Here is a 284,559-nt window from a genome sequence, read left to right on the forward strand (position 1 = left end):
ACTCCTTTCACAACAGGTATAACTGTCACAGTCATTCATGATTGTGACGATCATGTGATCATGTGGTGGTGGTGTTTGGTAACCACACAAACTACATGTAGCTTGCTTTCTAGACCAAAAAACAAGAAAACGCAACATTAATTAGTTTTCTTTCTTTATTATTAATTTATTTCCTTCATAACAGAGGTTCATTGCTGTTCTAGTTCATTGGCCTGCACCCAAATTTCAGATCCTACTGAATGAAAAATGGATAAAACATGAATATCTCATTTTGGGTTATCTTTAATTGTTTAAACTTTAAAAGCTGGACAATATTTTAGAGGACACAGTGAGAAAAGGAGAGAAAGACAGAGTTGGATGTGAAGAAGCAGAGGGAGCAAAGGTAGTCAGGAGGAGGGGGTTGTTGTCTTTGATCTCAGTGCATGTCTGCAATGCTATTTTCCTTCAAGGCTTCCTGGTAAGTTTCAGTAGACACCAGCGGGTCCACTCTCAGGAATCGGACACTAATGGATCAGTTAAAGGGGCCTATGCTTTATGGCCAGGCTAAGTGTTATCATCTGGGGTTAAAGACACTGACCACAGAGCAAACTTCTGCCTGATAGCTGCTCCTCTGGGGGATTACAGTAGGCTCTTTGCCAGAGTAAAGGTCTAACTGAGAGAAAGTGCTTCTCATTCTTGTTTTGTTTTGGTTTATTTATCTCACTTGGATCTCTCCCTTCATCTCATTCTCTTACCACTCTCCTCCTCTTGTGTCTTTTTACTTTTAGATTGTTCTTTCCGCAGACACACATCAGGGAATACTTCTGTAAAGCCCCCTGAATGCTATTTGAAACCATTTGTCAGCTGTGCAAGACAGAAAGCTGACGATGGATTCCAGAGGTTGAGGTGACCCCTCTCATACAGCAGTTTATCCGTGGGACCTGTCAGGGCCGACTGGTTCAAATATGATCCAGGGCTCGTCAGATAAGGACCACAAAAAAAAGAGACATGCCTCCTAAAGTGATCATTCTCCGCCTGTGTTTTTGTTTAGCGATCAAGCCAAGAGGTGGATTGACAGTCGATACACTGGCTCTAATTGAATGTGATAGCTTCAGTCATTAAGTTCATTGGCAGCTGGTTTTGATCATGACCTGTCACACTCACTGAAAGATTTTATGGCTTAATTTTTGTAGCCAATTGGAAAAGTTCAATCTTGCAACAAATACCACATCCACGAGGGAAGACCATACCTTTCACTTGGGTCTTTTCATCACTTAGTGTTAACAGCATGTGTTGTGCCAAAGTGTCACTACCGAAGCAAAGGTAACACAGAAGCATGTTTTCACCAACTGGGGTCCAGGTGAAGACGATTTCAAATTTTTATTAACTGCTGAAATTTTCAGATATGTTCCATATGTTGCACTGGTTAACTGTTTCTAAATACAATGCAGTTAATTCTTTGTTTAATAAAAAAAAAATACAAGACAGTGCAAAACCCTTTACTCGGCAGGTCTGAGGATATTTGTCTCATTGTCAGTAAGCACCATGAAAAACCAAAGCCATGAATGAAGTGGTTTTTATAATCACCTTTCTGCATCCTTTTGGCAAAAAGCATCCTTGCAGTGAACAGTGAACTACACTGCATCACTGGAGGAATATAGAAAGAATGAGTAGGAGCATTTTTAAGAACGAAAAACAAAATCTGCCGTTCTTAACATACAACCTTTAAGCGAGCGAGCGACATCATATATGACCCCAGTCATATATTTATATGCGCCATTGTGACATTTTTAGTCATAAAAATGTTTCCTACTATTAATTTGTCAAGCTACTTCTTCAAAAAGGATTTGGCCCATTGGTGCACCAACAATAATGGAAAGTTATATAGGGTTATTTATTACCCCAGAAATATGTGTGGACTTTTATTAAAATGAGGCTTTTATTATTATTTTTTTTTTTTTTTTTTTTTTGCAGTTTCACACTTCTAATCACTACATTTTAAAACTTGCAGTATGGCTAACATGATAAATATTGTACATACTGCTGATGTTTGATGAAAATTTTAAAAAAGTTTATTTGATTTGAAGATAGAATATCTTTCATAGATAAAGGGACAACATAAGTATAATATACACAGTTTATGGTGACATTATTTATATGCTGTATCTCACTGCACTACAGGTGATTGTTTTTTTACTCACCACTTTATCACCATTGTCCTCCTTAGCTAACAGAAGAGAGCAGCATTGTATGCTGTTCATTTTCAAGGCTCTACCTCAAAGACTGCCTGCTTATCTCTTCTCTTTTACTCGATTTAAACACAGTCAGTCAGTGCGCCCCAGGGCAGCTGTGGCTACAATGTAGCTTGCCATCACCAGTGTGTGAATGTGTGTGTGTGAATGGGTGGATGACTGGTTGTGTAAAGCGCTTTTGGGTCCTTAGGGACTAGTAAAGCGCTATACAAATACAGGCCATTTACCACTTACTTACAACATAAGTTCGTAGGACTTTTTAACAATACCTGTTAAAGGAATAGTAATTATATAGAGCTTTTATCCTCTAACTGAGCACTCTTTTTACTACAAACCTCATTCACCCTCTTAATTACACAGACATTCACTCAAGGATGTTTTTCTGTATCTAAACACTTTTTTAAAGTTCACTCACACACTCAGACTCTGATGGATGCACTGGGGGCAACTCGGGATTCAGTATTTTGCCAAGGATGCTTTGGCATGCAGACTAGAATTGCCGGGGTGTCGATTCGTCAACCGTGCGTTGGGTTGACGACTCGCTCTACTTCATAGTTTCCTCTTAAATCCAATACTTAGTTTCTTAAAATTGGAACAAAATACAAAAACTACTACTAGTAACTACTATCTGCAATTACTCTTGTACATAATTTTCTTAATTTATGAACCTGCATAATGTGTCCTTATGTGTCTATCCGAATGTTTGTTTACACAGGTCTCTATTGAAAAAGATTTGTTTTTATTGGTTAAATAAAGGATTCAATAAAAATAATATAGTTATTTGAAAAATAGCATGCATATCATAAACATAAACATCCCAGTCATTTATTTTGATCACTAACATAGCTTTGTCACGCGAGGGTTAATAAAGGAACAAGGCAATGGTTTCCCTCATTACACTTAAAGGTCTCCTACAGTGGTTTACTCATACATGGTTTACGACTGACGTAAACACATACGAAAGATGCAAAAGGGGCCAGTTTCATGAGTAAATCTGAGAGATCATGTCTTTCGAGACCTACAGCAGTCCTTAGATGAAATGTATTTTTTTGTTTATTTTTTTTATACACAGTTTCTTAAATAAGGCTTGTTTTGTACTTAGATGTTTATAGAAAAAAGAAAACAACAGACAGATTTAAATTTTGCAGTGCTGTGAGCGTAACCAGCTAAATTTTATTATCTTCTGCTGCACAAAGGTGACAGAAGAAAGCTCAACACGACAAAACTTGGACAATCTCGACAGTTTCATACGGCACCACAAGAGGTAAGTTAAAAAAAACAACAAAAACCAGGCTCATATGCACACTGTCATTTTGGTGAACCAACCAAAGTGAGTTTTCCCAAGATTTTTCTGAGGTGAGATACAATAACACTTACTTATGCTGGCTTGGCTCTGTCGCGTCTGTCAATCAAAGAGTGACAGACTCGACATGAAAAGGTCCTGTGCATACATCAAAACATCCAAGTCAAGGAAAAGTGGGGACCCGTTGTAAAATAGCCAATAACACATGTTTCAAATTGGCCATTGGTTATAGATTGGTTTACAAGGCTGGCTGGTTATCGGCCCAGTGGCGTTTCCCTGTGTTGATAAAGCACCAGGGAGTTGTGGGTCAATTAGTTTGTCAAAGCAGAAATTCCTGCAGAAAGCCAATTAAAGTTGTTGGCCTGTAGTCATGAAGCACACTCTTCCTGTTGACGACTCACGCAGTTATTCTGAGCCCCTGGCAGCCAGTGTAAAACTTTACACTAAGTCCAGTACCATTAAGACAGCGCTTCAGGAGATCTCTATAGTTAGCTGAAATTACTTTGATAAAGTTAAAGCATGTGTGTTTGTGAGAGACTTCCATACAATGCAAATCAGTGATTGAGTTGCTTTATTTTGTTCCTTTAAGTCACTGGAAGGGTATACATAAAGATAAACACAGCATATAAAGAAATAAACAAAATCAAGGATGACAGGAGATGATTGCAGGGAATCAGTTTTCCACTCTGCTCAGTCTGTCTTTGTCACAATCTCCTCTGAGAGCAAACCTATCTTCTGCAACGAGGAGGATAAACTTTTTAATCTTCTTCCCTTTGCTTCTGAGTGAAAAAAGTGCTCTCTGTCACAAGCTTTTAATATGAAGTCTTTTGTTCGCATACAGGCTGTTGTTTTGGTGACGTGACGCAAGCGGAGCGTAACCGTAAACACTGGTTTGTTGTCAGTGGAGGTTTGGAGATCACTAAAGCCTCCACTGATGGAGCATCTCTGTGAAGGGCAGGAAGGTCATCAGCTGAGTCATGAGCTGAATGATCTGAGAGAGGATATTACTAAGTAGTGCCGAGCTCTTGTTCTGTAATTCTTCTTTTATTACTAACAAAAGCATAAAAAAACCCCCACACCTGTATAGCTGCTTTTGTTTACTGTGAGGTCCACATTAAATCAGCACAATCATCAATTTTGCAGAAAGTGTAAAACTTCAAAGGTGAATCATATAATTGGATCAGATTTAGTCACGCACCTATGAGGGGGATGTCAGTCTGTGTGTCTGTCAGGGGCCCAACACAAAAGAGAGTTGGGTCCTAGGATTTCTATCATCCCTGTAGCTACATACATAACCAATTTATGATTACTTATAAAAAGTCTACAGACATCAGCTGATCCACGCAGACAGGCACAAGAAGTGGCAACCCGGGAGAATACCCCTTTAAAACCCAATTATCCCGTGGAGCCGGTGTCGTTTCAAAGGCCAACAGGAGAAGATTCTGGCCCCCGATAAAGGACACATGTGTTCCATCACACTTAATTGAAGCAGGGTTTCCTGAAAAAGAAACAACCCCGGAGCAATATGACAAAACAAACAGATTTAAGGACATAACAACTGTATTTGTAATAGGAACGTTTTTCATGGTGCATGGAAATTGCTGTTGTGGGGGATATTTCTTTTTCAGAAAGACATTTTCTCATAGTCTAGCACAGCACGTTGAATGTGTGCGAGAGCATTTCTTTTCTTTTCTTTTTTTTTTTTTTGTTTCACTGGACATCATTCTGTCTTGGAGAGCACACCATGACGATAGGTTTCCAAACCTTCCCAAATTTGATTACAGGTCTGCAAAAACCTCAAACAATGCCGTGGCAAGCATGTCACTTACGGTCACAAGCCAAAGTCCTTCTCTGTTTTATTTTTCCTTCTCTTTGCCTTCTTTTCATCCTTATGATCTGAAGTTAAGAATAAAGACACAAGTCATGTGTTTTAACAGGAAACACGCACAACAAATTTACGGTAAAGAAAAAAAAACTACATTGGGGGAAAAAAAACCCTTGGATTCTGATTTATGTGTAGTGTACATTGGAAACGCAGAATATGGTGGCTTTCATTTTGGAATGAAAACGTTAAAGTAGCATTAGCACGTCTTGATTTGGAAATTTTAATCATTTTTTCATCTTAAAAGTTCAGACTCTTCAAAGTCTGTTGCTCCCAGTGTATTCACATCATCTCTAGCATGTACTTTGCATTTACAATTTCTCATTTACAGGAATAATATTTCCTCTCTGGCACTGGGCCTCATTTTTGGAATCTGTCCCTTTACGTTTAAATCATGTGAACATTAAAGTCTTTCCTTGACTTACAAGACATGACATCTCTGGAAACATACAACCTAGGTCAAAGATGGTGCTCATTAAAAGATTGCACACGACCACAAATTCACTGAGAGAAAAAGGGACGAAGAAAAAAAAATGTTTAGTTAAGTCAGACTTCAGTCATTGGGGGGTGGGGTGGGGGGGCTGCTGTAACTGGCTGCTGGAGATGAGAGACAAAGACAGTTTTGTGCAGACCGCTCATTGAGGCTCTCCTGTCTTACTCAGTTTATCACAGAAAAATTGTGTTTGTTATCGACAATGGCTTTTAACAAGCAGCACAAGCAATAAGGGGATATGACTATGAGGAGATAAAACCTCACAATAATGCACACTGTACTTTCCTCCCTCTGATGTTAAATTGAGACCACATTTTTAAAAAGGTCACATATAATTAAAAGCTGGTGGAGCTATTTGATCATAAACTGTTTTTCCCCTGTTCTCATTTTTTAATCAGCAAATCATTCTTTTCCCCTCATGGCTCAGGTATTTGTACTCAACCTTCAATTACTATTAAACAAACTCATCTAAACCACTCATAATACACGCAATTCAGCAAATGAGCAGCACCTACTGAGTACAAAGAAATCTCAAATTGAGTTGCTCAGTCTTCAGAGCATCTATAGCCAACACTCAGCCGGGCATAATTACAGCTAACTATTTGTCTCATTAACTGCAGTTTGTATCCCATTAAACCGAGCCAGGGAGACACTTAATGACCCCACAGACAAGCAAATTACAGAGTTATTATTGCAAACTTTAATTAGTCTTTACTAGCTGCCTTCAGATTTAGATTTTGTTATTTTTAAGTCTTACTTTTCCAAAGAAATCCATTAGACAGAGGTATAGCTTCACGAGACAATTTTACACATCCCATAACTGCTCAATAATCTCGTTCACTTCATTTGGAGAGCTTTTTAGACCTCTGCTGAATTGCCCAACATCATGATGCAATTTGGGGTTTTTAATCGCCGTTTTAGCAGTTACAGCCTGGCTGTCCGATTTCCTGCAACAAAAGTGTGTAGTGCCATTAGTGCGAGTAATTCCACACAGCAGGCTTCCAGTTGTGGATGTGATCGGACCTGAAGAAAACAACATGCTTCACAATGGAAAACCTGAGCTAATGTCTTCGATCGTCCCAACTTTATTGTGTTTTTTCTGGGGCAATTACACTTTTTAGACATTACGAGGGAGAAGTACCCACAGATGGGATATAATCCCTTGGCTCTGTTATTCAGTATGTTTATGCGAACTTGCTCTGTTTTCAGGTGTGTTTAGTGTTACACCATGTCATACTGAATACCGTGTCCCTTAAGATTTTCTAAATGGGGCTGGTAGAGCGCTGGAAAGTTATTGCAAGGTCAGTGGTGAGTCATGGACCTGATGGCAGGCCACTGGGGAGTGTGGTGTAGTGCTGGGATGGTTTGCTACTGTGTCAGTGTTACATTAAGAGATGTCAGGGTCAGACTTTTTAAGTACTTCCACAAAGAATCCCCTTTTCTCTCTGGGCCGGCCAGCACAAGTCATCTTGTGGGCAACCACGCACCTATAGTTAAGTGTATTTTTACATATACCAAGTGCCATATGTCTGACGACATGGAGGCCAACCTCTCCGTTGCGGCCCACTCCAAATTTCAGTCCAGTGCAGAAGTCAAACAAGCAAAGCCACACAGCAGGTCAGATATTGAAAATTGTGCACTTATAGAGGGAAAAGCAAAACAGAGAGACTCCTTGTACTGTTTAAAACTTTGTCTTATATAAACGCAGCCAGAGCTGGGGTGATATCTGATAAAATAGATCAAAATTACATTATTGGCTTTTATAGCCCACTGAAAACATAGCCCAAAGGTATGCTATTTGGCAGAGAGCAGCTCGTAATATGTCTAAGAATTGTTACCATCTGGCTTGACTGCAGGGAATGCTTCTCTCTTAAAAACCTCAAAGTCAAAATGATACAAGTAAAATGCAGCATTCATAACCAGGTTGGCTTTTTATGGATGCCTGTCTACATTGATTTGGCTCCACACTGTCTTGAAGATAACTTGCGCTATTTAGAAGTAATCATTTTTCTTTCTAAAAGTAGGCCTCGTCACATCGCTATAACGGTACAGAGTCCAGATAGAGTGTAAGATTTGAAACGTGCAATTCCTGCGTTAAAGAGGGATTGTTCTTTGTGAAATTTGTTATTTTTGTGCTAAAAAGTGATTGCCAGTATCCTTTTAGTTACAGCCTGCATGGATGATAAGGAAGAAAACAGAGCACCTTCATCAGCTTTGGGTTTGTCTTCATCGGTGAAACCTCGTGAAAAACACAAACGTGGAGTACTGTATGCCTCCGCCTGGGCAGGAAATGTTGTCCTCTGACATTTTAACCCTTTTTTTCTGAACTACACCCTTCTAATTGCACTCCTGTACACAGTTTCAGTCCTCCCATTACCTTATTATGAGATTACAATGTCAATGTGGTCAGACCTGTGACAATTACAGTAAGTGGTGGAGTAATTTTGAGCGTTAAATGTGGTCTTTGTACTGCGTTGCCGCATATTCCCGCGGCCCATCGTGGGTTGAAAGGAGGCGAGTCAAATACATTCCCATGTCTACAATGAGGTGAGCAGGTACACAGATGCATGTGTATGAGCACAGGGTCATATAGGTTATTGATTTATATTAGAAAATGCACATGCACTCGCAAGCTTCTGCGGATTAGGAATGTGTGTGTGTGTGTGTGTGTGTGTGTGTGTGTGTGTGTGTGTGTGTGTGTGTGTGTGTGTGTGTGTGTGTGTGTGCGTGTGCGTGTGCGTGAGCGTGAGGCCAGTGGCATATGAAACATGAATCCCTGTTTAGCAGTGTGAGCCATGGGGGAGACTGAAGGGGGAGGCTGTTTTCTCAATGCCTCCTTGACCTGTCACTAGTGATGATGTGTGTATGTATATGCATGTGCATGTGAGTGTGTGAGAATCCAGCAGACATCTACAGGGGACAGCCACCCCTTCCACCACCCCCATCTCCTCCCCCGCTGCTGATATCCTCTCATGCCGCCACCACCACCACCCCTCCCTCCCCACCTCTCTGCCTCCTCTCCTCCCCTCTCCTGGCGCCCTGGTATGAGAGAGAAAGCTGTTGTTAATAAAAAGTTTTCAAAGAATGGGATGAAAAGGGAGGTGAAATTGAGCGGCCCAGGCCGTATTATTTCTTCTCCGTATGGGAGCTGGCCTCTCGCGGTCTCTTCGACGCTCTCGGACCAGGAGGGGGTCGCCAGTTCGGTGACCATTACTGCCCCGGGGCCAAAGCAAATGATTTGCCTCTTTGAGGCTTCAAAGGGGAGCAATTACACTTAAGTAACCAAATGAATAGATAGCCCAGCTTGGCAGCAGTTTGGAGGAAACAGTGGAGCCCTTTGAGGGAAGAGGCACCACACCTTAGGAGTAATATGTAACAGCTCGCATCTCAGGGAGAAAAAAGAGAAGAAGAAAATAAACAAGTAAATATTCTGCCACTGAAATCTGAAGAAAAAAGGTGCTGAAACCTGCCCAAACCAAAACAACAACATCATTTAGAGTGGTTCACCAGTCCAGCCGATAGCGCTTAAAGTAATTGTTGCCTTACAGAAATAGAGACCAACCACTGGCCACTTTGGCTAGCATATCACATAAACACATACTGTATGCAGCATCATAATGTGGCAAATTTAGGAGAAATTAGACACAAAATTGTTATTTTTCCTTCAAATAAGCTGCGCTGCATTTCCATTCATTTGTTTTAGAGCGTTGTTTATCTGAAGTAAGCCTCAGAAAAAGATCCACTCTCTGTGCCACCGAAACAGCGTTTGTTTGCGTGATGCTTATGTTTGTTTTTTCTTGGATGTTGTAATTGCCATTTACACAAAATTTCAAAAAGTCCAAGTGTGCTTGGGAAGACGATGCTAAAACAAGATATAAATCACCCTGGCGTTACACAATGAGCAACATTAATTGCAATCTTGAGAACCATGAATTGCAGTTATGTGAGGGGCACACACATAAAGGCAGCCTCTCCCCACTGATAAAAGGCTTGAAACAGGCCCTATTGAGTGAAGTGGAGACTGGGAGTTTGGTAGGGGAGCTCACCTGTGGAGAGGAGTCTATAGCTGCATAGAAGGCCCAACAGCTGCCAGGGTTGTAAGTCTAGGCACCTAGCAGAGCTGCAGAATGGGAAATGCAAGAAGCTCTTTCAATCCACTGCCACTTAGTAACAGAAGGCATGTGCCAAACTTGCAGAATGAGAATGAAAACTCCCCCTTCGGAGTTCACTAAATATCAGCAGCGACTTTCTTTTTATCCCCTCCCCTTCTCTCCCCCTCCTTTCTTTTTCTTTTCTCCTTCTACTTTAGTCTATTATAATTCCTCTATAAAAGAACAATGGTTGACTGAAAGACCCCAAACCACAGAGATATACCAACAATCGGCAGGGAGAAGGAAAAAGGGGGGACTCGGCTGAAGTGTGGAAGCCATCAATTACTGAGGGCCTAAAGTTAACATCCCAGCAGGATATGTGCATTAGAATGCAGCTACGGGCAGCAGATGCCTAGCGGAGCGGTCAAAAGAGCATCTCGAGCTCGTAAGAGGACATATGCAATGTGGGAGACTCGCCTTCGCTGCCTTGGAATCTACAAAAGAATAGAAAATTAAATTGAATGATGATTGTAGTAGTGGCTGAAAAGGAGCCATTGTGAAGAACTAAATGGAATTATAGGTTTAAATGTGACGAACAACTGACATCTCACATAATAGATGCCATTACACATGGCTGTGGTGCAGTCTCAATAAATCTCACAGATCGGTAGTGAGATTGTATGTGATTGCATTTGAGATTCACAACTGCGGGATTCAACAAGTGGCCCTGTGAGCTCCAGTTGGGTCAAAAATGCACCGTGATTCCTCCATATGCACTGCCCTAACAGGATTTTCCCCTCTCACCACATCTCTCTATTCTGGCTACTCAGCAAGACTCAGCCCTCCAGGCTTCCTTGCACTGCTAATTTACACTAGCCTGCAGGCTACCTTCACAGCCAGGACAGTGCAATTGTATTTTCAGGCTCATTAAGCAATAGCACAAAAAGGGGGAGCTCTTACCCCCCATCTACTTTCTCGACCATGGTCTGTTCAGCGAGTGAAAAGGGGGTGAACAGAGGTGATAAAAGGTGGGATAAAGAAATGAGCGGGGCAGTTAATTATAGTTGTGAGACTCTATTAGGTTTACTGATGTTTACTACATGAGTGTGTTTGGGAGTTAAGTGTAGGAGGATGAGAAGAAGAAGGAGAGCGTGCACAGTTGCTGCTCTCAGTCTTCTGAGAACCAATCCGGCTGCTGGGTAGCAGCCCTATTCAGGACCGAGGCATGCTTATTTATTTGAAAGAGACCCCGCTTTTTAAACTTCCCACCCTCTCCTTTGTTCGACTTCTCATGGGGAGGACTTTGAAATTGTAATCTCAGGATATTCAAACACACATATTTGTTCTGACCTTTGGTGCCTGCAATAACATTATTACTATGAAACAAGCCTTGCCAGCTTGGATCTACAGTGCATGAAACCGCTTTTGACTGCAAAATCTTTGACTTACAATTAGATTCAAAGCAAGATTAGCTAGTAAAGAGACGGACATTTTAAATAAAATAATGAATGGGGCATTTTTAAATCAGCTACATTTACATGAATTTCACATCAATTATGGGGGATGGTTCATTTGCTTGTAAAACATACACTGACAGGAGAAAAAAAATCTAAAGATTCTCACCTGGAAGCAATTGTCAAAAAGAAAATGTGACTATGATTTAGCTTTGTGAGAAAAAAAAATTGTCATCCTTTTTGATATAAATTGTTTTGAACACTTACTGTTTTATTGCTGTGATTATGATTATTTTCCAGTTCAACGAAATGTTATACATACAAATTGTTCCTAATTTACTATAATTGGATCATATGAGTACTGTAAATGTACCTGCATTCAGCCATAAGGATTGAAGAATCCTCTCAGTTACACTTTGTGGAAATAATTTGAAAGGAATTATTGATATTTTATCTTGCCCCGCTTAAATATCAGCCGAAACTTTTTTATTACGTAAAACAGAAAATATGATATCGACCAAATTGCTGTAATTTATACAATAGTTACTGGTTTTGGCCTCTCTGGGATTTGAAGCCAGCAGTAAAAGAGAAAATTGATGCTGCTGCCTTAGTTTTTTTCTTCTTCTTCTTCAGATATACTGCATCGCAGCTTTGGCTGCTAAGAGCATATGAGATTGTGGTGACATTCTTCGGTTTGTGAATGAGACCGCAGAGTAGCCACACAAAGTTCCTCGTCCCCAGTGCTCAACCTAACTCGCCCACTTGCATTGTCTCTAGACTTTCCTCAAGAATGTGGATTTCTATGGCCGATGGAAAGCCAGACGAAATTGCCAATTGCATTGTCACCTCTTGAGGTTTTTCTCCTTAACAATCTCTATTGGCAAGAGAGCTCAGGAGGAACCCTCTCAAAGAACACAACTGTTTTTGAAGACGCTCAAACGAGTGGTGAGCAGTGCTAGAGATGTTGCTTAAAAATCTAGCCTGTATCAGCTCATGAGCAAGCATTAATTTAAAAGCTGAGTTCAAAATGTAAAATCCCATACCCACTGATGTATGAAATAAACCCTGCTGTTATTTGGTTTGAGTCAAAAAGAGCAGCTATAACACCGCAGGGCACTCCGTCCCCTGATTGTTTTTTTACAGTCCAAAAAAGAAGCCATGATGGAGGCAATTTGCTTCCTTTCCTTTAGCACGGCAAGAATATTTCTCTCATTACCCGACATTCAAACACAGGGCACTCTGATGCCACAAGAGGAAGTGGCTTTGGCAGAAAATGTCAAACTAGCGTTTAAGTGCAGGATTGAAGCCAGTCTGATGTGGACTGGATCAACTTGTTAAGTCAAATTAAAGGTCAAAGATATTTTCCGCAGCACGGAGCAACACAAATAACTGCTTTTTAAACTGCTGTTAAACAAAGAGCGCTGTGCTGGTTGCCGTATGTGAGGAAGCTGAACGGATTAAAGTGTTTGCAGAGGTAGAAATTTTTAAATAATAAATAGTTACCTCTTGGTTTCATGGAGAGATGATGACTACATCATTACGAAGAATGTTCCATTTGATTACATGAAGAGGGTAGCTTTGTTAAACTTCGGCTCAGTATTCCGGTTTTCTTCAGCTAATTTCAGACAAGAAAAGCCAGAGAAAGCAAGATTGGCGTGTTGGGATGTTGCTGAGAGTAACATGCTCCCATGTCTCCATCTGCTCCACACGCTGTCATGTCAGCAAAGTGTCCATCTCGCTGAGGCCTGTAGCTACAGGTCTTTGTGCCACTGTTGACACATCTCACAAGGATTGGGTTCCACGGCTCACTCACTCCTCATAAATGATCTGTTTGTTAGAAGGCCTCGCTACAGTGGGGAATAGACAAATTATTGATGGAAGACAGATATCAACTCAACAGGAATAACACAGAATCTGCATCCATAGGTTTTTGCACACTTCAATAAGTCTGTATATGTAAAAAAAAATGTTAAAAGAAAGGAAAAAGAAAACTGGTTTATTTGGCTCTATGATTAAAAAAAAGAAAGTTTGACATGAGAGTGACCTTAAAGGTCTACAGCCCTAAACTGTTTTCTCACATAGTTCATTGTGCCACCACCACTTTATGAACTGGATAAATGGTTTCACCTATGAGATTGTTGGAAACGGCCCCCCTGCACATACATGTGAAAAAGTATTCATTTCTGGTGCCAGTTGAGGGGAAAGTGCTTCCCATTGCGCTTGCATCGACCTTGAAGAACAGATCTGCTTTCAAACTCACTAACACCTTCTGACACTGTTCACTCGCCTACATGCTGTTACAGAAATGTCTTTTGAGGTAGGGGAGAGGGGGCCCAAAGCTAAATACACTGCACCAAACACCAGGGGAGGAGAGGTAAGTGTACTTCTCATGTAGATTTATCTTTGGATGTACCTGTATCAGATGAATCAGCCTGTGCACTCCACGGCCCAATTCTCATCCCCTTCTTGCACGACAGTATGGCGATGAGCAAGAGGGAAGGGGTACACATTTAAACACAAACCAGCTGGGTGACAAGGGGCCAGGGTGTGTGAGGAGACAGAGGACTAGTTTTGTCAGATAGGAAATGAAGGAGCAGACTCAACATCAGGATTTACTCAAGTTGAATGATTAAGCAGGAGTTGTGCCTCTTACCTGATGAGAGGTAAATTCTTACACCTGAGGGCGTTCAGGGGGTCAGCCATCACTGATCTCAATCAAGATTTTTGTCAGTCAAATAATGGTTCTCTGTTAAATTTTTAAAGAAATGTCTGCCAATCATGTGAATTGTATTTAAAGTCAGATGCTGAATCTTATGTGAGGTTCAGCTGTGATACATGGTTATGCACAGGGCAGATCAAGTCAGTTTACATACCACTGTTATCCAGTTAAGCAACTAGCCTTGGAGGGGGGCTATTAAAGTAATTTGGGGGAGTAAAAGAGGATGGGGAAGTGGAGGGCTTAAGTTCTTGGACTGACCACTAGCTCAGTCCATCTTCACACTAATCCTCCTCTTGTGTATTTGATAGCATTGCTGACTGTGTGAGTTCTCAGTGGGGTCTTGTGTTGGCTTGGAGGCTGCAGTGTGCTGCTGACATGTTTAATGTGATATCAGCTTGGACATGTCAGCGGAGAAGAATTTAGATGTTAATCTTTGTTAAACTTAAAGGGATTTATACTGTAGTTATTGTTGTGAGCGACAAATCAAACCATGAGGTGTCGCGCCATAGGTATTTCCATATTTATTCAGCTTCTACCTCACTACACATTTACTGTGCTTTTTTATTCTATTTATTTATTCTATTTTATCCTATTTAAAGCACCCCACTCAAAAAAGGATTTATGACAAAACAGTTATAAACTCAGTGATGAACAGAAATGAACTTTATCAACTACAATGGTAAAAACTTCCAAGCTAAGAATACTCATTCAGTATCATGGGTATGTTTCTCATTTTATGAACATTTTCACATTATAATAGTTTCAAAAGGTTTCTTTCTTTTTTAATTTATTTTTTGCTGTAGATTTTTTTTCGCATAACAAAATATGTCCAGATGACTGGAAAAATGAACCCAGACGTGAAACAGTTAACTGTCAGCGCCTGTTTCCACCCAGCTCCATGCACTGGACTATGAAATATTCGGAGGACAATTGGTTAAGTGGAGTTAACCGTTGCCTTTTCTCCCCGAGGTATCTTCCTTTTTGATCCTGCCGAGTCTGGCGCCTTGCAAAACACAACTTGTCTGGCTTATTAAATAGTATGACCTGGAGAAAGAAAACGCCTGTTGCTTCTCAACCGAGGCTATTGTTAAGGAGAAGAGCTCCTGACAGGCCTTAAATTGCTGCAATGCTGTGTGACCAACACTCATACCTAATCAATTTCTATCCTGGCTTCGCACTCTTTCTGATTGGAATTTCTGTTAAGCTGTTTCACTTACTTTTATTTCTATAATATACACTTACGGGCAGGTTATTCATTGACAAATGGATTTGCTTTTATTATATTTAATTTGGGGCACAAAATATATTTTAATCTCTTTGATAAAAGTACGACTTTGATATCGACACGTAACTCATTAGCCCTTGCTCAGCTTTACAGTAAGAGAGTAATTAAACTAATACTACCGATGGAAGTGCTCTGCTAAAGGATGTAAATGGTCAAGAGAGTCCTCCCCACTGGTTAATTGCACTAAAATTGGTCTAAGCTACTTTGTGAGAGCCATCAATAGTCCCGCACCGCATGGGGTCTGTATGATTAACGTCTCCTTCCTTTCAAAGCCTTCTTGATGTTCTCTTGGAAGGCTACAGGCCAATCAAAACCACACTCTGAGACGTCACGAGGCCAACTTGACGAGATGATTGGTCGAAGCAGGGAGGGGGACAGCCCCTGTCCTTTTATAGACGATCCCGTCCAGCGCGTAAAAAGCTACTGGGCACCGCTGACAGCGCAAAGACGCACATTGGACACCGTACCCCTCAACCACGTAATTCCTCTAAACGGGCCGCACGGAGGTGCATGGCCCCATCCCCTTGTATCATGATGAATCCTGTGCAGGGGTCGCCGTCCCAAGACGCCAAACAGCTTCATCAAAAAGAGGAGACGGATACGGAGAGCGAGGAACTGCAACCCAAAGACATGACAACCGAGAAAGGATACAAACTCCAGCGGAGCAGCCTCCCGTTTAGCGTCGAGTCATTGATTTCCAAGAAGACCACCTGTCGGACTTCTTACTCGTCCTCAGATTTAGCTCTGGTCCTTCCGAAGCCCGTGGCTGGGCAAGGCGAACATCTCTCTCCAAGGACTTTTTACGCGGAGAGGAAGATATCGGCTGAGAGCTCGCAGGGTGTTTCCAGTAGCTCCAGCGAAGACAGTCCACAGTTTTGTGAGAAAGATCAGAGCACTTGGTTCCAGACGTCCTCCTTTTCTACACCTCCCCGTAAGTCCGTCCCTCCGCAGTTATCAGAAACAAAAATAAACTGCATTTATCCACCTCTCTATAGGAGCTGCATAACAAGTTTAACTGTGAGACGCCTTTTTGTTTCCTACACACGTATGATGCGTAAATACTATTTTTATTTGGTCATTTATTAGGTAAATAAATGCATAACAATGGAAATATGTTTTGCATCTGAGCTCAAGAAACACTCGCTTCTCTGCTGCACCGACCCTTTACCATTTGATGCCATATATGTCTTGTTATCTATACAATAAATAAATAAATAAATAAATAAATAAATAAATAAATAAATAAATAAATAAATAAAACAACTTTTAAACATTTAAAAAGTCATAAATGAAAGCAGAAAATCTGAGTATGTGCTCAAGCCTTTGATTCCACAAAGATGTGACAGTGTGTGATGCAGGTTATTTTGTCAACATCAATATACTGCAGTGTATTTATCAGTGTGTGTAAGCTGCGTTATGCTGGTGTTTGTATCCAGTGGCGAGGGCTCTTATGTTCACCTGCTGTGACAATCCCGCTTCAGTTAAACTCCGATTTAATCTAACCTCAGCTTTTTCTCTTTGCAATTTCTTTGTGACAGGAAGCTCAAGTCCAACTCAGTGTACTTTAAGGAAGCATAAAAACAACAGGAAACCTCGCACGCCCTTTACTACCTCCCAGCTCCTGGCGCTGGAGCGCAAGTTTCGCCAGAAGCAGTACCTCTCCATCGCAGAGCGAGCCGAGTTCTCCAACTCTCTCAACCTGACGGAGACTCAGGTCAAAATCTGGTTTCAGAACAGGAGGGCCAAAGCCAAGAGACTTCAGGAGGCCGAGCTGGAAAAGTTTAAGTTAGCCTCCAAGCCCGTCCTGCCTGCATTCGCGCTGCCTTTCCCCCTCGGAGCGCACATGAGCTCTCCATCCTGGGGCCCTTCAAACGCCTTCCCGAGACCCAGTCTGCCTGTGCCAGGACTGTTCAGTGGACCCGTCACTTATGGGATGTACTATTTGTCTTAATAATGTTCCTGTGTGTGTGCGTGTGTGCTCTTGGCCACAGCACAATTAAAAAGTTTTGGAGTTTAGACTATTTTCCCCCCAAACTCCAAAACCGAAGACAAATACGACAAGTGGCGAATACCGGTGTATAAACGTGTGCGTAATCGTTCCGAGTGCGGTCACTTGCTCTCATTTTGTGTCCACTTCTGAGAATCGTGGATTCTTGGCCTTAATTTTCTTAAGCAAAACTCCATAAGCAGATGTCATCTACTCACACAGTAGATGACATGCCTTAAATATTTCATCCCAGCCTGTCCTCCGTGCTCTCCAGTAGCAACTGGGCAATTAAATGTGTCCGGATCTAAAGGCAATAATCCTCTAAAGCTGGGGGACATTAATAAAAGCAACAGAAAAGTACTTAATTGGTGTCAGTGCCTTAGGACCCCGAAGTGTACTCTCTTTATCATCACTTGAATTCCTCATTCAAGATATGAATATTTTTTCTGTTATCGGGTAGCGTTGTCCATTTTTGCTGTGTTAATATCTGTATTATTGTCACGATTTCTATCATTCTTTTTAAAGAACGGAGACAGAATTATATTTTAGGAAAAAAATACATGTATTAGTTTTTTTAACCTTCACAACGTGGCCTTTATGGGAGTGATATTAGATTTACTTTGATGAATTTTGCTGTAAATGTAAATAAAATTTGTAGTGTTCTTAAACGTCCTGCAGTCTCGCTTAAAGGGCAGGAGAAGTGGTATTTATTGAATATCTTTGTATCTGTACTGTGTACATACATGAGTCTATCAAAATGTGCAGTAACTTGTAAAAACTGATTTTAGTAAATAAACATTATCCAAGAATTGATAAGTGCTTGACTCACTTTTTTTTTCTGTTAATATCGCCATTGACCTCTGGAGCCTCCGTGTGTTCTGCGGGTTTTTACTGTGCAGTGCAGCGGAAAAGCTTTGTTAGTTAAATGTTTTTCAAATTTTATTTAGATATTTTATTATGTGATTTATAAGTGTGCAAAACGTTTACCTGACAACCTCATCGCATTCACACGCATTTAATTATCTGATTTGGGAATGACCACATAGCTGTTTGATTTTCAGTGCAGATCCGCTTACTTTTACCACATTGTGCACCTTTCGTAATTTATAAATAAAGAGCATAGCGTATTGTTTTGTTTTCCTTATTTACATTTTAAAGCGAAAACAGTTTGGTCTGTAAATCCTAAAAAGATTACTTGAATCTCAGTTTGTCGCGATGATACAGTTTATTGGAGATAGTACACTTTTATTTTACTTTTAAATATAAAAAACACATTTTTCCCACGACCGACTCAAAGGATGTGGATTTTTAAGGATAAAGGAAACCTTTTATCTTTGCTGCGCACATCAAGTAACCAAGTGACATTCATCTGTCTAACCTACAGGTTGCACCAATTGCGCCACGTTTCTGGGAAAATCTCACATTTTTAATGATGGCTTTGGTTTTGGAATTGATGCATTTTATTGTTTCCATTTATTGCCTGGTTACACTTGTGGGACACTGGTAAACTCTTAAGGCCAATATAATTACCTGGAATATAGAGTTAATAGACACATTTCCCCCATAATTGAACCAAACCCTCAAAAGTTCCCGCTTTTCTTCAATTTTTAATTTGTTCTTGTTAATCTGCCTTCAATTAAATTAGTTAGACCCCCCTTCTTTCTTTCTTTTCTTTTCTTTTTTACAAAAAAGAAACAGAAACCAAAGGCTTAGAGTTAGTGAGATTTAGGGTTTATTTATTTAATAATTACTCACTGTTTAAGCCCACAGTTCTAGAAATTGGCTTCTAGAAGCTGGATCGCATAATTGCGAAAGTTTGCAAATGAAAAAAAGGAAAGAAATGGAAACGCATGAAGACAGGCTGTGATTACTCAGCCTGTCCAGCAGAGGGCGGTGGCGCCGATTTGCGGCTCAAGGCGCTGATGAAGAAGGCTCTTCCGTTGGTCCGTCCTGTCACAGACAACACTGCAGCGAGGTGAGTACAGAGAAGGGGTGACTGATTGAAAGAATATCTGATAATAATTTCTTAAATAATGGTTAGTTGGGGTCATGCATGTGTCGGTGGATGGAAGATGGAAAAGTAGCCTGACCGGCCACATTCGTGTTTTGTCAAAGTCCCGGTGTCATAGACGGAGTCCTCTGACCTTGGCTAGCAAGCTAACAGAGTTAGCTACCTTTGGCCGGTTTTGAGTGTTTAAATTGAGCAAAACGTCACGGACGGTGCCACTGCAACTATCTTTAAAAAATATAAAACGCGCTACGAATAACTTGGGTGTATTTCATCAAGACACAACAATTATTTAGCTTCAACAGGCTTCATATTGTCTGACCGTGACCCAGAGGACCAGGAGAAACTCTGGACCTCTGGGTCCAGCGAAATGAGGACATTGAGTTGAAGTATTTTATTCATATCTCGGCGTACAGCAAAATATCTCTCCACTCTCAATAACTTGAAAGTGAACATGTAATATATATTTACTGTCTGAAAGTTATTTCATTTAACAATTTAAGGTACTCCTCATCTGTCAGTTTTATGTAAACGCAAATGTCTTTCCAAATGCTGCAATCACTAGACACTCAATTTTATATTTTATATATTCAATTCAATCGGGTTTTATACACTGAATGCCACGCACAGTATGCAAGCATAAATTAAGGAAACATGAAAATAACTGTATACCCGTTCGTTCCTTAATGATATACATTCATTCTTTATTTATTGAGTGAGGAATATGCCTTTCATTTGTCCTTATGTTTAACCTACGTTATGCAAATGCATTTGAAATGTATATTAAAATTTTAGGCTTACATATTTAAGTTTATTCTGATTTTAGTCTAAGGAATTGGTGAATCTTAAATACCTGGGGTCAACCAACCAAAGCAACAGACAGTGTACAAGAGAGGCGAAGAAGTGTGCAGGGTTGGTGGTAATGTTTGACAGAAGGATGGCAGCAGGAGTGAAAGGCAAGGTTCTCAGATGATTTTTCTGTATGATGCTTGTGTAAGTTTTGAAATCCAGTTGTAAAATAAAAGTAGTCTTCTCATTGTGGTGCCTCAAACCAGGTATCCTCCTCATCAACAGACGATTTTCCTGTTTTCTGTTTGTTTCTCAACAAACAAACTAATTATTGACCAAAACACATGTTGACAAGATTTGTCTAGATGATTGTTGACATTTTAATTCAATACTTAAAATAAATAAAAACATGTGTCCTTTCTGTTTTCAGACAGTCGAGATGGCAGGCCGTCGTGTAGCCCTGAAGGCCATTGACTGGGTGGCATTTGCCGAGCGAGTTCCACCCAACCAGCGTGGCATGTTCAATGCACTGAAGACTCGCAGTGATGGCATCTCTGCCAAGTATGATATACACCTCTCACTATGTTATACATCATCATCTCCAATGTGTGGAAATTAGGCTCCAGCTATCAATCGACTAATCTGTCGATTACCCAATCAAGTAAACTCTCAATAATCAGATTAAGTTAACAGGTCATCTGTTTGTTTTAATTCAACTTCTGGAGGATTACTGCAGATTTCTCCCAGTGTAAAACAAACGTCTGTGGATTGAGCAGCCGCAAACTTGGCTTTTCTTAACATCAGAGTTTGTTGATCACATGCTTTGATGAAGTACTCCTGCTAGGTTTTCCCAGTAAAAGATTTAAGGGTGAACACAGGAACTGTGCAGATCTTTTGGATGTTAGAAAACATGTTTTCTTTCACTAAACCTGAGCTCACCATAATGGTAACGGCTCCGCCTCTTAGCTGTGCGTAAACACTCTGGCTCCACCTTAAGCTGGGCCAGCATCATCATCACTGCTGCCATTGTGTTATCAGTGTTTTTGTTTAAAACTGGAGGCTACCTGGGCTTAATGTTGACAAACCTTTTTATTCACATGCAGCTTCTGAATATGTTTTTAGTGGCAAATATGCATCACTTTTTCATGGCGACGGTAGCACGCTACAGAGTGTTAAACGAAGCATCGAATGTTTGTCGAGAATTTTTTATAATCAAATCAATCAATCGCTGCAGCTTTAGTAGAAAGAAGATGTTTTCTTCTTTCAAGAGAACACAGCAAATAGTGCAAATGGTAGATATTTATCTTAATTATTGCTGCTTGAACGGCTCATCTTGTACACATTGTACGCTACTGATGCTGGAAGTATCAGTAGTACAAAACAACTGACTGTAGTACACTGGGATGTGTTATTTAAACTGCAATGTTTCCTGCATAATTCCATTCTATTTGTGGTTGTAGAGAGAGCCGTGTTTGTGGGAGACTTAAGGAGTTGGAATGTGTTGGAACAAGAAACTCTTTTTAAGACATGGCTTAATGACATGGAGAGCAGCGATAACAGTGACTGGGTCACCCAGCCAGTAGAAAACAGATTGATCAAGTTGACATGTCATCTTGTATAACCTGCAGACTAAGGCCTGGGTGAATAATTTCATTTTAATCTCAGTTATTATTTTGGTTTCCAGTGATTATAAAAAACATCAGAGAAAAAAAAGCATCACCTTAGTAACTGCATGACATCAATTTAATGAATAAATTTATGTTAGAGATTTAATAGAAAATTAAGCGGCTGTCTCATTATTCTTTGCAGACTTTAATTTATACCATCATTATAATAATTAAAGTGGGCGGTTGCATTAATTTGTCTCCTAGAAGCATCATCACTGAATTTTGCATTTGTATCAACTTGTGAACAGTTCTGTTGTCCATTTTATTTGCTCTTTGCACCTTAAATATCATCTACTTGGGTTTCTCTTTTGCTCTTCTCCTCCCTACCAGGCTAGCCTCCTTGCCAGAAAAGCCTGTGGCTATTGACTGGAGCTTCTACAGGAGTGCAGTGGCCAAAGCCGGGATGGTTGATGAGTTTGAGAAAAAGGTGAGCTTTTCTCAGCAGGTTATTAGTCAATATTAAAGCACCAAATAGAGCGTGTGTAGAATGCCATTTTTAAAAAGTTGTTTGTGGCATTTTTAATGTTGTGTCTAGCTGCTCTGAAAATTTTTCACATAATTAAAATTGTGTTTTCATTTTATGAAAGATTGTCCTGTAATGCCCCATTGTAGTGGCTGTAAAATCAAATCAGTTTTCACATAACTACATGAATCCCTGTGAAAAATTAAGTACACCCTTACATCTTCCATTGAAAATAAGAGGGTAAGTGGCAGTCAGGTGCTGCTAATTCAAGATTTGCTTTCACTTAGCAGTACCTCAAAGACGCAATGCAGAACAAAATTACGTTGCACAAGATCACATAAAGACATAAAAAACATCAGTACAAAGATTAAAAAGAGTCAAGTATAATAAATAAATGAATATAAAGCCAGTGGTACATATTTAAAAACAATAATAAAATAAATATTCAATTATTGCACAGGAGAAATTTTGATTGCACTGAAAATATTTTGTTGACAGATTTATAGAGTATAATCAAATGCGCTTGATTAACCAATCAAATAACAAGTGTGACCACCTCGATTGAGATTTCTCATACATCATGCACAGTCATTTTCCCGGTGACAGCCATCAACTTCCAGCAACCACTTATTCCTGGTAGGGCACTGGTGCTTGCCAAATGGTTAGCAGACCAGTCTTTAGATCTGTGTGATTGGAGCCTTATTTACTTGACTCTGCATTGTCACAAGTTAAGTCACATGGTTGGTGGCCACATATCTTCAAAACCCCAATTAAAGCAGAAGTTTTAACAGTTTTAAAACTTCAGTGTCATATTAACACAATCCTACTATCTTCACAGGAGTGGACCAGCAAATTCACTCTATGTTCAGAGCGTGCAGTGCTTAGAGAAACTGCAAAAAACCCAACAGCTACATGTCAGACTCTACATGCCTCAGTAGCATGTTTACATGTTAAAGTTCATGACAGTACAGTTAGAAAAAGACCAAAAAACTATGGTTTATTTGGAAAGGCTGCCAGGAGAAAAACTCTTCTCTCTAAAAAGAACAGTTCAGTTTGGAAAGTTGCATCGTAACATACCACATGACTCCTGTCCTTTTATACAGAGGAAACCAAAGTGGAGATGTTTGGCCATAATTTACAGTTTCACATTTACCAAAAACAAAACACAACATATCAACACAAATGCCTCATACCAACTGTGGAGGGCTAATGATATGGACTTGCTTTGGTGCCACAGGATCGGAATGTCTTACAGTCACTGAGTGTTTACCAAAGTATTCTGGAGTCAAACGTGAGGCCATCTGAAAAAAAAAAATCAAGGCTTTGGAGTGACCCAGTCTAAGTACAGACCTCAAAATGATCAAAATGCTGTCAGTGGGACATTAAGAGAATTATGCATTAACAAATGTAAAATGATTACTTCACCTTATTACTAATAAGGTGGCTCTACAGGCTATTCAATCAATAGTGTACTTAGTTTTTCACAGCATAGATTATTTTGAAAACCTTCTTTTACATATAACAGTGAGTTAACAGATCACGAAAACGAGTCAGGACCCACTACTTTTAGAAAGTGTTTTGTTTTGTTTTTTTCTCCAAAGCTCATGTTCCTTGTTTGCAGCACAATCCACTCAAAACCGGTCTCAAAAACAAGCGTGTTGCAGGCACAAAATAATCCTGCAATTGAAATACCTTAGATTCCAAGTTGTATTGCCTATAATTAAAAAATAAAAATAAAAATTAGCACATGCTTTGCCATAACATGGGGCTCCCAACTCCCAGTTTTTTACCATGGGAGGAAGCATTAATGCTTTATCCATTTTTATGTGTAGTCTGACAGTCTCAGACTAGCTTTGAGTGGGACACAAAAAGTAGAGCTTAAATTCCCTGTGTTATTAAATTCTATCTTTTACTTTTTTATTCTTCCTTCACACAGTTTAAAGCACTGCAGATTCCTGAGCCCACTGACACACAGACAAGCACCATCAATGCGCAGGAGGCTGAGGCTGTAAGTGGCGAGATCAAACAAATTAATGTATTTGCATGTTTAGCTTAAAAGTAAGAACATTTTTATCTGGAAACTGTAATGATGAAAGAAGAATTGGCAGCCATACCATGTGTACATATTTTAATAATAAGAATTGTAAATGTGCAAAGAATTTTCCAAAGGTCACAAAATTGTTTAAACACAAATTGACATTTAAAACAGAGGGAGCTGCATCCCAAATCTCTTCTTCTTTTTGCTCTTTCAAATTCATAATTCACTCTTCTCCAACAGAACAAAAGTGCACAAGCCTACATTGAAGGATCCAAGGCCCGCATTGCTCAGTATGAAGAAGAGGTGAGACAGTAGTTGGCTTATTTGCTCAAATGCACCATGAGTGTGTTATGGTGTTTAAAAACTTCTTTTCTGCTTTGTGTGTTTTCAGCTGGCTAAATTTAAGAACATGATCCCCTTCGATCAGATGACCATCGAGGACCTCAACAGCGTCTTCCCCGAGACAAAGTTGGACAAGGTCAAACACCCATACTGGCCCCATAAGCCCATTGCAGAGCTGTAACTTCATTACTTGACACTGACCTCACAATAAAGATTATGTATTCTAAGGGCGAACCTTTGTTGTCTTCATTGTTTTATTAGTGTGTGGAAAAAAAGATGTCTATTTTAGTTGTCTCTCTTAAAGTAGCACTTTGTTACACTTCCCACGAGAGGGCAACGTTGCTTCAGTTTTATTTGCAGTAAAAGGTATTGGGTGAAAATAACGGCCGTCTTGTTTCGACAAGGTACTATATTTTAATGTCAAGACAGAGCGATTTCCCGAAAATAACATATAGCTAATGACAGATTTAAACGTAACGGAAGTGACGGACATGTGAGGAACTAATTGAGGTTTGATTGTTTTATTAACACTTTTATCATTCTTAAAGGTGTAGCAGTATCCCGCGGCAAAGGCGAGTGATGGTTGTCTTATTGTCAATCATTCCAAATATTATCCAATCACGGCTCGTCTGGTTAGTTATTCTAAATTCTCATTGGACACAGATTTTTTTATTTACATAAATGTGGGCGGGAGATCTGGGCCAGCGCCCAGTCTTGTATTTTAATTGGGCCGACTTGACAACATCGTCAATGTTGATTGGACGGAGGTCTAGCGGACTTAGACGAGGAGGGGCTACATTGAAGATGATTTCCGTTGTGTTTCACTTGACTGTACGTGACGATTGACCGGAGTGTATCAGCTTAGGTAAATCCTTCTATACATATATTATTTAAAGAGATGAGTTTGGTATATGTTTTAGTAGACGACTGTATAATTTTACGAGGCTTTTACTTAATGATAGTAGTGAAAACCGGAGATAGCTCTTCAACTGTGTCACTAATATTAATATTATAGCTCTGTCACATTGCTCTTTTGGAGGTCAGAAAAAGACGAACTGTAAACCCAAGCCCGTTATCGTATTTACGATGGTTAGAAGTTCTTGCACCCCCAAGTCATTAATGATGGCCGGAGAAAACCGGTAACGACAGCTAGCTAACATCCCGTGACAATAATCTGTCAGGTGCCCTCTGCCTTGAAGGTAGCAAAGATTTTTCTACTTCCAGCTTATCGGCTGTGTCCTAATACTAATACTAATAATAAACGGTTCTCCGAGTTGAAAGAACTAAACGAGGCCTAACTATAATCTAATCTATGTAGCCACTGTCGTCTTCGGGATTGGTTTCATGTGAGTGTTTGCTAGCTAACGGTACACTACTGCGACAAAATAAAAAATAAAAACACCATCTGCTGGTGTGTACTAGCTACCTAAATGTCGTAAAGCTTACTATAAAAACTCCACTTTTTTTCTAATGTACTGAAGGTGAATCCTCACCACCAGGGTCTGTTTACAACGCAACCAAATAACCAGAGTCAGCAAACCAGCGCCGCTTCGGGCGTAAATTATGGAGAGCAGTTTTAGCTGGATGGAAACACGAGCTAATGTCATCCTCACACAGTGGGCAGTGATGTAGTCAGAAGACGCCCCCTGAAGAGCAGGAGTGTAATTTAATATGATATTTATGTTTACAGGCTCTGGACAGAGCACAATAAGGCTAATGTGAACATAAATCCGTGCAGCTAATGAACAGTTTTTGAACAAAATTCACAGTCACGTGTAGCTTTCCTGCACCTGGTTGGCATGTCCACAATTTAACAGAACACTTCCTAATTATATTAAACTGTATATTTTGTGCGAGAAGGGCTTTAATACTCAAATACAGGCAAAACACTGGACAGATCGGTACAATATAACTAGCTGGTCACTGCTTTGCTGCAGTTTGCATGTGTCAGGGCTCTATGCTGCCTGTATTTTATTAAAAAAAAAAAAAAAATCCCAGTTTGGGCTGAAAGTAACAACAAAAGAACTGTTTTGTTTCCCTTTACCTGTCTTAAATACACCATTTAACCATTAAGATACAGAGTGATAGTTCAGTCCACTTTGGAATCTTTTTTTTTTTATCTGTCAGAGTTTCCAACCATACACATCACAAGACCTTGAAAGCCCAAACTGTTGTTATTGTTACCATGAATCTCATGGTATAGTCGGTACTCTGTTAACAGTCAGTCCAGGTCAGATCGTGTATAGTGGGTTAAACACTGGCTTCATTGTTCCTAGAGAACAATAGGAGTAGGGCTGCATGGAGAGGGGCACTGCTTGGAGGCTAGAGGGTGAATACTATCTCCTTTGGGTCTATCATCCTGTACTCTTCTTAAAGGTGCTATTGCCACACTTTAAAACTATGCTGAGTGAAGTGTCAAGTGTAACTCTAAGTTTCACTTTTTATTTTGTCTGGATTTACGCAAGGTTTGATACACTGGCTGCTTCAACAGAGGCAGAAAAAAGATTTTGCAACACATGGGACTACTTTATCAGTCCATTCTTAGCTCGCCTATTTGTCCATTCTTAAATTAGGCCAGGTTACCATGGCATCCTTTGTTGTGTTCCTCCAGTTCTTGAGTAGTTGTTTTCAGTATGGAGGGCACGTGGGGGTGTGCTTGGTCTGCAGCAAGGTTTCGGTGGCTGGTATATGTAAAAGTAACATCCAGATAAATGCCAGGATCCAAGATTTGTGCCTTTTGGTAGGAAATGCTAAAGATGTTCCTATGCGGTGTTGTAGCTCTGTGGGTCCTTTGCAGCAGCATGCTGTTCTGTGGTTTTGTTTATGATGCACAGGGTTACTTCATGTAACACAACACTCCACTCTGTTTTTCACAGATTGAATTTCATCCATGCATCAGTCCAGCCTCTCTATCTCTCTCCGAGTCACCAATCGCACAGGAGAAAGCTGCTGCTGATTGCAGTTTATGTTGTATACTAGAGCTGGGCGATAGAACGATAACGATATGTATCGCGATATAACTTTTACTCGATAGAGAAATTAAACTATCGCGATAGACTTCACCGCTCTTGTCCTCTTGAAAAAAAAAAAGGTCAGCCAATCCAAATTAAGTAGCGCAGAGCCGAACCAATCACAGCCGCAGCGTCACGTCGCGTGACTTGTTATGTACAGCACAAGTGCCAAGCCGCACGTGTGTTTGTTTGGGAAGCAGCCAGCGGGTAATGGAGGAAATGAGTGTGCCGACTAGAAAAATCAACCGAGCGTGACCGAAGAGAAAACAGATGATGGTTCCAACGCCGGAGAGATTGTCGAACGGAAGAGCCATAGAAGTTCCGTAGTGTGAAGGTATTTCGGCTATTTCAAGTCTGACAAAAAACAGAGTAGCGTGCACTGTAAATTGTGCCGAAAGCAAGTCTGGAAATACAATAAACTGGTGCATGCTCACACTGTGCGCCACGTTATTGTTTCGGTGAAATTAACTTCTACAATACTGTTACTGTTAATTCTACTCTCTGCAGTGTTTAAATGCTTACATATACACACAGTTACTGTCCCTCCACACATACGACTCGGTTCTGCTTCTATGCCCCAGCTTTTACTTTTTCCCACCGAGGCTTCTAGACTTCTGATTGGCCAACATTTCTGCACGGTTAGGAATCTAGCGCCACCTGCTGCTTTGGCATGTTCATAGCAGCGTTTTCCTTCATTTCTGCCTTTATGTGTGGACGGGATTATTTTTTAAAACGAAAACGGAAAATCTCCGTTTTCAAAAATACCCGTGTACGTGTGGACGTAGCCTCAGTCTCTGACTGGAAGCGCTAATTCGTCATTCGGCTTTTGTCAGACTAAAGTAACTGTTAAAACTGTTTGAAAAGCTAAGCTATACAACAAGGAGAGATTGAGAATTTCCTTTTAGTTCTCAGTTTATTTGATATTGACAAAAGTTAGTCAGTTTTGTCTGTTCTTCTGTAAAACAAACTAAGATTTATTTTTAGAATTAATATTTTGTTTCTAAGTGGAATTGACAATTTAGTAGTCTGTTTCGTTTGTTCTATTTTGAAACTTAAACGCTTTAGCGGCTGCCTTTTGTGTAGTTTGCAATATTTGCCTTTATTTATCTGAAAAAGTCTCATGTTCCTTAAGTACATCTACCCTGTTGAACTTATTATGGGAAATAAATATTTAAATAAAAACAAGCTGCTGATTATTTCACATTTTACTTGTGAGCAACGGCACATTTAAATCTTACAAATATAGTTATTTGGCTTATATCGTGATAGATATCGTTATCGACTGAAATGAAAAAAACATATCGTGATATGAAAAAATCTCGTATCGCCCAGCTCTATTGTATACATCCTGTCTAAACATTTAGGCAATTGGTGGTAACATCGAGACATGCTGTATGTTGCACAAATTTTAACAGTCAGTATTTGTAGAAAAATATAATCCAAACTCAGTTTAAAGGTGTGTTGAGTAGGGATGGGTATCGTTTAGGTTTTATCCGATACCAGTACCAAACCGGTACTTTTGAAACGGTGCCGGTGCTTAAACAGTGCTCGAACCGGTGCTTAAAGAATGGAGAACACACACTTTGTCCAAAAACCTCTCATTTTTAGCTGTTTTTTTTTGTAAAAAGATAACAATGTTTTAGCCTTTTCTGCAGGTATAGGGCATATATGGTATCACTCTTGGCTGGAAGCAGTGCTTAATCAATGGAAAAAACACCAATTTTGTCTAAAAACCTCTCATGTTTAGCTGTTTTTTTTTGTAAAAAGATAACAATGTTTTAGCCTTTTCTGCAGGTATAGGGCATATATGGTATCACTCTTGGCTGGAAGCAGTGCTTAATCAATGGAAAAAACACCAATTTTGTCTAAAAACCTCTCATGTTTAGCTGTTTCCTACTTTTTCTTTGGTCATTTTAGCCTTTTTGGCCAGGGTGAAGGGAGTATCTGCCATCAAACAAGAAGACAACCGCATGTAACTACGACAGTGTTTGCTAGTTCACCTTACGTGCATTAATGTAATAACGTGGTTAGCCTACTCAACGTAAATTACACACGAACAACATTAAGCTACTCACGCAGAGAAGAACGGCTGCTGCTGCCATCATCATCCTCATCATTTCTGCTACACTGGCAGGGCTAGGGGCCAGGACTCTCCTCTTCGGGTTCTTGGGGGATGTTGCTAACTCTGGGTCCGATAACAGGCACCACACCCGCAGTAGATGTGCTCGGTGTGTGAGGTCTCGCAGCAAGCTATGAAATACTGTGCATTTCTCGGCTTTTAAAAAAACGCTATGCGTCGCCAGGTGTTTCATCAGATTCCAGGAGTTACCTCCTTTGGACAGTATCACCTTAAAGCACTTGTTGCAGGCTGATGAGTTTGCATCTTTTGCTGTGAAGTACAGCCAGACTTTTTATTCTGTAGCTTTGCTCTAAAAGAACGTATGTACCTGGGCCCGCCTTCTGTCCTCGGAAAGGTAAAATGAATGGCTAGAATCCAAAGTGTATGAGGTCTCAGGAAAGAAAAGCACCGAAATAAAGCACTGAAATGTGCGCTGCTTTTCAGTCTGGTTACTACCGTTTATGTCAGAACCGGTGCCATCCCTAGTGTTGAGTGTCTAATTTATTTATTTTTTCAAGTAGGAATCCAAAACAAACACACACAAAAAACAGTCATTCTCAGTTAGGATGATTTACTAATGCTAGTGTTTCAATATAAACAAAATTTGTTGCAGCTCTTTATTATTATGGAAAATGATAAAAGGCTTTGGTATTTCAAAATTGTTTTTATAGTCCTGAATAATTCACATTAAAAATTATCAATATATTTTATAATTTGTTAAGATATAAAGATATTTTCTTTTTCGTTTATCAAAACTTCCAGTAACTTCCACTGTCCAATACCAAAAGATTTTATAAAACAGAAAAAAGGGTCAGCATTGTTATTGTAATGTCTTTTCTTAGCCATAAGATGCTTGCTTCTTTATAGGCATCTTCCTCTTTGTGCAGCAGCCTAATCTGTATACCCTTAGCAAACATAGAATCTGCTTGTTTAACCTCCAGCATCACTTTCTGCTCGAGGCTTTAGAGTTAGTGGGTAATTGGTTGTCCTCTATGGAACGCCAGGACTGCCATAATGAATTAATTAAATACACCATTAAATAATTAATTAAATGTGGCAATAATTAATTAAAATTGGAATTAATTAATTAAATAAATAGTTATGACACATGTAATTAATTAATTATTGACACATTTAATTAATTATGTATTTCACATTTTAATTAATTATTGACACATGTAATTAATTAATTATTGACACATTTAATTAATTATTTATGTATTTCACATTTTAATTAATTATTGACACATTTAATTAATTATTGACACTTTTAATTAATTATTTAATTATATATTTATTTATTTCATTTTGGCAGTCCTGACGCCTGGCTCTCGTCATGAAATAATTTTATCTGTCAGGCTCACCCATCAAACTCAGGGGGCGGGGTTAACGCTGCCCATGCAGCTTCTCTAACATTTGATTGGTTGCCGTGCAAAGTAAGTCAAAACAGGTCGATCCTAGAAAATCGATTGCTTGTGTAGACTTGGGACTATGGAACGCCAGGACTGCCATAATGAATTAATTAAATACACCATTAAATAATTAATTAAATGTGGCAATAATTAATTAAAATTGGAATTAATTAATTAAATAAATAGTTATGACACATGTAATTAATTAATTATTGACACATTTAATTAATTATTTATGTATTTCACATTTTAATTAATTATTGACACATTTAATTAATTAATTATGTATTTCACATTTTAATTAATTATTGACACATTTCATTAATTATTGACACATTTAATTAATTATTTAATGATATATTTATTTATTTCATTTTGGCAGTCCTGACGCCTGGCTCTCATCATGAAATAATTTTATCTGTCAGCCTCACCCATCAAACTCAGGGGGCGGGGTTAACGCTGATCGAGTCAAAACCATTGCTTTGGCCTGGTGGCCATTGTTTCTAGCACACAACAACCGGCATGTGGAAGCTAACAGAACTGAGCTTTGAAAAACCCTGTTTGTGTGTTACCAAATACCGTTTTAATATTTTTTTAGCCGAGAATGTAGTGGTTTAATCTTCATGTGTCTGGTCGGTTTGTCAAGATACAGCCTCTTTGCAAAAGTGTTTCGATGATTTCGGAGATGTCTGCCCAGTCTCACGGCAAAGCGTGGGATAGACCCGCTCGCCTCGCAAGCAATCCCACCGACAAAGCGCAGGCCCCGGTACACAGCTGTAGTAACCCCCGCTGACTTCTTTTACTGAGGTTATATTTATCGATGTTTTATTTCCTGATGTTCTTATGTGTCCTACGTGTTTCAGTCGCCAATTCTGAATTATAACTAACATTAAAAACATGTTTAAGGAGGAGAGAGAGCAAATAAATCTGTTTAACATCTGATCTTTGGGTTTTTGTTCAGTAATCAGCGTGACCTGTGTATAAACACATAAAAGAGATAACGTTGGTGTTTCCGTCATGTAGTAACTGCTGGCTTTAACTGTACAAAGGTTGTTCGACACTATGAAACACATACAGACTTCATGATGTTCGGCTAATATTTTTATTGTGAATATTAATCATGCTGACCTCGCTCTGTACACCACGCAGCGAGGTCAGCATATCCACGATATCCTCAGCTCCATGAGTTAACACAAAGTTTCCCAGCTGACTATCTAACTGCCAACTATTCCAGAGACGTGAAAATATACAGCATAAAGAAAAGTGTAAGAGACTCAGCAGCAGATTAGAATAACAGTTATACATTTAATAAATCACCAAATGAATCCAAGAAACGAGCAAACCTGTTCCGACAATTTGAATTTGTATTCCCTCAGCTGCAGACTCGCTGCTGTTTAAATGTTTGAAAAGGAAGATTAGATATAAACAAACGTCAAACATAGACTCAGTCTGCCTTCACATTTGATATGAGGCCAGCACGTATAGTGGCCTCAGCAGGCTATTACTGAAATACACGTGCTATATCATAAACTATGATATAAACAGGGAGGTCCTATTAACATGTTTAGTTTTAAAGGACACCTTCCTGCCTTTAGTCTCATTCATGAGCAGTATTAGTTTTCTTCTAACATCCAGAAGTCTGCACAATGTGTTTCATAGTTTGTAACAAGCCTTTGACAGGTAAACATAACATGACCGAAAAAGCAAAAAAAAAGAAAAAAAAAAGAGAGAGAGTGTTGACATAAGAAGAGAAAATTCTCTCAATTATGGAGACAGACAAATGGTTCATTTATGTTTGATGTGTGTTTATTCCTCCCTAAATATCGTCGGTGAAGTTCGCCATGCATGTCAGATTTTCCTGCGCATTTTTATACCTCTGCCAACAGAGAGAGAGAAAAAATCACATTCTAACAGACAGCTGGTGCTTAGAATACAGTTGAATAACTATTAAAAAACAGATGATATTTAGATGATAGTTCAGTCCAACACATGTGCCAGTGAACCATTAAACGTCTGTGAAACTATGCAGTTATGAAACGTAACTTTAACCTCAGCCAAACCGATTTGCTCAGTTGTAAATAAAACAGCGAAGTAAACGTGACCCGACAGACAGAACCTGAGTGAATGAAGTCCAGCGTTTAACCACTGAGAGCTAAAACTCAGCTGAGGTTTGAAAGCTGTGTGCCGGTGATTGGACATCAGCCGCTGATAAAGCTGTTCGCCTATAAAGTGCTCTGTAAGGAAACGAGCTCCAGCAGCTCTGCGCTCGGGGAAAACACTATATTTACTTATCTTGTGCAGAAAAATGCGCTGACATTGCGTTATATCGAGCACCGGCTGCCCAGTTAAACTGTGACTATCACCAGGTAACTAGGCGTGTTTCTTGAATTAGCAGCAGGTGTTAAACAGCTGACAGATGAGGAGGAGGATGCATGCAGGTAAACTGAGGGTCTGTTGAGCTGATCGCTGGTTTCGTGAGAAAAATGTCAGCTCGTTCTTTATGTTACAGAAGCACAGAGACACAAGACCAGGCGGAAAGAGACGATCGTTCGGTGAAAATGAGAATCTGCGAATGCAACATGTGGAACACGGAGAGTGGAATATGTAAACAAACCGGTTAACGTAACCCCCTCGGTGCACTCTGCATGCTAACTGTTAGCAGAGCTAGTGAAATCTCTGAAAACATCTGAGCACTTTTGCAAACATGTTCTATGTTGACAACCTGACCAGACATACGTCGCGACATTCGCGGCTAAAACACTGTTAAAAGTGTAGCTGGTGACAGAAAAACGGGGTATTTTAAAACTACACCACCACCATTGCTGCCTGTGATTTGATCTGCATTCTGGGATAACTGGCTGCCCCAAGTCTACACAAGCAATCGATTTTCTAGGATCGACCTGTTTTGACTTACTTTGCACGGCAACCAATCAAATGTTAGAGAAGCTGCATGGGCAGCGTTAACCCCGCCCCCTGAGTTTGATGGGTGAGGCTGACAGATAAAATTATTTCATGACGAGAACCAGGCGTCAGGACTGCCAAAATGAAATAAATAAATATATCATTAAATAATTAATTAAATGTGTCAATAATTAATTAAATGTGTCAATAATTAATTAAAATGTGAAATACATAAATAATTAATTAAATGTGTCAATAATTAATTAATTAAATGTGTCAATAATTAATTAATTAAATGTGTCAATAATTAATTAAAATGTGAAATACATAAATAATTAATTAAATGTGTCAATAATTAATTAATTACATGTGTCATAACTATTTATTTAATTAATTAATTCCAATTTTAATTAATTATTGCCACATTTAATTAATTATTTAATGGTGTATTTAATTAATTCATTATGGCAGTCCTGGCGTTCCATAAAAAACCTCTCCACTTATGCAGTCACTCGTAAACACACGAAAACTAAGATACAAACCTAACGAACACAAAGCTGTTGTCAACCAGCATTTCTGCCTTTTTAATTAATTAATTAATTTTTTTAATTTCATCATCATGTAATGTCCCGTTAAAAATGGCACAAATTTAGTGGAGCAACAAGAAAATCATTCCTATTTGGATGAAGGGGAAGGATAAAAAGGTGAAAAGGGGGTAATGAGTTACTACCTGTATAGTCGTTTATCTGTTATCTAGCAAGCCTGCCGTGTTTCTGTGTAACTAAGGCCTGGATCAGTGATGTCAGCAATATGCTGTTGTAGGATGCAAATTTTTGGATCCCTTTTCTTCTGTGCAGTTGAAGCGATTTTTGAAGAATAGATGCAGTTAGACAGCTAATCCAGAAACTTTAGTTAGGGACTGAGAAATGTTCTTCTCTTATGCAACTGTGTGTGCTAACAACTTCTTTGTCTTTGAACTACATTTGCTCGTTCTGCCCCACTATTTTTTTTTCCTGCAGCTGTGAACTATTTAATTTGTTTGTGTGGATGCACGTCCATAGTACCACTCATACTCCTGGTAGTACAAACTGTGGTTTTCTCACTCAGCTGGGCAGCATAGACTACCAAACTGTAACATGTCAAAGAACGCTTTATGTTGACTTTCAACAAGTTACTTTGCTTTGCTAAACATGTTGGCTCAAGATATGTTTGACTTGTGTTAACAGGAAAAATCACAGTAAGCAGCTAAATAGAATTTGCCTCTCCATAATTTGAAAGTGTGTACCTGTGTTTTTCATACCGTGCCATGTCAAAATAGCTTTTTGTTGAGTATGCATATCTATCTTTGTTCTCAGTGGCTGTTGATGGACCATCCCTATGAAGAAACAGGGTTACAATGGGACAGAGTACCTCCGAACAAGAGGGTGAAGGTCACAGCCAAGAGGTTGGTTTTGACTACAGTATTTATTTGTATACGTGTCCTTGCTCCAGCGGATGGGCAGTCTTTCACAATCCTAATGTGGAAACAGGCTTCAAGGTTATTAACATAAGCCACAGCAACCTGCCAGTAGAAAACGGTGTGCTGGTGACTTGTATTAGCACATAACTTTGTGCTTACAAAAATATGAAAAGCTGACTTGTAGGTTTTAGAAAGAGACCTTGAAACAAGTGTCCATTTAAAACTTCTCAGCTAGTGCAGAATTTGAGCTTTCATTTTAAACAAAGTTAGCTTGAGAGTGTGTAGACTACGTTTACATCACTAGAGCCATCTGCTTGTCCACCACTAATATGTCTCGTTGGTTAGCCATCACCAGTTTGTCTGTCTGTAGCTTGGTCATTCTTGACCACCCTAGTGGTGCACAATTTGAGCTTTCATTTGAAACAAAGTTAGCTTTAGAGTGTGTAGACTAAGCTGAATATGGTTTTTCATGCATGCACAGTGACAGATTTGTCCTAGTTGTCATTTTGAGACAAATGCACATGCATTAGGGATGGGTATTGATAAGATTTTCACGATTCCGATTCCATTTTCGATTCTGTTTAACAATTCGATTCTCTTATCGATTCTTATTTTTAAAAAGGAGAACACTAAGGTCGACTAGCTTAGAACTTTGTTTTATATCCTCTCTTTGAACAAGATTTAGGAGTAACATGGCCTTACAAACCCAACAGTGAGATCTTAAGAGATCCAGCCTACGGCTCTTTAATGGGGTGTCACAAGGTCCCCGGGGGAAAAAATTGTAAAAGTAAAATAAATATTCTTCTGTAGCAATAACAAAGTATAACATAAATTATTCTGTAGCAATTACACAAGAATATCCAGTAATGTCCCTGCCTACAATTAAACACATTCATTTACTGAAAATCGGGGGCATCTGCTGTGGCAAATGGGTTCAAGCCTTTGACCACAAACTCAGTCACTGCTCGGTGACATTCGTCTATCCTGGCCTGAAAGGAGACGTTACCGGTAGACTGCAGCGAGAACTGCCAGCATCTGAGCCAACCAGACTCTGTCTGTCTCTCTCATCATGGTCACCTAAATGCACAGTAATGGCAGGTTTTGTAATAAGGCAGATCGCGCTAACATAATATGCACTGTTAGTTGATTATTTACCTGCCGCATTAACGGGAGAGGACGTGCAAACGTTACCGCTGCTGCTGGGTTGAGATTCACGAATCTGGAGCGGAATTAAAAACACGACATTCATTTAAGGTTATCGTGTGTTTTGTGAGCAAATGCTTTTGCATATTCGTAGTGTTTCCTCCCTTAAATGAAATATCTACTTTGCAAGTATTGCAAGTTGCCCTGTTGTCATCCGTTCTCGTAAAGTATAACCAAACTTTTGAGCGTTTGAGCCGCCATGTTTCCTGCCAGGTAAATGACGCTCCGCAACGTGATGACGTCATTCGGGGCGACTGGAATCGATATGGGAATCGTTTGCAAAAATGGCAAACAACTCCAAGGAATTGAAACAGTGGGAACCGGTTCTCAACAAGAACCGGTTTTCGATACCCATCCCTAACATACATGTACACTTTCCACACTCAACTCACTGATTTCTGAACTATATTTTGAACTCTTATTCTAAGTCTGCAGGTGTAGTGCATTTCCATGTGCACATGCTGTCCATGCACTTACTGTCTCTAATTTCCACTATCAGTGAGTGTCAAGTGACGTGTCCAGCTTAAGACATTTACTGCTTAATAACCCTTAGCTAAACATACGGTAATCAATAATGACTGATAACGGACATGCAGTCTTACTGTCTGGCTGTCAGACAGCACCTATTACTCTTACTCTTGCAATATGGTATCTGATGGATTGTTAGTGACACACACACATAAAGACACATAAAGAAGCTTGTCTTGGCCACAAGATCTTTGCACTCTTTTCAAACTCTTTGAACTGACAGTCTTTATTTCAAAAGTAAGTGCTGAGTTTGATATTACTTAATTTAAGTAATAAAGATTTCCTTAGTTGAAAGAAAAGCCAAAATATATTGCCTGTGAGCCCAGTAATTTTATATCTGAAATCCTGAGTCTATTAATAGTATCCAAAACTGTGAAACTCTGTGTGGTAATCAGTTTGTAACTATGTGAAACATGGTAAGGGCAAAGTGTGAAGAGGATCAGATGAGTTGCTGCATTCTCATCTCCTTTGACTGTTGTTTCATGTGCATTAGGCAGTCCTTCCTCAAGGACAAATTCCGCATTCTCACATTCCAGTGCACTTCAGAACTGAAGCCTGCAGGCCCGGGCTTCATACTAGGAGATAATTAAAAAAATATTAAAAATGAAAAAATCCCATCTCGCCACTTGGTTATGGTGTTCCACGTATGGCCTACCTGCTAGCATTTTGCACCCTGCTGTTATATGCTGGATTGTCAGGGGCATCTTTACACAGCCTGCACCTGTTGTCTTACCTGGTGTGATAGACCCCAGCTTTTATGGATCTTGTCCTCAGAGCTTGTTCCTGTGCTGCCATGATTAGTGCCTCCATGCTGTCTTTCAGTCCAGCTCTGTCTAGCCACTGGTAGGATTGCTGGATGCCAGCTGCTTCATCTATCTGCCGGTGGCATATACTGTCCAGGGGCCTGTCCTTCCATCATGGTTCTTGTCCTTGCTCCTCTTCTTTCTTGTGTTTCTGCTGACTGAGGTATTTACTAAGCACGCAGTCATCATGGATGTTTGTTGTCTCATCCTGGACAGTGGTTCTGAAGCTCACTAGTCCCCAGCCTTTTTTTTTTTTTTTTTTGCATAGCATAAACTCTCAGGGTGCTGGATTTGGGGTGAAACCCTCCATGCATACTAACGAGCTTCCTTATCTTGATGTCCATGGCTTCTGTCTCCTCTTTTGGCCAGCTTAGTATCCCAGCAGGATATCTAATCTCTAGCAGGATGTAGGTGTTGATTGCCTGGATCTTCTTCTTCCCATTCAGCTGACTCCTCCGGACCTGCCTTACTCTCTGCAGGTATTTTTTAGTTGTGGTTTTCCTACCATCCTTCTCATGGCTTCCATTTGCCTGTGGGTATGCAGTTTGATGTCATCAATGTAGGTGAGGAGGAGGTGGCTTACAATTCCCCTGTTCCATAGTCAGTATCCATATCCCCCATTAGTTCCCGAGGAAGACTCTTAGGAACCTGTTGATCTTGTACAGCTCTAGGTTTCCAGGATGCAGTTGTGGGGCATTGAGTCATAGGCCTTCTTGTAGTCAATCCAGGTGGTCCACAGGTTGGTCAGTCTGGTCTTGCAATCGCAAGCAACTGCTCTTTCTACCAGTAGCTGGTGTTTCGCCCCTGTGGTATTCTTGCCAATTCTTTTCTGTGCCCCTCTCATATATTTAGCCACATGCCTGTTCATATTAGCCACTATGATGCCTAAAAGGAGCTTCCATGTGGTACTGAGGCAGGTTATTGGCCGGTAGTTGGTTGGGACCAATACCTAAAACACTTTTTAATTTGTTTTGTTTTTCATTTTCTGATTGACTGTACTGTTTGTGTCTTCTCTTGTTACATTAGGACGGGTTTGATAACATCAAGACTTTTGTGGAGGAGGAACTACAAACAAGCATGGTGAGCATCCAGTTTGATTTCATGTCTTAGTAAGTCTCATTCAACAGCCAATTTGTCACACAGGTAAGGGAACTGTAGATTTATACACTTGGAAATAAATTGGAAAACTAACAGAAACTACCTACGGTAATACATCTCAAGTAGGTGTAACCATGTTTACTGCTGGTAATATATGTACCTTGATGACAATGAACAAATAATTAAAAACTGAAAATAAAATTATTTGTTTTTAATGGCCTCAACTTTGTTTTTTTTTTCTTTTTAGAAAACACAAATACTTTAACTAAAATATTACTTTAATATTAAAATATCCAAGTAAATAAATGCTTTACTGTTGTAAATACTATAATGTATACCACTGACGTTCTCCCTCTTTGGTTCCTCTTTATTCAGATGGTGGGGATGGTAATTGGTGCAGGTATCGCCATAGTCCTCATCGCCATCCTAATCTTCTTCATCTTGCGGAGGATCAAGCTTCGAAGTCAGTAGTTGCTGAAATGCATTTCTCATTGTACATCTAAAACGCATAAGGATAGTCATGAAGTCAGTAGTGTGTATACCTGTGGTAATGTCATTTATTATGTTTAACAGACTTAGAAGCTCAGGAGGCTCCCAAATACCGCTTCCGCAAGAGAGACAAAGTGATGTTCTATGGGCGAAAGATCATGCGTAAAGTGAGTCAGGCTGTATAAAAGCTCTAGCTGGCTCGCACACACAGAAACACGTCATTCTCGTAGTGTTTCAGTGTATAGTACTTTTTTTTTTTTAAGGAAAGAGTAATATTTAAACAAAACTATGTTTCATCAGGTCTCCCAGTCTACCTCGTCCCTTGTGGGTACATCCTCTTCTTCACGGCCACGCCTAAAGAAGAAGCAGAAGATGCTCAACATTGCCAAAAAGTACATCTGAATGCTAACTTTCATCAAGCATACGCTATTTTGATTGTACTAACATTCTTTATGTGGCAGTTGCTTTCCTCTTATTTCCTTCTTATTATCTTCCTGCATGCGACTTGTGTAGGATCCTGCGCTTTAAAAAGGAGGTTCCCATCCTTCAGGCTAAGGAGCCCCCTCCCTCAGTGCTGGAGGCAGACCTCACTGAATTTGATGTGGCCAATTCCCACCTCCCCTCTGAGGTGCTCTACATGCTTAAAAATGTCCGGTAGGTTTAATGTCTGTGTGATTGTGTTCTGTAGTCCAGAGTACATAGATCCAGGTGCTTGGTCCTCCCTAAGCACAGTTTTGCTCATAGGGGGTTGCTTAATTTGATTTGTTGGGGTTTTCTCCAGAATACTGTAGGATCTTTACATTACTATAAAAAGTGCCTTGTACCTGCTGTTATTGAACCATCAACTGATAAATTCTCGTGTCATATACTGTATTATAATATTTAATTCACCTCTGCATATTTTTTTATAATATATAAATCCACAACTAAACAGAAAGACCATTTTAATTGCCCTTTGTACAAACCAAGTGTTTGCAGCTGTTTGCAATGAGTGTAATTCCTAACCCCCAAGCTTCCCTTTTGTCCTTTCATACAGGGTGCTGGGTCACTTTGAGAAGCCACTCTTCTTGGAGTTGTGCAAACACATGGTGTTTTTGCAGTTCCAACAAGGGGAGTATGTCTTCAGGCCAGGTCAGCCCGACAGCAGCATCTATGTTGTTCAGGATGGAAAACTAGAATTGTGCCTTACTGGAACGGTATGCAGGCTCCGTGTCCCTTTAATCATGTTTACCTCTGAATTTTATGCAATGAACTGTTGTTTTTAATTATGACTATAGTTTATTGTATGTTTTGTAAGTTTGCACAAATATTTTGTGCAAACTTATGCAAGCAGCAAAGTGGTTTACCAAGGTGCTTACCCACAAGAACACTGGCTTTAAAAAAATTGTAGCTAATCATGTCTCCTTTAGCCAGTGTTAGTGTTTGGATATATTTACCAAGTTTTAAGTCCTGAGGGAGATGTTAGTGCAGGCTTTATCTATATTGATACTTGATTGTGTACATCTATATGTATATTGATTGTGTGAATCTTTATGTACACACTCAAGTTGAACTTGAGTATAAGTTCTTAGAAAACAACTTAATTGTTTACATAGATATGAATGCGTTACTCCTGTCTTCCAGGATGGCAAAGAAAATGTGGTGAAAGAGGTTTACCCAGGAGACAGTGTGCATAGCCTCCTGAGCATTCTGGATGTCATCACAGTAGGTCACACCTATTTCTTACCGCACATAAAGGCTTTGTGCCACACCTACTTATACAGACCCTGCCAGTTCTCATAACAGTCATTTACACAGCGCTAAATAAGATAACATGACTTTGTGTCATTGTGTTGGCCCACACCTACATACTACAGCACATTCACCTGCTGACTCAGTTAACCGTTTCTCACTGGATGACACAACACTCTAAAGTAATTATTTGGTTTAAACCCAGCATTCATTTCTTTTCTTTTTTCTTTTTTTTTTCATCCATTTCTAAATTTCATTTCATTTCACTTATTTATTTATTTCACACTTGGTACAACAGTTTCCACAGTTAGTTCTTTCAGACAAACCAACCACACTTTCTATCAGTAAAGCACTGCAACCATGTGTGAAAAGGAGCAGGAAGAAGAAAATGTTCTTATTAAACTCTGCCCCCTATCTACAATCCAACTTATATTGCAAGTGGGCACCAAAAAGCAAGGAACAAACTAACATTTATCTCCGGTCCTAACGCAAACCAAACAGATCAGAATATACCACTCCACATAGTAACAAGGAGAAAAGATAAGTAAATAAAATAAAATGATGCAAAAAATAATGGATCCTTTTTCAGTTAACTCCAATTTCGTTCACGTTCTTCATATTGAGTTATCGTTTTAGACATGTAACACTTTTTAAAACAATGTAAATTTATACAATTCTTTAAATTATAATGAAGAGAGTTCCACAGTTGTATAACCCTAACCGTTGGACTCATTAATCTTTGTGTAGTCCTAGCTAGCTGATGCTTAAAATAAAATTTCCTTCTGCTGTCTTCTCCCCCCGAACACATTAAAAATAATCTTTGTAACTTAAAAGGCAAAATATTATTTTTAGCCTTAAACATAATTAATAGTGTTCGTAGTTTCACAAAATCTCCTAATTTTAATAATTTCGATTTTATAAATAATTTATTTGAATGTTCTCTAACGTTATGAATCATTTGTATGACTTTCTTCTGTAATAAGTTTAGAGGTTTTATAGTATTCTCATATGTATTCCCCCAAACTTCCACACAGTAACTAAAGTATGAGAAAAACAATGAAAAATATAAAATGCGCATTGTTTTGTAGTCTAATAAATCTCTTACATTTCCCAAAATATAAATGCTTTTAACCATCTTCTTTCTAATATACTCAATATGTGATTTCCACGTCAAATTTTCATCTATTATTACACCCAAAAAGCGAAATTCAGTAACTCTTTCAATCAATTCTCCATCAATGGACATAATGACTTCTTCCTCCTTTACACGATTGCCAAATATCATGAATTTCGTTTTTGTCAGATTCAAAGATAATTTATTTACATCAAACCATTTTTTCAATCTTAAAATCTCATAAATCATAATTTCAACCAAATCTTTCACATTCTCTCCTGAGCAATAAAAATTTGTGTCATCTGCAAATAAAATTAAATTTAACCTTTTTGATATATCACAGATATCATTAATATATAAATTAAAAAGTTTAGGTCCCAAAATAGAACCTTGAGGAACGCCACATACAATCTTCAATCTTTCAGAGGTATTGCCGAGATAATGTACATATTGCGACCTATTTTCTAAATAACTCCTTAACCAATTCAATCTGTGTCGATTGAAATTAAGTAATGTTTTGGGGTCGTTCCATATAAAAACAAATAAACTGCTAATTAGAAACATCCCACCTGTAGAGCTTCTGTAAGTACAGATAGACTGAGAAAATGTAAAGTATTCTTTTGGATATTTGTGTGCAGGGCCACCAGAAGCCTTATAGAACAGTGTCAGCACGGGCTGCAGAGGTTTCCACTGTTCTCCGTTTGCCTGTAGAAGCCTTCCTGTCTATATTTGAGAAATATCCCGAGAGTCTAGTGCGAGTAGTACAGGTGAGTTGTATAATGATTATTATTCCTCAGTGTTTGTGGGGTTTTTTGTAGATGTGCTTAAAATTAGAGTCGTATTTATGGATTCGTTTTCCACACACTGTATTTCTGGCTCGACGTCTGTAAACTAATTGTTTTCCTTTCATGCTTGAAATGACTAGCTTTCTGTTGTGCCATTTCAGATTATCATGGTTCGTCTCCAAAGAGTAACAGTGCTAGCCCTGCACAACTATCTGGGGCTGACCAATGAGCTCTTCAGTCATGTGAGTTCATCTTATCAAGGCACCAGTTTGAAAGAAAGTCTTAAACTGATTAATTGCCTTAAAAAACCCCAATTATATTCATCAAAGAGTTCAGAATGGTGTTAGTCCTGAGATCAAATGTAAGCCAATATAAATATTTAAGACGAGGAGTAATGCGTGTTTGCCCATTCAAATGCTTTAAAATAGTCCACAGAATTCCTGTATGTTGATAGTTATCACTCAACCAGTAAAGTTACCGGTAACATAGATTCACAAGTGCTGTAACCCTTGTGACCTGGACCTCATAGTCCTCATACACATCCTGCTGTTTTCATGATTTCAGTGCCTAAATACTAATATCATGGTGTACTTTCCACCTTGTGAACACACACTCAAATTAATCATCTACCTAACTCTCATCCATACATTACTTGTTTTTACAGGAAATGCATCCCTCACGTCTGCCACCGCAGTCACCCCACCCTACTCGCACCAGTCCTGTACGCCATGGCAAACGCTTTGGCAGCCTGACGGTACCTGAGGAGCACCGAGAAGCAGCCGTTAAAGGTGAAACTCCAGGTAGGGTGTCAGCATACAGATTAAGTAACTCACAGTGTTAGAGAAGCTAAATCTTAGTTGAGGTGTACAGAGTTGCTTTAAAGCTTCATATGCAGGGTTCGTATGGGTGGCTGAAATCCTTGAAAATTCATAAATTTTAATATTGCCTTTTCAAGGTACGAAAAGTGCTTGAATTTCAGATGTGGTGCTTAAACGTGCTTGAAACTGTATTTCATTCACCACAAATAACTATCTGACCGAATAGTTTTCTTATCAGATAGAGAAATAAAAGGAGTCGCAAAGTAAAATTTCCCTGCCTGGGCTGCCTCGCACCTCTGCATGTCAGTCTGTTTCAATGTGTGACCCCGCCCCTACATTTTACCTCTTACTGAGGTGATGCAAAGTGAAACATAAATTGTTTTTTTTTTTTGGCTATGTGCTGGAAAAGCTTGAAAATGGACCTTGAAAGTGCTTAAAAGTGCTTGAATTTGACCCCAAAAAATGCGTATGAACCCTGCATATGTCTTCTCCGGTGCTATTTTTGCTTTGGGGTGACTTAGAAATGCTTTAAATCGTATTTATTTTTCACAACAGGAGAACAAGGGAAGGATGGAACAGTGCCAACTCTTAGCAGGACAATCTCAATGCCTGTAGACATTGCTGGTGAGGGATCTTTCTCTTGTACTGACAGATTATATTGTCTTACTGTTCTTTAGTTTTGCTGAAAGTCAGACACTTTCTTCCAGTGCAGTGTGATATTTTAAACATGTTTTAATGTAGAATGATTACTGAGAAGCCAGCAGAGAATGGGTAGCCGAAGTGTTACACTGATACCACAAACCGTTCAGCTCATCCATCTACAATATGCTATGCACACCTAATGTATACTGCTCATATTAAAAAGTTTGCCTATTGCCCACTTTAACATATATGACCAGTTGTTAATGTTACTGTTTTAGAAACACTTGTATTTGTAAGAAATGTATTTTAACAGTGCAGGTAAATAAGCAGGCAAAACCTTTTAAAAAAATGACAATATATTTTGCCTTTTGCTTGCGCCATCACATTTTCATTTGTTCTTTTTAAACATAGATCAACCTAAGAATAATTAAACCACTTAAATGTTGACCTTTTAAACAGGTGTACAGAAAAGTCTAAGATCAGACTTTGACATGGCGTATGAAAGAGGACGGATTTCTGTCTCGGCAGAGGAAAGCAACACTCCACCCACTTATACTCGGGTCAGTACACTGCAGACTCTCAGGACAAAAATGAGAAAAGATATAAACCCTCCTTATATGTATACATTACATTGGTTAATTACTTAAAGAAAACAGAAGTATTTTAGAATGGAGAATAGTATAGACCACAGTTAATGAATAACAAAGAAGTAATTAATATATGATTCATAAGCCAAAAATATTTAAAGATAAGCTAAATATAAGATATTTGAGAAAGTGTGGAAAAAGAGTAGTGCTGTATCTCTGATAACGTTTTTTAGAATTAGAATTCCTGATTTAACAGCAGGAACATCTATTATAAATTGGCAAAGTATGCATATTACATTATGATTATTCTATTACATTATTACAGTCCATATCACAGGAACAGCGTGAGAGGAAGGTGACAGTAGATGAAGTTCCTTCAGGAATCTATCTGTATCCAGAGGAAGAGCCAGTTGTGGACAACATTTTTACACCCGTGTCAAATCGATCCAGTGCCGCTCTCTTTGAGGAAGGTCAGAAGGAGGTCCTAAAGCTTATGAGGATTGAGGTTCGTTTTACTTTTTTTGATTGTTCAAGGATAGTATTTTGCTGTTGTTCTATGCCGGTTTAAACTCCTACAGGCTGTGATCATAATACGACGAACAATTTGTTTTGACAAATAATGCAAGCAAATAGGTTTCCTTATGATTGACTGTTGCTTTAGAAAAAGAAAGAGTTACTGAGTCTGTGATGACAAAAAATAAACGCAAGAGTTCAGTGGTGCTTTAGGGGGTTGTGTAATTCACTTGATGCAATCTGTGCCTCTGTGCAGGTGTTGCTACATTTAAACTTTTAAAATAAATTTGTGTAACTAGATCAAAGTGTGAGTGAAGAAATAAATCATTGCCTGCAGCACGATCTTTCTCCGAGGCTCAACAAAGTGGAGTAAAAGCATTTCATTCACTGTCTTTTTCCACTTAGCTTTATCATTTGTCACTGCCCAATAAATTTTTGACTTTTGCTTTGCTTTCTGCCTTTTGTTATGCAGGACCCATCTCTGTTAAACAGCAGAGTGACTCTGCACCATGCAAAAGCAGGAGCTGTGTTAGCAAGACAGGGAGACCAGGTATTTCACACATTCTGAAACCCTATGACCTTTTGAAAACTTACAAATTACTCTTTTAATTGCATTAATAAAGCAGAAATAGATTAGATGTAGTAAAGAAAGAAAGTACATTACTGCAGCAGTAAAAGTTATTTTTGTCTTTGTATTTCTTTTTTCCTCCTTCCTATTTTCACTTCAAAAGGACGTGAGTTTGCACTTTGTCCTGTCTGGTTGTCTGCACGTCTACCAGCGGATGATCGGCAAGCAGGAGGATGTCTGTCTGTTTGTCACCCATCCGGGAGAGATGGTGGGCCAGCTTGCTGTACTCACTGGAGAACCCCTTATATTTACCATCAAGGCTGTACGAGACTGTACTTATTTGAAGATCTCAAAGTCTGAATTCTATGAGTGAGTCTTACGGCTTTAGTGCGGATAAACTTTTAAGTGCAAGACATGCAAATAACTTTAGGTCACTTTCACTTATATTTAAGGTTATTCTAAATTACATTTTAAAAAATAAATTAACCTCCTAAGACCTGAACTCTTTCATGGCATGCATTTTTAATTTCTCTTTGCTATTTGGCTTTTTAGTGTTCGATAGAAAACTATTAAGTCACAATTGAGTAATAATGTGCAAAACTCTTTATTTGGTGTCTGAACACAGCAGCAAAACACAAAAGCAAAATGAGAAACAACAATTGTGCCTCTTTGAGCAATACGGCCCGTTTGAAAGCCATTTGAAAGAGCAAAATTTAGTATTGTGGTCTAGACAACCCAAAATGTGATGTCCCCATATGCAGATGTCAGGTCCCAGGAGGTTAATTTAAAAACGACATTTTTGTAAACCATCTGAAACAAATAAAAACTAATTAAAATACAATAAAAATATGGGAGAAATACCCTTAGTTTTAGCATCTGTTAATTTTATAAAATTTGTTATCACAACTTGCCGATGAGGCACCGATGGACATGTTGATTGAGAATTTGAATGCGATTCACCTGCTTTCAAAAACGCCTGCTTTTTTCTTCTTCTTCTTCTTTTTCTTTTTTTAATTATTATAATACGTGTGCTGATTTTCCTAAATTTTGCCTCTACCATTTGCGCTCCATACATTAATAATTAAAAACACTAAAACAACTGAAACTAATAAACACTAAACTAAAACTAAACATTTTCAAACAGTAAGAACTGAAATGAGCAAACCCACTCTGAAAGCTAACTGAAGCTAAATTGAGTTAAAAACAAAAACAAACATGCATACACATTTACACAAAGCTTGTATCACCTGAATAAATAAGAAAAAGCCAGCTTGTGAAATTCATACATACATCCAGAGAATATGAAAGCTTAAAATATAAAAAAGTAAACTTTTAGTATTCTTTTCTAAAGTAATCTCCCAGTTTTGAGTTATATCTCTCTACTTTTGACCATATTCCAGTGTGAATTATTCAGTATTTGTTCTCACTCTTTCTGTTATATGCTTCCCCCTGCAGGATCATGAGGGAGCAGCCCAGCGTGGTGCTGAGTGCAGCCCACACGGTTGCAATCCGGATGTCTCCTTTTGTCAGGCAGATGGACTTTGCCATTGATTGGATGGCTGTAGAAGCTGGCAGAGCCCTCTACAGGTACTCTGCTCTCGTCTTTACTTAGACAAAGAAATGAAAACAATCTTTGCATCTATGTGAAAACAATACTTGGTCATCCTGTTACATTTCTTATTATTCAGTCATAATTATAACGGTAAATGTAAAATATGCTTTTTCTTCCTGTAATCTACGCATCAACAGACAGGATGACAAGTCAGACTGCACCTACATTGTTCTGAATGGACGTCTGCGTTCAGTCATCCGTAAGGCGAACGGCAAGAAAGAACTGGTGGGGGAATACGGTAGAGGAGAACTCATTGGAGTGGTGAGAACAAGGCATTTTTGTCTCATCCTACCCATGTGTGAATAGATACTAGTTAGTAAAATAAGCTCAAGACTATTAAGTTAAAAACAGCTGTGGTCCTGAGCTAGGATTGGGACTAGAGCAGTGTGCTGCATTTTTCCACATCTGGAAAATTTCGATTAGATTTCTTCTCATTTCTTTTTTTTTTTTTTAAGTTTTAAGTGAGGGACTAATCCAATCTAACTATGTATCAGGTAGAGGCGCTGACCAAACAGCCAAGAGCCACAACGGTCCATGCTGTGAGAGACACTGAGCTGGTTAAACTGCCCGAGGGAACCCTTAACAACATCAAGCGACGATATCCACAGGTCTGTGACTTTGTCCTTGAAGTACTATTAAGTGGCTTTTTATGTTATTAATGTACTATAATAACATAGTTTCTTTTCAATTTTCTCTACTGTTGTGTTTAGGTGGTGACAAGGTTGATCCACTTGTTGGGTCAGAAGATTCTGGGAAATCTGCAGCAGGGTCGTGGGCCATTCTCTGGTAAGTCCAGTAAATTGAGGAGAAGAAAAAAACCAAAAAAAGATCAGGTGACCAGATTTAATGAAATGAGCATGCGCTAATGAGCAAGGTTGAGAACTAATGCAGAACCACATGAGACCATTATTCACTTTATTCAAAAATTAAATGGTATTCTAAATATTGCAGATGTTGCCGAGACATACACACATATACTACTGTTATTATTGCACGTCATCACTGGGACATGTGGTTGCACATACAGATTTAGTTTGTCATGCTAGTTTGATTAGTGTTGCTAAAGTTAGGAGTGTTATATTCTTTTCAGGGTAACGCCCCCCACGCCTGTGCAGGATGGCGTTATGCGTCACTCTGGTCATGTAGTTGAATGCTAATTTATCTTGACATAGTCTAGTTCATTTTGTCGATTCAAGTATTGACTAGTGAGGGCAGTAACACACACATGCGTGCTTCCTCACCAGCCAGCTGTGCTTTTACAGCCTTCAGTTTCTCATTCACTCCATTTGTTCACTGTTTTAATCTTTTAGGTTCAGCCCTCAGTCTTCCCAGCATGACAACAAGTGCTGATGTCACCAACCCAGCAAGCAACCTCTCCACTGTCGCAGTGCTGCCTGTTTGTGATGAAGTGCCAATCAATGCATTCAACCTAGAGCTCAGCCATGCACTTAGTGCCATTGGTAAACCCACACATTTCAGTTTTGTTCGTAAAAATCCTTTTTTTAGTGGGATTGCTTGACTTCTGTGTAGCTGTGTCTTTAAATTAAAGCAGGTCGACAAACAGACGCACAAGTTCTTTACTTTTTTTGTGATATACAATTTGTTTGACTCTTGTAGGACCTACATTACTTTTAACCAGTGACATAATTAGAGAACGTCTGGGTGCTTCGGCTTTGGACAGGTCAGTCTGATAATCAAAGAATCTTGTCTGTATCACAAACCCTTTTTTCTTGTTGCTTGGGCTTTACTTGAAGCTATGCATTTAGTGTGTGTGTTATTTTTTCCTTACTTGTTTAGATGTTACTGAGTTTTGTATTTTTGTAGAGATAGGCATTGCAAATAAGTGCTATAAATGCTGTAGGCGTGGTTCGTGTTGCATACCTATAATGTATTAAAATGTAAACAAATTACTTCTGCTACTTTTCATACCTCCAAGTCGTTGTCTGTGTCTCTGCTTTTCTTCTCTATCCATCAGTATCCATGAGTATCGTCTCTCCGGCTGGCTGGCCCAGCAGGAGGACATCAATCGGATTGTCCTCTACCAGACAGACAACAGCATGACCCCATGGACACAGCGCTGCATCCGACAGGCTGACTGCATCCTCATTGTTGGTCTTGGGGACCAGGAACCTACACTAGGAGAAGTGTGTGTGTGTGTGTGTGTGTGTGTGTGTGTGTGTGTGTGTGTGTGTGTGTGTGTGTGTGTGTGTGTGTGTGTGTGTGTGTGTGTGTGTGTGTGTGTGTGTGTGTGGGAAAAGAGCTGGGAAGAGAAGAAATCTAATGGCAACAGATAACTTTAACTGTCTCGTCTTCCTTCAGTTGGAGCAGATGCTGGAAAACACAGCAGTGCGAGCTTTGAAACAGTTGGTCCTTTTGCACAGAGAAGATGGACCTGGACCTTCCAGGACAGTCGAGTGGCTCAACATGCGCAGCTGGTGCTCAGGGCATCTTCACCTCAAGTGTCCCCGGAGGGTCTTCTCCAGACGAGGTCCCAGCAAACTGGTACAGAGTCAATTTTTTTATAGGATTTTTAGATGCTTTCAGTTTATTTACATTTAGGGGTGGACAGAATGGCAGAGATATCAGTACCATAATTTCTAGAAGGTACAATATTCTAGGAGAATATAAAAGCCTTGTTTTGAATATTGAGTATGCTAGATTGATATTAACTACAGTCCACATGGGTTTGAGCCTCACATTTTAACAGTAAACAATACACAGTTCTCTGCTTTTTGCTAATTAGGGCACGTGCACACACATTACCCTTTCACATCTGCAGCTTTTCGCATTGTTAAATACTAGCCAGACCTCCTGACTCTCTTGAAGAGTAATTTCTTTTTCTGGCACTCCAGCCACAAGACACACCATTAGGATAGCTCTCACACTAAAACTTTTTGTAACTCGGTTACAGCTGCCAGTATGCACTTCATGTTGGAAACATCATAGAAGGTTTAGTTGGTAAAGCACTCCCCTGTCACTTTGGGGAGGCCTCACTGTTTTTTTTTTTTTGTTTTTTTTTGGGGGGGGGGTTGTTGTTTTTTGCATCATTTCATTCATTAAAATGTTGCTTGAGTGTTGTTGTTTTTTTTAAAGCAACCTCATCCAGCCCTATTTACTGTTCAACATAACAGCAATTGTAATATTTTGATAATATTGTTACACATAATAAAATGTAACCCCTGTATTTATTTTTGTGTGTTTTTCTTCCTGTGCTTGTGCAGAGGGAGGTGTATGAGAAGGTATTTGAGAAAACGGCAGACAGACATAGTGACTTCTCTCGGCTGGCCCGAGTCCTCACTGGAAACAGCATTGCTCTCGTGCTTGGAGGTGGCGGTGCTAGGTGAGCAAAGTCGATGAGACTTTCTGCACCAATAAAGTTCACAAACGTTCAGCAGTACTAAACTAATGTGCAGTTAATGTCTGTGTGGTAATGTATGGAAGGATTTCTAATGTGGAAACACTATGCTGTGCCTGTATACAGAGTAAAGCAGCATTAGGAAAATGTGTCTGTCTTTTAGTCTAAAAGCCATTTCAAATACTGATGTTGTAAATGTACTCTGCATCGTGCATACTTGCTTGTTTTCAGACAAATTGTCTCCCTCTTACAGAGGCTGCTCTCATGTCGGTGTAATTAAAGCTATGGAGGAAGCAGGGATTCCTATTGACATAGTGGGTGGAACCTCAATTGGCTCTTTCATCGGTGCCCTTTATGCAGAAGAAAGGAGTGCTGTTAGAACAAAACAGAGAGCAAGAGAGTGGTCTAAGGTAGAGCACACACATCTAGGACTATCAACGCAATCATTTTTTTGGTCATATCTGATGACAATTTAGTTTTTCACAAAAATCTGACAAACATCTACTAATTCCCTGCAATTCTTTGTTTAACAGGCAATGAATTCGGTGTTTAAAACAGTTCTGGATCTTACCTATCCCATCACCTCCATGTTCTCTGGCTCTGCCTTTAACACCAGCATCTATAAAGTGTTTCAGGACAAGCAAATAGAGGTGGGACTGTGGTACAAAATGTTTTTTCCCTATTGCAACAACATTGCCATAAGACAAGAGGGTTTTGTTTTTTTTCTATCATTAACTTTGAAATAAAATGTTTTCTCAGGACCTGTGGCTGCCGTACTTCAACGTCACCACTGACATCACGGCCTCAGCTATGCGTGTTCATCAGGATGGTAAGTGAGCGCTGTTCTAACCGCAGGGGTCGTTACCCCTGTAGCATTTTATTAGCTTAAAATTTAGTCGAGATTACTACAGTACGTTTGTATTTCACATTATGTTTACATGGAGTACATTTACTAAGATTTAAGAATAGTTCACATTCATGCATACATGTAAGTGGAAATGAACAGTTGCTTCTTTTTAAATTTAACCCAACTTAATCCATTTTTACTGCCCTGAATGACAGAAAACTAATGTGTGAAATTGGTTTTATATGTAATTAAATGGTTGCAGCAGTCAGTCAGAAATAATATGGTACAGTGATCAAAGCTCTTATCTAAGTGAATATACTGGCATGTTGTTCTACTCAGTCAAGTGTCACGAGGTACTAAAGGGATTATAATGTCTCGTATTCTCTAGATGGCAAATCTGTAAATGTTGTACGTTTAGGCTTAAGCTGATGCCACAAACAAGCATTTAGCTGGCTAATGCATTATGAGAGTGGCAGGATTGCATGTTCTCAGAAGTCTCAGATGTAAGGTTGGAGGTGGATGTACACCAAACTAAACTGAACTGGTGTGTTTGCAATCTCCACATAGACAAATACTAATATGGTGGATATATGTGTAGGTGGCAAATTGTATATTTGATTAAGGGGGGGAGGCTATGATGCTTCTCTGTACCTTCTCTCATATATAGGGACATAATTTCCAGTAATGAGGTCAGTACATGTAAAAGTCATCCCTGTGAGCCACTTCTTCTTTTGAACTGTAAATTATGCAAAACTACTAGAATAGCATCCAAGGCGTGCATCTGGAAATGGGCAAAACAGAGGCCTGCTTTTACTGTGTCCACTACCCGTGGGAGGATACTTAAAGTTATTCTGAAAGCAGGTTTAAGTTCCTCATATCAAAAATATATGAGACAGGGAGAAATACTAGATTGGATAATTAAAAATGTTTGAATATGTGATTACAGTGCAGTTACCAAAGGAACATGTAGCCTTTCGTTTGCAAACCCATTTATTTGTTCCTACAAAAAACATGCCAGTTTCAACCTTGTTTGGAGTATGCCTCCATTAAAGTGTTAGAAAGAGATTTTGCTAAGTATGTACAAAAGAAAGGACGTATGTTTTGATGCTTGTCTGTGTATTTGCTGAGATGTGTGTTCTTTTTGACTTGCTTAAAAATGCACCATCACTAACAATAGCCAAAATGAATCTCTGCAATCTAAAACGACTGTGTGTGGAAAAAAACAACCCTCAAATCCAGTTTACCATTTTCTGTTTAATGCTCGTTTCTAATATTCAGTCTTGTACATTAAATGAAGTTATTGTAGTCTTTGATGTAAAATCAGTGTTTTGAATTATTAACTGGCTGATTGCTGGATTTGAGGAGTTCATAAGCTTTCAGGTCTCAGTCCTGCAGCTAAGCACGCTGAATGCTTATGTTTGCATCTTGGCATGTGGATGAACTAACTGCTAGAGTTACGCCTTCTTACTTGGTTTCATTGTTGCCATCTTTTGCCTCTTATCATGTGCCTACTTAAATTTCATTCTTTCTTTCTTCCTCTCTCTTCTATATCTGGATTTTCCTTTCTTACTATCGCCATGTGCTAATATAAAAAACAAACAAACCTGTAGCTTTTTCATTGTTTAGTGTCAATCCAATTTATGTTTAAAACTCCCCGAATTCACTTCATATATAACTTTGTCTGGTCTTTCTGAGCATGGAGAGACATTACAGATATGCTCATTTATAGTTTACAACAAAGACAAAATAACCTGTGTAGTCACTCACCTCAGAATACTGAATCTTCTCCCATGTCAACATGTAGGATCCAGAACACTTTAACTTACCATTTACCGCATTGCCTTTTAGTGGTTTCCATCCCATGTTGCATCCATCACTCCTTCATCTCCATTCTGTGCTTTCTTTGGTTTTGGTTTTTTTGGTTTGCTTTTGTCCAGCATTTCTAGCTTGGTGCTATTGTGAATATGTCACTCTGAGTCACTGAAAGGAAATAATAACTGTCATTTTGATGGTTGTTGTAAGGCAGAGAGTTTGAATTACTTACTTTGGTTTTTATCCAGTGAGGAACACAGCCAAGGCACAAATTTAAGAATGATATGAAGCTAAATAGAAATTGCAAATCTTTTACAGAAAAATTACCTAGGATTTTTTTCCCTTTTTATATTTTTTAGAAGCTTTAGTTGGAGGCCTAAGACTCTCTGTCTGTCTGTCTCTCTTTCCTTGTTTCTGTCTGTTCATCTCATGTCTCTTACAGTTATCCCTTGTCTTCTTGTCTTTATCGCACCTTGCTGGATGAACCAGTCATCTAACAGTGCTAATACTATTTCTCTGACATGCTTAATGAACACATCAGATAGCATCACTGTTCTTTATTTTCTTTTCAAATTTGTTCTCTGATACTTTGTTCTTTCTCCTTCATTTTCTTTCATTTACATCACCACTGGCTTTTAATATTTATCCTAAAAATAAACTGTTCATGTCAGATCATATTCTGTTCCTTGAATTAAATTTTACTTCACAAATATTTTGATATCCTGTTAGTATTCTGAACAAAGCTCTGAGGTAACCTCTTTTCCCTCAAATAGTTACATTTAAAAGGTTATAGAGTACTCCTGCAGTTTAGCTCTCTATATAAAAGGTGGATCATATTAGAATTTGCAATATTTTCTTAAAATCACAGGCATATAAAAGTAATTTTGATGAGATTATACTCCCATTTCTCTTTTTAGCTACTTGCGGCTACTTTCAGTTTCCTCACTATCTTGCAGGCATTTCTTTCTCCATGTTCCTCTCTCTCTCTCTCTCTCTTTATTCTTCTCCTTTCTTTCTTTTACTCTCCTTCATATTTCTTTTACCCCATCTGTGATGTGGAGTCTGGCCCATATTTGATGTGTTGCTCCTTTTCCATCTCCATTTCCTGACAGGTTGTGTCTGGCGCTATGTTAGAGCCAGCGCCTCCTACACCCCCTATTTACCTCCCCTGTGCGACCCCAAGGATGGCCACTTGCTTGTGGATGGTTGCTATGTTAACAATGTCCCAGGTCAGATTTTAAACACCCGCTCACCAAAACCTCCCCCCTCCCGCCTCCATCCCCAAATCGACAATCAACCACCCAGCTACCCTCCTCTTCTTTCGTCTCCCTCCCAAGTTCTCAATGTAACTAACCCCACCTTGACTTGGTGGATATTGGGAGCCCATGGTTTGGAAGGAAAGACTACATCCTACATATATCTTAAAGCCCAGATTGCATCATACCGTCTCTCCCATTGACTTTGTTATTCACACAGAGAACACGTTTTATCCATTTAGCTTAGTGTCACCTAAAAAAAAAAAATCACGAAACCCACTGAACTCCACTGTGTTTATTCAGTCTCAGGATTTCTCCATGCATGTTTGGATATCTGTCGGTCATAGAGAGCTGCATGATCATCAGGCTTCATCTGAACACATCTATTTGCTGAAACTCACACTTCTCCTATGACATTAAGGTTGAGGCATGTCTTCATGCATCACTGTACTTGGCTTTTTTTCTTTCTTCTTTGTCATTTTCAATTGAAGTCAACCTGAATTAATTTAGATGTTGGCAGATTTATCAGCTCGAGATCAAGTATAGAGAACAGACAGTATTCAGTGTTGAACTGACGAGATGGTGAACGGCTGCAATCTACATGAGATGTTGACATCACATGTAAATCACTGTGTGTTCCAATTCACCTAAATGTGTATGTCAAATGGACTGAAATGCAATTTGATTCCCTGCTTCTATTTTATTTCAGTCATCTCTGCCTACAGGAGCATGTTCAATCCCTCCTATCCAGCTGTTGTCCTCTCCCCTGGCTTTGCTTGCTTTTTTATGCATGCCAGTATGTTAGTTAAAGCCATCCCATCTATATATCTTTCATAAATATATATTGATGACAAATATCATTATTATTATTATTATTATTAGAAAATATGTGTTCTGGATCTTGCTGTTGCACATTGCACCTCTTATACACAGTCAACGAAGCCCTTAAAATGACAAACAATCAACAGGGATGAAAATCTGCAAGTGGTGTTTTTTCAGAAGTCACATTTCAGTAATGTAATTCTGTTCAAGCATTCACATATTCTCTATGCATAGTAGCACCCCTCACTTTTCTCTGTGGTGCTCCTTATCCTTCCAACCCATGCAGCACTTTGTCTGCTCCTGCCCTCTGCTGACACTGAGCTGTACTGCAGGACAGAGTAGGCTGGTTGCTTCCCTGTAATATTCACTCTGAAAAATCTCCAAACATTGTCACATCAACATCTACTACTGCTCCGTCCCTACACACAGTTGGCAATAGGAGTAAAATTGGATTCTACTGCTTTGGTTTATTCACTAACGTTGCAATAGGTCTGTAGATTTTGAGGAACTTATAAAGGAGGATCATATGCAGTGAAGCACTGTTTTTGGGACATAGTTTGGAGATGAAACAACCTTGATTCTCTGTGATGGTTGCCATTTACTTTTTTACCTTTTGCACAAGCCACACAGGATCTATGTGCAAGGTAATGAGGTTTGCAGTGGTTTACAGCAGAGTTTAAAGGTAGGCAGAACGACAGTCCTAGCCTTTGCAGGGATCGACTACCTTCTTTTGTCCGACCTCGCTCTGGTGTTTGGATTGCGGTCTGTGTCGACACTAATCTGAAACGTATAGCAAACATTATTGAGATGTTATCCCCCCCTTCCTCCTCCCTCCTTCCCTCCTTGGTGTGCCAGGCTCACTGTGGCGCTATGTACGGGCGAGCATGACCCTCTCAGGGTACCTGCCGCCTCTCTGCGACCCCAAAGATGGCAACTTGCTAATGGATGGTGGCTACATCAACAACCTGCCAGGCAAGTATAGGTGGTAACCCCCTGCTCCCCACCTCACCCCACCCCGAACCAATCCAGTCCTTAATTTCTATCCAACTCCTGTCTCCCAGAGGAGGGGGAAGGTGGGATGGTGATGGGGGGATGCTTTGAATGGTGGTTTTTAGGTTAGCAATATTAAGAGGTTGTGTTTTTAAGTAAGTGGATGAATGCTTAATGTTAATGGAGGAAAGTCCTGTGGTATTGCTGAGCTTTCCCCATCTGAATATTAAGCCGGTTCAAATTTATATAATGAGAAAATTCAAATCAGTGGACTGAAAAGCCCAGATTAAAACAAACTATACTTTAAATCAATCACTGAAGTAACCTGGTTTGCCAGATGGGGGAAGAAATGCAACGTTTAAAGTTTATTTAAATTTTATATAAATACAAGGCTTTTTCTACAACTAGGAAATATTGCATTAAACAGTGGGGATGTATTTGTATGTGAAGCAGCCTGGTGTCAGATAGGGATAGAATTAAAAATGTTGGAGAGAAGTTTCTAGTAAATATACATTTGAAGAAATGGAAACAAATCCTCTTCTGACATCAAAACCGCCATGCATAAGACGCCAGTCTGCTTTGAGATTACATTCTGATTCTTCTCATGTTGAAACTGTTGTATGATTGGCAATAATATTTTTAACAGGCTTGCAGCAAAATCTTAATTGGTATTATAATCATACAAATGTTCCACACATTTTCAAAATTAACTACTTCAGGCAAGTTTACATTAAAACAAACCCAAAAAGCTGCCTGGTGAGGTTTCTGTTTAAGCTGTAAGAATAAAACGTAAGTTTTTTTTTGTCACGTGCTTTCAACAAGAGGAAAAATCAGTGGTGTGTGTTCAGACTCAGGGGAACAACTTTTTTTGTCTGCAGACTAGTAAATGGATGATCATTGCTTAAAAGCAACTGCACAGAGCCAAAGGTACATATTCCTGAAATGTTTGTGCGATGATGATGACAATTGAGATGCATACTACATAGTTTTCATTTTGATGTGGCGGTGAAAATTCCCCTGAGTCTGGGTTGATGTATTTATAATAAAAAAATATCCTCTGTACTGAAGAAACAGAACCATATTTCACAATGAGACTGGCCTATTGCAGTTTTCTGCTCTGCATTTAAATCATTTCTCATTGTGTCCCGGCTAATGCTTTGTGAAATATGGTGCTGCCTGGGCCCAAAAGATTGATCCAGTGGAAGGGAACTTTGTCAAATTAACATCCTGTGTTTGTTTGTTTCACTCTGCCTTCTGTGTAGCTGCTTTTAAAGTTGTTCTTGGGGTGCTGGATCAGTGTTTCAGGCTTGTGGGTTGTCTTCCACAGACTCAACACCACAAAAATGCCTACTATTGCAAAGCTCCTTTTAATAAGGGGATAAAAAAGGCCCTGCGCTATTTGGCCAGGAAATATGTATAGTTTACATATATACATCTCATTTAATTGGCTGTAAATTCTCTGAAGTGAGCTTACAACTTGTATGTCTTAAAAGTTTTGTGTTTTTGTGGTGTACGTCTGTTAGAACACTGAGCCTCTAAAAATGAAGGTTTCTGGAGGCAAACCTGAAACAAACTTATTAACACCGTATTTATTGTCTTATCATCTCTGCTGCCGGATTTTGTGACGCTATGGTCGTTCGTCTGCGTGATTGTGTGCTTGTGTGTGAAAAAACTGGTGTTAAACGTCTAACAGCGGACATTGCGAGGAACACGGGTGCCAGAACAGTCATTGCCATCGACGTGGGTAGTCAAGATGAGACTGACTTGTGTAACTATGGCGATTGCCTGTCGGGCTGGTGGTTGCTGTGGAAACGGATCAATCCCTGGGCAGAGAAAGTAAAGGTACTGGATGCAGGAGTTTTCCTGTCTTAGATTGGGCTAACATAAATGTCTTTTGTAACTGAGTAAGTGGAGTCCAACAATACTGGTTCCAAATGTTTCTATTTGGCTCGAGCTAAAACTTTCTTAGAGGGTGCCAAAATTTTTCTATGAAAGATTTTTCTGGGAAAAAGCCTTTTATGGGTTGGCAGTATGAGGCAGTGGTACCTTTTGAGTCCATCTGATCAATGTGTAGCATATCCAATTCTGCTATGGAATCAGCAGATTCATCTTTATTTATTTATTGTGAAATCTGGTAGTGTGTTGTCTGAATAAAGATCTATGATACTCCCTTCTGTAGGTGCCGGACATGGCAGAGATCCAGTCACGGTTGGCCTATGTGTCGTGCGTGCGACAGTTAGAAGTGGTTAAGAAGAGTGCCTACTGTGAGTACATCAGACCACCCATTGACCGCTTCAAGACCATGGACTTTGGCAAGTTTGATGAGATCTATGTGAGTTACTTACCCAGTATGGGGTTTTTAATTGCACAAAAATACACTTTATTTGTGTGAACCTGAAATCAGGCTACTTCCAAAATGGGTGTAATCTCTTTGAAGGGTGAGAATCTGAAAAACAAGTACGATCACACATCCTATCACTACACAATTGATTATACACCTCTAAGCATATATGGTTAAATATTTCCTAATACAAAGGACAATAATAAAATCTAAACCCATCAAGTACAGTTGTGTAAATCCCTAGTCTCATATTATGGATCAGCTTTAAAATTCGTGTGTCTATCATCTGATTATTTGGGCAAAAAAGGGAGAAGTACTACTTTGGTTTCTGTTTATACTGGAAAACAATGTGGGCTTCTTTGAAAATGGAATCGACAGCTAATTTTTTAAATGTTTTTTTTAAGTAAAGCTACTAGCTTTAGATAGTATATTGCAACATAAGAAAAGCTATCACAGCTTTAATTAGTCAACTGTTGGTTTAACATCCCATAGTGCAAATATAAATGTTTATTATTACTCTAAATACACCACAGGATCCATCAGTGTTTCAGTCTGAATTTAAATCAGTTGGTCTGTTTCTAAACACTTACAGCTTTCATTTGAACTACTGTGTATTGCAGGATGTGGGCTTTCAGCACGGCAAGTTAGTGTTCACTGGCTGGGCTCGGGGTGACATCATCGAGAACATGCTGAAAGACCATCGTTCAGCCGACTACAATGACAGCAAGAGAACAGATGTGAGAAGGGCACATACGCACACTTAAACTATTAATCCTATCTTACATGGCTGCTGTAACTCGTGTCTTTAAAGGTGAACCTGCAAGTTCTATATGTAATACTAATAATAACATGTTGTCCATTAGTCCTACACGTGTCCAGGAGCTGACTTCACTGATCTTGCAGAGATTGTATCGAGGATAGAGCCAGTCCAAAGCTACCTTGCTGCAGAAGGTAAATAATTACTAATTCATTATTGTCTAGAAAGAGTTGCTCTTGATGTTTTGTTGGAATATATTTTCCTTCTGATGTAGAATAGTAAAGACAGAGCTTACAGCATTCTCCTTTGTGACAACGTACAATTCAATAAGTCTGATAAATAAGGAATTGTATCCTTGTCTCTTTTCTTGAATATAATAGGGGATGTTCCTGATATTTTATGAGTGCCACCTTAAATGGATGGGTCAGTCTCAATAATTTCTTTCTATAATATCTCCTCTAAATCTTTCTGATCAGCGGAGGAGTCGGACTGTCTGACAGAATATGAGGAAGATGGAATGGACACAGTAAGAGAGGAAGAAGGGGAGGAAGAGGAGGATGAAGCAGAGTACCCTGAAGACCACTCTCCTGGGGAGTGGGGACAGAATGGAGTTTTTCAGACGGTAACACTACAGTTTTAATTCTCTGAGCTCCAGCAACCAGTCTTTGCTCCAATGAAACAATAATAACTCACCTCTTTAGATGAAAAGCTCTCCAGCAAATCTTCAGACCCTTAAAATGCTTCAATGTTTATTACACTCCACATTACAAATAATACAATGAAACATACAGTCACCATACGCTTTATTATGTCAAACATGCTAGTACCAAGGTCCTGTAAACCTTCCTAAGACATTTTATGTTTGATATCTTGTGTCCAAGATGAGATTTTGTCAGGCGAGAAACAGAGGATCTCTTGGCATTAGATTTAAGTTACACCAAATGGTTAAAACACTGTCTTCTCTACAGGATGAGGAGAAATCTGTGAGGCAACGTCGGAAACTTGCCAGTGACTCCAACACCTCTGAAGTCTCAGACTGCTGACAGTCGGCCACGAAGGAGTAGGAGGATAAGACTAAGGGTCCATAAATTTTCAGTGTTAGATGTGGGCATCACACTCAGCCCTTGCATCTACTAAAAACTCAAAGTTTTCTTTCTGGAGCATAGCCACTTATTGTCTAAACTGCTGAATCTTCTTTGCATCAAGTGACTTTCTCCTGATTATGCGGTTTAAGAACAGGCTTTGAAAATTTACCCCACCCAGAATCTGTCTCTTCAGACACGTCAACTTTACTGTAATTCCAACCATAACAAAAACTGAGACTCTAAACTTCCATTTCAGCAACTGGAATCACCTGCATGTTCCTTCTGTTTCTCTAAATCTTTATGTACATCTTTAATGTCAGCACACCTTATCTGCACTGTGTCATTGATGATTTGACATACATAGTCCTCAGTTCTGATGTGTGCTTGTTCAGATGAGTGTGTGTGGGTTACCTGTGTGTTGGAGTGACTGGTACTGATGTGTAAAGCTGTGAATTGTTGAAATGGTAACTGGGCACTAAAAGGAAAAGTAGGGAGCATAGACAGAGCTGTAATTACTAATAATGTAATTATGTTAAGCTTATCCTAGATACCATGTAGAAAGTCAGTTAGGGAATGCTACAGGAAGAATGGCAAATTGTTATCACCAAAGTGGAGTGGTTGAATGAGCAGAAATATTTGTGAATTAATGCAGTGGACAGGTTTCAAAAATACATTATTGAGATAAAGCTGGGTGGATGGGGAGGAATATGGAGTGTGCGGTGAAAGTTAGGGATGAATGTGAGTGGACGACATTTTGTCTGTGTGCTAAAAATCTGCCGTTTGAGTTGTTTTTTTTGAGATGATGCCAGATAAAGACGATGCCTTTTCTACCAGAGTTCAACACACTCAGAATGAGCATGACTGTGGAGCGATCATTTGACTGACACTAAACAACAAACAAGTTTGCGTCTGCCTATGCTTAGGCAAGGTCACACGCACAGTACTCAGGGTTCCTGCGTATGACTTGACATTTATGCCAATAGTGTCCTCTGGTGATAACAAGGTGTACGTGTGAGTGCATTGCAAATTTTGGAGTAATGATAATCTCCAAAACGAGCCAACATTATCTATAAAACCCTGACAATATCAACAGATTGTATGTGGATAATACGCAGAAATCCCGAGTAATCCTAAACCTCTAAATCACAGAAGTTCACCTAATATAATATTTAATTCATATGGACCTCTTGTAGAAACTGTAACAAGATTATATTAAAATACACAAAATGTTCATATTAATATATGTATATGAAGTGAGAATTTGTAAGTTGATGCTTTGCTGCAAACCAAGGGAACTTACACTGGAAAAAAAAGGGGTTTGTTCTTGTAACATCAGTTCAGTTATTATGGACAGTTGCCAGACTTGTTTTCGTTTTCTTTTATTTATACATGTCAACTAATTCATTTTTAAACTCGGAGACAGGATCGTATGTTGTTTTAATGAACTTGGCTTGAGCACTTTGCACTGAAATGTTTGAGTTTATTCCTTTTCTTTAAAGATGGTTGTTTTAATGATTGCCCTGAAACTTGAGATGCCAAGGGAATCTAAGGTATAAAAAAAGGTTAATATTTAATATGCATATTGAAAAATAAATATAATATGCATCCAATTATGTGTAACCTGTATTGTTTTTGTCTATCAAACTGTTTTTATGAGATTTACTTGTCTCACATCTGTCTACTAGCTGTGATTTTCAGCTTATTTTAAAAGGATACTGATTTTGGTCTACACCAGAAGTTTATTTGCATATATATATCTATATATATATATATCTATATATATATATATATATATATATATATATATATATATATATATATATATCTATATATATATATATATATATATCTAGATATCTATAGATATCTAGATAGATAGATATCTATCTATATAGAGATAGATCATATTTTTAAAAATTACTTTTAAGACTTTTTACAGATCTCACTGTTTGTGAACATAATTTTTAAGCAGATTCCCCAGACATCTTCCTCATTTATTTTTCAACAGGCATTTTAAGATCATTTAATCATGCTGTTATATTAATGCTACTTGTTATTTATATGAAATTTAGCACTGACAGTAACGCACACAATGTATTTAATAGCTTCTGCTTTTTCACCCATTTCTCTTGGTAAAGTATTTGATAATCCTTCTTTATTTACCACTATGCATTCTGCTAATTTGAGAGTCAATTGTGTAAAGACAGATTTATATATATGATGAACATGCATATCGTTAGCTTCATAGCATAAGTGCCTAAGTCATTGACTTAGTCAAATGACTTAGGCAATTATGCTATGAAGCTAACGATATGCTGATATACATTTTTATTTTTTTCCCAAATCTCTTTCCACTGGAAATTGGCCTTGTGTGAACTGTAATGCCCTGAATAAAGGGGGTCATTTATCACACTCACTCACAGGTAAAAATAAATAATAATAACAAGTAAAAAATATATTTATTAAAGTGTCATTGTGGATTTTGTTATGTAGGGAAGAATAATAAGAAGGTGACCGTTAGAATTTCTGAACATTAGAGGAATATTTGAAATAATGACATTATTAATCAGCTACAGTTGGGCTACTGAAAAGTGGTGGCGATCATATTTGTTTTTATACAAATACTCAACACATAAAGTAAGCATTACTTTTTGTATTTTGGTTAATGTTGATGTATTAATCATTGTTGCCACTTGTGGTATTCAAAACCTAGAATGTCAGTGGGCAGATCACCTCAGCAGGATTGATAACCTATCATGCTTTTAGAGTATGCAAGTTAAAAACGTTAGTTTTTAAAGCCGGTGAGACCTTTGGTCTGTACTAACTGATGCTTTTAAGTGAGTCAGTTGTTTAATTTTTAGTTCCCCCGGTAGAAGTGCATAACCAAAGGATCCTGAAGAACTCGCCACAGTGTGACATTCAGATATGCTTTTGTCATCAAGGCTGAGAAATAAGCAGGTGGAGTTATTTAGAATAACATGGGAATATTTACATCTGCAGTTAAAAGATTGGAGCCATTTAGCCCATTAACTAATGATTTACAGGTAAATTTGTTTTTGAGAAAGGCACTAAATCTTCAGGTTTGAATAGCACAAACTGTAAGAAGACTTGCAACACATGCAATGCAAAATAATTATAGGTTAAGGATTAATTGTTTGCAATAACCTTCAAAAAGGGCTATACTATTAATGTTCATTTTTATTATTATTAATTTTTATCTTTCAGATTAAGGACCTTTTCTTTAATACTTTAATGACATTCTATACACCCCTTTTTTTTTTTTTTTGCAAAAGATATGTAAATTTAAGATAAAATATAAGGCATATTAGAATAGCCTACTTGCATTTTATTTTCAGTTTAAGTCATGAGCTTTAGGCTTCAACATTAAAAACAGCCATGTCTTGTAAACTGTAAAGTACAACTGTTAATTATTTAGTGAAGTAGATAGTCCAGAAAACGCACAAGGACGTCACATGATGTGGGCACTGCCTCCTGTTAGCAGATTTATATGGAAGTGTTTCCTGAACCAGAGCGCTCACAGATTCTCCTGGTCCGGCGACTCTGCAACTTTCTCACCATGAACTTCATTAGTGTGCTGTCCTGCCTGAGCCTCTTGCTGGCAGTGGGTGTCGCCCAATACCCCAAACCCTGTGGTGAGTATGGACTTAGATGAACAAGATACTCAAACTGATGTCTATATCTGTGTTAAGAGACCTGCTAAATGTGCCTGAAACAGAAATATGAAAAAACTCAATTCATAATGTTAGAAAAGTTATTTTTACTCAGAGACACAGACATATTTTTTAATCTATCTTAAAAACCAGGTATAGTCAAACTAGGCTGCCAAGATTAATTTGTATAGTAAGCTAAGGTTCTCCAATGAGTATATTTATGCATTTAATTTTAGATTGTTATAACAAATGAAGCTTGACTTTGACTTTCTGTTCCACAGTCGTTCCAGAGCTGCTGAGTGGAGGGCTCACTGTGGTGAGTTCACTGATGTGCTCCACAGATAATCTTTAGGAACTTACTATATATCTCTATTGCTCTGATCAGTGTTAAGCAAACTTCTCTTGCATTTTATGCCAACTAAACCCTTTTCTGTTGGATGTAATATGTCCTTACATAATAGTATGATTATGCAGCAACAGAGCAGTTTTTTGTGCCTTAATATGTACAGATTAGGTTTTAACAGAGATGGAAAGTAATGAAGTCTAAATACTTCATTACTGTACTTAACTAGAATTTTCAGGTGTCTGTACTTTTCTTTAGTATTTATTTTTCTGACAACTTTTTATTTTTATTCCCTACATTTTTAAAAAATATCTGTACTTTCTAGTTCACGCATTTTCAAAAAAAGCTTGTTACCTTTGGTTTGTCGCACACTTGGTTTGCCTAACCCGCACTTCAGCATCTAGCCAAACACATGAGTGTGTGTGCAGTTTGTCACACAGAGTGTTGCTAGCTATATTCATATTGACACTATATTGCAGTGGTATTGGATAAACTGGAAATGCAAAGTTTACATGTAAGTCCTCACTTTTGTAAATCAAATATTGGGTCTGTACGTGTGGCATTATATTTTTACATATTGTGAAACATGCTGCAAAACAATCTGAATGCATTATTTAAAGGTTTCATGAAAATACTCAGAAGTTTTGAAATGAATTTGAAATTAAGCTGATTGTGGCTGTATACAGTATAATATGAAGACAGCATAAACAGCTTACTGTCAGTATAAAGGATGGAAACCAGCCAGGACAACTTATGAAATAACTGCTGATGTATTGTTGAATTCAGCTGTGTAGATCCACAAAGACCAGGTCAGCTGATCAATAAGCTGAAGTTGAAGTACTTCAACTTGTACTGAAATATGTTTTAACATTAGTACCTGGGTTTTAGACATTAACTAGAGACAAGTTCAGGAATATATGTTTGAGACATTCACTTTCTCACATGCTCACAAGCCTCACAAGATGATATCATTTGCTTCAGATGAGTTCTCACAACTAGAAACACTTCATTTCATTGAGACAAAGATTTTGTTGCTTGGATGGACACATGATATCCAGTTTCTTGCTGTGAATCAATTAGACAGTTCTCTGTGCTTTTCTCAGTAGTGCAGTCAGACATCATACAAACTTTTGAACTAAAGACATAGCAGATTAAATATAATTTAATGACCATTAAGTAATGTTTAGGTCATTCATAAAACTGGCTTTTATCTCTCCTTTTCAGATGACTGGCGATGGACTCATCTCCTCAACGGGATTAATAACCTTTGATGCTTTGGGACAGAGGATGCGAGTTAAAAACTTCGGAATTGGTGACAATCAGGACTTTGCTCTGGACCAGCTGATGCTTTTTAGAGAGGTAGTAAAGCCTCATTAAACTGTTAATGTTTTGTGTTTTTTTTCCTTCATAATGATCCCTCCCACTTCAAAAAGTATCTAAATATCATTCAAATTACTCATTTCTTCTGTCTTACCTAACACATAAACAGAATTCCAATCTTTAGAATAAAAAAATAAATGAACGTAGTGTGACATTTGAAAAAATAAAATGAAAGTATAAAATGACAAAAACACACTGATATTTATGCAAACATATTATAAGACCGTGCTGGCTACAATACTACAGTGGCAGCATACAAGCCAAGATGTGAACAGGCAAAGAGCATTCACTCTCTTTGTTCATCCTTTCAGGGGGTCTATTACGAGTCCAACTGGAAAACACTCTCTTGCAAGAAGATGAAGCTGGATTCCTCCTTCATTCCCATGCAAGTTCCCCCTGATGCTAAACTGATGGGTCAGGTGTTCATGGGCTCCTCCTCCTCTTGGGGAATGGGTGTGCTAACCAACACCTGGTATGGCAGTCTTTCAGAAAATGGTAAGAAGAAGCAAAAATAAATGTGTTCTGTACTAATTCTAAGGCTGAAAGGCCATGAATACTACCACTAGTGCTATGTGCCATTTTCATTATTTTGGAAGACAAATTTTAATTTATTTTTGTGTAAATGTACACACTGATTGGTAATTTCAAGTAGACATTGTAGTAAAGGATTGGCAGTATGTTACAATAAACCTTTCTATCCTACTAGTTATTAGGTTAAGCCAATGTACTACTAAATGACCAAATTACCTTTGCCTGTGCATGCATGTCGAGCATAGTGACAAGAAGTGTAAATTCCTATTTATGACAAAATAAAAAGAAATAGTAGTGAATTTAGTAAATGTAAAATAACACTTTTTTTTCATTTATGCCACTCAGGTAGCCTGTTTACATATAACTTATACTGTATGTTTTCAGGCTTTTATTCAACTGTCTTTACTGAGATCGGCTGCATCCCTGTGTCCTTCACAAGCTATACTCCACAATCTGGGTGGCTCACTGTCAGGTAACTGTAAGAGAGTCTGTCTCGAATGTAAAGGGAAGGTATGTAGACAGACTCAGCAAAAAAAAGTTGAGTTATGAGAAAAGGGTAGATTAGATAAGATTTACAATATTCTACATGACATATGAAACTTAGACATAAATGAAATTCCATAAATTAATATATACTAACCAACATGACAGGCACACAACACACACAGCACACCTCTCCCCATCTGAAGCCTACACAGCCAATTAGTCCAGATATACCAATAGCTGGTAAGCCAGTAAAACTACAAAGCAACATGAACATCTGAGAAACACATAACACTCAGTAATTTATCACTAGCTCAATTTCATGGCTAAATGGTTCCCTATAAATAAATAATTAAAAATTCAATAAAAATTCAAATATTCTTAACAAATCCATTTAAAACAAGCCTTCCTACAGAAAGACCCCCCCCCCCCCCCCCTTCCCAACTTGGTTTGGCCCAGTGATGTCAACCATGACATCACCAGCACTATAAAAGTAACAAGATACTTGACCTGCATGGATCCTGGGGAAAATTTTTTTTAAAAAATTGAACATTATAAAAGAAACTTGAAAATGTATGTGTGTGTATTTCCTTTAACTTGATCAACTGTTTTGATGTTAACCACAAATTTAACACACACACAAAGTGAAGCAATGTTACCTTAGGATTGGCAAACCACAGCAAATAAGCACAAGCAGACAAAACAATATAATGTTGTGTGTAAAATTAACACGCATAAGACAAATGGTGAGTGTTAAAGTGTGCAAATGCTCCACCCACTTTGTCGCAGTAATATAAAACTAAAACAGACAAAATGGAACAAAAACTGTGCTAATGATATTAAAAACAACTTCAGCAACCATTTTAGATTTGAGAGGGAATTTCTTTTTATTACAGTATGTCTAACAATATAATGCAAACACATATCATATTATTATATTATACAGTAGAAAACAGAATCATATGTATGAGAACCTGTTTTGGATTTTTGACCCTGAACCATGCAAAAGTTAAGACACTGAAGTGTTACGGTGTTCTATTCTCTGCTTTCCATCTGTAAATTTTGAATTTGATGTTGGTAACCTAGTCATACAAGTAAACTTGTATTTTTTTAATTTCAGCACCTTCAACTGGGTAATTGGCACCTCAAACCCTATGGACTACTTGCCTCCTGATTTCTGTGCCAACTCTGAACTGGAGGAAACAGAAACACCACATAATTTCTTCACTGTCATGGAGTCTCTGGCCATGAAGAGCAAGAGAATAGAGTAAACATCTTGAGCATCTTGAGAAAGATAATTACAGATAATTACAAATCCTGTCCCTCAGCAGAAATCCATATTTGACCTGAATGATTCAGTCATCATCATGAGATGATCACTGGATCATCATGTCATTTTAAAGTTACATTAACATGACATCCAGCAGAGTTGTCATCTGCAATTCACAGACCTTACCTTTGGATTGTAGGTAGAAAATGTAAATAAAAAAAATCTATATTATTAGAGTGAGAACTACAGATACGCAGTCAACACTACATAAAGGAGACCTTCAAATAACAGTTTTCAGATTTGCTTTGTCTTCTGTCTTTGTCATTATGTCAATAAAATTATTTGCACTTAAATGCTTGTGTGGAAAATGTTAATATAATATCGTGGCTCAAGAGTTGGGAGTTCGCCTTGTAATCGGAAGGTTGCCGGTTCGAGCCCCGGCTCCGACAGTCTCGGTCGTTGTGTCCTTGGGCAAGACACTTCACCCGTTGCCTACTGGTGGTGTTCAGAGGGCCCGGTAGTGCCAGTGTCCGGCAGCCTCGCCTCTGTCAGTGCGCCCCAGGGTGGCTGTGGCTACAATGTAGCTTGCCATCACCAGTGTGTGTGTGTGAATGGGTGAATGACTGGTTGTGTAAAGCGCTTTGGGGTCCTTAGGGACTAGTAAAGCGCTATACAAATACAGGCCATTTACCATTTTTACCATTTGCATTTGCACATTCCTGCTGTTTGATTACACCTAAGTAAAGACTTTAAAGGAATTAACTGGGTACGCACGAAAAATTAGTGTCACCATATTAGTGTGAAACAACATGTAAAATATGGTTTTATGAAGAACAAAAGGATGTCATGGTGAAGATGACCTTTGTGTGCATCAAAATCTGAACTGCAGAACAGATTGCCGTTTTCAACATCTTACATAAATGTGTTTTCTTTTTATTTCCTTTACATTTTAATTTCCTTTTCATTTAGTTTGTTCAAAACATGGGTAAACCAAACTGAAAAATCAGGCAAACAATTGAAGAAAGGAAATGTGTCTGGGCTCTGTTGTCAGCTTAACGATAATCTTTGCATTCAACAGTATGATCAGTTAAGTATATATTTGCTTTGGTGTCAAAGATCCTTTCTTTGCATTTCCATGTAATCCCAAGAATAAAAGTTATGTCAGATTGATAAACCTGCATCACTTGAATGTTCAGAGGGTTAGAGTTTTTTCTCTAAGTAACTGCCATTGAAAACTGATAAAGATAAAGATCATAAAACGTTTATCACAGACTGCTCTATATCTTCTGACTGAAAACTGTTTATAAACACACATACAGATAATCTATATGAAGCTACATATCAGAGGATCTGACCTAATAAATTTTGATACTGATCAGTGAAAGAGCCTTCCTGTATCAACAGTGAAGCTCTGTGATAATGTGCTTCTGCTGGTGCAATTGCATCAGCGTCTCTTTGAACTTCATATTGAGCGTTCCTGTAAACAGATACCAAATGAAAGAATGACATTAGGAATCAACTCCAGATCTTTTATCTGTCAAATGTTTTATTAGACATTGAGGGAACCAATCTCACATAGTCATAAAACAGTTTATTAGTCAATTATCCAACTGCTTTTGAACCTCTGAAACGGTATACAAATTGTTGTAATTCCTAAACAGTTAATGCAAAACTTACACAAATACATTGAACAAATTCAGAATGTGCAACAGGTGATTTGCATTAATGAAATCATTATACAATAAAATAGCCATCTTAATATTACACAAAATTAAAGTATAGCTTTTGGGTTATAACTTAACCATTTTATGTTATGATGAACAGGAATTTTATTTCAGTAATATTTCCTTTTCCAATGCATTTTCAATGTAGTTAATCATGAATTACCACAACTGATGACATAAGATTCTAACAATGAAAACAGCTTCAAGAAAGTGAGTGTAGAGTTTTTACATATACAATGCAAATCAAACAATAATCAATAATCAATGTATATTAGCACAAAATTAGTCATTTGGGGGTAATGTAGGAAAATGTATTTTTAAAATGAGGCTGTTTGCACTGTTCTCCATCAAGCATCTTCTAAAGAAGTCAGGATGCATCTAAACTGAGTGCAAAAGAGCAGAAATGAAAGTAGTGTATATCATGAGGGGCAAATTTGTCACATACATGTTCATTTTCTTGTTTAAATCAGGGGGAATCTGGGGAACAGATTTTAAAATCGATCAGAACCTTCAGAAAATTATTTATTATTCAGATAACTTGTTGTGCTTAACGTCTCACGTAGAAAACTGCAGTACTAGTCATTCTTCAGCAGATGGAGGCAGCATCCCTCATCATCTCAGATGATACTGCTTTCATTTGTCTTTTCCAACTGAATGTGCTGTAGTGTATGCGCTTGAGTAATCTGTGTCGTAAACCTCAATTACCTTGTTAATTATTATATAAGGCTTTAATAAATGTTCCCAGGGAACAACAGCCTAATGTTGCGTGTGTTTACCGAGAGCCTTATTTCTACAGTATACTCTGCATTCATATTTGAGTATGTCTTATTCATTCAGTGTTTTATATCATAAATATTGTACATTCAAATATTTTATGAGATGCATCTAAAAACTACAAATCAACTCTAGATGTGGCCTGAAATTCTGGCAGTTTTTGAGAATTGTTTTTCTAAAGGTTGTGTGGTGCAGTATCATTGTATACGACACCTGTGGTGTATTATCAGTCATACAGTTTTATATACGCTACCAGTGCTTCACATGAGAAGTTGCATTTGTTGACAAGTACATCAATAAACTCTAGTCCTTTTGTCAAGGTTATCTGTGACGCATAATATAATATATGACTGGTACTCGAGATAAATAGGTAAAGTGACACGAACACAATATTCAGCGCTGATGAGTTTGTATCTCGCACATAAAAAGAGTGTATCTTTATATGTCTTTTCTACTTTTCTTGAGGTACAGTATAATTCCTCCATGTCCTCTCATAGTCATACCTGTCTACACAATGAACGTCAATAATAACAGAATTTATTTTTATTAGTAGAGGATCATCACACTTATTTCACCTCAGGGAATTGTGAGTCATCGTCTAATAATCAACACTATGTTGTTCAGAGGTAGCTACCTAACCCCAGTGTGAAAAATTAGCCATCTGTCCTTTGTGATTTAAGAGTTGACAACCTGCTATGGAAGCATTAGCAGCAAAAATAGCCCTGCAAGTCTGCCCAATTATCAGTCTAATGATTCTCTAAGCATGCTGCGACCTAGGCTGAGAAATGTGCAGGAGGCTCACTGTAAAGTACCTGTTGTGATAAGAAATTACATTTATTTTGTTTAATTAATTAATTTATTTATTGGCCAGATTCACTTGAGCCTAAATGTTAACGTAGGAGGTGCTGTATGCAGATTTGTTAATTTTGTGCCTGATTGACCATCAGTCTCACAGTCACTGGAAAGTAGAAGCAATTTCAAACCCTGCTGCCTTAAAACTCTCATCAGTGGCAAATGAAAACGCCCAAATGAAATGGAAAAATAAAAAAGCTAAACACATTGAAATCACAAATACATTAACGGTAAATATTTGATGTTCAACGTGTTTAACTCTACTATTCATCCTGCAGTGACAGTCGCTTGGGCTGGCTGTCAAAAAATATGACCAAACCAAATAAAGATGTCGACAGGAACTGACCAAGCTGTGAAAATGCACTGAGGCACTATCCGGTTGTTCAGTGATGACGCGACGAATCCTACTTCCGGGTCTAAAGTAGTCTGCGTTTAATATGGCTTTTGTGTTGTTAACATGTTTAATGTTATGTATTTTCTTCTATTTGATCTCAAAAAGCTCCTAAAACAGTCAGTGATCACTGTTGATCTCCCTCGGCTTTTATTACCGCTAATCATTTATTTAAGCTCAGTTTTTAAAACCTTAGGATGTAACTACAGCCCAGCCCATGCAGCAGTATATGAATGACTAACCTCGTATTGTGGATGGATTATCTCAGTTGTTCTCCTGGCTGAAGTTTGGTCCTTTTACAGCATCCTGCCATGCGATTACATTTGTTCCTGACCACCGAGAACACTCACGGTAACTTTTATCGAGTGGAAAAAAAGTTAGCTTGTTTATATTATGCTAACGTAGCTGTGTCGCTAGCGGTCACGCAGCACATCATTATATACCAGCTAGCCCAACTTCAGTAACCCTACAAACGTCACTGCTGTTTAGTTTTCTGTCTTCATTTATGCTGGAAGTGATAACAGAGCTGTACGTTTTAATTTGTTTCCAAAACCCCGCAGTCAGGACATGCTATATTGTATTTAGATAGAAGCTAGCGAGCTAACTCCCTGCTAACTTCTAATCGTTAAATGTCATAAATTTCGTTTTCATGGATGCCTGGATGTTAAACTCAATTGTTACACCTGGTAGAGCAGAACGCTGATCATTTTATTAAAGATGAAAGACTTTAGACAGTTTTTCAACTCTCAGTAATGCCATATGATCGTTTGATATATGGACCTGCAGCGGAGTTTAGACCCAGACACGGCTAGTGACGTCAGACTGAACAACCGGATAGGAGCACATGTAATACTTCTGACAATCATTTGCAGCTGTGTCTGCCTGTGCTTCATGCTGTTCGCTCTACCCTCCAGCAGTAGCCAGTCTAACATCAGTGAACCGGTTCCCAGCCCGACTGGTAGCGTAATGACATTTGGCACAGAAGGTTATGTTTACCTTTGCCACTATTGTAGCTGTGTTATCCTGCTAATAATTGCTGATCAGCACTAAATTCAAAGCACAGCTGAGGCTGATGGGAATCTTTTTCAAGCATATCAAGTAAAAGTGGCAAATTTTAACATTATGATAAATGATTATATTTGTGGAAAAAAACCACACATTTTATTCAAACACGTCTAACACGAGACTTTTAGACTAATTGTCTTATTATCTTGTCTTTCAAATCAGGATGTCGTTATGTGTCGTTAAGCAGTTTCAGTGATTATAGGCTATCCCATCTGCAACTGATACTTCATCACAAATGTCCAGATACAAATTGGTGATCTGGTGCTGACTTATAGGGCAGCCAGTCCCTTTTCTCTGTTAGGATTTTATCTGTCTCAATGAGACAAACAAATTAACACAGAGAAGAGCCAACCACTGGGTTTAGCTTTTGGTTTACTTAAGAATTACAGCATCCTTATAGCATCATTTTCTTCCACTGGAGAATATTTGATCAGGCCTATATGTCATCTGTATGATGTGTACAGAGAAGCTCTTGCTGTTTGATGCCAACACCCACAGTGCACATACAAACATGTCCTTGGTATAATATTGCTTCCTGTTGGATGAGTTATCCGGGAGAACGAGCACATGCTGCACTATGATGGCTGTTTTTGTTTTTAAACTCAAAATGTGCCACGTTTTCCCTCTGACTCATATGCAAACAGATAGTATTTAATTATATGGCAGTAACATCTCCATGCCTTTAGAAAATCACCTCACATTATCAAACACTCCCAGATGATCAAGTCACTGCATATTAAAATTGATTGCAGAGAAGCACATTAATTTACAAGTTCTTACAGGTTAACCTTTTTTTCACAGCATGTACCAAAAAGAAAGAAAATAGATCAGTAAATAAATGTATGAAATCTCATTCATCCCCCACACACGGCAAATGGCTACAAAACCTCTTGTATTACTTACTCAGTGTACTTATTGAGTACTCATCCAGCCTGATCAAAGAGCCCTAATTACAGGCATTAGTGAGTGATGACTCCAGTGAGTGGGTACTACACATACAAATAAGACTCTGTGTGCGAGGTTATAGGTTTTAATGTGTGTCTATGAGAATTTGTGGGTGTGTGAGTGTGAACTGCAGTGTGCTTTATAGCTTGTGATGCAGCAGAACATTGTTAGTCATTCTCACCTCACTATTCAGTAGAGGTTGATGGACATCAGAGGGTCAGCCACCAATTATCCTCTTTACGCAAATGAGAGAGGCAATTCCTCCTCTACATACTTCTCTAGCTCTGCTCCTCTTTCTTTCTTTCTTTGTCATTAATCTTCTAGCTGCCTCCTCATGTGTTTATTTGCTAACTGTACGAGCAGCAATGTACATTTTATTTAATAGTAAAGGAGATTTTACTGACATACACAATATATTTTCCCCCCCAAAAAGCACAAGGCATTCATTCAACCTGTGTGTAATTTCTGATTAGCACTCATCTTTACATCTACATTTATTTGAAAAGTGGAAGGTGAAAAGCCATCTTTGCAGGTTACCATGAAATTGAATGGGCATTGTAACCAAAATGGTATACACCCTAAAATTTAGTTTAAAGTAGATATCTACGTCAACCTAGCTACTCTTTCAAAAATACAAACATAAGTTTTTGTATTTTAATTCAAAGTGTCATTGATATTTTACAGCGACACTTGTCCATCTCAGCTACATAGACAAGTACCCAGATAAGTATTACTGGAAAGGAATTCCTTCAAATTTAAAAACATGTTTATGCCATACTGTATGCAAATTACATTTCCTCACATGATTATGCTCCATTGTGTGTTGCATTTTGAGCTTACTTGAATGGAAAAGCCTCTGAACAATCAAAACGTATTGTTCCCTGATGCTGGAAAGGCATGGTGTGATTAGCAATGTTGCCTCACAGCAAGAAGGATCTGGGTTTGAATCTGGTGGTTGTCTATGTCATAAATTGCTGTGTGGCAGGCAGGAGTTGGACCCAAAATGCAGGCACGAGGAAAGAACTCAGCTTTATTTGCTGGAAGGGGAAAGTTATACAAAAAGCAACCTAGAGACACAGGGCACTCCACACAGAATGAGGGACAACACAACACTGACTCAGAGAAACACAGGGTTTAAATACACTGGGAAGTAACGAGGGGAATGAGACACAGAAGGAGGGCACAGCTGGGAGAAATCAGAACTGACGAGACAAGGAAGCAAAGCAGGACACATTCACATAAGACACGGACCTTCAAAGTAAAACAGGAAGTATAAAACAGAGACGCGGACTTGACACGGTGGAGACAGCAACTAAGAAACACAGACATAAACCATGTCTGAGTTTTTTAGATGTCATAAACCTCTGCGTATTTTGGTTCTCAGAGGACTCTAAGAACCAAAACACACAGAGGGAAATACTAAGCTTGGAACACAAGAAACTAGACTCGAGGGAGTAACAAAAGACCAACCATGAGAACATGATTCACAATACAGAGTGACAGAAAACAAGAAGCTCAAACATGCAAAGACACAGACGTACACAGAACAGAGGGGGCACAGAGAAACATGAAGGGCACGGGATCAAAACTAGAAACCATAGAATAAATCACACGAGTACAAAATACAAGAATCACAAAGAACTAAACACGCTGGGTCAGGAGACCCAGGATCCTGACAGTCTAAGGCGATTGCAGAGGTGCTGAAGAGGGAGATGCCTACTGTTTCGAACCAAAAGTAAAGGGATTTTCTTTATACATGTCTTTTATTTTGCTTTTTGAATTAAGTCTCAATACTGCCTCCATGTCAAGCAAAGTCAAATTTTCAGCATTTTTCTTTTTTAAATTTTTTTTTTAAATAATCAAACTACTGTTTTTAAGCTAAAACATCTGCTGTGTGTTGGAAACAAGTAAAGCTTAGGACAGTGTTGGACAATCAGGTCAGGACATTCTCCAGTTGCTTTTTCTGACATGTCTGCTTCAGATGTGTCCTCACTATTGGAAATACTACATTTGGATAGGCAAGGGATGGCAATTCTCACATGACACATTACCCTGACTTGATAATAGGGAGCTGGCTGAGTAAAGATGTTTTAATGTCTGATCCCAGCTAAGTGAGACGCTAACATTCTCACATAGCTGAGACGAGTAAGACAAGCTCAGGGCTGCATTGTAAAAAATCACTTAACACTCTCCAAGAAAGCAAATACACACATTCCCCGCAGTTGTTTAACTATAACTTTAAATTATTGTAAATCGGGGTTTCATGTTATCATCATTGGATAGGTATGATATAAGGGTTTTACAGTTCTGTTAAATTCTTTTATTTGATGTTTTCAATCCAAATTTTTCTTAAGTTCATATTAGAGAAAACATTTAAAATTTGCAGTGTAAAATATGCAGACATGTTAACAACAACAACAAATTCACTTGTTTAGTTTGTTCTTTTACATTGAAATCACAAACCCAGTGTTCCTCAGTGAGTTTGTGGTTGCCCATAAACAGGACTCTATCTGCCTCATCCATGCATGCAATGGGGTTTTCTTTATGTCAACTTAACTTAATATAATGAGAAGGTAAGGGCACGCTATAATATTTTAAAATACACTATAATTGTGAGTAAGTGCCCTCGAGTGCTAGTCCACTAAATGTTATGAAACTGTTTTTCAAAGTGAGAGAAAAAGCAGAAGTTAATTTGTGATAACGCGTTTTATGACTTTGCTGAGCGGGTCTGTGACACAAGCTTGTTTAAACAGGCTCACAAACAAGATCCCAGGCATATGCTACAACCTTTCCAAATACAATAATCTGGCATCATAAAGAAAGAAAAGTCATGTTATTCAGTTTGCATGACATAAAGCCTTTGACAGGTTCCTGTGAAACAGATATTTAATGTGTAAGTTATTTGCAGAACGAGTAATTCGATGTAAGGGATGAAAGCCATAGCTGAAGAGGGCACAAATAGAGGAAACCATGCTGTAAATCTGTTTGAGATTTGCTGCAGTAAATAGAATTGATCTCACTGGCTGACACAGAATTGTCCAAAGAGTCCCCAGGAGTAAACATATTGTTCTTCTTTTTTACCATTATCCAGGAAAATCTCCCCACATGTGTACCCCATCTGAGCTCATTGACTTCTCACAGAGGGTGACTTTTAGCACAAAGTTAAACAGGATTAAAAAAGCTTTTCCCAGAGTGTAGAATTAAATTCAGCCACTGGCAATGTCTGTTAACAGAGGGTGTTAATCTTAGTACATATCTGTTTTGAGGTCTCTCTTCCAAAGTGAACATGTAAACTGAGAGGAGGTATTTGGTCTAAAGAAACTAGCTTTGCATACTAATAAGAAACTATATTGTAGTAATACAAATTATGTCACTGCAGCGGCACAGCTTAGCATTGCTTTACTCTACTAAGGGTTGTCTAAGGGTTGCATGTTTCTCATGTTGTTGATATGTCTGTTGTTTTATTGCTTATTAACTTTAAATAAATAGCTTTCACCTATTACAAAAGGTGTGTGTGGAAAAAAATATGACAATCTCACCCTTGATTTTGTATCAGCAGTCATCAGAACACATCTACTTTTACATCTCCGGTGCTGTCTTTCAATTTTAAAACAAATGATTTAAAAAAAAAAATGCACCACAAAATGCCAGATTATTTTTGATAAACCTTTCTTTTATTTTAAAAACATTTTTTTGCCTTTCATGCTTGTATTAGGCATGAACTCGTGAAGATATATAGACTTTATGAATTCCTTCGCATGTCATGCCTACAGCAAGAACTTCTTGTGGGATCAAAAATATTGTCTATTTGCTGACATATCCATGTCAATCAGCATATATAATCAAAACTAATCTGGAATTGAAAGCCAGGTTTTCTGAAAGGAATATAAATACTGATGGCTGTTCCAGTTCATTTGTCCATTGGCCATTATCTGTTCCCTTGAGCTTCAAAGTTTGGCAATGGCACTTCCTCCTATGGGGTGGTGACAGAGACAGAGTTCTGTTCTGTGTTTGTTCACTACAAACTGATAGCACAGTTTGTAGTGTATAAACACAATACAATACTGGGATTCCCATTTCATGGGTATCTGTCTTCCAGATTATATTAGTAGAAATATTGGATTGTTCACTGCATGCGCTCACTTATTTGTTGGAAAGGGTCATAGAATTTCATCATGTTTGTGATTTATGGGTATTTTAATATATAGTGTATTCACCTTTTTTATTTATGTTTTATTTTTATTCACAATTCTTGATTAATTAATTTTATGATAATTAGCATCATGCACATTTTTTTATTAAATAGATGTTATTGCATGAGTTTAAACCGATGACCCTATATAACCCTTTTTTTTTTTTTTTTTAATTTCAGATGCATTCAAAAAAATTGTATGCTATTATTGTTTATTGGGACAATAAGGCCACACTCCAATAAACTCATTTGTAATTAGCCATTTATAATTACTCACAGCTAAGATGGATTTATCTTGCCTAACAAAAAAATCAGTAAATAAGGGGAATAAACTGTTCTTTCATTCATGTGCTGCATCTTCTCACTGTTTTCTGAGTTTGATCTGGTTCCTGCACCTACCTGTCTGCCTATATGGGCTCTACAGTGGGTGTGGTTGCTAGCACTGTTGGCTCACAGAGAGATGGTCTAGATTCAAATCCATTCTGGGATTTTTCTGTGTGGAGTTTATATTTTCTCTTTAGGTACTTTTGCTTCCACCCACTTAAAAATATCTGTAATTCTGTAACGGGGTGAACCCAAACCAATAAGTACATTCAAACTTGAAATGGAGAGGCTTTATGTGGAGGAATGGAGTCTTTAGTCAGGTAAGCAAAAGTTAAACTTTATTGTGGTTGCTAGAATATTTTAAAGTAGCAAGGGAGCCAGAGTATTCAGCTTTCAGGTCCTTCTTCTGTGGCTTCCAGTTCAGGTTTTGGGAGGCAGACACCCTCTCTACTCTTAGCTGATTTCAGTTCGCATGTCCCAGGAGGAAAATAGTGACACAGTCTTGAGCATGGATATGGACTTTTATTTTTATTGCACAAATGGACCAGATAAATGGTAAAGTGGAAAACCGCATCCAGGACAGTTGCTAAACTCTTACTAATTCCTGTCCATGTCCATGATGCATTGAATGTTTTTTCTTCAGTCCCCTTTTTCACTCACTATATGTTTACACACTCTGCATTTAATTATGAGATATCATTCATCTCTGGCTCGCTTCCACTCAAATAAACAAAAAAAACCCGAACCACCTTACAGCTACTCTATTCAGTTTTTATGACATCATGAAACTAGCTCTTTTCTTAAAGGCTAAGTTTGTTATTTTGTGAATAAGCATAATATTTAGTACAAATTCTCTAATTAAGGGCCTTTCAGATGAGACTTAAAGCATTTCATTTCAGTCTAATCTGCCACTGACTATAAAACCATTCAGTGAGATTTCCCTCGCATAAAGAATTTCATACCAGCATTTGAAAGCCACAGTGTGGGAACAGATCATGTGGAGTTTGTGAGGCTAAACACTCCTTCACAACCAGAATTTGATTAAACCTGTTTATGGGCTGCTGGTACGACCTTGTCTCAGATGGACATGTCTCCACCTTCAGTAGTCACAAGCAAGGATAGAGACCTGATTTGTGTGGTTTTAAGTTTGAGCAGTGTTATAATCATCTATAGGTGCAAAAAGAATGATATATGTGTAGTTACTGACACTCACACTTGTGTAGCACAAGTTGTGATTGTGTAAGTGTAGTAACCATGGGAATGAAAAAAAAAATCAGTACTGACATGAACACAAAACAGCACATGATGTATGCTTCAAAGTTTTTTTTTTACCTTTACTGACCTAAACATTAGAATTTTTTAACTTTGTGACATTTGTTTGACACATGCACTGATATTTAACCATCAAATAAAGTCACATGCGAAAAGAAATAAACCCTGTTTCAATTCTGCGGTTAAACATATCAGAATGTAGTAAAATAATCTGGTCCTTACCCAGTTCTAGGTAAATACCACCTTGGATGAACTACAGAACATGACAAATCACACTTTGTCATTATCTATTTGACAAAACTAAAGCAAAAACACAGAAGAAGAGCCTGAAAATCAAGTCCAGCCCATGATTCAAAAACTTACAGAAGCAGCTTTAGCAGAAATAGTTTGAAGTAATCAATTACATTCCTTTTAAGGAAGACAAGGCTTTTTCATGGCAACCATTGCAAACAAGCCACGTTTAAGTCTTATTCTAACTGTAGTGTCATGAAATTTGACATTTAACATCAACTTTTCCACCAGAATGTTTTTGAAATTTTTCCACTCTTTTACATTGTAGAATGATGAACATCATTCAATATTGTTTTGAAATGGCTTCGCTAAGATCATTGCTGATGACTTTGCTCCTTGGCGTTGTGTGAGCACACACCTGAATGCTCCACCCCAACAAATTGCCAAAACATCTCTTGTTATAGTGATGGCCGCATTTGCTGCTTATAAAGTAATCATATGCATTTTAATAACTGCACCTAGCTGCGACTCACCCTTTGTACTGAAGCAAGTAAGGGTATGCTTAAACACTGCATCTGCATTTTAGGTATTTTTCTGTTGAGTAAAAGCTGATGTGGCATCATATGTCATCAAGCAGATGTCACAACTTTTGCTTGTTCATCTGAGGCTTTATAATTAGTATGTGACACGAACGCCAGAACAAAGGCAGACATCGAGGCGATGACGTACCTGCGGCTCGGTCTGTGGCTTTCATCAGACTCAGGGACCACAGTATTGTTTTTTGTAGCCATTTCCCCCAATGGCCAGTTTCTAAAATGGCAACTTTGATCTTCTTGAATGAGAAGCTCTAATGACTCATCAAGTGACACCAATGACTAGCCAATCAGTGGCATGGAGTCTGACGATGCCACATTTTAGTACCTGGTCGATCGCTTTGGAACCCCAGCTTAGCAGGTACTATTTTTGTACCTGGTACCAGGTACTATGACCTAATGGAAAAGCCAGAAAACCATTAAAGACCACTGTGAATCGATCTGAGTGGGTACCAATGGAAAAGGGGCTATACTTCCTTAGAGAAACTGAATGGGCTGAACACTAGAACCTCGATTTTTTCGGAATGGAGATGGAGGAAATTAGAATACATCCAATTTGTAATGGCAGAAAAACATTGAAGCAGGAGCTGCTCAGGTTGTTGGAGCTAACAGGAAAATAGAACTCTGTCATCTGCATAACAGGGATAAGAGATTCCATTAAAAGATATTAATTCTTTGGCCCAGGGGTAACATACATAAGGAAAACATAACTGGTCCAAGGATTTAACCCAGGGCACTCCATATATGAACGGTGCAGATGAGGACATACTTTGATTAATATGAATTCTGAAATATCTGTTTGATACTGATGGAAGAGGTACAGACTTGAGCTGTGACCTGATACTGTTGATCTTTCCAGTAAAGAAATCTAAAAAAATTCAAACTCATTGGAAGGCATGGGAGTGATATCAGACTAAGGAGAATTAAGAAGTTTGCTGATGGTGTCAAATAAAAACTTCGGACTATGTTTGTTATTGTTAATCAAACTTCTAAAAAAAAATGTTCTCACATCTTTTATGAGTTGGTTGAGTATGACTAGTAACTCCTTCATATGGATATTGGAGTGAACATGGAGATAAATTAGTCTTTTTCTGTCTACATTTAGCTTTTCTGCCTTCTCTTCTTTGGTGGTGGATATGATCAGTGATGCTATAATTGAAAGATACTAAGTCAAAGGAGTCAAAAGAACAAGCATCAAATGGGACACAAATTAGATAAAACTTATAAACCACTGCTATTCCCCCACCATGGCCTGAGCACCTCGGGGAATTCAAGAACTTGGGCAAAGTTCTATGAAGAGGACGACAGTCGTCTGGTTTAAGCAAAGTCTGAATGACAAAGAAAATATCAAAATTCTGAGCTGTGACAAAATTGTTAAGTATGAATGGTTTATTAGATAAAGCTATATTGTTAAAAAGCACAATAATTGCAGGAGAGACGGGCTCGAGAGGAAGAGGCTTTGTCGCACAGTAATTAGATCACTGAGTTTGGGTGTACAAATATGGACAATATAAGATTTTTTCCGTTTATGCCTTATAATCACTGAAATTGGTAAAGATGAGGTGGCCAACTTTAAAACTGAAAGTCTTGTTTTCTGCAAGGCTGAACCAGTGGTATTGCTTTCTGGTGTCCAGCAGACTGTCCACAAGGTAAATAGTCTTGTTTGAGGGTCTCTGACTGACCATGTTTTCAGTCATTAGTGCTGACATGGATAACTATTGCCAAGGGTTTATGGTGGGTTTTCAACAGCTGAATAGTAATATCCTTCACACAGGTCCCCGGATAGGTACAGTGACTGGGGTATCACAAGAAGGGTCAGTTTGAGGAATGAAATTGGAGCAGCATCCCTGTTATAATAATAATAATAATGGATTGCATTTTATATAGTGCTTTTTGAGACCCTCAAAGCGCTTTACAATTCCACTATTCATTCACTCTCACATTCACACACTGGTGGAGGCAAGCTACAGATTGGGCAGCAATCCCATCTTCAGTGCTTAAATGGTCACCGGTGTCTCCAGCAGCCATGGAGGCAGAAGCATCATCCCACTGTGGAGCAGATAGTCCATTAGAACTTAAGTGGTCACTCAGGTGGTCCTGCACGGGAGATCATGGTGTGTTCACATTTTTCAGTTTTAAAAATGTGTTCATCAGCTGTTTAGCCTCTGGGTGTAGACGGAGTGGGTGTCTAGTACGACCCTTGCTGCCCTTTCCAGGGCCTACGGCTCTGAGGTACAGGACGTGGAGCAGACTTTGGACTTTGGCTTCACCATGAGGATGGGCCACATCTCATCAGCCAGACCCAGGAGATCAGCTGAGATGACGAGCTCTCCTCCAGAGGTTATTGAACCAGACCAGGGGAGTGGGGAATCACAGCAAGCTGCTGGGACCGAGCACTGAGTGGTGGAGCAGCTGCCAATGTTGCCACAGCAGGTAACGTGTAAAGAAGCCAGGTGCTACACTTGTGTGGTGGTCACAGATGCAAACTGTATTATAAGCTCATTCTTCTTCCTAAGGTAGAGCTTCAGTCACTGGATATCCTCTTGTAACTGTGAGTATGCTGGTTGAGCACAGACAGCCATGGACTGAGGGCTGCAAACAGACAGGCTAAAAAACAAGGCAAGCCAGGCTAGCCTTGTAAGGAATTGAACCAAGTAAGGAAGCTTCAGGGTGTGTTGGTCAGCAATGATTGCACCGTTAAAGTTGAAAAGAGTGCCAAGCAGAAATTACAATTTCAAAACTACTCAAGATTTAGTGAATCCAGAAAAAACTTTAGAAGCCGGCAAGATACACGAGAGCAGTTTGAAGCTGCTCTCACCTAAAACCTTGAAATCAAATAGGGTGTACCTTCTTTTTCATATGACTGTAGGTAACTGTAGTAGAGTCCTTTTTTGGCACTAATTGTAAAGGCGTACTCACATTCAACAACATACCCAGCACTACATACACATTACGCACCGTCTTCAGGGCACTAAGTGCCAGAAGGTGCACAAAAACACTGAAATAATAATCAATCATTAGAATTACAATGATTAATTATTTATATTGAAGAGTAAACAGTACTAAAACTTTATCATTAGACCATTATGAGCAATAGATGATAGTAATTCTTCTTTGAAGTAATAAGATGAATTACATTACACCCCTCCACCCTGCCTCCTGCAATCACACCAGTGAAGAGAGCCCTGCTTGTAAAGTTTTATTAGTGAGATTAATGGATTTAATCTACATTTGAGAAACTTCTATAGTAGCTTAAGTTGTGTTTTTACCAGTGTTTGTAGGATTTTTTGAAGGAAAAAATGTCCATCCCGGTTTTCCCTCCAAGGCACGAGCGATAAGCAGAGTTCTGTCCTTTCCTTCTAAGATTCCTAATTATTTAAAGTAACACTCAGGTATGCCATTCAGCTGGGTTAGTTACGACGTCGGGAGCAGCTTGGGAGAACAAGGAAACACAGACTGCTTCAGGTTGTCTTCCCAAATCGACTCAAAGGTTTATTTAGTACATAACAGCTTATATAGAGAAAAAAAAAGGTTCGTGTGTCAGCAAGTTCTCAGTTCAAACCGGTACAGACCAAATAAGGAAACGTCTTCCTGCCTTGTGAGCAAAGAAGTATCCTGTGTGTAGTTTATCAGTTCAGCTACAATTTATGATCATCCCAGCAAAATACACTCCTAGACATAGAATACAGAGTTCTTTCATTAGTGAATTCTGAAACAAACCACCTGGCCTTTAACGAGCCTTTTTCTAAGAGATAAAGCAAAAGGGAGGATGGGAGTAAGGAAGTGGTCTCGTCTCTGTGGTATTTTCGACCTTGGGGTACCAGCCTGTGAGTCCTACACATTAATTCTTGGGTCAGAGAGAAAGAGAAAAACAACTAGTAGATGGGCCTTATTGAGTAACAGTTCTCCTGTATAAAACAATATCCTGTAAATGCTAACCGTGGTATCAAAATATCACAACATTTTTCATCCATAGAACTTCATACAGATACCCACAATTGTGGGATCGGAAGGCTTATCCACAAAATGTGACTAACATAATTTATGCATATAAAACAAAAGTAACAGACAGATCAGCAGGGCTTAGTTGGGTGCATGGATTCTAGCAAAAATACATTTTTAGCAAAATATAGCAACAGGTATTCTAGTACCAATTGCAAAGTAATATGTGCATCTTTATCATCTCAACTGGTCGTGGGAGATGGCTGCCCCTGCCTGAGCCTGGTTCTGCCGGGGTTTCTTCCTAAGCTCCCGAAGTGTTTAATCAAAGGGGATTACTCTATTATTGTAGGATCTTTACCTTACAATGTAAAGCACATTGAGGTAACCGCTACTGCAACTTGGAGCTGTATATAACTGTATATATAGCTATATATTTAAATATATAAAATTGATTTAAATTAAACAAACTGCATTATCATTACACATAGACAGAAATAAACTTGAGCTATTAATTATTAATTCTTTTGGGTTATTATTTTTAAACTTCAGTCATCACAAAAGCAAAATTTTCCCCCCTCAAAAATAGCTAATACCTTGGTACCTTTAGTCCTGGTTTATTTAAAAGGTCGACTCACTCACTTCAACCTGCTGAAAGTGAGTATCTTTCCCAAAACCCCGAAGGGCTTCAATTTCTAATCTGGTCTGCCAAAAATCATATAAAGGGAGCTCACTTTAAACTCAATTTCAAAGCAGTTTTAAAGGAAGCTCAGCTCAGCATTTGTTGTGGTACTCACTTTCGACTGTCCCTTACATGGTGCTGTTAGTTAAACAGTGTACATACATTGTGATCCTGCATGCTTTTCTCTGCAGCTTGTCTTTAACCTGTGCGGTCACTGTAGTTCACACGGTGCGGAGCTTCTGTTGCTCTATGTACATTCACTCTATGAACAGTAGTATCGCAAACTGGAGGTGGAAGATCCGCTTCAACATCCGTCATCCAAGTTCCATCACTGCGTCAGTGCTGCATAACAACCTTCATTATGCGTGCATGTATGTTCAGAACTGGGTTTCTCTTTATATTTGCATTGGAAGAGTGTACTTGAGCATGATTGTTCTTGTTTGTTCATGAGGTTTCTATTTTAACAATACAAACATACTCATGATAGCATCTATTTAAACCTGTTACACCATGTACAAAGTCAGTCCGCCAGTGAAAGATTAACAGTAACTTTAAAAGTGCAACTTTTAACATTTTAATGATAGTAATAATAATAATATAAAACGGTCTCTGCAGTAGTTTTGCAGGTGAGAAGATAGTTAAATGCCATGCAAGATCAAATTACCAGGTTTGTGAATAAATAAAAAATTCACAAAACTTTTTTATACCAGGTAATAAGTATTGTTTTTTTTTCATGAAGTCCAAAATATTGAAAGGTAGAAATGATCAGCCAGGTACATTTGAATGACCTATATTTAATATTTAAGTCTTCCCACTCAGACAGATCACACAGATCATAGGTAACATCCTGTTTGGAATAACCAGCACAGTTAAGGAAATGTTAACCCCACCCCTCACACTATGTGGCTCAATTTTGAAAGTAGTCTGGGAATATTTTTTCAACCATTAATTAATGAATTCATTTGATTAGGCAGTTATTAGGTTGATTCATGTGTCAATCATTCTGATGATATTTAGCCCTGTGCTAGACTGGTGGCACTCTAAGCTGTACTCCCCCTTTATCCCATGACAACTGGAATAGGCTCCAGTCCTCTCCCTAAATTAGAAAAGCAGTTAAGAAACTGGATAGATCGATGCTTGATCAATATAACAAATAATATCTTTAACTAGTGTTTAAATATTTCATCCTTACATTTATCATTCGATCTAATTTCCACAATACAGCTGTTATATGTCATAGGTAATAATAACAGAGCCTATTTGTCAGATGACCTATTTGAAACAGACTGTGAAAAAATTAACGTGTCATAAAAGTGAACACATTCATTTTATATCATAGAAACTCTTACCTACTCTTATCTAGCGCTATACTAATATCTCTGTTAGAGTAATATCGAAAAATACTTCTATACATCAGTGTCAGAAAAAGTAATAACAGTCATGACTGATTGTTTAACTTTAACAGTATTTAATGTCAACACAGATTCAATGAAAGGTCATCAAGAAAAGCAAATAACGTACACACAGACACACACACACACACACAGAGCGAGAGCACTTCTAGTTTATTAGAGGTAAAGGGCAGATTTGACATTAAGTCACAGACATCTTCCTCTTCACCTGGAGTGAGAACTTAAAAGTGTGCATGCAAACTAGTTCACTCAGTCCTGTCTTGTTTGTACTTCAAGAGGCGACAGAGAGTCAGTGTAGATTCCAGTCTGCCCTCAACATGTGGCTATGAAGAAGTACTGCGTTAGTGCTGTATTCCTTTTATGTCAGGCCTGAAAGTGACATTGTTAAGATGCATGTTCAGATTTAATAAAATTTCAACTGTTTTGCTAGATAGTTACATCAAGCATTTTATGCATGTGTGGTATCTTTGAACCTCTGTGATATTACCATGGTAAACCAAATTTAGCCTCACGGAGAATGAAGTGAGATTATGTTTTAAATTCAAATACTTACATGTGTATTGTACATGTAAGATTGTACAAGATTGCTAAATGTCTCACAAAGAGACTTTCTGAATGCAGTTTTCTGCCTACGTGAAGAAAATAACATTTCTTGTGTCTGACGAGAAAAGAAACTGTGAAGAATAAAACGTTTGCACATGCCTTCAGCCGTTAGCTGGAATCAGCTTCTTACCGTAACAGAACAAAACATTTTCTATCAAAGTCAAACAATTTCATTATTATTTACTTCATTATCAGAGCTTTTTACAGTGTGTCTATCACTGAATAGATGTGGGTTCACAAAAAAGGTTGTATTTCTAAGCAAAATGCTCACCAAGATCTTTTGAATCAAAATTCTTTGAGAAATAATTTGGTTATTCCCATCAAAGTCTGATCAATAAGACAAAAATGAAGTAAAGAATGACTACGGTTTCAGTTTTAATGTTGCACCCCTAAAGTAAAGCTGTTGTTGCAGTCTTTGTTTGTTTTTTTTTTGTCTTTTTTGTTTTGTTTTTTTGTTTGTTTGTTTTTGTGGGGGTTTGGGGGGGGGGGGGGGGGGGGGTGTATTTCTGTGAAGTTTAAGATTCTCTGATCATCACTTGATGCCATTAGCTTCGAACATCTTCAGGCATAAATCTGAAAACAAAATATTTTCCTGCTCCTCTAATGTAATTTTTTTCAGTCTTACACAATAGTTGAAATAACGTGGAGATGAGAAATGTAGATAATGTAAAAAATGATTCTTTGTTTTGAAAGGTGCCAGAGAACGTGTTTGCCCCCTTTCTAATTTCTTAATAAATGAAATGATTTTAAACATTAAATGTGACAAATAACCCATAAAAGAAAAGAAATCATTGAGGGGGGAAATACTATTTTCATGATATTATGTACGTAATATTTTTTTTTAATCTGATCATTATGCTCATTAGAATTTATTCAAGAATCAATCACTGCAGCATGTTTTGCAAAAGTTTGAGGAAAACTGTGTCGGAAAACTGAAATATGAAGCATCTGCCATTTGTAGAATTTTTTAACAAACGCTGTTTGTTTTTCAAAGCTTGTAAAGTGATATTCTGCACCTAATAACCACAATTGTTTTTTGCTTTTTGTTGTTATTTTAATGAGTATCACAAACACATCAGGATTTTATCTTAGCCGACTAAACTGTACCCCAAAGGCCTCTGGTTTAAGTAAAAACACCTGCTATTACTGTGACTGTTATACAAACACCAAGCAGCCGTTGATGGAAGAAATAATGGAACCAGCCCATCAACACCTGCCATTATCCCCCCGTTAATCCAGTCATATCTGTTTTAAGTTCTGTTTTTGTGTGTATGTGTTTGTCCCCATACCTACAGCTACAGAAATAGCTCAGTGAGTGTAATGGGTAGCTGAGGTTAAGAATGGCTGGCCTCCATTACATGCATTGTTTCTGCTCTCAACCAGCTTTGTTCAGATGTTCTGCACTGATCTGACACATTGTTTACGGCCATTATGTGATGTGTGTAAAGGAGGTGAGCAGTGACACTGGTTCGCAGAAGTTGTGCGTTTACTGCCTTTCTCCACCTTCCCCTAAAAAGGTTTCAAAGGTCATCGTTAACCGTTTGTTTGTGACATCAACAATGGTGTTGTTTGTTTACTTTTGTTCATTTCATGTGTGCTTTAGTCTGCATGAACCATCACTATATCCCTAAAAAGTATGTCACACTATGCACAATATACCTATACCTACCTTATTTATTTATTTATTTATTTCATATTCTGTATAGTTTTTCATATTTATATCCTGTTCATAGCCTGTACATAGCTTGTACTCACTACAGCCTGTACATACTTATAGTTATAGAATATTCACAACATACTTCATACCGTGTACATTATAACATACCATAATAGACCCATTTCTGTAATATACTCACATATCTATATTATTGCTAATATATATTGTAATATATCTATATCACTAAAGCACTTCTGGATGGATGCAAACTGCATTTCGTTGCCCTGTACCTGTGCATGTGCAATGACAATAAAGTTGAATTCTATTCTATTCTATTCTATTCTATTCTATTCTAACAAAAACAAACAATCCCCAGTCCCAAAAAAGCCGGGATGCTGAGTAAAATGTAAATAAAAGCCAAAATACAATGATGTAAAAATCTCATAAACCAATACTTTATTCAAAATAAAACACAGAAAATAGGGTTAAATATTTAAAATGTTTAAATTGTTGAAATGCTTAAATTCAGATATTTTACTGTTCTATGAAAAATATTGGCTCACTTTGAATTTTATGGCAATAGTACATCTGAGAAAACATTTTTAAAGCAACATTTGCTCCATATAGCTTTCAGGGAAGGTCTTTTAGTTTATCAGTATCTTCCTGAAGACACTGATAAATGCATACTGCATCTATTAAAACAGAATGGATTCATAGTAGAAGAGACTGGGAACTGAACTAGTCTGCCTGCAGTTCAAATCTTTCACTAGCTGAAAACATTTGGCACATAATTAAATGGAAAATGCAATAAAGAAGGCCCAGGAATATTAAGCAGCTAGACTCCTATATCTGAGAACAGTTCTTCTCCCAAAAGTGCAGCAGCTGGCCTCCTCAGATCCCAGGTGTTTACAGACTGTTGTTGAAAAAAGAGGGGATGCTAAATAGGGGTAAAGAAAAATGAAATCTTGTAATACAAGACTTTATTTATGAATCAAAGTAAAGCAAATGTATTATCAACATGTTTTTTCTTTTCAGTTATCAGAAGTAACTCATATTAATGCAATGATTTAAACAGCAATTCAGTATTGTAGTTCATATTTGGGTTTATTACATCCTGTACAATTATTTTGCTAGTGCACGCCCATACTGCGGTATTATTTTGCCTGTGGTTTGAGTCTGTTGTTAGATGGCTGCTAGACAACATGATTACATCATAATATATCGTGCATATGTAATTTTTTGTGGATGTAAGTTACATGTTATAGTGCACAAAAAAGAGCAGTGAATAAATCAGCTGTCTGTCAACTTGCTTCCATTTTCTGATGTATCTATATCCAAATTTTTTCATTTATTTTAATGTTTAAGAATGTAAAAGCAATGAGGAGTCAAGATAGAAAACATCTATGCTGTGTAGCATAGAATCACTAATCACAGTCATGTACCCAGAATGTTTTCTATTTTTCATTTGTTAGAGCATCCTTCATCTGAACCCTTGCAGTCACCCATGCTGTGATTAAAGCTTTCAAATGCTTTGTTTTATGACAAGCACCAGAAGTCATTTCTCATCATCAGTAGCTTCAGGTACGTCTTTACTATTGCTCAGATGGCGTCATCAAAATGTAATATTGAAATTTAAAATGGAAGAGAACATGATATCTGAACCAAACCCATAAGCAGTGACAGAGAAACTACACTCAACAAAAATATAAACGCAACACCTTTGTTACTGCTCCCATTCCCCATGGGATGGACGTAGAGACCTAAAATTCATTCCAGATACACAATATAACTATCCCTCCCAAACAGTGGTCACAAATCAGTCCAAATGTGTGGTAGTGGGCACATCTGCCATATTGAGATAATCCATCCCACCTCACAGGTGTGCCACATCAGGATGCTGATCTGACATCATGAGTAGTGCACAGGTGTACCTCAGACTGCCCACAACAAAAGGCCACCCTGGAATGTGCAGTTTTGTCTCACAACAAAATGCCACAGATGCCACAAGCAATGAGGGAGCGTGCAATTGGCATGCTGACAGCAGGAATGTCAACCAGATCTGTCGCCCGTGCATTGAATGTTCATTTCTCAACCATAAGCCGTCTCCACAGGCGTTTCAGAGAATATGGCAGCACATCCAACCGGCCTCACAACCGCAGACCTCGTGTAACCACACCAGCCCAGGACCTCCACATCCAGCAGGTTCACCTCCAAGATCGTCTGAGACCAGCCACCCAGACAGCTGCTGGAACAATTGGTTTGCACAACCAAACAATTTCTGCACAAACTGTCAGAAACCGTCTCAGGGACGCTCAACTGCATGCCCGTCGTCCTCATCGGGGTCTTGACCTGACTCCAGCTCGTCGCCATAACAGACTTGTGTGGGCAAATGCTCACATTCGATGGCGTCTGGCACGTTGGAGAGGTGTGCGCTTCACGGATGAATCATGGTTCACATTGTTCAGGGCAGATGGCAACTGAGAATGTCCCAGTTCTTGCATGGCCAGCATACTCACCGGACATGTCACCCATTGAGCATGTTCGGGATGTGCTTGACCGGCGTATACGACAGCGTGTACCAGTTCCCACGAATATCCAACAACCTCGCACAGCCATTGAAGTGGAGTGGACCAACATTCCACAGGCCACAATTGACAATCTGATAGACTCCATGCGACGATGTGTTGCACTGCATGAGGCAAATGGTGGTCACACCAGATACTGACCGGTTCTGGGTCCCCAGACCCCCAATAGCGCAAAAAACTGCACATTCCAGGGTGGCCTTTTGTTGTGGGCAGTCTGAGGTACACCTGTGCACTACTCATGATGTCAGATCAGCATCCTGATGTGGCACACCTGTGAGGTGGGATGGATTATCTCAATATAGCAGATGTGCCCACTACCATTTGGACTGATTTGTGACCACTGTTTGGGAGGGATGGTTATATTGTGTATCTGGAATGAATTTTAGGTCTCTACGTCCATCCCATGGGGAATGGGAGCAGTAACAAAGGTGTTGCGTTTATATTTTTGTTGAGTGTATGTTACTGTATGAGAAAATGACATGCTTTTGTTTTTATATTTTTCTAGGTAAATGGGAGATTGTGCCAGTATAAGTGGGCATTTCATTTCATTTCATTTATTTATTTATTTCACACTTGGTACAACAGATCAAACAAACCAACCACACTTTCTATCAATAAAGCCCTACAACCATGTGTGAAAAGGAGCAGGAACAAGAAAATATTCTTATTAAACCCTGCCCCCTATCTACATTCCAACTTATATTACAAGTGGGCACCAAAAATCAGGGAAAAAACTAATATTAACATTTATCTCCGGTCCTAACCCAAACCAAACAACAAATTTACAATCAGAATATACCACTCCACATAGTAACAAGGAGAAAATAAAATTAAAATAAATAAAACAAAAAATTATAATGGATCCATTTTCAATGAACTCCAATTTCATTCGCATTCTTCATATTGAGTTATCGTTTTAAGCATGTAACACTTTTTTAAACAATGTAAACTTATACAATTCTTTAAATTATAATGAAGAGAGTTCCACAGTCGTATAACCCTAACCGTTGGACTCATTAATCTTTGTGTAGTCCTAGCTAGCTGATGCTTAAAATAAAATTTCCTTCTGCTGTCTTCTCCCCCTGAACACATTAAAAATACTCTTTGTAACTTAAAGGGCAAAATATTATTTTTAGCCTTAAACATAATTAATAGTGTGCGTAATTTCACTAAATTTCCTAATTTTAATAATTTTGATTTTATAAATAATTTATTTGTATGTTCTCTAACGTTATGAATCATTCGTATCACTTTCTTCTGTAATACGTTTAGAGGTTTTATAGTATTCTCATATGTATTCCCCCAAACTTCAACACAGTAACTAAAATATGAGAAAAACAATGAAAAATATAAAATGTGCATTGTTTTATAATCTAATAAATCTCTTACATTTCCCAAAATATAAATGCTTTTAACCATCTTCTTTCTAATATACTCAATATGAGATTTCCACGTCAAATTTTCATCTACTATTACACCCAAAAAACGAAATTCAGTAACTCTTTCAATCAATTCTCCATCAATGGACATAATGACTTCATCCTCCTTTTGTTAGGGTCCCTGGGTTGTTGACCCAGTGTTTTGTGTTTTTGGTTCTTTGATTTTGTTATTTCATTATATTCTAGCTTTGCTTTACGGGTTTTTCTTAGTTAAGGTCCTCTGGGTGGGGTTTGGTTAGAGTTTTAGTGTTTTGGTTTTCTGTCTGTGTTCCTTTGTTGCTGTCTCCCCTGTCTGCTGTATTCCCACGTCCAGTCAGTGTCTGTGTCTGCCCTGGTCCCACGTCTCTGTTCCCTTTGTTATAGTGCTTGCCTGTGAGTCTGTGTTATGTTTCCTGTTTTACTTTGAAAGTCCTTGTCTCATGTTAATGTGTTTGGTTTTGCTTCTCCTTTGTCTCGTCAGGCCTGATTTGCCCCAGCTGTGTTTCCCTCCTGTTACCCACTCCCTGATTGCTCCTTCTGTGTATTTTAGCTCTGTGTTTCTCTGTGTCTGTGTCGCGATCTACCGTTTATTTTGCTGTGTGTTTTGTCAATCCACCGGTGTTAGTTTATTTTGATTTTTTTCCAGTTATGTTATGTTTGAGTTCAGCATTAAAGCTGTTTTGGTTTAAGTTTGTCTCTGGAGTCTGCACCTTGGGTCCTATTCCTGTCCGCACACAGCCGACACACAACACCTTTAGACGATTGCCAAATATCATGAAGTATATTCGGCAAAAACAGTGTCTTTACAATTCTAACAAGCTTCAAGTTCAAGATTCGGTATGACCAGCTTTGTTCTTCAATACAACCTGAACTGTCTAAGGCAGGGGTAGGCAACCTTTCTGATGACGAGTGCCATTTAAAATTTCCTCAGAAGTCAGTGTGCCACATGATTGCATTAGCAATAAATTTAATAACGCTCTATATTAACAGTTATACACTATATAGAACAACTTTATAGAATTATATTTGTTCGCAGATGTTGGCAGCTGTTACAGGAAAAATGATTCTATGTTTCTTTACCTTCTTTTAAATGTACAAAGATGCCTTTTGTCTGCCCTCTGCCTATGGTTAGATTAGTTTAGAATTATCTTTTTAGACTTTCCCAGCAAACACATCTTGTTTCTGGGACATATTGTTTTAGATTGTTTTATCTTCCCTAGCTCTCTGCTGACGAGACTAGCACCATATATGGAGTTGTTTTATTTTATCTGTTTATTATTTGTTATCCTGTTCTCACTGTCTCTGTGCTCTGTGCCTATAAAAATTACCAAGCCACTGTGCATGGTGTGAGTTGTTCTTAGCAGCTCACCCGTGTACACGTTTGATAAAGAAAGTAACTTTGTCTCATTGTGTCTTTATTTCTCCTGGGTCTTTTACAGAGTTTTCCCCCAACATTTCTTGGTCCTTCGGAGCCGGAGCGCCTCCATCGTGTCCCATCTCCGTGACCAGTCCACGTTGTTCGTCTGTCGACAGCCCACACACCAGGTGTGTGGTCAAAGACCAAGGGCGTTAAATTCGAGTCTTGGCCAACGTTCTTAGAAAGCGACCCACGGTGGTGGGGCCCGATCGAGGTGGACCAGACCCGGCGACACTGACCAGGTAGATACAGACACACTGACACAATCTTGCGTAAAAACGTATTTTAAATTCAGGGAATTTAAAATAGCGAAAGTAGCTCGTCGCGACTGGAAGCTCCCCACTTCTGTGGGTTTAAAGTAGCTCGTCGGCTGGTAGCTTGGAGCTCGTCGACTGGAAGCTCCCCACTCTTGTGGGTTAGGTTTGGAGCTCTGGGTAGCTCCCCCAGCTGGGTCAAGGGAATAAGTAGCTCGTCTACAGAAAGACTGGCAGCTCCCCTTTATTATAAGGGTTCCGATCGCGCGAATAAGTGTGAATGTGTGTGTGTGTATTGTTTTAATTAACGGAGCAAGCTGAATTTTCACGGTCCAATAAGAGACTGAGCTGCTCCTACTGTGTTTTTCTTTTACTGCTATTCACTGACGTGCTGGTGAGTTGAGAGAACGGTCGAGTTCCGTCTCGTAAAGTTCACACCGCTTTTGGAAATAGTCCGAAAGTAGAAGGGCGTGTGAGCATTCACTCTCGTCTCTAATACCAGCGAAGGTGATAGCAGCTGTATCGTGTATACATTACTTAATAAACAAAAATAAGTAAATACATAAATAAGATGGGTAATCAAGCAAGTGAAATTAAAACTCATTCCTGCTGACGAGCAGTGGTGAGAAAAGAAAAGTCCAGACGCCGGACAAAAACAGTGTCTGTAAACTGAGAGATTTAAGAAAACAAAATATAAACAGTCAGAAGAACAGAATCCAACTGCCAGTTTAGTAAAACCAGAAGACGAGACACTGTGCAGTGCCCACAATCCTTTTAGTAAACCATCACTCATTCCTGCAGCCGCATCTGCAGCACCACCCATATCAGGAAGAACATAATAATCCCTTATTAAGTGAAAACTAGAGATCAAAGTAGTTTGAGTTAGTTTAAAAGGGTTGAAAACAGACCCCACTGAGTAGATATAAATATAAAAAGTACGAAATAAAGATAAACAAAGGGAAAGTTACAGTAGAAATTATCTTTAGAGTATTTGAAATTAATAATAGCAAGGATAACAACCTGTAAAGTGATATTATCAATGAAACACAGTTGGCATGATGACCATGCCCAGCATGTATAAAATGAATATAAAGCAAATAATTCACACGAAAATATTTTAATAAGATAAATAAGGTATATTAAGGCTGTGTCACTGTTCAGCCAAGGACAGTGTGTGAAAAGGTAACTGTCTCCACCCTGGGAAAAGGATGATTCTGCAGGTCATCTGAAGCCCTTGATGGATACAAAATAAAATATAAATAATATATTATAATAGAACTGCCTGGTCCGCCATGCAACAGAGAGAACAAATGTGACCGCAGATTGGATGAATTCTAAATTATCTGTTTGCTGAATAAGATGATCCTAACTAACAAATTGGCTCAGTAGTAGTATAATGGTACACACTGATAAAATATTATAATATGCTATTGCTGTTATATAAGACAAAGAGGATAATATTAACAATGACATAATATTAATATGAAGAGGCACCTTAATCGGTTATGATGTGAGGTGGATAATTGTTAAGCAGTAGTCTGCATCAAGCTTAAGGTTTGCTGAAACTCAGTGTAATGACATGTGAGATGAAGACAATACAGAGAATAACTAAACTAATGAAGTGCATAGAGGCACTTGACCAGCTTGAAACTTATCATTCTAGAATGACACATTGCTGAGATATAGAGCACACCTATAATAACAACCAATAAGCAAAACCCTGTAGACAACAGCTAAAACTACAGGATTGAGAAGCTGAATTAAATATGTAGACACTGCTACGCTGATGAGCATGTTCCACATTTTCTTTTCTTTTTATTTATTTGTTTCTTTTAGAGCAGAAGCTGCTATTCTGCCCAAAGAAAGACTCTAGGTCTGACCAACTGTTTCAGTCATGGGCAAAAAGATGACAGTCAATAAAATTCTAAAAGATAATTTATTGACGAAAAATATATCAAGAGATAAAAGATAAAACAGTCCAGTGTCCCACTTATGAATTGTATAAAAACACACAGTCCCAAGGCCAGAGCCAGCTATGCCACACGGCCAAGTTGCACCCCACATGTTGCCTTTAACAGGGTTAGAAGTTGTCCTTGGAGACCCACCACCCTGCAAGCATATAGTCAGTGGTCACTCAAGCCTCTGGAACTCTGCTGCCTTTAGGCTGTGGCATATAATAGGCCCTGGACTGCACAGAGAGACAAAACAACACAGCAGTGTTTGTAGTGTGGGCTAGATGTAGACCAGTGTATCAGTGCAATCAAGTACACCTGCCTCTAATTAGTCCAACCCCATTCCAGCCATTGGCTCACCAAAAATGTGACAACCACAAAACCACTCCCAACCCAGTGCAACTTCACACAATAATATGGAGCTGAATTAACACAGGCACATTAGTCTACCATGTTACAAGCTGCATGCTATTACAAGCCAACATATGCAGACTTCTGCCTTGTACGGGTGGCAGCATTATTCTTTTTCTTTTGTGTCCTGACACGTTTATGTTTTTTGTTTTTGTTTGATTATTTTGTTGGTTTTGGAAACGAATTTAAACGAACTTGTGACAATACTTGAGAATCACAGTGACACATAGTGATTAGGCATATGATTGAAAAATGCCTAGGTTTAGAGCTGTGAGCTATGAGCTGTGAGCAATGCAAAGTTAAATATATATATATTTGTATAAATGGGAAACAACCCTAACTTGAAAGTTTGAAATGTGTGAGATCCATGACTTGTTTGAAGAACTAGAAATTATCTAAAAATGCCTTAAGTGAAAATGTAGAGTTGCATCTATTCTCCCAAACCAAAAAAAAAAAAAAAAGGAGAAGAAGCATTCTGTAACTTAGAAATAAGGCTGACGTGTTGACAACAGACTAAAACACTAATTCGCAGGTGGCTATCAGGAACAGAGAGGCGAGCAAAGTCACAAACACCAAGGCTGCAGACAGCCACGCAGCAACAGCAGATAACATAGAGACAACGCCTGCTAGAACCGTTTTGAAACCTCAGCAAAACAATTTGTCAGAACGTGCATGACGTGTCAAAAATATAATGCTCAGGGAAACCTGAGACCACACAATCCATATGGACTTTATTGAGCTAAATGAATGCCAAGGGTAAAAATACACCCTAGTGGTTATAGATGTATTCTCAAAGTGGCCAGAAATCTACCCAGTGAAAAAGGCAGATACAATTTCAGTAGCAAAATGTATGTCTAAGTTGTAGGAAAATAAAGAGATGATTGTAAATGACGAAGAATGTAATGATGTCTATCAAGTGTCTTGCAGATCACAGCCCGGTGACTGGGTTCTGATCAAAGTGCTCCAAAGGAAAAACTGGAGCTTGCAAAATTGCGGAACGACCATCCTGGATCCATCAGAGTCACTGCAGGCGAGTCAGTGAAGCCATCTAAACACAGCTGACGGCAGGCTTGCCCACTTGTTGTGATCTCGCCCGGTGGAGGGGTCAGCTTTCCTGGCCGGGGGGTCTACTCGCGACAGGAGGGTGTGTCCCGTCGTCATGAGGTGGTGGCTCTTAATAACTGCAGCGGCCCTGACCATGGCCGGGCTCCTCATCTTTGCTTCTGTGAGGGACAATAAGTCACGCTACATGGAGAAAAGGCAGACACTGTATGACAAAGGAAAGTACATCAAGTTTCCCCATGGCTATGCCACTAATTTCTGGTGGCAGTTTATGAACACTACAGCTTACTGGAATAATAAAACTGACTGCTATGCAAATACATATACACTTTCTGCCCACCAAGGAACGAGAGGAAGTGTATGGACTGTTCACTCAACGAAACCTGTGCCAGTAACGCGACACTGATGAGCCTCAACTGTCGCTCCAACTACAGCTACCGAATGATACTACAAACAAAGACTCATTACCAGACAGGATGTGCACGGACGGCACCAAGCAGTAAAGGAACCAGAGTTTCGCATCTGAGGAGGAGTGAAATTCTTACAGAGCTTGATCCCCGGCATTGGAGTTGCCGAGGTGCGGGATCACGTGGAAATCAACCGATATGCTCTGCTACGACACATCAACTTGACTAAGACCCTGGGAACCGCCTTAGCAGGAGAACAGCAGGCCATCAGAACGATGGTGCTGCAGAACAGACTGACTCTAGACCTGCTAACAGCATCACAAGGAGGAGTTTGTAAGCGGAGACATTTATGAAGCTTTGCAGAATTTGACCATTCTGCAGAAATATGTCACTGACCACACATCTGGAGCAGCTACACCGCCATGTCTAAGAGTAATGATTTCAAAGATGATAACAACTACAATGACTGCTTATGTTGCCATGCCTCAAGAAGAACAGCATCCCGTTGCAATTCTGTTAGAGGAGAACTTGTAATAACTGCTAATGAATGACGTGGTGATTAAAAATGACTTGTCAAGTGATCACGCACTGATTAAAACATTAGTAGGTTATGCAGGTTTTCATCCTTTTATTTTTTGAAGTTTTCATCCTTGTATTTTTTGAAGTTTTCATTTTACATATTAGGTTTTCATCATTTTTAAATACAAAGTTTTCATTTTAGTTTTCATCCTTTTATTTTTTGTAGTTTTCGTTTTAAAATATAAGGTTTTTATCCTTTATTTTTTGTAGTTTTAGTTTTATTATTTTTTCTTGTTTATTCCACTTGTTATTTCATTTACTATGATTTTCATTTACTATGTTTTTCTTTTTATTATTTTCTTTTGTTTTATTCTTTAGACCAAATGATTTCCATTTCTGCTATGCTGACATTTTGAAAATTAAAAAATTGCTTAAGATACTTAATAAATAACCTTCACAGAAAATTGTTGTATACATTTAAAATAAGTTAAAACAGGAGGGAATGTTACAGGAAAAATGATTCTATGTTTCTTTACCTTCTTTTAAATGTACAAAGATGCCTTTTGTCTGCCCTCTGCCTATGGTTAGATTAGTTTAGAATTATCTTTTTAGACTTTCCCAGCAAACACATCTTGTTTCTGGGACATATTGTTTTAGATTGTTTTATCTTCCCTAGCTCTCTGCTGACGAGACTAGCACCATATATGGAGTTGTTTTATTTTATCTGTTTATTATTTGTTATCCTGTTCTCACTGTCTCTGTGCTCTGTGCCTATAAAAATTACCAAGCCACTGTGCATGGTGTGAGTTGTTCTTAGCAGCTCACCCGTGTACACGTTTGATAAAGAAAGTAACTTTGTCTCATTGTGTCTTTATTTCTCCTGGGTCTTTTACAGAGTTTTCCCCCAACAGCAGCTATTAGCGAATAGTTATCAGCTATTTTGAAACAAAAAAAAAGACACTTTTTATCCATAACAAGAACTCCATAACAGCAAATGAACTGTACAACAGAACATGCAAATGCTATTTATGATCTCCTCACAACAATGATAAGAAAAATAAACTGGGCCAATATGGCATGTCTGTTAATACAGAGACACACATGTTAATGTGATCTCTGGTAAACCTGTTTCTCCATCACCTGTTCAGCTCTGATGATTCAGTAAGGACATCTCCTCGTCCCATTTTCATGTTTCCCTCTCACCAGATATACAAACTGATATCATGACCAGCAGCTTTACAGCTGTGGCTCCAGCAAACATCAGCTGATACTAGAAATTATTATTAAATAAATTCTAACAACAGCTGATCAAGCTTAAACTTGCTGCTGTTGTTTAGCGCGACATCCGCCGGTTTCCTCTTTCTGGCACAAATTGGGCGATAAACAAACAAGAGAGAAAAGCCAATCAGCTGATCATTGATCCGTTTCATGATTGAAGTAGAAACAGGAGAGGGAGGGGGAAAGAATGAGAGAAGAAGAGGCAGCTGCAGCGTAACGATAGAATAACTCCAGCTTTGTGTCTTTTTCCATTCTAGCTGAAGTACGGGACAAACTGTTCCTTTTCACCTCAACACAAAACACGTAATATTTTCTCTGAATGCGGGACGATTCCGTCTTTTTAGGGGACGGTTGGCAACTCTAATAATTAACCTTATGAATTACATAAAGTTCACTATCAGTAACATCACAGCACCCACCCAGCTGTATAGAAACCCCGTCATGCTAGCTAGTACGCAGTACGAGTTATTGTAACTGACTGTAAAAAGTCAGCATAACGAAAATAAACTCCACCTAAACTTGGTTTATATCTGACCCAGATAGACTGCAGGTCATAACTTCTTACCTGAAGTTCAGTTCACCTGACACTCGGACCGGCGGCCGCCTCGGGGCTCTCCTCCTGCCTCCCCTTTCCCTCATCCACCTGCTGGCCTCCACCACTTGCTAATGTTACTGAATCTGTGGAAGCTCCGCCATAGCCACCACCAAACAACTGAGTTATTTTTACACACCGGCCAGCATCTGGCCAATCCACCACCTTTCATTGTTTATACCGTTACAAAGAAAAAAAAAGTCACTGGACCACTGGGCAAATGCCCAGTATGCCCGATGGCCAGTCCAGCTATGGCACGCGTGCCTAGGGTTGCCAACCCCTGGTCTAAGGGAGCCATTCCTGTAGTTTATTTAAGTTGTCCAGGCTTCTTGGAGGGCATTGCAAAGCTCTTCTTTGGACGTTGGTTGTCTTTTGTTCTGTTCTCTATCAAGATGATCCCAGATTGTGTTGTCTTTGGCATTTTTCATAGATTCCATCAAACAAATGAGCAATGAATAATTTGTTGATGACTGATAGGCCAATGTGCAAAGAAACTTTGAACTTCAGAAACTTGAGAAAGTGTGGTGCACTTTTAATACATTACAAGAAAGTCTTAACTCCAAAATAAAGAAATGAGGGGTACCTCAAATCTTTGCACCCCTCATTTCTTTGCAGTCAAATGTTTTGATGTTACATTGTCCTTCTTTTGTCAGCATCAAAGCATATTTAAAGTAAGAAAAGAAAACCCTGGCTTCACATCACTCACACTATTTTGACTCCTCACGCCTGGTTAATTCATCCCAGCTGTACACTAGTTGTAAACTAGGTAGCAAAGGACACTTCAACTCAGTTTGCCTCTGGATTAACCCACCTCAATTTATTTTCTTCCATTTTGTTTAGTTTTTTGTTTTTTTCTTTTTAATTCCATTTTCTGTATATTTTTGAAACACAGGATTCACATGTATTTTTGCTCATGAAGAAACCTTTTTAGTTTAGACAAATATTCCAAGGGTGTATTTGCATATAATTATGTCTCTTCACTGACATGCATCCATGCCGCCTCTAAAATTCACTTCGCGTTCTTTGGGAATCCTCAGTATGATAGGTTTAATTGTACTTCTCGAAATTAAACTGAAAAGCACTGAGCACAAGCTGTGTGTTCTCTCACCAGGTGTGATCATCATGATTTGTGATGAGAAGAAAAAGAAGAAAAACCCTCATGCAGCCAGAAATATTTTTCAAGAGACTGAATAAAATTTGTAAATTAATTTGCCTCTATAAAATTGCCTCTATGTGTAGTAAAAAACCAAATCTCTACTTAAAATGACAATAACAATTACATTCATTTAGGATTTAAATACCATTTTCCAACCCATGAAAATCCAGCCCCTTTACAGAGTCTTATTGCTGTGTGTACACACACACACACACACACACACACACACACACACACACACACACGGAGGGACAGCTGACACTCTGCAGATGGTGTCCAGCCTCACAAAGCAGCATACATATGCAAGTTATAACTCAGCCAAATCCTCTACACTGAGACCTGGCAGAACGCTGAAGGTCTACAGCCAACTGACTAACATTTACAGGGAAATCACCCACCTGCACTCAAAATCCAGCCACAGATGGTGAAACGGAGTTTCTGTTCAGGGAAAGCAGAAAAGAATGCGACCACTAATTTTGTCAGCAGCCTTGTGTTTGTTTATAGACATAGGCAAAAGACGGTCGGAGGTGACAGAGGACCGCAGAGACTGTTTTCTTCTCAGGCCCACCAGAGCCTTTGAATTGTTTGCTGTCAAGGTGTTTCAAGTGATATAATGGAGGCAAGGAACAGGGTGAAGCTACAAAAAATCTGCTCATTTTCAGGTACACTCTATAGATGACTGCTTCCACTGAAGGCTAAGCTCAATTTCTAAAAGAGAATTGTGGAAGAATAGCACTTACCATGAAAGTAGTTTGAATTGCAATAAAACTTTGCAACAATCAGGTACCACGATAAGTGGATTCTGGCATGCACCAGTCAGTTTTATTTCATCGTTGCCAAACTGGTTTCGAGTTAGAAAAAAACACTGCCTAACACATACTGGCTGCAAAGGTTACAAGTGTAGTGGCAGACTGATAGCCATACCCTGAGCTTTGGTTGTTTTGGTGATATTTACACAGAATTACATAAACCTTTAAATTAAAATTTTATTTAATATTTTCTTTTCTAAGCTAAGGCTTTACTGAGCTCAGATAAGCATTAAATTGATATGAATTTTAAATTTGGCAACAGATATTATGTGTTCATCTCTTCAGGCCCATCTGCTTTTGCTGAAGCCAAAATTAAAAAAAGAATGGCCACAAATATATATGTAAGTTACAGGGAAAGTTATATAAAGTTTCTTAGCAAACTGCCAGGACACCTTCAGAAAAGGTCCCATACCCAGGGGTGTATTCACTGCAACCCTATATCATTCCCTGTGTAAGTGTTGATGAACTTAAAGGGTTGACCAGACAGAAATAATTTCCAACTTTCCAGTTTTTATTAGCATAACAAGCTAACTGTCATCTCTAAGGTCCCACTCGTATTCAGTATCCTCCAGCCAAAACGTGTAATATCTAACAACGTTACGGTGGAAGAGGTCTGATAATGTTCTCACCTCTCGAAGAAATCTTTCTTTAGGCTCACAAAACCTTCGACATTCAACCCTCCATTGCTCCACCCCTGCAAAGTGTCTGAATTTAAAAGGCTGTACAAAGTAATTTAAGTTTCCACATCTTGTGAGATGCAAACCTTAACCAGATCCTGTCCCAGTGTACAGAGATTGCTATTTTATAACTTTTCATGCGAACAAAAAGGCAGAACACCATGTTATTTTAAATTAGTAACTTAGTTACATTACTAGTTACTTCCATCAAAAGTAACTCAGTTACTTCAAGTTACTCGTTACTTTCAAAGTAACTAGTTACTAGGGAAAGTAACTTTGGTTTTACTCAGAATTCTCTTGTTAACGTGTTGCTTCCATAACTGGATACCCAGCAAGATTGCCAGTCTTCTAGCTTGCTTACTTGCCACAAGTGCACTGTGCCACCTACCAACAGATAGGAAAAAATAATGTGCATATTTCCACGAGAGAAATCCCACGCCTGGACTGTCATTGACTGCTGCCATGATTCTAGCCTACGTCACAGCTTTTGATTGTACTCAGAACTCGGAAATTCTGCCTTCTGAATAGGAAGATGTAGGTAACACCAGACTGCAGATGAGCTGCATACAGGGCTGGACTGGGACAGAAAATCGGCCCGGGCGTTTTGACTAGAGACCGGCCCACCATTATAGGAAAAATCATAAAGCCTTTGAATGAAAACAAACGCTGTTGTGACAGTGATGTACACTGTCTTGATGGTATATATGTATCAATCTATCAATCGTTTGTTGTAAGACTCAGATAATTATTTTTTAAAAGCTAGACATTTTAAATGAGAATAAGAAAGAAAAGTATTCTTTGTGCCCCCTTTCCCTGTTAATGCCCTACCTGGCCCCCTGGCAAAACTTTGCTAGATCCACCCACAGTTAGCAGCTGTCAGCTACATAAAAAAGGATCCTGGTGTTATTTGTCTCTCAGAAACAGTTCATAACTTCCCTTCAACTCACCTAAAAGGTAAACCTGTTTCTCCATCACAGCTCTGATGATCCAGTAAGGACATCTCCTGGTTTCATCTTCATGTTTCCCTCTCACCAGCTATACAAACCGACATCATGACCAGCAGCTTTACAGCTGTGGCTCCAGCAAACATCAGCTGATACTAGAAAGTAATATTAAATAAATTCTAACAACAGCTGATCAAACTTAAATGTGCTGCTGTTGTTTAGCGCGACATCCGCTGGTTTCTTCTGGCACGAAGTGAGAGATAAACAAACAAGAGAGAAAAGCCAATCAGCTGATCATTGATCAGTTTCATGATTGAAGTAGAAACAGGAGGGAGAGGGGGAGAGAATGAGAGAAGAAGAGGTAGCTGTGCAGCAAAGACACAGAATAACTCCAGCTTTGTGTCTTTTTCATTCTAGCTGAAGCACGGGACAAACTGTTCCTTTTCACCTCAATACGAAACACGTAATATTTTCTCTGAATACGAGACGATTCCGTTTGTTAGGGGACGGTTGGACACTCTAATAATTAACCTTATGAACAAAATAAAGTTCACTATCAGTAACATCATAGCACCCACCCAGCTGTATAGAAACCCCGTCATGCTAGCTAGTACGCAGTACGAGTTATTGTAACTGACTGTAAAAAGTCAGCATAACGAAAATAAACTCCACCTAAACTTGGTTTATATCTGACCCAGATAGACTGCAGGTTATAACTTCTTACCTGAAGTTCAGTTCACCTGACGCTCGGACCGGCGGCCGCCTCGGGCTCTCCTCCTGCCTCCCCTTTCCCTCATCCACCTGCTGGCCTCCACCACTTGCTAATGTTACTGAATCTGTGGAAGCTCCGTGATAGCCACCACACGAAGTAACGAATAACAAGCCTATCTAAATCCCAGTATTGATTAACGCGTTCCTGATTTTGGCATAATAACTAGTTACCGTGCTCAATACCACAATAACAACGTAGTTACTGTAACGCGTTACTTAATAATAGTCCCAACACTGATGACTTTAGACAGAAAACACTGTCAGCATACTGCGTCACTTCAGTGTAGCTCTTCATAGTTGTTATAAATGCATTTGCCTTCAGTTGTCAGACATGTCCTACAAATGCGTTTTCCGGCATGCTCTAATGCCACACTGAAACCAGAATGTCTTTTTGTCTTAAAACAGTACAACTTTTTGAACTCCTGCCCCCATATTCATCCCCAGGCCCGTCACAGCATCTTTAGACATTTAAAGATTTATGTATAGTGTTGGGCTCTGACAGCAGGATTTTCAGTCAGTAGACAGTCAAACTAAACTCCTTAAAGTGTATATGTCTATATGGCTGTCCTTGCAGCCCGTACATCAGGGGTTTGTTACGCTTAATCGGTGGAAGCGTCTTCAAGGGCAAAACACAGAAACTGAAAATCTGCAGTCCTTGAAAAGTTTGATTGGTGTTGAGAAATGAACCATGGTTGGTCTATTTCTTTCTCTGGAAAGCTGGTTAGTCTAAGGCTGTGTAATCAACACGCTCACTATGGTTTTATGCTTCTTTGCCTGGCATTTAAATGAAAAACAGTGATTGATTTTACCCTTTACAGCTGGTTCATGATTTCTCACATTGCTCTTGTGTTATAGAGGCAAGAGCAATATACAGAGGCTTGCATTTCATTAAAGCTTAATGAACTTTATTTAATTGTAATCAGTCATCTAGAAAAGAGAACATATTGGGCCTTTGAAGGAATGTAAATATTAATGACTAGTTAAATGATGAGGTTGTTGCTAGGTGTTTATTCAGGCCCCAAACTGCCGCACCGACCTACATAACATCCATTTAAACTTCTCCCACACAGTGAAATCATCGGTTAAGTGTGTTTGAAATTTTTGCAGAGAACTTCAGTGATATGTTTGTTTTTCTCTACTCCTACCTGGAAATGGGATCAGACAGAGCTATCAGTCAACACTTGAAGCAAATAACAATATATGTTATTTTAATATATTTAAATAATATAGATACAAATAATATTTGTTTTAAATGTACAATAAATTCTCAACCTAAAAATGACTGTCCTTATCTGACGTGCTATTCAAGACACTGGAACACACAAACCCCAAGAGGATCAAAGAACCCTTTCCTGTCCCTCGACAACCTCTGATTTCAAGAGATGGTAACCAAGCAACCAACAGCACCATGATTATCATTCATGTGGTAAACCACTTATTTTTTACAGAAAAACTATTTTCCTTACTGTCCCGCCCTGCCCAGTTTCCAAACATAAATGCTTAGGGTGAACAGTAGGGGCTGGGAGTATCAGTGCAGAGAAAGCAGGATGGTAAATACAATTTTCTGTATCTTCCTTTTTTTCTATTTGAGCATTGATTTTTTTTTCCTCTATAAAATAAACTGGGAGATGGATTCAGATTTAACAGCAAACAGGACTATACTGCATTCATATTGTACTGTAATATTTTGTGACACTGAATCTTTATAATATGTATTGATCCATTATTTATCCATGACACTTTACCCTCTTCTAATTTTTACTTGTGTCATTAGCAGAAATTATATGAGGCTTTTTATTCCAAGAATAATGCCTGTTTACCAAACCGTGCTGAGAGTAAATGGCTCATATTCTCTTAAAATGTTTTATATTCTATCCAACAGACTTCACAGTCATTGAAATGCGTTCACTGATTACTCTTCTTATATCTAGCTCACAGAAAAATCTGTTTCATTATTGTGGTGATTTTGCCTAATTACATCTATTTCAATATAACTTACACATTTTGCATTATTGCCTAACATTTCCCAGAGCAGACTGTAGATACCAAATTGATTTCTTTTCAGGGATCTGTTTTCATTTCATTTAGCTTGTGTAACTCCCTCCAAGTTGAAAAACGAACACAAGGCGTTCTTGATTTACTGGCATTTATTGCACACGGGCGCCACCAACGATGCCACCAGAGATGCCGTAACGATGCCGTGAGAACTGTACAACAACATAAAATAATCAATTTCCACCGTACATTGTTCTCATAGAGAATAAACAATAAGGTACATCATTAAACAACACAAATGCTTACAATTTACCTTCACAAAATGCTAACATATACACGTGGTTACCATAAACTCGCTCGCTCTATCACAAACAAACATCTTATTTTCTATCACAACATATACAAATTGCATACCTCATTGGCCGCATTAACTTGCAGGGGTTAAATGAAACGCTTCTTGTAGTGTCACTCTTTCCCATAGTCGAACACTCCGTTGCATGCGTCTACATGTTTCTACCACCACCAGAGAGAGACGAAAAGCATGCTGCACTCTACCGAGTGTGGCGTGTAACTGAAAATATTGTCACCCCAAACAACAGACTAAACATTGGTTCCACCCCGGAAACATTCTGTAACCCTTGTAAATGTATTTCCAGCCAACAACATACATTACATCACACACATATATTAACAATAAAGTATTTCACTTATTCATTGTAACTTGAACCATAAAATTGTCTCAAATTGCATAACTGCTGCTGACGGCAGCCACACTCCCACCAAATCATTAATGATTTTTCAACTGAACCTCGTTGTAAAGGCAAGTGTATACAGTCCCTTAGTCACATAGATCACAGAGACAAGAATTCTGAACTATTCAGCTTCAAGTAGGGTAACTGTTTTGTGGATGTAAATCTGCATGCTCCAGCCGACCTCCCACTCTCAACACACCCTTTTCATCCAAGAAAGGATTCAGTTTGTGCAACCTATTTGCACGATCTCTTGTTGTTGTCTGCTTCGATTTCAGATCTTTGATTTCTTCAGAAAACAGTTCGTTTTGAACAGTAGCTATGATGAAAAGCTCTGCCTCTTTCCTCTCCTCAAGACTGGTGACTTCGTTTGTTCTGTACGTCAGACCTTTCAGCTCTTTGAGGTATCGCTTGAGTCGTGCAATTGCTTTAACTAGCCTTGTCCAGTTTGAGAATCTTGAGAAATGATTGAGCAACGAATCTTCTGTGGTCAGTGTCTTATGGACAAAAGTCTTACGAAGTTCTGGATCTTCAGCTCCCAACTCTCCCACCTTAATGTCATCAGCAGGAAGTTTATCCTGCCAGAGAAAATCTGGACCGGTGAACCAGCTGGAAGTAATTAGTCCCTTTGCTGTCAGACCCCGTGATGCATGGTCAGCGGGATTGTTCTCAGAAGTCACATATCTCCATTGGTCTGGATCGGAACCTTCTTGGATACGCTGAATGCGATTTGCCACAAATATGTGAAACCTTCTAGCCTCGTTGTTGATGTATCCAAGAACAACCTTCGAATCTGTCCAAAAGAATTCTTTGGCTTGAACTTCCAACTCCCTTTTAAGCAGGTCACTCGTTCGCACGGCAATAACTGCTGCTGATAGCTCAAGCCTGGGTACTGTGGTGACCTTTGTAGGAGTCACCCTGGCTTTGCCAATAACTAGAGAGCAGTGGACTTGGTTTGAAACACTGATTGCTCTCAAGTAAGAACATTCACCGTACCCTTTAACACTCGCATCTGAGAAATGATGCAGTTCATATCTTTCGACCTTCTCAAAACCTTCTGGGAGATAACAGCGCTGAATTTTGATGTCAGCCAGGTTCCTTAAATCCAATAGCCAAGACTCCCACCGTGGTTTGAGCTCTTCTGACAGTGGTTCATCCCATCCAACCTTGTCTTGACACATCTGTTGGAGTATTTGCTTTCCAACCAGAACAAATGGTGCCACAAAGCCGAGAGGGTCATAGATGGATGCCACAGTTGATAAGACTCCTCTTCTAGAAAGTGGGCGTTCATCCACAATCACTCTGAAATGGAACTGGTCTGCAACAATGCACCATTTGATTCCCAGAGCTCTCTCAATTTGGGACTCACCAAGAACCAAGTTGCGGTTTCGTACTGAATCTGCACGTTCACTCTCTGGAATGGATGCAAGTACCTCATGATCGTTAGAAATGAATTTGTGAATTCGCAGTTTGCCAGCACTGCAGAGTTGCCTTGCTTCCTTTACTAACTTAATGGCTTCATCCTTGGTTGCGACACTTGTGAGCCCATCGTCCACGTAAAAGTTTCGTTCAATGAACTGAATGGTCGTTTCACTGTAGTGACCATGTCCTTGGGCAGCAACATGTTTCAACCCAAAGTTTGCACAACCAGGGGAAGAGGCAGCTCCAAATAGATGCACTCGCATGCGATAGACTGATGGTTGAGCCTGGAAGTTTCCATCGTCCCACCAGAGAAATCTCAAGTAGTCCTGGTCCTCTGCTTTGACGTGAAACTGATGGAACATACGCTCGATATCGCACATTATGGCAACTTGTCCCTTGCGAAAGCGACAGAGAACACCTATCAGGCTGTTCGTTAATTCTGGTCCGGTAAGAAGGTGATCATTTAGTGACACGCCTTCAAATCTTGCTGAGCAGTCGAATACAACCCGTATTTTTCCTGGCTTGTGTGGGTGATACACCCCGTGATGAGGAATGTACCACACAGGACTGTTGTTAATTTCTCCTCTTGGGACCTTTTCTGCATCCCCATTTGTTATGATTTCACTCATAAAGGTCGTGTAGTCCCTTTGATATTGTTTGTTCTTTTCAAATCTTCCTTTCAAACATCGAAGCCTATGGACTGCACACGTCTTATTGTCTGGGAGATTTGGTCGATCTTTCTTGAAGGGGAGCGGCATTTCACAGTGACCATCCGCCTTGATTTTGATTCCTTCTTCCATGATGGTTAGGAAACGCAAGTCTTCCTGAGATAGATTAGCATCCTCTACTCTTCTCTCACTGAAGTCAGACTCAAGCATCCTCAGCACATCTGGCGGTGAAATGAACTCCTTGACTTGGGTTCGACATATATATTTCACTTCGTTTGTGAGCTTCTTAGATGTCTGGAGGTGAGGTTTCACTGACTTCATGACAATCTTGTGACTGCTTCCTATAGCATCACCATAGTCGACACATGGGCTAACACAACCGACTATGCTCCATCCAAGATCTGTCCTTTGAGCAAATGGCTCATTGTCTTTACCTGGGACGACCTCTCGGGGCAGCAAAGCCTGTGGACAGTTGTATCCTATGAGAAGCCCTACATCGCACTCAATCAATGGAGCGATCTCCTCTGCAAGATGCTCTAGGTGTGTCCAAGCTCTTGCCGTTCTTGGTGTAGGAATGTGACTTAGATTGGCAGGGATGAACTCTCTTGAATAGGTTACAGGGAGAGAAATCTTCTTTGATGAATAGAAACCTCTCACCTGCAGTCCAACTAACCTTTGACTCGGGATGATTGTATTTCTGGATGAAAGTGTGGAGAGTTTTAACTGCACAGCCTCCCCTTTCATTTCCAGAGCTTCTGCCTTATCTTGCATAATGAATGTGGTATCGCTTTGGTTGTCAAGTAGTGCATATACAAGAATTTCATTCTCTGGGTTACTTGATGTAGATAGCCAAACTGCGACAACCGTAGAGGAGTACATGCTGTCCATACCTTGCACTACTCTGTTTGACGTGGCTTCATTTGATGGTTCAGGAGTATGTTTGCTCTCTGTTCCTTCCGTTGACTTAGCATATTTCGAGTTTTTTACACTCTCCCCATGCTCATCACTGCCTTTCTCTCTTCTGGTTGCTCTTTCACGGTCTTCATGTAAACATGTTGGGTGTTTTTCCTTACATGTCTCACAAAGACTCCTTCTTTTGCAGGTCCTTGAGAGATGTCCTGGTTGTAAACATCCAAAGCACAACTTCCTTGTCTGAACAAACTTAACGCGTTCCTCAACTGGTCTTTCCCTGAACTTCCAGCATGTCTGTATGCCATGATTGCATCTTTCACAAAAAGTGCATTTCTTACGTTCTGCATTCTCTTCAGAGTTGCTCGCAAGCACCTTTGCACCAATGTTTCGTGCCTTTGTTATCTTTACCTTTTCACCATCATTAAACTTCAGGGCATGAAGAGAAGTCACTGGGTTGCAAGCTATTTTTGCTTCCTTTGTGATGAATTCCACGAACTGACTGAAAGTAGGAAACACATTACAAGTTTCTTCTATCTCAATCACCTTCCTATTCCAACTGGCCACCAGCCAATCTGGCAGTTTTGTTAGAAGTTTTTGATTTTCATCACAGTCGTTCAATACTTCCAGACCCTTAATCTGGGACATTGCAGCCTGGCAGCCTCTAAGGAAGTCTGAAAAATCCCTCAGCTCAACACTGTCTTTGGGTCCGATTTTGGGCCATGCGGCAAGCTTATCCTCGAAAGCTTTAGCTATCACAAATGAACTTCCAAACCTTTCTTCCAGGATGTCCCATGCTGAGTTGTAAGCTGTATCCGTTCCTAATAGGAAGTAGCTTTCAATGGCCTTTTTTGCAGGGCCGCCAACATATTTACGAAGGTAATAGACTCTTTCCCCTACTGGAATGTTTTTCCTGCCTATCAGGGTTTGAAATGACATCTTCCAATCGCTATACCTTAGTGGATCACCCATGAAGATAGATGGTTCAGGTGTTGGGAGACGGCTTACATTAATAGACTCTGCTATTGCTTCAGCGAGGACTGTGATACTATCTGCTTGGTGTATCACGGGATGCTCACGTGGACTCCTTACAACTCCTGGAGATCTATGTTGTTGAGCTGCGTGGTTATGAAGTAACTCTGTTATTTCCTCATCCGAGCTTATGTCTTGTTCATAAACTTGGAGTCGTGCCTTCGCCGCACTTAGCTCCTTAACAGTCTGTAAGCGCTCTATTTGTCTGCGTTTCTCTTCCAGTGCTTTCTTTCTTGCCACATTTTCTTCCTCTTGTAATGCAATCTTCTTTCGATTTTCTTCTTCAAGACTTTCAAGTTCTTGTTGCTCACATTCTATCTCTTGCAGGACCTTTAGTGCAGCTTGTGTAGCAGCTAGCTCTGCTACGGCCTCTTGTCTCTTAATGGAGGAAAGGCTTGACTTTTGTGACTTTATGCTGGAACTGCTTGCAGAGCTTAGACTTCTTTGAGAGCCCTTACTTGTGCCTTGAGAAGCTGAAGATGAAAACACTGAACTAGACTCAGGCCAGACTAAATCCTCTATCTGAACATCTTCGTTATCTTTATTCTGAAGGTAAGTGGTTTCATTGTCCAAGATTATTTTGGATACCGCGTCACAGGTGTCTGCCCTACGACGGATCTCACTGTCTGGGGAAGCACATTTGCGCAAATCTTCATATGCGTGTTTCACATCTGCTGATGCACAACTTAACTTACACATCAAATCCTTCACAACCTCAACAGAGGGGGCTCCCTTTATCATTTTCTTAGCTTGCTTGGCGTTTGCTTTCCATTTATCATAAGTTGTAGTGAAACGATGCTGAAGTTTTTTTGACTTATCATCATGCAGTTGCTGAGCCTTTTCAGTAAGCTTTCGAGGTCTTTGACTTCTTCGTGGCTCTTCTTCACATGACTGCTGTACATTTGTGGCACTACTATCCTCAAGTAAGTCGCCGTTCTTAGTTTCATATTCAGTTGTTTGATCCATTCTGCGATGTTTACTTATTACTTGGCACAAAATAAATTCTAGCTATACCTTTAACAGACATGCGGTTTAACAACAGACCAGCTCAATTGCCTGAAATATTAATAGCTACAAGCTTAACCTTGTCTTTAGGTGAACTTGTCCAAAACATCAAGAATGGATAATACCTTCAAGATTTTACAACACCTTAAACCTTAATAAAATATCTGAATGAATACCATCTTGAGTCGTATAAATATGGTGAACTTTGTTCCTAAACCAACAACACATACGACGCAGCACTTAATTCTACAACACTTCTAGCATCCAAATAACACGAATAGGTAAAATGACTTCACCTATAAAAAATCTTATTAGACAGAACCATGAACTTAGAAAGGAGATATGCAGAGCACAGATTACTTTCAGTTCTTACAGTGTTCCGTTAAACAGTCGTCAAAGTTGACCCACTTCTTAACATTTAACTTGTTTTAAATGCATCACTTAAAGGATCGTCCATGTAAACTTCAACTGTTTGCTGCTTAGGTTAACTGGCGTATGCATAGTCTTATCTGTCTGATGCTAGCGTGCGATGAATTTCTTCTTGCTCAGTGGATGACGACACCGCTACTCGTCTCCTCGCCTCATGCCGAGCAGACTGAGTTCTCACTGTAACTCCCTCCAAGTTGAAAAACGAACACAAGGCGTTCTTGATTTACTGGCATTTATTGCACACGGGCGCCACCAACGATGCCACCAGAGATGCCGTAACGATGCCGTGAGAACTGTACAACAACATAAAATAATCAATTTCCACCGTACATTGTTCTCACAGAGAATAAACAATAAGGTACATCATTAAACAACACAAATGCTTACAATTTACCTTCACAAAATGCTAACATATACACGTGGTTACCATAAACTCGCTCGCTCTATCACAAACAAACATCTTATTTTCTATCACAACATATACAAATTGCATACCTCATTGGCCGCATTAACTTGCAGGGGTTAAATGAAACGCTTCTTGTAGTGTCACTCTTTCCCATAGTCGAACACTCCGTTGCATGCGTCTACATGTTTCTACCACCACCAGAGAGAGACGAAAAGCATGCTGCGCTCTACCGAGTGTGGCGTGTAACTGAAAATATTGTCACCCCAAACAACAGACTAAACATTGGTTCCACCCCGGAAACATTCTGTAACCCTTGTAAATGTATTTCCAGCCAACAACATACATTACATCACACACATATATTAACAATAAAGTATTTCACTTATTCATTGTAACTTGAACCATAAAATTGTCTCAAATTGCATAACTGCTGCTGACGGCAGCCACAGCTTGATATGCAGTGAAAATCGCTGTGCAGCGGCTTGAAACTTGCAGGAGATTACCTTAATTACTACTCCAATGTACGGCAAATGCACAACAGTCACAACTCCAGACCATGTGCAAACCTCTGCAAGTTCTTGCAGAGGTTTTTAATCTTGCTCGAGACAAAAACTCCATTAGATTATAAATCATTGGTCAGCTAGAGGAAATAATTATATACTAATTATATTTAAGTAATTTATACTGTAAATATGTAAATATGCTACACTTTAGGGGTACATGCTCTATTACACAGTGGCTTAACCTTGGCTTTTCATATTTTTTTTATTATGCATTATGTTCATGCATCATGGATGGTTCAATATTGTGGACTGCATAAACTTACTTTGGTAATACTTAAAATAACTTACGGTAAAATTATTTTGTACATTTGTGCAATTTTGTAAATATATATACCATAACATAACATTTTAATATTGCATCATCTATATTTATTACCACTGTGACAGTTTTGCAGCTACTTGCACTTTAGATCCTGACTACACCCACACATAAGCTACATAAGCTACAAGTGCTACAAAGCACTGTTTTACTTTATTTATTATTTTCTATGCTCAGGCTTAAATTTATTCTTCTTTATTTTAGTTGGTTGTTATTTAGTTGTGTGAAGGGAACCTGCAAAGTAAGGATTTCATTGCTCTGTGTAACCACTTGTGTTTTGCGGTGTACATGACAATAAGCTTGATTTACCAGCTTGTGGTCGTGTTTCTCTGGGAGCCTTTCATTTGCTGTTAAGATCCACATTTATGAAGACTCATGCTTCATACACAATGATTAGTGTCACCTACTGAGTGTCCCAAATAATCTCAAATATGACCCTTTAATTTGATTTTCCTTTTTAAGTGAAAAGAAGCTGTTTCAATGGATGATGCAAGGTAAAATTCCTTGTATTAATAGCTGAGTTTATTTCCCGATTTAAAGGGTTAGACAATTGTAATTATCTTTATGTGACTTTTAAAAGACATGGCATTAAATTAGAAATCTGTGACCATCTCTACACAAAGAATCAGTTGGACAGCAGATAATTTTATATACTTGTGAGTCATTATTCTATAACAGATTAAAAGCCTGGCGGGGAGTAGGCTATCTATAGAAATGATATCCAATTATGTGTACTTTTTTTTTCATTCTTTGTATAAAGACTGAAATTACTAAAGATAGTAACAACAGAAATGTGATACTCAATTAACTCTCTCTGCACTCTCTCCACATGACAGTATGCTTTTCACAATCCTTTCACTGTTGCCTTTTACCTCCTCAAGTATATTGAGATGAAAAACAATATACTTGAGGAGGCTCTAAGATGATTGTTCCTTAAACATTTACAAATCAGTATGTCAGTTTCACGTCTAAATATGTCATAAATATCTTTTAGTTTTTCTTTTTTCAGTGGTATTTTTTCACCCTTTCAATTAAATATTTATTCTCACAATAAATCTTTACTATACACCTCAGGTCAAGCTGTTAATTTCGAAATTATTCACTGCCTTCTCAGAGAATATGAGTCCAAGTATAAATTAGAGATGGACCGATCCGATATTACGTATCGGTATCGGTCCGATACTGACCTAAATTACTGGATCGGATATCGGAGAAAAATAAAAAATGTAATCCGATCCATTAAATATCACGAAAGCACCTCACAAAACTTGCAACACCCCATAACTCACCTCAGAACGTTAGCACGTTGGAGCAGTATGCATCACCTGATAGAGCGGCTGTGGCGTGCGGGACCTGTCGGTGGTCTGGATAGCATTTGGAGCTTCGCTAGCAACCCGGCATTTCATCTCCGACAAAGTTATCCCGAGAGAAGTAAAGCAAGTGTGTAAGTCCATCTCTGAATGTTTGTAAAGCATTCCTGCGTTAAGCTTAACAAACGACTGCCTCTTCTTGCTGCTACTTCAATCATGAAACTGCTTAACGATCAGCTGATCGGCTTTTCTGTCGCGAGTCCGTGTCTCTTGTTTGCTTTTGGCCCACTTTGCACCAGAAAGAGGAAACCAGCGGCTGAACAACAGCAGCACGTTTAAGCTTGATCAGCTGTTGTTAGAATTTATTTATTATTACTTTCTACACCAGGATCTTTTTCTAAGTAGCTGACGCTGGTAACTGTGCAGGGGCGGATCTAGCAAAGTTTAGCCAGGGGGGCCGATAGGGCATGAACAGGGAAAAGGGGGCACAAAGACATACTTTTCTTTCTTATTCTCATTTAAAATGTCTAGCTTTTAATAAATAATTATCTGACACCCAAAGTTTTAATTTGATGTAAAATGAATAGAAGTCAATTACTGTATATAGTAACTATTAAGTCTAATATATATACCCTAGTAAGCTATAGTACTTTTTCCTTTGGGAAGGTACCATCTGTGCAGTCTGCAATTTTGTTGAAGAAAGATGTTGAATCTATTTAATATTTCTTGAAAAATAATTGATTTCTGTGCATTTTTTTTTCACACTGCATCAAATTAAGGTTGATTACATCGATTAAGCATCATGAGGTGGAGCGTGAGGGGTGGGTCCCTATTTTTTATTTATTTATTTTTATTGTTGCTGGGAGTTGGAACTCTATTAGTTAGGTTGCTTAATATATATGCTAAGTACTCTTTAAAATACCAGAATAGGGAGGATGGTGTAGGTTTAAGTTTATTAGATTGATCAGTATTGCTGAACTATGAAATATATTTTTTTGCATACAGGTATAACAGAATAGCTTTAGTGTAGTTGTTGTTTTAAACTTGAGTATGAACTTATACAAAATGCAGCAAGATATTTAAAAAACAGTTTTGTTGATTAAAAAACACTATATCGGATTCATATCGGTATCGGCAGATATCCAAATTTATGATATCGGTATCGGTATCGGACATAAAAAAGTGGTATCGTGCCATCTCTAGTATAAATGAATAGTCATCACTGTGTTAGTTAATTCATACAACCAAAACAAAACACCAACAGTCTACTGCCTGAAAATTGGGCCCTTAGCATCATCACAGATATTTGGACTAGCAGTGTCACCTCATGTCCCATCAGTTTAACTGGGCAGTGAAACAAAGAGAATTTTGCTCTGCTGAGCCATTTTATTTGGAAAGCAGTCGGGTGGGATTGTTCACTAGCCAAGCAATGCAAGTGATGATATGCTTCAGATGATTGCCGGCACGAAAAGTTCTGTTCACACTGCCTTCCAAGACAACACCAAAAAAAGGATCATGAGTGATGCAGGACTTCCTGGCCAGCAGTGTGTCACCCACACCCTCCAACTGGCTGCTAAAATGGTCTTTTGGCTCTGAGAAATGCCTGCGAAATAAATGGTATGGCAAATCCCCGACTTTTGCAGCCACTGCTACACTCGAAGGAATCAAACAGTCTGATACAATGATTCGAAAAGCGAATTAAAATAATTTCTCAGTCTATAGTTATTTGATCTGAAAAATAAAAAAATGAAAAACTTCAAATCATAAAAACAAATTCCTCGTCATCTACCATACTTTTCCTTTTAACTTAAATTTCCAATTCCATCTCAAAGTAGTTTTTAAGCTGTTTTAGTTATTTTATGTTAATGTTATTTCTGTTTTAGCTTAAGCTTTACACCAAACTTTTAGAAACAGACTTTAAACTATTGCTATTTGTAAATTTGACACCAGCTGTCTGAACACTTAAAGGGAATTTGTTACAATCTTCCTACATTGGAAATTAGATGTTTTGATTGAAGAATTAATTTACCTTGATGTCACAGAATAAGCAGGTAATTAGCAATTATCATCTTGTTGAAATGTTTGTTGCTGTAGATGTCTAACTGTTAACTCATATTCTGGAATAGATTATTGTTTGAAATATGCCATTTCAACCAAAAACCAAACGTTACCTATCACAGATTCAGTTTGTGTTTTAGAACATAACAGAGAAGAAGAGAACTCTGTACTTATTGGTATAGGCAGCTGCCTGTGAGCAGGTTTCAAGGAACTGGCTTATCTACAAAATTTACAAAATAAATAGCCACATTTATCAGCTTACTCGCAACAGTTTGGCCTCTATAGCCAAATCACTCCTTAACAACAACTGCAATAAAGTTGGACTTTGATGCCAACATATATGGCTGCAGCTGTGGATTGTCTGCAAGAATTCACCTTGTCCTTATAACCATGCTTGTATGCCTTTTGGAGCAATTTCAGTCGTCAAATGTATTTATTTATTTAATCTGAATTTATATGTAACCACCAAATGTAATATTACCGAGAGACTAAACTGCTGAAAGGCTGCAAAAAGAAAAAAAAAAAACCAGAAAAAAAGACAACAGGGTCTGACAAAAACATACATGGGACAAAAATACCGGACATTAAAACAAACAGAGACAGTGAACAGGCACCATGAAATAAATCAGCTGCTCTAGAGACACTCTAAAATCAAAACAACCAGTGGGAAATTAAGGTATTATTTCCTCTTTAATGAGCATAAACCAATATGGCCAGTGACCAATTTTCCACCATGCCAAGTTAAAGCCAGCCAGTACAATAAACAAGAAGGAATTATTTAATATCTCTTATTTTGTGCTGGCAAAAAGGGAACATTGTTGTTTCCTGTCACCATCACCCTCCTACATGGGGCTAATTGGGCCGTAAAGTTGACTCAAGTAAGCTCAAATAGAATTAGCCTGTTCTGCCTCATTTGGCAGAGGCATAATCCTACCTTTGCCATGTTGCCGGCAAGCCATTCTGTGGGCTAAAGTTCCCTGGTTAAACAGCTGTGTGTAAACACTGAAGAGGCAGAATCACAGCCACCTCCTCGTTCAGTAACATTTGGATGATCGGTGCACAGCAGGCCAAGCTGCCTCGGTAACCAAACCAAAAGAAACATGCATGCTTTCTCGATTTTTTAACAATTGATGACTCATTTTATTTCTGAATATGTGTATTATAAAACAGACCTTAGGACTGCAATTTGCCATTGATCTACTCTGGTCTCTTATCTGTGAGTTTTCTTTTAAGTTATTAAGCATTTTTAATTGAATTACTGGACTGCACTCAAAGTAAAAGGCATAATAAATGAAAACAATCACAGAAAACACAAACTACTTCCTAGTTATTCTCAACATTCAGCTGATGCTACAAAGCAGAGTAAAAATTAGGTGCTTTTTTAAATCAAATGGGATGCATCTTAAAAATGTGTATAAAACCTCAAAAACAATGCTGACTATGTTACAAAAGCACTCCTGTCAGTGCACTGTGAGGTTACAGTATTGGATTCATATTACTGATGCTTGGGAAAGCAGCCGTTTGTTGTTACAGCTCATTAAGGCGAAGGTAATCATAGTTTCTTTATGTACTGTGGTGAAGTTTAATGTGTTATATCATACTATAAGCTTATATCACTATCTATATTTAGTCGGGACAGACATAGCAATCAGTGCTTGACCAGTGATATCCAAAAACAGACATCAGTTAAAACATACCAAAGTGAAAACCATCTATTTCATTCATCCCAACAAAGGATGTCTTTATTGTACACTTGCATCCATCATTTAAACTACTGCCATCTCATTGGCACAGTTAACCAGTGTTTCTGGAAACTCACTCGACTACGAGCCACTGCCCATGTGCATGGGCGTGTCCATGTTTGGTTAACAATGACCAATGAACCTGTGCTCCTTGATGCAAGACTAACAGGTCATAGTGCACATATAGAAAGCTATATCGAAGTTTAGTACTTGAGTATGTTAAATTTTAAAAAGTACATTGCCATGAAATAAATTTGGATATAATAGTTTTTAACTCAGCAAAGAAAGAGAGCAGAAAAAGAGATGCTTGGCTTGCAGTCCTACTGAATTCAGACAACTGCTTCTCTAAGGACAATACTAAATCCTGGCTGTACTCTTCTTTCCTGTGACTCATTTTAAAAATGTATTTTTGTTGATCTACTGTGCTGTGGAGCCTTTATTTGTGACATTGGTGATTTTAACAACTGCGTCTCATTTTATACTACCAAATCATTTATTTTTATCTCTTCTGCACTAAAGGGCTATTTGAAAAATAAAGAGATACTAAGACAGAAAGTACTGTATATTCCCAGTCTAAAGACTGAGGTCATAGACCCTAGTAAGATCCCGCATTACTACATATCTTTTGTGAATGCATACCGAGAGCACAATATGAGCTAATGGATCAGAGTCTAAAGAGAGGTAATCTGAGCTGCATATGGCCACACTGTAGCATCATGTGCTCATATACAGTATGTCCTGGTTCACAGTGTATGACCTCCTACTGAACTCTCACACCTACTGACAATAGACCATGTAGTGCTTATATATCTATGGGCAGATGGTCTAATAACAAATCTTAGACTTGTTATAAAATCTGTCATAAAAACAAGAACACACAAATATTTTAGAACTGTGAATTTTAAATACTTGGATAGCAGCGATGATTATATTTAAATAGCATCTGTGGCATAGACATTATATGTGGTGGTGATCTAATAAATGTAAATGGTGGACATAGCAACCATGATCCGCTGGTTTCCCTTTGTGATGCTACAAGCTAACTGTTTTGGCCATAATCATGTAGCTTTATGAAACCAATGAGCAAGGTGTGGATCTGACTGAGAAGCTAAGGGCCATTAGCCAGTCCTATTCCAAACCCTGCTTTATCGTGTGCTTTGACTCTTATGGGGGCCATAATTTACAAAAAAGAACATCATGTTGTATTAACTAAGATCTGAAACCAGTGACTAAGATCATAAACTCATCAGAAAATGTTCACAGAGGTCAAAAATCAAGCAAGCTGGGAACTTTTTTCCATAGACTTTATGCAGCGACTTCTTTTTGATACCTGAGGAGGCGCCCCCTTGTGGCAACTAGAGAGAATGCAGCTACAAGTAGCTATAGGCCTTGTGTTTGGGGCTGTAGGACTAATATTAAAACTTTGTGATGGAAATGGCATGTAACAGGTTGGTTTCTCTCTGAATCATCTCCTGGTGACATTGAGTGGGAGTGGGTTTTACTGTGTGGTGGACTATTTGTACTACTACCTGGAACATGCAGAGGAAGAAGAAGAGAAGAGGTGAGAGAGAGGGAGGGAGGGCCAAGGAGGAGTAGGCAGCCCAAAGCTAGTAAATAACACTGGCTCATGTAATAAGCTACCGGCTCAGCGCTGACATCCTAAATTTGCTATTGATTTGTCCATACCAGCCTGGGCTGAACAGCTGAATCTAGAGATTCAACAAAGGGAACAATGATAAAGTATTTTGATTAGCTCTGCTATAAAAACTATTATCTCATTCACTTCATCTGCTGCTTTAATATGCCAAGACAAAACTTATAGAGTAATACATGTTTGAATGAGGTGTTTACACACCATGTTTTGGAAATCATTTACAATATATTCCTAATCATTTGATCACATGAACACACATACTTAGTTTATCCAGGGCACCAAACATTGCAGCAGGAAAACACACAATGAGAAGCATGAGAGTGACAAAGACAATGTCTGCACCTTACCAAACATTAATAATCGTTTCATTGACACGGTCACTGTTGCATCGCTGTCTTTCTGGCCCTTGTGTGTTATTTCGCACCATTAATCTTGTTCTGTTTACTCTAGTTAAAATCACTCACCCAGACACCTGTTGGGAGGGTTTAATGATAGTTCCCGTGGAGAGACTTTTGTGGTCAGTCAAGGTGGATGGCAGTCAGCTAATGCTGTGACTATTAGCCCATGGGATTTTTCTTCATTTTTCTTCCCACACATTCGGACTCTGTGTGTCTTTTCCCTTTGTGTACAGATTTTTATTCTTCAGGCAGCTTTTCTTTTCTGATGTACAAGCAGGGCAATCCCATTATCCAGTTACACACGTGGGTTACAACAATTCATCTTGCCTGCACTTGTCACGAAGTATAGAAATTCTACTTCATGCAGTGAAGATGCTTTTCTCTTGCTCATCTTTCTTTTGCTCCTCTTTTCATACTGTTTCTTTTCAATTCTTTTTCATTGTCTTGCTTCACTCACCTTCCTCCAGGTAGATAGCTTTCCTGAAAAACAGTAACCCATTTTTCCTGTTTTTCATTTCTCTAAGTCCTCAAGAGGCCTTCGTGCTTTCTCCAGAGATTGTGTTAGCAAGTCATGGGTAGCTAAGTACACTTCTTGCTGGAATCAGAAGTAAGAAGTGTTGAATAGCAAGGAAGTTGTTAAAGGGGATGCTGCATAGTAGCTAAAGTTAACTTGGTAAGTTTGTTTAACCGCGACTCTTTGCTATGGCTCTTAGCAAAGTTCCTATTTTGTTCATTTAGAGGCCACAGAGTAACACTAGAAAAATTTGCATTTCCTGCGAAAATGCTGTGTGGATGCCTTAACGTTGAAGATGTCGGCTGAAAAAAGCTGAAAAAACATTGCCCTGAGCAGGATTCGAACCTGGCCCTTATGGTCTAAAGGCGGCGACTCACCTCACTGCACCAAACTCATTCGCACAAAGAAGAGGTGGAGAGACTGACAATTCTGGTGAAATTAGCAGAAGCTGCTTAGAATTGTGCTGATAAGAGGTGAAAAGGCTAAACATTTGGCAGAAAAGAGGTGAATCAGAAGAATTTCTGCTGAAAAGAGGTAAAGAAGCAAAAAGATGAGCTGAAAAGAGGTGTAGAAGCAGAAGTGCTTGCTGAAGATGGCTGTATGTGTAATGACACACTGGAGAGTGTCAAGAAAGCAGAGCGCATGCAAGCAGGGAACATGTGTAGCAACTGTCACAGGTAGGATTCGAACCTCTGCCACCGGGTCTCACGGCAGCTGCCCTACGCGCTGAGCCAAATAAGTTCTGGTCACATATGATGAGAGGGAAAATGTGCACTGTGGAGCAGAAGCTCAAATTAGCAGAAAAGAGGTGAAGAGGAAGAACTTTGTTGTGAAATGAGGTAAAGAAACTGAAATTTGTGCTTAAAACAAGTGAAAAAGCTGAACTCTGAAATCCTGCTAAAACAGCAGAAGAGGCTGATATTTTTCAGCTACTCATTGAGCCAAACTGGTTCTCACGTAACTGAAAAAAGGTGGAAAAGCTTAAAATTCTAATGAAAACAGCAGAAGAGGCTGAGATTTGTGCTGATAAGAGGTGAAAATGCTGAACCAATCAGAGGTACTGCTTCTGTCTGCTTCATCAGGCTGTGTACTTGTATGTATTTCTGCCATAGACTGTTAACAAGAATCTGAGGTCCATATTAGAAAAGCTGCTAAAATCATAAAACTTTGCAGAATTGTAATAAATTATCAATATGAATTACCGGTCTGTGATAGTATATAAATTTGTAGTTAAAAAAAAACATGTGGGCCAAGGTGGAATCGAACCCACGACCTTTGGTCTGAAGAGCCGTGTCATTACCAATCGCACCACCTGGAAAGGGGGCGGGGCGCCTTAAAAAGCAGGGTGATCAGCAGTCAGAATTTGATCGCGGAGAGAGGTGAAAAACGTCATTTTTTGGAGTTACAAAACGTCGTGTAACTCAAAAACTAGGTGGGATAGAAGCATAATTCTTGCACTGGGTGAATCAGCGGTCAGAAGGAGAGGCTGACATCCAGGGATTAGATTACCACAGGTGGAGTTTATTGGCGGTCAGATGGATGGTACAGGGAGGTATGGCATACAGTAGGAGGATGTGGAGAGGTGATATGGTGTGGTTTCTATGATTAAGAACAGGGTATGCATTACAACATGCATACAGATTAAAGATTAAGAAAACTGGCAACAAATTCCTCCACTACAAATCAGTCTGATACCACTTCTTACAGGGTTCACGTTTACTAAGGCACTACCCAAAAGGTGCCACAAGAGGGCACTCCAAAGTAAGAGATGACCTATTTACACTGTAAACAGCCCCTACTTAGCCACTACATAATACAGTGATATTACAATATACAAATTCACACAAATACTATGATTTGGCAGAAATACTATGACTTAGTAGTAATACTATAACATAACAGATTTCCTAAAAAAACTATGAAATTGCAGTAATTCTATGACTTGGCAGAGATACTACGTTTTAGCACAAATACTATAACAACGCAGAAATACTATGACTTAGTAGTAATACTATAACATAACAGTTCAATGTTCTTGCACAAATACCACAATATGGCAGAAATACTATGTTTTAGCACAAATACTGTGATTTGGTATAAATACTACGATTTGGCACACATACTATATTCCGCAGATACACTATAACATAACAGATATTCTATGACTTAGTAGTAATACTATAACATAACAGAATTATTAATTGGGCACAAATACCACGATTTGGCAAAAATACTATGATTGGGTACAAATACTATGATTTGGCAATAATACTGCATTTTAACACAACTACTGAGATTTGATTGAAATACTATGATTTAGAAGAAATACTATTACTCGATACAAATACGATGCTTTGGGACAAATACTATGTTTTGGTTCCAATACTATGATGTGCAACAAATACTATGATTTGGCACAAGTACTATGATTTAGTACAAATACTATGATTTGGCAGAAATACTATGCCTTAGTAGTAATACTATAACATAAGAGATATACTATGGTTTTGCAGACATACTATGTTTTTGCACAAATACCATGATTTGGCACAAATGCTATGATTTAGCAGAAATACTATGATTGGGTACAAATACTATGATTTGGCAATAATACTGCGTTTTAACAACAACTACTGAGATTTGATTGAAATACTATGATTTAGAAGAAATACTATGACTCCTTACAAATACGATGCTTTGGCACAAATACTATGATTTGGCACAAGTACTATCATTTAGTACAAATACTATGATTGGGCAGAAGTACTATGTTTCAGTACAAATACTATGATTTGGCAGGAATACTCTGATTTAGCAGAAATACTATGTTTTAACATAAATACTTTGGCAGAAATTCCTGCTAAAAAGGACTATTTCTGCTTTTTAGCAGAAATACTGTAATTTGGCATAAATACTATAATTTGGGATAAATACTATGATTTGGCACATATAATATATTCAGCACATATATTATAAAATAACAGAAATATTATGATTTGGCCTCAAAACAATGATTTTGCATAAATACCATGATTTTGCAAAAATACTATGAATTAGCAGAAATACTATGAATTAGCAGAAGTACTAAGATGTAGCAGAAGTACTTTGCTTTAGCAGAAATACTATGATTGAGGAGTAATACTTAAACATAGGAGAAATATTGATACACAGACACACATACACAGACAGTAAAGGGAACAGGAGCTGTTGAGAGTCTGGGCTTGGTATATGTAGGTCAGTTAAATTAGCTGCACCTGCTGTAGTCAGCCCTTACACACACAGACACAGAGAGAGGTGTGAGTTTTCTTCAGTGTATTTCTGACATTCAGGATTCCCCTCGAACAAATGGCCATAATTTCCTAACCGTAGAGGCTAGAACGGTCATTCAGGCATCGTTTTATTCAGAAGAGATGGGGGAATCTTCAGGTCTTCATAATTCAGAGATAAAATATAAATTATTAAAGATATATGACTTGTAATACACTGTAACTGAGTAGAGGCGAAGCAAAAACTGCCTTGACTTGCTCTCAAACAACCTTTGGTAACTCTAAATCTATATGGAGCATCAAAATCATTCTTTCACCGTAAGAAACAGCAGGCTTTGGTGAACAGTCATGGAAATTTTCAGGGCTCTGTGGAAATCCATCAAAAAGATATGATGAGAGAAAAAAGTGCCTCATTTCCAGAATTTGAAATCTGATGAAATCTGAGCGAGGGACAAATTCCCTACCCTCAAACAAGTCTAACTCATCTCAGAACGGTAATAGGTGAGAAAATAATTCTTGAATTGTGAGCATCAGGAGTGTCTGAAGATATATCGGGACAAGCCTTATGTCTTAACTTCGCTTTATTAAGGAGATATGACAATTTGAAAATGCCTCTCATTACAGAAATCCAGCGGTGATTTTGAACAAACTCTCCATTGAGTTTATATGGAGAGTTTTCACACTTTGTGTTACTCTGAGGAGATTTGCAAAATATCTATGAGTCCCACAACAATGATAGGGACATTTTCTGAAAGCCAGCAAAAATACCTATGTTTTGATGTATAATTTGTGCGGCTTGAGTGGAAATTGAGCGAGTAGCAAGAAGTTGTTTGGACATGAAGAGAAAATTCAAACAGTTTCACTGTCCCCTCTGAGTTAATTGCATAGCAACCATAGCAACGCATGTATTTTCTGAAAAATCACAATTTTGCAACTGAAGACTTAAAGAGAGATAAGATGAAAACGGTAGAAGATCTGAAAAAGCTGAATCACACAGGAATAGCCCAATCATTTGAGAACGTTTTAAAGTTTGAATGGAGTTTCTAGGTGAAAGTATGAGGCAGTAGTTAAGTTTCAAAGACAAGAAAGTTTTAGCAGAATTGTGGAAGTTTCCCATTCATTTCAATGGGACAAATTAAAGGAAAAAAGTGTAATATTTTAAAAAGTATAATAGTAATAAACACCAAAAGTCATAGCCAGCATAAGCAGAAAGAGCAGAACAGTTTAGAGTTTGAACGGTGAAAATAGCACAAAAATTGTGGAAGTAGATCCACGGCGAAAAGTGTACGGAAACACCCGGAATAATAAAGAATAAAGAGAAACAGGAACTCAATAGTGTGGATGCCTATTAAGGCATCCACACAATTAACATTAATCTCAAGTCAGCATCTCTCAAAGTCTCAGGTGGAGTTGTGGGCCGCCTGTGGGTGGAGCTTCTCTGTAAGGGTTATCCTTCCGCACATGCTCAGAGTTAACTCATCAAGCTCATGATATTTAAGGGCAACTTTCCTCCGTCAATGTTATCACCAGTGCGGTGATAATCAGGCCCTCTTTGAAACATGCGAGATCTTCTGCGTTTTGTCTTGTAACCCTGTTTCTCCATCTGTTTCCCAGTTTGCTGTCCAAAGCCTGCTTGACAAATCTGTTATCTTGGATCCCCATTCTCCTGAGGAGTTTTACAAACGCTGCCAGGTACTCATACCTGAGCCATCCAGCTGTTTGCCATCGTTGACCCTCCAAATCTCCTGAGAAACTAACAAGTAAGGTCTCAAAATTACATCACAAATTTCTTACTCACCTCTAACACCTTTTCTCTCATCTGGCAGTTCCTGGTCGTGTTCATGTTGTGAGACCTCTCTACTGAGCCACTTACTTTCATTTTTGCCTTCTTTTTTTGTCCAATCTGAGCCCAAGCACGATAGTATCTGTCCATCTGCCAAATCCACATTCATTGTTCACTGTTATGACATGCATAGGTTCTTTCTCTTCAGCACCCTCTGCTGGTCATAGTGGAAATACTCACCAGCTTTTATTTTGGTGGGGTTTTTCTGTGTTCCTGTGGGTAGAGGAAACAGGAAGCTGGTCGCTTGTTAGCCTGCAGAATATGTTGTTGCTCTTTAAAACGTTTCTGCCTTGGAGAGTTATTGCTTGTGAGTATTAATGTACAACATGTTTACAAGTTTATTTGGTGCATTTCTATTACATAGATTTGTTTAGAAACCAGTTATTTCATGTGCTATGTTTATCTTTGAGGAAGCTAAACTCGCTAAGTTGTATTGTGATCAATACTGAGTCGCTGTTGATTACACATACTATATAACAGTATAGTTCATATCCTAGAAGTGTGTGTAAAGAGGAAAAGACATCTTGTGACATTTACTTTGTGTTTGTTTTTAGTTTTACGGGAAGAAAAGGATGTCAATCATTGAACTACTGACGAAGTAAAAAGCCTTAAACTTACTTCCGCCTCCAATGTTCATTGAAACCGTTAGCTGTCTGTCAAGTTGGGCAAAGGGACGCACAATAAGGACAGAACAGTAAAAAAGCAGCTTCTCAGCGAGCAGAGATAATCAAAGACAGCAACTTCGTCTGCCAGCACGTCTCATCTCTACTACTGCTTACGCTTGCCACACAGCAGCATTGTGGGATGGAGGACACACAAGCCACAAAAGAAATAACGCAGCTGTCGGCTCTAGAGACCAGGTCAGTGGCCTCTATAGCATCGAGTGGATCATCAGCCAGTCGAGCCGCTGCTGCAGCTCGTGCTAAACTGGAGGCAGCTCGCGCACGAGCCGATTATGCCAAAATAGAGTCAGAAATGATGATTGAAAAGGCTCGCATAGAAGCCAAATTGAACACTTTACAGTATGAAAAGGAGGTAGCAGCAGCTATGGCTGAAGCCAGCATCCTTGAGGTTGCAGCAGAGGAGTCTGTCAAAACTGAAAGGAAACCAGCCTTTGAAGAGACTGCTGAAAGGACACGGCAGTATGTGGAGCAGCATCTACAGCCAACCGAGAGTGCTAAACCAGAGGAAGAGCATAGAGAGTCAACTGTTCATGAGCTGAAGCCCACGATTCAACCCAGGCAAAGCTTTGGTACTCCATATGTTGAATCTCACTTGTTCAAAATGAGAAACAAAGCCATTCCAACATCAGGGCTATCTCAGGAACCAAAGTCTGGTATTTATCTCCACTCAACACCGCACCCACCAGAGAGCACAAGGGAAAGGTCGCCTGATCAAGTCACACCTCAACTCCTACCAGATGGCGGTGCTCAGGTGGGTGATATAGCAAGGTACTTGGCACGGAGGGATCTTATTAATGCTGGTCTCACAAAGTTTGATGACTGCCCTGAAAATTACTGGGCGTGGAAATCCTCCTTTCTGAATGCAATCAGTGGACTAAAACTCAGCCCCAGTGAAGAGTTGGACCTCCTTATTAAGTGGCTAGGGCACGACTCAGCACGGCATGTGAAAAGAATAAAGACGGTGCATGTCTGTCGTCCTGAAGTTGGACTGGACAAAGCCTGGGAGCGCTTGGAGGAATGTTTTGGCTCTCCAGAGATAATTGAAAAAACACTGTTCGACAGGCTTACAAACTTCCCAAAGGTCAGTAGCAAAGATCCTGCTAAGCTGAGAGAGCTTAGTGACCTGCTGCAAGAGGTTGAGGCAGCAAAATCAGAGGGTTATCTCCCAGGGCTAAGCTATCTTGACACTGCACGTGGTGTCGCTCCAATTGTGGACAAGTTACCACACAATATCCAGGAAAAGTGGCTCTCTCAGGGTTTTAGGTATAAAGTTGACCATAGTGTCATTTTTCCGCCATTTTCCTTTCTCTGTGACTTTGTCTGCAGAGAGGCACAAGCCCGCAATGATCCAGGCTTCAGGCTCTTAGCATCTACAACAGACCACTTTAGATCAGATACTACAGTGAGGAAGACCTATAAGGGTTTGGTCTCTGCTCACAAGACGGAAATATCACAGGGGAAAGCTGGCCAAGACAGCGTGAGAGAGCAAACCTGTGATGTGGAAAGGCAGTGCCCTATTCATAAAAAGCCACATCCCCTCAAGCGCTGCAGAGGGTTTCGCAATAAACCCATTGAGGAGCGTAAGACCTTCCTCAAGGACAATGGTATCTGTTTTAGATGCTGTTCTTCCACTAGTCACATGGCCAAGAACTGTAGCACAACAATCAAGTGTACAGAATGTGAAAGCAGGAATCATATCTCTGCCCTTCATCCAGGACCACCTCCTGCAACTCTCTTTGGTCATGGCGGGGAGGGCACAGAAGAGACAACTCAGCCTGCTATAACATCGACTTGTACCGAAGTATGTGGAGAAGCTCAGAGAGGAAGATCCTGTTCTAAGATCTGCTTGGTAAAGGTTTTCCCAAAAGCGCAGCCAGAGCGAGTGACAAAGGCTTATGTCGTGCTCGATGATCAGAGTAATCGGTCACTTGCCAGGTCAGAGTTTTTTGATGTTTATGGCATAGAGGGGTCAGAGTCTCCATTCACACTTCGTACATGTGCGGGAACAACAGAAATGATGGGTAGAAGAGCTACAGGCTTTGTAGTGGAGTCACTAGACGGAGCCACATCAGTCGCGCTGCCGACAATAATTGAATGTAATAACATTCCGAGTAACAGAGCTGAGATACCTACCCCTGAGGTGGCAGCAGAACATGCTCATCTAAGGCCAATAGCCCATCTCATCCCACCACTCGATCACAAAGCTGAGATCCTCCTTTTACTTGGACGTGACCTACTTAGTGTCCACAAAGCGAGGCAGCATAGAAACGGTCCTCACAATGCCCCATATGCACAGAAACTGGACCTGGGATGGGTCATCATTGGTGACGTCTGTTTAGGTGATGCTCATAAGCCTGCAGCTGTGGATGCCTATCACACTAATGTGCTTGAGAACAATCGCCCATCCTATTTCAGACCATGTCCAAATATGGTTCATATCAAAGAGAATTATGGGTCCAAGTCTGAGCGTAAAGCCTTCCCTACCACCGAAACACCTATAGTTAAGGCATGCACTCTTGGAAGCACCATCTTTGATACATCCGAGGACGATAACAAAATCGGCCTTTCTATTGAAGACAAACTGTTCCTAGAGGTCATGAAGAGAGAGATGTTCATAGATGACAGCAACAGCTGGGTGGCGCCACTTCCATTTAAGGGACCTCGCCAGTGGCTGCCCAACAATCGCGACCAGGCCGTCAAACGCTTATCCTCTCTTCAGCGCACCCTTGAAAAAAGGCCTGAAATGAAGAGGCATTTCTTTGCTTTCATGCAGAACATATTTGATCGTGACCATGCTGAACTGGCTCCTCCACTTGAGGTGGACAAGGAGTGCTGGTACTTACCTACGTTTGGGGTGTACCATCCTCAGAAGCCGGATCAGATCAGGGTTGTGTTTGACTCAAGTGCAAAGTGCCATGGCGTCTCTCTCAATGATGTTCTCCTCTCTGGACCTGACCTCAATAATAGCTTATTGGGAGTATTGTTGAGGTTCAGACGTGAAACTGTTGCAGTAACCGCTGACATTGAACAGATGTTTCACAGTTTCATTGTAAGAGAGGACCATCGAAACTATTTGCGCTTCCTCTGGCATGAAGACAACAATCCTGCCAATGACATCTGTGAGTATCAAATGAAGGTTCACGTGTTTGGCAACAGCCCCTCACCATCCGTAGCTATATACGGCCTTCGATGTGCAGCAGCTCATGGTGAAGAGGAATTCGGATCAGATGCACGACGCTTCATTGAGAGGGAGTTCTACGTTGACGATGCGCTTATGTCAAGGCCCACAGCCAGTGAATCTATTGATCTAATGAAGAGAGCACAGGAAATGCTTGCCACATCTAACCTTCGCCTGCATAAAATAGCATCAAACAGCTCTGAGGTTCTTGATGCGTTTTCTCCAGATGACCGTGCAAAGGGGCTTAAAGAGCTAAATCTGGAGACTGATGTGACACCTACACAGCGAAGTCTTGGTCTGATATGGGACCTAAAGAAAGACGCCTTTACCTTTCGAGTAGCAGAGACAGTGAAGCCCTTTACAAAGCGAGGTGTCTTAGCTACAATCAATGGTCTTTTTGATCCCTTAGGATTTGCTTCACCGGTTACAATCCAGGGAAAGATGCTGCTGAGAGAACTTTCAAGTGAGGCCCTAGACTGGGACACTCCACTGCCTAGAGAAAGGGAGGCCGAGTGGGATACATGGAAAGAATCTCTTGTCGATCTCAAGAATGTACATATTCCAAGGACCTACGCTTCTGCTACGATGTCAACAGCAATCAGAAAAGAGTTACACATCTTTTCAGATGCCTCCACTAAAGCCATTGCAGCAGTTGCTTTCCTAAAGACCACTGGCGAAAATCAGAACCATAAGGTGGGCTTCGTTCTAGGGAAAGCAAAATTGGCCCCACAATCTGCTCATACAATTCCAAGACTGGAATTGGGAGCTGCTGTTTTAGCTGCAGAGCTTGCTGAAGTCATCACAAGTGAACTGGACCTAAATCTTGAGGCAGTTGAATTCTACACAGACAGTCGTGTGGTTTTAGGCTATATAAGCAACCAGACGAAGAGGTTCTATGTATATGTTGGCAACAGGGTGCAGCGAATCAGGAGGATTTCAGAACCAAAACAATGGCACTATGTCCCTACGAGCTCTAACCCTGCTGACATAGGCACACGCTCGGTGCCTGCCGCCATGCTTGGTGACAGTGCCTGGCTTAAAGGACCTGCCTTCTTGTTACAAGCTAGTGTTACAAGAGAAGCTGAAACCTATGACCTTGTGGACCCCGAGTTGGATGATGAAATACGCAGCTTTGTCACTCACACGAGTAATGATGGGTCTCTGCTTGGATCGCAAAGGTTCAGACGTTTTTCCTCTTTGAAGAAACTCCTCAAGGCCCTTAGTTTGCTCATTCATATTGCAAAGGTCTTCAAGAGCAAAGATGAAGGTCCCTCTTGCAGTTCATGGCATCATTGCAAACAGTCTCGCACAGCAGAGGAACTGACAAAGGCTGAGATTGTCGTCATCAAAAGTGTGCAGAAGGAAATGTTTGAGGAGGAACTTGCCTGTATTGCTAATGGTAAAGACATACCAAAACACAGCTCTTTACAAAAACTCAGTCCCTACTGTGATGATCAAGGACTCTTGAGGATAGGTGGAAGGCTCAAACACGCCAACATCGACTACAAGGAGAAACATCCTCTCATTATTCCAGGTGGTAGCCATGTTGCCAAGTTGATAGTAGAACACCATCACCAGCGAGTAATGCATCAGGGACGGGTGTTCACAGAAGGTGCAGTCCGTACTGCTGGATATTGGATTACAGGAGCAAGGAGGCTAATCAAACAGATTATCCACAACTGTATCACCTGCAACAGACTTAGGAAGAAAGCAACTGAGCAAAGAATGGCAGATCTGCCTTCTGATCGTATCAGCACCGAACCTCCTTTCACCTTCGTGGGTTTGGATGTATTTGGCCCTTGGTCTGTGGTCACAAGGCGCACAAGAGGAGGCCAGGCAAATAGCAGAAGGTGGGCTGTTCTTTTTACGTGTCTTAGCACACGTGCTGTGCACATTGAACTGATTGAGTCGATGGACGCATCAAGTTTCATCAATTCCCTGCGTCGATTCTTCAGTTTGAGAGGGCCTGTTAAGCAGATTCGATCCGATTGTGGGACTAATTTCGTTGGTGCTTGCCGGGAGCTAGGTTTCACACTGACAGATCCCGACGTGTCAAGCATTAAAACATACCTGGGAGAAGAGGGATGCACCTGGATCTTTAATCCACCTCACTCTTCTCATATGGGAGGAAGCTGGGAACGTATGATAGGATTGTCCCGACGTATCCTGGATGCAATGCTTCTCCAAACCCCGCACTCTCACTTGACACATGAGGTGCTTTCTACTCTAATGGCAGAGGTAACAGCCATCATTAATGCTAGACCTTTGTCTCCTATCACAACAGATCCTGACACACCCTTCCTGTTGACACCTTCCATGCTTCTCACTCAGAAGGTGTGCACTCCTCTTCCCCCTCCGGGAAGTTTTATTGAGAAGGATCTCCATCGACAGCAGTGGAGGCAAGTTCAACACCTTGCAAACACATTTTGGACCAGATGGAGACGGGAGTACTTAGGGACACTGCAAAGCCGGAACAAGTGGCAACGTAACCATACAAACCTCAAGGTGGGAGATTTGGTGCTCATCAAAGACGCACAAGCGAGGCGGAATGAATGGCCAATGGGACTTGTCAACCAGATCTTCCCGGATAAGGATGGCAGGGTCAGGAAGATTGAAGTGAGGGTCTCGAGAAATGGAACTATTAATACTTACCTGAGACCTGTGTCAGAGACAGTGTTATTGATGTCCCCAAAGGACTGAGAAGTATGTGTGTCATGATGGTAAACATTGTATTCAGATATAATCTGTAAAATCTTGCAGTTTATGATGTTTCAGTTGGTTCATAATGGTATTTTACAATACCAGACGGGGAGTGTTATGACATGCATAGGTTCTTTCTCTTCAGCACCCTCTGCTGGTCATAGTGGAAATACTCACCAGCTTTTATTTTGGTGGGGTTTTTCTGTGTTCCTGTGGGTAGAGGAAACAGGAAGCTGGTCGCTTGTTAGCCTGCAGAATATGTTGTTGCTCTTTAAAACGTTTCTGCCTTGGAGAGTTATTGCTTGTGAGTATTAATGTACAACATGTTTACAAGTTTATTTGGTGCATTTCTATTACATAGATTTGTTTAGAAACCAGTTATTTCATGTGCTATGTTTATCTTTGAGGAAGCTAAACTCGCTAAGTTGTATTGTGATCAATACTGAGTCGCTGTTGATTACACATACTATATAACAGTATAGTTCATATCCTAGAAGTGTGTGTAAAGAGGAAAAGACATCTTGTGACATTTACTTTGTGTTTGTTTTTAGTTTTACGGGAAGAAAAGGATGTCAATCATTGAACTACTGACGAAGTAAAAAGCCTTAAACTTACTTCCGCCTCCAATGTTCATTGAAACCGTTAGCTGTCTGTCAAGTTGGGCAAAGGGACGCACAATAAGGACAGAACATTCACTCTTTTATGTGTTTTGGTCACCAACAGAAATATTGCTCCTGGCCCACTAAATATTGCAAGGTGAGATAAGATAAGAATAAACTTTATTATCCTGCGTGGGAAATTTGTCTTTGGCAAATGGTGGCAAATATAGCAGCATTCACATCATAAAAGCACCAAAAATCAATCAATAAATTAGTTAATTAATTAATAAGCATTTTCCCATAGTAGAACTCCAATAAAGTGGTGACTCTAGAACTTTTAAATTGCGCTTATTCTTTATTAAAAAATATTGTAGATGTTGGGAACAATGACAGCTTACAGAGGTTTGTTTTACAGCCGCTTGCTCATTTCCATCTCTACTCTGAAAAAAAGGATACAGGATGGATCATTAACTGTTTTCTAAGCCTGATGATGAGTCACTTTTCTTCCTTTTTTCCTATTTTGATTGGAGATAGTGGGCAGGTGCTAAGTTTCATGCTTGGGTACAGTCATAACCTTGACTAGACCTATGTATTAGTTTACAGAGAACAGTGATACTGAACCAGATAAATAAATATTTGAACTGAATGCCAAAACAATTAGCTCAAAGATCTTAAAATGAGGCTGAATTTCAACTTGGGAGTAGTTTTTTCTTCATACATTATAGAGTCAAGTATTAATGCAATTATTGATTGGTGTGATTGTTTTGTTTTGCACTATTACTACTTTGGTTTTATGTTATTAGAGGATTAAGATGGGAATAGAAAACTGATATGCTCAGTCACTGTGATGAGATACAAGGTAAACGCAAATGAAAAGCAATCTTGAAAATGTGTCTCTGTGCACAGATTCATCTAATGGTACAGTATGTCATCATGATTGCAAATTAAACATTTCTTTTCCACCTCACACAGCGACAAAAGCAATCAAGAGGAGCTCATTGCCTACAGGTGGGAGGGGTGGTGGGAGGGTTGGGGTATTTGAAAGTTCATATTCAAGCTCCTGCTCATTTACCCCTCAAAAGTGCATCATTGTCATGGAAACCATCTCCCATTATTGTAGCTAGAGCCTTATGAAAGGGCTCCTCAAGGCAGAGTCGCGCAGTAACAGTCTCCAGTTACCTCTTTGTAAATACACTTTGAGACTAACTTTGATCCATCAGAGTGTTAATGCCATTCTTTATTTCTCCAAATTTAATTTTCTGAGTGTGAGCTAGGCAGAGAGAGTGAGCAAGGGAACAGTCTCACCTGAATTTCATTTAAACGGGAAGCACAAAATGCAGGAGAGACAGCCTGGGCAATGCATTTGTTTTCAGCACCTGACAGGATTTTATTATTGAAGCATCTGAGATAAACTGCTCAGATCGGATTCTTTTTCAGCAGATCTCAGCTTTGGCATCCAGAGATTAACAAAAATGTTAAGTTTGGCATGAACTCATATATGTAAGCATGCACTCACTGATGTGGTAAAGAAAATCTCAGCAATATGCCATATTTACAGCCAATTATCTGAAGAGGCACTACAACTGTGCCTCTTCTGGGAGACATGAGATGCCGTGGTTGACTGACTCTATAGCACCTCATACTTGCATATTGAAGCTCAAGCATAAAGACATTTTTCAGAGCCTATTTTGTAATAACAAAGGATGTGTGTGTATGTATATGTCTTGCACATAAGTATGTGTAGCTTTGACACTTACCAAACTGGTAAGCACTCCACAGTCTTACTAAACAGCCTTCCACTGCTTCACGCTTAACTACAGGTGAGACATCTTCAAGATAGTTGTAGGATTTTGCTGAACATCTTCTGTCTCTGGACAGAACTTTTAAACATTTCGTTTTTAGAAGTCATGGTCTCTCTCTTTCTTTCTGCAGTTAAGGAAGCTGCACTCACCACCCAGTGTGTTAGGTACACCTGTGTAATTTGTCACTGCAGGATATATCCAATCTCAGTGGCAGCTAGAAAGCCACATGGCAGTAATTCAATCTATTTAGGCATCTAAATGGTCAAGACAGCATGTTGAAGCTCAAATCAAGCATCAGACAAAAGTTGACTTAAGTGACTATGAACATAAAGTGGCTGTTAGTACCAGTTTGGTCTGATGCCAGTTTAGGAAAACTATCTATCTCTAGGCTTTACAGAGAATAGCCTGGAAACGAGAAAATATCCATTGAGCAGCAGTTCTCTGTATAAAAATGCTTTACTGAAAGCAGAGGTCAGAGGAGCATGGTCAGACTGCTTCAAGCTAATAGCAAAGCAGCGGTATCTAAAATAACCATGTTTACAACCAATTAGATTTAATTCAATTCAATTTTACTTATATAGCGCCAAATCAAGGTGCTTCATATTGCACAGTAGATCATACAATAATAGATACAGAGATAAACCCAAGAATCAAATGACCTCCTATGAGCAAGCACTTTGGTGACAGTGGGAAGGAAAAACTCCCTTTTTAACAGGAAGAAACCTCCGGCAGGACCAGACTCAGGGAGGGGCGGGGCCATCTGCTGCGACCGGTTGGGGTGAAAGAAGGAAGACAGGATAAAGACATGCTGTGGAAAAGACAGAGATTAATAACAGATATGATTCAATGCAGCGAGGTCTATTAACACGGGTGAGAAAGGTGACTGGAAAGGAAAAACTCCATGCATCATGGGAATCCCCCGGCAGCCTACGTCTATTGCAGCACAACTAAGGGAGGATTCAGGGTCACCTGGTCCAGCCCTAACTATATGCTTTAGCAAAAAGTAAAGTTTTAAGCCTAATCTTAAAAGTAGAGATAGTGTCTGTCTCCCAAATCCAAACTGGAATCTTGTTCCACAGAAGAGGGGCCTGAAAACTGAAGGCTCTCCCTCCCATTCTACTTTTAAATACTCTAGGAACAACAAGTAGGCCTGCAGAGCGAGAGCGAAGTGCTCTAATAGGGTGATATGGTACTACAAGGTCATTAAGATAAGATGGGGCCTGATTATTTAAGACCTTGTACGTGAGGAGCAGGATTTTGAATTCTATTCTGGATTTAACAGGAAGCCAATGAAGGGAAGCCAAAACAGGAGATATATGCTCTCTCTTTCTAGTCCCTGTCAGTACTCTTGCTGTAGCATTTTGGATTAGCTGAAGGCTTTTCAGGGAGGTTTTAGGACATCCTGATAATAATGAATTATTATCAAGGTATACATAAGAGCATCTCTGAATTCACAGCATGTTGAACCTTGAAGCAGGTGACTGTAGCAGCAGAAGACCACATGAGTGCCACTTTTATCAGATAAGAACAGGAAACTGAAACTACAGTTCACATAGGCTCACTTAAACTGGATGATAGAAAAATGTTGCCCAGTCTGATAAGTCTCGATTTCTACTGCAAGATTCAGGGTCAGAATTTTGTGTACACATCAAAACAACATGAGAGCATAGACCGATCCTGGCTTGTATCGATGGTTCATGCTGCTGGTATTGTAATGATGTAGGGGAAACTTTCTTGACACACTTTGAGTCCCTTAGTACCAACTGAGCATCTATTAAACACCACAGCCTTCCTGAGTATTATTGCTGCCCATGTCCATCCCTTTGTGACCACAGTGTTCTCATCTTCAGTGATGTGTTGCAACACAAAGCAAACAAACCAAATAATCTCAAACTGCTTTCCTGAACTTGAGTTCACTATAGTAAATGTTCACATTCACATCATGAATGTGATGCAGACAAATCTGCAGCAGATGCAGGGTGCAGTCTTGTCAATATGGACTCAATTATACCACCAATTATATCCTTGTTCAATTTATGCCAGAAAGAATTAAGGAAATTCTGAAGGCAAAAGAGGGTCTAACCTAGAATCTGCAAGTCTATATATAGATACACAGTGTGTACTGTGTCTATATAAGCTCGCTAAGCAGTTAGGGTTTCTTTTAAAAGTTCACATTTTGACATCTGTATCAAAAAGAGCACAAATATCTTAACAGCACTAGCTTTTTACATCAAAATGATTCAGTGGTAGACATTCTGTTATCTTGTCATGTTGTGTTGTCATTGTTATCTTTACAGAATAATTTATTTTCATAAAGATAATGAGGTAATAGCAGTTTTCTGAATGACTTTTTGTCTAAAGTTTTGTCTCTGTGTGATTGGTTTCTTGTTACTCAAAGTTTAAAACTATTCTCTTATCTCACATTACTTCATATAAAGCTTATGAACAAAGAAAATAAAAATTTTATTCCAAGTATATCCTCAGGACAAGTATCTAACAGAGTATCTGAGGTGCCTGGCAGAAGGTATAGCCTTGGGGTATATAGTTAAACACCAAGAATGACTTGCAGCCTAATATCACAAACCTTTGATACACATTTGTGCTGTCACAAAATGTTCTGTCCAGGTGGTTATATGTTTTATATGTTACCACTGCAGCTCTGAAAATGATGACAAATCCAGTGCATGAGAGAAGGAACATTATGATTATGATATATCAGCATGTCATACATGCACAAGTTCTCACTATTATTCCCAGAGCAGGATGTTATTTTAACATGTGAATGGAAGCTAAAAATAGCAAAGAGGTCACATGTTCCCCTCTAAGTTGTATCAAAAGAGAGAGCAAAAAGAAAGAATTCCAACGTTGGATTCAGTATTATATCTGAGTAGGTGGATACGGCTATAAGGATTGCAGTGGCGGTTTGCTGGTTGGTATGCCACTTTGATCCAGATTCACAGCATATGTTGCAAGTTGCTGCAGAGACACAAAGAATAAAAGTGTTGGAAAGTGGGCAGAATAAAAAAATAGGAGCTACCAGGAGCCAAGATGCACACATCATAGCATGTTATTTAACCATTGCTGCAGGGGTAAAGCAGACTTAACATTTACTAAATAAATCCTATAGACATGCATAGAACAGGAGCATTAATTCTGCTCCTTTGTCTGTGTCTGTCACCTTTCATGTTGACATAATAAATAAACACTATGAATACACAACACAGGAGCTCTTTCTAAAATGCGTATAATATTTTTGCAAAATTGCTTCTCCCGCTTTATACTATGGGTGGCTTTTCAGTCTGCGCTGCCTTTGAGTGTGGCAGGCAAGATGTGGAATCATTACTTTTTATTTTTGATGTGGTCACACAAGTTGCATGAACCATTTCTAACCTTAGTCTGGTAGTATTATGCATTTAATTATCCTAATTTTAATCTTTCTTATCCAGGCACAGGATGCTTATAAATTCAGGTTGTGAGCAACTCAATGAAGATCTCACCATTAGTCCATTCATTACTGTTTTTAAAGTCACTCACCAAGCTGTGTACTGAGATTCGCTGTCAACGGCCAATTAAATTTAGAGATCTGATGCAACAAGAGCCTGATTAACTCCATTCAAACGCTCTTTGTACTATTTCAAAGTGTTTTAGAAGTGAGGCTTAGAAAACCTTGCATTCATCACAGCAGGCAAGGACAAGCTTAGAAATACATTTTGAAAACGTACATATTTGGGGCTCTAATACTTTCGTTTTTTTATATTAATACATTTTATGCATTGCAGCTTAATCAGTACTTTACAGCTGAGATTAATATGATCTTTGTGCAGAACTCTGTTAAGGACAGCTCATGTCAAAACTTCAAACATAAAGTAGAACATTAGCGCTAACATTTAAAACATCAGTATGGCAAATAGATGGTTCGCTAAAATAGGTGAGCAGCATAGGAATAGAAGGTTGTGATAAAATCTAAGAATAAAATATATTTTAGATAACCTTTATCAAAGTCAAGCAATGGCAATACATTTAGCTTGATGAACTAATAAATGGGGATTATTCAGAATATGTGAGCATGCTGTATGACATATCACTGTCATTAATATGCCTTCAGAGGAAATGACAAGAGAGGATTAAAAGAGATTAGAAACGCTTAAAATCACTGCTGCCTTCCTGCTGGTTTCTTGTTATTGCTTCCTAGTTACTTACCTCCTGGTATTTTTAAAAGGCCCATATGGATCTCCACAGGACATAACAGATAAGGAGGAGCCAGAAGAAAATCGGCGACTCAAGTCATTCATTTTATTCATATAGCATCAAATTGCAACAACAGTAATTTCCAGGAACTTTTTACGTTCCATTAAGAAATCTCCAACATGACCAGACTCATCCCAAGCTCAACCACACAAGATGAAGCATGTTAGAGAGAGACACACATTTAATGACATGAAGCAGGGGCTGCATGAAATACACAGAAAAACGGTAAGAAGTGAAAAAGAGTAGAGGAGAGGTGCTCAGGGCATGATGGGAAGTTCCACAGGAGAGGCGTCTGACAGCTGAAGGCTCTGCCTCACACAGGTCTGGGAACAGTAAGCCTGAACTGTTGTGATATTACATAGCTATGAGAATTCTGAGATATATTATTCCCTCGTCAAACAGGAAGTGTTAAGTAAAGGATTTTAATCTATGATTTTACAGGAGCCAGTGAAGTGAAGCCAGATGTACAAAACCCATATTAGTGGGAGCACAACCAAGAACGCCACAAGATCTGTGCTTAGAATAAAATGTAGAAAAAAAACCTTTCTGTCTCATACATATTGTAGTATGTTTTTTTTTTAATTTACATTTTAGGGGTTTTTTTTTATCATTATTATAAACCACCTATGGTGAACTCAACTTCACATTATCATTCACATTATTTCCTTTAGAATTCTGAAAATATTTGATTTCATCAAATTTTTGAAAAAGACAAAGTGGGACACAAAACACAAAAATGTAAATTAGTGGAACTACTACGCTTATTTCTAATATTTTTATACTTGAACTTCTTAGAACAGCTTAGCATTATTCATAGTTCAGTAAATCCTTTTTCATCTTGTACTGTGAATTTAAGCAGCCCATCAGTTCAATTTACATGTCATTTCAGCTGCTTTCCATCTGAGGACACTTTCACTTTAGTTTAACCATCTTCTACCGAGTGGCCCTCGAAAACAGGTTTGAACAAGTGCATGGAACTAGTCACAGCCAAGGCTGACTGTCTAAGATGACAAGTAAGATAATATAAAAAATGATATCCCCCTCTTCTACTAGTGGGGGACAGTTTTTTGGGGGGGGGTTTCTACTAGTGGCTCTGGCAGGAAACGACTCAGAAACAGAGTCTTTAGAGCAGACTGGAGCTTGATGAACTCGTGATTTTGATCTCTTTTTGCACTGCTGACCTCCACCGTGCTGTGGTGGAGCACTCATTGCTTCTAGACATCAAAATCAGAGAGACAAAATGTTCTGCTGTCATTTTATCACATATTTTAATAAGTAGATGGCTTTATTTCAACCACTTATGGTCTTTTTTTGTATTTGTAGATTTGTGTCATCTTTGATGGCATGGATTCTATTTTTGACTGGTTTTTAACATCTACTGTTCTCTGACAGAGGTGAGATACCTGTCAAAGCACAGATGTGCTCCACTTAAAGGGCTGCTGTGCACCAGTCTTACAAGCACAGCCCATTTGCTCATTTTCATTGCTGACACTGGATCGCCCAGTCAAACTAATTAATGCGACCAGTCCCTCTTCCTACCTTTGCTGGGGGCTCACCATTTACATTTAAGCTGATGATGGTTCATTGATGGAATTTAATTGTTATACCAACTTTATACAAAGTCACATTCTACAATGTAGGCAAGAGAAAAAATAAACACATATATTTAATTCTCTTGTACTGCTTGTGTCCTAAATAGCGGATAGAAGATGAGTGCTTTCATTTTTATTCTCATGTACTAGAATTATTGTATTATTTGTATAGCAAAAGGTCCAGTTACTTTTGTGTAAAAATAGATGGTAGAATTGTCCTTAAAGGAGCTACTTTTAACTTTCTTGCTTAGAGTACGGTACTTTTTTGCTTTTACTTGAGTAAAGAAGTTGAATCCATACTTTTACTGGAGCATTTTGTAACAAAGTATCTGTACTTCCACTTAAGTACAGAATCTCTGTACTTTTGCGACTTCTGCCAGCAGCAACTAATAATCACAGTCACAGGAGGCTGCTGCTAGCACCAGCTGTGGAGAAGCAAGGATGAGACAGAGGAAGGTGAAATTCACGTGCTAAGAAAATAGATGGAAGTACATAATGGGGAAGGAAGAGACTCAAGGATTCAGGTAAAATGAATGGCTACTTTGACCATGAACCACTGCTAATTCCTAAAATATGTTGTTTAATTGCCACACGCTGCAGTTCAACTAAGATCTAACCAAACAACAACTGTACCAACCGGAGTAAAACCTTTTTCAATAGTCAAACAAAATGAAATGAAATCTATACATAATGTGTGTATGTACGATATATGTATCAATCAAGGTGAGCCGCCTGGCTTTTGTCCTAGTCCAGTGTATTACAGGGACTTTGAAAGAACTGTAATATTTTTGCTCCAAAAATGAGAATAGACTGCTCTGGGGTTAGAGTCAAACTGCGTTTCTGAAAACTTACTAAATTGCATTTAAGATTATCATAAAGTATTGAATATAAATAGCAGTAAACTCAGAACATCTCAGAAAGGCCCCAACAGTACAACTTCATGAGGACTTGACAGCACGACAGTACAATAGGATGCAAATACATTGCATTAATGGCACTTGACTAAGAGCTCACAGGCGCGTGCTCCCTCAAGGACAAATAATTATTGTCATGCCTCAGGACAAGCTCATGTTTACAGAACATTTGGATTTTTAGGTCTCTTTCAGACTCATTTTAATTTCAACTCGATTCACTTTTTCCGCATGATCACTTGTGCTACAGCTCCCACTTTTATCAGTGGTCCTTAAATGGAGGCCACCTGTGACTACTGAATTAATCTGAATGAAGGAAAAACATGAACCTGTCAGCAGAAGGCCGCACTGTCAATGGCGTATGCTGTGTACAACCTAAGCTCTGAAGCCTGGACGTAGTGTTTTCGATGCTGTGTCCAGATGAACACCTGGATGATTGAGGATGCATCACGACGAAACTCTGAAGCTAAGAGATTTCTCTGTACATCAGTGACAGGAGTGTGTCAAGGCACAAAACTGAAAGTTTTCCAAAGATGTGGTCAGACAAGTCACGATGACTGAGATCCAAAGTTCGCATATGGAGATACTTACAGAAGGATAGCCACTACTGAAGCACTCCACAAATCAGGCCTTCATGGCAGAATGGCCAGACACGAGCTATTCCTCACTAAAAGGAACATGACAGCCTGCTGGGAATTTGCCAATAGGCAGCTCAAGACTCTCAGAACATAACAAGCGAAGACTTCTCATCTGATGAAACACAAATTGAACTTTTTGGTCACAATTGCCTCCACCATGTTTGGGGGAAACCAGGTACTGAGAAACGCCTTTATGATATAATACAATCAAACACAAACTTTGGCTGCATTTAATACACAGTGTACAGAGAGTCTGGGTTCTCAGGTCCCTGACTAGATTTTGTGCCGCCCACATGCATGATGCATGTTCATATATACTATAGTGTAGCAACGCCAGATGACAGCGAGGAGCATTTCTCTTCGAGTCCAGCTCATCTGTTCTCGGCATGATGGTGGGATAAATCTTCCTAACAATGATAAATCTGGTGTTGAGGAAAATCATTTCACTAATTCTGTTTCACTGTTCTCTCTGTTGAGGTCAGGAAAGCGATTCCGCTCCCTGAAGACCAACACAGAGAGACTGAGGAGGAGCTTCTTCCCGCAGGCGATACGGTCTCTCAATCACACCACCACACAGTACTGACCCACACATATGGTTCTTACACACACACTGGACTTTCTGGACTTTGGTTTTGCACAACACTGGTCACTATATTCTTCATTTCCGGTTAATACTTGTACAGCTGCTGTTATTGTGTATTAGGGCTGGGTATCGTCACTGATTTCTAGAATCGATTCAATTCCGATTCATAAGGTCCCAAATCGATTCGATCCACGATTCGATTTAATTCGATTCGATTCGATTTAAATCTGGGAAATTTTGACAGTCAGAAGTATAATTCAGATCAGAACATTTACATATTTTTGTATCTATAAAAAGGAAGCTGACACTCGCAAGACTTTATCCAAGGTGTGAGCATCACAGCAGATGCCTTTGTGTCAAAGTAGCTGAGGATAAAACACAGAAAAACATGAAGGTTTTCCTGGCCTGGGATTTTATAAAAATATTCTGCAGTACATCAAAAACGAAAGAAAACCATTAATTAATGAACATTACCTCTGACGTTACAGCGGTTTTATTAGACACACGGCTAAGCATTTTGCATTTTGAATAATATTAAAAAGTTTAAATTTGTTCAGTATTGAACAGCAGAAATGAGGTTTTCTTTTCGGAAGAATGTAAAAGGGAAAAAAACAGCGGCCGACAGCCTGTAAACAACAGTAGACTTGTGTAACAAGCAAGCGAATAATGAAGAAAGCGAAACTGTTCGAGAGAGAGGGGGGGGGGAGAGAGAGGGGGAGGGAGAGAGGGAGAGAGAGAGAGCTGCGCATCGCAATGGAAGCAAAACAGTAAAAGAGTGAATTCATGACGATGTTTATGTGAAGCGTTTGGATCTTCTTTAGCTGCTGGTTCGGTCAATATTGTTTGGAGAGAGATCAAACTAACAGCTTTAGAATCAGCGCATAAAGGGCGTGAACACAAAGCGCGGACCCGGATCAGCGAGCTGTCGGCTTTCAGCCCCGACTGTGAGAAAGGCGACATCTAACTGATTCTGATCCGCGGGTCGCGCTGTGTGTTTAAGTCTATGTGCAGAATCCCTGTACCTGCTCTCATTTACTGTTTGGTGGTTCTTGAAATTTTGTGAGATGTCACCAGAGATTCTGGCATTTCGGACAAAATAAATTTATATTAAAAAATCGATTCAGGATTTTAATGAATCGATTTTACGTTATCCAAGCCAGAATCGATTTTAATCGATGAATCGATTATAAAAACCCACCCCTATTGTGTATATATTTATTTATATTTAGATTCCTTCATACATTCTTATATAGTTCTATATTGTGTATTGTGTATTTTGTTGTACAGTTATTTTATTTTCAACTTTAATTTATATATTTATCTTTATCTTATTCTTCCCAGTTAAATTTACCCTTCATTCTAATTTGTGTTGTACAGTTATTTCATTTTTAACCTTAATTTATATTTTATTCCTTCCTAGTTAAATTTACCCTTTTTAATTTTTCATATTTATTTCCTATCTTATTCATAGCCTTTTCCTTTTTTGTTCTCTTTAGGTCACGAGCAGTTGTCCAAGCATTTCACTACATATCGTACTGTGTATGACTGTGTACGTGACAAATAAAATTTGAATTTGAATTTGAATTTGAATAATGGTTATAAATTACAACTACCAACATAAACCATCATCCTCTGAGAAGACACATCACAAAAGCCTGAAGTGGCTGATGTGTGTTTTTTCTTTTTTTGTGTGGGCTTCAGTTATATATTTGCACACTAAACAGCATTCAGTCATCAAAGCTTTCAATGATGGACGCAGATCCTGATTGAAGGTTAATTAAAACTGTTTAAATATGTGCCTAAAACAGGTGGAAAACTTTCAGAGTGCTTTATATAATTTAAAGCAGCATTTGCAAAACTTTTGGCCTCTTGGAGGCAGCAAGTAAACAGCAAAGTTGTGGGCTGTAAAACACAGCTGTGAGCTGAAAGATGCCTTATAACACTGTGTGAAGCTGCAGTCTTTATAAATCTCTTTGGGTTCATAAATAGGAATCATGAAATGTCACCCATAGTAATGCGGTCCTTGATTATACAGGAATGGGAAACTTTGATGCCTAAGAATAAATTTGCAATAAAGAAATATTATGCAAGCTTTTGGCTGACTATATTAAATCAAAATAGAGTAAAACTATTCAGCTGTGTTTAGAAAGGTTTCAAAATTGCAAAGTGACGAAGACGTCAAGGACTGCAAAGTTGAGTTTTACAGCCTTTATGAGAGAGAATCTTTCATCAATGTTGCACATCGGTCATAATGTTCACTATGTTTTGCTAAATAGTTAGTATTGCTTCATCAATCCATTCACCAAACACAGAACGTGTTATCAAAAGGGTGTTATGCAAACAGTGGAACTGTTTTTTTTTTCACTGATTTACTGATGCTTTGCAAATAAATTGAAAATCATCTGACCTCAGGTAAAATCTGAATATTGACTGCAGCGCCATGGTGTCATCTGTTGAAAACAGATGGCATCCGCAGTGTTACCACGTAACTCATTACTGCTTCATTTTAGTGAGAACATGAAGTCGTGAATTTCGCAAGGTTGATCCAGAAAAAAAACTGTTCTGATGATCAGCTTTTGTGCACGTAATAATTCAGTCAACATTTCCCCCTGAGTGAAGCTGACCACGGGTGAATAAAACATTCATGAGCTGAAAACAAAGTGTTTCGGTGTAGCTCTGAAAACTGAAAGAGATGACAGAGACACATTGTCAAAAAAGCAGTAAAATAGTTTTTACTCAATCATCGTGCCATCCTGAACTGGTCTGGGATTAATACACTGTAGCAAAAGAGGAGCTTTTAAAATTTATGCAACATCATCTAGCATCTGTATATCATTATGCAAATGTGCAGAGAGGAAAAGGTTGTGGAAGCCATGTGAGGAGTGAGTGAATAATATCTTATTCAAAATCATCTCTCACCATATTCTCAAACAGGGTTCTATAATCTATTTTCTTTCTGCATGAAAAATATTTTTCTTAAAATCACAAAGGCGTGACAGCAAAGCCAAGCAGCCCACCTCTCAGCTTCTGGAGGCTATAGAAAGTTCCCAGATTTGAATCCTGCTTTTTAATATACTTCAGCCAATGAGAGGCAATCTCACTCTGCTAAATTATGGCTCACCTTCTCACTGCATCAATATACATGAAAATGGATATAGCGATGGCTTTCTGATTCATATGACAAAATTCAGCACATTTCCTGTTCTGCTACTATTCTTTTTTTAAGTTAAGTCAAAAATGCCCTAAAATTTTTCCATAAAATAATATTTATGTGCAAAAGTTTTTACTGTCATTTAAAATGTTGCTTTTTGAGAATTAGATTTCTTCCTATTAAATCTTTTTTTAATACATCATTCATTCTTTACATTTAGGTGTCCCAGCTTTTGATGCCCAAGGACAGACAGAAAAAAATCTGTAGTCCTATATTCGTTATAATAATGTTGCCTTGTAGTATAGAGAGATGTTTTAATAAATAGCTACTAATTTTATGCCCAAGTAAATATGGTAGTTACTATGTAATTATCATAGTTACACCTGGGGCTGAATTTGGAGAAGATACTTATGTACCAGTTTAAAATCTCCAGTCGCATGTTCTCCTGTCTTCCATACTTGTTATCACAATATCTAATTGAGGCTAATGTGGTTCATAATGTCAAAAGAATAAATGTACAGTCTACAATAAATGATCTCAACACTGCTGATACTCAGAGTGAGCTGATATTAGGGATGCCACAGTACCATCGGTCAGTAGTCACATTAGTAGTTACTACTAATATAGTAGAATGACACAACTCTCTGTACCATTTGATACTAAAACAACATTATCATTTGTAGTTGAACCTATTTTATTTTTAAAAAGTGTTTTAAATCAGGTGCATGGTGGTGCCAGATGTTTAACAAGTTGGGGAAGATCTTTTGCAGCAGCTGCACTTGTCACCATCTTCCACACGTAGTTTTTCCTATAGTTGTGAGCAGTCTTTTTCTTCTTCCTCAGCATGTAGCAATAGACTAGAACACTTGTCGACATGTGTTGGTCCTTTCAGTTCCACTTTTGCGTTGGTACACATGGTGCTCACAGATACAATGACATGTTTTCATATTTTCGGCATCAGAACATATTTTAATTGTTGGTTCTTGTAATATCTTTAGCTGATATCATGCAGTGCTTTAATATGAAATCTGCAAAAATGGAAGAAGGCTACGACAGTCACATGTTTATAGCTGGACTTCCATAAATGCCTTTTAAGGAAAGTTTATATGGTTACTTATATATAGTTAATAGTTTGGTATAGTAAGAAGAGAGTTTTCCCTAATATCAGCCTACACTAAAAAAGCTATTGTATGAACATCATTTCAGATGGTGAGGTTTCTGTCCTTGCTTGTACCATCGGTTAAGTTGCTGTTGTTGTTGGATCATTACCGAGCTTGTAAGTGGCAACATTGTGAAAAAACAGCAGGTCTGTAAAAGTAAAAGGTTTGGTTTCTGCTGTCTCATTTCTTTCTTTCTGATCTGTGAATTGACTAAACTATGAATCTTGTAATTGTACTATGCATTTCTTGTCTTCAGAGCTGCCGCCTGAATGTTACTAACAATAAAGTCAGACAAAAAAACAGAAAGACCAAAAACTAAATTGTACACTTATTGTCTCAGAGAAAACAGTGGACTGTCTTCTCTGGAGGCTCCTCTAAGCCTCAGCTTGATTGCTTTGTAGTTCCATGAAAACCTTGCATATGTTCTGACTTTGTGTTGCATTGCTGTCTGCTCAGCATCCTTGATTTGGACATTTTTATTCAAAAATGTGTGGCTATTACTTCTATTACAAGAATTGAAACAAACAAACACAAATCTAGCTCATGGCAAGAATAAGAAACGAGAAAGATTTACCACTAAAACTAATGACCTCTCACTTTCAGTGCCACAGCTTATTCTCTGAGTGATGTGACCAACACAGATTTATACAGCTAATACAAGAACTGACAGAGGGTAAAGATATGTATGCTGACACCTCAGAGGCCAGTACAAGGTCACCATTCTGCACACAAACTCATGCATGTAGATATAAATAATTAGCTCAAATCTGATGGGTCTTTCTTTAAAACTGCATCTAATAATATAACTCTTTGTTCATGGGTGTAATATTGCCTAACCATTCAATAACTAAATAAATAAATCACATAACTGACTCAACTAACTAAATTAGCTAAATCTCACGCCATTGCTGTAGTCTCTTGTGACTCCAACCCACCTGCTCACCAGGATCCCCTGGCTGCCAATTTCTCATGTCAAATAAATTGAATAGGACAGGCGTCACTTCCCAAGTCAAAAGTAGTACCTTTTAGGTACCCATAGAAGATAGTACAGCTCTTAGTTTTTATGCTGAGCTGAGCTAATGAGCTACTTTAGTAATCTATTTAATACACATAAGTTATAGTAATCTTCATCTTCAAAGCAGACTCTTACAAAGTGAATAAACATAAACCCCCCTTCTTGGCTTTTAAATCTAAAAGCCGAATGATATAGAAAATAATTAGTAGCAGCATTGTTTTCTGAACCTTCCTCTTCCTTAGAGAGAGCCACTTCTTTTTCTCCAGAGATCCAAACAACTATTGGTTCACCTGCACTATCGTTAGTCCGTACACGTTCTTTTTACCTTCCACTGTAACAAGTTCCCACAGCTCACAATAAGCCTGTATTGTTTAAGTACCTCTCTTCTGATCTTCACCTCGGTGAGGCACAGAGCTTGTCTGACCACAACAACCTTATAAGACAGCAATCGGCCCATTTGGTGCTTTACAGAGCAGGCAGAGTGAGAACAGGGGCACCTTTCGATATGTGAGGAGCATTCTCAAGATTGCTTTCTACCTGGGTTTATGAAACCATTGTGAACATATTTTTCCCGCCCCGCCTGCTTTCTCTGTGATTCCCCCACTCCACTGCTCTCCTCCTCCTCCTCCTCCCCTCTCGCCCTTCTGAGATTGATTTGAGGCGTTCTAGGAAAAAGCTTTTTTCTTTAGACCTGTGGTGCTGACGTACACATTGGTCAGTGGCCACTGCAGGGTTCTGATTAGAAGTAGTACAACTGCACTTTATGCCCCTTGTCATTATATACATTTTATAAGACTTGTATTGATTTTAAAGCAAAAGATTTTTACTCACAGTGTCGTATTTCTCTCTACTGTGCCATGCAGTGTCTACTGCTCCCTGTAGTGCTTCAAGAAGTATTCAGGTACCTTCATTTTTTGCACAACTTATAATGCCATGAATTCTCCAGACAATGAACACAAAAGACAATTTTCCCCATCAATCCACACTCAGTAGCCCATAAAATCATACTGAAGCATATTTCTTGAAATTTCTATAAATAAATTGAAAATGAAAAGATGAGGTTTCTCATTTGCCTGACTATTCAGACCTTTAATCAATACTTTGTAAGAAGCCATTTTCCAGTCTCCCTGGGTAAGTTTACTGGCTGGGTGTGGGCAATCCATTACATTCATACTGTCAGTTCATGAGATTGGATTAATATATATTGGTCTGATGTGTTTGTGCTGATACACTGTGTTTGGTTTCCACCAAACATGCCACTGCTTATTATGGCCAAAACCTGCTTTGGTCTCATCTGTCCAAATAACATTGTTCCAGGTGTCTTGTGGTGTATTTAGATGTAACTTTCAAAAACCTAAGCAGTTCTGTCACCTTGTTTACAAAAAGAAGAGACTTTCTCCTGTCAACCCTTGCAAATAAGCTGTGCTTTTTCAGTCTTGAACAATTGTACTGTGATTAACATTTACCACACTAGATGAGACCTGTAGAGTCTGATATGTATCTCTTTTTTTTTTGCCTGCCTTTCAACTTTGCCCAGACTGACAACAATTGTTTCTCGAAGGTCGCTGCTGATGTCTTAGACAACTTTGGCATTGTGTTAACGCACACATGAATGCCTCGGATCAGCGAATTGATGATCCTGTTTTTATAGAAGCAGTAATGTGTCTTTACTTTTTCACAGGACTGCATAGAGTGGTGCCTGTGTGGGCGTATCCCACCACCTCTTCTGCCTGAGGTGCCACCTTACTCTTTTGTGCAGCTGACTCTCGTCAACTCATCTGGAGTTTTTTTCAGAGATCTTTCTGTGTTTGGCTGCATTTGTAACATCTCCCCCTGGATTCTGAGCAGTCTCTTGGTTCTTTTCATTGAGGAGCACCTACAGTTGATTCTGCTACTGCCTGCAAATGCTCTGAGTTCTGCACAAATAGTTAAGTCTGGCTAACTTCCAGTAGGCTGTCATGTCCCTTTCAGTTATAGTTTCTTCTTCCTGCTATGAAGATTTGATTGATTTTGTTGAGACACTTATCCTTCTGGCAGCTTCTTCAATTTCTGCCATGGAAAGAGTGACAGTTATCAGTCACTTTAGGAAGATTTCTGGTTCTGAACTATTTCCATATCACAATTATTAAGGCAGATGTTCTCCTGAGGAAAAAAAAAATCAAGCTCTAGAAATAGTTTTCTCTCTGATGTGTGTCTTCCCACATTTTCATCACAGAGGAAAGAATGCAAAGAATTGAAATGTATGCCTTAAGATTTATCCTGACATCCAAACTCTGTCCAGTTTATTCAGTCCATTTAAGTGATTAGCAAATCAAAGAGCATGCATCTAGGAATCTAGAGTAGAGTCTAAACGTTTTGTTAATAAGGTGTTTCAGTTTTGATTTTTAACTAGTGCTGTTAATCTCGTTAAAATGACGTTAACGCCATAACGAGGCAAATCTCCGTTAGCGAGTTATCGCAGATCGCCCCGTGCATGGGGCTGCACGGCGTCAGCGCAGCGTGGTTAGCTCGTAAATGGTAAATGGACTGATTCTAGCACTTTTCTACTCTCCCGGAGTACTCAAAGTCCTCTATTCAACATGCCGCATGTCTCTAAGTTTCTTAGTCCTTCCATTCATACACATTCATAGGAAGCCACTATGAATGTGTGATCAGTGGATGACCTGCTTTACCTCCTGAGCTACAGCCATCCCTCGTTAACACGTTAGCGCCGTCCAGCCCCACGCACGGGGCGATCCGCAATAACTCGCTAACACGTTAATGGCATTAATGCGGTTATGGCGTTAACATCATTTTAACGAGATTAACGCTGACAGCACTATTTTTAACAAATTTGCACACGTTACTGAAAACTTTTCTGTCATCATTACGTTTGTGAATATTTTTTGATGGGGCAAATGCTCATTTTATCCAGTATTAAAATTTAAAAATTTATTTTAAATTTAAATGTGTAAAACTGCACTAAATGTGCAGGTGAAGTGAAAAAGGATTAGTGACTGAAGCTGAACATTTAATAACAAAATTTCATGTTCTACAAGTATTTGAATTTTAAAACAGAGAAAGATACAGGGAGGCAGAAAAAGAGGCATAAGGTAGTCAACAAAATTGATGAAGAAAAAGAGACAAAGTTCCTGCCAAAGCACAAAGACAAATATATTGACATAATTAAAAGGCATTTGGATGTCTCTTCTGTTTTTCCAGCAATCCTCAGCAAGGCCATATTAGACATATTGAGCTTCACTAAAGCCATTAATCTGATTCAAAACAAACTGAGCACGGAAATTTGTGCCACATGCACAGGGGACACATGAACATGCGTTCAGCTTGTGTGTAAATTAACAGTTATCCTTTTGAAGGAGTTGAATACTGACTGAAATTATTTTAAATTCAAGAGAAATTTCTGAATACTAGGGTGCTGTTTCCCCAGGTAATAGCTACTGAACATCATGAAGTTTTGCATGCTAAAGAGAAAACAATAATTGTTTCAGTGGCATTATGAGCATGTCTCCTCATTGTTAGTATACTCATGTAGGCTCGGTCCCAATGCAGGCAATAAACAATTGGTTTTGGTTGCTCCTGTGGCATTAATAAATCTCCCACTTCCAGCCCTTGCAGCCAAATGGCAACATGATGTACTCTCAGCAGAAAAGTCTAAACTTTCTGATGTGTTTCTACTTAATTTGGTTAACAAGCTTGAAAGCAACAGAAAAAGGTTTGAAGCCAACATTGCAAAGCGAAATTGCCATTTAGACTGAGCAGCATTTGCCTGTCTGATTTTAGACAAACGATGTGGATAATTTTCTTTAAAAGGTGGGTGGTTTATCACAGAGAGCATCTGCCACTCCTTTAATGACACAGAAAACATGAAAACAATGATCAGTGACTAAAACAATTAGGTTATGAAAAGAGTTAAAAATAGTAAAAGAGGCTAAAAGACTCACCAAGCACCATCATCCATTAATGTTGTTTTTCTCCACTAACTTAGTGGTGACTTAAAGAGACCAGAGATTTCCATTTTGGTCAAAACACTGATTTATGCCTTTGTTTGTTTGGCAGATGGTCCTCGAATCTAGTCACTTCAGCTTCCAGAGCAGTAGCTTGGCTTTCAGTTTGGTCTTTTTTTGCTTGTTGTTTTTGTCTTTATTTATTTTTTAAAAAAAGGCACAACTTTACTTACAGTCATATGCATTGGTGTGGTTTGTTTTTACGGTTTTCCCTGGCTGTATTTTAACTGTGCACTGTAACTATCCATTTCTTTCCAGCTTTTAACTTGATGCCTGCCCTAATATTACTGTGCACAATGGGGACTATTTTTCCATTTCTTTTGTGCAATGAGGGATTTTAGAAATCAAAGTTTTATGAAACATTCAAACAAAGATTGGGAGTAGGACTGGCTTCATCCTTGGTTAGCAGTGCAAGACTAAAATTGCTCAGAGAGGAGCGAGATGCAACGTGGCGAATGATTACATCTTTCAGCAGGCAATCAAACTTTAACAGCATCTGTGTTGAATTTGGCAAGCCATGCCAGCATCTGTGTTGAATTTGTAGCCGCGAGCTGCTGTGACAATGCATTTGTGTTGGCCACAGCACCTGTCTTCAGACAAGTATCAGATGTGAATTTAGCATTTGTTTTCATTGTAATACAAATGCTAATGCTTAAAAACGTGTAAGCACAAGGGCTACTAGATTAAAAAACAAACTGCCATGCCCTGAGGAGTAAAATGTTCTCTTCATTTTGGAGAAACATGTTGGGATTCATATAAAAGACCAATTAAACACTCAGCGAGGGCGAGTGGGACAGACTGCTGCATAATGAAGCCGTGCAGCTAGCAAACAGTGGAAAAAACAGTAAAAAGAGATCAAAAGAACAAATTTGAGCAGAATAAATGTAGCACCTGAAGATACCACAAACAGAGATAACTCAAGAGGCCACTTACACCTGAGGGGAAATATGTTTGTTTATGACAGATGGAGAGCAGCAGAAGCCGACAGAGCCAGAACACGATGAAACAAACACACAACTAATGAAGCATTAATTGCTACTTACACCTGTTCAACGTTTGCAACAATCTACAAAAATTTGATGAGATTTTGCAGAGTTTTCAAATGCCTGGATTTCTGAACAAACGTGTGCACCGCATCAGTGTCAAGCCTGGGACTGTAATATTAGGATGGAACAGTCATATTAATTTCCCCAGTGCGTCATTTCTATTAGCTCATATCAGTTCTCATGTAACCAATATGAACCAATCAAATCTTGGTTTTAAAAAAAGTACTGTCACTGATTTTGCTCTGTGGCTTTTTTATTTGTTTTGCCTTTCATTCTACTCAGAAATTTGACATCAGAGGAGATTTATTTGATAGAAGAAGTTTTCTTTTTCTGTCTGTGATGCATTTTATTTTTCAGCTCAGTTTAAATGAAAATGGTAAATGGTCTGTATTTGTATAGCGCTTTACTTCGTCCTAAGGACCCCAAAGCACTTTACACAATCATCCACCCATTCACACACTGGTGATGGCAAGAAACAGTGTAGCCACAGCCGCCCTGGGGCATTGACAGAGGCGAGGCTGCCAGACACTGGTGCCACCGCCACCAGTAGGCAACTGGTGAAGTGTCTTGCCCAAGGACACAACGACCGAGACTGTCGGAGCCGGGGCTCGAACAGGCAACCTTACGATTACAAGACAAACGCCCAAATCTTGAGCCACAATCGCCCTTAATGCTTCAAAAAGGTTTCAAATGTATAGTTGCTGAGAGCTGTGATAATGCTTAGACACGAGGCAAAGGAGAAGCAGTGCAGTAAAAATCGTTGGAGTGAATATTATTAATAATTAATTAGAATTAAATATAAAATGCAAATGAGGCCCATGGAGTTTCCTTGTGATAAGCAACCAAGTTATGTTTTCTCTGTACAATCAAAACTGCTCCCAACAATCATAGATGTTTACATCTGCGCTGTAACTGCAATAATTTAATCAAGCGATTCGCACTACAGCCTGGTTTGCCTCTTATCTGTAGTTAATTTTATTTTATTTAATAACTGTACAGTTCTCTGTTTATAGTAACCATTGTCCTTGATGTAAATATGTAAGAAAAATTGTGTATGTTTCTGTTCTGTGTCCTGTGTAGTGTTTGTTGTATATGTGCCTTTCTGGCTGCTGTTACAGCCAAATTTCCCCTTGTGGGACAATTAAAGGATTATTCTATTCTATTCTATTCTTCTTATTCATTATTCAAAAAAATATTCTGGCTCAGCTGAGCTGTTTAGTTTAGTACAGATTTAAAGGTATATTTGTTTGAGTCCATGTCCCCTGATTTAAACTTCACCTGTGAATCTCTTTGCATGGTCTTCTTTTACGGAGGATTAAAATTCACGTTTGGAGGTTGTGCGTGTGGCAGTAAAGTGTCAAGTTTTGTGGGGGCTTTTTTGTTTGTTAGCAGCTCAGTGTCCACGAATTTCAATGTACCATTTTGAATTTTTTGTGATTGTAGATACCAATAACAACTCGAGCTGATTTAATTTGGGTGAAAAGTGGATCAAGGTCAAGGTCACACCAAATGTCAAAATCAGTAAAAACTCTATTAATCAAAATTCTATATGGAAAAATCACAACTAGGCCTTGAGGGACATGAGTAACTAGGTTGACTAAGCTTTTGCCCTTGACCTTCATTGTTAACCCCTAAGGTCAAAGTTAACCATAAAAAAAGAAAAAAAATGATTATGATATATCATATGAAAGGCCATAGAGAAAGCTGTACTAGACACTCTTTATTTTGTCAATACGACACTCTGCAGCATCACAGTGATGAATGAATATATCTTTAGCTTATATAAGCCAAAGATTTCAGCCAATTCTGCTGCAATCATGGATGAAGATAATCATTTTAGTATAATTTTTGGTATGTAATACTTAAAGGTCGTAGGTCAAAGGTTAGACATCAGCGTAATGTAATAAAAGCAGGTTGACGTCAGTATGTTGTAATAAAAACATCACAAAACATCAGTTTTTGTATAACCTTTGTCCTTCGGGGGGCACTGCGCTCTCTAATCGATCTCATTTGTCTTCGTTTTTACCCTCTGGTTAGTTTTGTTTTCAGTGGCCTTTTAACTGTTGCTCATGTGGTTAATCTCAGGCATGAGATTGTCTATAGTAATATTTTCTCAGTTCCTCTTCATTCTCTGTTATTTATCTCTGTTATTTATTTGGGAGAAATTTATAAGTGGTGCTGTCCTTTGCAATGTCATCTCACAGGAAGAAGGTTTTAGGTTTGAATCATCTGATGGGCTGAGAGTTTGCATTACCACCATCCTTTCCATTCAAATGTAAAATGTGTTTATAAGAAATGCTAAGACTATTGTGCATTGTGCATTAAGAGTGAGACATTGTCTGTTTCTTTCTGTAAGCTATACCAATTTATAAGTGCAAAGTTTCCACATTGTAGTTTGGGTTGGTTTTTACTGAAATCTCTCAAAAACAATTTCTGTATTAAAACGTTGATATTTTCATAGATAGATATATACTGTGTATAGATACACACACAAAAATAGCCTCTGGTGGTCATAATTAATGCATGAATGAATGAAGGGGTTAAGTAATCTTTGTAGCAAGAAACAGAATAATTTATTATCTGACAAATATAACATTTGCTAATTAATGCACCACCACATGTCCAATGCCCGCAAGAGTAACATGTGTGTAGCTTTTCACAGAAATATTGTCATTTGCATCGAGTCATCAGACAAATGTCAGTGATGACAATGTCAATAATTGCGTAACCAATATCACTCACAATGTAATAATTCTCGTGGATGATTAATTGAGCAGTACCACGGGAACATGAACGACAGTTGGAGCTCTGAAGAACTCGGCGCAGATCATTACACCAGTAACGATGAAGCAACACAGATCAAAGTGACAGCAATGACACTCGCTGCACTGCCTGATGTGAGATGAGATCCTCTGATGACCTTGGACTGCTACAAGTGAGGAGCAGTCACTATAACAATAAAACTGGCTGAAAATTCAACACGTTTTTAGCGACTTTATTTGTGGGCTGACTCCCTGCCTCCTGAAACCGCAATGGTCCTGCCTTGTTGACCCAGTGTTTTGTGTTCTTGGACTTTCAAGCTCACTTTATTGTTTAATATCCTCTGTGTGAATCGCATTTTGCCTATTGTTTAAGTTTAATTCTGTGTCATTTTCCTGTTTAGTTTTTACTTCTCACTTCCTGTTTTTTTTTTTTGGTAAGCGTCTACATTTAATTCAGTTCTATTTCCACTCCTGCCTCATTGTATTGATTATCTACGCTTGTGCTAATTTGGCCCAGATGTCTCCACTTCCCTCATTACATTGCGTGTGTATACGTAGCCTCAGTTTGCCTGAATTGCCACATTGTGCTGTTCCCCTACCTGCCTGTTGCACTGTATGCGTCCCTGGGTTTCCTGCTATTCTCTGTTTTGGATTACCAGCAATAATAAAACTTTGTCCTGTGTTTCGAATTCTGAAAGTGTGTGATGCTTTCGGGTCCTAACCTGCAGCTCAAATCTGTCCATCAAGAGACAAGAGATTTATGTGGTGTTCACAACAGTCAGTGGCCTTACCTTTGACCTGCTAGAGATTGGAATTTAATTTATTTTCCAAGACAAAATTATTACACTCCAATTTACTCCACTTTACAGAATATGAAGAAAAAAAAACAAACTTCAAAAATACGTCATGTATAAATCCACTTTCACATTTAAAAGCTTCAAACTTCCAATTTTTTAAATGACAAATAAAATGAAAAATAATATTTCTAGAGTAACTTGCTTGGCAATCCTTGCCTTTGTGCTGCACAAGATCTGCTGACCTGCTGAGGGTCTAAGCAGGTCATGTCATTATTTTCTTATTACTCAGAAAGTGTCTCCATGCTATCAGCTGGAAGCAATTCTTGGCTCAGCACAAGTTAATGCATTCGACCGGCAGGTAATGCATCAATGCATCTGTTTAATTGTTCATTAGCTGAAGATGGTGGAATCCTGTTCCTATGTTCCTATAAAATTTGGAGAAACATAACTCAAAATTTCGAGTTACTTTTCTCAAAATTATTTTGAGTTATTAACTCAAAATTTTGAGTTAGCTCTGCCAATCAGTAATCTACATGAATGAGGTCACTTTCTTGTTACCCAGAAGCATATGGCGCAGAGTAACGCGCACTCAAAACCGGATCGCAACACTTTGGGGCTTTCGCGAGTACGTTTGCTGATAGTAAGGCCATGTGATTCAGCAAGGATTTCATCATTTTTGAAGCCACGCTGAAAATACTCAGCAATCTGTGCATTCATGACTGGATGTAATACCGGTAGCTTAGCTGTAGCATTTGTACCTGAGGGCTTCAGCTTCTGGGTAACAAGGAAATGACGTCATTCACGTAGATTACTGATTGGCAGCGCTAACTCGAAATTTCGAGTTATTTTTCTCAAAATTGTGAGTTAATAAGTCAAAATTTCAAGTTAATACGTCGAAATTTTGAGAAAATAACTCGAAATTTTGAAATTATGGATCCTTTTCCCCCGGATAAGCTGGAGGAGGTGGCTGGGGAGAGGGAGGTCTGGGCCTCTTTGCTTAGGCTGCTGCCCCCGCGACCCGGCCCCGGACAAAGAGGATGAAGATGGATGGATGGATGGATGGATCCTTTTTTTTCTTTTGTGGTGGAAATGGGCTTCCATATGTTCCAGATCATTTGTACTCACTTTATCCTCTGGTTACTACCAGTTTTGTTTTGAAACTAGTTTTCCTGTGTATTTTCACTCTTTGCCACCCTCTTTAATATCAGTGCCTTATAATCACTTCTTCCTGGCATGTGTGTTTCTTCTCTCAGTTTTTGCTAGCTTGTTATTGTGTTTTCAAAATTTCTACCTTTTCCATTTTATACTTTTATCATTTTTTAACTTGATTATTTTGTTGGATTTCTTTCTACCTCCTTCCTACCTCCTTCCATCTGCCTTTAATGGGTTTGGGCATCTGTAATTTAAGATGAAAGGCCTTTTATTTTTATTGCATACCATTGTGCCTCATATTTCTGTCAGCAACTGGGCAATTTTTATATAAAATAAATTACTTCTAAAAAATGACATTTGGAGGGGTTGGAGAAACATTCAGTTGGAGATCATTTCTCAGCCTCTACCATTACTCCTATACAACTCTTTGCTTTATCCTCCACTCAAACCAGCCGATATTGATTAAGCATCTTCTCTGTGTGAGACCAGTATTTCTGAAAGTAAGATATCAGCTAATAATTTCACCCCATTCTGAAGCCTTGCTTAACCTTCTTATGCAAAGAAAGCTACCACCATAGCCAAATGGACCAGTTACCAACCCCCTGCTGTCTTTGCGTTAATTAATTGTACTAAATGTCAGATAGCTGCTGGCAAGGGTGCAGGCGATTAAAGGCGGCCATCATTTAGCAGGTCATGATTTTGATAAGGGCAATTAGACCACAAGCTGCTGCAGAAAATCAATGGGCAAAGGAAGAGGCTGCCTCGCAGAATTTATCAGGTCTGTGGAGCAGAGAGAGGATTACAACAAAGGCTTGTCTGAGCAGAAGACAAATTCAGGTGAACCCTGAGGTGTCATAATTTCCTAGCAAGTTTTACAACGGAAGAACATTTGAATATTTATGCAAAACAGGTCAGTCAGTTTTATCTAGACTTGCTGATGAATGACTAAAGTGAAAGGTGAAATCAGAAATTTTGCCAACTTTCTTTAATTACGAGAGACATCACACTTTTTCATATTTCTCTTTATGTCAAAAAGTGCTTTCATTTGTTCCAAATTATCCGACAGTCTCAGATATCATTATTGAAATACAATAAAACCTTGCAGAGCGGAATATTATAGACTTCACATATATCTTTTAATAAGTCGTTTCCAAAAAACCCACTTGATGTGCCAATAAAAGGTTTTCCCTCTTGCGCTCTTTCAGCATTTATCTGCATTTCTCCGATCACGTGACCTCTGGCAGGTTTGGTTCACATGCATATGAGTGATGCCGAGGGCAGATAAAGCATCCTGTGGTAATGAAATACTCCACATCTGACAAATAGGAGTCTTCACAGCTCAGGTTTTATTAGATTTAGCCCTTTTTAAATGTCTCCTCAGTGGCATGGAGGCAGCTTCACTTTCAGCTGTGAGGCACATACAGCACACATAATGTCTCAGTATTAGCTTTACTTCATTCTCAAGGTATGACAGGCCACATGCATCTGTTTGGTGAAACCCTATCATCTCCTGCATGTTCTTATATTGACAAAAAGCTGAGGTTTTATTGTGACATTTAAAGTCTTCTATTCACGGGCTGTAGTATTGACATGCAGCTGCTAACATGAAAATCTGTCAGCTGTTCCATGGAATAGAGGGTTAAAAATGATGATGGAAAAGATTGCGTTTGTCAGCTATAATATGTTTGTTGGCCCTCAGGTCATACAAAGACAAGAAATATGGGAATAAACCAAAAGCGTTTCATAGCAGTGGTGCAGTCTAAGATCCTTATGAGGATTTAATTCAATTTTTTGCTTCGACATTTGAACTTTTGTGGGGGGTTTTCTCCTTTTTTTAACCAAATATTTGACACATTATGGGAAAAAGTCTTTTCCTTGCCCTTTGGAATAGTAGCCATTCCTCACTAAACCACAAAACCTTTACCCAACATTTTCCATTGTGTCCAAATGGTAAAACATTTCAGTGTCGACAAACAAAGCAGAGTCACAAAAATATAGAATAAATGTCAATTATTATGTATGGATCCTACATTTACTTTTTATTATCTTCTGGATTTCCTCTGTTGCCTCACACCAAGAAGGTCCTGGGGTCAAATCCACCATCTGACCGGCGCCTTTCTGTGTGGAGTTGCATGTTCTCTCCGTGTTTGTATGGGTTCTCTCCAGGTACTCCTTCCTCCCACCACCCAGGTGGGGGTGAGGGTGAATGGGTGTTGGCCATGTGACAGGCTCATGACCTGTCGGTGTACCCCGCCTCTCGCCTTATGGTAGCTGACCCTGCATCTCTGAATTCAATAAGTGGAAGAGAATGGATCAGACGGATGGATGGATACAAGCAGTGATTAGCATAAAAGTGTAAATTAAAATGCAATACAATGAAATAAAAAATACATAAGTAAAATACATAAAATAAGTACATTAAATGCAATTAATTAATGTAATTATACATTTACAGTAACTTCACTGTAAATAAAAAGATTAGCAATTGCCGTAAATTCCACTTAGCAGCAGAATCATTTTTTGTTTTAAAAAGTGTTTATTGTAAATTTAATGTGAGCATTTTTTTATAGTAACTGGCTGCCAGGAAGTTACTGTAGAATTTACATCAACCTGTTTGCATATTGTTTGTTTTTTTAAACTTCTCAACAAACACATAATTTTTTTTCTTTTTTCCTTCTGTTTTTAACACAAAAATCTAAACAGAACTGAACAACCTTAAAAATGTTTTGATACAATTTAGTGCAAGTCAGATATATCAGCTGTGTTTATTGTCTCTGTGGTATATTTACTCACCTCCACCTGTATGGCTTTGGTTTGTACAAAGATAGTACATTTCGGACCAAAGTCTAATATGGATGTGCGGTTAGCAGTAAGTCATAAAAGCAAATCTGGAGTGTCTCAGCCAAGCATCAGCAAACAATCACTGTTCTCAGTTCATTTCCATTGTTATCCTGCCATCACTGGATCTTTAAAACAAGAAAAAGAATGACTCAAAAAAAGATTCATTCGCATTCAAAAAAACAAAAGATGGGTTTTCCAGTAGCTGAAATTGATCTATTTCAGAAGCTTTTTCTAATTAGTTTTGTAATTTTTAGTTTTTATTAATTCTATTCAGCATCTGTTTATCCTCCAGATCCAGATGTAGCTACTTTATTTTTCTGTTTCGTGTACTCGTTTCTCAGTCCTCCTGCCTGTAATATGGAAATACAACTTAGTGGGCCACCTTGAAGGATGTCTGACTCCCTAAAATACATCTGGCAGGAGAAAGAACCGAGGCTGTTTAGGGGGGGCTTGTGTTTTGTTTTGCTTTTCACTCTTGATGTATCACAAAAAGCTTGGCACACAATTATAACACAAAAAATACTGAAAAAAAACATTTCACTTCAACTCATGATGAAGATTAATAATTGATTGCAACACATTGTAATACCAATTGCCATCAAAATGGAACTTCATTAACCAATGTGTGACAGACTAGTGCAACACCCTCTGGCTTACATTCAAAGTTACAGCAGATCATGAGTCTCCAGGTTTAACACTGATCCCAAACAATTAAATCAGAAGGTAAAGGTAACTTTGAATAGCATTATTATTATTATTAGTAGTAGTAGTAGTAGTAGAAGTAGTAGTATTTTCTCTTTTTATAGTGATATAAAGCAATTGTGCAGTGGTAATCTGATATCGCGAGAGCCTTAATTCAAGCATATCAAATAAACCCCTGGTACACTATCCAAGTTATACCGCCCCTTGTTCCCTGTGACAGCTGAGACAGGTTCCAGTCCAAGCTGTTAAGAAAGTGGATAGATGGACTTCATATAAATACCAACCATGCACATTTTGTGATCGTGTCTGTGCATTTTCAGCTTATTTTATGTTATTTTCCACCATAATTGACACACAAATTGGTTAAGGTTCATATAAGGTGTGAAAGAGCACACGAGAACCAAAATATATGCTGTGTGCAATAATATGCAAAGAAAACGCAGGTGCAATGTCATGATACCAAGCCTGCGATATCGTCTTTCTAATTTCACACTGATGAGTGATGCTGCCAGTAACTGTAGCGGCACGGTAAACCTTAGTAGATAAGATAAGATAAGATAACCTTTATTAGTCCCACACGTGGGAAATTTGTTTTGTCACAGCAGGAAGTGGACAGTGCAAAAGTTATGACGCAAAAATTAGAATACAATAAGAATAAATACAGTACACAGCTGTACAGAATAGAATAAAATAATATACTATATACAGTAGAATAAAATAGAATAAAAATATACAATAAGATAAAAATAGAATACGAATGCTATATACAACTGAGTAAAAATACAACGATGCCAGAAAAGATTATTGCACTTAGTGTTATTGCACATGTGTGGATGTGTGTGTTTGTTCAGTTAAAGTCTTTGTTGTGGAGTCTGACAGCAGTGGGGAGGAAAGACCTGCGAAATCTCTCCGTCCCACACCGTGGGTGCCACAGTCTCCCACTGAAGGAGCTGCTCAGTGCTGTCACAGTCTGCTGCATGGGGTGGGAGACGTTGTCCAACAGGGATGACAGCTTAGCCGCCATTCTCCTGTCACTCACCACCTCCACTGGGTCCAGAGGGCATCCTAGAACAGAGCTGGCCCTTCGGATCACCCTGTTCAGTCTCTTCCTGTCCCCAGCAGAGATGCTGCCGCCCCAGCAGACCACACCATAAAAGATAGCAGAAGCCACCACAGAGTCATAGAAGGTCTTCAGGAGTGGGCCCTCCACCCCAAACGACCTGAGTCTCCGCAGCAGGTACAGCCTGCTCTGCCCTTTCCTGTAGAGGGCGTCTGAGTTATGAGTCCAGTCCAGTCTGTTGTTCAGATGAACACCAAGGTACCTGTAGCTGTCCACAGCCTCAATGTCCATACCCTGGATGTTCAGTGGTTGCAGTGGAGAATGCTTGTGCCTGCGGAAGTCTACCACCAGCTCCTTGGTTTTACTGGCGTTGATCTGGAGGTAGTTCAGCTGGCACCAGTCCACAAAGTCTTGAGTCAGTCCTCTGTACTCCTTGTCGTCCCCATCAGTGATGATGGCTATTGCAGAGTCATCAGAGAACTTCTGCAGGAAGCACTGGGTGGAATTGTGGGAGAAGTCTGCAGTGTAGATGGTGAAGAGGAACGGAGCCAGAACCGTTCCCTGTGGGGCCCCCGTACTGCAGACGACCCTGTCCGACACACAGCCCTGAGTCCTCACATACTGTGGTCGGTCGGTGAGGTAGTCCAGGATCCAGGTAGTGAGGTGATGGTCCACTCCAGAGTTCTCCAGCTTGTCCTTCAGAACCGAGGGAAGAATAGTGTTGAAGGCACTGGAGAAATCAAAGAACATGATTCTCACAGTGCTTCCAGCGGTCTCCAGGTGAGCGAGGGAACGATGTAGGAGGTGAATGACGGCATCATCCGCGCCAATGCCAGGCTGGTAGGCAAACTGAAGTGGGTCCAGTGATGAGCTTGTTAGGCGCCGAAGCTGAGCCAGGACCAACCGCTCCAGGGTCTTCATCAGGTGGGATGTCAGAGCCACCGGCCTGTAGCTGTTGAGGTCCTTGGGGCGTGAAGTCTTTGGCACTGGTACAACACAGGAGGTTTTCCAGAGCTGTGGGACTCTTCCCAACCTCAGGCTCAGGTTGAAGAGGTGCTCCATCACCCCACACAGTTGGTCCGCGCAGGACCTGACGACCCTCGAGCTGATGCCATCTGGGCCCGCTGCCTTCTTGCCATTAATCCTCCTCAGTTCCCTCCTAACCTGGGTGGTTGAGAGAGACAGGCTGGAGCCTTGTGTTGAGTGTGTATTGGATGCTGTTGTTGGGGGTGGGGGGGAGTGAGCAGGGTGAATAGAGGAGGTGTGAAGTGTCTGAGGTGTCAGAGGTGGAACAGCAGCAGTGGGGGTGGGTGAGTCTGCAGCCGATGTTGTAGACTGTCTCATGGTTGAATCAAATCTGTTGAAGAAATGATTCAGTTCATTTGCCCACCTCACATCCCTCCCAGGCAGAGAGTTCTGCTGTTTGTGGCCTGAGATGGTTCTGAGGCCTCTCCAGACTTCACCAACGTTGTTTTGCTGAAGCTGGTTCTCCATCTTCTGCCTGTAGCTGTCCTTCCCATTCCTTATCAGTCCCCTCAACTCTCTCTGCACCCTTTTCAACTCCTCTTTGTCTTTGGATTTGAAGGCCCTCCTCTTCTGCTTGAGGACAGCTTTAATTTCTGGGGTAATCCAAGGTTTGTTGTTGGAGAAACACCGTACAGTCCTGGTAGGTACGGTGTTATCCACACAGAAATTAATATAGTCAGTAATGCATGTAGTAAGGCTGTCGATGTCCTCTCCATGGTCGTCACAGATCACCTCCCACACAGTCGACTCAAAACAGTCGTGTTTAGTGTGAGACTGTTTGTACTGGACACCTGTTGGGTATGAATTTACCACCGCAGGGCTACAGCTCCAATAACTACGTGTTCTTTGCTAATGTGGCTGTTTAAACAAAGTGCTCTCAGGCAGTATATACACAAACAGCAACAACGTCTGACATGTGTTTGTGAGTCATAGAAGAAAAACGCCTTTGAATGTGCAAGTAATGTTTAGTCGTCTGCTTTGAAATACAGAGAATAGGTAGAGTAGGAAGCAATAAATTCCACCTTCACAAACCTAACATCTGCTTACAATATATAGCCTATCAAACCGTGTGCATTCTTTAAGCTATTCAGCAAAACCTGTATTCAAAGGAAATAATGCTTTGTTGCTCCTCCAGGAATTCAACTTGTGAAAAGTCTTGTTATTGCTTCTTTTGCTCTCTGTTTCATTTTTCATTTCTCAGTGATAGCTAAAAGTGCCACAAATTGATAAAAAAAGATGGCTTATTTCATTTAAAGATGCACCAAGCTGTGAAAATCTGTGGGAGGACTGGTCCCCTCTTTTTTCTCTCTCAGCCTTTGTGCGTCATAACAACTTTTCCATTTAGGCGCAAAGCTTCTGAGTGATTTGTGTGGCGGTAGCTTTTTTTACATAACAAGTATTTTTATTAGGATCACCTCTGTACACTTTGAGGAGATTGAGTGAAAAGGGTGGGCTGTAATGCCCGGAGCAAACACTAACCAGGAATTATCACCGATTCAGAGGGATGAATGGAACACAATGCATCAAGTGGCAAGCGGAAATTGCAAAGGCCAAAGCATCATATGATGAAACCATTTCTGTAAATTAGATATTTACTCATCTTTGGGAGAAAACCAGGAGACAGCAAATAGGTTGGGGCGAATGTAATGTGGATTCACAGCACAGTGCAGGCAGTAATAATGTCTAAATACGGACCAGACCTCAGGGTCTAGGTCGCACTAAACTGTGTGTTTTTGTAACCTGAAACACTGTAGCCATAACCAACAAATTACTGCCATTAATAAAAATAAACACTCCATTTTCTTCGTGTTTGGACTGCTAACCATTGGCACAGCATGTTCACGCCGGATCCAGCTGTGAATAAATCAGAACACATAGCTCTGCCTTCTCTCTTGCTGTAATCATATTATAGACACATATCATGGGGTGAATGTAGTGTTGTCGCAAATCTAGAGTTTTAGACATTTTATCAGCAGATCGTGGACATTTAAATGAAATTACGTGATGCACCACTTCATAATGGATGTTTTTGGAGCAGTTTCTAAGGTGTTATTTGAGTTTAGAAGTATTAACCCATTAGAAAACCAGTCAGTTGAATCTTCATGTTAAAGTTTAAACCTCCTGGCTGACAGACAGTTACGGAGGTTTGGTGACAGGGACAATTTCACTTGCTTGTGTTTGTAATGTGGTGGCACATTACAAAAATCAGCACTTTATCCTGGCTTTAACTGTGGACAGATCTCCTGCTTCTGTAAACATCCTTTAATAGAACATAAAAGTATTTCAAAATGGCTTAGGAAATTTACAGTTTTATTGCTATAATAAATTAGATTTACTGTACAACAGTTGCGGTGGTTTGGGGATTCCCAGCAAAGGACCCAAACTCTGAAAGACGTGGATGGGGAGGGTGAAGCTTCTAAAGACTAAGAATGCGCTGTTTCACATGTGTAATGAGCACAAGTGCTTTGGGTTTCTGTTGTTTTTTTGCACACTACAAAACAAATGCAACCAGCCACCCTATATTGTTAGAAAAAACCCAAATAGGTCTTAAGTGGTAGCGGAGCAGATGTCACCATTTGGCTTGGAATTTGCAAATTTTGGTCAGTTTAGTGCTTTTGTGATTTATTCTTTATTATTTATTTTGTTTTTTGTAGAGGGTCTAATAAAATTATTCCAAAAGCACTCTGTAGACTGAAGTTAGTAACCAAAAAATATTGAAGTATGCCTGTAACAGCCAGGGTAGCACTGGCATCCATTAATAGTGAGTGAAATGTGGCAATAATATAAAGGGGTTTATCTTAAAAGAATATATTTTATTTTTAGGCAGTCAAGATAATTAAATGATTTAGTTGAGCATCTAAAGAACAGCAGAACCAGAGACACAGTCATGAAGCACACTAGCACCCACACAGATAGGAACACATTCAGTCACGCTAACAAAAACATTCCCCACACATCATAATAACACAATGAACTCAATCAAGACTTCATAAAAACACACTATTGTACCGTTGCTGACAATAGTGAGACCTGGCTTCTGTCCTTCGTTCCGTTTATTTTATGACAGACAGACTTTCCTCCGAGTAAACACCGCAATCTTTTTTTTTTTTCAATCAAACATCACCGCACGCCATCCCTGAAGAAGATTCCTCCACATCCTCTTATGCCCAATTTTATTTGCTTTTTGGATACCCACTTTTTTCTCATCACAGCTGCTCCAAATATCAATAAAAGGCTTAATTATCATCTTTTTGGAGCTATCCTGTGTAACCCACTATTGCCTGTTGTTATTTTTCCACTTCATCAGATTTAGTGCGCTAAAATGCTGCAATAATATTGTGCAGCTCATGGATGTTTCTGTTTGCATCTCCCCAGTGTTGCATCAGAATGTTCATCATCCCCTTGTGATGGGAGAATGGATGGGAAGCCTTCGGGAGGTCTCTGAAATTACTCACAATGTCCTTCACATTGAATTTCCCTTTCTGCCCACCAAAAACAGCACCAACTACTTGCCTGCTGTTTGTGCATGTATATTTATATGCACGATGAGAAGTGACTCCAAAATGTTTCTGGCGCTTTGTCTCTTATCCTGCCAACCCCCCCCCCCCCCCCCCCCCTGCCTATCGTCTGAGTTGTTGTTTTCATTTTTGTGCTACAAGTTCCCACTTGGTCAAATCGTCACAGGGGAGGAGAGGTCACCAGATACAAGAGGGGGAGAAGAAGGAGGAGAGAAGATGGAGAGGATGAGTAATGACAGGAAAAGGATAAATGAGTGCAGGAAGGGGAAAATAGATAATGAAGATGAAGAAAAGAGAATAGAAGAGAAAAGAACAAAAGGAAAGGAAAGGAGAAAAGAAGGATCAGGGTTTTTTTTTTAAAGTGGGGGGGGGGGGGGGCAGCAGAGAAAACAGAAATGGATGGGAATGTAAAGAGGGAAGGTGGGGTAAAAAAAAATCCAAAACTGGGACAGAAGAAGGAAGAAATGAAATGAAATGGAAAAAAAACCCCAAAAATTAAAAGGAAAATGAGAGAAGAGGCAGTAGAGCGGGGGTGTGCAGTTCCAGAATAAGCTTGGATGTTTATCGTTAATCCCCTCAGGAAGGGTGAAATCTTGTGAGAACTGACTACTGTGGAACCCTGGACAGACTCCATGTGGAGAGGGCAAGAGGCACCACACACACGCACGCACGCACACACACACACACGCAGATTCTAGAAGTTCAGCTCCAGTCATAACTCAGCAGGGTGCTAAGTGATGAGGACTGAGAACTGTTACGCAGCAGCTCACCCCCTGCTAATTCAAAGTCCATTTTGACAGCTGAGATATTGATTGAAATGAACATGTTTAGTGGCAGTTTTAGTAAGACATTAAGTCATAAGACATAGATCTTCCTATCTGTCAAGATGTTAATAATGCATTACAGTGAATGATAACCACAATGTAAACATCCGCTCACTGAGCTCAATCGACTTCTCAGGAGAAGCCTGGAGAGATCCTGACATGTTTTATGAAACAGAGACAAAAGGTGCTGAACTGTTTCCCATGCATTCGAAATATGAAGACATGCATTTTGACCATCGAAACTCGCTGTTCTTGACTAATTCCCAACAGCATGCTGAGAGCACGACTTTGATGTGTTATTATTTCTCCTACATGTTATGGGAGATTGATGTCTGTATTTCCCTCAGACAACTCCCCCACGGCTTGAGTAATTCCCCCAGAAACAAACAAAAACCAAAAAAACGTGATGAGGAAAGAGTGCAAGCCTGTGCCAGATGTAATCTTCCCCAAAGCGTAGCTCTCATCCCTTTTTTCTTTTTTCTTTTCCAAGCCAATGCTGACTAGCTGACTAGTGCAATCGAAACAACTGATCATCCCATCAGTATTCACAGCCAGGCCCTATCCCTACTGCTATCTACCTCGCTGCTAGCCACGTGAAGCCATTTTTTTTGTCTCATCTTTCATATTCTGCATCTCTTTTTGAGCTCTACACCAGCTCCCACCTAAAAGGTTTGATGAATTAAATAATTAAATAATGGAATAAATTAGCAGAAAGCAGCAGAAAGTCTGTCATGAAAACTGTATGTGTTTTTGTTGGGCATTTTGCAGTTTCCTTCAAAGCATATCCACATGGGATGGGAAGGGAAGAGGAAGATGGATGAGAGGTTAAAGTGGAAATACAATGAGTAGGATTCAAAACAGATCTGGAAAGCAGATCTCTAGTACTGCAGAAGATCTCTACAGCACCTGCTGTGTGAGGAGTGCTAAGAAAATCTTTAAAGACACTATAGGCCCTGGACACCATTTGTTCAAGCTCCCACCATCAGGCAGGCAGTTTAGAACTAAGAATGAATGCACAAATAGACTGAAACAACTTATCTCAAAAGCTGTAGTACAAAAGCCGAGTCATCATCAGTCTGGTAGGAAGAGTTATGTACCTTATTTTCTGTGCAATATTTTAGGTTCATATATACATATTTTTCTTTTATTTCTGTTAAACATGTTTGTGAAGCTTATTTTATTTGGTCATAAAAAATGGAAACATGGTGTCTAATCAAATACATATTCCTCCTGGCATTGTGCAGGCTTCCAGAAACACTGTAGGGAAACTTGCATGGATATTAAACAGATTTCTAGGAGATCTTGTTTTCGTCTGTGCAATATTGCTAAATTTTGAGAGATGCTGAAAACCTTTTGCATGCACTTGTTACTTTTAGGCTGGACAATTGTAATTCATTATTATCAGGCTGTTCTGAAAGCTCCCGGAAAGCCATCAAAATGCTGTGGCAAGAGTACTAACAGAGCACTCAATACCAGAAAGAAAAATCACATTTCTCCCTTACTGGCTTCTCTTCGTTGGCTCCTTGTTAAAGCCACAATTGAATTTCTTAAAAAACTCATAGTACACTCATAAATATCCTAATTGAGCACTTCGCTAGTGCAGGCTTACTTGTGGTTCCTGGTGTTTCTAAAAGTTGAATGAGAGTTAGAGCCTTTAACTTTCAGGCCCTTCACCTGCAGAACCAGCTCCCAGTTTAGGTCTGGGAGACATTTCCATTATTTAAGTAAGACGTTACTCTTTCCTTTTAGGTAAAGATTATACTTTGGGCTCGATGTATTGACCTTAAACCATTTCTGAGTTATGCTGTCATTGGCTGTGGCTGCTGGGGGGTGCACCGAGCGTTTCTTCTACACTTACTGCCTTTCAATGCTGATGTGTTTATATGCCTCTTTTGTCTACTTACTCCAGCAGTTTGAGTTTTGTCCTTGTCTCTCAATGATGAGATGCCTCTCAATCTCTCTTTTTGTCTTCTCTTCTGCTCAGAACCCAACCAGCCACAACAGATGGGCTTAGTGCTGCCAGAGCTCCCCTCTTCCTGTCAGAAGGGAGTTCTTTCTCCCTACTTTTACTATTGCCATTTTCTCCATTATACTGTAGGAAATTTAACTTACAGCAGAAAGGAGGACACTATTGCCATAAACTGGTGCTATATAAACAAAATGTAATTTTTGGTTGCCTTAGGTTTGAAGCAGGAGTTTAGAATTTCTAGCAGGTTTTTGCCTCAGGATTTCAAGATTTGACGCCATCTGGAGAACTACATTTGGGCTATGCAATTTTCTCTAAAAGTTTGATTATCTTTTTGGCATTTAAAAACTGAGGCTAATTCATTATAATTCTTGTTTATTACAACTGTTTCCAGCTAGAAATAACTTTGGGTCCACTGAAATTTGTTTTGCAATCACACTGATCTCTTCCCAAAATGTTAATCTGGTACTTATGAATAACAGATCCTGCAAAGTAGATGTCTCCAGGACCAGCTTTTGCCATGATGATACAGGCAAACAAACAGACAGACAGACTTACAAATGGTAATGTGAATGGTTACTATGTGGCTCCCTGCTGATTTGTTCGGGGAGCAATTTTAAGGCTGACCTTTGTTGGGAAAGGAGGCTATGAATTCAGTGACACAGTTTAAAAAGCCTTTCAGGTGTGAGTCAACCTTAGCAGCGATCATAGAGGAAAATTACGGAAATTTAGTTGCGTCAGTGGTTTTATTTTGTTTTGTCATTGTTGTTTTTCTCTGTGAGGTTAAAAGACTGTTGTGTAACTGAAAGCTGTCTCCTTTTACTGCAGCACTACGTACAGTGTATATATCAGGTTTTCTGAGCAATCCCTTGTGTTCTCTTTGATAAATAATAGCCTGTTATTTCAAGTGTACATCGCAATCTAAAGTGCTGCAACAAGCCTGTCTTATCACTTCATTTAAAGGAACAATGTCTACATGGTAGCAAAGTCCAGCCGTTGCCACATTTACCTTAATACAACAAAGGAATATTTATCTCTTACATGATTTTTCTTGACTAATTATGTTTCATATTTCACATAACAAATATTTACTGGGGGACTTTAAAGCTTGGCTTGTGAGTAGGCCAAGCACCCTCAGAAAGAAGCCATGCTCTTTTTTTTTTTTCTAAAGGTTTAAAGGACACAGCCTGAGATTCACTATGTTTGGGTTGAAGGGAAAAGATGAAGGCAATCAGTCAGTGTGATTTGCTGCTGCTCTATTATGGGATGTTTCAATATACAGCTGTTTATGTCATGACTTTTTCAATTTTGCACCGTGTCCCAGGGGTTCCAGACCCATATTCCCTGACTGATCCACTGTTTAATGTATACACTGCTTGTCTCAGCCTTCTCATTTGCTGGGAATGTTCCAGAGAGAATACCAGTGGTTTTCTTCCATCTGTGTTTGCCAGTGACATAACCCAATTCACCTATAAATATGGGCTATCATGTCCATTTTCCATGCCTGAGCCGCAGACTAATTTACCACTGGCACTGATACGAAAGATGAGCCTTTTGTCTCAGGGAAATAGGATTATTCTCATTGATGGGAAGAGGCAGAATCACATCTGCTTAGACCAAAAAAGGCTGTCGTATGAGAAGATGGCAGCCTGAATACAGTTTGGGCAGAATGCAACCAGGGCAGAGCTTTTATTGTAGAGATCTGAAGATTGTCTTGTACAAAACGGAGCAGGAGGTTTTGGCATGTAGATGAGATGGACTCCCACCAAGGTACCCTGTGTACTCACTTCTCTCCCTTTTGCCAGTTTCCTAAATACACATATACCTGCTGCATGTAAAACTTTGGCAATGATCTCTGTTAGCTGTTTATTTTCATAATTTCAAATAATCTTGGGAGTTTACTTGCTCACTTTTATTGCTCTTGTGTCTTTTTTCTTCTCCTCATTATATTTGTTCCACCTGTCTCACATGAAGCAAATGAGATCTAGGTCGTAACACCCACATATCAGATCATCTACACCATTTGGATACATGCTCACTGGCACAGCCCTTTTTTCTGATAATTGCCTATAATGTGGTTCTTTTTCTGGGATTTGCAAGCTTCCTGCTTAAACCGCACATAAAATGCCATGCTTCTGAATTACTCATAATTACCACGCAGTAGCATGGCTCCTATTCTCTGGACTGTATTTCCTGAAAGCACTTATGGAGAAACACAGCTTGAGTTTTACAGGCATGGACATAGGTGGGTAAGAATGGGTGAGTCAAAGGATGAGTTCAATTCAATTTTATTTATATAGCGCACAACAGTTGCTTCATCACACTTTGTATTGTGAGGTAAAGAACTTACAATAATACAGGGAGTGGAAAAGAAAAAAACTTCCTTTTAACAAGAAGAAACTTCCTGTCATGGTCTGCGGTGGGTGGCTGGAATTTCCATAAGGCTCCTGAACTGACCTGTGATCCGCCCCTGGGCAGGGCCAACTCCAGCTCCTGCACACCTGGAGCCTATTGCAGGCAATCAAAGCAGAGGGATTTAAACCACACGTTGATGTTCATTCACTGCCAGTTTGTCATCGACACATGTTGGTAACAGGCCTTGTACTTCAAGTTCTTGCTGTGATCTATCTTGTTAACACGACTCTCTTGTGCTGCAGTTGCTGTATTCACCTTGGCTCACACTCCACCTCTGATCTCAGGATACCAAGCAATCCTTCTGAAAATCTCTCTGTGCCTCACCTGCCTGCCCTCCTGCCATCACACTCCATCTGAAGCCCCGGATCTCAGGCCAGCCTTTCCACGGCACTCAGCCTCCCCTGGATTCTCATCACCCCCCTCTCAACACTCCATGTCCCCTACTGCAAGTAAGAATTGCTACTCTTACAACTGGCCACTTCAGAGCTGCCTCCACTACCTCCCTAACTCTATCTTCTCTCTTCAGTGTGACTGTTCCCTGCTCAGCTCCACTCCGCATCTCAGGCCTCATTCCCTCGCCCTAGCCATGTTTCCCAGGCCACGCCTCGTCAAACTCCACGTCTTATTGTTTTTTTTGTCTTTGCTACGTTTTCTTTTTTGCACTTTAGCCTAATAAATTGTTACATCATCTGCTGTCTCTGCACCTGAGTCCTGTTCAGTACAGGCCACTCGGCCCCGTGACACTTCCAGGGGAACCAATCTCACGGATGGACGGGTATTTGCCATGACGGGTTGGGGGTGAGTGGATTGAGAAAGGACAGAGACATGCTGTGAAAGAGTGAATAAGCAGAAGAAAATGGATGGATGGATGGATTTTGCCACTTTTGCATAAAAACTTTATTATAGTGGCAGGACTGTCTCTTTATGTCAGTCAGTTATGATAAAACCACATTAACTAACTCTATCTGTTCAATAAAACAATAATAAATAACATGCAGTACATGTTGGATATGAGTCATGTGTCACTGACTTAAAGACATGTTTCTGTCTGAATGTCCCATTTACGCTGAGTTTTTGGTCTCTACCAACTTCTAAGGGAGATATCTGGGTTTTACACTGATAAACCTTCCAGTTTTTCTCAACGTCTTGTTGCCAAATTTGTCTCTCAGCCTTGTGGCAATAAGACGTTACTGGACAGAAGGCTTTTAGAGCAGGTCCAGAGAAAATAGCTGCCTTCTGGATCTGAAAACTAATGAGATTTAGGGAAGCTGCGGATTTAGGTTCATTGCGTTATTCCTTGTGTCACTATTCTCACACTGCTTTATGAGGCAAGTTGTGATTCAGATTTAACTCCAATTGGTATTAGAAGCCCTAGCATTCATTGATAAAGAGAAAGGTTGATGCACCAGTAGGGGGGCTACTAATTTAGTTTTCTCTTTTTAATAAAAATGCTCTTTGCTGCATAAATTTACCAAATGTTTAACTTCAATAATTGAAATTTCAATTGAACTACATCATAGATACTGGGTTCAAAGAAACCCATGGGTACAGTTTACAGCCCTGTTGCAAAATGAAGCAAGCTTGAAGGTATCATAAACTCTCAAATATTACAACTTGCAGTCAGAAGCCCATCCAGGAACTCTATGTTTGGTTCTGATCAGCGAAATTCTGTTATTTTACTAACCTGTACTAACTGGCAGCTCTTCGCGTCTGTGTGTTGCACAATCTGCTGGAGTCCAGAAACCAATGTGTGACTTCTCAGCACCTACATTTATATCCAATCTATGTTTAAACTGTATCTTTCTAAGGAAATAGTAAAATAATCATGTGACTTGGCTCCAAAACTACAGAACAGCTTACCACCCTCTCTTCACACCTTAAAAAAATAGCTTAAAAGTCATCTGTTCAGAGGTGTGTGTGTGTGTGTGTGTGTGTGTGTGTGTGTGTGTGTGTGTGTGTGGTTCATGTGCATTCACTTTGTCCTTGGACAATTTGTTTTTTATTGATACTTCTCTAAAGCACTTTTGTAGCTATTTTTTACTTTAACATACAAAGGTTCAAATGCTTACTATAAAACAGTTAAGTGACAACATTTGTTACCCTCAGAGTGAGAACAAGCTAAAAAGAGTGACTGCATTTGCAACCTGAACTTCTTTCATCAACACTATAAAGTAATTCTGCTGTAATTTCAAAATAAGAAAATGTTCATCCATGTTTCCTTTCCAGTTATTGTGATTATAAAAGCTGCCTAAAACACATGCTATTAACTTACAATCATGGTACCATGAAAAAAAAAAGATCAAACATGTCCAAATTTATACCGCACATAAAAAGCTGCTATTCATGAACCGACTGCTTTCATTAAGTCATCGTTATTAAGGCCTGCAGCAATGAAACAGCAGAGTGCTCAGGTATAATCTCCTTCAAACGCCCACCGGCCTGTCCATCAGGACACACTAGACAGTCATTATAGACACTACAGCAACCTACTTCAAATGCCCTCTCTGCCTCCCATTCACTCTGCTGTTCCCGTGTCACCGTACAGATATTCTTCTCGGCTGTCAATCACTCATGGAGAGATGGGAATTTCCAGCACAAAGACCTTAAATAATTGTGAGAGAGAGATCAGCCATTTGTTGCTTTTGTCTGTGATAATTAGCGGGCCGCACAGTTCGCGCGGGGCTGGAAAAGTATTGGTTGTTTTTTTAATCTTCCACCCCTGTTAAACATTCTTTCATGAAGCTTTTTCAGCCATCATTTCTTCAAAATGCTACTCTCGCTTATCAGCTGGTTCTCTTGTGATTGATGTGTGACAGGTGCGTGTGGTGTGTCCATCAGGTTAAATAGCTCTTCAACAGGAAGCTCTGCTTGGACAGACAGTATACACATGCACACGGACAGAGACTGCGCAGAGAGTGCTGAATGGATTACACAGGAAATCAATTACAAATACAGAAATATCAAATTTAACAGCTACTTGTTTCATTTTCTCGTGGTCTTGGGTCCTTAACACAATCTTTTTGTGTTTTGGGGGCTTTGACTCTTTGGATTCTGGTTTATTTTAATAATAATAATGGATTGGATTTGTTTAGCGCTTTTCAAGGCACTTTACAATACCACTATTCAGTCACTCTCACATGCATACACTGGTGGAGGCAGCTACTGTTGTAGCCACAGCTACCCTGGGGCAGACTGATAGAAGCGAGGCTGCCATATCTGGCCAACACCAGCAGGCGGTAGGGTAAAGTGTCTTGCCCAAGGACACAACGACCAGGACAGAGAGCCCAGGGATCGAACTGGTGACCTTCCGGTTACAGATGCGATTCCCAACCCCCTGAGCCACGGTACCCATGTGTTTCCACTTTTTTTTTATTTTTATTTTTTATTCTAGTTTGTATTTGGTTTCTGTTATCATGCCTCCCCTGTGTTCCACACTTCATGTTTAGTGACTCTTGACTTCATGTTTTATCTCTTGTCTCCATGTTTGGTGTTCCTTTTCTGTCTTGTGTCTTTTCTGTTTCTCCCTCAGTCCCAGTGTCAAGCTTGTGTGTCTTAGTCTCCCCCTCGATGTGTTTCCTGTTTTATTTTAACAGTCGTGTGTTCAGCGTGTTCAGTTTTGCTTCCCCAGTTATGTCTATTTGTTGCAGCTGTGTACCCATGTGTTTCCACTTTTGTTGGTTTGTCATCCTGTACGTTCTGAGTCTCAGGTTTTTCATGTTTCTTATGTTTAGTTTCACCTTGTTTGTTAGCAGTGCATTGGTCTCCTTTTCCCTTGTATTTGCATCTTTACTCAGCCACAATAAAACGACTCGCTTGGCTCCCTGCGTCTGCTTTTGGGTCCTCACCACTCTTTGCTCCACACAATCATGACACATTTGGCTGTTAGGATGTTAAAGATGTTTTTAATGTAATGTGTGTGTGTGTGTGGGGGGGGGGTGTTCACAGGTCACACAGATCCATGAGTAGAAAGAAATTCCAGAAATCGAGTGTTTCGAGCAGTCTGAAGCCTCAACCTAATTATTTAACGTTTTGGCTATGTTTAACATGAACATACACCGTTGTAATAGTGTATGTGGCATAGCAGCACAACTGGATACTTACAGAATGAAATTTCCTTTCCAGAGATGAGGAAGTTGAACTGCACAACTTAAAAACCTTGCTAAAAGAAATATAGAATATAATATAAATGTATATAAACATATACATGCCTAATATCTACTACTACTTGTATTGCATTTATATGAATAAGAACATGTGTGGATTTTTTTAACTAGTTTCATCCCTGATGTAATGATGCATCTCTGACATATGTTCTGTTACTTGTGGCGATTTATTCTGTCTCAATTATAATTTTTAATTCATTAATTATTTGTTATACTATTTACTTTAAAACCAAAGTAAAGCAACTTGATTTATGTTAATAAAACTCTTGTACTTGTGTGCATCACAATACAACATCTCTGTCTATGTTTAGGCTCTAGTCAGGTGAGATGAAATGAATATACAGGGTGCACATCATAACAAAATATCAAATTTAATGTGTTACAAAAGTAAAAAACAAACAAACAAAGATTTAATTTAATTTAATTTAAAAAACAAAGTGTAAGATGATATTAGTTTGTATCAGAGAGCATTTAACTGCATGGTATGTTGTGTATTCAAGATAATTATATAATAAATAAATATATTTACATATTGGATGATTTTTCTGTTTGTTTGTTTTTTGTTGTTGTTTTGTTTTGATGAGGAGGGGTTTTCTACATGCTGTATTTCACTGTTACTAAAACTGGGTTTGACTGGCAAAAAATAGAAACACATGTTTTGATTCTGTTGCTAAAAATTGCTGCCAAAATCCACACAGCTGTTAAAAGTGAGATGATGCATGTGCACACTTGTGCACTCTGGCTCAGTATGATTCTTAAATGGTAGAAGCTTAAATGTATAAATGTTTTAAGACTGCTTTTGTGCTTTTCTTTCCTTGACTGCATATTTCCAGTCCACTTTGTTCAAAGATATTTTAGACACATGAAAACTGATCTGCTGCGCCAACATTTTTATGTGCATGACTAGAACACTAAATCCTGCATGCTATCCTTTCTCCAATGCAGACCAAAGTACCTCACAAGTTTAATAACCACGTTGCATAATGCTGTGTGGTCTCTGGGACGATGGGAGCTGATTGCACTCAATCATAATGAGTTCCTGGAAAATAGATTTGTCGCGACAAATTATTCTTCAAGGGAAATATCCATTGCCCTGCGTTGTTTTGTTTCTCCAGTCTGACAGATAATCAGCTTGTCGTTAATGAGACTGGAATTTCATTTTAGATGACACCTGTGAAATTCTCTCTTTCCTCAAAGAGGAGCTGACAGCCGGCTAAGACTGCTAGAAAATATGATCCTTCTCTAGTCGTTTGTTCGTGGTGTAAATCGTAGTTAAGATGACAAGTACAGGCCTCCTGTGAAATCGCAAAAAGGAAAGCAGGCAAATCAAAGTAGGAGGAGGAAAAAAACACAGTGAGTCATCAGTAACACTGTGAATAATCATGTATATTAAAGCCACCTCAAATAGGCGGATGTCACTCTGAAAAAAAGCTGTACAGGTTGTAGTACGTGGGTGCCTCAGCCAACATTCGCTGTCATCATGACCTTTTCACCCCGGCCACCTACAGCATATGTGCACAACACACAGACACACCCATCCTCCCACGGCCACTTATAAGCACTCATCTCAAAACAAAGCAGCCAAGTAAAATGCAACTTTATCCCCACATGCATCCTCCATCTATCACTGATTATTTGTCCTGTAGGATTTTCGAAGCATACTGACATTTTGTTCCTGTCATTTTTAGTGGTAGCTGCACTGAACCACACTTTGCCTTTAGAGACGGATGTGCACTCTAACCTGATGATCCATGCCCTGATTCCCAGAGGCTAAATGTTTGTGTGTGTCTATGTCTGTGTGTGTGTATGTGTGTAGAGGGTCTGCTGACTTCGACAGCTGGCTTCCTCCAATAGGCAGTCAGCGAGTACATCCGCCTAATGATATCACTACTGCTTGTTGATGTGAAAGGTGCAGCGGGAGAGACAGAGAGGAACAGGAGGACGAGACGAGGTAAACACACAACACATATATATTAGTTAGTATCCATTCACAAACCCCTGTGACCTGCTGTGCAATATTTCAGCTCTGTCTCAAAGGAAGAGGATATCACGACGACACATACATTTAAATCAGCTATAATTGATATAGCACTAATCTATAAAGTGACAATACGAAAGCACTGCAATCTGCTCAGCGCCAAAAAGCAGATGGATACTGTAACTAGTGATATTTCTCTCAGGAGTTAGCTAGAATCCAAAAACAGAGCAAAAACGACAGTAAATATTGGATTATGTTCATCAGCTGTTCCGCAACCCAGCTTCAGTTGAATCATGTTCCTGTCACACAGCTGCCGTTTGCATAAATAAGCAACTAAAAGGGTTGCCATATCAATTTACAGGGCAATATGTTGGTTTTGTTTTGACCTTCCCACTTATTAATGTCAGTAATTCCCAGTTTAGAAATTTAATTAATGTTTATGTTAAGCAAAATGACTTTAGTTACACAGGATTGTGTATCTATTAATATTAGCTCATACCAGCATGCTGGTCACACCACATCAGTGTATATATACTGTATATATGTTACTATAGCAGTGTGCACACTGTCCATATACACCAGCAACAGTATGCAGTATTTATAAAAATCAATATTATGGTAAGACATCGCGAACGCTTCCTGGCCATCCCGTGTAGATGTCAGTGAAACTGTTGGGAAGACAACGTTGGAGAAACGTGAACATTTTATTTGTACTGTATAATCTGCAGATTCTGACAGAAATCTGCAACTATCCTTTGAAGCACCGCTCCTCTCTAAAACAGCAATAAGGATCATTATTAGGTTATCTACATTATTATGTAAATAACAAAATAACTCAAAGCAAAAATTGGGAAACGTGAAGTCCGAAGTCTTTATATTAAGGGCCATCTGTCAAACAATACTGTTTGCTCTGGGTCTAAACAGAGCGCGTTGTGTGTGAAGTCTTCTTTTGCGCATGCGGGCCGCTTTGAGCGTTCACACTAGAGCGCCTTTGCTGTCGCATTTTATTTGTAGTGTGAACACGCAGACAAAAAAAATCGGATTTGATCAAAAAATCGGAATTGAGCATTAAGACCTGCAGTGTGAACGTAGCCTTAGTTCTGTAACCTTTATTGACACCCATCTCTCTGGTAAAGTTTTCTTTTCTTTTCTACAACATAACAAAATCTCCCAGAAAATTTCTCCTCACATTCAAAATGAGCATGGAGTATCAGCACGACTGCAAACATGTCTGTCCAGTGGGAGCTCACCCCCTGTGTTTATATGTGCTGCAAATACACTTGCACATTCTCACACACATGCACTGCCTTTTTCTCACAGACTCACCACACTTATACATGTTGTAAACGTGCAGAGAAACACTCCCCCGGCTAAATATAAGTGTACATCAGGCTGTGTTGGATAAGGTGGATACACAGTTAGAAAAACTCCCAAAAGACCATTTAGCTTTCTGAGGACTGTGCTGCTCAACTGCCTTCCTGACAGTCAAAAGGAATCCATTTACATACTCCTCCTCTGCGGGGAAAAGCTATGCTCTCTGTTTTCGATGCACAGATTATAGTTACTCAATTGTTTTTTTTTCACCTGCTCTTCGAAGTCTGATGGAGGGAAGACAGTGAAAAGACAGAGAGAGAGCAAAAGAGAGATGAACCAGTCAATCAGGATCTGGTTTGACAGGCTGCGTGTCTTTATTTAATGACGCATACTGTGGTAGCACAAGACAGCACATGAACCGTTACTTCTTATCATCCAAAACGAACTCTGAAATCTAAAGCTCCACAAGACAGACTTGGGATGGGAAAAAAAGATTAGAAGGGTAATTTAATTTGACATCTTCCCAAAAAGAAAAAAGTCGAGCATCTTATCACAATCTTTGTTAATTCAAAGCGCAAAAGAACATTTGCACATGTTCTGTTCAGGCTCATTAAGAGCTAAGCTCTTTGTTAATCTCTTGCAAAGGTCAGATTCAACAAACCTGCGTATTTGCACTTTTCTGTTGGAGTATCCAATTCACTGTACAAGAAGGTTTTCACACCCTTGCACGGGTGGCACGTAGGACCGCTTTATTTTCTCCTTTGGGAACTCTTTAACCTGTGATCATTTTCTGAGAACAAATTCAGTTTTCTTTTGTTCGTGCTGCCTTTGTGCCATTTTATTACACGCCTCTAGTGTGGTTTGTGTGAAGTAAACACACAGTAACATACTGTAAATTATAACATGTCATCACCAGTCTGACGTTTTATATGGCTCCTTGAGACTGCTTCAGGAAATGGCCTTTATTTACTCTTTAAAAGGGTCTGCATTTTTTCCCACACCGCCATCATCATCATCATTATCTTAACCGTCATCGTCATCAACATCATATCATAAAAAAATGCAGAATACTGTATCCATAACAACAAAAATAGAGACAAATATTCAGACAGATCATTTTGTACAATACACGTTCATAAAATACAATACATATCATGGACTTCACTGTGTTTGTTTCTTTTATAAAAATACAAAGAGCAGTTACAATAAAACATGTTCTCGCTGTGGTGTTCGGTACTTTAAGCCTCTTTTTTGTGTGAACTTGGTCAATGTTGAGGCTGTGGGTGGCAGACGTTTCGAAAAGATGCTGCAAGACATGAGAGAAGTTAGCCTTCAGTTCTTTCTGTTGTATTTCATAGAATGTTTCTTAACCCAAACAACAATCTTTCTGAAATCTTACCAAATATTTGTGTTGCTCAAACCTAGAAAAGCATAAAAGAAAACGAGATTTTCTGCCAGAAAGTTCTAAAGGCAAACTTTTCCCACTAGTGCACAGGAAGCTTATCCTGGCAAAGCTTTTCCAAGCAGTAACACCTAGAGCAAACTGGTGATCCATGCACAAAGATCAATGTCTTTTACAATTTATGTACAGGATGGCAAAAAAGAATATATGTACAAGATCAAGTCCATCATACATATCTCCTAGTGTCCCTCCTGCACAGAATCTTTTTGAATGACCTCCGGAAGTCGTTGTTGAAGATGGTGTAAATGATGGGGTTCAGTGCACTGTTGCAATAGCCGAACCAGAAGAAAAACTTGAACAGTTTTTCAGGGACACAGCAGGACAGACACAGTGTCTTCAGCATGTATGTAAAGAAAAAGGGAAACCAGCAGATCACAAATGCTCCAATGACCACTGCCAGGACGAAAGTGAAGCGTTTCTCTCGGTTCTGACGGCCTTTCCAGCGGCTGCCTTTGGTGCTCGGCTCGCGCTTTCTGACATCATCTTCCCCTGGTTTGATTTGACTCAGTCTGGGTTTCCCCTTGGTCGATTTTTTTTTAATTGAGCATGGATTGTGCATATGATGATCAGAGGAGGATGAGTCCTCAATGTCCACCCCGTTGGCCTCACCTTTCTCATCCTCTGCACCATCGCCTCGTTTCACTTCCTCCTTCAGTTTGATGACCTGTTCGCCATTCAGCTTGTCGTGATCCTCATCATCCCCCATGCCGTTCTGCTTCTGGTTGGAAGCAGCGACGGTGGCAGCCTTTGGCAGATCCTTTCGCTTTCTGTCTCCGGGTGGTGCTCGTGTCCTCTTTTTGGCAATCTGGTAGATCCGAATATAGACCAGAACCATGATGATGCAAGGGAGGAAGAAAGACCCGATGCAGGAGGAGATGACATACCATTTCTCATCATTGATCCTACACGAAGGTTTAGTAACATTAGTAAAACTGTTATTATTGTTATAATCATTTTCAGTATTCTTGTCTTTCTTCATGGTGATTAGAGGTGGGAAGGATATAACTGCTGCAATAACCCACACAATGAAGATGATGCATTTGATGCGACGCGGTGTCCTTTTCAGGTTGTACTCGATGGCCTGGGTGATGGACCAGTAGCGGTCTAAGCTGATAGCACAAAGGTGGGCAATGGAGGCAGTGCAGAAGAGAACATCAAGTGCAAGATAGATCTCACACCACACTCCACCGAAGTACCAGTATCCCATGAGCTCATTGGCCAAGGAGAAAGGCATCACAAGGGTAGCCACTAAAATGTCTGCTGATGCCAGAGACACCAAGAATAAGTTCTGGGGAGCCCGCAGGGCCCGGCTTGTAAACACAGCTATGACCACCAGGACATTACCAAACACTATCAACAGGATCATGATCGCCACCAGCACTGTGAGTGGCAGGGCAATCTGGAGGGTGTAAACTTTCATGTCTGTCTGGTTGGTCTCCATAGCACACTCCATTGGAGCAGGTTGACCCACTGCCTATCTGAGTTCACCTGAGGTTAACAAATATCATCCACCAGGAAGGACAGAGCTTGTAGCTCACAGCAGGGATGAGGAAAGGAAGCAAATGAATCACTCCTCTGGGGCTTTCCTCAGCTTTTTCTCTTTCATTGTGCACTGCCTCCTCCAAGAATTAGCCCTTATTATTTATAAGGCTGACAGTTCATCTGAAAATATGAGGCAACACAAAGAAACAAACATCAGATCCTTCAGTGCTAACAATTCTGTTCTCGCTTAACTATGACATGACTTATGTACTAATTTCACCTGTCTGAGACATTAGGGAGTAACACTGAGAAAAGAGCGTAAAAAAGAGCGGGGCAGCCTTACCTGAGATGAAGGGCAGTGGCACAACGTGTCCAGTGCATGAGAGGCACAGGCATTAAAAAACTGTCAGTGGGTAACTTCTTCAGGCAGACCGTTTGAAAGAAAAGAGGCTCCATGAGGCAGATGAAGCGTTTCCTCTGCGTCTCCTCTCTCTCTCCTCACACAATGATCTCTGTGCTGCATCTAGTTGTGCTCAGTAGCGGACCTAATAGAGCGCTAATCACGTTATCCCGGGCGCTGCCGTGCTTCTGTCTGCGTGTGGAGTTTCTCTCCTCAGTGTTAACCAGTGCGCCACTCCCTCTCTTTATATTCCGCACGCTGCAAAAAGTGTCCCCATCACCGGGCCACTGTGCTTCCGCGGAGTGTCAACACTGGCGTTTTGCCATGCCATGTTTACCTGGCAACATATCGCACACAAAATACGGTCTGCAAGCTTAGTGCAACGGGGAGGCGGAGATGGAAAAGAAAAGAAATGAAAAGAAAAGAAAACTTGTGCAACTTCTGAACGAAATAACAGGTATATCTGGATCATGCGATGTTGTTACATTTTTGTTTAATTTAATTTGTTCCCCTTCAAGAATTACTGCTCCAGGTGTTTGACACGACGCCTCGTGATCCTGATTTTTAAAACGAAAAAACAGCCAGAGTAAATAGATACTAAAGGCAGAATTACTGCAAGAGAAAGAACGCTTTTTTGTGGCAAAGTTATGGAGGTTTTAATTCAGGTCACTGAGTAAGAAGCCACATTTTGCAGTTCAAAAAGAGACTATTGAAAGCGTAAAGTACAGGCCGTGTTGGGACAGATATTTTTTGCAGTGCAGCTGCTAGACTCTGTTGCTAAGCAGCTGCCATGGACACACCATGTGGATATCAGAGAAGCATTTTATTACCCACCAAACCTAATTTATTTGGCCACCTTTCACACTCCATGTAGAACACACAAGGGAGTCCCCAAACTTTTTCGAGAGCGGACCTCCGACTGACTCACAGACCTGTTTGCCTGAAGGATACATATAACAAAGTGGCCAATGGTAGCAGAGGCTCAGGCAGATGTAGAGTATTAGCTCTGTATTCCCAACAGAATCTAAAAAAAATACAACCTGTTCTATAAGGAGTCCTCTCTGTGTGTGTGTTTCTCTGTGGCCACTTATTGAAGCAAATTCAGTGATTAGCAGAACTTTTTTTTTATTGGCACAGACGATCTTATCAGTATCTCGTGATATAAACAGATTGCTGCCAAGTAATATTTTTCTTCAAACATGCAGGTGGTTTTCTTCTTCAGTGTAATCTCATGGTGGCTGCTGACTTATAGGGCATTAAAAGTGGATAATGAGGATAAAGCTAAAAATTAAATTAAAATGGTTCAAATTAAATAAATATCAAACATATTTTTGCCTTTCTATTTATTTTCTAGGACACATTTATTTTCTAATGTGTCCTGTGAGTCACACCCAAACACGCAGAAATTTGACTATAACTATGAATAGAAACCCTTTGTCTCTTTACATGTCATGAACTCTGTTCAGTAGTTCACCTGATGTTTGAATTCAAATATTTAACTTCACCTGATGCTTGCATTACTCTGCCCAGTCCAGTTTACTTAGACTATATTTACCTGTCATATGATGCATTGCGTCCATAGACTAAGGATGTGCCAGGTAATCACACAACAGCTGCAACAATTTAACACTAAAAACATATTTATCAGTATGAAAAAAGGATAAAGACTGGATCTTTACTGAACTTTAAAATAAACCAACAGTGCGCCGAAGCCGGAAAATGTTTTTCATAAATCTAAGACAGCAAGGGAACATTTAAAAAGAGAGTAATAAAGAGTCAGTTTTAAGTATTACTTAAGTCAACTAGAAAGTAGTTATTTTCCTAAATCTGACACATACAGTGTGGGCAGTATTCCTCTGACATTAGATCAAAAATCTCACAAGACTTCGCAAACCCCACAAATGCTAATCCCCTCTTTTTATGTATACAATTTATAGCTGGAGAAGCCTGCGCTTTTGTTTGGTTTGGACACTTTTAGCATTTCTTTAGATTTCATCCACTGGGGGATTCATTATGGTCCAAACTCCCAGACTCTTCTCAGAAAGTCTTTCTTACCACAGAAACTGTGCTGAATGCATTGTTTGTGTTCCACTAAAAAAAATCGCTCCAGCAGGGTGACTCGAAGGAGGGAAATCTCGAAGAGAGGACACAGAGTACGCTGCTTATCATCAGTGTGTGCCGGGCGCGCTCAGAATGCAGGAGTCAGCAGACACACTGAAAAAAGTGTTGTGATAATCTTGACTTCAGTTGTGCTCGTCTCTCACAAACAAACTAAAGCTGCAACAGTTAATGGCGACTTCAGTGGGTTTAACACCCTGTTGGTGTCTATGCTGTGGAGCGGCTAAAACTACAGCTCTAATTATGAACCAACCATATTTTAGTTTGTAATTTTAGCTAATAATACACTGATTTTTACAGTCACGTGCTTACATGTAGTGTCAAATTTTCTGATGTTTTTTCCGGGGATCTTTTATTTTCTATTCACCGTTAATTTGATGATTTGGATCACGGAAACAGAAGTGTGTCTTTGACCCTGTTCACTCCAAAGCAGGAGCAACAAGATGTGGAAGAGAAAATTGACATGATTTTAGTCAGAAACATGTAACCCAATAGCTTAATGGATTATTAGAAATTTTGGTTGCTCTGTGAGTGTCTTCTGTTGAAGCCATAAACCACAAACTATCCGATAAATGTGCGGAAAGCTTTTAACGGGAAGTCAGTGAATATTCAAAGTGCCCACCTGCGAATCGCTGCTCACAGGCAGGACCCACAAAAAAGCCTGACAATCCAACTCTTATCTGTCCTGGCTGGTGAAATGATAGCAGCCGTACAGGGAACTGGCTGACTGTTTTTGGGTAAACATTGTCTCGTGGCGCCGGTTGATGCATGAGGGCGCGCACAAAGCGCAAGGATACAGTGACACCTGTCGTCTCCAGCAAGAGCCTCCCAGCTTCGGGAACCAGCTCCGTGGGAAAAAAGATATTTATGGACAACACAGACGATGAGGAAGTGGAGGAGGTCAATGAGTTCAGTGTTTTTTCCCCCAAGTTTATGATTTCCTTTGCTAAAGACAGATATGTGGGAGACAGCACTCTCCCACAGTACATACTTTAGCGTAACAAGACGAGACGATGAACTCGGTTGATCGGGTTGATTTTCAGATGGTGTTGGTAGCTCCATGGTGACATCATGTGAGTATTATTATAGATTTATTTAAAAAGATGAAATGAAGACAAGAAAAAAGAAGAAAACCCCGTTTCGAGCTTAAGTTAGAAAACAATTTCATCTCCCCAGCAGGGGGCGGTGTTGCACTGGACTGATGACACCGATACAGCTTCAGGCCGTTAGAGAGACTGTGATTACTTAAAAAACAAACAAACAAACAAACAAACAAACATTGTGTAAAATGCACCTGCTGCTCTTTTACCATCTTTCGTTACACATTATGTAGCATAAATGAAACCGTATTAACCTCAAAGGCAAGGTGAAAATAGCCAGTCTGAAAGTGAATTATAGATATATGGTGAGAACATCTGTGGCAATGCTGCATGTCATCAACCTGACAAGTGAGAAATGCTGGATGCAGACAAACCGCGGGCAATACTTAAGATTAGAGCAACCTATTTCTTTCCGTTATCATCAGTGGCGTTTGCAGCTGTATTCTCTGCACAGGTGAATAATGAATCACATCAGCACTTCCAAGATGAGCTGTGAATGAGAACAGACTCAGCTCTGGCACAGGTCAGCAGCGATGCAAAACAAACAGGAAACGTGTTGTGCAGTGAGTGCTGAAATCGTCCCCGGGGGTGACACACAAAGACTGCTTCCACTGCTTAAGTGGAACCAGTGGAAAAACATTTGTTTATTTCATTTAGAACATTAGAAGAGTGTACTTTTATTACAAATTAATAAATAGATTTTTCTTTCTTTGTATTTTTAGACGGATTGCATTTTGGGCTACGATAAATCTTAATGATTTGTTATTGAAGAAACTACTAGCTCTTACAAAAGTTTCTTATCAAGGCAAAGTCCCACACCACCAGTGATGAAGCCCCAGTGCATGTCCCACTAACTGGAACTGTTTCTCTGTACAGCTGCTTGCTGTTGCCACATTTTAACAGCACAACCACCTCTTAAAATTGCCACTGTGGTTACATAAAAAAAAATTTGTGTTTATTTGGTTGGTTGGTTTCTGCTATTTTAGAAATTATTGATGTTGTGTTTTAAAGGTGAGTAGCCTATAGTAAGTTTTGATTTTCAGAGCATGATGATTGATGACGATTAAGCACGATGAGTTTTTACTTGCACTTTCCTTTAATAAATCATGTGGATGTTTTGGATTTGCTCTCATGTTTTTTCATCATGGTGGGGAAAAAAACAGCTTATTAATTTCAAGTCTCTTTTAACTTCTGATTACTGTTACCCTTTAACATTAGGGAAACGTTAATATCAACTTAATATTCCCATGCTGTGATGTCTGTCTGGAATACAAAATGGAAACAAAACGATAGAAAAATTGGGGGGGGGGGGGGGGGGGGGGAATCCTGACTCTAAAAAATGTGAAATTTAAATACAAGCACATGAATTTGTAAATATTTATCAGTTTATTACAGTTAAAAAGATGTATGTACATACAGAACATCACCAAACATGGTCATTTTCACTCATTTGCAAAGTAGTACTCTGCAGCTAGTTGGTATCAGAATAATTTTCTTACAATGGGGCGGCATTGATTAAGTTTGTCATTTACAACCAAGCACAAGAGTCGGTGTATTTCTCTTCTTTTCCAATTGCCAAATAATGCTTAATAAAGGCATATATATCCAAACAAATAAAACATCGGAGGGGGGTGGGGGTGCTTAGTAAAACAGACTGTTGTTTAATTGCTGGTCCAGATTTCCTGTTTCAAACACACAGCTGTACACAGGTGGAAACACCTCAGACTGGATCTTGGTCACTGGTTAGCAATGAAGACTCACATAGAGGTAGTCATGTCTGCGTCTGCTCGTCCAGTCAAGAAACAACTCATCCAAAATCTGTTATGTCCAAGGACCCGCATCTCTTTACTGGCGTAAAAAGGAAATAAAAGAAAAAATGACTGTTTTTGTGGATTAAATCAAGCGGTCATAAAGGTTTTGCTTGGTGCACATAAGGCAGTCAAGTAAATGTATGGAGATACTACAGGAGGATGTGTCAGTGGCTGGGTGCGATTCAGATAAGTATGCACTGGGAAAGATTGGACAGCTTCACATTAAAGGGCCATTCCACCAAAGCTGACTCGGTTTATATACAAAAAAGATGAGTAATTATGAATCCATGTTCCCTCATGTGGAAACAAACCTGGAATTTTTTTGTTGTGTTTCTGAAAACATGTCCAAAACTACCTAATCTCAGTATAGATTTATTTTTAAGAAATTAAGTTTAGTCTCTCTGCAAAACTCCTGAATTAAACCTGATATAACTGCAGAGATAAGATATTAAAAAAATAAATACGTTGTTCTTTCGCAAAATAACAATGCAAGTCAGTGTTGGTGGAATTCCCTTTTAATGCCAAAGACAAGGGAGACGTAAGCTAATGCACATCCACTTGGTAGCATAATGGCATCATCTTCCATTGCGCTCTCTGTTTTCTTGAAAAACTCATCACATTACAGATTTTGTAATACTGAGCCTACCATAACGTCAGATTACTGTACAGAGTAAAAGGAAAAATAAGACAGAAGAAACTAGACCCAAATTTACATTGTAACAACCAGTTGCTTGTCATCAAGTACAGTCAGTGGCCATAGACACAAGGAATAGCCAAACAAACACATAAAAAAAGACCATTAAGGCTGCTTGTCAATGTAGATTAAGTAGGATAAGCATTGCCACACAATGCTTCGACACCCTTTGCAATATACAAAAAGGGAGCATTTGCAGATACACCAAATAGCCACTAAATCGAAATCTTCTATGCAAAAACGCCCGATTCTGACCCAGACAAATCATGTCAAATGTGTTCAACATGCTTGTTTCCTGTACAAAATAACAAGGCAAGAAAATGATGACTCATGATCCAGAAACAAAAAAGCAAAAGGAGCAAAATGACTGATTCTGTGATGCTCTCGATGGCCTAAAATCACAAACGATAGAAAAATAAACAAAATACTCCAATTATTTTGGATGCACCAGTACGCAATACATCATCACCACCTGCAGCAACAAGTCAGCACCTGGAACTGAATGGACAGGTCGGTGATCTCCATCTCCTCCTCAGAACATTAAAACTACATTCCACGATCTGATAAATACTCTCCACTCGATCAGCCCCGCTCAGTTCGTGCCTCACCTCCCGTCATCTCGTCTCTTCATACCCTGGCATTCTCAGCCTTGCAAAATGGCACATGAATAAAGTAAAACAGAGAGACTGAATGTAAAAATGGGTCACAGCGCTCACGCTGCATACCTAATGCACATCTCACTTTTGAGTACTCGTTGAAGGCATTTTTCACACAATTGTTTACAGCTAAAAGTAAATACACACACAAAACAAAAGAAACTTCCAAAGCTTTTATATAAAACCCAGGAATGCAATGCCTCCGGTGTGTTGTTGAGCGTGAACACAGAAAGCCCTTTTTACAATTTTTTTTGTCTTTTTCCAACAGTCTTGTACTGTAACTGCGTTAAGCTCAAATATGCACCTTGTGTTGTCTCATCGTTGTGTCCGAACGATTTGATCTGTGTGAAAACCACCGGGCCTGATGCTTAACCGAAAAGGTCAGTGGATTTGTCCCTTGTCAGGTTTTCGAGTGAAGTCTCTATCGTTCTTGGGAGTGGATCGTTTTCCCTTCTCCTGCCCTACTCGGCTCCCTCTGTCTCGGAACAGCATATGTTTAAGTCCATGAAAAGCAGCAACAGGTTCTGCTGGTAAATTAGAAGCAGCGTTTCATTGTTCCCCCAACCCTGACCCGACCCAACTCCAACGTGAGCTGTGGTGCTCACGTCACGTCACCTGTTGAGAAGAGTGGCCAACACAACCCACTAAAACACACCAAGCTGCTGCAGAGAAAGTAGGCCCACACATGTCAATACAAAAAAAGATCCATGATTGAATATAGAATTGGGATGCAAAACATCTTAAGGAAACAAAAAAGGTTTGGTTTGATTTCCTTTTGTTGGATTCTTAAAATGCACAGTCACAGGAGATAATACTAACTGAAAGCACATTTTATCATTTTGAAAAAAAACAAACAAACAAAAAAAACCCCAAAACAAATTGATTTAAAATAAACTGGGCTCATTTGAACTGCAGTTAGCTGTTATGCTTGCAACAGAGAAAGCAGGATATGTGAATATTAAAACTGTCTCACACCCAGAGACCTTTTTTTTTTTTTTTTTTTTTTACAGTTCAAGAGAGCAGGTTCCTTTGCGACTGAAAGGAAAACCTTCCCCAAAGAAAGTTACCATTTATTTTGAGCCAGTGAAACTCAGCATTTATATTTAATTGATACAAATTTACAACCGTTTAACAAATAAAATACTTCTGAAACAAAATGCCCCCATTCAAAAATAATCAATGAGAGACTACTGATTTTTTTTTTTGTCTTAATATAGAGAATGCAAATAAAAAGTGCATACAAGCAGCAGCATTGCTGGGACAGTGTGGGACAACAAAGATATCTTTAAAAAAAATTAAGTTACAAATCAATACAAATCAAGGGAATAGTTTGCATGATGCTATTAAGATTCTTAACTCGACCCTGTGAAAACAAACTACAGAAAATTAAAGACATCTTTTAAAAAGAAAAAAGAAAGAACTTTCAAGAAGTTACCGGCCAATGTTTTATTATAAATGTTTTTCTTCTTTTTTTTTTTTTTTAAACTCTCATACACTCACCACTTGCTCCAGAAGCTCAAAACGTCTTTTAAAAACGCTTGATATGTTGGTCAATGATCAACTGGATGACAGCTATGCAACCCAACACTGAAGATAATATCAAACAAGTAAACATAACTAAAAATTGCACTCAAGGCAACAACCAGTATTTGTATTAATATATAAAAACATCATTTATCCCATCACCTATGTATGCGCTGATGTTTCTCAATACCTTTTTGTCACATAAAATCAATATAGACAGGGCCCACAGCACTGCCTGCTTTAGAGAAAAGTCCAAGTTGCTTCTGTTTTTCAAGCATGTGTGATTGGCATTTCTCTATGTATGCATTTACTATCTCCTGCTGCTATTTATTTTTAAAAAAGACCCTAAAAAAGTAAAAACAAAAAGTAACAGCAGTAATTTAAAAAAAAAAAAAAAAAAAAAAAGTTACCGAAATAATTTATGTCTTTGTACTCTTGTGGTCAACCGTGTTTAGAAATAAACCACTGGTTCACTCTAGACATAGGCACATTTAAAAAAAAATTAAAAGGTTAAAAAAACAAAACAAAACAAAATGCCAAAAAAAAAAAAAAAAAAAAAGAACACCATCATTAGACCTTTGTTCTCTATAGTCAAGAAGCAATTAACACAATTTATGTCAAGGGAAGATGAGGTTTAAAAAAAATGTTTTAAAAATGGGAGAGTCAAAAGAATATATAACAAGATGACGTTAAAAATCACGGCAGCAGCAGTAAATTAAAAGTTCCAAAGACTTTTTGTTTGTTTTTGCATACAATTGTATCCTTGCTCACATAATAGATGCTTGTAATTACCGTAAATACATTGGCAATGGGAGCATGGTTTATATGGTTGAAAGACTTGCCACTTAGCTCACAGTTACTCAATATATATAACTTTATATATCTTCAGTTTTGGCAAATAGATGGAAATAATTCCTCTTGTATGATTCGGAATGAAAGACGAGTTACGGGTGATGGACTGGCGTCCTAAAATGACCGTGATAAACTGGAGAAACACAGAAGTCAAGTCTCCAAAGGTTTGCTTTGCTTCTGCCCAAGGATGATAAAAAGAAACATTTTCCTCCTCAGTATCCTCTTTTTATTTGCCCCACCGACACCTGTTGTGACGAGTGTGTTTTCTTTACAGTGTATGATACACATAATGAGGGTGGGCAGGCAAAAGGGTGCAGAGCAAGTGGAGGGTTTGCAGTTAATCAGGACTGGCATTGAGCTGCTCTTGGCTCAGACCATGGCACGGTATGGTCCCTGCATCTTGAGGAACTGAATGATGAAGGAAGGGCCTCCTGCGACAATCTGGGGTGGCAGATGGGTGAGGGGACAGTTCTCTATGCTCATGATGGACAGTTTACTGCAGAGGGCCAGCTCAAATGGAAGGCTGTGCAGGTTGGGGTTGTCGTTGAGGTACAGTTCCTCCAAGTTCTCCAGTGTGCCTGAGGACAGACATTATGCAGTGTTAGTTGAAGCGTATACTGTCATCCAGGGAAACCGTGTCAATAAAATAATTTTTTTTCAATGATAGCTCCTTTATTTAGTATATTAGATTTGATGCACTTTAAGCACTCATGAAATAGCAAATGAGGTACGCATAAGTGCAATTAATTCCAGCGCGCCAAAAGCTCAGGTCAGATTAGGTTCTGGTCATCTCCGCTAGACACCCCTGGCTCTGAGCAAAACAGCATCACCAATCTATTGTTCAAAGAGACAGCCAATGAGAATAAACTTGGGCTAAAAGCAGGGCACCTAAGTGCAGTTAAAGATAATCCAGGATTATTAAGAATGAAACTGTGCAAAGCTGCTGTAGTAACTACCACGTCAAGAATAAAAGTATTTTATTTATATTGCAAGAGGTTTCCTTGTAATGTTTTGCAATAAACTTTACTGATCATGATACCTAATGCTGCAACTAGTAATAATACAAACTGCCAGTTAGTGTCCTTTTGAAAGGCTTCACATGTTAGTGAATATGAAGGGCAACAACATAATTCATTCATATTAGAAAGGCCAAATTAAACCAAGCTCAGAAAAAATCATTAATGGCCATTAAGATGGTAAGGGCAAAACCTCCAATCTTCATTAGCTATACAAATTTTAAGTCTTACAAACTATAAATGTTGCACTGTTACTGCTTCAAAAGAAAATCCAAATACCTCTATACCACATCTATAACCTACTTCTCTCTGCCTAAACACTCTAAAAATACACTAACCTTATCTTCTTTCCCCACTCATTTTAATCTCTGGCTTAACGCAACACTAACAAAGCTATCCAGATTGGTCCAGTCACTGGGAGGAAGGGTCAGAGGTGGCACATACTGTGGACTGTTAAGCTCTTGAACTCTAATGGTTACGCTTAGCCTTTATGGAAAAAAATAATGGTTACATGTATTTTCTTTGTCATAAAGGAGATTTTCAGAATGGGTATAAGAGGAGTACTGACCAATCTCCTCCGGAAGGTGTTGCAGCTGGTTCTCCCCCAAACCCAGATGAGTCAGGTTGAGGAGGTGGCCGATTCCTCTGGGTAACATAGTCAGCTGATTATTTGTCAACACCAGTTTCTGAAACGAAGGTAGAGACAGCACAATGAAACTGTAAAAAGGCTTCTGATTCCACTGTATGCCACAGCATTTACCAGCTGGAGACCAACTGTGGATGATTATCTAATGTGTAGACAGGCTGTGCTGTATCTGCTCCTTAAAACTAAAGTGATTTCTATGATAAAGGATTAGGATCTCAGTTTTTAAGATTGTTAAAACAACTGATTCTGATTCATATACTTATGTGACTTATGTATGTATGTATGTATATATATATATATATATATATATATATATATATATATATATATATATATGTATATATTGTACTATTCTTAGTTAGCGTATTGTCTGTCTTGTCTTAATGTTGGTTTAAAATGGAGCACTGTAACAAAAAATAATTTCCCCCAGGGATCAATAAAGTATTCTGATTCTGATTCTGATTTACAACAGAAATCAGAGCAACCAGACAATTTTAGCAATGGTAGGCTTACCTGTAAATCTTTCAGATAAGCGATTTCATTAGGTAGACATTCCAACTTGTTTTCCTCCAAGTCAAGCTCCCTTAACTTTCTCAAATTCCCAATACCATGTGGTAACTTCTTGAGAAGATTATTGGACAAAATTAACACCTGTGAAGACAATGAGGGTTTTTTTTTTAATAAGGAACAATCAGACAGCTTGGCACTATTAAATATAATGATTCACAGAACAATTAAACATCACAATTAAACCAAAAAATAAACCCAGAAAAAGCAACAGCGGCTGATATGAGTTTATTTAATAAATCACTAGCCTCAAAGATAAGTTCCCAATGTTCATAATTTATTATAAATCTGTACCAAATATCATCTCTTAGATATTGTGCTGAGATACTAAAAAAAAAATCAAAAAAAAAAAAAAAAAAAAAATCACCCAACATTTATGTATGAAAGACTCACCTCCAGAGAAGCAAGACCACAGATATCCTCTGGGATCTTAGTCAGCTGATTGGTGGCCAGGTTAAGTTCAACCATGCTAGTCCATGTACCAAAATCCAAAGGCAGTGCTGTTAACTGGTTGTCCTGAGCGAAGACAAAGGAAAAGCGTTATTAGCAATATAACTGACTATTCAGTGAGTCAACAAAATAGGGTGAGCAGACTGATGGATTACATTAGATATGCTTCTTACAATAAAACATATTCTTTTGAAATGACACTTTAAGAGTACTCACCGTGTGTTTTTTTCCACGTAACAGATATTTGACTTCGATATATTTAATGATTCCATGAACTTTTATCGTTCTACCTCACTTTTATTAGAACTACTGTAAAAGCAAACTTTCCAAAAGTGCAGAATGTTGATTTGTTGCTTTGTTAAATATCAAAATTTTCTATGAATTCACAGGAGTGCATAACTTTTTGTATGTGACTCCATATTGCTCAGGTATAACAAAGCTTCAGTTCAATACCTGATGTTCCTGTGGTTTTTCTTCTCTGAAGATATTTTAACATGTCACAGCACAGATTCAATAATGTTCAAATTCAATTTAGCTCCCTCAGTTTCAGCCTCCTAGTATTGCTCATGCTAGCTCACAGTCACAGCTTACTGGAACACTTGACAATAACAGAGCCATTGTCCACCTGGACCTTTCTTTTTACGACAAGTCAAATATGTCTGCGGTAAAAACCAGGCTTAATATTCACCCGTTTTATCCTCTTGTGATACCTTACTACCACCAGACTTTGGCAAAAATAAAACAACAGCAGATAAAATGGAGATAATTTAACCAAAAGATATTAATTGTATATTGTATTACAAGCGTATAACTATACCTTCATGTTAAGCTTGCTTAACACTTTTGCCCTGGAAAAGATGCCAAAGGGTATCTTGTTGATACGGTTGTGCTCCATGTTGAGAGAGTAAATGGTTGAGAACTGGGATGGCCCACCCACAGGGTACGACTGGAAGCAGTTTCTTGCCAGTGTTAAACTCGTCAGATTGACCAAACTTGACAGCAGACCCTGGCCAAATACAGAAACAGTAGCATGGCAGGAATCATATGAGCAGGACAAGGCTGTTGGTATATGCGGTTGGGTTTTACACTGGATATATTCACAAGTAGACCACAAACATATCATATTACATTTGTGATAAAAATCCATGGTCTACTTACCTCTGGCAACACTGAAATGTTGTTGTTTTCAAGATTTAGCTCCTCCAGTTCTCGACATAGCGCTAAAGATCTGGGAATAGCTGACAATCTATTGTACCTCAGACCTAAGCGATTTATGCTTGACAAGTTTCCTGAAATAGTAACCAAAAACATTTTTTGCAGTCTTTTTGTATCATTATTAAATGTAGCTGGATTCACAAACTGATGAATACAAATGATGTAGTTATATTACCTATAGTCTCTGGGAGGTCCAAGAGCTCATTGTGCTGCAAGTCGAGGTTAGTTATCTGTGTGCAATTTCCAATCTCCCTCGGTAGGTGTTCCAACTGGTTATGGGCAACGTCCAGAGTAATGAGGCTGCATAGCTCCCCTGCAAGAAGATGCATACAAAATACAAAAACTACTAATTCAACAAGGGTGTTTTCAATATTATACACTGGCCTCACTGACAACTTCTAAGCCTTTTGTCTCATTCCACATAAAGAGAATTAAAATACAGATTTAAATGTGCAGAACAGATTTTTTTCCCCCCGAATTGGAACAGCCAAGTTAACAGCAACAATTTTTAAATGCACTACAGTACGTTAGAGAGAACATTGACAATTACAACGCTGTTATTAGTTTGGGATTTTGGAATTTAGTAATGGTCTATGTAGTACTGCTGGAGCTGAAGGAGACTGTGTATAGGGGTGTTGTAGAATCATATACATTAAAAAAATGGCCATCACAACGTACACCCTGATTGAAAATTAATACAGCTAAATATTTCAAATCCATGGTCAATCACTCCCTTACACTGGAATCTTCTTACAGTCAGTGAAAAAAGGCTGTCTTTTGTCCTTCCTTCACCTGAAAAATTCATTTCCATTTTACTCACCTATCTCAGCGGGTAGCTGTTTGATCTTGTTCTCACGAATGCTGAGCATGGTGAGTTTGGATAGGTTTCGGATGTCCTTCTCCACTGTTGTAATGCGATTGAAGCGCAAGTACAGCGTGGTCAAAGATGTCAAGCGATAGACGACTGGTGGTATCTCTCTTAGCTTGTTATGTCGGAGGTCAAGCATTCGAAGCTTCTTCAGGGAGTCCAGGGAGTCAGGCAAACTGGTCAGGGAGTTCTCACTGAGGGCCAAAGTGACCAGGCCTGATAGGCAACCCACCTCAGCTGGCAGGCTCTGCAGCTTATTGCTGTATAGGTAGAGTTCAGTCAACTGTGTCAACTCCTTAATGGAAGTGGGCAGAGTGTGAATGGACCGCTTGGACAAATCCAGTCTCGTCGAATTCTCCTCCCGACATTTGTTAAGCTCTTTGATCACCTCTGCATTACTGGACTTCTTGCGTGTACCTGTTGCTGGGTTTGGCCGCTTTATCGTATTGTCAACAGAGAAGGCAACACCTGGTGTTGAGCTGCTGGTGTCCTTCTTTCCTTCTTTGGCATCTTTCCCTTTGGTCTTCGGGTCTTTGCCCCCATCCTTCACTAAGCCGGCCGGACCACCTTTGGGGTCCTTTTCTTTCGTTTCTTTATCTTTACCTAAAGTACTACTCATGTCGACGTTATCGGGGAACCTACAAGATTGCTCATGGGAGTCTCTCTTGTCAGGTCACTTATTCCAAAAAAACAGGACAGACAGCCAAAGAGGCTTTTAAAAAACACATTCCTGTGCAGGCCCACACATTTACAATTACCCTTGGAATAAAGGCCTTTGGATCCAAAGACTTTTTGGATACTTATGATACTTTGTCCCTTTGTTAAAATGCCATGGGAGAAAAAATCCTTTGAAGTAGCTGGATTGTGGCATCCATAGGCCACATGCTTAAGTGTTTGAACAGCACACGATCCCAGGACCTTCGGATGGAAGCTCTTTCCCGTTGCAAAGGTTAATGAAGGTTTGTTTTTTTCTTTTAAAATTCCTTCGACGTTTGCTGTGGGAGAAAAACAGAAATTTTGTTTAAATTGGCAATTTTTACACTTTACAAATATAACACTTTGGATTTTGACAGTAAATTTTAACTAGCTGTCAGTCACTTTCTCACACAATTTTTGTTTCTTTTAACTCTTTCCTGGCAGTTCTGACAAAAAGAAATACCCCTTTTTGAAAGAACTTCTAAGAACAAAATGTTTAGAAATATTTTCTACTCTGATGATGAATCTTAAAAGTGTTTCCTACTAAAAGAATGCAGTTCTCATTACCATTTAAAATAAATCTTTAGTCCTCTTGTAGTGGGCAAAGATCAGAATATGTGTATATGAAAACTGAGAAAAAAAGAGAATAAAATGTAAACATGCTCCTTAGAGTTGTGCTGATATATGACAATGTCGAGATCAAAGATTGTAAAAATGAGCGGCGATAGCATAGGTAATTTTTATTGCATTTCCTCTTTAATGCATTAAATCATTATTACCATTATCATCATTATGAAAGTTTAATAAATTGGATCTGCCTTCACTATCATTTCTCCATAGAATCAACACATGCAACACAGAGATGTCTGGGTTTGCAAAGGCACGAAATTAATGTGAGTGAAGCAGCTGTAGCGAACCATCATCATCTACTGACAGAAAACAGGAGGATATTTCTGACCGCCGTACTGATTTTTGAATTAGAGCTTAATGTGACTACTGAGATGCTCTTCTATCTTATCTCATTAGGCCTTAGTCATCTAGGTCTAGAAACCAGGCAGTGATCCCCTGAAAACATCTGGCTGCTAGGGAGAAGCGTGTATTCCCAGACCGTCTGACAACAGGCTGCTGGCTGCCAGTGTGTGAATTTGCAAGAACTGAAAAGAGGGTGATTGATTTGATCACTAGCAGGTTGCTGCTGTTAACGAGTGTAATACAAATAGGAAATTCAGACCACTCACCCTCAAAGTAAAAAGTTGCAATTTTTGAAACATGGTGGTTTGAGTGTTAAGTAGGGCTGCCACGATTAGTCGACTAGTCACGATTACGTCGACTATCAAAATCGTCGACGACTGATTTAATAGTCGACGCGTCATTTGAAGCTTTGTAAGATCACAAAAGCAGGAATAAGTAGCAGGATTTAAGAGTGTAATAACGGACTGAAACAGAAGATGGCAGCACTGCATGTACAAGGATGCCAGCTGCCGTTAAACCCCGAAGAAGAAGAAACTGTGTCCCAGAATTCATAGCGCGGCCCAGCGCAGTTGTCAACAATGGCGGCAGCTAGTTAGTTTTAATATTACTCTTATTATTCTTTCTGGGTCACAAAATAAACGTTTAACATATTTTCAGGCGAGAATGTAGCTGTGTAAACCTCAAATATCTGCTCAGTTTATCAAGACACCACATATTTTCAAAAGCGCTCCGACGTTTTCGGAGGCGTCTGTTACCCACTAGCTCGATAGCTAGCCGGGGGCCATGAGAGCACCGGACTCCCGGCAGATCGTTTTCAAACCCACCGCCCTACTCAGGTTAAACATATACAAGTCACTTAGATAACTTAAAAATGTTATTGTTTGGCTTTTTTCAGTATTTTATTTGTTCCTGAGTAAATCGGCTGAGTTTATTAAACTCCACCGAAACAATCTGCACATTTAATTAGAATTCAATTAACTATCATCTTGTCTTTATTTTTAGTTAGCACAGACCTTAAACACTTAAAGCTGTAAGCTAATGATAGTTATATAAGAGCAGATGCTGCTGGTGCAATAAGCTGTACTTTTACGTTCAATGGATGATGATCTGATTAGTCGACTAATCGCAAAAATAATCGGTGACTAGTCGACTATCAAAATAATCGTTTGTGGCAGCCCTAGTGTTAAGGACTTTTATTTTAAATGAAAAAAACTGTCCATTTCGAGTTTGTATCACACTTTCACAACCGCTTGAAGGTCAGCAAATGTTTTCAGACATATTTGTGTATTTCATACAAACTACAAGTGACCACAGCAACCTACTGACCAAAGCAATTGCACAGAGGGTTTCAGTGCAGCACCGTATAGCTCTTTGCAACCAATTTCACTTGGCGATAGCAGCAAGCAGCCTCCTGAAACCACTTGCCAATGGTAAGGAATACTTAGTCAATTTCACAGAAACCTCACGCAACCAGTCAAAACCGGTTGAGCAACCCTCCACCCACCTCCTCTGTATCTTTTATCAGACATAACTGGTTACCGGGAGATTGCAGACCAGTCTCTCAACTTATGTGATTGGAGCTGTGACTTTTTTCTTCATCTGGTTTTTCTGTCAGTGGAAAAACTCAGCTGTGTGAGAAGGGTATGGAATAGAGGTCAGGCAAGATGGGTAAGATAGGTGAAATGTTTTATTCAAGGGGGGGAGGATGATGGATGCTACTACAGCTCTACGGTTAACAAGTCAAGAGTCAGCAAAGGTTGACTTTATACCGTTTTAGCTGTTCAGCTGATATCTACCCACTTAAGTTAACTACTTATAGTAGACTCATTGTTGTACTGAACATGCGACATTGCTAGAAAACTGCCGGAACATGTTTCTCTTATTGTGTTTCACTGGCATTTAAACAAGATACACTGACAATATTCTTCCTTAAAAAAAACAGGTTTCATATGCTGTCATTATAATTAAGATATTGAGTGTGCTCTGCCAGATCAAGAAATCTGTTTAATTCACTCAAGCATAACCTCACACCAACTACAAAACAAACATTGCATTGTTCTAAGTCTAACACCCCACTTAACCACCCCATACAAAATTTACAACGAAATGATCATATTGACTCCTGAGGCAATACTTATGCCCTAGATGTCCAGAGCAAACAAGAACAGATGTTAAAGAATATACATGTGTGGTACTTGTCTCAAATACTCCCAGACAAAACACAGTCCTTTGGATCTTTATGTGACAAACTAAGACAGCCTCTCTCTGGCAGCCGTCTCTGTTTAGCCTCTTGCTGGTGCACCTTGATGACTGTGTAAGCTCTCCAGCACTAGTACAGGCTAAGCTGCAGCAAAAAGAGAGGCAGGTTTGGCTCAGGATCAGAGCTAAGTGAAAAGGTTAGGACTGCTGAGAGTAATCTTTAGAAGTGGTTTTCAAAGCATGAAGTTCCCACAACAACAGGTCATATGACCTTTTGGGTAAAAGAAATGTTTGGTCAATAGTAGCACCCCTTACATGAGAGAAAGCCTTGTAGTGTGTTTCTGTAAATAATAAAATGATGTATCCACTGCTCCTTTTCCCTGTCATAAATAAGTTAAACAGCTAATACTGTCTCTAACAGGCATACCTGTGTACTACATATTTAAAGAAAATGAGAATACCCAGGCCAGTCCAACTCCTAGAGCAATGTAAACCAAACTGTGCAAGCAACTTCCTTTTATGGTTGTACTCTCCGTACCTGTCCTTTTACTTCTTTATGGCTATAACAAACTGCAAGTAAAAAAAAAAATCATCTGTATAGATTTGAATGCAGTTATAGACTTATAAGAGTTGTTGTATGTTATGCACACAATATGCACACTGATTTCAAATCAGTGCAGTTAAGAGTCCAATGCATTCTGCTTTCATTTAAATCTGTTTCTCTCGTCTCTGTGAATGGTAGACATGAGCATTGATCAGTGGTCACGACTATTTGCATAGTAATGATCGTGAAACTGAGCTCATGGCTCACTGTTAGTCAGTGGTGCTAGTTTTCGTCATTATGCGAAAGTACTGTTTATAAGGTTAGGGAAACCTACAGTGAACTGAGACTGAAGAAGTCACGTGAATGTGTAACAAAACATTTCTCCTGCTACATCCAAATGAATGGAGAAAACTTTCTCTGATTTTTCTCCACTCCTTTGCTTTTTTTGGTTCACCATGTGTGTGCCGATAAAAAAAAGAGTTTAAGGTAACTTGTCACATTACTGGAAATGAAATTCCAGTACAACTGTGGATGCTCCTTAATCCAAAAATGAACCAATATCAACCCCAAATTTTTGGAAGACAGCTGCCAAAACAATCCTGAATATGATGACAAAGGTCAGAATGCCACAAGCTCTGCTGCTGATAGTGGAGTTAGTCGTGTCCGAGGCACTGGCTGGTCTCTTGCTGATATAGTTGAAGCACAAGAAAGAGATTAGGGCAACTCCTGGCTCCATAAGACCAACATTTAGGCTACATACAAAAGTAAAAGAAAACGAAAATGAAGCCAAGAGAGAAAAGCAATGTTGTCCCCTCCCTTTGAGCTTTGCTCCACTTGATTTTACCTGAATACAGTCAACTAAGGAGAAATATACTTTTATTTCATAGGTATTCTGCTTAATTTGTCCTTGGGACTAAGCACCAAAGAACAGTTGCCTCATAGATAAGGCAAAGACTGTGTCTCATTTATGGCAATCTGATCAACTAGAATGCATTTTATGCTTCAATGAATGAAACAGTCAAAAATATTTTTATTCAAATCCTGGAGCATTTCCTTTGGGAGTGACCAAAACCTCTCTGGTGGGACCAAAATTCTTTGTATGCAGGATAAACCCTGAATTTGTGATTATCGTATCATCATTGTCAGTAGCAATGACAGTAAAACATTTCCCTAAGCAAAACAAGGGTATTATGATTTGTATGTGTCAAATAAATGCAGTGGTTTCTGTAAAAATCACTAAGTGGCTTAATATTTAAATGAGCAAATACATTATCACTTCAGAAGGATAATAACAGAACACATTAAGAAGAAGCACCAACAGGTAAGAGCGCTGTTGAACAACCACAGATTCAAGATATTCAGCCACTAGGTTAAGGCAAGTCCCTATTTGCATGAATGTAATGGTTGGCTATAAATACTGGAGTCCTGCTCATTTTGGATCATTTTAACATTGGCTCTAGCAGGCAGCATTCAAAAGCCCCTCACTTGGCTAGGTTCCTGCACAATGATAAATGATGATAAATAGAATCTAACAGCAATACATATATTCAAATACTAAAGACTGACAATATGTGACACCAACCTTTCAAGTGGGGATATGCTATAGCCAATACGGGTGGGAGAAAAACTGACACAAATATGAGAGATTTTGATATTTCGACTGCCAATACCCTATCGATACAGGGACACCAAATATCAATAATGTATTACAGAAATTAAAATACTCTTGTGCACCACCAATCCTGAGATAATTTTAGCCCAACAATATTACATTTTGTTACAAGGAAACTACAAGGAAACAAATCTGAACACACTCAGCTTGACAAAGCTACCTCCTAATTCAGAACAAGCTAACAGCTCACTCACAAGTAAAAATAGGATAGCAACCTCACTGCATCTACTAAAATTGGTGATGGCATCAATTTTTTTTTGCATACTGTAGTGTCTGAATGGTTGCTCAGATTTTGAGAGTGTTTCACAATCACAACCACTTTTGATCGCAAGGCAACTGCACAGGTGGCCAGATAGGAGGCAACCTTTCTGCAAACAGTCACAGTCTTACTTAGACTTACTGCAATCACTCAAGTGAGACTGCTAAAGGTTTGCAAATAATTTCTAAGCTATAAATGCAGACACATTGCCAATATGTTACCACCAGTCTGAATGCGTTTCCAGGAGACTCGACTCAGCTGGCTTTGAGCTGGATGTATTCTGGTTATAATCCTTTTTATTAGGAAAGTTGTTGAGTGTAAATGTAGCAGTTCAATATGAATTTCTGATAAATGATACAAATATGTGATAGCAATAGATATTTGATTTTTGACCATTTATCACAGTTAATTGTTGTATTAGCATAAAAAGATTGCATGCAATTGCCAACTTGAACCATTTGAATCACACACTGATAGCAAACTGACTCCACCTTAAGATAACATTTCTGGCAGTGTTGATATGCCTGAAATCTCATTTTGCACCAAAAAGAAAAATAACTTATCAAATAAGGTCATCTTATTGAATGAAAAAAAGATCAGTGATATCTAGAGAAAACTGCTGTTACTTGAAAAAATTTTTTCAACATAAACTTTCTCAACAAATAACATTTAAACTCATCTCTCAGAAGAAATTATATACATATTATTAAGGCTTATTACAATAAATATTACATAAATTAAAACACTCCACTGTAAACTAATATCAGAGTAGGTCTTCAGCTGGTTTAGCATGTAAGACAATGTCCTATCCTATCCAAGTCAACCTAATTGTATTTAAATAATGCTAAGTCACAACAACAGGTCCCCCAAGGTGCTCCTAAAAGTAAAGAAACTCAGACACCATGTAGAATGATCAGTGTAACTTTTCTTCTCTATGTGCATCACTCTAATTTTGCACTTTGAACATTCCCTCACATCAGTTCTGATAGTTTCAGTAATCTACATCCAGCAATTTGCTGAAATCTGTGACTCCTTATATTGATGTTATGCTTATTATTTTTTATTACTGAGACAATGATTGTTATTCTCTCAATGATAAATATAAAACCTGCGGTGAAAAAGTAGCCAGAAATGCACAAGAGATATTGCTGCATCGACGCAAAGTGTAGTTACATTTCTAGGAAGGTACACGTCAGGTTATGGTGTAGAGTTTCAGAAGGGTTTGTGGTTATGATGTAGCTACAGAGCAGATTTCCTGCTGAGCCATAATTTCCCAGTCAGCAGTTAGCAATAAGCTAGCTAGTTTTTTTTAGCATCTGTTACCCCATGGCTCACTATAGTACCTTTGTGTTAATATAAACACATTACAGCAGACAATCTCTTTCTAAAAAGACTTGGATAAGGGTTCATTTGTTCTTAAACAACAGGAAAAAAAAAGTGCATTTATATTCAGGAAGCAGACACTGAAAACAGACAAATCATAACCAGGTTAGCAATTAATATGTTGTTATGTGGTCTGAGTTATGTGTAACCAAAAGGTTCTATATCCCAGGCTTAATCCTCATAGTGAAACCTTACTTGGCTCATCTGTAAGCCCCAAGGCTCTAGTATACACAGAGATTATTGTTATTATTTTACACCTCATTCTAAACATGTTGTACACATACTGAAGTCTAAGAAAAAGCCATAGAACATGTAAAATGACAACATAATTCTTGGGGGACTGTTCAACCTGAAGACACCACACACATACGGAAAAGGTTTGGTCGGTTGTCAGAACTAGGTTACTGTTAATGCTGTGGTATTGGGTGTGCTTAGTCAGACCAAGAAAGTCTAGTGTACCAAGGATAAACTCAAACCGACTTGCTCCTGCTACGCAAACATGGCCCAGTGGGTGTTAACATTGCAGTAAGCCTACAACCCCATCTAAGCAATCGTTCAACTACTTAGCTAAACCCTACAAAATCCACAAAAGAAAGACAATTTTAACTAGATACGTATGACTGGAAAACCTAATAAGTCAACAAAGGACATAACTCATGTGAAATTATGCAACTACTCAGCCAAACCTGTTTGACCAGAACGGTAAATTATGGATGAGCCTTTAGATCACCCTTCACAACTGACTGATATGCTCATGTGTGACTGTGTGTAAGCTGAAACTACTTGTTTAGCCAATGTAAATATGAGGCTGAACTCAAGCAAGGTTTTGCAGAAAAAGCTAATGCATTTGTCCATCAACACAACCACAACACCACCATAAAGTGCTATTTGAACTTCCCACATAGACTAATGAAGTTATCCATTAAGGATATCTTGGGCCCATCTGCTAATGTCAGTACATTCAGGCATGAGTGGAACTGTTCTCCCTTGTTTGTCCATTATAATCCCTTTAGGATCAGATGATACATGTGCCGATATATCAGCTAATTAGAGAATGCAATAAAGCACGTCCGAAGCAAAGAAATGTTTCAGAGTCAGATTCAAGAAATATTCAGTCATCTGCTTGCTGGTACTTCACAGTAAGTTGAGGCCTGTCAATATAGAATCTCCGTATGATAGAAGGACGCAAAATTGCACAACAGGGGTGAGGTGGCAGCTATCGCTGTTGCCACTAAACAGAACTCCACATGACCCCACTAGGTTGAGGGGGGTCATGTAGGCTACGTGTGCAAATGGCAAACCCCTGGAAACAGACTACCGACAGAAACGGTAGCTACCAGGTCGAGAAGTCGCATTTCAATATCACCCAATTTCCATGATATGAACACCTAATATGGGTATGACAGTGTATTATCAGTAATGTGAGTGTAACACCTTGACGCTAATAATGCTACGTTGTGACTGTTAACCTAACTGCACAAGCTAGACAACTATTTGTCGTAAACCAACTCGAGTAAGCTAAAATGTCTTCTGTTAGCTAAGCCACTTATAAAACTAAGACATATAATACACGTCTCAAAGTCTTTTCTAAACTGGGAGAAACTGCAACCTGCTAAGACGACTGACAACAAGGCAGGAAATAAAAACAGCTAAGCTGAGCGTCAACGGCACGGCAAACGTCAGTTATACCAGACTGCTAAATTGCTACCGTCAGCTAGCGAGCAACTTAGCTTACAAGCTAACGGTACTTTTTTTTTCCCAAACAAGGAAAATCAAAACAGCTGTCATTAGCACATAATGAAATAAAGGACCATTGGTGGGTGTTTGCTAGACCGTGCAGAGAGGGTGTCGAGATTTGCCCTTAATACTCACACCCAGCGCTTAGCTTAATCATTAGCAGAGGTGTGTGTGTGTGTGTGTGTGTGTGTGTGTGTGTGTGTGTGTGTGTGTGTGTGTGTGTGTGTAACGCAGGCCCGAGCGGAGCGGCTGTCGGACGTAGACCGACCCGACCGAAGGGGGGGAAATCTCTGCTGTAGCCAGCTGAGTGCATACGGGTAGCAGATACCCAAAGAGAACATCCTGTGAAGGCGTGAAGGCAGCTGATATCCCGACCCGAGCAGCCACGCAAGGCCACAGAAGAGCCGACAACCTGTAACGCTGAATCTAAGCGCCGTTCCCGTTGTGAATATGAGCCGAGAAAAAAGAAAACAGTGAAAAACAGCGGCCATTCCGAAGCTGAACAAAAGAGTGCGTTCGTACTCGCCACCGCAAAATGACACATCGCTGTTACACACGCCTTAACGAGAGGCTGACAAGTACGTTACATCTAGAGCAATGCGTTACCGTGCTGTGGGGATAAAAACGTCCAATGTTAATGTACTAAAATAACTGCTTTACCTTCAGAGGTGTGACTCCGCCATCCTTGCTGCTTCCTCCTCTTTTCCTACACTGCTGCTCTGCTCCCCTCCCTCCCCCGGTCACCAAACTGCGTCATTCACACGCCTAACCAATGTTATCACGAGACTTTGAAATGCAATCAAACGTCCATTATTTTACAAACATTTATCTGTGAAAATCAATCTGAGACAATAATAATGATTGATTACAAACCGGAGCATTAAAACAATGTATTGAAAAGAAAATTAAAAAAGAAAACGAACTCATACAAATCTCTGACTTTTATTAACTGTAAAACTGTGCAAATACATTCTACAACTAAAAAGAGATGAATGTCCTTAAAAAAGCAAGCGGATTTGTTTTCTAATTTATGTCATGTCTCTTCTTCTTTTTTTACACTTATGAAAGTTTTCTGAGTTTTCAGCTCCTGAAAACGCCCCCTCCTGAAAACGCCCCCTCATAAGTGTAAAAAAAAAAAAAAAAAACCTGCAACCACTTGGGGCTGTGTCCAAAAGTTATTCGCTCCCATGTTAAAATACACACAGCAAAATGTGTAGACTTGCAAAATAGATGCAAAATAAAATCCAATGAATAAATAAAATTGTTCAATGTACATTTAAAACAGTACTACAACAGGCAATTCTATAATTATAACCTATACACTGGACCACCTTTACAAATACAAGACAGATTCAAGCATCAGCAATCTAATTTAAACCACATCATGAACCCATCTGCATAATAAACAATACAAGCATGGTACAATCACAGAGAAATATAGTCAGAGCTATAAAGGTGCAAAAATATCTGTAGTTATGGCTTAGTGCACAATATATGAGAGACTTTCTCTGCAGAAATGGGTTAATGAACTCACCAAACACTAGGATACTTGTGAATCCAGAATATATAAAGGCTGCAGTTTGTTTTGCAATCTTTGACTGAGCTCATGCTTTTAAACCTTGTTGCACAAGCTAAAAAATTGCCTCTTTTTTAGTCTAATTTAGACATATGGGGGTTAATCCAAACATTCCGAATTGCATAAGCCCATGCCCCACAAAACCATTTCTAGTGCAATTGCTGTAGATCCACTACGGAGCTACTGTTAACCAAATAATTAACATGAGTGTGATTGTTACTGCAATAACTTACTAGTGATGCGAGGGGGCAGAGGCCACACAGTTATGGATGGGACTGATAATGCCACCCTTTCATTCTATATGATAACTTCTGGCTTCAAAAACAATAACATGGCAGCAGACAAAATGCTTATGTTAGCTTTCATAATGGGGAACACAAAAACCAGTGGTCATGTCCATGTTTTATATACAGTTTGTTATCTTTACACATTTAATTTACAGTGAATACAATTTACAGATGACAGTGGAAATACACTGCTCAAAAAAAATAAAATAAAAAAATAAAGGGAACACAAAAATAAGACATCCCAGATCAGAATGAATGAAATATTCTTATTAAATACTTTTTTTTTTTTACAAAGTTGAATGTGCTAACACCTGTGGATGTCGGGCCCTAATTTACATTGTGTTGTTTAAGTGTTCCCTTTATTTTTTTGAGCAGTTTATAAAAGATCCAAAACCCATCGTTGTGTTGAGTTTTTGTGTTGTATATATCAAACAACTTGTCTAGCTCTAAAAATATTTTTAGTTTCATATAGATCCTAAGTGAGAGTAGATCATTCTAGAACATATTTTCACTTCATGTTTATTGTGGCAATAAAAAATAAGAAGAAAGAGATTATGCACAGACAAAATCATCTATATATTTGTTGCAACCATGACATCCGTACTTGAGAGTGGTTATACTACAAACTAATAACGCTGTCAAGTATTCATTCAAAATTGTATTTTAAGGTACTCATTTTTTATATCCCACTGAAACATATATAAAATACTTGAAATATATACAAAACTCTGAAGGTGAAATAATGCTTTTCATCTGCAGTAATTTCCCCTGACAGATCTAATATTTTTTGTTTAAAAATGTGAGTACTCGACACACCCCTTAGCTATTTTCAAGCCAACCAGAAGCCATCTCTCTGCATATACAGAAACATTATCAACCTATATCAGTGCAATAAGTGCACATAATTATTTTCCTTCTCTGGCTGGTCCCTTTATGGTTCACCATAGTGGATCATCTGCCTCCATCACATCCTACGCCTAGCATCCTCTTCTGTCACACCAACTATGTCCTCCTTCACTACATCAACAAATCTTCTGGTCTTCTTTTCTTTACTCCTGCCTGGCAGCAGTCTTGTCTCTATAACTTTGTCTCCAATATGCTTAAACTCATCTACCTCTGCTCCTTACAGCTACACTGTCACACATGTGTCTCTCTCATCCATACACATGTTCTGTCCAAAAATAAAAGTACAAAAAGACGCTCAATGACCCTGTAAAGCCTGCTTCATAGCGTCAAATATTATTCAAGTTATTGAGTTTTGCTATTCTGCTAGCTGCCTATAGGTGCCAGTAAAACACTGTTCAAATTAAATAGACAACAGAAGAAAATCACGTGATTCTTGCGGACGCGTTGGCTTGACAACTGTAATCTTTACCTGGTGCTGAAGGTGAGAAAAAGATTTCCATTTTACACATGCCCGAGTGGGTGAATAGTATTGATTTGTTTATACTGTTGTGCATTGGTGAGACATTGTGTCTTTGGATTAGAGAGCGTTCGCTAAAAGCAAAGCTATCGTTAGTGTAGCTAGCTAGCTAGCACTGTGTACTGACCTGTGGCTAACCTTCTGACCAGTTTATTATAAACTATGTAATACCCACTATAAAACTTAACAGGCTCCTTGAATTTTGCATTCCCTCTCGAGCGGAGAGCATTTAATGATGCAAAAACTATTCGGAATTTATGAATATGTGTCAAAAAGTCGTGAAATGTCCAAATATGCTTACCTTTCAGCGAGCACTCAGAGGACACCATGCCAGAGATCAAATCAATATTCAGAGAAGTTCTGCCTAAACAAGGTTTGTACCAAAGCTATGTGGACAGCAGTAGTTACAAAAGGTTGTTTGTGTCTCTCAAGACAACACGTGAAGTGAACTGAAATTTCACAATAGCTTGGAGATTTAATCAAGATATGCTCTGTGGTCTCTCCTGAAAGTCTTTTCTGGCTTAAAAATATAATTCGGGTCAACATTTGGGACAATATTGCTTTTCTTTAGTTAAAGGTGTACGGGTTGTTAGTAAGAACAAGCTGTTCAGTGGCTCACAATCAGATGTGTAAGATGCCAGATTGGTAACTAGTTGACCAGATATCAAAAATATTGTTGAATTCTTCCGGAGTGGTTGAAAAGATATAAGTTTATAGATGTAGCATCGTATATTTGAAACTCCTTTAAATAGAACAGTAGCTCTGTTTGCAGTACTATAAAGGTTAAAGTGTAAAGAGAACATTTCTCACAGCTAATGTGCTGCAGACTTTTATGAGAAATAGCAGACATGCTAGGTTTTTACATAATATTTTCATTTATGCTTAAATTAAAATTTAATCATTTGTGGATTGTTTGAATGCACCTCACAGGACAGCTCTCCATGGAAGATGTCCCTACTATGGTTTTGTGTAAGCCAAAGCTGCTCCCACTCAAATCAGTCACCCTTGAGAAACTGGAGAAAATGCAAATGGAGGCTCAAGAGGCTGTTAAACAACAGGAACTGGCAATGAAGGAGCAACTACAGTAGATACCCAGTGAAGGATTGGAAAAAAACAAATACCTAAACTGGCAAAAGTCCTTCAGATGGATCAAGCAAACACACTGATTCCAAGCACTGGAATGTATTTGTATGGACTTGGAGGGAATCTGGCGTTACAGAGTTAAAAAAAAAAAAAAAGTGTTTAATCCCTCTTTGTCCCTTTTGAAAGTCTTGCTGTTCTGTGGTTATTGTTGAATGATCTATAGCATGGAATTAGCAAAGATTATATCTGTTACTTGCCAGTAGGGGTAGTGAGCTACTTAGGTACTACTTTAAAGTGTTATATTATCATTATTATTATTATATATTTCAGATAACTGCTTATTTAAGTTGCAGTATGCAGTTAGTACTGTGTGTTAAACAGACAAAAACAGATGAAATGATTTCATAGTGATTTAATCAACAATCAAGGAACGTCAGGGTGTCTCTCACACTCCTTATTCCCCAAATATAAAAATAAACACTCTTAACACACCACTTTGTGAAGTTACCTGATTGGTATTCGTTTTTGCACAGAACTCGTGCCACGGATGTGTGATTAAAGACTGAAAACCTAGCACAGCATAGAAACAGTAGCTAGTTTGGAAGCCAGTATTGCATTGAACCAACAAACTCTCTTTTATTTTATTTTTTTTTAATACATTTTTATAAAGCTCTTGACACAAACCAGTCATGTCAATACAAACACTGCTTTCTAGAAAACACAAAAGGAGTGGCAGTGAAAACAAGAAAATACTGTACAAAACAATGTGGAATGACTGACACGGAGAGGTGTGGCACTTTAAGAGCTAGCTTATGTAAATGTTTATATTGAAACACCTTGGAGAGAGTGATCTACTTTAGTTTCAATCACAAGTGCATTTTTGTTTAAATTACCCTTACCTCAATTTTGGAAATGTACCTTCTTTTGACCATTAGAAAGGAGAAAAACCATTTTTCAGGTACTTTGAAAAATATGCAAGTAAAAAAGTAGCTTTATGTTTTTTGGGGTAATATGGCACACAAAGTCTTCTCAGTAGCTTTCAAGTTTGACAACACCACCGTCTCCCTCGCTGACATACCTCTTACGGCCCCTGAGAGAAGATGAGAGCAACAACATGATTAACAAAAACAGAAGCACATCTCTGGAGACGAGTGTCAGATCAGATGTGTGTGAAAACCAGCGTGCTTACCGACAGGGACAGAGATCCCTCAACTTTACATCAATGATTCCCATGCTGAAGCTCTTGTCAACAAACTGCTCCAAGATAAAGTATGCACGAGGGACATCAATGTTGATCTCAGCGATGTCCATGTAAACTCTTTGGTAGCCCTACAAGAAAAAGACAACCATTTTACAGGGCTACAAAAAAAAAAGAAAAAAAAAAGCAGTGCATAATTCACACACCAGGTGGCACCATACCCTTCTCATTTGGTCCACAGTAATCACGGAGGACACAGAGAGTGACTTGAGTAGCTGCAGAACCATTTTGAAAGTTTTCTCTCCATTAGACTCCAACACCATCACTATCGCCTGCGAGAAACATTCACAATCCTGTGTTTAATTTAACTGAAGACCACACAATGCAACATTAAGGGTGTAAAGCTAAAGAAATCCCCTCAAAACAGATAAAATGTTTCAGTAGTTTTATAACATTTTACATTTAGACTGCATTTAATGTGTCTGCTGCTACATCAAATGTAGCCATGAATTTACCTCATAGGCAAACTCGTGATGGAAATGGGGAACCTCAAGATCTCTGAGGCATCGCTCAGCCTCCTTGCTGTCACCAGATAGGATGTACTCCTTCAGAAGAAGGTTCATCTGGCATGACAGAATACAAATGAGAATTTTTGTTATGGCAATATCCATACAGTAACAAAGAGCTACACAAAGAAAAACAAAACGCAAGTCTGCTGCCATCTGCTTTCCAATTTCACTTGAAAGTGATGAAAACAGACATATTTTATGGTAAATGGCCTGTATTTGTATAGCGCTTTACTAGTCCCTAAGGACCCCAAAGCACTTTACACAACCAGTCATCCACCCATTCACACACTGGTGATGGCAAGCTACATTGTAGCCACAGCCACCCTGGGGCGCACTGACAGAGGCGAGGCTGCCGGACACTGGCGCCACCAGTAGGCAACGGGTGAAGTGTCTTGCCCCAAGGACACAACGACCGAGACTGTCTGAGCCGGGGCTCGAACCGGCAACCTTCCGATTACAAGGCGAACTCCCAACTCTTGAGCCACGATCGCCCATGTGCCCATTTTACACACAACTGCTCAAAAGTTGTGAAAAGTTTTTTTGGGATACTTTTACTTCACCAATTCCTCGCTTTCAGACCTCTTAACGTTTCTCCCACATATGACTGCTATTTTGAAAACAACAACGAGACCAGGCAGGACCGGTTCATCAACATGGCACGGTTTGCATTTTAGGAAGAAGTTCTACAACCCCCCAAATACATGATGAAGACTGTACAGTGCTGCTTCAATTTTATTCGAGCTTTATAATAAGAACCAATTACAATTCAGAAAAACTGCTTTCATTTCAGAGTGTACTTGATTCTGCTTCATATAACCTACTTCTTTGATGAGCTGTATGACTGGTTGCTGGCCTCCACCTGTCCCCCATTGGCTATCTATGCGAAGCCCACCCATACTCATCTTCAGTAGCACAGCTGCTCGGTCCAGAGCCGCCCTGAGAAGAAAGTGATACACACAAGGTTTATAAAACTTTAACCTAAACTCTCTCTCCTTGTTTTGGAGAGTTGCTTGTAATGTTTAAAAGAGGTGGTGCCTGAGTAGAGCGTGCTGGAGTCAACACACATGATGCACACTTCCTCATTGGGAACTTTAAATCCTCTACCCTCAATCTACATTTCTCCAAATAGCAAGCTAGCAAGGAAAATTGGACATTTGCATTCTTAGATACAAATTAGACAGGCAACATGTAGTACAAACTCTTAACAAGAAGAAGGAAAAAAAAGAAAAAAAAAAAAAAAAAAGAAGAAGAGTCCTGCAACAGATGGTCTGGTCCTAACAGAGCCCTGATCACAAAAAACAAGAGTCAGTCTGGGATTACATAAAAACATGGGCACTGAGGCAGTCTTCATTCAACCAACCTGCCCCAAACACCTTGTACACTGTGAGAACTGGTGCAGTTTCAAAAGCAAATCATGATCCCAACATTTTATTTTTATTAGATATTGTTTTGTTGTCCTTTTTTATAAATGCACACTTTTATTCAGTTTCTAGATAAACAATATAAATGGCAATATTTTTGAAAGCATCCTCACATCACTGGCAAAAACGTTTTAAACAATACTGTTCGTGTTAACCTGCTGCTCTCCAATTAGAGGACAACAAGAACAGCTGATCACAAGGCTAAACTAAATCCTCTTTTCTCATGAATCACATTGACTTATTGCATTATTCCAACAGCTATAATTACCCTGATCTCTCAAAATGCAAATGGTGCAGACAAACATGTAACTAACCATTAAAGCAATATAATAAAAGCAACCTATTGTGGGTTTGAAATCAGTTTATTGCTAAAAGATCTGGCTATATATGAAGACATTTTTAATTTCTGTGAAAAAACACAAAACAAACTTATTCCTTTTTGACTCCATGAACTTTTTAAAAACAAAGTTAATGATTTGGACATCTTTGTGCCATTTAAAAAAACAATAATAAAAAACAAAATTTTCAACCGTCCATCCTAACTATTACCCCACATAGGCTACAGCTGGCAAATATTATGAGTTTCAAGAGATTTATACAAATGTATTTTCTGAGACAGAAAAAAAAAACAAAAACATTTTTGCTATCATTTTATTCGAGCTCCAGAGTAAAACCCAAAGAAAATTTTTGTAAAATATTTACTGCCTATTTATTTAGCAAACTTTGATCTAACCCAAAATCTGAAATACAGATTTTGTATACAGTTTTTCGTATAGAATTACATATGGTATAGCTAAAATACAAACTTAACATGTACCCTGATCCTTTCAACAGAAATTATTACGCTCATTATTATTTATAGTTAGGTGCTCATATTTAACATGGTCAACGTTTAAAATAATGAGGTCAGTGTATGAACAAGTAATCCCTGTGAGCCAAAAGCTTCAGACTCGCCAGATTAATTGCTCTGTTTCTGACGGCAGAGAAATGTTCCTAATGTGGTAATACCAGGCCAACAGCTCCCCACCTACTGCCACAAACCTTCTGTTTGCTAAGGCTAGCAAATTAGAAGAGATTATTTAAAGGGAGAAAGAATAAAACTCCTTGTTTCATCATGCTAAGCTATTGTGGTGGACTCCAAGAATGACATACCTTGCATATTCACAGTCAACTTTTCCTTTGTAGCCTTCGATGTAGGTCTTTGATAATATTTGGTCACTTACAGCTCGTGCAATGAATTGACCCACCAACTAAAAGAGAGATACAAAGATGGGAAAAAAGCAAATAATTTTAAACACTCTTGCACCATGTTCCTGTTTCTTAGAGCTGCTAACCCACTAAATCAGGAGATATGATTGGCTGGTCATTTATTTTCGGCATAAATAAAGTCGGCTTTCCACAGCCTGCAACAATAAGATTATTCGTAGTTTACAAGCTTCAGTTTGGAGGCCCCACAAAAACACTGACTGGACAGATGACTGACTGTTGCTTCACTTGCACGTGTCTCTTTGTTTACAGTAGTGTGAGCACGTGTATGAGGAAAATGAAAGAGCTGCCTTTGCTCTTCTGGCCTCCACAAAGCCTGGGCTCACTGTTGCTCATTGTTCCTGTACAGACAAGAGGCAGCTACATCTCAGCTGACCCACTGCTGTGTCTAGACCGACAGGCAAATGAGGAGTAAGGGGGCGTGTGCGGGCTTGTGTGTGAAACTGAGAGAGCGAAAGCGCGAAGGGAAGGAAGTGGGGGCAGGGCGCTATCATAATGTCCCTTTAAACCCACTGAGAATTTGGAGAGTGGGACAGACATGACCAGCGAGACCCAATGAGATGGCGAGAGGAGGGGTGCGGGGGGAAGTACGCAGAATAACCCTTTTAGCGTCCTTTGCTGAGCTTGCTTTTTGCGAGCACAGTTAGACAATAGCCACAGATCTCATGTCTGTGCAGGCCGAAAGGGAAAGAGCTCTAAAAAACACACCGGCTCTCTCTCGCACACCAACACACAAGAAAAAAAAAAGAAAAGAAAAACCCCACAGCGTTGTTCCCCTGTGCTCAACCACAAGCTATGTTAACACTTCAAACAAAAAGCATACTTCTAGCTGACGAGTGTTAAAACTGTTATCTTCTTTAAAGGGACTGACTTGAAATAATTATTCTTCAGGAAGTCAGTTTGTTAAATGTCCTTTACCACTTGTTTTATCTCGATTATCTTGCTCCAATTATCGCTGAAAGCCAGAATTATAACTGAAGTTCTTTTGTTTAACTGCAAAGACCTAGTTTGGACTCATATCCTCAAGAAACAAGTAACTAGAAAACACACAAACAGAATAAGTTGCTATCTGGGGACTAAGTATACACACATTTGTCTCCAAACACTCACCTGAGCAGCCCCAGGTGTGTCTAGTACCAAATCAGGCAACTCTCTGAGGAGTTTGTCAAATGACTTTTCCATGTCGCCGTGGGATAAAACAGGCCCACAAAGGTCAGCCAGCAGCCTGGAGGTGAGCTCTCGGTGGCTGGCTTTGGCCTCCAGGGCCAGTGCTACAGCCAGTGAGGGCACCACGCTCCGCATAGGCCCCAGGTTCAGCTCTGCAAGCAGCTCCTGGAAAAGGAAAAGGACACCAACTTGTCTTAGAATTCATGGTTGTGTTAATATCAGTTTTTTTTTTTTTTTTTTTTTTTTTTATTGTGTGTTGATCTCAGCTTCTGTAATAGAGTAGCTCACCTCAACTGCCAGTATGCATCTACATTAACTTGGTAACACTCACCGCTACTTCATTTGTGTCTCCATGTTCAAAATACTCTTGCACTATGGGGGTAACAGTCTTCTCGAAGTCCCTTTCATCCAACGGGGGGACCACCGTCTCATACACACAGTTTTCCTGACAAAGCAGAATCGCACTTCAGTCACACTTGTTTGTGGAACATGTATCCTTTTTTTTTTACATTTGTAGAAGAGCCTGTGTTAATAATAATAATAATAATAATAATAATAATCCAGGTGATGTCAGCACAACAATTACCTGATCTTCATCATAGTTGGGGTCTCTTTCATCTACTGCCTCTGGTTCATAAACTTCACCAGATCTGCCCCATACACCTTTTCCTCCAGCCCCACCTGGAGACAAAGGGCAGTGACAATATGAATTGTGATGCGTGACATTGTCAAAGTGCTTTCTTTTTCTCTTTTAAAAGCTTTAGTGCCCCACATGTAGTGGCAAATCTTATTGTTTCATTATCAAGTGTACAAACAGGTTTGACAACAGGACTGAATTTAGTCATAAGCTTAAAATGTGAAATGCATTTGGTGCTCTACTTTGAACTAAAACAGCTACTGATACTTCATTTACTGCATGTTTCCTGAATATCCTGACTTGCTTTGGTCATAGAGTACAAACTTCCTTTAAGAAATGGGCTTCTAGTCATAAAAAAAGGGAAAAATACTCTTGTTTTTCCATTAGCATTTAGTCTAAATTTAATCAATCTGTCTGCATAATTTGTACCAATCCAAAAATCACTTCACTCCAGTCAAGTTCCTGTATGTTACATGCATCACTGTGTTGGTATATGGGGGTCTACTCGCTAAATACTCCCTATGCAGATACATGCAGAGAACTGAAGCTGCTGCCAACATGCTTCCCAGGCTACATTTTCTGTGTAGACACAAGCAGCAAACATCTGCCAGTTCTGAGGTCAGCACTGGCAGATTGCAGACGGTTTAAGAAGCTGAATGCCAAAGCAGCTTGTGAGACATCCCTTAAAACCTCCAATAGTCTCCCACCCAGTATGTGGCATACGACATGTCACTATATTTAGCAGAGTCCACCTTGGTTGTGAAAACCGCCAAGCTTTAGCATTTAAACATTACACTTTTTCCAAACCTTAAATGCATAAAATTTTCATGCAGGAAAGCTACAAGCTCAAATTGCCAGGCTCTGATAGTGTGGCAGTTCTGTTACGCAATCGAGGAAAAAAAAGAAAGAGAAACAAAAGAGGGCAGGCTCTGCGCAGGGAGAAACTAGACATGCCCATGGGGAGAGTCAAGTGCCTGAACTGTACTGCAGTCTGCAGGGACACATACTGTAACCGAGAACTGTATGCTGACATCACTGAAGATCTGCAGCGAGAGGTGGCCGAAGGATTGGAAAATGCTGACACTTTGCTAAACTCTCATCTACTTATAGATCAACAATTATCTATACAACCTATACAAGAGGCAAAACGTTGGCAGGTCAGAGAAGCCATTATGCAACATTTCCAGCTGATTGAAAAAATTATATTTTCAATAGCATAATTATCTATAGCGTTAATGTTGCTTTACACCCAAATAGATAGACAACAAAAACACGGGAAATCAGATGCTCTATAAGCCTTGTGACTGTAACTTTAAACAGCACCTGTGCATCCAATAGTTATCTTAAAGATGGACTATTCATGTCACATCCTGTGCATTAATATCAACAACGAAAGCAGTTAGTGGTACATTATACACAAAATGGTACCAGGATTGTTTTTATTTTAACCTTCTCACAACAAAAAAAATAAATAAATTAGACCTCCTATTAACAAAACTAGTTACAACGAACGATTATGTTACAATGCTATTTTTGGGGAAGGGGGGCATTCACCATTCTGCAAAGAAGCCTGGAAATTTCCAGAAAGGCTTGGCTGAGCAGATGACAAGGGGAAAAAAAGGATACAAGTGAGTCGGAGCCATTTGTTTACTTGTTAATTGGTTTATGGCTTCCATAAAATAAAAACAACAACGACAACAACAACAAGAATGGATGACAGCACTACATGAATGTGTGGATGTAGCACCTTCCCTTTGAAGTCTGGGAATCTGAAATACAAATGGCTCTTTGATAAACATTCACATGCCTTTGATAACGACCGTGCTTTGGTTACAACTGTGCTACGTTCTTCATTTAATAATATGCTCTTACCTTTCTTTGGGAGGCCTCTGCCCTTCCCGAGCCGGGACTTTCTGTCTAACAGCTTGCTCTTGGGACTTGTGGGTGCCACTGAAGTTCCCCTAACCACATCTCCATTATCGCTGAGCGAGTCCCCCCTGCCAGAGTCCCTGGAGGAGTTCTTCCTCAGCCTCCGCTTGGCCTTGGCCTTCAGACGTGCCTCATGGATGCTGTTGCTAGAGGAGGCCACCCAGTTGCCATTGATCTCGTTGTTAATATTTTTATTAGCGATAATGAAACCTCCATTGTCTTCCTCCCCAGATACAAAAGAGTCACTCAGGTCTCCAATCTCTGTTGGTTTACAAGAGAAAATTGTGGTGAGTTCGTGTTTGGTTTGATTTGATTTGATTGACAATATGCATGCATGCAGTTAATTTCTATCTGCACTTAAACACAGACTACAGCTGAGGGGGAGTAAAAAAAGTAACCGAATCTGTACACAGTGCAAGATAACATACTTTCACCCACTTCCGCATGAAAAAAAAACCCCACTGCCCCACATCCTATCCAGCTGATGAAGCACAATACTTAAATGGCTCTAAATGCTCACACTTACCCACGGGGTTTGCGTTCAGCCAGGCCTCGCAGTCAGCTGCCATGATTTACAGTAGAAAAGAAGCTTTTGCGACAGAACGGCGCAAAAACAGAATTTCAAGCGATACCTGCAATAACGAACAAGAAACTGTCACCTTATGTGTGGACGTGCGTCGATAACAAGCCCAGACAAGATTCAGTAACACCACGCCTCCCCCCTCCCCCTGTTCATTCAAAGTCGCACTGTTGATAAACAATGCCTAACGCTACATTAGCTTAAATATTCACTGCTAGGAGATGTAACTGCTTTAAAAATCTATCTCCGTGCGCGTATCAACGAATAAAACGCCCACACCGTCCAATATCCGCACTTTTGTAGGCGTTTTATGCGTCGCTAACGGTTATCTAGCTCTTCTTCTCGAAGCCCGAACGTCAATTAAACATAATGTCAAATTGCAAAGTCGCGAGCTCGTTCTCCATCTTGAAATACATCTATAAAATCCTAATATCTTTATATACGCTGTCATATAAATCACAGCATTGGAGGAAAAAAAAAAAAAAAAAACAACAGAAAAATCTCCGACCGTCTGCTGTGTCCAAGCTCCAAACTGTGACACGAACACTGTTGTTTTTGTTTTACTGACAGGTAACGCTGGCACTTAGGCCAATGTTTTTCCTTTGCTCATTGGCTGGGGGAAAGGTTTTTTAAAGAAAGAGCCAATCAGCATGCAACACGGATTTCCTTCTCGCAATTTCTGTGAGGCCCGTGTGCTTTATTAAGTGCTGCCCTCTGTCGGCGATGTCGCGGAGCTGCACTTTCTATACATAGAAGTCATTTATTGGCAAAAATGGCATGTACTGGCAGCTGCAACATGCAGGTTTCCAAAAATAATAATAATAAAGCTATGGTCTTATTGACGTTACATTATCGATAGCCTAGGATAAGACATTATTAAAATATAAGCTATTTGTGTGGTACTTTATACATTTATATTTGTATTTTTTTTTAAATAAAGATTAAAGTATATGTCTAAATTTATATAAATGTCTTTTATTTTCACCAAAATCGTCTAAAATCAATAATGGAGGAAGAATATTGAGATGCTAGTGCTAAAACTTTTGCTTATTCCATCACTAATTGCTAAACCAGCATGTAGGCATGTGTAAAGTATGACATACAAGGGCAATTTTAACAAAATAGCTGCCACATATCTTCAATCAAATCAAAAGCATTCCTTTATTCATTCATCCACTGCACCTTCCCCACCAACCTCCTTAATTTTTTATTTTTGACAGTTTGTAATGCAAAATATGCATAAATTCTCTACCATTAAATGGCCCTTCTTCCTCATCAACCTCTCTATGTATCACAGAGAGTGATGAAAAAGAGCATAAGGCTGTGGTGGACAACTTGGTCACAAGGAGTGAGTAAAACCATCTGCATCTTAATGTGGCAAACACTAAACACTAAAAAGTGGTTGTGGATGAGGTAGCCACGAACACCAGTGACCCTTCTTTTCATCCACTGGGTCTGTGTGGAGAAAGTAGATGATTACAAATACTTTGGTGTTCATGACAATAAACTGGACTTCATCAAAAACACAGAAGGCCTCTGTTTCTATTTTCAGAGATGACTGAGCTCCTTTTACAGCTGTTCAGGATCTTTTATGAGTTTGTGCTGGACAGTACCATGCTCTTTGCTGTTGTGTGCTAGGGCATTACACTGAGTGTGGTGGAAAAATAACAGATTCAGTACACTAATCCGAATGCCAGTACCGTTGTGGGTGTGGAGCTTGACTGTCTGACAGAGGCTTCAGAAAGGAGGAGGCTATCCAAGTTACAGTCAGTATTGGAGAGTCTGCAAAATGTGGCCACCAGACTTTATAATTCACATTTATAATTCCTTACTTTCATTTCTGAACATAAAAATTGGTTTAAGTGATTGAATGTTATACTTGTTCTGGCTAAGATTTGAGTGTAGAAACATGAATTCATTTTATATGGCTAATAAATACCAATATAATTTTTAGTTTTAAACAAGACTGTGACAGCTTTCAAAAAATGTGTTATGTTTTTTATTGTTGGTTTTTTTTTCATGTCAGGTGGTCTAATAAATTTATTACGTACTGTATATCTCACTTCCAGTTTCTAGTTCCAGACCTATTGATATAAAGGGATGATGCATTACTTTAACAAAAACGTTTTGTATGTTAACACCAGTTACATTGGGACAACTGATGTTTAATTGATATTAAAAACTGATTTTTTTCCACCATGGCAATATTATACTTAATTTAATGTAATGATAATTTCACTAAACGTTATAAAAAAAATACATGTAGTTGAAAAGTGGGGTACATGGCCAATCTTCCATTTTTAAAATTGGTATTTTAAGTGAATAACTAAAATTCTGAAAACCTCATGTATGAACAAACTTAAATTATCATTACAACATTTTCATTATAAGGTCACTCAAAAGGATTTTTGCAATTGACAGCATTTCCAGTTTTTGTAGTGCGATCCGGATTTTTGCATATTGTGAGTAACCAGCAGATTCAAATTTATCACAGTAAACAAATAATGATGAAATAAAAAACACGCATCTGCATTTAAAAACTTTCTCTGGGTTTTACATTTCTGTTTACAGCAGTAGATTTATTGCAGAATTACATGGATGTAGTGGGGGTTTTTTTTGCCTCAACACTTGGTGGAGCTCTTTCACAGCGCTGCCTTTCAAGGTTATTACACACAAAAAAGCTGCTAAAGCAAAATGATCGAATCTGTTTTTTGTTCAAGAAAGGAAGATGGCTAATTTGAGACATTCACATGGTTTATTCAAGTGTTTTCCATCAAAAAGTCAAGAAGTCTGTCAAAGAAAAATAATACTATATTGCTGAAGTCACAGGATCAGTATTCACAGTATACAAAAACAGAGTGTGAGCTTGATAATCCCTCCGTAACAAATTGTCGTAACATGAAACAGTTCATGTTTAAGTTAAACACATGGTCCAGTTGAAGTTTCATATCTAAGGCATTACATGTCTTGGCAAATATGACTGGGATTGTCCTATGAATTACATTCAACATAAAAGAGAAAATAAAGATCTTTTGTATCACTGAAACATTATTAATCTAAAGGACGTATAGTCGTATAGTTGAAAGGAGGTGATCCATCGGTGTTGACTAATTATAGGCCAATATCAAATTTGTGTGTTTTATCCAAAATCCTGGAATCTCTAGTTTGTGACCAGTTGAAAGAGTTTTTGTACTCTAATGATATTGTCTCCAAATTTCAGTCAGGCTTCAGGAAAAAACACAGTACTAACACTGCCACTATGAAAGTGATAAATGATATTATTGTGGCACTTGATAAGAAATTGTACTGTGCGTCACTCTTTATTGACCTCTCAAAAGCTTTTGACACTGTTGATCATGCAGTCCTAAAAAACAGACTGCTCAGCCTTGGATTGTCAGAACATGCATTAGCGTGGTTCTCAAATTATCTGAAAAATAGAACCCAGTGCATTAAACTTGAAGGTCTTTGTTCTAAATTTGTTGCTGTCCACAAGGGGGTGCCACAGGGCTCAGTTTTGGGTCCCCTTCTGTTCCTTTTATATATCAATGACTTGGGTCAAAATGTCTCAGACACAAATTTGCATTTTTATGCTGACGACACAGTTATTTACTGTTATGGATCATCTCTTGCTCAGGCCATTGAAACTTTACAGAAAGCCTTTGTTGCTTTCCAGCATTCACTTATTCAGCTAAAATTAGTTCTCAATGCTGACAAGACTAAGCTAATGTTGTTTTCCAAGTCAAAGAAGGTCCCGGAGCCTATTCCAGTGGTGTCCACCCTTGAAGGAAATGTCATAGAGATAGTTCATGAATATAAATACCTTGGTGTCTGGATTGATGACTCCTTCACCTTTAAACCACATATAGAGAGACTAGTAAAGAAACTGAGACTTAAACTTCGTTTTTTCTTCCGTAATAAACAGTGCTTTTCTTTTGCAGTAAAAAAACGTCTTGTCACTGCAACCTTTTTATCTGTGTTAGATTATGGTGACATTCTGTATATGAACGCTTCTTCTTCATGTCTTCTAATGTTGGACACGATGTATCATGCTTCCTTGAGGTTTATTACCAATTGTAAATACCTGACCCATCACTGTGATTTGTACTTAAGAGTAAAATGGCCTTCTTTGGCCATTAGAAGACAGGGGCATTGGTACACTTTTATTTACAAAGCTATGCTTGGATTGCTGCCTCCTTATATTTGTACTTTGGTCACAAGGACAAATAGTGGTTCTTACTCCTTGCGCTCAAATGATCAGCTGCTGTTGTCTGTTCCCCTTGTCCGCACAGAGCTGGGTAAGAAAGCCTTTGTCCACTCTGCGCCTTTTTCATGGAACATGTTACAGAAAGACTGGAAACTAACTGAATTGTTGTCTTTAAATGTTTTTAAAACTAAACTCAAAGGCCTACAGGCTGCCTCAATAATGTGTAATTGTTTTGTGTAATTTTAACTTTGTTTGTTCGTATGTATTTGTCTTGAAATGTGCTGCCTCTTGGCCAGGACTCCCTTGAAAAAGAGGTCTTTGATCTCAACGGGACATTCCTGGTTAAATAAAGGTTAAATAAAATAAAAATAGTTTTCCCTGACGGATACTGAAGTTCACAATCGCATGTGGGGGGGAAAGGGAAAAAACAAAACAAAAACAGCCTTAGATATAAATAAAAATGTTAATTTTATTATTTATACAGTGAAATTTGTTTAACAAGAACAATAAACCTGAGAATCTGCCTCAGTTTTTAAACCGAGGGGGGGGAAAAACACAGTGGCCCTGAGAGCTCACGTCACAAAGACGTACGAGAAGATAAAACACAAGCAGATGAAGAAAACATCCTCACTGATGATGTCACAAGTGAAAAAAACGAATGCCACAAATGCTTTTTGGGTTTTTTTGTTGTTATTGTCCAGTTTTCTTAAATACACATAGCTCTCAGGCTCTGTAACAAAAAAAAATCATAAACTTAATACCCAACATATTCAAGTAATTTAGCAGACCTAAGTCTGTCCCAGTTGTTTCAGTGATGACGAGACAAAATTCAAAACACAAACTGTAAAAGACTTTTTTCTAGATAATTTAAGATAAATGTAAATGCACTTTTATTCCAACAATATAACTTAATTTCATTTCACACAAACCATTAAAGTAAACTGTAAGAAAAATGATAAAATTGAAGTTAAATTTTAAAACCTTACTATACATTTCACTTCATGTATGTACAAACCTGAAAGCCTCTATTGCCTGCGCCATTCAAACATTGCTCTCCCATAAACATTAGCATTCTTGTATTTGTCCGCATGTTCCATGTATGGCATTATCCGTGCTTTAGGATCGTTTAGAAAATCCTTCCTCTGATGTTCGTTTTGGAGTAGGTGAGAGGTCGAAGTATCGTCACTGTGCAGCTGGAGGTTCGGTCAGCATGCTCGATAGACTGACCTCTGCCAGCTGGGAAAGGTATTTCTGTTAAAGAGAAATCAAAGCAGATACCTGCTTAATACCTGCAAGTTGTGTGCTAGCCGTCTCATAAGTCGGTCTTGCTCCAGAACATCCCTCAGCACCCTAAAACCCATCCATGCTTTGGTTTTTCTTCAGACACCCTTCACAGGAAAGCACTTCACAATTGATCGATATAATCCCAGGAAGAGACACATTATACTCAGTAAAATTAAAGTAATCTAAATGCTGATATAAAAATCCAGCCTCATTCTGAGAAGTGTCAGCACGATGGCTTAAATCATTTATTTTGTACTGTCTCGAGATGAGAAGAGTAAAACAAGAATCAAAACAAAATCAAACAAAACAAACTGCTAAACACACAGAGCTTTGACAGACAGCACAACTGTTTAAAACTGTTTTTTTCCTCCTTGGAATGTAATGCATCAAATGTGAAGGAAACACGCTCCCCGACCTCGCTTCAGCTGTGCTGCAAAGGACGAGGGAAATGTAAGATGGGTCGGTGCTGACTGGCCAATAACGGGAAACCTAATACAGTCGCAAGTTTACATGCGATGCCTATGTTCGTGCGTATGTGTGCGCGTTAGGACGTGACAGCAAGCTGTATATTTATGTTCGATTTCAATTTACGATTACGATCCATTGATTTTGTTAAAAACTTTTTTTTGTCATTTAAATTTGAGCTGTTATGAAATGAACTTAGAAACTTAGAAAGACTTAGAAAATGGGTTCAACGATTTGTCAAGCCACAAACGCCCATTAGAAAAGTAAATCCTCACATTTCAGGAACTCGAATTAGCAAATTTTCTCTCAATAAACAATAACAAAAGAAAACAAAAGAGACAAAAGAGTTATTTATTGCCAAAAGTGTCTTTGTGCTATCTGATCATTTAATATCTGTTATGTCTTCCAAACGAAATTTTGTGAAGAACATCTTTCTGAGAGCAATGGAGTCTGAATGAATCATTTGCTCCATGCATTGATAGGTAACACAGCCTCTGCAGTGGGGTTAGTGCTGAATTAAAATATAAAGATAAGTCATTTTTATCATTGCAATCCTGTTTGGAGAACAGAATCCTACTTAATAAAAAAAGAAAAGAAAAATAAGTTTTATCCTCATGTGACAAAAGCAAGGCAAATTAATATAATATGCACGTGCTGACTGTGGAACAAAGAGATTACTCTCTAGGCTGAAAACAGCTGGTGTAATCTTTCATTAAGGCCACAGTTGATGTGGCCTAATGAATCCCTCAGTAAGGAGTGTGTGTCACACAGATCGACTCTATATGGGCATGCGGGAATGCCAGCACACACGGGTTTATGTCAGATACACTATCTCCCGCCATAAAGGCTTGATGTGTTCATATAATTAATTTCTCAAAGACTGGATAAAAGAATGGAGGTGTGTGCCGTCTCGCAGTTTGTACCTGTAGGTTCCTGTAATGGACGGTGCTGCGGCAGTGAGTGGTCTTTGCAGTTTCCTCACTGGTGTAGAAAAGTCCGCAGAGTTTACAGTAGAAGCCGGTTCTTGGCACAACAAACTCCACTCCTATGAGAGAGCGAAAACAAGAATTACAATTTAATCCTTGTCAAAAGACGAGACTCGCATGGTATTTAATAATGAAACCTTTTTTAGAAGGATTTTGATCCAGAACCACAGTCAAGCCTCATCCCACTAATTTGAGTCATTCTACAAATTTGCATACATTTTTTCTAGATAATAAAAAAAAAAACAATTATAGAAGGTCAGTTATCAAACGTAAATTAACTACTCTACTGGGACTGGCTCGTGGGTTTTGCGGCTGACTGAAACCATCATGCTGCTGGTCTCAGATTACACATTTTCTTCTCTCTCCCCCGGGTGCCCTGATACCAAATTAACTTTGAACTAACTTTAATTGTAAATGTTTTTTTCCTGTACTGACTTCTTTCAACTCATAGTCTCCATCATCCTTTCTTTTCTTTTTCTCCATAGAAAATACATAGTATTCTTTATTCTAACAAACATCACAAGGTTTTAAAATTTATTGTCTTTTAATCCAAATGTATCTTGTCCAGACGTGTTTTGTTTTTTTCTGCTTTCTAATATTTGTTCTATTTCCCCCCGTCTGCATAGGTTATAGTAACAGATTTAAGGGCACCAGATGGGTTGTAGCTGAAGGTAAACAGAGGCTTGGTTAAAAATTAAACATGGTTGGACCAATGAGCACTGAATAAAGCACACTGGGAGTGATGGGGTACGTGGAGACCTTAACAGTTGCTTGAATATTCTGTATGTCAGTTGTAAACAACTATGAATTCAGTGGGATTAAGGAACTTTACACTCTCATTGCAAAATGTCTTATAATAAACAAAACCCAGAAACTAAAGTAGTTTTCCGTCATGAACAATGTCAGGGGAATCAATTTGTTTGATTTAGCCGAGGGAGAACCTGGATCAAGTGTATGGAGCAGGACACGTGACATCTAATCATTTGTTCTGACTCCATCGGGCAATTATCTGAGCTATTTGCACATGGGCACAATCAGACATCACGCAGACTGAATGGAGCTGGCAAGGCAACAGCTGTTTAATGTCCAATATAACTCTACTGGACATTCGATGATAGATTTCCAAAGGGTAATGTAATAAAATCACAATCTGATTTTGTGCGGTTAAATTCAATTGAAAGAATGGGATTATATTATCTAACAATAAAAGCGATCATACCCTGCTGGCAGTGAGTTCTTATAGTCTGCCCACTGCATTCATTTCAGACTCAAAGACACGGCAAAGCCCTATTTTTAATACCAGGATTAATTATGTATAACATAACTGTATAGGTTCTCAGTCATCTGTAATCTTAAGAGCTTGCAGAGAAGGTGACTAGACTCCTTTAAGTTTTTTGAAGATGTTTCACCTCTCATCCATGAGGCTTCTTCAGTTCTGGACTTTAAAAGAAGTCCAGTCGCCTTCTTTTCAAGCTCTTAAGAATTATTTATAACCAAAACAACTAAAAAAAACAACAACAACACTTTTAGTTAGCGGGAATAAAATGATTGCTGGACATATATAAAACATAAGCGCAATGATAATGTGCTCTTAAATAACTAAAAGCTAAATGTATTAAGAATGTTCTAAATGGTTGTTTGAGGCTTTGTTACATATTGACTCAGTGACTCAGAAACCTTTGTAAATTTGTTTCTGACTGGGTCCCACAATGATCCACATTTATTACAAATAAGAAAAAGGCTAAAAAAAAACTAAATTTAAAAGCTGGAAACTAACAGGAGCCAAGCTGAATTGAAAACACATCCACCACACACACCTATTTTCACTTTCAGGCTGGTAAAAAACGAACAAGATGGAAACAATCAGAAGACTTATCAGTATTCCATTGGTGTTTATGCACACGGTTTTTTTCTGGACACACATGCAACAGAAATAGCTGCACAATGCTTGTGTGTGTGCACTGTGCACTGAGCTCTGTTGTTGTTGTGCCACTCCAGGGCTTTTGTACAGTAAGTCTCTGCACCGCAGGCTGAAAACTGGCCATGTGCTTTGGCTGCGTCATTCTAGCTCTAATGATGATATAAATACTGATCCCTCAGGGGTGCATTTCACAACCTGCTCACAGAAATAGGTCAGCAAGTAGCCAAGCAGTTCCAGGCAATTAGAGTGCTAATGCAACAGATTGTCAGTGCCCTTACTAATGGTGAAAAAGATAATACTTTATCTTTGGGACTAAGATTATGGGCTCAAGACTCCCGCAGCTTTTGTCCACGATAATGAATAAATATAGCTGTGATAAGCAGGTTTTAAGCACACTGCTTTGAAATATATGGACTAAAGAATTTTCAGAACTGAGAGCAGACAAAAGCATGAGGATGCACGCTGAGACTTCTGTTTCAAACCTTATTCTCTGACCATCAGGATATACATTTTTTTAACAGCAACGGGTGTTAACTGGCCTCTAACATACAACCAGGTTAAATTAAATGTAAATCTTTTACAAACAATTGTGCAGTTGATCAGAATGAGGTTGTTAATTATTAACAAACTCGTTAGGAGCAGAGGAGGTGTGTGTGAGCTTGTGAATTTCTAATGCAATGAAATCTGATGGTAAACAATTTTTAAATTGCCAGCTCAATAGTACAAAATCCTTTCTCCTGCGTGCTCTGTGCAGGCTCCCTCACCTAAACCTAAAGTATTTCCAGTAGTGCAAATGCATTTGAAGCTGACCATACCCTGTTGTGTGTTTTATCTGAGCAGCAGATTTTTTTTTTTTTAAATTTAATCAGAATGTCACACGTAAGAAGTCTAGACTAGATTAGAAAAAAGGTGTTACTTTTCATTTGATACTGCTGTAACTTAGTGGGTTATCTACCCAGACATCCAGTCTTCTACTGGTGACTTTTTTAGGTTGTGGACTTTATTCCGAATTATTGGAAAAACTTTAGAATGAGAACCGCTCGCTTTCAGTGATTTTATCAGTTCAACAGTAACAGTAACATGGTAACAAAACTGTGTTATGCTTACCCAAAGGAATGCCGTGTTCACTGACAGCTCTATCTTGTTCACGAGATGGTGAGCGGGCCTCAAAGTCTATGAAAGGCATATGAGTTATGAGAAAGAAACGTACTTACTTCTTGTTTTGTTTTTTGTATCTGGGTTAAGACAACTAAATAAAACACTTGTAGAAAAAATCTTCTCAGGTTACCCATCACGTAGCTCTAATTATATTTATAACCATATTGGTGACTTATTCTAATGAGGTACAGAAAGAGGAATAATTTTACAGGTCTCACACTAGCTAGATGCTTTTGTCCAACAAATGATTAACAAAACTGTATAAGTTTAACAAAATAAGCTTAACAGCTACACTTGTTTGTTTTTTTAATGAACATTAATGTTCTCTTGTAAGCAGTACCTTTTTTATGAACATCATCCTGGTGTTGCACTCCATTATTGACTACTTCCATGACCTGTCCTACTTCTGGGGTCTTGCTGTCCTCTAATACACAGATGTGATTTTCCATAGTCTCTCCTGGTGGCCCGTTGTTGGCTATTTCACTACCTTCAAAGCATGTCTCCTTCAATGCAGCTTTAAACTCCTCACTGGGGAATTCACTAAGGTTAGCAACTGGTAACTCAGAAGTCACTGGATTCGTTTTCTGTTCTTCTGGTTTGGCTGAAGTCGTAACAGTCTCTTGTTTCTCAGTTACAGTTGTTGCTGCCTGGTCTCCAGCATCCCCACAAGACTTTTCAGTCTCTGGAGATTTCTCATTAGATGTTGGCTGCACCTCCAAGGATGAGGAAGACGGCAATATAGACTCCTCTACTGATGGCTCCCCTGCTGAGTCTTTGGGGCAGGATGCAAACTCTTCCAGCTCAGAAAGGTCTGGCTCAATAATGGAATCATCTTCTCCTCCCACTTCATCTACAGTGACCAGTTCCTCCATGTTCTTAGGATACCAACACTCTTCATCTGTGTCGTCACAACTTTCCCGATCCTTCTCCTAAGAAAACGGGTCAAGAAAATTGTTTTTAATACCCTACTTCCAGCTGGAACCAGAGCTTATAAGGTGTCATAAACATCATGTTTACTTACAGCGTCCCTGTCTTTACCACCTTCATTAGTTTCTTTTGTCTTACTGATTCGCTGAGGTGAAACTGATTTTTCTTTTGACTCGCGGTCCTGAAAAATTCAATCTCTTTAGTTACAAGAAATATTTGGCAGATGTAAATAAACAATGTACATTTACAGAAGTTACTCACAGTATTTTCAGTAGCATTTTCTTTCTCTTTTTTCTCCGCAGCCGTGTACCTCCTGCTTGTTTTCTTACTCCTGCCCCTGCCTGGTGAACTCTGCCTCTTATTTTCAGGTGTTCTGCAAAGTGTCTGATCAGCCATCTCAAATTCTGAATGCCTGGACCTAGAGTGGTAGTCATCACCATCCCTCCTCTTTGGCTTTGTGTCATGTCGCTGGTATGGAGGTCTGAGCGGCTTGTCTGATTTGTACACTTGTTCCTTGTAGAAATCCTCTTCGATGTTCCTGTACGAATTATAGGATGAGCCTTGAGGGCTTCCTCGTGGGTGCCAGTCTCTGCCCCTCATCCCTTCTCCTCCACCTCCTCGCTCATCTGTAGATCTGAAACTAAGATGATCTAAGGATTTTTGGTAGGTCTTTCGACGGTCAGGCGCCCGTCCACCATTAGGTCGATCATCATCCACGCTGCCCCCATTCCTCCACGGATCATCCCTCTCCCTTTCATCCTCACCCCTTCTTAAGTGTGACGACCACTCCCATGAGCCCCGGTGGGGGCCCATACCGTCTGAGCCTCTCTCCGGACCCCTGCATGGTGGCCCTTGGGGGCTGTGGGCTGAGCTGCATGATGTAAAACTGGGGCTGTGGGAATGAGGACTTAGAGAGTGGCTGATAGGGCTGCGAGAACGTGCTCGCTCTGGTACAAAGCTAGGAAGAGAAGATGCACGTTTTTGAGATTGCATTTTCCCCATTAGCAACTCAAAGAAGTCTGCTGCATGAAAACAAACATTTGAGTTTTCTTACTGTTCATGTTGTTGCATCTCATCCCTTTCCCGCTGTGAGGTAATATCCTGGATGATTGATTGAACATCTTTACCTGGTTTCTAAATTAAAAAGACTTATGGGTTTAGTAAATGCCCAACAGAGTGTATAACTGATTTTTGAAAATGTTTCTCTTTAGTTTTACCTTGAGTTGCAGCTCCTTGTACCTCTTAGACATTCGTATTAGAAGTTTTTGGTTGTTAATCATAGCTGGAGTAAGTTGGTAGTACTGAACCATGGCATGAGCTGCCTCCACATATGCCATTTCTAGAAAGGCCTGATGGAGGAATACAATGTTAGAAAGTTGCAATAAACATGAACCCTGTTACGAGAGGTTCTTTTTTCAGGGCTAATCTTCTCAAACATATATACGTTTCAGATGACAGAGTAGATGGAAGAAAATCTGAACATCATCATCCTCCAGTATCGTATTTCATTAACGTAATAATTCACTGAAACATTTTCTTTAATCTTTGCAACTAATACAGTGATTTTAGAGTGAATGCTTTAAATTTGATAGGGGTGATATGAATGCTGCAGGTCTGTTAAACGAAACCCTGGAGCCTAAGTGAGCTGTCCAGTACTGGTAGTTAAACAGCCAGTAAGTTATGACTAAGTGTTTGGTATCATATAACAGCCGTGGCAGAAAAGAAGATGCAGATAATAAAAAAGAAAAAAAAAGATCATTGAAATTTTACACATGTGCTCCATATAAAGGTAATCATCCAATCCGCAACTTTTCTGGCGGTAACCACTAAAGAAATCTGTGCAAACATAGCAAGATGCTTCATATATTTTAAAGTTAAGTTCGGGGTATAATTAAACACCCTGCCACAGGTATTAAAACCCCAGCGGTCAACTGTATGTATGACAAGCAGCTGCAATCAATCAATAAATGCTAAAATAAAGAAAACTGTAACCATGTGTCCTGCATGGTGCACATTTTAAGCACAGAAGTTACCTTTTTATACTAATGTAACAAAGAATGTACTGATCTGAATGAGCAATGGCCAAAAGTATAGTTTTCTTTTTATATAGACATGTAATTGAGACCTAAACAGTTTCTGATAAACATGAACAACAAGTTACTATTCACTGATAAATAATCATTTTGTTTTACCTGATGTGTAGATCGCATGAGAATGTAATTGGTAACTTTGCCAAAGGGTATTCCCAGGTTGATGACATCAGTCTCTGTGCAGCTGCCCTCAGGGAGGTTGCATATGTGGACGACTCGACCGACGGAGGTGTTTCTGATCGGAAATGGCTGCAAATATGAAACAAAAATGCAATCTTTGAGCAACTTTAAATACTTTATCTGATCTTTATTTAGATCGTCAAACTTTAAAATAGCTTTATTCTATTTGCAGCACTTGTAACCATGACCAGGATACAGAGAGCTGTGTTTATGTGTCAATTTTAGTGTGTCCCACAATGAGCACACGACTTCCCAAATGCAGAATGCAGACACTGAAGACAGGTGTCAGCCATGGAATTCAGTTACCCAGCGTCTCAAAGGTAAATATAAAAGATATCACATGACATTTCATAGCTTTAATTTCCCCTTTGACAAATCTTAGCAAGAAGTTTTTTTTCCTTCCTTCCGGAATTATGTGAAGCTAGGCGTAGGAATTGTTATCGATCCTATCATCTAATTTTGGCTGATAACAAAAAACATATCTTCAAAACTCTGTGTCAATCTCTGCAGTATATGAAAATCATGCATACTGTGTAAAATGAGTCTAAGACTGCTAAGACACTAACAAACAAACAATGTGTAAATTTCCCTCCTTCATACAGCCCACCTTAGCGCATTTATTAATAGATCCTTGGGAGCCATCCAGCAGTAAAAATTACATTTTGTTATTTTTTGGCATTAGAGACATGTCAGTTTACTAGGCCCAGACACACACATCTCTCCAGGCTGTCAAGTATTGTGACCTGCACTGCTCAGCACCCACTTGTAATTCCTTTTTTAAATCTGACCTGAGAGGGGGTAATACAGAGGCACAATACCCTCTTTTGTTATGGAAAAACACTAGAACGTGCTCTCTCCGGTATAAAGCTGGAGAAGGAAGACAAGTGGAAGCTAAAGTGCTTCCTTTAGTAATTCTCACATACTTAGAGTTTGATAAACCCATCAAATAGAGTTTTATAACACGTAAAACTTTAGTATTAAAACCACATAAGATATATTGTAATTGATAATACAGATACCTGCAACTCTTATGCACCTTCTTTACTGTGACGGAGAAGAGTGAATCCTGCGTATTGCATCTTGCAAATACGAAGCGCTATATTCACCATCAGACTAGCTGGTGACATGCCGTCATGTTCCTTTGACATCACTGCAGAAAGCAGTTATAAATTCAACTTGTTATATCACAGAGTCTTAATTCTGCAACCATTGTGCTGCAACTGCAACTTTTCCAGCACCCCTCCTCTTCTTTCTGTGTCTCTGGTTGACAAACCTGACCGACAGTTCCATGTGTTAGCCAGACCGGGGTCTCGATTCGACCCGGAGCATTTTTAATTTTGTCCAAGAAAAGCCCAACAATAACAAAGACTTTACTTTGCTTGAATCTAGAGTGTATATAAGTCTTCGTAAAAAGTAACCTTTAAAATTTACATGTCAGTTTGGTGCATATTCTGTGCATACACAAACAGCCCAAACACAACATGTGCCATGTGACTATATTTTAGACAACAACAAAAAAAACATTTGATAATGCTATTAAAAAAAAAAAAAAAAAAGATATTATAACTTAATAGTTTCTGGCCAGCACAGTGACATTAACAACTTCAGATGCAATTATGATAATTCTATTAACAGCCACATGCCAGTTCCACCACCAGAACACATAAAGGTCAGTTCAGGATGGGCTCAATAAACAGATCCAGGAATAGGCTGTTTATGTCCCTGGGATATTAGTGAGAACAAGAGGCTCAGTCGCTGCTTGCTTTAGTCACAAATGTGTGACCTGTAAAAGTCAGGCCTGTGTCTGATAGGCCAGACAGTTTGACCACAGCATTAAGATCACTTTCAAGGTTGGCTCAGGCTTTGAACAGTAGCCGTTTCCGTGGTCCGCAAACCAGAAGTGCAGAGTTATGCCGTGTCGTTGACTACTCACAAGGAGACACTTTACACACAGCCTGGACCTCCTTAATGTGGTTTATTTATTTAAAAAAAATAATTTGAATAAATGACAGAAGACCTTTGGTAATGTTCAGTGTTCACTAAAACTTAATTATCAACAATTAAAATGCACAAATACATAAAGAACAGGAATGGAAGGACTTCAAATAATCTTTTAACTGAACTGGCAATCAACCCTGACTGAAATTGTTTAATTAAACCCTTGCGAGTTTCTTACAGTTTCTTACAATTCAGCGAAAGGAAACAGTCCTAAAAATATAGCTTTGCAATGTGTTCAGTAAATTGCAGTGGAATCTCTTCTGAGGATACGTCTGCTTTTTTTTACAAATCAGGGTTCATGCTGCAAGACGGTCAGTTTGGTTTCACAGTTTCTCCCCACGTTCCTACGCAGAGTGCTCACAAGCCGATTCCTCAGATCACTTTACCAGTCTCTCACCAGTCTGAAACTTAACACTGCTGCCTGGGGGGTGTGGCCCTAGGGTCTTTAGGTCTGTGCTCCATGCAGCGGTTAGCTGTAATCCTGTGTTTATCTCTGTTCGAGTTCTGTCGAAAGAAGCTACTGTGTTACGTCAGGCTGGACAGCTGACACTGCAGTGCAGAAGAACAAAAGTTGTGCATGCTTCTAATGTATGTATGAACCCACATTATTATATGTTGTGGTATCTTCACAGTGTAGTGGTTTACAAATTCCCTCACAAGCAAAAGATCCCTGGTTTGAGCCTTGGATGGGGCTGTGTCTGGAGGGACTTTGGTGAAAAAGTGTCAGATCCAACATTTGGTGGTACCTAAATCCCCTTTTGAATATAGAGCAGCTGAAAATAGCTTTCATCTTTATACTGGTAATTTTTTTTCCTTTTAGTCTGGTTTGTATCTGAGTTACTGTAGTTTTTATTTTTTAGTTTTAATTAAACTTTACTCACATTTCAGTTTAATTCCCGTTTGCTTTTAAAGCGACCATATCAGCTTAATTTGTGTTACTTCTAAATGCTTAGTTTTTATTGTAGTTTTTGCCTTAATATGGTAAAATGGTGCACTTTTGCATTTTGGTTTTGTGACTCTTGCCTGTGAAAAGCGCTTTTCAAAATTTTTATTCACTTACTAAAGTGTAGTTTTTATTTTTTATTTCAGTTAACTGCAACCACAATTTTTTTTATTTAGTTAAGTGAAATTAATGAAAACAATTTATGTAACTTTTTAATTTTTTTCTGTGCATATCTAACAACTAAATTGCTGTTACACTAAAAATAACACAGAATATCAAAACTTGTATGCGTGTGTGCATTTGTGTGATCCCTGGGATCTCGCAGGGCTTTAAAAACAATAAAACCTCACATGTTAGGCTTGGACAGGTGTGTGTTTATTGCAACCAACATTAGCTCATGTAGCACACCCTATAAATACTTCCACGCTAATAAAATCAAATCCTTTGTCAAAAACCAACCAAAGACGCACACGGCTTTTTCCATCACTTACTTCAGCATTCTGTTATACAGTTACCCTGGCAACAAAGAACAAACAGCGGCTTTAGCGGCGAAGGAATCTAGTTTAAACATTAAGGCATCCATCTCTGGATCGGCCTGTCTTGTCTTTGAATTTGACTTTGAATTTGTCACAAATTAACTTTAATTTAAAGTTACAAATTTAACTTCAAAATTTAAGGGAAATTATAGAAAGTGAGAAAATATAATCTAACAAGTTGAATGCCATGCTTTATGCATTATAAAAAACTGAAGCTAAAATAAAGTATAGAGCACACGAGTCTGTATAGTGTGTTTGTGTAACCATATTAATACATATCCATGCACTGGGTGTGTGTTGATGCCCGCAGACTGTTGAAAGCTGCATGCTAGTCATAAGTGTAGGCTTCCCGAACGTTTGCTGGGTCTAATTTTGGTGTCCTTTCTCTTCACTCATCATCTGCACTGTGCTTTTCAAGAGACCTGTCTTCATGATGGACGCCTATCAACAGCTGCTGTTTTTTTAACCCCAGTCAAACACAGGCTCTTTAACTCAGGCAAACTCACTGCAGGACCACAGTTAGGACAACTATCCTTCATCTATACTCTTAGAAATACTTTAAAATCAGTGTTAGGATTAGTTTTTGCTTTTGCAACCCATTTGGTAACCCTCTACATTGCTAATATTAATTATGTTTGAATCCTTCAGTGTCATCAGGAGGTTAAATCTAAGTGTCTTTACATATTAGGGTGCATAACCAGAAAACAGAAGTAAAAGAAAAAGTGTTCAAGCAATTACAAAAAATCTCTTATTCTTAAAATATAAATGTATTCTTGAATAAATCTGGATAAATGTTCCTATGTATGTATTTGTATTTATTGCTGTTGTGCTCTTTTTTAAACCTAGGGCTTTCGTAATTCATGCGCTTGATAGATTTGGAAGTAGTCTTCTAACTATTAAAGTTCAGTGGAAGAGCGCTAACATGAAACTTGGTGTTGGGCCTGAGCGTCTGTCAACAAGGTGAACTGAGTCCATTCAATAAGCAGCACACATTTGGTGTTGATTCTTACTTATTCACTCTTTCTTGATGTTTAAATGTCACATGAAAGAAGTGTAGCAGAATAAATGCTCAGAAAAACTAAATGAAGAGATCATGTCAAAGGTATAAGAGCCCTTTGAACATACTGTTGGATGTTCAAATGTAATTTAAAAAATCAAATTTGAATTTTTTTTTTTTTTTTATAGGGAGTGAAAAATCAAGAATTTCAGCTGCTTCTTTGTCACTAGCATTTTTTCCAACTTATCTTAAAATTTGATTTATGTGCTCTGGGCAAGCTCTAACAAAGAACCATGTATCCAATCCAAAAAACCCAAACATTTGTCTGACCTTTGACTCTGGCTGGTGTGAGGCAAATCCTGTGTCTGGCGTGGGGTAAGTCTTCATGGCTGTAGCTGGCAAGTATGACATACTGGCTCCTGAGGATACATCTGTGGAAACAATTTGATATGGGAACTTACAACTGTCCTGAAACAGTAAACCCAGTGCGAGGGAAGAACTTTGCTTTAGTAAAGTACATTTTCAAACTGTTAAATATTTTGTTCAAAATGTTTAATATATTTTTTTATTGTTGCTTTTTCTTAATTTCCTCTTTGTTCAAAGTCTTTTTTTGCCCCAACCAGCACCTAGCTGGAAGAAAAGGCTTTGCTAAACACGTCACTCTTGAGAAACATCTGGGAAACAGTAATGATGCTCCACTGTGATGCAGATGTAGTTGCAGTTTCATTTGCATAACCCATTTTCACACAAGCCCTGTAGCTTTATAGATATTACAGATGGAGATGCAGCTGAGAATGAAAATGTTTGATGAGTCAGATTGGAGTCTTCATTCTGCAGTTTTCTCTGCACCACAACATTCACATGGTGTCTGATTAAGCAGATTTCTGCCATTTTGGCCGATGTGAGAATCGTGCAGGCATTAGTCCTAGCTAACTCGTGGTGATTATGTTTTCTTGTCTCTTTCCCCTCATGCTTGAGCCAGTTGCAGCAGATGGCTGAACTTCCCTGAGCCTGGTTCTGCCAGAGGCCTCTTTTTGCTACACGAGAGCTCTTCCTTCCCATTGTTGTGTAAATACTTGCTCATAAGGGACCATCCAATCACTTGGATTTTAGCTCCAAAACTATTTAAACCAGATGGTTTAATCTTAAGTGCAGAGTGCCTCCACAATAGATATCCAAATGTTAGCTTCAGATTTATTTAAACCCTAAAGAGAAGATTGTCTAAATTTAAAATCGGTTGAATGTGCCATAGGAGCTGTAACTATGATGGAATGACCTCAGAACTATTGGAAATTGGCACACAGTACTAGCATAGTTCAAACAGCTACCCAGTCTTGGGTAGCTCAAAACACATTGTTTCCATTTTATTTAAAGACATTTCTTCACCACCCTTCCAAGCAATGGGAATACAATACTGAGACAGAGATCTTCTAACAGATTACTCATCCAGTAAAAATTGTGTTAGGTAATTAATATATATTAATGCTGTATGGGCTTGTTGGCAGTTTGTAGTTAGTAATTATACATAAGTGAATGCATGAAGCATATATAATAGGATCAAGAGAGTTTGTCAGAAAAGCAGCGCGTAGAAGTCTTCGGCTTTGTTGTGTTTACTGCTACTCCTCCAGCATGTACAAAAAAAGATGACTTGGCACGGTGCAGCACTGTTTTAGGACTTCAAAACACTTCACGCTAACTGCACGCAGCACTTCAATGTGTTAAAATAAGAAGTGTTCAACTATAAAAACATGCTGCCTCATGTCCTAAAAATACCCCGTTTCTCATAATCAAGTGATGAGTAAAATATCACTCTTACAGCAGGAGTTAAGACTGATGTTTTACACTTTGTGCTAATGTAAGGAGATACACAGCTGGTGGTGTTGGTGGTGGGTTATCCTACCTTGACTCGCAGCAGAACAGACTATGTGGTTCGTTCCTGCGGGGTTCAGACCTCCATCAGAAGGCCTGCTGACAGCATAGTGAGTAGCTCCAGCTGATACCACCGCTGAACTGCAACAATCAGAGACGGCTGATTTTAGCTGCCTCTCCCCTGCCTTGCTCGCTCATATCTTATGACAGAGCTCATATTCAGAGAAAGATTAAGACAGCTGCATAAGAAGTAAGGAAAAGGAAACTAACATATTTCCAACTGCTAAAAGAGGTTTGCTCTGAATTGATCGACATCGTTTTAAAGCTGTGTAAAAAGTCTGAAACTCAGCAAAACAAAAACCACAACAAATCACATCAACACAGAGGCTTACTGAACGTCCTCAGTCATCAATGATAGTCTAATTTAGACTGTGTGCAGTGAATTTTTGGAGTTGTAAATGACTCACCTGTCATTTGCATACAACATTCGATTCTGGAGGTGTAGCTTTCCCTTCACGTGCTGTTCCCAGTCCTAAACACACGTACACACATAAACACTGTCTGAACATGTAGACTCAAACAGCTTAGACACAGGAAGCCCAATACTTGCCCTCCCTTAGTGGCTCTTAGCTACCCCTTGTATAACCTCATGGCTGAAACCAATTAAAGAGACACCATCATGGACTTAGAGGCCATCGAACAAAAATACTTAACTACTGTATATTAGCTATTCTTAATATCTGCTTAATGCTCATTCAGAAAGTCAGGACTTGTTTAAATTTGTAAAATCCTTCAAGCAACGCACAAACTTGTGTTTTAGTTCAAGAAAACTAACTTTGTTCTGTTCCTGTTTCAAATATACAAATGCATAGATTCATATAATGGTCACGTGCTAAGATTTACACTCATCAATTTGCTCACCTTTAGGTTGTAGACCTTCTTGTCACAAATGCTACACTGGTGTGGCAGCTGAGTGGGTGTAACAGCATGGTAATCATTGACTTGATAAGGCTGAAGTGTCCTGGTACCTGACGATAAAGCTTCCTCTTTTCCATGCAGGTGCTGGTAGAGTCCTAAAGCCTGCATGCCACTTGAACCAAAAGAGGAAACTGCTGCACTATTGCAGTTTAACTTCGTATCATGGGTTGGCTCCTCTGGGTTATATAGTTCAGTCCTAGGCCGAGCCGGCTGTCCAGCTGGTGTCCACGCAGGGGGAGGATTAGAACCCACATCCACCATACCGGTGTGAGACAAGTTGGTTTGACCTTGCCATTGCTCTTTATGTCCCATTGAGTTAAAAATGTTCATTTTCTGCTCACTAAACCCAGCTTGTTGTACTTGCATATCCTGTCTATAGAAATCTCGCTGAAGACCAACATTGGTCATGTTATTTGCCTGAGTATTGATAACTGTGGACAGCCCGTTACCAGCAGTGGCTGATGCTGCAGATGTCCCTCCAGATAAGTTGTACTGAAGTCGTCTGTCTGTGTCAGAGGGGTAAGTCGACCCAGACTTTTTCCCATACTCATTGCCCTGTTGACCCATCGCGTCTCCTCCACAAGGATGGTTCAGCCTAACAGTGCCTGAATTTTGGTTGAATCCCCCACTGACCAAGGCTCCCAAGGCTGAATTTGAAGAGGGGAAACCTAGCACTCCTGTGGGGAAGGCACTCTGTTGACTTCCAACCATAGTTGAAGTCCGTAACTGATTAAACAAGGGCTGAGACATGTTGATATTGGAGAGAACCTGATTGAGAACAGTGGCCGCAGCAGCTGTGTTGCCTTCCTGAGCCAGTTTCAGGCGATGGAGGGTAAGCTGGGCCTGGAGCTGAGCGAGTTGGAGGCTGGCTGGAGTCAAGAGGAGCTGCTGGTTTTGCTGCTGAGGACCTGTCTGCGAACTGCCTGGGAGCTGGACACCCAACTGGAGACCCTTATTGTCAACACCGTCCAAAGGTCCCGAAGTGATGCTGCAGGGTACAAAAGATCACAGATGTTTTTCAGGAACCTCAAAGATCTAATCTATTAACCTTGCCTATGATTCTAAGCCTGTTTCTGAAGATTTGGGCAAATTTAACTGATACTTATAGGCTACAGAACAGATCTTTGCTCTGTTCTTCATTAAAAATGGTGGATTTAGTCTACAACTGTCTGTAAAGTGTCAATTACACATTACACATGTTTTTCATTTCTAATAAAATATGTGGCCAATACTGTGATTTGTATGATATTTTCAGACCATTTTCTTTTATAGCTTCATAATTATTTACTAGTGATTTGCAATACTGCAAGGTTTGGTAGCAATCCAATACCAAGTAAAGACACAGTGAGTTTTGCTAATACCAAAAACCAATATATATACTTTTAACTTAAAAAGCAGCTTATGTAGAGCAGAGAGCTGTGTCATGATTTATGACATCAATCATCACCAGTTTGCAAATTCTGAACACATTTTAAATATCACTAAAGCATTTTTTACTTTCCAGAATATTTAGTTCACAAAATAAAACACAGCTTTCACTAAACCATCGATTCAATCTTGCTAGTATTACTCTGATAACAATACTGGCTCAATATAATGATAATAATAATAATAATAATAATAATAATAATAATAATAATAATAATAATAATAATAATAATAATAATAATGGATTGGATTTATATAGCGCTTTTCAAGGCACCCAAAGCGCTTTACAATGCCACTATTCATTCACTCTCACATTCACACACTGGTGGAGGCAAGCTACGGTTGTAGCCACAGCTGCCCTGGGGCAGACTGACAGAAGCGAGGCTGCCATATCGCGCCATCGGCCTCTCTGGCCCACACCAGTAGGCGGTAGGTGAAGTGTCTTGCCCAAGGACACAACGACCAGGGCAGAGAGTACGAGGATCGAACCAGCGACCTTCCGGTTACAGATGCGCTTCCCAACCCCCTGAGCCTGGATTGATATGTGTACACATATTGTTTCCCACACCTATATATAAGTAACAACCAATTCTCTACAGTTTGCATCACACAGGGTCTTGTGTACAGAGCATTTTTTTAAAAATTTGATTTGCAAATGTTGTGTACTGATACCAAATAATGACACATTTTGCACAGTTTGCACAGTCCTTTGCAACAGCTTAATAAGCACTGATATTGTGCTTGGCTTAATGCCCACCGGCAGCTAATTTCTGATTAGCTTTCATTACACTAACTAATACCATATATCGCTGGTATTACAAAGAAAGATTTATCAGATACTTCACAGTTTTCCTTTTCTTGCTGATATTGGCTGATTTAAAGTTTCAAAGTTTCAGCTTTAAATTTTTACACACTTAAGTGCCCCACAGCTAATATCTGCACACATGGAAAATCTCACAAGCAATAAACCAGAAAATGAGAGTTTAGCACTGCCATTAGCCTGTTGTCATTGCTGCTGGGATTATGGCAAACCAAACAATGTAATTACACAGCATTTTGCTTCTGATAAGCAGATTCCCATCTGCTTATGCATTGAAACAATGTCTTAAATCAAACATAATTCCCAAAGGTCCCAACCTAAAACTATCAGGTCTCCTGCCAGGTTCATTTCCATACCCCAACGGGTCACAGTTGTTTTTCAGGACCTACACAGTATAAACATTGTGGCTAATCAGTGTGCATATGGACACAGACACTATGTTTTAACCTGTTAAGACCTGTTCATCAATTTAATTTTGAAACCTTTTGAAAGTTTATTACATCTCTATGGCACATATACTAGCATAATTAAAGCAATGTTATATCCATCTAAAGCAGCATATATTTGATCCAGTATGGTCAATACTAACACATCTCCAGTCCATTGTTGACAGCACAGGAAATGTCATGTATTCTTTAATTAAGTCCAAGGTGCAAGGATGAAACAGAAAGGTAAGAAGACAATCCACTGAGGTATTCCCATGACGATGGCCACGTGTACTGACACATCTGCACATCTCCTGAAAATCTCCCTGTCATGTCTCTTTGTCAATTTCTGAAGGCTCAATTCTTCATATTTAGCAGCTTTTACAGGTAATAAAGAGCTGATAAAGTCTAAAAATCACACTGTCTTGGTACTGATTGTGTTGTCCCCACATAAGTCAGTTTGCTCCATTTTGCAGTTAACCTGGGAGCTCATTTCATGTTCATGCTCACAGAACACAGAAAAACCCTTAAAAGGTCTCTGCAGACCTCCATTAGCAACCTGTGATATCCTACTCACAGCATATGAAGCGAGCTCAGTGTGTATCATGAGTGTCTCCTAAAGAAGTTAGGTATTGTCCGTTTGAATACAACTTATGCGTTCACATTCTCAATCTGCCCCAAACGGGATGTAAGCAGCAGCAACACATGTGAACTCCCTCGACCAATCACACGATTGGAGCCTCGCAGCAAGCAGTTCACATTAACATGTCTAGAATAACATCATCTGTTAATCCTACATCACAAGTACTGCAATCCTCACACATTTCCTCTTGCCAGTCTGCCTCTGTGTGCCTGTTAGATCTGAAAACTGCTGAGTATGAGTTTGGAAGATTTTCCTGCAAAACTATCTCAGTAAAGCACGTGATCCTACAATCCCAATGTCCCTCTGGGTCTTAGTCAGTGCAGCTATCATCTCAATTTTGTCTGCTATAAGAAATAAACTGAAGAAAGAGATTAGACTTTCTAGATCTTACTCTCCATCTTGGCCGCAGCCTTGCATTCACAGGGTATTATCTTTAACTCATTGAGGATTTGGGATCTTGCAGTGTGGCTTTGTAGACCTCAATCAGCTGATTACTTATGTAAATGATGTTCCACCTCCTGATATTATAGCATCACAATGCAAAGAAAAAGCACTGGGAAAAGCAAGAAAAATCAAAGTTTGGATAGCCAGAGTTCAAACGCAAGTACAAAACACAAACATTGAAATGAGCTGTAGGAAAATTAAGTCCTGTATGATTTTTAATCGTAATATTTGCATATTAATATTTGATTTAACATTATTCATCCATGTAAAACATAAATTCCATTTAATTTTGACAAAGATGTTGGAAAGTTAGCACCTGAGCTATTTATTTACAGACACAACAACACAACACAAACTGTTGTAATAGAACAACACAACCCACAGGTGCCATGACCCTGTTTCACTGGCCAGCCTTTTCAGTTTCTGATGAATGCTCTTACACGAGAGCTAAACTTAGTCGACTTGACTATTCATCACATTATCTATGTTAAGCCCTTGACACCGGCCTGCCTGGCCACTGCTTCAATATTTGTGCAAATACTCTGTCAGAGACAAATAAGCGACAGCCATAAATCTTTGTTCACAGCAATTATGAAGCATTTGAATCTGGATTATTTGCAATTTTTTCATAAAAGGTAGTACTGTGCCTAAGAAGTGAGAGATTATAAAATGGATTTTGGTTGTTCTAAACAAACAAAAGTCAAAAGGCATTTTCAAATATTAATTTAAGAAACAGAATCTTGCAGAGGATTATCACCTTCATGTCTGTCATCCTGTTGGCTTCTTCAGTTGTGATATGGTCTTGTGACTACATCGTCACATCATAAACTTGTCATATCATATCCATCACTCACACTTCAAGTGAGCCATAAATCATCTTGCTGTATATACTGTGGTCCTAAAATCCCACCTCTCCAAATGAAACATCGTGAGTTTGTTTTGGACTTTGAGAATATTGTAGTACACTTTGTATTGAAATATTGTATTAAAGGTTGTGTATTTTCTACAGTATAAGAGTAATGGCTGATGTATAACACCATCAAATCATAAAAAAAATACTAGTTCAATCAAATCTGATAATAAAGCATTCATTTAACTTATTATGTGTCCAAAGTGGTACATCACAATGAGTTAGTTCATCAGCAGAACTTTCTGTTTCCAATAATTGGTCATACTCAGTGTTTTGGCTTATTACCCTAATTTAGTCAACAGTTTTTATTGTTCTTTGTCTGTAAAGCTCTTTGGAACTTTGTTAATAAATAATTTATGTATTTGCAACACATACAAAGCAAAGTAATCCAGTACAGTCTGTGGAGTTATAATACCTGTGCGTATGATATTTTGCTCATCCTGGACAATTCACAGCTCCCAGTTCTTCTTAAGTGAACAAGCATGCTGATGGAGAGATACACTTACACCATTCCAGCTTATGACTCAAAGCTATAAATACTAGAGTTGCCCTCTGCCATCATGATACACAGTGTCCTTAATAGGCTAATATGGACTCTTGGGCTCCTGGCACAGTGTGCCAGACACTTCAAACTAGTCTTGTTATGACGATAGGGAATATAGGTGTCAAAATAACCTCAACCAGTTGTGGAAGGGAAGGGTTTAACACTATGTATGTCTACATATATGTTTCTGTAGCTTTCTCATTCATAGATAGATAGATAGATAGATAGATAGATAGATAGATAGATAGATAGATAGATAGATAGATAGATAGATAGATAGATAGATAGATAGATAGATAGATAGATAGATAGATAGATAGATAGATAGATAGATAGATAGATAGATAGATAGATAGATAGATAGAATAAACATTCAATGTGACTTTCTATATTTAATTGAAAAGTGGAAAAGAATATCAAGAATATTTAATAACTACAGGAATGGACAGGAAACGTAAATAGGAAGTTATAAAGTGACAAACAAATCTAATCTGAAGACAAATCATTCAAAACAGAAAAACAAACAAAAACATGCATTTCTGTTTAAAATAACCAATTTATCGAACTTTTCAAATGGACTAGAGAGCTTAGATTTGAAACATGCCTGTGCAATTTTCAATCCTAACACACTCTGGTACTATAGTATCCAAAAGAGAAAACAGTTGCAAATCATATATAAAAACATCACACGTGTATGAAATACAAATATAATATTGATATTATACATTATATAAATGTAAGATGGCGGCACGTATGCAGCTGCACAGCGCCCCCAGTCCCACAATTTGTTTTATTTTTATTTTGAAAATAAAGGGCTATTCTATTCTTTTCTATTCTATATTTGAATATTCAAATATAGAATATATTTGAATCATCTGCCGTGATGTGTTCTTATTTTGTTTCAGGTGGTGTGCCAGTGTGTTTTTTGGTGTGTATTTGTTACAGTTCCCTGCTCTGAGTGACGCGCTGAAAACAGCCTCTCACAGTCAGAGTCGCAGTACAGATTCATAGCAGACAGCATTAGCTCAGTCTTCAGAATAGCTTCATGTGTTCTTAGCTACATAAATACATGTACAGGTTTCTATTTCGTCCCACAAGGTTTAATTTTAAAAATACATAATTAGAGAGAATATACATCAGAATTACGGCTGTTTATAAACTTACGGAGCAAAGTGATGGCAGATGGTATCAAACAAGAATGTCTACTTTCTCATATGGCATCATTTACAAGTTAATTTGCTGCTAACTATGCATGCTCACTTATTCATTTTTTTCTGATAGGGAACCATAAGCTGTCACAAAAACATAATAAAGACTCATAGTGACCTTTTTGCTAAAGAAAAAAAAGGACAATAAAAAGAGGTTAAAGGCTGAGTGTCATCAGCATATTTTAAAATCAAATGAAAATACATTCCTTAACAACAGAAAATATGATGTTTCTAATAACATAAACCAATATAAAATGCCAATAACCAAAACAATATAAATCCATTTTATTAAGAAAATCCCCCCCCCCCCCCCCCCTTGTGGACAGGGGCACATACGTTGTGCATTATGATGTCCTCCCCCATATTTTCACTGTAGTTCAAGAATCTAATTATTTCTAATTATTTCAGTGAAAAATTCATATGAATGTTAAAAGAGAAAACACCCATCTATTTCCTTATTCAGAGAGCAGTCAGATAAGCTCTATTCTGCACCTGGAGCGCTGATTCCTTTTAAATTCAGCTCAACAAAGCATTATACAAATACAAGACCACATCCTAATGTCCAGTTAAAACTTCATTCGTGCATACTGTATTATGAGAAGCATACGTAAAGCAGCAGATTCATAAAAATCAGCCAAAAACAGCTGCCAAGCAACTTTGACTGATAGTTGCTTCCTGTTCTATTTTAAAAACAATAATAACACAGTCGTTTGGGGGACATGTCAGACTACAACAACCACATTCTCTCTGCAAAACTCGCAAGACAGCATCATAGTCAAAAACTTGAGCGTTGATCTGGTCTGTCTACAAAGCCTCATCGGAGGAAGTAACAAATTAGAGGAAGGGTTCAGGTCCAGTTTGGTTCAAGAATAGTCATCCGCTGAGTCCAGTAAAACATCCAGCAAAATGCAACATTGTCCAAAACAGTTGCATCTTCACGATTAGCTATAAATCCTGCTTCCGTGCAGCTGACAACACTTGATGCTATACACCCAACGAGCCAAAACTGACAAGCAAACCTTGACGTATTGGAAGAAATGCACAAACCTTGAAAAGTTAGGCAGTGAAGGTCCGAGTTACACCTCTGACGCTAAATTCTGCACTGCTTCTTAATAATCTGACCTTTGCCCAGCAGCTGAGACGGCATCTTTGTCCACTAACATGTTGACTAATGCTAGCACATGTACACTAACATAACATCACTGCTAGAGGTCTTTACCCCAGCGTGAGTGACGCTGCTTCCCTGTGTTAACGGGACAGGCAGAGGCAGAGACGCGTGTGATGAAAAGTCACAAGTGGTTGGCATGTGTGTGTGAGGACGGGGCAGACCAGCACACAGGAGGAGAAAGTATTTACAGAGAAGGCATTTGGGTAATGCAGTGCAATCCTGAATCTGTTGCCTCCACAATAGCAGCTGTAAAGTTTGGTGTGGAGTCAAGTGTCAGGTTCAAAGTCACAAAAAACAGTAAAAGCTGTCACAAGACTACCAACCAACTACCTCGTACGTGTTTCGCACCAGCAAACCCACAATCAGGAAGTTTTGCGACGCAAAACACGGATGTAAAAAACCCCAAAAAACCCCCAAACAAAACATTTGATAAATCAAAAAAGATGCATATTCAAATACCTCCAATCTGAAGGGTATGCATATGGTGTGATTTTAACAATAAAAAACATTAGCTTCTTGAAATATGGGGAAGGATCAAGGCATAATGTGCACATACGAAAAATTAGTTTTGCCTAAAAAACACCTCATTGGAAAAGACTTGTCTCTAATTTCTGCTTTCTCCAAAAGATACCAGGAAAACAAGTGAAGTATGCGTGAAACTCACGGCAACCACAAAAAACATATACATTAAAATACATATATAATACATACATACATAATATATGTAAGCCTACTTTTTTTTTATTGGGGTTTTATGTAAAGTGCTGTCAGTACATTTTTTTTACAGCTGCAAATAAAATCTTTACTTAAGCATACATGCATTCAACTCCCAAGGAGCCTTCAGTTTGAGAGATTTATAGTCACTCCATCTGTTAGCGTCACAACCAGATGGCAGGGAGAGAACAAGCTGCTTGTTTGACTGCCATACTTTATGACTATCAAGAAGAAAAAAAAAACAATTATTTTTTTAATACCGGTAGTAGTAAACGTATTATTATTATTATTAAAATTCACCAAAATAAAGTTGCAGAATATCTTTCAAGTACTGTTTTCTAACACATTTAAATCAACTGCATTTTCTGACTGGATCCAGCAGACTAATGCAAAAACAAATTGTGTGTTAGTGAAGAAAGAAAGCAAACTGATAATTATACTAAACATAGATTTTATTTTGTCTCCTTTAGTTTTTGATTTAGCTTCAGAACGTTTTCTGTAAGTACTTGCAGCTGCAATGTCTTGTAATGCTGTTTTCTTAAAGTGTGGTACAACTTAGAAAATCAGACTTTTTAAAAACTGTAGCTGAAAGTACACGGAAAAGCCTGAAGTATCACACAAAAGGTTGTGAATGGTATTTATGTTATTCCTCTATTCACAGACGATTTTAATTCCATTAAAATGCAAAAGTAATGTTTATTCTGCATATTATCAAAACGTTAATTATGTTTTTTGTCACTTCTATTTTTTTGTTTTACTGATTAGAAATTTCTTTAGCAGTTTAGGATTAGATCCACATTAAATCATGTCTCTACTGCTTCACTGACTTGTATTAATTTCCTGATGACTGTACCAACCGACAGGGTTGTCATCTTTTTTGCCTAATTCCACTTACACACAATCTTTACCATAAAATGTAATAATTTACAACATTTTGACTAAAAAGAGACATTATTTTTGTCCATACACTGTTAGTAAAAAGACCTACAAGGTAGGTTCCTTACAAAAAACTATTTCTGCTGTCCACTAGGTGGTGCCACATATCAACATATGTAGCCCCAGGTGGTCTGATAAGGATTCATCATTTTGCCATATGAGGGCACTCTTTTCATTTTAATTAACAGGTCCTTACCAGGTTCCTAGAATATGACATACAGTGTTTACATTTGCAGGCAGCGATTTAGAAAGTGTGCCTCATAATGAAATGCCATGATGGTGGTATGGTAGCCTTGGAATGGGAAACAAAGGCTTTCCAATCCCTTGCACAGATGTGACATGCAGACAGAATGTGGAGAGATGCGTATACGTGGATACTGCTGAATGCATGACTCAAGACACTAATCAAGAGGAGCACGTGTAACCTCTGCTCTTCCTAATAGGGCAAAAATCGTTACTGACACTCCAGAACCTTAATTTAACTTTTCAACAAATGAGACACATAGCTGCAGCCTATCAAGCAACGAAAGACGGTCACATGGTGAGATATGTGCTAGGAAGCGGGGTCAGCTTGCTTTCATCCACATTTGGCACAGACGGTAGTTCCTGATTTATAGGTTTCTAGCGACGGGTGAGGTATCTCGGCCACAGAGACATAGGGTCTGGCCCATCGCAACCCCCGTAAAGCTGATACATCCACTCAAAGGCATCACTTTGATCCATACCATGTTTCTCTGGTGATGCTTGTAAAATGGTAAGATTTATGCAGGGGATCAGTCACAGGGTTTTATGAAGTCATATTAAAATGTAAACTAAAGTTTGTGGGGCAACTTCAATCGCATGCACCCCGCCCAGGATAATCAGCAACAAACAAACCTTTAAATCAATGACTTACACCAAAAGTGAACAGGAGATATGCAACTACACGTTAAGAGAGTTAGTTCTCACATGCACACGGTAGCTGAAGGTGATCTTGTTTCAAGCATAGGCTGGTAGGATACTGGAGTCGTGGAGAAACATGCAGGTCAAAAGTCTTACTTGACAGCTGTCTCCCAACTGTGGACTTTTAAGAGCCCTCCAAAAAATATGTTTCCTAGCAGGAAATCCGCAATTAGTTGTCAAAGCCCCCATGGCATGGTGCCCACTTAAGGACTTTAAAGGGACACCTGCTTAAAACGAATGCAAAAAATTTTTTACTAGCCAACTGATGACAAAAAATGTGCTCGCTATTCACTAAATTTACAAAAAAAAACCTATGACAAGTAACCCATGAATTGTAATGCCAAACCTTTATCAACACTTGTCCATTTTTTCTAGTCTATCAGATGTTCTGTGGTTAGTTTTGATTCAGCAGTGCTGACAAGAGCTAAGAAAAGCCCTTCGGTTACCTGGGATCTGCTAACACTGAGTGTCAAACTGGGTGCTGAGTGCTGAGGGCCAGGTGAGTCAGCTTGCTTGGACTTTGGACAGAGTGACATCAGCGATCCAGCTGGCTGTCAGAGCTGCTGCTGGCGAAAAGAAGGAAGGCAACCTCATAGGGAAAGTCTAAACTCCATAAACTAGCACCAGTTAGACAAAAAATGATCCATTTCCCTTAATTAAAATAAAGATATATACTATGTAAGAAATACAGTCAGCCCAAATAGTATTTTTTTTCTTCTTGGCGAGTTAATCCTGTCTAAACTGGATTAGTAAAATATTTGTAATGTGGGAATTCAAGCACAGGAACTGTCACAAGACTCAGAGGTGAAGTAATATGAGGAATGGGGGTGTGTGTTGGCTTTGACAGCTGAGCTTTACCAGCCATTTTTTCTGCTGCTCTGAAATAGTTATTTATAGCTGCTGTCTGGGTGTAGACAGTAAATTTACTTTTCACTGGAAGCTGCTGTGCCGTACCACATTCATGTTTCTTTGTGAAATTCCCAGTGTAAACATCAAAATAAAGCTTAACATGTCCACAAGCTTACTGATTACTTCTGTTGATGTGTAACTGCGGGGTACAGTAAGGAACACGTAAGTTTAGTCGTTCCTGACTGTGGTCAGCAACATCAGAGCTATATTGGTGCGCAACGTGATGTAGCGATGATTCCTACAACCCCTCCTTCATTCCTTCTCTCTTTCCTTCCTTTCACCCTCTCTCCACGGTCTTACCTCACTCCCACTCTCCTCCATCTCCTTCCAAAGCCAGCATTGCATTTTGCCATCTGTCACTTCTGCCAGCCTCACAAATATCAATTGCACCCAGCTGTGTCATCCCAGTCTCTGACCTCTCAGCCAATGGCAGTGCAGCTCCTTTCTCACCTCCCATCATCTTTTAAAATTACTCCATCTACCCCTGAGTAGCACTAATGCAAGCCACAGTGTTTCCTGACCTACATTATAAAATTGCATCTTTTCAAACTAAGCTGAAATGCACCATTAATGATTCAATAAATTCCTTTAGAGCCGATAAATAGTCCAACCAGCAATGTAATTCAGTAAAACCACTGCAAACCAAGTGAAGCATGCACAGGATTCCCTGCAGGAAGGTGACTGCACAAAACTGGACAAAGATCAAATAAATGGTAAATGGCCTGTATTTATATAGCGCTTTACTAGTCCCTAAGGACCCCAAAGCGCTTTACATATCCAGTCATCCACCCATTCACACACTGGCGATAGCAAGCTACATTGTAGCCACAGCCACCCTGGGGCGCACTGACAGAGGCGAGGCTGCCGGACACTGGCGCCACCGGGCCCTCTGACCACCACCAGTAGGCAACGGGTGAAGTGTCTTGCCCAAGGACACAACGACCGAGACTGTCCAAGCCGGGGCTCGAACCGGCAACCTTCCGATTACAAGGCGAACTCCCAACTCTTGAGCCACAATCGCCCACAAATAAAATGGGTGGGAGAGCTACGAGTATTGATCGTATTGCAATATGCAAAATCTCTGTCTGTCTGCGACAGTCCTCATACACAATCAGGAGTTCAACAACTAAACTTGGTACAAAGGATGAGCTACAATCCCTGAAGATTCTTATCTGTATCAGAAACTGTTGCAACTGCCTAGCAACAGACTAAAGAAACCTGTTTTAGCACTCATGCACCAATAACACATTATAAAAGCTTCGTATCATTTTTACTTGGTAGCAACAACATCTATAATTTACATCCATAAATGTGGAATTAAACGTACTATAAAATGAATTCATTGTGTTGCCTGACAAGAACATAGCAATTGGCTAAAATGAATGCTTTTAAAGCACCCACTACTTTAAGATCACTACATTAGCATCTCATTTATGTCCAATTTGAATGATAAATGCCTACAAACTACCTACAAATGGGCTAAAACTGCCCAAAATTTAAGCAATTAAACATCTACTACCACTTTTACTTCTCACAGTGTGATTAAATATATCATTTTTCCAACAGTATGGGCATTTACTAGTATTTTAAATACAAGGTAATTCAATAGCTTCACTTGCTATGGGTGGGTTGGGAGTCGAATTCAACAAAAGACATTGAAAGTGATTGCACACATAGACATTTTTCTTGTTTTCTCTCTTTCACTGGAAATATTGGTCTCATGCAAAAAGAGGGATAATCTGCTATGAATTTCATGTTTTATTAATAGTAATTTATTAGCTATTTGTAGCTCATATAGTCTAAACTGCATGTTGAGTAATGGTTCAGTCACCTTTTATTTTACCAATAAAATTGGCTTAACACGGTTGTCTCATTGTGATATTGAAATACAGTCAAGACACAAACCACATGGCACAGCAATAAAAATGAGAGTTAAAGTGAAGACGACAGAAGGATAAAACAGCCAGTCATACTGTTTTACCCTAAAAGTAAAACAGCGGTGGACATAACACAAAGCTGACAGTGATAGAGAGGCCATTGCTGCCATATGGCTCAATATATCTCATCTCAGGAAACTGCTGGCATCTCAGGCTGCTCAAAGAACCATTAGTAGAAATGAGCCTAAACAGGGAAAGCAAGCGATTTTACCACCTTTTCCAACAGCTGCTCTGCAGAAACCCTAAAACAACAAACGAACCGAAGGGGAAAGAAGAGACAGTCGTCCCAGTGTAAGTGAGAAATCCCCCTCAAAGCCAGTGGACAGAATGGGTTGGCTATGCCCTGGAGTAATGACCATCGAGGGATTTCTCTGCAGAGCTTAGTCATTGGAGTAATACATACTAATAAAACTCAAGCGATAAACTAAGACTACTCATCTTGTACTTTATCATTTTATAGCTACAAATACACAGCGCTGAGACACGTCTTTCCTTTCAGTTGCATAAACTAAATCAAAGTCAAAGACAAAAAAATCCACACAGCATCTGTGACAAGCTTCAGTGTGAAATTCTGAAAAAACTGCTATGCGCACACACACACATATGTCTACACATATATTGAATAACAAAAAATTGTGTTCACAAACTGACACATTAGTCATGGAGCAGAGAATTATAGTCATATTACAAAGACTGACTTAATATGTTCACAGATTTGCACAATATATAGTTGCATGTACAGAAAGTCGCATCTCTGTATTTTTGAATGCAAAACGATCTGATAGCATAAGGCTGATGATGCGCCTCGATCAGCAGCAGTTATTGAGGTAGTCTGTGTGTGGTTAGCACCATACGGTACGATAACTGCAATGCAAAAACAATCTGAGATGCCACGAGGCTACAAAAACTACTGTAAACTTAGTCTGGTAGAAACAGCTCTGGGAGGACTAATGAAAAAAATTACTATGAAATGTCTACTGGGTTCGTGCAAACATTGTTTTGCCACAATATACAATAACTTTCAGAAACTTCAAATTAAATTTTTAATGCTTTTCCTTATTTTCTGTAATATTTCACATTACCAAAGTTTCAAATAATGCTCTTGGATCGGTACAATATCAAAGCCCGTCTCTTTAATATGGTTGTGCCCGGAATATAGTTCACAAAACATTTTTGTTTACGAATGGCAGTCAATCTGAAAACCGAAAAAAGGCGTCCTTAAAGCAAGAGTAGCTGAAACCGCTTGGCTCAGACACATGATTACGTAAGAGGCTCCACCAACCTGCAGCTCAATTCCAGGGATAAATATGTGATAAATACAAAAACAGCAGGTCAATTTTAAATAAATGTACCATATGCTGTTAAGCCCTACTAGGAGCTTTCTCTCTGTGTGTTTTCAACTTAAAAAAAATGTTACCATCATTTCAAGAGAACCCTCATAGAAATATACATGAAAAAGCATGCCTGCATTGCAGCACACTGCAGTTAGAAATTATGTGTAACATACACACACAAAGATACATATAAACCAGAGAGGTTTTTACTGAGAACACAACGCCTCAGCGGACTGAGGGAGTTTTGTCTTCAGTTTACCGCCTGCGAAGGGGAACAGGCAAATCCACACACACCACAGGGAGTCAGGAAGGTTACTGCCCTGCTATCTTCACACTGATGAGTCACTGACAGCTGTGTCTGAGCTGTTCCAGACCCACACACAAAAACACCAGAGTAACTTTTTTTTTTTTCCTCGTGCACTGCGCTGACAGTCCGTGTTTCTCAGACAAATGAAAAACAGAGAGAACAAATTAAAAGGAGAAGTGCCATTATTATGTCAACCCACCACCTCTCCCACCTCCCTGTGGTGCAATTGATCTTCCAGGTCACCTCCCCCTTATGACAATGGATATTTTAGGCTGCCCATTAGCATGCTTGATTTCTAATCCCTTCCTCAAACTCCTGCTTGCTATGTAGCTACACCCCCATCTCATTATTTCTTCCTGTTTGGGGCTGTTCTGTGCTTTAGCCACTGTTTACCTCCCATCACCACCACTGCCACCTCCCTCCCCCATCCCAGACATCCACACAGACATCTCTTTATCATCCCTGTCTGTCAGTCGGTGATAGGGGATGGAGAGCGGATGATAGCAGACGCCAGAAATAGCAGCCTGACGTATGATTGTTTCTGCCTTGGACACAGCACTGTGGAGTAATTGTTGGACATTGTAAACACCTGAAAGCAAAGTTGCCATTACACAAAAAGGAGTTAGCAAATTTTCTAGGAAGAGCCACAAACTTTGTCTGTGTTAAAACTGTGAATGTGGTTAATTATTTTTGATTTTAAAGGAAATAAGATAAAGAAATTAAAAACCCAAGCTGCAATTCTACCTCACCATCACCACTCGATCATACCCTGTCTTCTCTAACGCCCACAATGACAGCCATCGGTCTTACACAGAGTTGAGTGGACTGGAATAAGACTCCATCTTACACCACCCTCAAACAAAGTTTCAAACCAAGAGCAAAGCTAAAGAAATGAAAACATACAAAAACATTATGCCAACCTTTCAGATGAGGGTAAAGAAGAGGCGTTATCAAAGATCTATGCTGTAATTAAACCTAGTGTGGGTGAGTCAATCTACATACACACAAATGTGCTTCTAAAAAGGTGATAAGATGATGGCACAAAAGAATGTGTACAAAGAGTTACATAGCAGTGATGAGTCAAGTGTAATGACAAAATGAAGATGATCTTTTTGCTTTCAGCTACTCATTTGTCATTAACCTACATATTATAACGACAGATGAACTACAAAGTAGCATCTTATTAAAGCTAAAGAGCTCAAAGCCTTTTAATAATGCTACCCACACCGATAAAAAAAAGAAGAAAAGTTAGATGTTACATCAACACAATGACGATGACCTGACCTAGTTTGCCAAGTTGAGTATTTAAAAAAAAGACTGTTTTAGTGTTATGTAAGGTCTGTGCGGATAGACAGGGCAGTGACTCATTCCAGGCCCCAAAACCTCTCCGTGACTCAACACTACACCAAAAATACTGTGAGTCCTGAATGCCTGCTGCTCCACACTTTGGGACAATCAGTAGGACTTAACTTGAAGAGAAGGCTGAAGTTTTATAATTGATCAAACTCTTACAATTAAGAGAGAATTATAAAGTAGAGGTAAAACCTCAATACCAAAAAAGATTCTGTTGAAAATACAAAAGAGCAAAATTAATGACAGGCAAATAATTTAAACTACAGCCCTTGAAAATCAGAGCTAAATTCCCACTTTTATGCACATTTTTATATCATTTGAGAAAGCATGCAAATACTGGTGGATAAACCATGACAGCAATATTAAAAAATGAATAAAAAACGAATAAAAAACGTCGGTAATTACCAAAAATGTGGAGCAGCCGTGCCATAATCCTCGCATTGAGTGGTATGGATGGTATACTCTATATCTGTCTGAACACAGTGCAAAAACATGTACGATGAGGAAATTTATCCTAATATTGAATTTGATGCCAGGAGCATATTTTCAACAGTTGGAAAAGGAGCCATTTATCCTGGTGAAAGATTAAGCCTTGTTCAAACACACTGTATGCATTTTGAACCTGAGGAGCACAGCTGCAGTAGTTTTCAACATGTTTTCCCTTTCTTGGGTGACTGATTAAGGATCTGCTCCACAGTTTGGGCCTCATGCATTTTTTGCAACATAACGCGCTGATGCATGTCAGAAATGAACTTCAGGCCAGTTTAGCATTCTGATTTACCGATTCCACAGCTAAGCTTTTGTTTTTTTTTGTTTTTTTGTTTTGTTTTGTTTTGTTTTGTTTGTTTTTTTTGTTATGACGGTACTATCTTGCTTAAATAAGCAAAGTCTTCCCCTAAAAAGAGGTCATCTGGATGATGGTCATTCATGCTTCTGCATCACATTGTTAAAGCTTACCATATAATGCTTCTGAACTGGCATTCTCCTCCTCATAAATTTATATACACAGATTTTAAAGTTTATGTGATGATATATAGTCCTGCAGTATAAAATGTATGTGGTAACATAAAAGAAATACTGTTGCTTACTACCCCACTTGGATGCTCTTAAGCAAGACACTTATCCTTAACAGTTAGCAGATGTATTGTGCATTTACAACAAACATGAAGGTACCTTGTCTTGTGGTGTGATTACATGCAAACACTATTCAACTGTGCCGGCCAGTGCAAGTAGTTAAGATAGTTAAAATAGTTAATATGTGAAAAACCATCGGATTGGAGTTTCCTCATACACAATCACACACTGAGCTCAAGTATGGTGCCTGGAGTAATATGGGCAAAATTGCAGGAAGTTATGGTAACTTCTGAAAATATGTTACTGCAACTTGGTAAACGGCCTGTATTTGTATAGCGCTTTACTTAGTCCCTAAGGACCCCAAAGCGCTTTACACTACATTCAGTCATCCACCCATTCACACACTGGTGATGGCAAGCTACATTGTAGCCACAGCTGCCCTGAGGGGCACTGACAGAGGAGAGGCTGCCGGACGCTGGCGCTACCGGGCCCTCTGACCACCACCAGTAGGTAACGGGTGAAGTGTCTTGCCCAAGGACACAACAACCGAGACTGACCAAGCCGGGGCTCGAACCGGCAACCTTCCAATTACAAGACAAACTGTCGACTCTTGAGCCACGATCGTCCCACTTGGTTCTAGCTTTCAGTGGTACTCCTCGTTGGCTTTTAGGGGTGATTATTTCTTGTTTCAAAAACTTCAAGTCATGCAGCTGTACTCATGGGAATAAACTAAGGCAAAACTTCTCTTCACATTTGGTGTGAACACATCATTACTTGTACTGTCCCCTCAGCAGTGCCATCATTTCCACTTCACTTCAAGACAAAAACTTTTCAAAGCTTGGTGTAAGGGCCTGAAAGACTTCAGCATTTCTTGGTAGCATACATAATGTTATTTCCGATGTTATTTTACAGAGTGTAGAAACAATTTTTCAGATTTTTTCAATTTTGTCCAAAAGCTTGGATGGTTTTATATTTAGGATAATAGTATACATATACTTCTTCTTTGAGTTTTTAAATTGTATAAAATGTTTAAGTAATATTTATTTACTGGTCTGGTGCTGAGAGTCTGGCAAAGTGCCATGCTTCTGATGCTTACATGAAAGATAACACAAAGGGGGCTAGATGGCAGATAAAGTGGTTCTCACTAGTAGTAATGTGGTCTCATGGGAAACACTCCCATTCCAATATGTAGACAAATTACCAAGTGACTTAAGTGGGGTTATTTTAATGCGTAAATGTAGCTCAGGCATCTTGATTTATTGTTGAAATTTCACTATTTAAAGTTAAGGGAGGCAAAAAGTGACTTTAATCTCCAGGAAAATAAAAAATAATTGAAAAAAGGATAAATTAGAGTGCTGATGTTGTCAAGTTAACCCATTAAACATGTGTAGCCTTTAATTTTAAGATGAAAGACAATAATTAATAAAGTTGTGAGGAGCTTAAATATTAAAAGTGGTCACAGAAACTTTATAGTCTTTACTGGCCTCTTATAAAGTCAAAAAAATACTTTTTTTGTAGAACTCCACTGCTTAATATTTATACATATAAGTACTGAGTATATGTAATACTAAGTACTCCAGAACTACTCCAAACTAGCTGTGATGTTGGGTTTAATGTAAAGGTTTATGTGTTAAAAGTGATCTGATTACAACTATAGGATTAGGGACACTTTTCTTTAGTTAGTTATGTTTTTATTAAATCATTCATAGACATCTTTAACAGAAAAGAATTGAATGTTTACTGAACATTATGTCATAATGAAATAAAAGATCTACCCATTAAATTAAATTGTGACAATATTATAGATAATCTAATAGTACTACACAATATTTATGTAATGATGTTACTAAACAGATAATAATAAACAGATAACGTGTGCTTACTCACTCTCTCACAGAAACATTGGAGGCCTGTTTGTTGGCTGCAGTTCAGCCACACACAAACTCAAACAGTAAGCTATTCTGTGATGGAGAGTTTATCAAACACTGTTTAATTATTTAAATTTGAATATGGCTTTTGTCCAAATGAGTTAAATTTATTTAATCCTTATATCATCTTCAGGGCTCCATTTTACAACTACTCCACTAAACTTCATTATTCTCCCAAACGGGTTATAAGCAAAGTCCTGTATTTATTGTAAGATATCTTTCATTTGCCTCCATTTCCACACAAGAGCATTCATCATTTTTCTTGACACAGCAACCTGTTCTCAACATATATACTCTATCAGCTGTTCTGTTCACCTGCTATGCCAAACTCCAGAGTGGATATCAGGCATTTCCCCATTAACATTTGTGCAGACTGTATCTACAATTACAATTGCTGAGTTGTAAAGTTGTATATTAGCTCTAACTATAAGAGTCCTCTCTCCTGGCATGTCTGATAATTTATATATTGCCCACCTGGTGTCCTCCACATATCCCAGGGTCTGAACATGCCACACTGAGAACAGCTTCTGTCATCTACTCCCTCAGCCCAACTTTCTCGCGCCCCTCGTGAGGGTGAAACAAATAGAAATGGGTCAAAAAGCAACATGAGCCAACCCTATTAAATGTCCAACTCTATCTTAATTCCACCACAAATCATCAAGCTTCTTCAGGCTGTCACTCATTTCCACATATAGTCAAAAGAGTGTGAACAGTGTTGAGCTGCCTTACAGATGAAAGTCCTGTCATTTGGTAAAACACATGGTAAAATACAAAGATAGAGTGAATTGTAATGAGAAAGTTTTTTTGTACAAGTTTGTTTTGTATTTTCTGGACTTTTGAGAACGGAACTAGATTAGTAGTGACATTAATAATCAAAAATGTTCAGAGAACTTTATCTGAATACACTAAAATGTTCAGTTGGAGATGTAAAGGCAATACAAAGAGCCACAAATTGCCTACACCAAAACTTCTGTGTGAAATTCAGCAAACAAGGGCAGATATATAAACATAAAGACAGGTAAACAGGTCTAATGTCCAAACATGTCTCTATGAATGAAATACTGCACTCCTTTTTGTACCTTACAGCAAAAAGGACCTTGTGACTTCTGATTTTTCACTATATAAATAAAACTGAATTGAACTGAGTTATAGTTTCCAGACTTCCATTAGTTTGAATGCTTTTCACTATTAGAAAATATGTCAACAGTTCAAGGAAACATGGTGATAGTCAGAAATGCTGAAAAGACTTTGAGCTGTAGCTTCCAAGGTACGTTGGTCATGAACTAGTTCAAACTACTAGTTACAAAAGAAAAAGCTAAATTTTGATATAAAATCCTGAATTTGGTCAAATGAGGTTTGATAACATATCAGCTTTTACAGTTTTTAAACTTCAATTCAATTCAATTCAATTTTATGTATACAGCGCCAAATAACAAAAACAGTCGCCTCAAGGTGCTTTATATTGTAAGGTAGACCCTTCAATAATACATACAGAGTAAAACCCAACAATCATATGACCCCCTGTGAGCAAGCACTTTGGCGACAGTGGGAAGGAAAAACTCCCCTTTAGCAGGAAGAAACCTCCAGCATGAATACCAGCTAATCACAAACAGATGGCTTTCTTCAAAAAGCAGTTATATTGCTATATCTGCAGACCAACTGAGTGTTTTTGTCTATTAATCATTAAAATCAGTACTGAATAGATTTATTTCCAAATATCTATCACTGGTTTAGAAATTAGGGAGACATATAACCTTATAAACACAGAGCATCTTCACTATATACATAACCAAAACCTGACAAAGTTATTAGTACGCTTTGGATCATATTAACCATTAAAAACCACTTAAGCCTAGACCACCTGACTTTCTGTGGGGACTTTCTGTGGTCAGCCAGACATGTAAACATGTCCCTGGATGGAAAAAAAAGCCAGCAAAAACAATCAGGCACCGCTCCACTGCCTGTGACGGTCAAGATGAATGAATCCAATTTCACACGCAGTTCATTTATATGGTGATTATAAATAATTATACAAAGGTATTTATCACCTTTTGCCTTCCTTCTGCTTGCCATGGTGTTCCCTACTGAGCAGCCCTTCTTTTAACGCAGAGAAGCTGAGTGTGGTATTTCTGCTATTAAGGACCTATACATAGCCAAACCCCGGGTAATGGGACGGGGGCCACTTGCTTATCCCTACCCAGATACTGACAGAATTCAAGTCCAAATTCAACAACCAGTAATAGACTAGCTCTTTTAATTTACATAACCAACTAATTTTAAATCGTAAGCACAAGGTTAGGCTAAATCCTTAACATAACAGAACAGTCTACGCCCAACGCTGCCTATTTATCTTTCAGCGGTGCTCTTTTTCACGATACAAAGAGACTGCATTAGCAGACATTAGCACCATGCAATAACAAATCCATTGCTGGTAATATGTTGTGCCAGATTACTTTGCTCTATAATGACAAGTATATAATGAGCTACAGTAGTACATAGTCACACAGCATAAGCAAAAGCACGCTAACACATAAAATAACAAAAATACACCCACACACCAAGTGCGTAGACACAACGAAACAGATAAACAACACCTAAACAAATTGATATATCTGGGATTGTAACAAGCAAAATATGATATAAAATGTCTTTAAAATATATGAAATGGAGATTAAATGTATGTATGTCTTTAAAGTACACTTCACAAAGGATTAGATTGTCTTGGCAAACCCACGGACGACATAGTGACATAATCTTGGTGTGCACATGTGACATAACGTTTAAAAAAAACTGTCCTCATATAGAACAAAGATAAATCAACAAATAAAGTTCTTATCTGCAGGTATTGCCTGTGCATGACAAGTATACAGAGAATTTGATTTCCTGGATTCTGGCCTGCTCACTATGTGGATGAAAGGAAGATGCCTTTGGGGTGAGCACACGTGCTACAATCTCCACTGGCCTCAGCTGTTGATGCCGGCCTAACAGAGCAAAGCAGAGTGGCTGTGTGATACTGTGTGGGTTTATGTGTCACTTAAACACCCGTACTCTCCTTCTGTTAAACCTGTAGGGCAACATGCATTCAGTACATTCTCCCAATTCAGAACTGAGCTGCTTCCTCTAACTGTGTGTGTGCAATGTGTGACCTTGCACTGAAGTCTGACATACAGTAGCTGCACTGCAGGGTGACATTTATTTATATTAATTAGGACAATCAGAAGAGCCAGTCTATTCAGACCTTTCCTGGTTCGAAAAATAGTTTACTCCCAGGTTAAACTACAGCTTTAAAGGCTGAGAAAGACAAACTTATTCATTTTAATTCCCAAGATTTTAGACATTTCGAATATTTTGCAGTGAAGGCTTTTACTGCAGCTGAACAGTGCTATAACTGGCTGACAAATCCTGTAAATGTTCATTTTAACTACTAAAGCCAAAATATTAATTTTGCCACCTGCAAAACAGGTTACTGTAAGCACCAATCATGCATGCCTCTGCAAACAGAAAAGCTCTCTGCTAACTTGACAGGGACTTCTTTATCCGTCAAGGCCCTACATGTGAGAAAAGTTGAAAACAAATCAATATTGTGCTCAGCATTAATAGTAAAATCGTCTAACTTTGTGAAAAACTTTCACATTCGGTATTAAACTTTCTGACTGCTGGTTTTGGATAGCAGCAAATTTGTCAGTCGAGTTTTTATACACTACATAGAGCGTCAAAAAAATGAACTATGCTTGTGGCATTAGCCTTTAATCCTCCCTCTTCCCTCACTTTACTATATCTTGAACAAATACCACTAAACGACTGATTGACAACAAGCAGCAGAGGCCTCCTACTCGCGTTAGCCTTGTCAGAAGAAAATAGCACAGCAGCAGCAGTATTGACAAAACCTTAAAACAGTATCTGACTCATTTATGACTCATTGAATCCAATGTGGGGTTTAATTATGCTCAATTCAAGCAAAGTGCCCACGTACCCAAGCTTACATGCAGCACACTACCTACGCGCTACCTGAACAACAAAATACAAAATTATGAAAAACTAAAGTTATTTGATTACTGTCACGGACATAAGATACAAAAAATGTATTCAATACTTTGATGATGCAACCCCCACATCTGCAGAAGAGCAGCAGAGCTGTTGTCCCAACATAATTTGTTATAACAAGGAGGAATGTCTAGTCCAGCAGCAGATGGTTTGATAAAAAAAATGCATAGTTTATTTAATAACAGTGATTATGCAAGGACTCATAAAGATGGAAAACAAGCCATATAGTCAGCGTTAAATAAAAAGTGCCCAGTTTAGTGTTTGATGAGCTGCCAGTGGATCATGACGAGAATGTGTCCTTACTAAACTTTTCACATAATCTTCCCATTTTTGTTTTTTGGAAATGGACAAAGGCTTATTTATATTAGGATAGTGAAATATTATCCCAGGCCCAACAAAGGCACCATCACAAACATATAAAAGCAGTCACTGTTCACATGCACGGAGCAAATCTTACAAACACGTTGAAGAATTTATCCGAAAAAAAGAATGTTGCAGCCCCCGCTGGGAAGTACACTTCATCCGTTTCAAATGAACAACCCTTTAAATTTAGATTGTGTTCACATCGAGACCTTTAAACTCTGCCAGCTCATATATTTAAGCATTAAGAGCTGGAAAGGTAGTGATGAAGAGCTGATCCCAAAGACAACTGATTGCCTCTTGTAATTAGAGCTAGGATCAACTGCTCAAAAGGTTCATGCTATGCTATGTAACTGTAACTAAATAATTTTCAAGAAGAAATAGTCACAAATTAAAAAAAAAAAAGTAAAAATCTCAAACAGCTACTGGATACTTTAAGCTCTACGCTGAACAAACTGTAACCATCCTAACAGTATGACTGTCTCTCTGAGCAATCCTGCTAATCTTTCTCAGTTTTGTGCTCATGGTGCTAGAATTACAGTCCATCCATTGAAAGAGCAAAAGTCTGTGTGATTCTCAGTAATGTGCAGCTGATACTGTGTTACTGATGAATCCAAGCAACTGCAATCAAACGTCACAAACAATTACCGCCTCTCATTTTATTAATATTGTTCGAGCTGCGTCTGTGATTTTTTTCTGCATCAGCTAAGAAGACCATCACAGCATCGGCGTCATATTACCGCTTCATTTATAGAGACACCAGAACCAAACTGAAACTGTGATGATTTCGGGATTAAGTGGTGTATCCCTCTCAAGCCCGTCTAAGTTGCGTGCAAATCTCATTGGTAAATATATACAGATGCAGATATTTGACAATGCTCTTTTATCATTGCTGTCTTTTAATGTGGATACCATTTGTAAAGACATTTAAACCCCTTTAACTCTGACCACTCCCATTGTTCCAAATAGTTAGCCTTGCTAAGTCTACCAACTCAACGCCTATAAACCCTTTCCCACCAGGACATAACCCCATGTGCTGCAGGAGAAGAACCACAGACATGAATTTACTGTCACAACCAGCACAGACTCCGTATGATCATTTCCTGTTTTATTTTGAAACTTTCTACCAGTTTATTGTACGTGTTCCTTTGGTTTCTGTTTGCCCCAACACCTGTTTCCCTTGACTTAATTACTCTTTATACAGCCATGCTGCCATCTGTTTCCTGTCAGACTATCTCAGCAATTTCCAGTATTTTCTTGTGACTTGTTTCGAAATTTCCTGTAAATCTTCCTTGTCTGAATTTTTGGATTTTTGCTCTGTGAGTCTTTTATTTAGCCTTTGGATCTACTGTTTGGTTCAGCCATTAAAGCTACAGCATACTGCTGGAGTCTGCCACCACCTAAACTTTCTTTCACCATTGTGGCATGTCACAAATCCTGCTTGTAACAATGTTTTTCTAAGGCCTTTTCACAGACTGTTAGCTTGAAGAATATGCATTTAATAGTTTTGGCAATGGCTTGTGCTGTAAGAGAATGTGTGCCGAATTAAGTGAAATATTGCAGAGCTTTAGAAAAGGTGTACTCAAGCTTAAAAATCATTTAAATTAGGTAAAGCCCAGCCAAATAAACTGTTACGTGTTTGTTTTTACTGTTATGCTTTATTACTCTGCATTAGAGACACTGATCTTTATGTACAAGTCACAAAGGCTATGTTAAAGTTATAGAGAATGAAACTTCTTTGTTGTGCCGTGGGCTGATATTAATGGTGCATTTTGTGGTAACATCCTCAGCCTAATTTAATGATCCAATTACAGGATGCACCTACACTTGGCTGAAAGTGGACACCAGCGCGGCCGTTGTACCTACGAAGACTTTCTCCGGTGCAACTGTCAACCATTTAACATCAGGATTAGCCACAGTTGCTGCCACGTGTCAACAAGGCAGTGAACACATGCTTGAGGTGTTGGTGGGGGAGGTAGATGGTCCCGTGACACAAATAGGTGACACTAGAAATTAAGATTTTCTGTAAGCAACAGAAAGGACAAATCTTCCTGGTAAAAAATGAAGGACGAGCGTAATTAATCTGTTTTGTCAACTTTTCTGTCTTCTTAAGGAGAGACAAGATCTATTGGAGGGGACAGTGATGACTGTATTTTAGTATCAAATGTTATTTTAAAACATAAAAAAAAATTAACTACTCTGTATTTTTTATTTGCTCAGCCTTGTGCCAACCAACATCACGGGTTTCAAAGGGATCCCGCACAATCACAGATCTGCAAAGCGACCACACCAATCACTCAACACTTCTCTCTCCAGACGGCCATTTGGCCAGATCCATTTAAAGTGTGCGAAAGTCTAAATTAGCTCCCGTTAATGACCTTGCAGGGGATTGCAGGGATGATTGAAACTTCAAGTTAACGACTCGGTGCAAAGAGCGCTTTTAAACATGACACACTTGGCAGCAAACTAAAGGATGTGAATTTGCTTTGATAAAACACATCAATAGTTTTCTATTGTTGTCAATTTTCAGACATCTGTGTTTAATGGCTTAAAATCTATGAGATTTAAACAACAGAAAAAGGATGTTAACAACACGTCACCAGAGGGGGACAGCCCGAAAGAGTAAATATCTGTGAAACTTCATTTTCAAAAACTAGATCTCCAGAGGATTTTTGGAGGATGCTTCTGTTTCCCTGAACCACAACATAGTTATTTTCAATATTTTGCTTTCGACAGCTGTGGCTATATACTTTCCCTAAGGCTCGAGCGTGGTTACACATGGCAAAATGGTCCTTCAACTCAATTGGCTCCCCTCTTACACTTACACTGCCTCCACTGAAAGCTATTTATTACATTAAAAGTTTTGAGAACACAGACATTTAGACAGGCAAAAAAAGATCACAGATCAGTCGACGAATAAAACAAAACACATAAATATTATAATTGTACATGTTTATCAATGCAGAACATTCTCTGTCCTGATGAGCTTAACTATGTACCAATGTAACGTTAAATAGAAGAGGAGCATAAAATAAACTATATCATTGCTGTTTTGATTTACAGTGAACAAACAAATAAATATTATATAAATATAAGTACATGATTATAGCTTTATTTATAAATCCATGGATACTCCCAAACGCAAATGCTTTTACAACTAACCCAAAAATCAAATGCAATATATTCACTACTTCATTAAAGACAAAGTTGTTCTTTACAAAGCTGAGTTTTAGACCGTAACGTATTACAACATGTAATGCCTTTGAGTTTTGTTCTGTTTTGTTCTGAAATGTGGCTTTCACAGCACTGAAGAAAAGTATCAGCACATCGATAGAAGAACACCGGCTTTTACCTTTCCTGCTGCATTTTCACATATCAACTTCCGATGCGGAGCCGCACGGTCTGTGGTACAAGGTAAAATTCGCTCAGACACTGAACTTTCCCCTCTGTGACGCGCTGTCACAGTGATATAGAGCCGTGGCAGGTGGGAAAGAGTCATAAGATGAGGAAAGTGAAATGGCAAAATAAGGGAAGGTATGAATGCTAATGCATAGATGGTGTGACAAAGCATGTCAAGCATGCTCAACTGATCTGTTACAGGACAATCCGTCACAGGCTACTCACCACTAAACCACCACAAACATGCAGTCTGGTCACCCGGATCCTTCGGTCCTGTCCTAAATTCTGGCTGAATGTTTTTGTAACGACATGTTACAACTTTACAGTTTCCTTATTAATTGTGCAGATGTTTGCACAGTGGTCCGTATACATTCACGGCAAGTCAGAAAACTGCATACGTGGACATGTTAGGCTCTGGAAAATCCATTTATTTTATTGTAGCCTGTGGTGATATGAAAAAGAAAAAGCTTCCTGATGGAACTAATTCCTTATATCTGTCTTATATCTGGGATAATCTGTCACATTACAACTGAAAAGACCCTGGTAGGTGTTTAAGAAAGCAGCTAAAATGGCTCTTTTCTTAAAGGGGTGACAGCTTTTAACAACAACAACAACAAAAAGTCTCACCAATCTTGTTACAGTCTACTACCCAAAGAGCAGATACTTTTTCTTACTGCACATATTTATTTGCTGCATTATAATGATCTTAGTACATAATTGTACATTCCTATTGTTGCTTTTTTCATGTTTATTTTTTGTACAGCTTTATTCGTGTGATGCAGAAACATAGAAAGTCTGGCAGAATTTTTTTTGTTTTTGTTGAGCCCTAACTTTTCTTGTTTGGCAGAGGTTTGCACAGCAGTTCGAATGCGTAACAGTCACTGCAAGTGAGAAAACCCTGCACATAGACTCACTAAGCGCTGGAAAATCTATTTGCTCCATTAAAAAAAAATAAAAAATTATTATTATTTTACATGTTCAGACATTTCCAGAGCTAAAAGTAAAAAATCGTGTATTTTATTTTAGTCTGAAAAAATATCTGAGCTAAAAGTTTGCCTTATGTACAAATGTACAAATTCCTCATAACTAACAAAATTCAGATTATTACATCTGAAAGATTTTTTCTGACATGTTTAAATGAATGATATCCATGCCTGGGCTGAATATTTGAGAATTAAGAAAATGTTTATAGCACTTAAGACAAGAAGACCTCAGCGTGTCACAGTGTAACTGAAAACACTCGGGTCGATGTTTAAGAAAGCGCATAATGATCTATTAAATTTGAACATTTGTACAATCCTACCGTTGCTTGTTTCTGGTTTTGGAATATTTCGACTTTATTTCCCTTAAACACTTTTCCTTTAATAATTTATCTCAGCTCTTGATTCTCCAGGTTATCCAACAATACTTTTTAGGTAACTAATAAGTCTCGAGAAAAAGTCGTTCTAAGGCTGCACAGTCTGACTACATGTTGGGTTTTTGTTTGTTTTGATGATGGCAGCAAGCAGGGCGACAAATCCTTAACTGAATGACGATCTTAAATAAACAGCAGAATGGAAGTCCATTAAAGTGCTATCGAACTCTTTTACTTTGCTGATTTGCAATTAACCAAATAAAATGTAGCTACTGATACTATCACACACAACAGTTTTCATGTATTCATTCAGTAGAAACTCTCTGCCCAATAAACGTTTCCACCAATTCATATTAATATTTAAAGACAAATTGCTCAGTTGTCTCCTCACACACTGTACAGTAATTCAAAGAAAAATCATCAATAAATACAAAATATAATCAATATAATCAAGATTTGTTACAGAAATGATCACATACGTTTTACAGTTTTATTGTAGGGTTGCAGAGCTTGAGCTCAGTGATACTGTGTTGCTGACAAATTTAATATAAGACCTTTCAGTGACTTCACATTGTTTGGCTTACAAATTACATCTAATTTTCTAAATTTAATGGATATGTTTATCAACTGAATTTAGTGATCTTAGATACAAAGTACATGTTGAAAACAGCAAATTTTCCTAAATTAATTGTTTTGGTTTTAAAAGGTTAAGTAGTTTACAAAATATAATTTATTCCAATTTAAGAAGCAGCAGCAAACGTGTGACGTTAAAAACAGTGGGATTGTTTTCAACACATCTAATATTTTGAACAAGACAACCACAGATTTGAATGAGCAGCGGAAAAAAAAATCACAGCAAGGCCGATAGTTTATTTTCAGTCAGCATTTCTGCTTTTTAATATGAATCCTGGATATGTTTAAAGGGGAAAATGTGTTAGCTCAGTATATTCAGATAAACCTGCTGACTGTACAATTTCCCTTTTATTTAATTTTATATTGCTTTTTCCAAAAAAAGAACCTTAGAGCCTCTTTAAAGTGCAGATATTTTTTAAATAAATTTTAATAAGCACTTTGTTATATTGTTGCATATTGTTTTTTTTTTATATATATATGGTGAGTATAAAATCCTCAGTACTGTAGTAATATTCACTAAGACACATTATAAATAGCCGTATTTAAGGTTATCAAATTCGATTTCATGCAAGAAGACCTTACAGGACAGATGCAGACATTTTTCCAACATCACAACTTTTTTTTCAGGATATTCATGATACCACTGCAAAAACGTGCTGTGGACTTTTTTTCATAGAGCCACGTGAGCACCTGGCATGTGTTTGTACTGTATCCTGATTCTGCGGTTTACAGATTTTGCGCTTACCTCTGTAAGGTGTTGCTTGTTGTCTCAGGGGGGTATCCACTGCTTTGTCCTTTTCCCAGCATTATTATATGACCTGTTTTGTCACTGTCAACGCTGCTTGTCCGATCCCAAACGTTCTGCATGGCAAAACAAACTCCCTAGCACCACCCCCAGCCTTTACACCCTTCCAGTCACCCCCCTCAGAAGTAACCACCTCAGACCAAAGACACCAGATCTTGATAGGGCAACTTTCTCCAGCCTGCTTTTCTTTGTCTTTTTTTTTTCTTTCTCTTCACTGAACGGCCACAGAAATACCAACAGGCAGGAAGAGACTGGGGGCTGAGCACTTCAGCGGGGTCTCTGCTGCTCAGCTACTCCTGATCGACAGCAGCAAAGGCAGCAAAGCCCCCTTTACCCTTGGCTATCCAACTGTCTTTCCCTATAAACTATGCTACATACACTTCCAAGACTTCCCTTCACTTCCTGTATTCTCTCCAGGGGCAAGAGATGGGGAAATCAGTGTAGCGCCTGTTCAAAGAGAAACAGGAGGATGACTGAGTGAAGTTAAAGAGGGAATAACAGAAGAGGTGGGCTCAGGGGACCGCATAAGGGGGGTGTGAGTTAAATAGACTAAAAGGGAGTCCCTGCCCAGGACAGCTCCATGCAGTACAACAACAGGGACGAGAAGGTCTCTCCAGCCACCGCTGATTATCACCTCTACACTGACACAGAAACACAGACACACGCACGCTTGCATAGTCTGGCTGATGAAGGCATGCACTGCGGTTCTGGGAATGCCATCAGTCACTCAGTAGGTGTCGGGATCAATTTAGCTGCTGAATCATTGGAGAGAGCCAGTCTCTAGGCCTGGAACACAGTGTCAGATTATTAACATTTTGCAATGGTCAGACAGGCTGAGGTTTCACATCTGTCAGCCAAAAAGTAGGGTGTGCTTGATAATAAATCACCATTAAGAAAAGGCTCATACAGAGTGACAACACATCAATCCTCCGGGTCTTGTACGTGCTGCACGGTTGGATTTTTGGGTATTTATTTAGATTGCAAAGGAAAGTGTAATTTTGCAGGGGGATTTAAGTTATGAAGACAAACCTAGAAAAAAGTTTCCAAGAAACGAGTCAGAGAATCTGAGAGATGATGTTTGTTTAAAGAAACCTAAACCATGTCTCCCCATAGACAAACATATCATCTAGATATAGCTGCTATTTTATCTGATTGATCACGAAACAAAGATTTTCAGCAAAGTCTTGAAACCTAAATTTATAAAATAATTGAAAAACTTTCACAATATGCTTTTACAAGTGGATTAGAGTTTCATAGCTCATCTGGATTTGCCCTAATAAATCTACTTGTACACAATGAAGACTGGAGGAAAAAAATAAGGAGCTGGAGCTTGCGGCTAAGCTGTTACTCTAAAATGTAAACAGACCCGCTACACTCGTGGTTGTTCAAGGAAGCTGCTCCTGACTGATCAGCCGTTTATGGTAAATAATTGTAGTGCACAGAAACAGTCAAGCAATCAAATTCAAGTCACAGAAAAGCAGGAGGCAATTCCTAATCATCCACGAGATGCCACATTCTCTCCATCTTCGCACTGACTGCTTGAATGATGAATGGCAAAATTGGAAAATATCTGACACACCTTGCCGACAACCGCCAGGAAACTATCGCTATGCGTTGCGTGTGTGCAAGCAAGCGTGAGTGTATATATGCATGTGACAACTCTACATAACAATCCCCCACACTTATTTTTGGCGCTGTGAGAAAGCAGATACCACTGTAGCATGAAGTGGTTTCTATAATGGTGTGTGCCTGGATGGCTCAATGATAAGCGTGGCAGTTAAGAGAGGTGAAATACATTTAAACTGTATTGATTCTGTATTGAATCTTTCAAAAAACAAAACAAAACAATAACAAAGACTTGACAGCCAGTTTTATTTTCATTACAAAATGATTAATGAACATATTTTTGTTCCTTTTTTCTCTTATTTATTCCAGTTGTGATACATCAAGGCAATTTTATCTCAAGAGAATTATACACAACAGAACAACAATATTAGAAATACAGAAAAAATAAAGGCTAATTGCTATGACTTTGTTTTACATGTAGTCACATTAAAACATTAAGTTGGGCACTTTAACTTACACCCAAAGAGCCACTAAACTGCAGCTGGAGCAGTTTAGGGAATGCTGTTTATAAAACTAATACCTACATACGGCTGATAGCTTATCACTTTTCGCCTACATGTGAAAGTACTTCACTTTTATCCATCTGAGTCTCTGTGTACTGTTTATACAAAAATGCACTCTGGTTTTAATGACTATGTGAGGTGAAAGGAATCAGAATATATCCATCTAAATGTGTGGCATAAAACCACATTTCCCACAATTCACCAATACAGGAGCTAACTTTAGCACCGTCATGTGAACTGAGACGACAGTGAAAAGTGATCTGTCATATTCAATGTAGCCAGCTGTGGTTGGAAAGCCGAGTGATGAAAAGTGGTTTTTGATGATAATGAGTGACAACAAGAGGCCTCGCAAAGACCTAATCAGTGACAAAGTGCTGTCCAAGTCACAACGTCACAGCACTTACAGGGTAAAAATGGCAAATGGACAGCGATATATGACCAACCAGTCAGAGCGGTTAAGGAAGCCAAACTGTCTCTGGACACATTTGTTACTTATTAAATGTTTTTTACATGTTCCCAGTTTTTGTATATTCAGATAATTACAATCTTTTTCCGTCTTCAATCATTTTCAGTCCGGTCCTTGTACCTGATCATTTTCAGACTAAAGTGTTTATATCTGTTACACCACTTTGACCTACTGACCTGTCAGTCATTCAAACATAAAAAAGCACCTAACTCAAGGGATCAACCAGTGTCTATCTACACACAGCAGACAATTTAGCTTTGTTACTAGCAGCCTGTCACAAAGACATACAATTTGTTTCAGTTTCTTTAGTTGAATCTACAAAATAATCCTCAATGCTACACCAATGTGATTTACAAAGAGCTATTATATATAGTTACAATATATCCAGCTACGCAAAATAACACATGAACCGAACTGAAAATCAGTGGCAGCACGTCTTATGGAGTGATGAAACCAGAGAGGTACAATGATGAGTATCTACAGCCATCTGTGAAAGATGACTGAGGCACTGTCATGGTTTGGGGCCGTATTTCAGTCGCTGGCTTTGGGGATCTTGTCAAAATTGATGGAATTAGGAACACGGAAAAGTACTGTCAGAGTTAAATCCACCGTGTAATCTGACCAGCAATGATATTTTTCAGTATATGACTTTGTCCACAAAAACACTGTCCATGAAGTAATAACACTCAGTGGAACACTATCAGTCATGGATTAGTCAATGAAGCAGTGTTGGATCATTTTGACAGAAAACGGAAAAAACAAAAGACAGCCAACATCCAAAGAAGAGCTTCAAGAAACCTGGAGAACTGTTTCTGAAGTAAGAACTCTTGCCTAAGAGAGTTCAGACTGTGTTGAAGAATAAAAGTGGCCAAACACTGACTTTCAAGCTTGTGAGAATTGTGCAAACTTTTTTTTTATAGTGTATATCTATACATTTCAATAAATCACTGCACCTATTTCTCATTTTCCTAGCAAAATGTAAAGAAATGACTGGGTGCCTCAACACACTTGAGGCACCAGAGTTTAAGACATGAGGGACAACTCTGAGGTTAACCTTTCAGCATGTGTCCCCAAACTTCTACGTGCAGATTTGAAACCAGAGCAGTATATTTAATCATGCATGCAGTCATGAGAAAACTAAGAGCGTCTCTAGTTTTACAGGGATAAATGGAACAGGCATGTGGTTTAGCCTTTGTAGAAATCTCCCTGGATGGAAAATGTAATGGCACCACAACTTCTCCGTATCAATATCACCATTAAGTTTTGTGACACAATAATGTAGTGAAACAAAGACAATCATATGCATCCATACCATTTGGGAAATACCCAAGTAATACTGTGCTAAGTAAGAAGCAACTCCCTTTCCAAGCGATCAGTTTTCAGAAAATTCTCCCAGTGCAGCTGAGAATGTCTCTGTGGAGCCGAGCATTCCCGTAAAGACGGGAATGCTTATTTTGCAGAGGATTTAAGACGACATGTGTGAAGCCATTAAGTAGACTTAGACTCTTAATTAAATTCATTCTGTTGCTCTACCTTTGACCTCATTACAGCGAGACCTCTGCACTCAGATGTGAGCCGGCTATAGTATGCAACAAGTAAGCGCTCACAAATTCATTCGCTGCCACATGTGGCACACACACATGCACACTGAAGGTCCAATGTGCTTACAGCCGTTGCATGAGAAGAACGTATCTATTTCAGCAGATCTCTTTGACTGTGTGCACCCCAGCTAGCACAAATAGCAAACACAAACACAGAGGGCATTAGTGCTAATCGTGGTTTGGACTGAAGCTGTTTAAGATATCTTTTTAAATTATTTGTGACTATCTGGGATTCAACGGATTAACGTTTTCCCCCCAATTTTTCCCCCCAACTCACACAGCCACGGAAGGCTTTGTATTTTTCCCAAGTGAAGAACAGTTGCTGCCTAATTAAAGGTCATAAAGGTATAGCAGGAGAGTTTTTTAAGCACTGAAGCTGCTCAGCTTACAAATCCAGGTCATTCATAAACACATGCACACAAAAATGTTAAGAGACTACAGGCACTTTCATCTAAAAAGACTTCAAAAAGGGATGAACTCACAGTTTAGATGCTGGTGCCCTTGTGGCTAGAAGTTATAATCAGTCATCAACATTTGGCCGGAGACCCAAAGAACATATGACCTCATAAAACGAGCTTAAAAAAGGAATGAGCCTGCAACGATCACTGACAACAGCTTGTAAATTCCTTTGTTCGTGGCAGGACGGCGCTTGCATTATTTTATTGTTGAACTAAATTTATACTGTGACACACAACAGCACGATCACTATCTCTCAGTGTTACTGGTATGTACGGGACATAAAAAGATGTCTTTTAAATAGCCAAAAGCAGAGGCAAGTTTATAAACAGCTTAATGTTTTATAGACCTGAATGACACTAACACCATTGGTGGAAGCTGCATGGGGTCTGAGGTCTAAACCTGAGAAGCTTTAAACAGCTGTGATCCAGAGAGTGTTTGTGAACATTTTATAGACCTGAGGAGCCCCTAAAGTGCCTGGCAGTGAGTAAGTGTCAAGCCTTGACTTAATTAAATGGTGCCGCTTATTGTAATTGTACAAACAAATACAAAGTAAATACAAACTGACTAAAACTGCACTTAACTTGCACCTATGTGCTAAGTGTACTTTTCCAAATTCTGTCCAAGTGAAAATTGATTTGGATACGCACACGTACCACCAGAAATATGAATAACACCTTTCATCATCTTTACTAATAAACTGAACGAGCATCATTAGTAACGGTAGTAATTCTGAATATTAATCAGCAAAATGCAAAATTTCTTCATACACTTAATGAATCATGAGAATTTGACCTTCAGGAGTCTGTCAACCTCATAGCGGGCACAAGCAGCTAGCCACAACTGAAAAGGCATAGATCAGGCCATAACATTAAAGTCATGAAAAATGTTCCCCATGTTGTATTTATAAGCGATCTCTGGGAAAGGAAACGCAAAATAATGCTGAATATTTAGCAAAAATGAATACCTGAATCTTTCAAATTACTACAAGAGACCGCTCCTGATTTGTCAGCAATTCAGGTTAAGCTAAAGACTGAAAAGTTGTGCTGATCACAGCAATCTATTAAAACAGCATTCATCCATCTGAAGCATGCTACACGCCTGACCTTCGGGTAGGATCATAGGTCACTTTGGTGAAATTTGGTTCCACAGAGTCTTAGTGTGGGCATCCAGCAGCAAGCCAGCAGGGGTAAAGGTCTGTCTGACTGCCTGCCAGGCCAACTGGTGCCATGTAAATAAACACACTCCAAGAAAAACCCTGACAGGAAAAACCTCTCGGTATTTGTATCCATAATTATTACTTGTATATTCAAACATAACTGAAGTAAAGACTCACGCAGATTTTGACAAAATGCTAAGAAATCTGAAAAATCTTCAAAAGTCAAAGAAAAGTCAAAAGAATTACTTTATTCAAGCTGGTGATTTGGTCAGGTGTAACAGGTTTTGCTAACTAGTAACTTAGTTACTACCTAATGCAATCTAGGTTTTTTTTAAGCACTTTTAAAGCCACAACTGATTTAGTCTAATTGAGGGTAATTGGGTTCAGGGTCCTAACTAGCAGTTATTATCTTTTGCCTGGTAATGCGGAAACGAGTTGGTGAGAACCGCCATGGGAGTCAACATCAGATGCAGACACGGTTGTGCAGTGCGCAATGTGCTTTTATGCATTTTTCACAGTGCTCTGCGCACTGTCCTCTCACCAGCCTCACTCACCACTTCTCCTCTCTGCTCCCACTCTGCTACTACATAAATAGGGGAGGCTGATTAGACAATATTTAACAGGTGTTCCTCCACATAGCACTGCACACTGAACCACCTGCCTCCTCCAACAGTACAAGTTTTTCTAAATCAACACAAGCTTATGATCTGCACTTTCTTTAAGTTTCAGCTCTGCAACCATAATCCCTTCAAAAGCCAAAGATTTTAGTTTCCTAGAAGCTTTGTTCTTTTTACCATATTTTGCATCAGGATGCATTATGTTGCAGGCTGTGAAGACTGTTAAATTCATCTGAACCAGAGTATTACATCAGTACTACAGCTTTCTTACTGATGAAGGCAACAGGTGGAAGAGTTACTGATTAGGCAGATGGTCAATGTCTCACACTGGCTTTGGAATTACAAATAATGTATCAATGTTCATTTTAATTGGATGAAAATGATTAAATTATATTGAAAAACTGATAAATATAATCATTTAATAATTCATTGAATGTTTAGAATATACTTGTACTTAAACAGATTTGACTTTTTAAAATTAATACTGTTATGCAGTTATTTTCCTTGTGCAACCCACTTGAGGCACCGCTGGACATGTAGCAGCAGTCACCATTTAAATTCCTTTGCTGGCTCAACATCCCATCCTTTGAGTGAGTGGCAGCTGTTGTCTGATGACTTAAAAAATCTAAAGCTGCCTTGTCACTAACAAAACCATCTCTCTTTTTTTTGTTATTGCTGAGTGAGAGATATATTATCCCGCGTTTAGGATTTCACATTTTGCCAACAGTGTGCTTTGTTTATTCGCTTCAGTTAACATCAGGGGCAGATCCCAGGTTACCCTGTTAACCCCACCACCAACCTTATACGGCAAACCTGTGACTTTATATAACAAGTGCCAGTCTAATTATAATCTTGGCCAAAATGTTCAAAAGCAAGGCAAGGCAAGGCAAGGCAAGTTTATTTGTATAGCACAATTCAACAACAAGGTGATTCAAAGTGCTTTACAGAGACATTAGAAACAAGAACAAATAAAAAGCATGATTTAAAATTGATTAAAACAAGCAAATAAACTAACTAACTAATTAACAAACAAACAAACAACAGTATATAAAATCAAAACAGATAAAATCAGAACAGTAGATAAAATCAGTAGTTAATGTAAGTTTTGAAATTTAAGCTTAAAGTGTGGATTTGGTGCTTTATTCAAATGCAGCTGAGAACAGGTGAGTCTTCAACCTGGATTTAAATAAACTGAGTGTTTCAGCTGATCTGAGGCTTTCTGGGAGTTTGTTCCAGATATAAGGAGCATAAAAGCTGAATGCAGCTTCTCCGTGTCTGGTTCTGACTCTGGGAACTGATAAAAGACCGGATCCAGATGACCTGAGGGATCTGGATGGTTCATACTGGGTCAGGAGGTCATTGATGTATTTTGGTCCTAAACCATTCAGAGCTTTATAGGCCAGCATCAGAACTTTAAAGTCTATCCTCTGACGGACAGGCAGCCAGTGTAAGGACCTCAGAGCTGGACTGATGTGGTCCACTTTTTTGGTCTTAGTGAGGACTCGAGCAGCAGAGTTCTGAATGAGCTGTAGTTGTCTGACTGATTTTTTAGGTAGACCTGTAAAGATGCTGTTACAGTAATCAAGCCTGCTAAAGATGAATGCATGGACTAGTTTTTCCAGGTCCTGTTGAGACATCAGATCTTTTATCCTTGAAATATTCTTGAGGTGATAGTAAGCTGACTTTGTTATTGTCTTAATGTGTTTCTCTAAGTTTAGGTCTGCATCCATCACTACACCCAAATTTCTCGCCTGGTTTGTGGTTTTTAGATGTATAGATTGAAGTTCTCTGGTGACCTGTAATCGTTTTTCTTTGGCGCCAAAGACTATTACCTCAGTTTTGTTTTTGTTTAGCTGGAGAAAATTGTGGCACAACCAGTCATTGATTTCCTCAATGCATTTACCAAGAGCCTGTACAGGGCCTCGGTCTCCTGGTGACATTGTGATATATATTTGTGTGTCATCTGCATAGCTGTGATAGTTTATTTTGTTGTTGTTTATAATCTGTGCCAGTGGGAGCATGTAGATGTTAAACAGAAGGGGTCCCAAGATGGAACCTTGGGGAACTCCACATGTGATACTTGTCTGCTCAGATGTGAAGTTACCTATTGATACAAAGTATTTCCTGTTTTCTACGTATGTTTTGAACCAGTTTAGTACAGTTCCTGAAAGACCTGTCCAGTTCTCCAGTCGTTTGAGTAATATGTTGTGGTCAACTGTATCAAATGCTGCACTGAGATCCAGTAAAACTAGGACTGACATTTTTCCACTGTCTGTATTCAGACATATGTCATTAAACACTTTGGTCAGAGCGGTTTCAGTGCTGTGGTTCTGTCTAAAACCTGACTGGAAGGCATCGTAGCAATTATTCTGTTTTAAGAAGTAACTGAGCTGTTGAGAAACTGCTTTTTCAATGATCTTACTTAAAAACGGGAGATTTGAGATCGGCCTGTAGTTGTTCATTTGTGTCTTGTCAAGATTGTCCTTTTTCAGTATAGGTTTGATTACAGCAGTTTTTAGTGATTCTGGAAACACACCTGATAATAAAGAAAAGTTGACGATCTGTAACAGGTCTGACTCTAAAGTCTTTGAGACCTTTTTGAAAAAACTTGTTGGCAGGACATCTAAACAGCAGGAGGAGGAGTTCAGTTGACCTAAGATGTCCTCCAGGTCTTTGCTGTTAATAGGTTGAAACTGTTTCATGGTGTTTAAACAGTTTTTTGGTGGACACAGTACATATCCTGGATCTGCTGTTGATGTACCAATTGCTTGTCTAATTTTTTGGATTTTTTCAGTGAAGAATTTGGCAAAGTCATTGCAGGCCATGGTCGAATGAAGTTCAGCTGCCACTGACACAGGAGGGTTTGTTAGCCTGTCAACTGTAGAAAATAAGACCCGAGCATTATGGCTGTTTTTAGTGATGATGTCAGAGAAGTAGGACCTCCTTGCATTCCTCAGTTGTAAATTATAATTGTGAAGTTTCTCTTTATAAATGTCATAATGAACCTGGAGGTTTGTTTTTCTCCATCTGCGCTCAGCTTTCCTACACTCTCTTTTTTCATTTTTCACCAGTGTGGAGTTTCTCCATGGAGACTTTTTCCTTCCAGAGATAACCTTCACCTTAATGGGAGCAATAGTGTCCATTACATTTAACATGTTAGCATTGAAGCTATTGACGAGCTCATTGACTGACCCTCTGGGCAGGTCAGGTGTTAATGGGAAGACCTGGTTAAAAATTGCACTACTGTGTTCAGTTATACACCGTTTTGTGATCACTGTTGTTGATATATTTGTGTGGGCTGAGATTTTACTTTCAAAGAAAACACAGTAATGATCAGACACGCCCACATCAGACACAGTAACCTTTGAAATGCTCAGGCCTTTGGAGATCAGTAGGTCAAGAGTGTGTCCTCTATTATGTGTGGCCTCTGTTACATGCTGAGTCAGCCCAAAGTTGCCCAGAATGTTACTCAGGTCTTTAGTCCCTTTGTCCTGAGGGTTGTCCACATGGATGTTAAAATCCCCAGCAATAATTACACAGTCAAAATCAACACAGATCACAGACAGCAGTTCACTAAGGTCATTAAAAAAGTCTGTGCAGTATTTGGGAGGCCTGTAAACATTAAGAAACACAACTTTGGATGGGGCCTTCAGCTGTAAAGCCACATATTCAAAAGACTGAAAACTTCCAGGAGATAGCTGCTTACATTGAAATGATTCATTAAATAAGACAGCGACCCCTCCTCCTCTCCTGCTCGCCCTGACCTCACTGATAAAACTGTAGTTAGGAGGGGTCGTCTCGATGAGAACAGCTCCACTGTTACTTTGGTCCAACCAAGTTTCAGTTAAAAACATAAAATCAAGGCTGTGCTCAGTGATTAAATCATTAATTAAAAATGTTTTCCCAGCTAGAGATCTAATGTTTAATAAAGCCAACTTAAGTGTTTTAGAGGTATTACTTGTCCCCTCGTGTTTGGGAGCAGTCTGTGGCACACAAGGTATGTTTACTATATTTAAAGATCTTTTAGAGTGCAGCTCTCTGTGTTTTGACCAGGCCACATGTCTCCTGTCACCTAAAAGTACAGAAATTTTAAAACCTTCTAGTAAACAGGGTCCCAGCTTCTCCTGGGAAAAGTCATCACTGCCATAATCCTCACAGCCCGGACCCTTCACACATCACGCATCAGACTGCGGAGACAGGGCATGAAGAGGAACTAAGGGGGGCGAGGCTGGGCAATGTGACTTCGATTGCTCTGTTGAGGGTGGGGCTCGATGGCGAACCTTTGGCCGCTCTGGTGGGGGGTTTATGGGGGACAAAAAGGGATTGGGACGGGGGGTAGATCTGAGCCCAGCATTGACCCGCTCCATCATCTCCTCAGTGAATTTCAGGTGTGGGGAGGAGGGAGAAAGGGAGGGGGAGGAGGGTGATGGTCTGTCAGGGGTTTGGGGGGAAGGTCGTGGTCCCTTGTCCTGGTCGTTGGTGTTGTTGAGAGAGTTGGAGGCAAATAGGGACCCCTCTTCTTGCCTTAGATGTCTCTCCTTTCTGAGGCTCTTCCTCAGATGCCATGGATGTCTCTCCTTTCTGAGGCTCTTCCCGGGTGGGGGCAAATGGAGCTCCTCCTCAAGGTTTCTGCTGGGCTTTGTCTGTTCTTGGAGTACTGTTTGTTCCTCTTTATGAGATAACTCCTCGTTTATCTCAGCCTTGGCACCAAGCACGGATGGATGACGTATGGAATAAAACAAGTTGGAGGTGAACAGTTTCACCCCTGACTTGTTAAAATTAAATCCATTTGCTTTGAACAGATGCCTGCATTCCCAAAAAATATTAAAGTTGTCGATAAAGTGCACTGAGTGGTCAGCACATGCTGATATAAGCCATTTATTCAGTGTAAACAACCTGCTGAATCTCTCGTCTCCTCCTCTGACCGGCGGTACAGGTCCACTGATGAATACAGCTACAGCTCCCTTTCTCCCTCCTCCCCACACCTGAAAAGCAAAGTTATCCAGAGTATAAGTACAAACCTTTGGGGTTTTCGAGGTGTGGCTGCACCTGTAACAATACATTAACCATTAGCCATGTAGCTAATTAGTCATGTAGCACACATGCGCAAAGTTACAGGCATGAAACTAAAGCCTGATACAGTGTTAGGTTAGTTGTTCAAACGACTATATGGGCCTGAACATAAGCTCTTTTTCTCCTTACCTTCTCGTTTGCAGAGAAACAGGTAGAGGCGCATGCGCACACCTGTGTGAAAGTCCATCAGATCCGTCCCTGCTTGCTGAGTAGCTGTTCAAGTTGATTGCAGAACAAAAATCAGCATAAGTTACCCGTGGTTAAGATCAAGGAAGTCAGCTACCCATTTCAAATCATCAGCTAACATAAAAAAATATTAATAAAATAAAAAAAATTAAATGTTTTGAAAAAAAGAAGAAACAGTACATTTAGTAAATTTATAAAATAAAATATAAAAAAAAGTTGGATGTGGCTGCATTTACAACATTAGGAAAATTGGGAAATTTGGGTTTGCATAGTAGCTCCTTAGAATTATAGCATGTTTACATACCTATCTAATACATACATATATTAGAAAGGTATGTAGGAGATTTCACTAGTATTTGTGTTTTATTTATTCTAAACTTGTAAACTTACTCAGAGATATTTAATTAACTCAATGTGCCAAATGAGGTGTTGTAGCTGGTAGCTATATTATCTGCACTTTATCCCAAGATCCATCCAAAAAATCCATTTGCAGAGTTACCGCATTACAAATGTTGGTCCAGGACTTCCATAACTTAGGATTTTGTGAATGTACACAAAGCCAGATTTATTTTTACAATTTGTAGCAGGATATACTCACTGTGCTTACTGGGATCTAATAAATTAGTTTTCTTTTCTCCTTCGGAGAGCAAAAGTCTCTAACCCTTCTGCAATTCATCTCTCACCACAACGTCCAGGGGCTTCAGGTCAGGCTTTGGATCAGTTACATGTTTATGTAGGACCTTTAACACAGACCACAATCACATGTCTGTGATGGGAAAAACAGTGAGACAAATAGACAGATGACAGACTGACTGATCAGCTGACAGGCGCTTAAAACAGACGGATGACTTTGGAGCGGCCGGGAGGAATAAGCAGTCAGAGTGTTGGGCCTACATGGCAGATGGACCACCATGAAGTGCAAGGACAGAGCCAATCTTTTCACATGGTTCCCTCCTCCTCCTCTCTCCACTGCAGTTAATAAGCACCTGTTACACAACAAATTAACTTGACTGAAAAAATACCCGGACAGCCTTTTCTATGATAAGGAGCTTGATTATGGGAGCTGGTATTATCTGTCTATTACTGTACTCCATATTTTGATAGCAGGGAGCAGAGGGGTGAGCAGATGGCTTGAAAGGATATGGTGTTTAT

The 284,559-nt window shown here is 39.0% G+C and overlaps 9 protein-coding genes and 1 long non-coding RNA gene across 15 annotated transcripts; 5 read left to right on the plus strand and 5 right to left on the minus strand.

Moving 5' to 3' along the window:
- Positions 1-15,872: 15,872 nt before the first annotated feature.
- Positions 15,873-18,261, plus strand: LOC146668442 (homeobox protein MSH-C-like). The gene is made up of 2 exons (XM_085410350.1): positions 15,873-16,389; positions 16,997-18,261. The coding sequence occupies exons 1-2, from the start codon at positions 15,969-15,971 to the stop codon at positions 17,407-17,409; spliced, it is 834 nt and encodes a 277-aa protein (XP_085266476.1). The 5' UTR covers positions 15,873-15,968; the 3' UTR covers positions 17,410-18,261.
- A 1,056-nt stretch (positions 18,262-19,317) lies between these two features.
- Positions 19,318-24,986, plus strand: LOC146668443 (ATP synthase peripheral stalk subunit d, mitochondrial-like). Its single transcript, XM_085410351.1, has 6 exons — positions 19,318-19,420; positions 20,673-20,803; positions 22,240-22,336; positions 24,309-24,380; positions 24,651-24,713; positions 24,802-24,986. Exons 2-6 carry the CDS (start codon positions 20,682-20,684, stop codon positions 24,931-24,933), a joined length of 486 nt encoding a protein of 161 aa, XP_085266477.1. The 5' UTR covers positions 19,318-19,420; positions 20,673-20,681; the 3' UTR covers positions 24,934-24,986.
- Positions 24,987-25,521: 535 nt separating this feature from the next.
- Positions 25,522-62,256, plus strand: pnpla6 (patatin-like phospholipase domain containing 6). Of its 4 annotated transcripts, none has more exons than XM_085410352.1 (37): positions 25,522-25,617; positions 35,551-35,639; positions 39,215-39,268; positions 39,662-39,749; positions 39,860-39,942; positions 40,076-40,167; positions 40,289-40,429; positions 40,812-40,971; positions 41,399-41,479; positions 43,259-43,387; positions 43,567-43,647; positions 44,070-44,205; positions 44,779-44,847; positions 45,325-45,425; positions 45,778-45,957; positions 46,438-46,515; positions 46,697-46,902; positions 47,989-48,120; positions 48,283-48,406; positions 48,640-48,753; positions 48,856-48,931; positions 49,456-49,605; positions 49,763-49,826; positions 50,121-50,289; positions 50,465-50,647; positions 51,367-51,485; positions 51,754-51,910; positions 52,034-52,150; positions 52,260-52,329; positions 55,272-55,388; positions 57,093-57,209; positions 58,921-59,069; positions 59,407-59,559; positions 60,189-60,305; positions 60,432-60,519; positions 60,802-60,947; positions 61,294-62,256. In XM_085410352.1, exons 2-37 carry the CDS (start codon positions 35,592-35,594, stop codon positions 61,366-61,368), a joined length of 4,164 nt encoding a protein of 1,387 aa, XP_085266478.1. In that variant the 5' UTR covers positions 25,522-25,617; positions 35,551-35,591; the 3' UTR covers positions 61,369-62,256. The 4 variants fall into 4 exon arrangements, with proteins under 4 accessions (XP_085266478.1, XP_085266479.1, XP_085266481.1 ...); XM_085410353.1 differs by having other exon boundaries at positions 44,070-44,193; XM_085410355.1 differs by lacking the exon at positions 57,093-57,209.
- Positions 62,257-64,917: 2,661 nt separating this feature from the next.
- On the plus strand, positions 64,918-69,344 carry LOC146668445 (ependymin-like). The gene is made up of 6 exons (XM_085408679.1): positions 64,918-65,063; positions 65,363-65,397; positions 66,649-66,783; positions 67,116-67,299; positions 67,720-67,807; positions 68,939-69,344. The coding sequence occupies exons 1-6, from the start codon at positions 64,919-64,921 to the stop codon at positions 69,087-69,089; spliced, it is 738 nt and encodes a 245-aa protein (XP_085264805.1). The 5' UTR covers position 64,918; the 3' UTR covers positions 69,090-69,344.
- A 38,735-nt stretch (positions 69,345-108,079) lies between these two features.
- LOC146668446 (uncharacterized) lies at positions 108,080-115,035 on the minus strand. 2 transcript variants are annotated; one of them, XR_014912155.1, is made up of 3 exons: positions 114,701-115,035; positions 108,406-114,498; positions 108,080-108,203 (listed from the first exon to the last, which is right to left on the minus strand). XR_014912155.1 is itself a non-coding variant. In XM_085410356.1 (2 exons), exon 2 carries the CDS (start codon positions 113,735-113,737, stop codon positions 108,875-108,877), a length of 4,863 nt encoding a protein of 1,620 aa, XP_085266482.1. In that variant the 5' UTR covers positions 113,738-114,498; positions 114,701-115,035; the 3' UTR covers positions 108,086-108,874. The 2 variants fall into 2 exon arrangements, 1 of the variants encoding a protein (XP_085266482.1); XM_085410356.1 differs by having other exon boundaries at positions 108,086-114,498.
- Positions 115,036-183,734: 68,699 nt separating this feature from the next.
- adra2a (adrenoceptor alpha 2A) lies at positions 183,735-185,532 on the minus strand. The gene is made up of 2 exons (XM_085408681.1): positions 185,394-185,532; positions 183,735-185,230 (listed from the first exon to the last, which is right to left on the minus strand). The coding sequence occupies exon 2, from the start codon at positions 185,019-185,021 to the stop codon at positions 183,735-183,737; it is 1,287 nt and encodes a 428-aa protein (XP_085264807.1). The 5' UTR covers positions 185,022-185,230; positions 185,394-185,532.
- A 4,691-nt stretch (positions 185,533-190,223) lies between these two features.
- On the minus strand, positions 190,224-209,165 carry shoc2 (SHOC2 leucine rich repeat scaffold protein). The gene is made up of 9 exons (XM_085410357.1): positions 209,090-209,165; positions 198,920-199,962; positions 198,275-198,412; positions 198,043-198,173; positions 197,702-197,890; positions 196,828-196,950; positions 196,381-196,518; positions 195,790-195,907; positions 190,224-194,783 (listed from the first exon to the last, which is right to left on the minus strand). Exons 2-9 carry the CDS (start codon positions 199,584-199,586, stop codon positions 194,575-194,577), a joined length of 1,713 nt encoding a protein of 570 aa, XP_085266483.1. The 5' UTR covers positions 199,587-199,962; positions 209,090-209,165; the 3' UTR covers positions 190,224-194,574.
- A 2,431-nt stretch (positions 209,166-211,596) lies between these two features.
- Positions 211,597-213,289, plus strand: LOC146668449 (uncharacterized). The gene is made up of 3 exons (XR_014912156.1): positions 211,597-211,679; positions 212,024-212,088; positions 212,646-213,289. It is a non-coding gene; the product is annotated as an uncharacterized LOC146668449 (long non-coding RNA).
- A 113-nt stretch (positions 213,290-213,402) lies between these two features.
- On the minus strand, positions 213,403-222,180 carry pdcd4b (programmed cell death 4b). The gene is made up of 12 exons (XM_085410358.1): positions 222,074-222,180; positions 221,512-221,617; positions 220,929-221,246; positions 219,006-219,100; positions 218,751-218,864; positions 218,363-218,584; positions 217,139-217,236; positions 215,387-215,501; positions 214,512-214,619; positions 214,218-214,328; positions 213,988-214,127; positions 213,403-213,888 (listed from the first exon to the last, which is right to left on the minus strand). The coding sequence occupies exons 2-12, from the start codon at positions 221,552-221,554 to the stop codon at positions 213,828-213,830; spliced, it is 1,425 nt and encodes a 474-aa protein (XP_085266484.1). The 5' UTR covers positions 221,555-221,617; positions 222,074-222,180; the 3' UTR covers positions 213,403-213,827.
- Positions 222,181-226,218: 4,038 nt separating this feature from the next.
- rbm20 (RNA binding motif protein 20) lies at positions 226,219-272,201 on the minus strand. 2 transcript variants are annotated; one of them, XM_085410363.1, is made up of 14 exons: positions 271,661-272,201; positions 242,045-243,089; positions 241,591-241,655; positions 241,155-241,264; positions 239,585-239,685; positions 234,703-234,849; positions 233,728-233,859; positions 233,565-233,644; positions 232,772-233,468; positions 232,605-232,691; positions 231,924-232,512; positions 231,533-231,598; positions 228,442-228,563; positions 226,219-227,020 (listed from the first exon to the last, which is right to left on the minus strand). In XM_085410363.1, exons 1-14 carry the CDS (start codon positions 271,780-271,782, stop codon positions 226,952-226,954), a joined length of 3,432 nt encoding a protein of 1,143 aa, XP_085266489.1. In that variant the 5' UTR covers positions 271,783-272,201; the 3' UTR covers positions 226,219-226,951. The 2 variants fall into 2 exon arrangements, with proteins under 2 accessions (XP_085266489.1, XP_085266490.1); XM_085410364.1 differs by lacking the exon at positions 271,661-272,201 and adding an exon at positions 249,571-249,783.
- Positions 272,202-284,559: the final 12,358 nt, after the last annotated feature.

The sequence above is a fragment of the Rhamphochromis longiceps genome, linkage group LG6, assembly GCF_057381845.1.
Source record: "Rhamphochromis longiceps isolate RC_006_pf linkage group LG6, R_longiceps_female_GT1.1, whole genome shotgun sequence".
NCBI lineage: Eukaryota > Metazoa > Chordata > Actinopteri > Cichliformes > Cichlidae > Rhamphochromis > Rhamphochromis longiceps.

Excerpts from the sequence above, each read along its gene's own strand:
- LOC146668442 (XM_085410350.1), top strand. The coding sequence starts at position 15,969 with ATGGCCCCATCCCCTTGTATCATGATGAATCCTGTGCAGGGGTCGCCG. Across the intron at positions 16,390-16,996 it reads CTCCTTTTCTACACCTCCCC|GAAGCTCAAGTCCAACTCAG; the intron begins GTAAGTCCGTCC and ends TCTTTGTGACAG.
- LOC146668443 (XM_085410351.1), top strand. The coding sequence starts at position 20,682 with ATGGCAGGCCGTCGTGTAGCCCTGAAGGCCATTGACTGGGTGGCATTT. Across the intron at positions 20,804-22,239 it reads AGTGATGGCATCTCTGCCAA|GCTAGCCTCCTTGCCAGAAA; the intron begins GTATGATATACA and ends CCTCCCTACCAG. Across the intron at positions 22,337-24,308 it reads TTGATGAGTTTGAGAAAAAG|TTTAAAGCACTGCAGATTCC; the intron begins GTGAGCTTTTCT and ends TCCTTCACACAG.
- pnpla6 (XM_085410352.1), top strand. The coding sequence starts at position 35,592 with ATGGGACAGAGTACCTCCGAACAAGAGGGTGAAGGTCACAGCCAAGAG. Across the intron at positions 49,606-49,762 it reads CCATGCACTTAGTGCCATTG|GACCTACATTACTTTTAACC; the intron begins GTAAACCCACAC and ends TGACTCTTGTAG. Across the intron at positions 60,306-60,431 it reads ATGACAGCAAGAGAACAGAT|TCCTACACGTGTCCAGGAGC; the intron begins GTGAGAAGGGCA and ends GTTGTCCATTAG.
- LOC146668445 (XM_085408679.1), top strand. The coding sequence starts at position 64,919 with ATGGAAGTGTTTCCTGAACCAGAGCGCTCACAGATTCTCCTGGTCCGG. Across the intron at positions 67,300-67,719 it reads TGGCAGTCTTTCAGAAAATG|GCTTTTATTCAACTGTCTTT; the intron begins GTAAGAAGAAGC and ends GTATGTTTTCAG. Across the intron at positions 67,808-68,938 it reads TCTGGGTGGCTCACTGTCAG|CACCTTCAACTGGGTAATTG; the intron begins GTAACTGTAAGA and ends TTTTAATTTCAG.
- LOC146668446 (XM_085410356.1), bottom strand. The coding sequence starts at position 113,737 with ATGGATCAAACAACTGAATATGAAACTAAGAACGGCGACTTACTTGAG.
- adra2a (XM_085408681.1), bottom strand. The coding sequence starts at position 185,021 with ATGGAGTGTGCTATGGAGACCAACCAGACAGACATGAAAGTTTACACC.
- shoc2 (XM_085410357.1), bottom strand. The coding sequence starts at position 199,586 with ATGAGTAGTACTTTAGGTAAAGATAAAGAAACGAAAGAAAAGGACCCC. Across the intron at positions 197,891-198,042 it reads ACATTTCAGTGTTGCCAGAG|GGTCTGCTGTCAAGTTTGGT; the intron begins GTAAGTAGACCA and ends GTATTTGGCCAG. Across the intron at positions 194,784-195,789 it reads ACACCTTCCGGAGGAGATTG|GCACACTGGAGAACTTGGAG; the intron begins GTCAGTACTCCT and ends GTCTGTCCTCAG.
- pdcd4b (XM_085410358.1), bottom strand. The coding sequence starts at position 221,554 with ATGGCAGCTGACTGCGAGGCCTGGCTGAACGCAAACCCCGTGG. Across the intron at positions 218,585-218,750 it reads GAGACACAAATGAAGTAGCG|GAGCTGCTTGCAGAGCTGAA; the intron begins GTGAGTGTTACC and ends TTCCTTTTCCAG. Across the intron at positions 214,329-214,511 it reads ATCACGAGTTTGCCTATGAG|GCGATAGTGATGGTGTTGGA; the intron begins GTAAATTCATGG and ends TGTTTCTCGCAG.
- rbm20 (XM_085410363.1), bottom strand. The coding sequence starts at position 271,782 with ATGCAGAACGTTTGGGATCGGACAAGCAGCGTTGACAGTGACAAAACA. Across the intron at positions 239,686-241,154 it reads CTGTTCTGCTGCGAGTCAAG|ATGTATCCTCAGGAGCCAGT; the intron begins GTAGGATAACCC and ends TTGTTTCCACAG. Across the intron at positions 228,564-231,532 it reads TGAACACGGCATTCCTTTGG|GAGTGGAGTTTGTTGTGCCA; the intron begins GTAAGCATAACA and ends GCTCTCTCATAG.